Source organism: Megascapheus bottae, chromosome 3 (assembly GCF_031878675.1).
Source record: "Megascapheus bottae isolate mThoBot1 chromosome 3, mThoBot2.hap1, whole genome shotgun sequence".
Classification (NCBI taxonomy): domain Eukaryota; kingdom Metazoa; phylum Chordata; class Mammalia; order Rodentia; family Geomyidae; genus Megascapheus; species Megascapheus bottae.
In genome coordinates this window covers 70,522,468-70,810,825 of record NC_143511.1, presented here as the reverse complement: position 1 = coordinate 70,810,825, position 288,358 = coordinate 70,522,468, and the positions used below count along the sequence as shown (strand labels likewise).

The following is a 288,358-nucleotide window of genomic DNA, read 5'->3' as shown; positions in this document are numbered from 1 at the left end:
GTAGACCGCGATTTGTGATTTCCTCCTCTTAGCAGTTGGCACACTGGTGGGCAGAAGATGGATAATTGAGGTGGGCGCTCAAGAAAGCATCCTGGGTCTGGAAGTGTATGTAGTGGTAAACCTGTGGTAAACCTGCATGTTCAGCGCAAGGTTCGGGGTTCAATCTCCAGCACCCCAACCCCTCTTCAAAAAAACCTTCAAAGTGGATTTCACCAGTTCTCGTCCTTGTTCCAGTGCCCACGTGCGGCTGCGCGGATGAAGTGTGGGCGTGTGCGTTCCCGGGGCACAGACAGGGTGTGGAGCGCGTTCCAGATCACACAGCAGCTGGTAAAGAGAACAGAGCGCATTGTCTGCTGACTCTGATTTCCAAGTTTTCCTACGGCGCTTAGGAAAAATAAATGTTCCCTAGCACTCCCTTGGAGGAGGCCGATCTGTGTTCGGCGGCAGCCAGGTGGAGTTCTGGTCGGGGGGCGGGGGTGTCGTTTCCCCAGGCGCTCGGCCTCGCCGGGCTCCCCTCCCTTCCCAGCACTGCTGCCCTGGCACCAGGTTTTGCAGGCGGCCAGGGGCTGGGCCCGAGCTGGGCGTGGGCAGGGGCGGGGGGGGAGGGGGACTCCCCTCTCCCAAGGAATTCCCCGGACTTGGCCCCAATCTCTCCATCTCTGTCCACAGTGGTGGTGCTTTCCCCCGGGATGCGCCACTTGGGGACAAGGACCAAAGAGGTACCGTCAGGGTCTCCCTTGGGTCACAGAGACCAAAGGCTTCCTGGATGTCAGGAACCTGGATTCCGCCCCGCCCCCCCCCCCCCCCCCCCCGCCCCAGGGTTCCAGTCACTGCTCACCGGGGTGCTCCACGTGTGTGCGTCCGACCGGTTGTTTTTGTTTTTAATTTCCTACTGGGTGCCAAGAAACTGCAGCTGCAGAGATGGCAGCAAAGACAGGCCAAGCCCCAGCCCCAGAGCTGACCTTCTAGAGGGGGTGCACCGTCCAGGGGGAAGAGACAAAGTCACAGACCTCAGGGGATGCCACTCAGCTCTCCCGGACCTTCGCTAAGCAACAATGCGCTTTGGCTGTTCCTTCTGCAGGAATGCCCTTCCCCTATTTAGATTTGAGGCTGAACTGTCAGCTCTCAGTGTTCACAGATCTGGACACTTGGACCAGACATTTCCATCAGCTCAGGGCCACGATCTCAGCAAGTAATGGAAAACGGCACAACCTCCACTCTCCAGCCTTCTTGCTTGGCTTTTTCCACTGCCTGCCCTTCCTCCCTCCCATTCTCAACAACTTCACACCTTCCAAGACATTACACCTTTTGCTAATTTGTTGTTTACCTATTGTCTGTCTCCTCTTCCTCCAAACACCCATCAGGAGACAGTGTGGGGTTTTATTGTTTTGTGTTTTTTAAATCTATTTTTTAAGTACGTATGAGGAACTCAGTATTTGTGGGCCGGATAGAGATAACTGTTTTAAAGGAAATAAAGTACATGGAGAGTGCCCAGGAACCCGGAGCTGAGTTAGAAGGGTGGCAGGGAAGGCCTGGCGTCTGGTGACGGGACATGTGTATGCAAGGAACGCGAAGCTCTAGAGAAAGATGCCCTGCACAGAGGGAAATGCATAAGCCACGGGTCCCAAGTACCGCTGGCAATGTTCTGCGTGCATGGTGGAGATGCTGGGACGCAGTCGTGAGCCGGGCGGGAGAGGCCGCGCCTACCGTGGTGGGCTAGGGGGACCCGGAGCCTGGGCAAGGCGACCTATCCTGGGGATCTTTGCAGTGCCTCCGGGGGACCCCTGCCCAGCCCCCCGACTCTGTCCTTTTAGAGATTTTAAACGTCCACTGCCATCCCTAGGCATGAGTCACTGAGAGCCAGGCGCACAGTAGGTGTCCTATAATTGCTCAAGGAAGGAATCCCTGCGTGCAGGCGCCAGGAAACCCAGGGACGGCCGGAGCTCCGTGAAGGGCAAAGGGAACCCCCCCTCTACCCTCCAGGCGGAGGCTGGAGCGCCCCCCGCAGCCGACCCAGCGCCCGCCCCCCGCTTCCCCGCCCCCGGCCCGGCGCGCGGGCCCGAGGCGGCCAGCCGGGCCAGCGGGAGCCGCCCGCGGGCGGCACTGGGCATGCTCAGACGGCGGCCAGGTCGCGCCGCGAGCGAGCTTCCGCGCCGCCCGCACGCGCTACCTACCTGGGCGCCCCGCGCCCCCGGATGCTGCAGGTAAGCGCCGGCGCGACCCCCGCGGCCCGGGGTGGGGCGCCGGCGGCGGGAGCGGCTGGGGGGACGCACTCCGCACCCTTCCCTGGTTCTCCTTTCCCCCGGCCGCGGCAGACGCGCGGGCGGGCAGGGGGGCTGGCAGGCGCGGTGGCCCCGGGGGTCCCCACGCCGCGCCGGGCTGGGAAGGGGTTCCGGGCCTCGCTCACCTGGCGGGGCTGGGGCGGAGCGTGAGCCGGGACCGGGTGGGGCTCGGCCGGGGCGGGCGTCCGGGACGCGGCGGCGGCGAGCGTGGGCGTGCGCTCCGGCCAAGCCGGGCGGCCCCGCGTCCCTGGCCGGGGCCCCCGCGCCGCCGCGCCCCTGGCCCCGGGACCCCCCGCCCCCCGAGGGGCGCCCAGCCTGCGGGGGGGGAATGGACCCCCAGCCCGCAACCCGAGTTCGGCCCCCCCAGGGTGACGCCGCCTCTCGGCTTTCAAAGATGGCATTTCCTGGGCCTGGCACGAACTCGAGCGCCTATAAACCTTCCCCGCTCCGCGGGCGACTTGCAGCGATCGATCCATCGATCGATCAGGTAACCGTGACGACCAGCCACGGTGGGGGCGCGCAGATGGCAGCGCCCCGCGCCCCGGAAATTCTGCCACCTGAACTTATGGCAAAGTTGCGGTAGCCTTAAAAAAAATTCATGGGAAGTTAACTTGACACCTCGGGTTTCCGAGTTGGTGCAAAGAGCTTGTGGCCGGGGAAACTGCAGACCCCACTCGAGTTGGGTGCCTCCCTTATCCCCCAGGCTGGTGACCTTAGGCAGGTCGTGTAACCTCTCTGAGCCTTTGTTTTCTGCCCTGCAAACAGCCGGTAATAATGCCCACCTCTCTGGGTTGTCGGTGGATTAAGTGGGATAAATTACGTGGAGGTGTTTGGCTCCCTGCCCGGCACAAAGCGAGCGAGCAGTTGGCAGTGATGTGAATTTAATTCATTTAGAGACCCTCGTGGCTCCCATTTCACCAGGAAATTAGAAATTAGGAAAGTATCTTGGGGGCCTGTCTTTGTGCCCAGGAGAACTTATACGGAAGGCAGAAAGCTTTGGAAAAACAATTTAGCTGAATTGTAATCAGAGAGCATCTTATTTAGAAGCAGTTTTATGCATTCTGTAACTCCAGAAGTTGGCTGTTTGGACTTCACTTATACAAAAGGACTGTTTTTTGCAAGAAGATCCGTCTTGGAAATGTTAAAAGCGATGGTTTGAGAAAGCAAAGCTTGGATAGGGAGAATTTTGTTCTAAAAAGCTCCAGGCCCAACTTGGAAGTATTTTTTTTTTTTTTCAATCTGAGTACTCAGCCTCTCACAATTGACCTGGGGTCTGACATTCTTTGTGGCAGGAGTTATCAGGGGCAGTGTGGGATGTTTCACAGCAACCCAGGTCTCTACTCAGTAGATATCAGCGACAGTTCTTCTCCCTAGAAATGCCTCTAAGCCTTGTGCAGTGACCTCTTTCCACCCTTTGGAACTAGCATACCAGATAATCCCTGCTTTCTGTCGTTGGCCTGGGTCTTTGGGAATGACACTTTGTGCTTTTGTGATCATGGACCTTTGCATTACTTTGCAGAGCAGTGCACTTCATCTAGTTTTCACAAATCCCTTCAAAGGTGGTGTGACTCCCATTTTGCAGAAGAGGAAATGGAGACGGTGGGCAGCTGATTACACAGTGTGTGGCATGACGAGGGTGTAATGCAAGACTCCTGGTTTGTCCAGGGACTGGGCTTGGAATGGTGCCACCCTTTGTTTTGTATACAGACCTCAATACAGAGGACTTCCCAATGATTAAATCAAGATGAAGACCATATTGGAAGCTGGAAACCTTCCTGAGATTGACTAGTTGAAAATTAACAACAGTAAGCTATTATCTGACAGAGAGCAGGCCATTGTAGTTAAGTATTCTAGTTTATAGTGAGCTCCCATAAATCTCAGGTACAGCTAATGGAATACCAATTTACAGAGAATTAGAGTAGAATAAAACATGCCTAATACTCTGTATCGATCCTGTCTTGTCTCTGGTGATTTGCCTGCCCCTACAAAGGATCATATATGCAAATTAGACACTAGCCGGGGCATGTAAAAGGTCAAGTTACTGCAGGCATTTTGGAGTAGCTGAGGTGCCATTCAGCCAGCATTTATTGAGCAGTGTCTGGATGGCAGGTGCTGTGAGTAGACCAGCTGACCCCCTACTTGGAATCCAGGATGCCTAGATGGACTTCCCTGCAGTTCAGGCCGCCCAAACTCTTGCTGGAATCTCAAGGTACAGCTTGGTACATGAGTAAGGGTACAAGTAACCTCAGAACCAGCTTTAAGATCCTCTACCTTTACCACTTAAGTCCCTGAGCCCTCAGTTTCCTGTTAACCTACTGAACATGTTCTGTAGCTGTTAGCATTCTCAGCCAGGTCTTGGGGACCAATCAGGTCAGGGTGACAAGGTCACGGGCAACTTTTATCCCAGAAAATAGATGGTAATTATTCTCAATCCTTGATGATTGACTGTGAACTGGAAGTCTAATTAGTGTTATTGCCTTCTTCCCCCATCCCCTTGCAGGCCAGCTAGTGAAGAGAGAATGGAACTGGGAACAGGATTCATTGTGACCTTCTGAAGTACAGGTCCAGGCACACAAGGGACACTTTCCTAGAGTGGTGATAACCTTCTAAAGGAGCTCAGACTTGGGGATCGGAGGGAGCAAGAAGACATGGCACTCGCTCCATAGCACACACATGTGCACACACATGTCTCAGGAACTATGGCAGCTTGGGAGGGAACTCATAATTTTTGTTCTCACCTTTCTTTCCTTTGGAGATTGTCTCTTGACTGTATCTCAGAACTCACCTTCCTGGAACCAGGCCTGATCCTTCTTCATCTCTTCCCAGAGTCTGTTGCAGGGGCTCGAAGGGAAATCATTTGGCACATACAACGGTGTGGTCAGGGTACCTTCCCAGGCAGCTTTTCAAGGTCTATACAGAGGGGACAGGACCAGGTCATGTCTTTATCATTCTCTAGATGCACGTAACCTTCAGATCTTTCTTCTGGCTCAGAAGACTAAGCAAAGTGCTTTCGTAGATCCCTGGATGAAATGGGATCTGGCTTCTGAAGAACTTTTACTTTTGTCTGCATCTAAAACCACTTCTACTTCCAAGTTAGTTGGTATTCCAAGGCCAGGTTGGTTGGGCTGAGAGCAGCAGAGATGAAAGCTGAACCATGCTGTGAAAGATTGATTCATGGTGGAGTTGGGATGCCAGTGAGGGCGGGGGTGGGGTGGGGAAGTGTGTATGTATGTATCCATTCATCATCCATTTTTCCATTTATCCATCCGTCCACTCATGCATCTATCCATCCATCTACCCAAGAGCTGCTTTAAAGGGGAATTAAGCTAGATTCAGGGACATTAGGGGAAGCAGATAATCAATCCTTTGTCTGGGCATCAGAAAATACCATAAGGAAGTATTGGCCTATGCATTAAGCCTTGATGGTAGAAAACGATGGCATTCAGGATGAATAAGGCAAAAGTGAAGACACAGGTGTATGAAGAGACTATGCAAAGTTAAACACTGGCCTTTCCCTAACTGCATCTCCCTCCCTATCCCCTGTGACCCAGCCTGGCCTGGGTCTCCTAAGCTCAAGTGATCCTCCTGCCTCTATCTCTAAGTAGATACACATGATTGTGCAACTCAAGGGCCAGCCTCTTTGGCTGGTTCAGGACTTGCTTGTATAGCTGGTGTGCTCCCCCAGCTCGGGTAAATAGATTATTAAATTCTTTCCCAGATGGGAAATGCTTTTGGATTATCTTTGAAGCAGGAGTCACTTCTGCTGAGAATATCACATTATTCAGTGCTAATGTGATCCTCACTGTTCTTAGCATGAACTTACTCATTCAGTCCTTACAGCCACCCTCTTGGCCTCTTGGCTTGGCTGCTGGATTAAGTGGGGACAGAGCTAGTGTGTGTCCTTCTGTGGATGATGTTTGGAACATGGTACCTCTGGCTGTTGCTAACATAGATGTTCCAGGAACAGTCGAGTCTGAGAGCCAAAGGGAGTGTTGAGGGTTGGGGATTTTCCTTCCTGACCCTGTTTCCTTCAGGGAACCAGCAGGGCTCTGCTGACTACATTTTCTGAACCAAAGACTGAAAAACAGTATCTCTGCTGCTTTGTGCTAGAGGAGGAGGCTTGGAAGGTGTTTGGATACTGAGAGAGTGGAATTTTTGAGACATCATGATGGCTTATGTGGAAAGTTAGGACAGGGGATTTACAATTGGGACAGTCCTGGAAAATTCAGGTCCCATGATTTACCATCAGGATACACATCCTAACAAATGTTTATGCAGTGTGGAATTTGTAGTGAGTTTTCTATACTGAGCCTCTCACTCCCCAAAGGGAAACAGGGGTGCTTTCTGGCCTCTTTAGTTCCTTCTCGTTTCTACCAATCCCATTTTGTGGATGGAGTAAGAAAACTAAGGCTCAGAGATAAAGTGATGCTCAAAGGGCATAATGCTTACAAGCCTAGCCGCCTTGCAGAGATCATTTTATCTATGAAATCAAGTTCATAATGCAACCTGTTTCTTTCAAACTGGCTGTTTGAAATGAGCTACTAAAATTTGGATCCAAGAAGGATCCCCCTTCCCTTTATAGGGTCCAGGCAAGTACTTTGGTCAGTACTCAGTGCTGAGTAACTGTGGTAGCTAAGCTTTGTGGCTGTGGTTCCAGGTTCTCAGATCTGAAGAATGGTCCAAGAGGCAGACCCCAGGTCCACCAGGGGCCCTGGTTGGCTGGGTTGATGTGGACACTCCATTCGGGCCCAGGTTGAATCAATCTCAGAGGTGATCAAAGGCTTCCAGCTTGAGAGGCAGCTGCCAGCTTCCTCTGCCACCCTTTGACTACTAATTGCTGGCAGTCTGGAATGAGGCCGAGGGCCATCTGATCTACCTTTACGCACAGAGCTCTCCCAATCCTGGTCTGGTCAGCAAATGCGTGCATGGTAGTTTTTGAAAGAAACATGTTTATGGTGCTTCTCCTAGAAGCAATTGTCACCACCACTTCAGGGGTCTCTGTGTGACCTGTTACCCCCTGTGTCCTTGCTCTACTGTCCTTAGGACTATTGCCACTGCGATAAGTCAAATCTCCTTGGCATTTATTTTGGCCCCATATTTATGCTCTGGTCCAGGCCTTGCTCAGTCCCACCTCCCCCTGCTTCTCTTGCCAGCCAGGGACCAGAAGCTCCCAGAGAGATAGGGCCTTTTTGGCTGGGTTAGCTCACTGTTTGGGTTTGGCTGAGTCTGTCTCAGTTGTGTGATGGCAGATTCACCTTCCTGATGGGGTTAAACTGTCCTCTGTAAATACTCATGCCACCAGAGTACCCTCTTCCATGACACTTTTCAGTGGCAATTTTGCAGTTAATTAATGTCATTATTTCCATTAGTATGTCTCCTCAGCTAGTCTGTGTGCTTTGCATAAGCAATATTGATACCTTCCCTTTCCCCTTCAACTTTGCTGTTTCTCAACTTATCCCCCCCCTTTAAAAAGTTTGACCTAATTCAGATATACAAGCAAGTTACAGTGACAGAGCAAATAGGTCTCATATCCTCTGTACCCAGCTCCCCTTTCCCCTCACTCCCATTTATTCTATTTATCCTTCTGTGTTTATAATCTTTTCCAAAACATTGGAGAATCATTGATAGGTTCTTTCTTTTCCCCTTGATGTATTTCCTGAAAGTAGCAGCATTCTCTTATATAACTGCAGTACACATTTAGAATCATGACATTAATATTATTACAGTTCCACTGTAATCCACTGGCCTTCCTCCCCTCAGGCCCCACAGTTGCTTCTGTGATGTCTTTTTTTGTAGCAAAGAAAATCTCCAGTGGTGTGCTGGGTACAGATATTACATTTGCAGCTTCTATAAGCTTCTTTAAGGCAGAAGAGCTCCTTGGCCTTGGCTTTGTTCCTTCATCACCTGCATAGTTTTGGAGCAATCAGATCAGATATTTTATCTCATACCCCTCTAATTAGGGCCTGGCCTGTTTTTACTCACTTTGAGGTCCTCAGTGCCATGAACAATGCATGGACCATCAACTGTATTTCATAATATTTGTTGAAGGAGATGAAGGTGAAATAGAAGTGCAGTAGAAGGAAAAGAGCGGGCTTTTTGGTTTGCCCCTCTTGCACCCTTGCCGTATTGGGTTTTTTTGTTGTTGTTGCAATCATACTGTAAAATAAATTTGAACTCTTCTATTTTTTTTAAGCAAAGTGTTCTTCCTGAGAGTCTTCCTCAAATGATAGGTAGTATACCATCTTTGCATGTAAGCAGCCATAGATGGAGTCTTGGTAGGGATGTTGGGGAGGGAAACGGACCATGTAATGAGGGAAGGAACTCACCCTGCAGGCCCCTCCAAATATCAAGCAGCCTTCTCCATAACCTTGCCTCTAACATCTCAGACCAAGGGGCCCAAAATAAGATGGCTAGTATTTAGCATCCATTCAGAACATTTTAACCATATGAGGGAGGGGGCTGTTATTAGTAATTGCACCCAGTTGACAGGTCTCAGCCAGAGCTGACCAAGGCAAATCAGAACATTTGGTCTTTGTGCCCTAATTGTGACTTGAAGGTAAAGGCTAGCTTAGAAAATCCTCCAGTACTAGGAATCCTCTGTCCAGATGAAGACCCAACAAATAGATCTTGTCATTGGCTCCATGCCCAGTGCTCACTGCTCTGGTCCACACCTCCATGCTCACCCTTTCCCCAGACCTATCTTACCCCTTCAGCTTGCTGGTGCAAATACTAGCCTTTCTGCAGACCTCTTATCACCATGCTCCTTTACCTAGATCTCACTTACACACCCAGGCTGAATGTGGGACCAGATAGGGCTGTTAGTACAAGCTTCCAGCTCTACTGCCCAGTGTGCAAACGCCAGTGGGATTTAAGAGCCAAGTGTGTCGGCAAGGTAGCACAAGTGGCCAAGTCTCCCTAGACCTGCCTTCTTTCCCCATGTTCATACTTCTACCTGACCTTCCTGCACTGCCTGTGCCTCTCTTTCAGCCCTGCTTCTGAAATCTAGACCAAGTTATGGAAAACAAGAATTTACAAGGAAGCTGAGCATGGTGGCTCATGCCTGTAATCCTTGCTACTCAGGAGGCTGAGATCTGAGGATCAAGGTTTAAAGCCAGCCTGGGCACTGTAGGACCTGAGACTCTTACCTCCAATTAACCTCTAGAAAACGGGAAGTGGGGCTTGGTTCAAGGGTAGGGCAGTAGCCTTGAGCTGAAGAGCTCAGGGACAACACCCAAGCCCAGGGGTAGGGCGGTAGCTTTGAGCTGAAGAGTTCAAGCCCCATGAGCCACAAAAAAAAAAAAAAGAAAAGAAAAGAATTGACAAGGAAGTAGGTGGCATGACTGACCTAGGCACAAAAGCATGTCATTAGATGACCAGGAGGTGCAGACAGGGACTTGGATGCAGATAACCAAGGCAGGAAACCAGCCTTGAAGGGTCCTGGCTGACAAGGTCACTTCCTAACCACTTATCAGGAAGCCTAGGTTCATGATATCATGACGTAGTATTGTGCAAACACCCCTGTCACAGCCAGGGCCTGGGATACACACAATCAGGCTCTGTAACTTATTGCAGCCTAGAAAACTCCACCCTTGACTTCCTGGATTATGAAGTCTTGTAGGATGAACATGTGAAGACCCAGAACTGTTTTCTGGGGAGCATCTCAGTGATTTGAACTCTAAGAACATTGTCCAGGGCATTTGGTGGTTTTTAAAACTCTGTAACTCTGGACAGCTGTAGCTTTAGTGGGAAAGCCAATGGATAAAGAGTACTCTCCTTAGAATGTAAGCCATAGCACTGTTACACATTGAGTAGGCTTTCTAATAAACTTTAGTGTTAGTTTTTACTGCTTAAGAGTAGATTTTCCCTCCAGGCACAGGGAAGTAAAAGCTTTTGACTACTATTTTAGATTAGCCTTTTCCTAAGCTCTCTCCTCATAGGTGGGTAAACTGAGGCCCTAAAAGAGACACAGCATTTCAAGGATACATAGTCAGTGGCAGAGACACAGAATTTCAAGGATACATAGTCAGCAGGGCTAATACCCCTATCATAGAACGTCTTCATTGTTTCCAGATCTCTTCTTACCAAGTGATCTAGACAATGTATTTGTGTGTGTGTGTGCGCATGTGCACGCGCATGCACTTGAGCCACAGATCCATTTGCAGCTTTTCTAGCAGTAAGTCAGAGATAAGTCTCATGGAATTTCTTGCCCAGGCTAGCTTCAAACCTCAATGCTCAGATCACAGCTTCTTGAGTAGCTAAGATTACAGGTGTGAGCCACTAGTGCCCCCGCTGACAATGTATTTTTATTATGTTAATACACTTTGGCGTTTCTGTCATAAATAGCAGTTGCATTGGCTTTGAGACAGTTAAGCATTTCTTCTTGTTCTTTTGTGTAGAAGTTGCTGGGATTTTGGTTTTTCATTTTTTTTTTTTTTTTTTTTTTTGCCAGTCCTGGGCTTGAGCTCAGGGCCTGAGCACTGTCCTTGGACTTTCTCAAGGCTAGAGCTCTACCACTTGAGCCTCAGCACCACTTCCGGCTTTTTTCTATGTATGTGGTACCGAGGAATCGAACCCGGGTCTTCATGCATGCTAGGCAAGCACTTTAACCACTAGGCCAAACTCCCGGCCCCTTTCATATTTTTTTTTTTTAAAAAGACTACACTTTCTCTGTTTCCGTGGTAGTTCTCAGACTTGGGCATTTCAGAATCTGCTGGAAGACATGGTAAGACACTGGATGTACTCTCAGAGCTTCTGATTCCATTGCTCTCAGACCTGCAGGTGGGGGAAGGAAAATCTGCATTTTAAGAGCTCTTTGATAGTTGCAGAGCGAGCATACAGTACATTGTAACCAGCTAGCCGTTCCTGCTGTCCATATACTCTGCCCATCCATCCTCGTTGCTCTCGCCTGGCTGGCACCCTTGTAACCTGACCTTTCTCACTGTATCCAAGACCTTTCTCATCTGTCCAGGTGACCCCACCATCACCAGCCTGCCCTGGTGACTGGCAGGAGAGCCTTTTGGAGAACCAGTGTAGACAACCTAGAAGAGGGATCTGGCCCCGGTGCTAGGCCTTGTCAGATCTGTCTTATGATTTTGCATGAACCTTGCAACCTAGGAAGTTTCCCAGGAGCTGAGAGGAAGGCATTGTGGAAGATGCAGGGCTTAGTGAAGTGGGGCAGGTAGCAGTCTATATGTGCCACAGTGGGATGGTTGGGCACAAGGTTTGTAGTAGCAGAGAAAGGTGTTGGTGATTTTGATTGTCCTGCTCCATTGAGGGAACCTCATCACCTTTCTGTCGCCTCTGTGGCCTGTGTGGCACAGAATCTCAGCTAGCCCCCCCCCCGCCCCGGCTTGAACTCAGGGCCTAAGCATTGTCCTTGGGCTTTCCTCAAAGCTAGCATTCTACCACTTGAGCCACAGTACCACTTCCAGCTTTTTTGTGTGTATATGGTATTGAGCAATCAAACCCCTGGTCTTTGTGCATGCTAGGCAAGCACCCTACCACTAGGCCAAATTCCCAGCCCCTGGCCTCACTCTCTTGTCCACTGATTACCACTCTTGTCTAGGCCCTAGCTGCCTTGAAGACTGCATCACATGTGGGCTGCACACATCTGTCCTTGTGCAGTCTCCTCAGCCAGGCACAGTGATACCTCTTAGAGTGGGTTATAATTGGGTGACTGTGGACCCCACTCACTTTGTGACCCTGGCAGAGCCTCCTAATGTCTTCACACTCTGAGAACACCAGCAATCCCAGTCACTCGGAGGTCAACAGCTCCTCATGAGATCCTATGGCCCGGGTTGGGTACTCAAGGCACTGCTGGTCCTGGGCCACTTCCTGCTGTGACATTTGTCTTCTGATGGGAAACTGAGGTTTGTGTGGGCTGTCTACGCAGGGAGGCTCTAAGTGGTGCTGTTGCTGGGTGGATGCTCTGGATGCTGGCATTGATGTTCATTGCATGGATGTTGAAGGCTCAGAAAAATGGCAGCTGACAACAGGAAGTAGCCAGCATCCTTGGAGAAGCTGGCATTGAGGCAGAGAGCAGAGGCTCTGCTACTTCACGGTACATTAGATGAGTGAGTCATATTACTGCAGCTGGAACAGGACTTGAGATTCTGCATTTCTTACAGGCACCTAATGCTGCTAAAGCTGCTGGTCCAGAGACCATGCTTTGAGTGACCCTGGTATAGAACATGAACTATGGTAGGAAGGCTTACCAAACCCTGTAGATAGTATGTGTTTCTATAGTTTTTCATTATATATACTATATGTATATGCTACATATACTTATTATTGATAATGTTTAATTTGTAAGTTAGGCACAGGAAGAGATTAACAACTAATTATACAGATCAATTATAATAACATTGTGTGATAAAAGTTATTTATGTAGCTTGGTGGTAGAGTAGTTGCATAGCGTGTACAAAATCCCAGGTTCCTTCTATCGCCCACATTGCAAAAATCTATATCTATTTGTCCATCATCTATCCATCTACATCCAGTGTTTAGTTTTGGAATTTTCCATTTAATATTTCAGGTCTGATTAGCTACAGGTAACTGAAACTGGAATGCCAAAGAGCTGATATGGGGCTTCAGCAGATGTAGCCTTCTGCTGGACTCGTTGGAAACCAGGTGGCTCTGGGTCTGGAATCTGGCCTGTTCAGTTGGAGTCATTTGTGGTCAGTAATGACCCTGTACAGTTAGAGGTTAGAACCCCCCCCCTTGCCTCCCCTGGAGCTTTTGGATCAGGATGGGGTGATTTTGTTTTACTGGCTGGCATCCCATCTTTCAAGGTTAGCTTCACAGTCAGATTCCTCTTAGAAGGTACTGATCCTTGCCCAAGCCAAGCTGTGGTCATATCCTGGACAGCAGCCCAGCAGTCAGTGATGCATGTTAGTGTCTTCTGAGTGCCCAGAGAGCTGGGGACTGAGACAGCCCCTCACCCACTTCCTGAGGATCTTGCCCCAGAGTCTAAACCACAGTAGGAGCTTATTGAAGCATTCTAGAGAGCTGAATACAGGAAGGAAGAATGTGTTAAGTGCTAACACCAGAAGGGAGGAAAACTGGGCCGGGAAGACACTGAATTATGGGTCAACAGGGAATCAGATGCAAACCCCAGGAATGTTCTTGGGATTTGGAGTTAGAACGAGCTGGCTGGGGGCTAGGAGTAGAGGGCCCACAGGGGAGTGGGAATTATAACTAAGAAGCCATTGCATGGAACTGGGAGCCAGAGCAAATCTTTGTGACTTCAGGAGAGATGGAGAAAGGAGGCGATGGAGAGGGAGAGGGACAGAAAGAGACAGAGAAAAGAGAAAGATACACAGAGACAGACAGAGAGACAGAGGCACAGATTCAGGGTTAGGATCCTGTTTCTCATTCCCAGGACCTAAGGGAACTGCTGTCAGCATGTCCTCCTAGGGCTGTCAGGTATACTTGGCCACCTAGGGCACATTCTAGCCCTAAACACTTAGGGCCTGAGATCTTGCTCAGCCTCTAATAGCTGAGGAAGAAAGGGAGTTTCAGGTTCAAGTTTTTGTCCACAGCAACAGAGCTGGGAAGTTCTCAGGTGCACTTGGCCTGTTCTGCCTGTCTAGCCTAGGAGCCCACTTTAAGGGTGGGATAGCACAAGAGTTGAGGGGTGGAGGCTGTAGGGCCCAGGCTTCACGACCCAAAAGGAGGAAGCAGATCAGGTAGATGAAGGATAATTTATCAAGTGACATTTTCTCTCAAAAATTTCTAAAAGTTTTGCCAGTCTGATTTTCCCTGACCTCAGATAGAAAATTCATCCCCCGTTTCCCTCTGAAATTCCTTTGTTATTTTAATTCTGATCATACTATAGATGCAGTTTTTATAACCAATCCCCCCTCATTAGTTTCCCTATTGAGCAGTTGCATCTCACAGACAGTTATTAAGTGCCTGTGGATAGACACTCTTTTCTGTGGTCAGGCTAATAGTGGCTACCATGGTGGACTTGACTGACACGTGGGGATGTTTGGGTACATTGATGTTCCAGCCTCTCTGTCCTTGTTACAGCCTAGGGGCCTGAGACAGTCACTGAATCCAGAAGAAAGCTAGAGTGCAACCAGTACCTCAGGGCCTAGGCAGTGCTCGCCGATGGATGTGGTATTAGCTGCCTTGCCTCTGATGCTTTGCAGTACTGTGTAAACTGAGCTATTCCTGTTTTGTATTTGTGTGTTCATCCCATTGCTACTTGCTGAGCTAGACACCCCCCTGGCTTCTAGGAGACAGCAGCTCACCAATAAAAGTCCAGCCTACTTGGGTGCTAGTGGCTCTCGGTGGCTCAAGCCTATAATCTTAGCCACTCATGAGGCTGTGATCTGAGGATTCCTGTTTGAAGCCAGCCCAGGCAGAAAAGTCAGAGAGATTCTTATCTTCAAGTAACCACAAAAAGCCAAAAGTGGAGCTGTGGTTCAAGGGTAAAACACTAGCCTTGAACCCAAAAGCTAAGGGACAGTACCTAAACCCCAGAGTTCAAGTCCCAAGACTAGCAAAAATAAAAAAGAGTCCAGCCTTCAAGGACCTAGATTCTAGTGATGGATAGAGATGTAGGAATGGGAAGGAGACAGACAAATAGTTAATATACTCGGTGACAAAAAATGCTAAGGGGAAAATAAAGTAGGCTCAGAAGCTTTGAGAAGATGGGGAGGCCTCACTGATAAGGTAAGATTTCCAACAGGCACCTGCAGGAAGAGAGAGAGCTAGATGTATATCTGAGAGAAGGGTGTTCCAAGCAATGTGACACTCTGACAGGGAATAACCTCTGAACAGCCAGGGGAGGCGTGGCTGAGCAGAGTGTATGTTGAGGGCTTGGGTGCGTTGAGTGCAGGCAAACAGGAATCTGGGACCCAGGATTCACACTTCCTGCCTCCTCTTTCCCCACCCCCTACCTCTTCCTGTTCAGAGGTTTTGGAACCAGAAGACCCACCTCTACTCTTTGAAGCCATTCTTTGTTGCTCATCCAAATGGGTGGCCACAGAGTCCTGAGTTGGCTGCAGGCTAACCTAAGATTGCATTCCTGCCTTGTTTTCCCAGAGAAATCACTGTCCTGTGCTTCCTTTAACTGTGCAGTGGGGACCCTGAGCAGAGATTGGTAGAGGCGTGGTGTGGTGAACATTCTAGGGCTGGAGCCTCCAGCCTGTCATTAGAGAACTACTGGGGCATTACTGGTCATCTTCTGGCTCCTGGACACTGGCTGCAGGTGCCATATTGCTGATCTTCAGGCCCAGGCCAGCCTTCATGCAGTGATAGCAGCTCTGCTTCCCACTATAAATAGATCAAAGATCTTAGTATAAGACTAAAGTCATAACACTTACAGAAGAAGAAAAAAGGGAAACAATGAGGTAAACCTTCATGACCTTCGGTAATTAGTAGATTCTTGGCCACAACATCAAACTCACAAGCCACCAAAGAAAATCAGGCTTCCTCAGAATGAACACTTTCAGCCAATCATCACCAGTGGCTCTTGCCTATAATCCTAGCTACTTTGGAGCCAGAGATTTGAGGACAGAAAGGTCCAACAGATACTATTCTTCAATTAGCCACCAAAAAGGCAGAAATGGCACTGTGTGGCTCAAGTGGTAAAGCACCAGCTTTCAGCAAAAAAGAAAGCCAAGGGGGCCGGGAGTTTGGCCTAGTGGTTAAAGTGCTTGCCTAGAATGCATGAAGACCCAGGTTCGATTCCTCGGTACCACATACATAGAAAAAAGCCAGAAGTGGTGCTGAGGCTCAAGTGGTAGAGCTCTAGCCTTGAGAAAGTCCAAGGACAGTGCTCAGGCCCTGAGCTCAAGCCCAGGACTGGCAGAAAAAAAAAAAAAAGCCAAGGTCCTGAGTTCAAGCCCTGGTATGGGGTATACACACACACATACACACACATAAGAAAACTTTGATTATCAAAGAACATTATCAAAAAAGTGAAGACAGCCTATAAAACAGTAGAAAGTATATCAAAATCACCATCGAGGTTTGATAATCTGAATTTAAGAAATCTCTGAAGTTCAGCAATCCGAATTAAGACAAGCTCAATTAAATTTAAAAAAAAAAAAGCTTGAATAGACATGACCTCAAAGATCTATAGATGTCTAGTAAGCACACTTAGAGATGCTCAATATCAGTATTCACACACATGCAGATCCCAGCTATAATGAGATACCACTGCATACCTACTAGAATGACCGTGATAATAATAATTTTAAAAAGGAAAATAGCTAGTTTTACCAAGCATGTGAGAAAATAGGGGAACACTTAACATCGCTGATGGAGGTTTAAGATGGTGCCACTTCTGTTGAAGAGTTGGGTGGTTCTTTCAAATGGAAGTAAACAGAGTTGCCACATGACCCAGCAGGTCCATCAGTTTCTACTTGAACAGTTGAGTACACGGACAAGAACTCACTCCCGTACATCAGTGTTCATTGTCTTGCTCTTCACCACAACCCACAGGCCCAAATAGCTGCATGTGTGTAGACAGGTATATAATTGAAGTAATGCGGATATGAGAAAGGAATAAAGTTCAGAGACACACAGTTCTGCCAGGCAAAATTAAATGAGACACAAATGGACTGGTTTAATTTTAAGATTTCACTTATCTAGAAGATCCAACATAGGCAAACCCATAGGTTGGGCAGAGGGTGGCTGGGGAATTATTGCTTAATGAGTACAGAGTTTCTGTTTGGGGTGATGAAAGCTTTCTGGAACTAAATAGTGAGGGTGGTTACACAACATTGTGTGTGAACATAATACCCCTGAATTATACCCTTAAAATGGGCAGTTTTCTGTTGTATGTATTTTGAAATGCACAGTTTCAAAGAATCAGAGTCGGTATGTGTGAGCAAAGTCTTGCTTTGTCTTGTGGAGGTTTGTGTGGGGGAAGAGGGGGTCTTATGTCCCACAGAAACTTAGGGGCATAGGAGGTGCTCTCCTGCCCCATTCCTATATGACAGGCAGGTAGGCTGGCAGGCACAGACTACTTAAGAGTCTTGGCAGGTTCTCAGAAGATACTTTTCTGACTCTTTTAATTTCAACCTTTCCAGTGTGAGAGACTGTTCTGCCTGGTCAAGAAGACCCAAGACAGCAAATTTGGTGATTTTCTTTTTCTTTCTCAAATCACCAATTACCTGCTTCTCAGGTTTGCTAATTTTGTCTGGGCTATGGTTTAGCCCCTTCGGTCAGCTCACTCCCACTTGCGTCTGATGTTTTTACCCTCTCCAAAGGACTTCTCTGGGGCCCTACAGGGCTGGTGTTTTTGTTTGTGTCTGTCCCAGGTCATGTGTGACTTTTTCCTTCTCTAGGCTTATTGTTGGTTCTCTTGAAATCTGAGCTCTACAAATGAAGAGTCATATAAATGCTTAGCCATGGAGAGGTACACCCACGTAGTGGAATGTTGTAAAACTGTAACACAAAGGGCCAGCAATGTGTTTGAAGAACCTGGGCAAAGGCTGTATCATAAGCATGCGAAAGAGTAGAATTGCATGATGATTCAGAGATTACTACTTTCTAAAATAAAATATACCCCAAAGAAGACTACAAAAGTTTGTTCTTCACCTGAAGGTGCAAATCTTAGCTCCACACCCCTTTCCTTTCTAGCTCTAGATCTGCTGAGCTGCTTTCTCCTTCCCCTCCAGGGCCAGATACCACCAGGTGCTCAGAGCCATCTTGCCTACAGCCATCCAGGTAGATTCTGCCCTGCATTGCCCAATCGTCCCCCACAGTGGCCTAGACAAGTGAGACTGGGTTGGATCCTCTTGGAGACTGAGCTAAACCTAGACTGGCCCTCTGATTACCTGTTACCTCCACCTCGTCTTTACCAGATACCTGGCTTATAGCTGTTAGGTACAAGTACTCCAAAAAACGAGTTCGTAAGGATTTAATGGAGCTCATGTTTATTAGATGGCAGGAGGTGGGTGGAATCCTAGCAGTCAGTCTTGGGACCCCTGGTAGCAGCCTTGGGCAGATGGGAGATTGTCTGGGACCCGGAGGCCTTGCATCTGAATCTCCCTGGAAAAGAGCCAGTGGTAACAGGATAGGAGAGACCCAAGGTCAGATTCAGGGCCTGGCCTCAGGAAACAGAGTGGCTCACTCTTGCACTCAGGCTGTTGAACATTAACTCGGGGATGGCTGCCAGCCAGGCCGGTAGGGCTTTAGCTATCCTATGACTACATTGTAGTCCCTGCCCTTAATGAAAGTGAGGACTCATTTATTACTTCTCCTCAGTCCTGAAATATTTTTAAAGTTCTAAAATCACCAAGCCTGCCCTTCATAATCAAAGCGGTCCTTTGAATGTTTTGTTTCTTTAACATGATTTTTTTCCTGAAACACCTGTTAAACCATTTAGATCACTTTACAGTAAAGGGCGTATGGTAATAAATAGCCACATCACTACTCAAGTTTCTAGTGTTGCAGAATTAATTAAGGGGAAAAGAAGGTTTTCTGGACCATTTCCTTCCTAAGAGGAAATCTACCTCCTTGTCAGCCGCAGGGATGGTTTATAAAGATTATCTCAAAGGGTAAGAATATACCTGTAGTCAGTAAATTACAGAGACAGTAGTGATTAAGTGCGCAGGCCCTTTCCACCCCCAGTGAATCACCTGTAATTCACCTTCCTCGCAGTTGTGTGGGTCATGAGACTCTGTGCCAGGAGGTGCAGAGCCAAGGGGAGGGCTGTCTTCACAGCAGAGTCTGTGCCCTGGCCTGGCTGTGGGAGTCTAATCTACAAGATTGCAGAGCAGGAACTGCAGAGCTGCCTGCCAGGCTGTGGAAACATCTGGAAAATGGACAGCCTGCAGGACCCATGTTGTTCCTGAGACAGAAGCTCCAGAATAGGTGGGAGATTCTTAGGTGTGAGGGACTTAGGAGCAGTATGGGTGGACATGTTGTGTCCAATAAACCAGGCCCAGGTGTGAGGGAATCAGGAGTGTGCTGATTGTCCAGCATCATGGTAGCTTGCTCTGGCAGAGCAGAGACTAGAACCCAGAGCCCTGGCAGGATGTTCTTAAGTCACTTAGTATTCCTTGAAATCAAGGAATGGGTTATGCTTCTTTCCATTGTCCCAGCCCCCAAAATGGGAATGTTTTTAGATATACCAGCAGCAGCAGCAGGAATATTGTTTAGTTTAAGCATTTACTTTTATTGTTTTTGTGGTAATTAAACATTCATTTTGTGTATTTTGTATTATATAATGCATATATACATTATATGCATTATAGGTAGGCTTGTGGGAGTGGAGTTTACTGGTCCTGGGGCTTAAACTTAAGGCTAGTGCAATACCACTTGAGCTGCAGCCACTTTCAGCTTTTTCTGAGTAGTTTTTTTTGTTGTTGTTGTTTTTTGGTGGGTCATGAGGCTTGAACTCAGCCTGGGCACTGTCCCTGAGCTCTTTAGCTCAAGGCTACCTTCATACCCCTGGGCCTGGGTGTTGTCTCTGAGCTCTTCAGCTCAAGGCTACTGACCTTCCCTGACCTACCCTGGAGCCAAGCCCCACTTCCTATTTTCTAGAGGTTAATTTTGTGCTGGGGCTGACTTTGAACCTTGATCCTCAGAGCTCAGCCTCCTTAGTAGCTAGGATTACAGGTGTGAGCCACCGCGCCCGGCTTATTCTGAGTAATTGATGGGAGATGAGTCTCACAGGCTTTCCTGCCCAGGCTAGTTTTGAACCATAATCCTCACATCTCAGCCTCCTGAGTATCTAGGATTCAGGTGTGAGCCATCAACACCCCCTCTGTATTATATATTTTTAAGGCATAGAATATGACATTTCGATAAACACACAATGCTGTTATTCTGTACAGTGGCACATTTTTTGATGAAAAAGAGTTTCTTACTAATTTTCTGCCTTGTTTTATCTAGTCACAAAGCTCTGGAAATCTGATTAGGCTGCATAAAAGTACATTTTTTTCCCCTTCTGGTTTTCTAGAGGCGCTGGCAGTCAGCGTGGTTACTGTGCCCAGTATAACCATTTGAAATGGTCTGTCCAGAAGCCTTCCAGGCAGAGGACTTTAAAGCTGGAAGAGCCTCAGAGAGTGCTGGCTGGGAAACCCTGCTGAGGAAAGGGGACTTGTGACTTCCCAAGGTGATCAGTGACAAATGCTAGGATGTTCTGGAGTGGGGGGTGGGGGGTATGGAAGAGACAAGGTAGGAGTGCGAGGATTTTTGTACATGTGTTTCCTTGAAATAAAACTATGGCTAGGACTACTGGCAGTGCCTATTGGGTTTCTCTGGCCCATCTGCTGGCTTCAGCTCCCTTGGCCTGGGCCTAGGCTGGCGGATTGGGCTGCTTGTGAGATCCTAGTCTCTTGGCTGGGATGCATTGCGATTAGCACATCTCCAACCCTTCAAAGTGACTTTAGCTGTTTTCTTTTCTGAAGGCTTCTTACTGCTTTTGGCTGTAAAGGGGGGAGTGGGGGCTGGAGCCTAAGACAGAAATATCAGAGACTGACACCCAAAAGGGTGTGTCTGCCTGAGAGCAAATATTAGCACAGTATTTTTATAAAGTTTATGCAACTTGATTCATGTCCCGTAGAGTAAATTTATTCCATCCTGTTTTCCAGTCTGTAGGGAGCCTGATGGAACTGTTTGGAGGGAAAAATGGAAAGAGGAGCTTAATTTTAGGTAGGAAGTACTAAACTTTGAACATATTCTGTTTTTGTTTTGTTCATGTTCTTTTATCTCCTAGTTCATGGTCTAATGGGACATTTGAATTTGTGGTTGTTGTTTTTTTAATCTCAAGAATAAAGAATTCATTTATAATTACTTCTCAAAATCTATATAAGGAAAGTTAATTTTGAACCATGGTATGGTGAGGAATGCCTTAGGCTCACAGATACACCCTCGGCTCTTTGGAAACAGGATAGAATCTAGGCCCTGGGAATCCCAAAGTTCTACCCTGCCCTTTCTAGTGTCAGCCTGCCCTGTAGCCTTCTCTAGCCTAGAGAAGTAGCCCTAGAAGTAGCCCTGCAGTAGCTCTGCTTGGCTACTTCTAGTGACAGGGAACTCCCTACTTCCTATCATTGTGCATCCTGGGTCCGGAGTTTGGGAGAAAAGCCACTTCATTCATCTTCTACCTGATAAACTTGAGGCTAGAAAAGAAAAACAGTCTGAAGACAGTAGCTAATTTGCACAAGCTAGGAAAGGCCGTTCTTTTTTATTCTTAAGGAAACTGAATCTCAGAGCTGGTCTGCAAGCTTGCGCTCTGTGTGTGTGTGTGTGTGTGTGTGTGTGTGTGTGTGTGTGTGTCTGTCTGTCTGTCTGTCTGTCTGGCTCTGGCTCTGTCTGTCTTTGTCTCTCTGGCTCTCTTCTCTCCACTCTGAAGCGGTGATACTGGGATTCAGCCCACCCCGCCTGTCTCGGAAGCCAGTAGCTTTCCCAGATCCTCAGACCTAGCCCTCCTTCCTCTTCCTCCCATGTGGCTGTTAGCCCCCCCCCCCCCATTCTTGTTTCTCCTGTGTGGTACTCCCCCAGACTTCTCTAAGTCTTCCTGAAGAGCTAAATCTTCCCCTCTCTGAGATTTTTCGAGGATTGCAGCGATTCTGAGACACTCCTACTCAGCCTCTCTCCCCCGGGGGTTTCCTAAAGTTGAAGTGCACATCTGCTCCTGACCTTTGGCTCTTGAAGTTTGTGCTGTCTGGAATTTTCCTTCCTCCCACTCCCAGATTCTGTTCCTTGCCTGTCCAACAAAATTCCTAAGAATTCATTTCCCACCTCATCCACTGGGAAGGACCCAGACCCTGGACACACCACTTGTCCCCTGGGCTCTGTTTCCTCACCTCTCCCTTCTTTCCCCAACCCCCCACTCCCATGCACTTCCTGGCCTGGCCAGGTGCTGAGTAAATGAATATTGAGCGAGTAAATGGCCCGGAACTCCTTTGGCAAGGTAGTAACAAAGGAGGCCAAGAGTGATTATAAACGAGATCTACAAGTCCCAGAGCGCCTCGAGGCTGAGGCCCGAATTTGGCCCTTGGGGAGTGGACGGTGGCAGTTGGAGGTCCTGCAGAATGAGAATGAGAAGGAAGTGGTCTCAGCCCTCCGCCTGTGAACTGGTGTTCGTTCCTTCTGTTCCACTCAGGAAGTGGTGAGTTTACTGACCCTCATAAGGTGACACAGACCTGGGAAAGTTCAGCTATCACTGTTCAGGGACTACATGGGTGAAACCAAAGCACAGTCTTGGTCATTTGTCTCTAAAGGCATCCTTGTGTCTTCGGAGCAGGGGTGGAGGCCTGTGACATATGATGGTGGGTGGTGTGGTGTGACGTGGCATGATGTGACACCATAGTAACACTTTTCTGCACATTAAATTCTAAAACTCTCATAACAGTCTCATAAAACAGCAAGGCAGGGGAGGGCTCGCCTCTCCAGGGAGGGAAGACCTGGAAGTGGGTTTCTGCCCGGCTTCCTCAGGGGAGCATTTAGAATTAGTGGCTTTTTCTCTGTGAGGTGCCTCAAGAACAAGCCTTTTTTGTTGGTGGTGGTGGTCATGGGCCTGAATTCTGGACCCGGAAACTGTCTGTCCCTGAGCTCCTTCATTAAAGGCCACAGCTCCATTTCTGGGTGGGTTTTTTTTTGGGGGGGGGGAGGTATTGGTGGTTAATTGGATCTAAGAGTCTCAGGGGACTTTCCTGCCCAAGGCTGCCTTCCAAATACAACTCTCAGACCTCAGCCTCCCTGAGTATCTAGGTTTACAGGTGAGAGCCACTAGCACCAGCTAGAATAAGTCTTTTCAGGTACGAGCCCAAGGGTTTCCTTGAGATGGGCTCAGCTGTGTGTCCGCAGCTGAGGAGCCAGGCTTGCGTTGGAGGAGGTGGCTTTCTCTTTACCTTTGACTCAAACCCTGCAGGGGCACCCAGACCACTCCTTGTTATCTTCCCACTGTCAAGTCTTAACTTAAAAATATATGTAGGTTTTGCGAGTGTGATGGTGATCAGCCTTTAAATAAAACTTTACAAATAAACCAAGATTCCATAATAAGAGAACCATTTGACATTTTGAATGTTGTACAAGTAAAAGGACACTAATGAAGGTGTGAGTTTGACACCCAGGGGCTTCCTGTGGTGATTCACTCCCTGAACAAATTGTAAAATCTCAGAGACAAATGATTGCACCCTAAGACTGAAGGATTAAAGTTGACAATTGCAAGATAGTGTGAGGAGTAAGATGTACTGTTTTAAGTGAGTTGTGGTAAAGATCTGGGAATCTGAGTGGTTAAGTCTTCCAGACATGTACCTTTAATAAATAAAATGTATTGAAAACTTTCATAAAGGAACACATAAGGTTTTATTTATTTGTTTGTTGCTGTATAAGGCTTGAATTTAGGGCCTGAGCACTGTCCTTAAATTTTTTTTTGTTGTTGTTGAACCACAGCTTCACATCTGGCTTTTTGGTGGTTAATTGGAGATCAGAAAATTCCACTTTTTAAGAAATATAACCAGAAAATGGGAGATGTTTAAAATGCCTAAGTAGATCCAAAAAACTTTTACTAAAGCCAGAGTAAAAATATCATTCAAAAATTAATTTTGTGGTGGAGCAAGGTGGTACACCCTGTCCTGTTGACTCGTGAAGAGGCATGGCGAGGAGGAGCTTGAGTTGGGGAGTGGCTGTCCCAAAAAAACAGAAATAAAAGTCTGGAGGCATGACTTAAGCAATAGAATGCATGGCTGAACACAGTTTAATCCCCAGTTCTACATACACACACACACAAATCAAGTTTTTGAAACATAAGCTTGGGATAATTATTAGTTTGTTGGCTTTAGTATTAAATGAACAATATATGTTTAATACTGCTAGTGAATAGGTATTTCTGATTTAGCAGCTACTCCATAGTGACTTTTTTGACATTGAAAGTTAACTTTAAAAGTTTAGTATATTTATCTTTGTGAGGAAATTTTAAAAGCCAAGAAACGGAGGGAAGACAGGATATAACACTGATCAATTTACAAAAGGTATGGAGTATTGGTTCGTTTTTGGTTTTTGTCAGCTGTAGGGATAGACAGCTCTTGGCTGGAGTTTTGAGAATAAAGATAAGTGTTATGTACCATGTGGTCCGTAATTTTGTTATAATTCACAATTTATTAAGTGAAATAGTGGATTTTGAAGTGTTTTCCTAGATGTATGTGTATTTTGCAAATACAAACTAAAAGCACTAATTTTTTAATTAGTAGGGCTGTATTTCATTAAAAACACTTGCCAGGCCTGATTAAATCACAGAGGTTAAGCCAGGTAGGGCTGGTGGGAGGCTGAGACCTGAGGATCTCAGAAGCCAGGCTGAGCATTTGGAGACTCTTATCTTTAACTGTCCAAAAGCTGGAAGTGCAACTGTGTCTCCAGTGGTAGAGTGCTAGCCTTGAGCACAAAAGCTCAGGGACAAGAACCAGGCTAGGAGTTCAAGCAGCCAGGGCCAGCACCAGAAGAAACGGACAAACAAGAAACCCACCAATGGTATGCTGTGTTACAAGTACTGTGGCTGGCAGTCTTATAACCTTGGCATCTTCAGTTGTTCAGAATTGGTATCTGAGTGGTGGCCTGGTTATGTAATAGCAACAACGCATAGAACTCTTTTTGTACTTCCTTCTCTATTTTGACTACAGTGCTAATCCCAGCACTGACACAGAGACTGGGAAATCTGTTACTCCATCAGCACTGATTTAGGAAGTATAGATTCCGTGCTGAATGATAGGACAGCTGCTCAGCCATGTGATGCTATGTTGCTCTTGGAAGGAACAGTGCTATAGGCCAGAACATTGACTGTGACTCAGCCAAGATCCTGGCTATAAGCACAAGCACAGATGGTCAAAACCAGAAGAAAGTGGAGATTGTCTAGTTGAGGGTGATCCTGAGTGTGACATCATAGCATGTTCAGTGGCATCTTCTACATGATGGTAAAATAAGTCACCAGCCTGGTTTGCCTCCTGGATGGAAAGAGGAAATAAAAGACCATCGGAACAGTGTGCAGATTTTTAATGTGGACTGTATATAATTAGGCAAGTGTTTTATCAATGTTTAATTTCTTCTGTGCTATAGTTGTATTGTGGTAATGAAATGTTCTTGTTTGTGGAAGACACATGCTAAAATATCTAGAGGCAAAGAAATGTTTGTTATATGCATAACAAATGGTTCAGAGAAAACCATGGACTCTGTGCACCTCCGGATATGTGTGTGTGTGTGTGTGTGTGCGTGTGTGTGTGTGTGTGTGTGTGTGTATACAGTGTATACAGGGGAAAGAGGAAGATAGAAAATGTATGTGTTAAATATTAACAAGACTTCATTTTTCTAACAACTTTTCTATAATATATATGAACATGTAAACATACATATACACACATCTACATATCAATGTGTTTGTTTACGAATAATCTGGGCCCTTAATGAACCCAAACCCCTATGGATGGTGCCTAAGAAACTACATTTTACATCTTATCTGATAAGTTCCACACGAATCAGTTTTACTGTAGTCACTGGTTTAAAGTCTCATTTTGACCACTTTTTTTTTTTTTTTTTTTGCCAGTCCTGGGCTTGAGCTCGGGGCTTGAGCACTGTCCTTGGACTTTCTCAAGGCTAGAACTCTACCACTTGAGCCTCAGCACCACTTCCGGCTTTTTGCTATGTATGTGGGGTACCGAGGAATTGAACCCGGGTCTTCGTGCCTGCTAGGCAAGCACTCTACCACTAGGCCAAACTCCCGGCCCCTTGACCACTTTTTATGAAGTAACTTAATCTTTAGACACGTTGTTACAGGCTGAGTTCATCTGTCTCAGTACTTAATAAATGATAAATTAATTTCTGCTCATATATTTGTAAGTTTTATCTTCCTTCAGGCCATTGAGGCCTGCTCTCAGACAGCAGAAATAGTAGCTGACCTTAGTCAGGTGCAGACAGTGGCTAAAGACCATAGCTCATGTTTTCTGTAAACAAATGAATGAGAGACATATGGTTATTAGGGACTGCTTGCTCTCCCCTCAGACCCCTAACACCTTGGTTAACATAGCCCAACTTCTGTGTGTTTACAGTGAAAAGGAAGAGATGGGGCGGGGGGAATATGGTTCTATTTTAGCAGCCAAATACATAAAGCATTTATTTTCAGTACATTAAATATTGATGTTTGATGAAAATTGCAACTGATTTGGTGAGTCATTGCCTCAAGGAGCTAATGGAACATGTTCTTTTCTGTGTTTGATGAGTTGGGATAGAGAGAGAAAGGACGAGGAGAGGGAGAGAGACATGGCACAAACGCATGTGCTTCCCTGAGTTCACTAGAGAAGAATTAGGGAAATTAACTTGGGCTACAGAATTAAATAGCTCTTACAGTAAAGGGAGAGTTTCCTGGATTAGTAAGATGAACTGTGAGTGATGCTAACAAACAGCAGAGCTGGTTCCCTTGGAAATCATAGGGTTGAAGGTGAATGTCTCTCTTTGATTGCCACTAGGTGGCAGCATTGTCCAGGGTCAAGTGAATGCTGCAGGTGAGTTGCTGTAACAAGCTACTCATGCATGGTTCATTTATTCAGGTTACTCACAAATCAAGTGTTTATAAAGTGAAGGTGCTTTCTTATCCTTTTTTATATTTTATTTTTTGCCAGTCTTGGGCTTGAGCTCAGGGCCTGAGCACTGTCCTTGGACTTTCTCAAGGCTAGAGCTCTACCACTTGAACCTCAGCACCACTTCCAGCTTTTTTCTATGTGCGTGGTACAGAGGAATCGAACCTGGGTCTTCGTGCATGCTAGGCAAGCACTCTACCCCTAGGCCAAACACCCGACCCTCTTATCCTTTTTTGAAAACTAAAATTTGCATTCCTGAGTTAGAGGTTTGAGTTCCTTGTTTTTGAAAGCAAAGGATGAAATAATTAGCATTTTGTTTTAAAAGGATCCAAAGGGAGCTGGATTGGCTTTCTCACTGGGTCCTCTGCCTTCTCTGCCTTCTTTCTACCTGTGGTTTGTAGGCTGTGAAAGAACAAAGTTCCATGGTTAGCAAAAGGTCCTTCGACAAGTAAGCAGCAGCTTAGCCTAAGATTTAGCCCTGCTCCAGGGCAGCCAAAGATGGGCAGGCACAGAGGGACTGTAGTGGCATGAGGATATAATGTGCCACATGCCTCGCATATGGCAGTTTATGCCAACTGGCTTCTGCTTCTAGTTCCATTGAATTTAGAACGACTCAGAGACTTTCACATTTGTAGTCACGACTGTTATTTACTGTAGCAAGCCAGTCTTATTTAAAATAAATAAACCTTTAAGAAGCCAAGTATTTAAATATCATTAGGGAAGTTAACACCAAGATAGCCCTAAATGAAAAATCTGGAATATGTAGTCAGCACCTAATGGTAAATGCCCTTGATTAAGTACCTACTGTGTGTGCCCTGCATTGTGCTAAGCACCTACTGGATGCCCAGGGAGATGTTGCCTTTTTTTATAATAGTTTTCCATGGATAATCTTTGATAAAACCATGTCCACTGAAGGGCCTCCGTTGCTAGTATCCAGACTGTTCTAAATCTCTAGTTATTGAATCTTAAGCCTTGTGCAGAGGCTCGGTGTTGCTCCTCTCCTCTCCGGGGCAGCAACACGGGAGCGGGGAGGGACACACAGGGCCAGCCTGTAGTCCCCCGGGAGCTGAGCGAGATGGTAAGTGTCGAAGACCCAGCCCTCCCCCAATCACCGGGGAAGAAAAAACCACGCTGAGTCAGAAGCAGTGTTAACCATGAAAGCGCATCAGATCTCTCTGCTGATCTCTGATGCTCTCTGATGCTCTCCTCCTTTATTGCGTCAGACAATTAGTTATATACTGTTAGGGTAGGAGAAGGTGGGCACTGGGAAGCTAGCCAATAGGAAGAGGGCCTCTGTGCTACCACTAAGGGTCTGGGTGGGGCTTTCAGGTAGTGGGCAGGACAGGTGCAGGAAAGCGCACGAGACCTGAGCTGCTGCGAGACCCGCGAAACTGCGGGGGGTTCAATCGAGTCACGTACACAGAGATGCCTTAAGAGAGGTATGCAAAAGACCGAATGCCTAGACAAAGCCCTTTAATTGCAGCTGAGCCAGAATCAGGCTTCAGGGATGGAGGCTAGGCCCCAACAGCTCGGCTAGGCTTCCATATTGTAAATGGCACTGGCCGAGGCGCTGATCCTCTGTGGTCACAGAGGCCAGTTGGGTTGTGGCTTTGTTTAGAATTAAGAGGCTTATAAAGGAAGCCATAGAAACCCGGAGTTGCTGTGGTACAGGAAACAAGGCAAGTAGCCAACTTCCATTGTCCTGACCAGATTGTTTGAGATATGCCTTTAAGACAGTTTGTTTGAGATCTGACTTTAATTAGAGAGCACTCAGTGTGGTAGGACAGAGCAGGCATGCTCTTTAGGAACAGTGGGAGGAAGGACACTTCCACATTTCTCCTGTAACATCCCTTCTTCTGACAGTGCCCTTTAGGTCCAAGCCCTGACAAATCAGAGGCGAGGGGACAATCCCTTCCTGCCCTGGTCGCTGATCTCACTGGGCCTTTGTGGCTGAACTGGGAAGGAAGAATCACTGGCCATGGTTAAGTTCAGCAGGGCCATCCATGCGCTCCGCACTGGCCTCGTTGAGGGCTGGGGCTTCTGTTTGAGATCTCTATTGGCTTTCTTTCCCCAGTGAAGATGTGGCCACTTCTGCTTCATCTGCCCAACTCTTTCCTAGAACATGGCTGAGATTTCCCTGGAGGCTCTCTTCCAAGTTAGTCTGAAAGTCCTTGAAACCCACTCTGGCAGGCTGTCACTTCCAGGAAATGTCACCCTGCACCCGGGCCCAGGATGCTGAGTGACCATGTGGCATGAGGTCAGCATCAACATCCAAGGTGACCACGAGGACTCACCCCATTCAGACTGTACTAGTAATGATTCTGTTGTAGCATTGAAAAAGATTGTAATCCACCTGAGATTCTTAGACAACAAGATTGACATTTCCAGTTTAGTGTGGGTTAACGCATTCTGGGACACATTTGTTTTCTTGATTGCTTTTTGTATTATGCATTCCTGATTCTGATGACATTTTTATTGAAAAGGGCAAGGAGGAGGTGGTGGGGTGGGTGGAATTCTGTGTGTGTGTGTGTGTGTGTGTGTGTGTGTGTGTATTCTCACGTGTGCACATGTGCACTGCCAGTCCTCGGAGGTTTTTTTTTTTTTTTTTTCCAAAAACAATTATTTGAGATTGCTTAAAGCTGTAGATGGAAAGATGGAGGATTTCTTGGAGCTCCTTAGGTAAAGGCCCAGATACAGGGCTGACTTTGTGGTCATACCATCTACACAGCTTTCATCTTCCTGTCCCCCTGTTCGGTAACAGGTTCTGTTCACATTCTTTTCTCTCCTAGGTCACTGTCTGGTGGGCCATTTTGTGCTGCCATCTCTCCCTTCCCCCCCCCCCGCCCCGAAGTGCCCATTTAGAATTGTCTCCCATAAGAAAGCTATGTAAGGAAATCTAGTTTTGAATGCCTGTGTGCACCGATGAATTCTGGTGCTGAGAGCCCATGTGCAGGCTAGCTTGGTCCTCATCCCCCCACAGCAGAGGCACCATCTCCTCCTGCTGAACCCAGCTGTTTTTCCCTAGCCCTGCCATTGAGGACTGCCTTTCCAGCCAGGGGTATCTCACTTCTCACAGGATGGACTCTGGGTCTGCAGCTTGAGCGCCACCTGAGAGACAGAGATGAGAAGCTCAGGCCCCTCCCAGCCCTACAGGCCCCAAAGTCTCCAGTTTATTATGAGCAGGTGGTGCTGTGTGCATCCAGCAGCAGGAGAAATTCTGGTCCATGGGGCATGTCCATTCACTTTGAAGCCCATCCCAGCCTTCTCCTCTGCCTGCCCAGTGTGCTGTTGTTGTTCTAGACCATAACTCTAAATGCTTCTCATCCAGCCCCACCTCTCAACAGCACCACCCACGATAACAAAGGTCAGTTTCTATGGACCCTCAGTCACCATCTTCAAAGGAGAGCAAAGTTACCTACACAAAAATGTACCGATCATGGGTGTAATGCTTCATGAATTTTCACCATGTGACTACAAAGTGTCATTAGCACCCACACTGGGCAGTGTGAAAAGCTCACACCTGTAATCCTAGTTACTCAGGAGGCTGAGATTGGGAAGAAATTCATGAGACCTCATCCAACCAGGAGCTAGATGTAGTGGCACATGGTTGTCATGCCAGCTACGAGAAACATAAACAGGAAGATTGTGGTCCAAGAAGTCTATGCAAAAAAGCCAGACTCTATGCAAGAAAAAAAAAAAGAAAAATTAGAGGCATAGTTGAGGTAGTAGAGTGATTAAATAGCAAATGTGAGGCCTGAATACAAACCCCATATTGCCTTGAACCAAAAAGTCCTTGTGGGGGGCAGGAGTTTGGCCTAGTGGAGTTACTTGCCGAGCATGCACAAAAACCCAGATTCTATTCCTCAGTATCACATATATAGAAAAAGCCGGAAGTGGTGCTATGACTCAAGTGGTAGAGCCCTAGCCTTGAGAAAGCCCAAGGACAGTGCTCAGGCTCTGAGTTCAAGCCCCAGGACTGGCAAAAAAAAAAAGTCCTTGGACATTTCCACAACTCTCCTAATTGCTATCCTCAAAGACAACCACTTGACTATTCTCTATCAGCATTGATTAGTTTTGCCTATTTCTAACTTTATGTAAGTGAAGTCATGAGATAGGTAATCTGCTGTGTCTGGCTTCATTTGGTCAAGGTAACATTCCAGAAATTCATGGTGCATGTAGCAGTAGCTCATGTGTTCTCATTGCAGTAAAGAGAGGTACATAAGATTTTGCTGCAGTTTACTCTATAGTTTAATCCACTCTAGATTGGGGGTGTTTTATGAATTGTTTTGTATTTATCTTTTGTGATGAAATGTACATATTTCTGTTGGGAACATGCCCACCCAAAGAGGAGATTCTTGTCCCAGAATCTGTGTGTGTACAGAATGACATTCTCAGCAGCATGTATGAGATGAGGTGCTAGCTGCCCTCCCTCCTGCTTGCCAGTCTTCAATTATAGGACTTCCAGTGGACAGGTGGGACTTGACTTTGTGGTTTTATCTGGCATTTCTTGACAGGTGATCTGGTCAGGTACCTATTCCTGCCATTTTCTACTGGACTAGCTATTTCTTCTCTCATTGAATTTTAAGAGCGCTTCATTTAGTTTTTGTAGATCAGCATATTACAAATACCCTCTGAGAGCTGCCCTTTTGCTTTTTAAAATGATGCCTTTTAATAAGTAGAAGTCCTTAATTTCAATACGATCTGATTTGTCAATAAACTTTTTCATGTTTTAAGTCACCATGTTTAGTTTTGCAAAACCTGAGGGGCAGAATATACAAACACCTAATCTTTTAAACATTAAGTTAAAATTTTTAAGCCTGAGAAACTAGAAGACATGAGAAAACATAGACCTGGGAGTCAATAGGAGACGTAAATGTGTCCTGTGATTCCATGGGGGTGTTATTACTGAGCAGTCTATTTTGCTTGGAGTGTCTTAAGTCTTTCAGCCCTAGGATGGGATCAGAATACATAGGTGTGAAGAGCCCAGCTAGGCCACAGGGCACAGACACAGGTTATTTGAATATAAAATCACTGACAGCTATGTTTTCTGTTGCAGGTTATTCAACGATAGTTATGACCTCCCGGTTACGTGCGTTGGGTGGAAGAATTAATAACATACGCGCCTCTGAATTACCCAAAGAGAAAACTCGATCCGAAGTCGTCTGCAGCATTCGATTCTTAGATGGCTTGGTGCAGACCTTTAAGGTTAATGTAAGTTTTTTCTGTGTGTTTCTAGATATGGGTTTCACTTGCAAAATGAAATTATAAAACTTACTTTAAAAATGAAAGCTTGAGATTTCAGGTTTCAGATGTTGAGACTAGAGTTGAGATAGCCCTAAAACCTTTACATACATCCATCTCTCCATCCCTTATGGATGTGAACTGAATGGTCCTGGGGGGGTTGCTGTTTTGGGGTGCTCTCTCCCCATCTGCTTCCAGTGGCAGAGTGCTCCTCAGATGCTGTGCCCCGCATTGTGCTTCACTGAGAGCCGGTGTCACATGATAACCCATAGTTCCTATGATTGGGTTGCCATTAACCATGAGCTCCTTGAGGACAGGAAGGGTGTCCTGGCACAGGGCTGGGCTTGCTGAACATGTGAAAGCATGGGGCATGAGGCTACTCCACTTCAAGGATGGCAGCTGGGAAAGGTGTCAGAAGCGTGGTGGGGACCAGAGAACAGCAGGGCCACAGGAACTTAAAGCATCACGAAACCATGTGTCTTCCTCCCTACCCATGAGGTTGCCTTCTGCTGGCCCCAAAAGCACAAGGGAGCCAGGAGAAGACAGTGTGTATGAAGCCTAAACCTGGTTTGCTGTTTTCTTCTTTCAAATCAGGGACCAGGTGTTGCCCAGGGCTGGGCTCTTAGCCTCCCCACAGTGGTGACGGGATGTAGAGGTCTGACTAAGGTCTCTGAGTGGAGAGAGGAGATGATCCCTTTCTAATCCCTCACCTGCCCCACAGCCCCCAGGCCTTCAGCCCTTCCCAGGGTTGAACTCAGGCCACACACTGAGCAAGCACCCTTCTCCATGATGCAGTGCCAAACATTCAATCTTCATTAAGTAAGATGGAGATCATCTGCAGTTCACAGTTCCCATTTGGAGGGGTGTGTGTGTGTGTGTGTGTGTGTGTGTGTGTGTGTGTGTGTGTATGTATGTGCATGTGCCTGCGCCTATGTGTGTGCACGTGTGTACAGGATCCTGGGACTTGAACTCAGGGCCTGGGCACTGTCCTGGAGCTTCTTTTGCTCAAGGCTAGCACTCTACCACTTGAACCATAGTGCCACTTCTGGCTTTTTGGTGGTTAATTGGAGATAAGACTCTAGTGGACTTTCCTGCCTAGGCTGGTTTCAAAACACCATCCTCAGGTCTCAGCCTCCTGAGTAGCTAGGATTACAGGCTGGGTCTTTAAAAAAAAAACTGCTGGAGGAGATATCTGAGCATCTGAACTATAAATCCCTGCCCCCCCCCCACACACACACACACAGTCTTGTGCTTACTGTAATTTGGGGAGCTACTGATTCCAGTTGTTGTCACAGGATTCACATTCAGTCCCCTAAAGCTTCTTCAGAATTTTGTGATTAGACCAGCCATTGAGGACCACAAATTCTACCTCCTGGACAAGAACTTGCACGTTTGCTAGTATAGAATTCATTCGTCCATTCAGCAAATGTTGACTGAGCACCCACTGTGGACCAGGCTTTGTTCCATAGTGTAAACAAAACAAAACACAAAAATGTGGCTCTTTTGAAACTTGCCTCCCAGTAGACAGAGGTAGGTGGGGCTTTTCAACCTGACCTAGGCTGTCCTCCTTTCAAAGATGAAGAAACCACATGGCTGTATAGAGGAAACACATTCCAGAAAGAAAGCCAAGGCCTTCAGTGCAAAGGCCCTGAGGCAGAAATCTTTATGTAGTGTGGTTACAGAATGTAGAGAAGACTGTATAGGAGGAGTGAAGGTGCTAAGAGGGAAGCAGGAGATAAGGTCAGAGAAATAACAAGTGGGACTGTGTAGATTTGGAATCCTATTGAGCCCCCTAGGTGGTTCTGCAGGTGCTGTGTCAGAGATCTGAACTGGCCTGTGTCCCAGTCCACAGTAACCAAGGAGGAAAAGGACTGAGATGATTCCTCTTCCTCCTTTTCCTCCTCCTCCTCCTCTTCCTCCTCCTCTTCTTCCTCCTCTTCCTCTTCTTCCTTCTTCTTCTCCTCCCCCTCCTTCTGTCCTAGGACTTGAATTCAGGGCCTGAGCACTGTCCTTGGGCTTTCTCAAAGCTAGAGCTCTACCACTTGAGCCACAGCACCACTTCTGGCTTTTTCTATGTATGTGGTACCAAGGAATTGAACTGGGGTCTTTGTGCATGCTAGGCAAGCACTCTCCCACTAGGCACACAACCAGCCCCTTCTTACTTATTATTGTAGTCCTGGAAAGAGCCCCTGATGCTGGGGCGTGGCTAAGAGGAATCCAAGTCTGCAAACACCCTGAAGCTTGGGCTTTGCTGTCATGGGGTATTTGGAATGTGGAAGACCCACAGGTCTCCTCCCAGTTTTACTCCCCATCTGGTGGCCCAAGCATCCCTGGCCATGGAAGAAGCCATGGTTGGGACAGTCCAAGAAATGGTGTTAGATACACAAGTTCAGAGACCAGAGTGGGACAGAGCTGGGGATACTGTGTGGATGTTCCCAAGGAGAGTGGAGAATCAGCCTGGCTGAGGTCACGTCAGGAGTGAGCACATGAGGAGGAAGCCAAAAGAAGAGAGCAGGAACGAGGCGTGATGATCAAAGGGGAGACACTGAGGAGGCCAGGGGACCATCCAGGAAGGTGGAAGAAGCTGGGCAGCCAATGTCTGGGAAAAGTGAGTTGTCGAGAAGAGGAGCACTTGCCCTGAGGGAGGCTCACCTAAAGAAGCCTCAGGACAGAGCCTGGTCAGTGCCATTGTCTGGAAATCTTTTATTTGCCAGGCACATGTGACTGATGCCTGTAATCTAGCTACTGAGAAGGCTGTGATTGGAGCATCATGGTTCAAAGCCAGTTCAGGTAGCCTGGGACTCTTTCCTCCAGGTAACCAGCACACAGAGCTAGAATTGGAGGTGTGACTCGTGGTAGAGTGCTAGCCTTGAGCCAAAAGCCAAGTTTAAGAGTATGAGGCCCCGAGTTAAGGCCCCAACATTGGCACAATAAAAAGAAAGGGAAAGAAAAATCTGCTGCCACCTGAAGCTGGCAGCTTGCAGCCCGCTGCTCCACCGTGAGGAACTAGAAGCCCACTTCCTTGGAGTGTACTTTCCTGCCTGTTGGGGGGCGGGTGGGAGGGAGAGGGGAATGCTTAAGGTCTCTTCCAGGCTCTAACTCTGACTGCCTATGTTCAGGACCAGGTTTCTGCAGGAAAGTAGCTTTGGACACATTGTCATTCCTTCCCTAGCCTGGGAGCAAGTCAGACACTAATGACAAGATGAGGAAGTTGACCCCAGGAGATGGGAGCAGGCCTTCTTTATTATAAATGTGTCTTTAATGCTACTTCTGTTCCTTGTGAGGCTTGAGGGGGAAGCCAGGGCTCTGGGACTAAGCGGACCAGAGTCGGGGTGGTCTGGATGTAGTAGTTTTAACTCTGCAAGGCACAGAACCCCTCTGTGTCTGTCTGCTCACTGAGAAGGATGCTGATCAATACTTTGCATAGGTGTCTCAACAAATGGAGTCTATAGGTGTAGTGACTCCTGCCTGGAATCCTAGCCGAGGCCAAAAGGAAAAAAAGTTTACAAAACCCCCATAGCTGTCATTCCAGCTATGCAGGAGGCATAAATAGGAGAGCTGCAGATCACACTGGCCAGATGTCAAGGCATAAATGCAAAACAGTATTTGAAAAAAAAAAGAAGTTTGCAGTTCTTCGCTGTATTAAGAGAATCTCTCATAATTGGGGGAGAGAATGTCTCATGTCATTCTAAGTCAAGTCAGTCCGCCCCTGTCTGTCCTTCTATATAACATTTAAGATTCTCTTGTAATGATGGTGCTCTGGGTAGAGAAAGTGCCTGATGTGGGGGCCCTTGGGCTAGAAACAGGGCAGCTTCAGCAAATAGGCACATCGCAAACCAAAGCCTACAATGGATACCCCCAGAGAAACGGCTGTGGGAGAGGCAAAGTCATCTAATCCCATCTCATCCCCACCCCACCCCCCACTGGTCACTGTGACCCACTTCCAAGTACATTACCTGCTCTCCGGAACTCACAAAGCAATCTACCTTTGCCCGTTCTGGACCCTGTCTATTTCTGACTCACATTATTCTAAGAGCAATGTGTTGCTTCAAAGGATTCCTGGCAAGTCTGTTAGTGAAAATAGAATTCTCCATTTCCTCTCAGCGCCGGCTGGTTTTGTCTCTCCATATCTTTGCCTTTTGTTGCGCCTTGCTGTCCACCTCAGATGCCCACACACCTCGAAGGGCGGGTACCACTCAGCCTTGTCCCCCTCCTCACCACAGCAGGGGTTGAGCTCAAATGAACCCTTTTGTCATCCACTGTGTCTGTATTGCCACTGGACATATACATGGCCAGGTGAGGCAGGAAAGGGGTGCTTATGGAGGCTCTGTCCTGAGGCCAGGCCTCAGCTACCCCATCAACACTAGTACAGGGCACCCAGCCCCGCTCCGGAGTGAAGTGTGGCTGGGTGTCCCCATTGGCGTTTTCACCTCAGGTGACTAGGAGCAGAGAGGCAGATAATACCACAGGGGGACCCGGGCCAAATCACTCCAAGGGTATTTCAACTGGCATTTAAGTATTTTTAGCTGTTAGTTGAGAGTTTTCTTTCGGTGCCCACACTTCTGGGCTTCCCTGGTGGTAGGAGCCACAGCCATGTCCTAAAGAGCCAAGAGAAAGTGACTCGGGATTAGCGTCGGACGTGGGTAATCCGTAGGCGCCTTTATGGTGATCCCAACGTGTGAGTTTTCTGATTTGGGCAGACGGGAGAACTTCAGCTAAGGGGAAGGAGGCAATCGGAGAACATACTCATATGGTCTTGAGTCTTTCTTACACAGCTTGACTTTAATCCTCTTTCCCCTGTATGTCATGCGACCACATAACGGGTAATATGTGTAACGGGTGAAATGTGACTTCCTTTTGCTTATGGGAAAGATGATGCCACCTCGAGCTCTTGATCTGCCTTAAGATTTCTCCCACTTGGTTTTGGTTTTTGTTTTTTTGTTTTTTTTTGGTCTAGAAACAAGACACTGGCCAGTCACTTCTGGACCTGGCATACACCCACCTGGGCGTGACTGAAAAGGAGTATTTTGGTTTGCAGCATGGTGATGACCCTGTAGACTCCCCGGTAAGTTCCGTGCATGTAAAATGTGCTGACCCCCTGGCAGGGCTGGTTTCATAGCTTGTGTTCTCTTGCCCAACAGAGATGGCTTGAGTCAAGCAAACCCGTCAGGAAGCAGTTGAAAGGTTAGTGTGATCTTTTCATTTCAGTTGATCGTTAGCCTGTGACACGTGTATCTCTCCTTGTACCAGGGAGCGTGGGACACAGTCTACTTGCTGCCTGAGTTCTGGAGACTGGAGAGATAGGGAGAGCCAGCTGCACAGTGAACACATGTCCACATCAGCCCTCAAGGTTCCTACCAGCTGTGGGTTGGGGGAAGGGGTGGGGAGGAGGCCTCTCAGAGCCAGGGGCCCATGCCTCTTTCATCTTACAAGGAAGGAAGGGGATGGATGGTTATTATTTTTTTCTTTTTAGCCTTCTATGAGTCAGGGTGGGAAAGAGATGGACAGAGACGGAGACAGTTTTCATACTTTCCATCAGCACAGCTGCAGTCACTGGAGATGGAGCCAGGGGAAGATGATATCACAAACGCAGAAAACATCAGGCAACCATTCTGGACACATCTCACCGCACCCTCTGCACTTCTCATCCTGCTCTCCCACCATCACTGTCATGCTGTAGACACCAGATGCCTCAAATACTGTTCAGGACCTTCTTTCATGCCATTCCCTCAGTTGATTCCCTCTTTCCTCACTCCAACACTTACCATTCTTCAAGGTTGCGTAGAACATATCTCCTTTTACTTTAAACATCGTCAGTTGGTTTACTTTTCTTTGATTTTTCACCATCTGCTTTCTGGCTGGACTTTCTAGCCTTCATCACACCTTTGGTTGCTTCTCTTAGTTGTGAGATCCTTAAGCTGTAAGTCCCTCACTGTCTTTTCTGCACAGCGTACAGGAAGCATGGCCAGTAACTGGGAAAGCATTAATGGACAGGTGGATACACACACACACACACACACACACCCCAATGGGAAGCAGACAAAAAATAGCCATGGCTGCCCCTACCTGAAGCCAGGTCCTTGAAGCTTTTTACCTCCTACATCAAGACCTCCTCATTCAAGAGTTGCCCAGACCAGAGAGCCCCTTTCCCAATCCATTCCTGTCCCCACCCTGTGATCATGCCCGGGGCATGGTTGGGTGTTGTCCTTCATTCTGTCACTGACTCACTCTTTCAGTGCCTGTGTCCCAGCTTTCAGGGGGTGGCAAAGCACTGTGCTAAGCTCTGGAAATCCAGTCCAAGTTGGATCTGGACCCTGCTTGCAAGGAGCTCACAGCCAAGTATAGAAGTAGGCAGGAGGGTTCCAGGATAGTCCTGTGCAAGGCAAGATTCTCTGAGTGCATAGAGGAGGATGAGAAAGAGCAAGAGCCCATGCCTGACATACAAAAGTGACAAGAGGAAAGAACATCCAAAGAAATAGGACCACCATGTGGCTAGAGAGCCTGCACATACAGAATTATGGCGCCACCCACTGGTACCCAAGGACACCTACAAGTTCACTCCAGCTCCTCCCACCATTAGAGATTCTTTGAGCACCAGCGAGCCTTGGTAGAAGATACTGAATGGGGAGGTGGATCCCTGGTGAATCTAGGTGAGCCAGAGCAGACTAGAGAAGGACTTGCATTTCAAAGAAGGAAATGCTAACCAGGAGGCAGGGAGATAGGACCAGATCTGAAGGAAGGTGACGCTGATTATCAGCACAGTCTGATAATCTGTTGCCCTGTCTATTCCGAGAAATGGATGACTTGTATCCATATAAAGGAACTGACTGTTGATGCTGATGCATGAAGCCATACCTGAGTTTGTTGTGTAATACTCATTAGCATAGTAATAATTTTGACATGCTTTGCATTGGAAGTGTAAAATGTTTTCTGCTGTAAATGTGATTTTGCAACACAGTATAACAGAATCTCAAGCCCTAGGGCTGTCATTCCAGTTTCATCATTAGCTGTATGACTTAAGGCAATTTGCTTTCATTCCTAAGCCCATGTTGGCTTTTCTAAGACAGGGCTATTGACAGCAGCCTAACCTCCTGGTGGTCATCGTGGCTTTGAAAGTCTAGAATGTGCACAAGTCACTACAAATGTGAGCTCTTCTTTGTAAATAATGTGTACTAGGCTGATTTAAGGATTTAAGGATAATGGAGTACATTGTTGAACATAGCACTAAAGTTAAAACATGAAACAGGTGGTGGGCGATACAGTTATCTATACCCATGTGTTGTAAATAACTTTCTAGGCACGTGTTCAATATTTATTAGATAAGTGAATGGCAAATGAGTTTTTATTGTGATTCCCATATGAAATCAGATGATTCAATACACTTTAATACATTTCTGTAGACTTCAAGATTTCTGAAAGTTAACATTTATACTCCTTATCTGAATCAGACCTTTTATAATGGAAAAAGTTAATGGTTGACTGCAAAGTGTATCACTTATGGGAGGACAGCAACTTGCATACATTGGCTTCTTTTTTTTTAAGAGAAAATTTAATTTGTTTTTGAAAAATGTTGTAGGAGGTTTCCCCTGTACCCTGCATTTTCGAGTAAGATTTTTTATACCTGATCCCAACACACTGCAGCAAGAACAAACCAGGTAAAAACATTTTCTTAAAGCTTCCTATTTAGTATATAAAAACAAGTCACTAAAAATGTACTCTTCATTTTATAACTGTGGCCAGATAACTTGATTTGGGTATAACTGAACCAATAGTCATCAATCATCCACCTAAGAATTGGGGGTATGTACTGAAATGTCGGTGTCAAATATGTTTTCAGTCTTAGGCCTACTTCACGAACCTATGGAATTGGTAAATCCCAGCATACTGGTGGCCTCCTTCTTCTCTTCCTTTTCTACCTCCCCCTCCCTCTTGTTTCACATCCTTGACCTCTCCTGCAGTGAGTGCAAAGTATAAAAAGCCCATGCTCAATAATGTAGGCTGGGTTTAGAAGACAAAATAGAGGGTCACCCGTTGGTCTCCTAGCATCTTGTCACTGACAGGCTAGAATGGAGGCCCTGGAGGATGGCAAGATATCTCTGCAATTAGAACTTTCAATCAGATCTCCCTTGCAGTATCTAGGAAGGAGAACAGGCCAGACTCAGCTTGTCCAAGTGGTGGATCAGCAGGTGCAGAAAGTATGTGAACCAGATAAGAGAGGAGGGCTGGGGCAGAAGCTGTTTACCCCTCAGGCCTTGGCGTCTGCTGCCTCTGGTTGGTCCCAGCCAGTAGGGTTTCTGGGAGGGGAACTGAACCAAAAGTTTAGAAATGGAGGAGGATAAGGACCAGAAAGCTATTGCTGTTAAAATGCAGGCTGTGTCAACCACTTACCCTTCCCAGAATTGTATTTTATCTGTGCATTTGTTGTTCTTAGGGAGGAAAACTATTTTTACCTGGCATAAATAGTAAATGGTCAGATTGTTGACTCCTATTCTATGACCATTAGACCTTAACAGAGGAGGTGGAGCTCCTGTTCCTTCTTCCTTTTGTTTTTCTTCTTTTTTTGCCCATGTCACATTTGCATTTAAATTTTTCATATATTTACAAACATTAGTCAATCACAGTATTAGTTTGTTACCTCCTTTGTGCATCCCTTCCTCCCACAAGGGCAGACCTTGGGGATTTGACTATGTTTACCTTTATGTTAAATTTTAAGCCAGTGCAAAGAAGGCGTGGTGTGACTCACATGATAACTATAAGGAAATTCATGCTCCTGTGCAGTTTTTCTCTGCTTAGCCCTTTATCTTGATGAGCTGGGGACAGTAGAGAAACATTCAACTCAGCAGGCCATCTCTTAAGCTAATGGACACAGTTGGTGGCATCATCTGTCAAAATGTGGATGACTCTACCAGCATTTCTCCAGACCAATACAAAATAACAAGATTCCATTTGAGGGATATTTTACAATGATACAAAGAGCTGAGCACAGTGGTATAGGCCTGTAGATCCAGTCTCAGGAAGCTAAGGCAGGAAGATCATGTGAAATGAAGAGTTCATGCTCAGCATGTAACTAGGAGAGACCAGCCTGGGCCAGGTAGTAAAACCTCATCTCAAACCAACAAAAAGAAACTCGTAGGAAGAATTAAGGGTTTGTGTACAATTATGTGTGTATATTATATGCATTATGTATTATTTGTGTTATATACAAATATGTTCATATATGTGTGGAATTCCAATTTGTAAGTTTTACTTTTAAATAATGTGTATGTATGTATGTATATATGCATATATGCATGCATACCTGGGAGCACCGGGGATTGAACTTGGACCTTTACATTCTTTCTTGGCATTTTTAAAAGAAAAAAATTTTTTTTGCCAGTCCTGGGCTTAAGCTCTACTACTTGACCCTCAGCACCACTTCCAGCTTTTTTCTGTGTATGTGGTACCAAGGAATCAAACCCTGGTCTTCATGCATGCTAGGCAAGCACTCTACCACTAGGCCAAACTCCTGGCCCCCTTTCTTGTCATTTTTGCTTCAGGCTGGTGCTCTACTATTGGAACCATAATTCTACTTCTGCCTTTTTGCCAGTTCATTAGAGAATCCAACAGATTCATCTGCCAGACTGGTTTCCAGCTACAATCCTCAGGGTAGCTAGGATTACAGGCATGAGCCACTGGTACCCCGCTTTATCTCTCTTTTTTTTTTTTTTGGATGCTCATGTGCCCATCTAAACTAATGTGACTGCTGGCTGATAGATTACAGCCTTGAGTATGAATTGTACTGCCTGAACTCATCCCTGTCATCTTGTCTTCTTCCTGAGATACTGAAGCCCAGGTTGGTGGCACACAGTGGTGATGTTAGTGACAGAGCTTGAGGGAGTGGCTTCCAGAGCAGATTAGCCCAGAAGTCCCTCTCCAGGAACCTTTTTGGTCATGAGCTATCCATTCTGTTCCCCATGAGAAAGAAGCTGATTACAGATACTCCATCGGAGCCGCTAACAAAGTCTTGCTGATCTAGAGAGATAACTGGACATGTGAGGGAATGTAAGGTGGAGAGAAGATTCAGGGGGAAATGAAACAACCTTCAGATCTCCAAAGAATAGGGAAAGGGAATTAGACATACTGGGTCATTGAATCCTGGCCAGTAAGTAGGGCTCTGGAGAGGCAGATTTTAGCTCAAGATGAGTAATAGATTAATATTTGCTCTTACCTAAATCCTGGATAAAATTGGGCTTATCTGTATCTCTCTTTAAATTCAGTGGATTTGAAACACTGATGATCAGCCCGGATTACCAGAGCTTTTTCTGTATAAGACCAAGATTGTACCATTAGTTCATATTTTTCTCTTTTCTTTTTTCTAAATATAAATGAAGAGTTTTACCTATATCCTAACAGATTGTGTTTTAGCTTTGCAACCATCCCAAAGTTCCTAAAAGTCAAGGAAGGGAATATATAAGAATTTAAAATTTTTTTCTTATTAAGTATCTAGACAGAGAAATCTTTATTGCATTTTTCTGAAGTTGGGGCTCTTGATTTAGTACACCTAAGTGGGGGGTCTTTACATTTCTGAATTTTGGCATACCCAAGTTTTTCTTGTAAATAATTTTCTTTTTATTCTAATTGTTAAATAAATGTCTTTTCACTGTGTGCCTCCACAACTGCTGTTCCTGATAAATTTAGTTCATTCTAAGCAGAATTTCACTCCCTGGCAATCTCTAATTAAATCTTAGGCTTCTTCAAGATATCTGCATAGTCTCCTAAGTTCGAGTTGCACTCCATGGTTTAAATTTCTTTATATGTGTGATTTCATGAGGTTGACAGGAGCTCTATTCAGCAGGTGACAAGATGGCTGTCTCCACATTGTTCTCATTTTACATCCCAAGGAAAATGTCCTGATTAATTGGGATCTTCAGTGAAAGCCCAATTTATTTGTTTTTATTTATTTCCCTTTCTCCTCTCCTCTCCAGTCCTCCCTCTCCTCTCTTCCCCTTCCCTCCCCTCCCCTCTCCTGTCCTCTCTTCTCCTCTCTTCTCTCCTTTCCCTTCCTTTCCCTTCTTTCCTTCCTTTTTGTCAGTCATAGGGCTTGAACTCAGGGCCTGGGAACTGTTCCTGAGCCTTTGTGCACAAGGTTAGCACTCTACCACATTGAACCACAGTGCCATTGTTGGTTTTCTGGTGGTTCACTGGAGATGTGAATCTTACAGACTTTCCTTCCAGGGCTGGCTTTAGACTTCATTCCTCAGAACTCAGCCTCTTGGAGTAGCTGGAATTACAGGCATGAGGCACTGGCACTCAAGGAAAGCCCAGTATTTATGAGTGGGTCATTTGTAACTCTTACCCCTCTCCTCTTCCTCTGGGTAGCATTGTGGGAAGAGAGAACATTTAATTCTGGTTGAATGTCAGCTTGTATAAACATAGAAACAAATAAGGACAGTTACATTCTCCTAGATGGAAAAGAGATTTCTGGTGCTGCCCAGGCATAAGTACAGCACTGCCTCAGCCGCTGATATTCAACACATGGCAGTACATTGATGATAATTGTATCAAAGTTACACTGACTAGGACATGGGGCCGGAGCTTTTTAGACATTTACATGTATAATGAGTTTGTAGCATCCAGATTGTTTTCCTAAGTAATATGGGAGTCCAGGTTAAAAGTCAGGCATGACTAATCCCACACAACCTATCTGGATGCCAGTTTTCTCATGAGAGGAGAGGGGAGGGAGAGAGAAAAGAGAAGTACAGAGACAGAGACAGAGAAAGATGGTGTCAGAGTCATTGAGTGGCTGAAATGAAGGGAAAATTTCCAAGTCTGAGAAACATAGCCCTAAACTGCACTGTGAAGATTCGTGTTGTTGTTTCCTTCCTTCCTTCCTTTCTTCCTTCCTTCCTTCCTTCCTTCCTCTTTCTGTCTGTCTGTCTGTCTGTCTTTCTTTTTGTTCTTTCTGTCTGTCTGTCTGTCTTTTTTGCCAGTCCTGGGGACTGAACTCAGGGCCCGAGCACTGTCCTTGGGCTTTTCCTCAAGGCCAGTGCTCCACCACTTGAGCCACAGTATCACTTCCGGCTTTTCTATGTATATGATAATGAGGAATCAAATCCTGGTCTTTGTGCATGCTAGGCAAGCACTCTACTACCTGGTTTGTTTGTTTTTTAATATTTTAAATTGTTATTATAAAGGTGATGTACTAAGAGGTTATGGTTACATAAATCAGGTAAAGAGTCCACTTTTTCTTGGACAATGTCACCCTTTCCTTTGCTCTCTGTTTTTCCCCTCCCATCTGTGTAAAGTTTTCTTGACTCAAAAATGTCAGCTCCTTGACCTCTGTCAACCTGAAGGAACATGACACTGATTTGCTTAAATTGCCAAAGTGATCTCTTTCCTATCCCTGAGATCTTCTGTCCTGCCTGTATTAGATTTCAAGAGGTATCCCTCTTGTCCTCTTGGCCAGACCCTGGAATGTCTATCCCATTTGAATCTGGGTTTTAAAAAAGGGTAGGAGCTAGGAGCCAAGCGTCACATGTATGCCGAGTCCCTAAATATAAATGTCTCCAGGCGCTTCCTGGCCCGCCACAGGGCTGTTGATGGCCTCCTTGCCTCCTCCCCCGCATCTGTCTTGGGACAGAGGTGTAGACTTCCAGGCTGAGAGGCTGCTGGAAACTTGCCTGTAAGCCAGATGTGGGGTTGGGAAAGTTGCCTGTGTTGGTGGGTCACAGGCAGATGTAGAGTACAGATTGGGGGGCCTGGCACCTTTTGTATCACTGATGCTTTTGCTTCTGCTCCAGCACCCATGGTTCCTGGGCCACAAGAAAAAACCCAGCTGGGTGTTTGCACCTAGCCAAAGAGGTGTCTTCATAGAACCCCATCCTCCCAGCAGCATGGTACAGAGATAGTGTGGGTGTGTGCCTGCCGCCTTGGTATTCAGAACAGTAGCCTGGCAGTGTGTGGAGGCTGCCTTTCAGAAGGCCTGTGGGTCCCCATGTCAGACCAGAAGGCTGAGGGCAGGGTACCCCTGGCAGCCATAGCAGCTCATTGGCAGGCAATTTCTACCCTGTGTCCTTCCCAGGATGGGGCAACTTTGCAATAATGCAGAATAACACCTGATACCTGATAGCACCTAAAAGAGATAAGGTGGTATTTGTGTGTATGTGCGTGCGTGTGTGCGTGTGTGTGTGTGTAATTTTAAATGTGCAGATATTTGTCCTTGACTCATCAAAAATTTTTGTTCTTATTTCAGTTTGAGTGTGAATTAATGGAAATAATTATTTCATAGGCATTTGTATTTCTTACAACTGAAGATGGATATTTGTGAAGGAAGGTAATGAGAATTTTTCATTTTTCTTTTCCTGTTAGACTTGCCAAATTCCTGATTTGAATCTAACAAGGGTACCATTCTGGCAACCATGTTTAAATGATAACATAGTCTGGGGGTCACACATTGTATTCCATGTGCCCTAGACTGCAAACATCTGTTTCCTATTCAGTCTCAGCTTAGAGAGACTGTGGTTTGCTAAACTTAATTGCAAGTCGTTCAGTTTTATTACAGGAGATAGTTATCTTTCTGGTAAAGACCTGAGACATTTTTAAAGGGATAAGAGAACCTGAGCACAAAACACATGCCACTCAGAAAGGCAGGGCAGGCCTGGGGTAGATCTAGTTCTAGCCATGCCTTTTGGTACTGGGAATGATTCCTCTGCTTTCTCAGACACTGGCCTGAGGGGATGATCCTTCAGGGGGTCCTCACCAGCTCAGTGATTAGAACTCTCTGAGAACTGCCTAAGAGGAAGATGAAATTCTCCACCTTTGGTCTCAAGAGCTGCCTGCTCCAATTCCTTAAGTGTTTTCTTCATTTATAGGAAAAAAAATGGCAGCTGGTCATTTGATAGAGAGTCCCACCCATGATGTGCTTCTTCTCACCCCCTTTTTGCTCTGGAGAGTTTAGTTCGGTTGGAGAGGGTCAGAAATCACAGGCTTGCTGCACCACAAAGGAACTGACAGCCTGCTTGCTAAAGTGAGGCAAAAGCCCCCTGAAGCAATTAGAACCATTCCAGGCAGTCGAGACCACAGTTGGCCTAGGATTTCAGGAACTCTTCTGCTGGTGGCCTAGAAAAAAAAGTCTTGTGGATTGATGAAATGACCCAGAATTGAGGTTGATGGACAAACGAGGAGTTAGATTTCCCTGGGCTGTGAGAAACTTGCCCCCAGCCCAGCTGGGAGCCACATGTTAAAGACTTGCTGAGAACAGAGAGAGGGCTTTTCTTATTAAACACTGGCAACAGCTCAAACAGGCAACACAGGAGAGCAGTTGAGGGCCTTTGCAATACAATGATTGCATCAGTGTGTCCTGGAAAATCTGAAAATTCCAGGGTTTCAGTGTACGTGGAAGGGAAAGGACAGTCTGGGGGAAGCCGGTTGGAGACCTGCAGGCCAGGGGCTATGGCAGGGTGAGTACAGGAACTAACTAAGACAAATATGTCCTCAAAGAAAGTCTGGTCATACCTAATCCTGGTTTAGTGGTTTCAGGCTTAGAGAATCCTTGCAGTTCAGCTCATTCTGACCTCAGGGGTGCACCCCTTCTCTGCTCGTCCTCCATCCCTCCAGAGGTGGGGAACTCCCTTTTTCACCTTCAGATGACTGGGATGACATGGCCCATTCTCTTCGTAGGACCAAATACAGCCCATGGCCATGGAGGCCTGTGTGTTCTGTCTCTTTCCACTACACATACGCTTCACTTTCCTGCACATAGTTTGCAAACACCTCTGTGAACTGTGTTAAGTTACTAAAGCCAGGGCTTGCCTGCTTAGCTTTCATTCTGTTCCTCCAAATGCTGGTGATTGTCTTCATTTTTATCTTCTTCAAATAAAATTCCTCTTGGTATGGTTGTGCGAATCTATAGGAATCTGTGGAGACCATCGTGTCCTGGCTTAGATCTCTCGCATCTATGCATCTATCAAACCATCTCAGGACATTTGTGACTGAGGTGTGTTGTTGCCATCAGCATTGCTCCCAGATGTTAAATCCCCTCCCTTGGAACCATCAGTGGTAGCTGTTACTCGGAGCCACATCTCCTCCCTGTGGAAAGAGGGAGACATTAAAGCTCCAAGAGAAGTAAACATGTCTAGGGACAGAGAGTAGAACACAGGCTTTCACTGTTGTATAGTACGTGTTTTGAACACTTTTTTGAACATTTTTTTCCTCTGACTTTATAGAATTGTTCCTTCTGTCTCGAGTAAACCTTCTTAATCTCTTTGTGAGGCATCCCCAGTCCTTTTAGCTGCCCTTCCCCCTAGCAAGAACACTGGCTAGATATAACCAAAGACCATCTTGGTCACTGAAACTCATCCAGTGTCTTAACTGCTCTCCCCTGGGTACTTTGGGTCTCTGGATGAATGGAGAGCTAGCAAGCATCCTGAGATTCACCATACTGTTGAAGAGACAGCAGTCCCAGGAGGAACCTAGTTCTTAGGGACTTTCAGGGTCCCTCCAATTAAGGGATGTCACCTTTATGAAGAGCTTCAGGACCAACAAAATGCAACACTCTGGTCAGAAAGGGGAACTAATGGATGGGGAGAAACAAATGAGACAAAGGTTTGGTGATTTATACCATGAAAATTTCACTGGGCTACCATGAAAATTTCATGTTTTCTCCATTACTAAAGAAGTTACTGGGAAATGCTTTTAGAACCTTGGCATCTCCCCCAGTATTATGATCAGGATGGCTTCTTTGTACCACACTCCTCCCTCATCACCCTTTCCTAGCTATTTCCACCCTGCAGTGACCTCTCTCCTGCCTCTACTGTCAGACACAAATGGAAATTGAGAGGATGAGTGTAGGAAGAAATGAATATAAGTCCCCCCTGAGTTTGAGAACTTCTAGAAGACAATGGAAGACCCAGAGGCAGGGTTGAACTTGTGACTAGACATAAACATTTTAAGTAATTACTTTTAATTAGCCAATCTAACTAAACTGAAGCATTAAAATTCAAAATATGTTCCCCTTTAAGAGGATGCTATTGTTTATAAAGGAGGTTATCAAGAATCATACAGTTTCTAGAATGTAAGAATTTAATCGTAGGGCCCTATGAAAGGTCTCACGTCTTTACTAGAAAGATTTGAAGGCTATTGAGTTAAAATAATATTTTCTGCCTCATCTTTAGGCCTGCCCTTTCTTAAAAAACCAACATGCTTGCCAACATTTAAACTGTGTGCTCTACAGTATTTGTGATGTATATGACTTTGCACATGAAAATGTTATCTTATTAAACAATCCTTAGTGTGTGACATTTACAATTTGAAATGGATTTGTATCATAGAGTTGTCTTCATTTTGATTCATGTTGGTTTTTAATGGTTAATCCAAGAGAAAAAAAAAAAGTACTCCCTACCCATGACCTGTGAGTGTTTTGGGTCCTCTTGTTGGTTCTTGTAACTTTGCTAATGCGTGTTTCTCCTGACAGGTTAACCTGCCCTCTCAACTCCGCGGTGGTTCTGGCGTCCTATGCGGTGCAATGTAAGTTATGAAGGGAGTGGTGAGGATGCTTAGCTGATCCTCAGGACATTGCTGCTCTTCTTGTACTGTGGTCCTGTGGGGCCCCAGTTCTCTGGCTGTCCAGGCTGTCCCACTTCTACTTTGACTTGTGCTCTTCTCCTGCTTGGGGATGTTGAATTAAAGAAAGTGGCACAAGAGAAGGGAGTGGATGACCCCCCATGTGGCGTTTCTTCCCAAGGGAACCCATAAGAGACCAGTCAACTATCACACATGGCATTTTCCAGAGCCTTTGCCCAGGTATTTTGATTTGATTGCCATATAAATCCTGGCAGGACAATATTTATACTGGTCACTTCTTAGGGACATGGAAACCGAGACCTAACTAGGTTACGGAATTTGTTGGAAGTCACTCCTGCTGCTTTCTTGGTGCCTGACTAAAATAATACTGAGATCTTAGGAATTTCTATTTAGGGTTTCAAGCTAATGAGTTATATCTAAAGCTACAAAATGGCTGTTCAATAGAATTACAGTGTGAAAGCTGCTCGGCAGTTCTGATTTTCTAATATACCCAGTAAGAAAAATAAACTTTTAGTGTTTTACTCCATTCAGCATATCCAAAATACTATCCTTTATTAAAAATGCTAATGAGATTTTATATTTGTTTATTGTATTAGAAAGATACTCTTAGATTTTAAACTTGTCATGTATCTTCTTTCGGACTAGCCACACATAGTATCTTCCATATTGGATAGAAAATCCAGATAGAGTTTTATATCAAGGCTGGCCTACACTGGAGTAAGAACCCACTAATTTAATCAATAAAAGTGTACTGAGCAGGTATTCCATGAAGGTCTTATAGGAAATGCTAGATGTACATAGTAAGTAGTACCCAACCACATGGAAAGTACAGCATCTCTTTAGAGTGGCTGTGCAAAATTAAGGACTCCCCTCTACCTCCCCAAAGCCCCAAGCCATTGCTGACCAGCAGCTAAAGAAGCAAGATGGTCTAGCCTCAGAGCAGTCACTGACCAAATTAGCCACCCAATTTTGGCCTCAGAATGGCATAAGAAGGCTATCAGGAGCTGCTAATGTGGCTCCAGTCTGTCTCCTTCCTTAGTAGCATTAGAAATAAGAGAAGTGAACAGCAAAATGGCTGAGCCTGCAGCTTACCTACCTATCTTCATGGCCCAGAAGTGTGCAGAGGAGGATTTGGGGGATGATCTCATGATGGAGGACACAGTGAGCCTACTCACGAGTAAGACAGACCAGGCATCGGTCTCTGTCCCACACTTCTCCATAATGGAACACTCCAGTGGTTGTTGCCCTTCCTATAGTACCTCTGGATTCCACCCAGTCATGTTGCATCCACCAGTGGTGTGTGTCAGTGAGTGATTCCTAGACCATGGGGCCCTGCCTCCATCGGGGGCTGAGGAGACCCAGCCTTCCCACACAGCAGGGCCAGTTCACAGCTAGAGCTGCAGACGTGAGAGGCAGACACACAAGGAAGAAGACTGACACACTCAAGTTAAACTCTGTCTCTGACAGAGGCATTAATATTCTTTCTGAATCTCAGGTCTCACCTGTAAATGCAGATGATGGGGGAGTGACTGTGACATCATTGTGTAGCATGACTACTTGATTCTAATTTAGTAGTATGTATAATGGTAACAGTGCTAAAATGCTTCATAACTTGACCATTATTAATGGAGGCAATGAGAAAACAGGCAGAAGCAATATTACCTGGATCTTAACCTTGAGACCCTTCAGGCCTCAGCTCCTTTGCCTGTTAAGTAACAGTATCTGCATTTCATAGGGCTGTAGTGAAGATAATATTAATGATTGTGTACAGATTTTAGAATCATGCTTGGTATATGGCAAGTATTAACTCTTGCTATATTTTCTTCTCTGCCCAGAGAAAAATTGCCTGTTTTAAGCAATAAACTATTTCGAGTAAAATTTAACAGCCCCATTTGAAACATCCCTTCCTGAGCTTCAGTCAACTCTGCTAAGACCGGGGCTGAAAGAGAGTACAGACTGGCTTCTAATGGAAAAACTAGCATCACTATCATGCTAATGAAATCACGTGTTATCAAGCAACCAGTATTTTTATTTTTGTCCTCACCCTCCCCATCCTCATCCTCATCCTTGTGTCTGATGTCATCATCGTCCTCCTCCTCCTCTTCCTCCTCCTCCTCTTCCTCCTCCTCCTCTTCCTCCTCCTCTTCCTCCTCCTCCTCCTCCTCCTCCTCCTCCTCTTCTTCTTCTTCTTTTTCTTCTTCTTCTTCTTCTTCTTCTTCTTCTTCTTCTTCTTCTTCTTCTTCTTCTTCCTCTTCTTCTTCTTCTTCTTGTTCTTCTTCTTCTTCTCCTCCTCTTTTTCATCCTCCCTCTCCCTCTCCTTCTCCTCCTCCTCCTTCTTCCTCCTCCTCCTCCTCCTCCTCTTCCTCCTCCTCCTCCTCCTCCTCCTCCTCCTCCTCCTCCTCCTCCTCCTCTTCTTCTTCTTCTTCTTCTTCTTCTTCTTCTTCTCCTCCTCTTTTTCATCCTCCCTCTCCCTCTCCTCCTCCTCCTCCTCCTCCTCCTCCTCCTCCTTCTTCCTCCTCCTCTTCCTCCTTCTCCTCCTCCTCCTTCTAGCTAGGCAAACACTCTAGGCAATTGCTGGGCACTAGGCTGTTGACCCATATCAACAGTCCTTTTGACTCTACTATTTTTGAGCTAAGGTCGTACTTCGTGTCCAGGCCTACCTGAACTGCAGTGTTTCTTGCCATAACTGATAGATACTGACCACCATACCCAGCTTTTTCTGCAAGATGTAGTCTCAAGAATGAGCTTGCTTGCTTGTTTTCTTTCTTTCTATCTTTTTTTTTTTTTTGGCCTTGGCTGGCCTAGAACTGTGATCCTCCAAATCTCAGCCTCCTGTGTAACTAAGGTCTTACAAACTCCGTGTCCAGTAGATCTTGAACCGTAGTCCTAATCTCTACCTCCTGAGTAGCTAGGATTACAGATATGAGCCACCAATGCCCAGCTAAGGAAACAGTTTCAAGTATAAGCTGTTTGTAATCAACACACACACATACACACACTGTGCACATACATTTGTATGTGATTAATTGTTGGTAGAAAATTACTGCATCAGAAGGCTTGCCAGCATTTGATCTGGCACACTTGGGACTAAATTGTCCCAAGGTGGGTATCATTAATATATAAGTCCTACTGATGATCAGTTAAGAAAGCACATTTTCTTCTAGATTAAAAAGTACAATCTGGGCCCGGAATTTGGCCTTGTGGTAGAGTACTTGCCTAACATGCATGAAGACCTGGGTTTGATTCCTTGGTACCACATACACAGAAGAAAAAAAAACTAGTAGAAGTGGTGCTGTGGTTCAAGTGGTAGAGCCCTAGCTTTGAGAAAGCCCAAGGAACCCTGAGAAAGTTGAGGTCCTGGCAAAAAAAACTATTTTTGAAAAAGTATAATGTTCTGGGGCCGGGAGTTTGGCCTAGTGGTAGAGTGCTTGCCTAGCCTGCACGAAGACCTGGGTTTGATTCCTCAGTACCACATACATAGAAAAAAGCTAGAAGTAGTTCTGTGGCTCAAGTGGTAGAGCACTAGCTTTGAGCAAAAGTCCAAGGACAGAGCTTAGGTCATGAGTTCAAGCCCCATGACTGGCAAAAAAAAAAAGGTATAATGGTTCTGTAGCTAATGTATCTAAAAATAGATGATAGTAGAAGACTTTTGGTAGCCTGTCAAGGGTTTATGAGGTGCAAAGAATTAATGCTTTTGAAAGGAAATTGTTATCCATACTATCTGAGTCTCTGTCTCATCTAGGTTCTGAATCAGGGTCAGGATAGAGAAAGCTTATGTTACCTCCAAGGGCTCTCTGCTGTATCGTGTGTGTGTGTGTGTGTGTGTGTGTGTGTGTGTGTGTGTGTGTGTGTGTGTGTGTGTGTGTGTGTGTGTGATGGGGCTTGAACTCTGGGCCTGCGCACTGTCCCTGAGCTCTTCAGCTCAAGGCTAGTGCTCTACTTCTTGAGCCACAGCACCCCTTCTACCTCCAAGGACTCTACCCAGGTGAGGGAGTTTGGACTATGTGATGTGGTAAGTAGGTAAGAGGAGAGACCATAATAAGAGTCTAGGCCCCCGGGGGGGGAGGGAATGGGGACAAAAACATAAGAAGGGATATCAATGTGTGTGAAGTAATACACCTCCTATCTGGTGAATATAACTGTAACCCTTCTATTAATTACAGTTAAAACAAGAAATGTTAAAAAGAGTCTAGGCTCCTAGTTACAAGCTGAGTTGCAAGTCCACTCTTCCAGTCTTCGATCTCAATTTTCTTATCTATTTGACAGGGAAAAAAAGCACTGCAGCATTGCCTATCACTGGGTTATCCCAGATACCAGGTAGAACGATGTCCTAAACATCTCCATGGATATTTAGCTGCATCTCCCTAGTGGTTAGTGCACAGTTTGGTGCATTAAAATCTTCATGGAAAACCACCCGACAGGAAGGTTTATTAGTGGGATGTGAAGTTCAGAAATCTGTTGGTGATTTTGCTAAAGTAAGAACCTTGTGGTTCACATCTACAAAGTGGCACACAGGTTGAGCCTGCTAGCTGATAGGATAGATGCCAGTCAGGATGCAGCAGCTTATCTATGAGCTGAGGAAACCAACAGAGGAAAATTAAATGTGGTGGTGGTGGGGACGGTCTGTGTTCAGGTTCAAGAAAGCCACTTACAACAATTGGTTGGACGTATAAGATATCAGCAGAAGACTGATGGTCCTCGGGATGAGTGGAGGAGTAGGACATTAACATTGGTCCAGACTACCTGGTCTCAATCTTGCTATCAAAACTGCCTTGGGATAGGGGAATGCTGTTCTTTCTTCCCCTTGAACTTGAGTTTGAAAGAAAGTGATTCTCAGGCCTTCTTACAGGGTACTTTTATATCAGTGCAGACCCATAGTTTCCCACAAACAGTTACATACAGTCACATATAAACTCACCTCCACATTTGGACTTACATCATACAACCTTGATTTATGTCTACAACACGGTCTTACTGACTGGCTTTACAGGCCTGAGGGGTGACCACAACCCCTCTTCTGACCATGGATGGATGGATACATATAGATAGGTAGATAGATAGATATTTTACAGCTGGTTAGTCTAACATCACAATGACCTTGTTATATAACAGTCTGAACAGTGCCTGGCATAAATATAGCATTTTTTTCTTAGCAGGATCTCTTTCTTCTTGCCTAGAGGCCTAAGTGCATACTTCAGTGCTGCTTCAGAGTGAGGGACCTGGGATCAGAACAAGACCTGGCTTCAACACTGCCCTCCAGGAGACTGGGGTTTGGGCTGGGTGGTGTGTATTAGAACCGGCCCTCTATAAGGGCTTCTGTTAGAATCTGGAGCTTATGGTTCAAAACTTCTTAAAGAGTTTCCAGTTAATGTTTTCCTTGTGATGCTTTAGCTGTTCATACAGACTATCGAAAGGCAAAACTAATGAGGATTTCCCCCACCATTCTGTCTTTACAGCGCATTTTGGAGACTTTAATTCTTCTATACATCATCCAGGCTACCTTGTGGACAGCCAGTTTATACCAGATCAAAACGATGACTTCTTAGCCAAGGTGGAATCGCTCCATGAGCAGCACAGGTGAGGGAGTCCAGGTGGGCCTACTTTGGGAACGCAGGTCAGGTATTTTCAGACAGTGCCTTTCTCCTTCCTCTGGATGCTGATCCTCTTTCAAGTTGCGGGGTTTCTTTTGAGCCTTTGAACAGTGATGGTGACCCATTTTTGAGATCCCATTGTCCCACAGACTGCCCCATCCTGATGTGACTTACCATACATAATAAAATACCAGTTTCAACTGGACAAACAAGTGGACCAAAGTACATACCGACAAGTGGGACGTGCATGGGTTCAATTTCTGCACATGTCATTTTTCCCCTCTGGGGAGCCCTTTCCTGGAGCAGCCACCCAGGGCAAGCCACCTCCAGCAAACAGCCTCCTCTTTCATTCCTTTCCTCGGCTGACTGGGGCTACTGTGGCAGCTATTCGGCTCCTGTCAGACAAGGGCCAGGCTGACCCAGGAGGCCAGCTCTCAGGGGACCTCTTGCTTCTTGGGAAGGCCATAAAAACAAAGGGCAAAGCTACCAGTGTACCTTCTGAGAAGGCACTGCCAACCCTCTCTCCCAGAATTACTTCCATGGCACAAGTCACCCTCCTAAAATAGCACAGAGCCAGTGGTGTTTGAAGTGTGAGGCGACAGCTAGAGACCAGACAAAGGCAGAAAGACCTGAAGATTCCCTACTAATTAGGCAATGGGGGGATCAGGAATTCTGGAAGGTGATCATGTTCTCTGCCTGGAGGCTACAGGAGTCCTAAGTGGGGAGTATTTCTTAATAAAAATGAACAGGATCAAAGGAAGAGAAGCACAGTGGACAGAGAAAAATCTGTTCAGTAGAATTCAGGGTTAGATTTGTTAAGGGTAGTAAGTAAGTTTTAGGAATGTTAGGATTTTCTTAAAAGTTGGAGCTAATGTTCTCTATTTGGGGTGAACCCCACACTTTCTGTCTTTTGCAGCGGGCTAAAGCAATCAGAGGCTGAATCTTGCTACATCAACATAGCACGGACCCTGGACTTCTATGGAGTGGAGCTGCATGGGGGGAGAGTATGTATCTGTGGTATGCTTTTAAATTGCAAAAGCTTGGAAAGTTCCTTGAGACTATGTTTCTCCCAAGGTAACAAACATGACCCATTTTTTGTTTTTAATGGCTATTCAGAAAGCTTATTAAGTAGTATTGAGTTTTCCTAATCACTTATCCGGCTATTTTTTTTCATACTTCCCATTGAACAGACTTTTTACTTTTGAAAAATCAGAAGCCTGTGATTTTCCTAAGGCAGTTCCAGATTATGGTTAAATAGTTAAATTTTGTATATGGATCTATTTTTCCAGTTTCTACAACTTTAGCACTATTCAAATTGAACCTACAACTCAAATGTGGTAATTTTATTGGAAAAAAAAGAGTATAGTGACATAAATTGTGAAAATCAATTATTTTTTTTAATTTTTATTTCTTTTGTGTGGATACTAAGACTTGAATTCAAGGACTCTTGCTCTTAGCTGGTGCTCTACCACTTGAGTCACAACTTCAACCCAGTTTTTTTGCTGGTTAATTGGAGATGAGACTCTCTCTGAGTTTTCTGCCTGGGCTGGCTTTTAGTTGTAGTACTTATATCTCAGCCTCCCATGTAGCTAGGATTACAGGTATGAGTCACTGATGCTCATCTTAATAAATATTTCAGGTTGATTGTAATACTTTAATGGCATTGTCTAATATTTGCCATCTGTTGAGCAGATTTCTAAGTGTCAGTGGAGAGCTGGATTTCTTTCTTTTCATTATGCCCTGGGCTAGGTATTGGCATTATTGCCATAAGGCAGGATGGAGAAACTGACACTCAGGTCAGTTGGCACATACAACGAGCTTCAGTACATGGCTTCAGCGCTGTTTAATCATGCCTCATCTTTCTGAAGTACTCTGTGTATGATGAAGGGCAGAGTATAAGCTAAGAGCACAAATTATAAGCTTGCCTTCATTCCAGATGCTTTTGTCTTATTTTAGGATCATACAAATCTTATCAATTTCTTACTCTAATTTTCCCCATTTCACATGAGAAACTAAGGCTTGTGGAAGTGGAGTGAATGACCATATTTTAAATCTGCATAAGTTTACAGAAACCTTCTCCTTTGTTTGTCCCACTTAAGTTCTGTAACAATCCTATGAGGTAGACAGGTAATGTTGATAATGAAGAAAGAAAACAATTCAGATGTTCTTTTTTTAATTTTTCATTTCATTTGCAAATATTTGACCTTGGGAGAATGTTTTTGGGAACCTTAATCAGTAGTGATATTTTTATATCTGCCTGCATTGACCTTTGGCTTCTCCACCCCCAGACTGGAATGTCAGTGCAGTGACACTCTATGGGGCCCACTGACACGTGCCTGCACTCCAAGCTCTTGGAAGCTTAGGGCAAGAGGATCATGATTTTGAGGCCAGCCTGGGATACTCAGCACAGAAAGAAAGACAATAAAGGAGAAGAGGAAATGGCAGGGAGGGAGGAGGGGTCAGTCTGACCCTCTAGGGTTCAGAAGATGACATGTATGGCTAATACCCCTCAAGGTACACTAGGTACTGTGAGCTAACACCCCCAAATCACAATAGGTTTGTACTGCACTACTTAATTTTGATTTTTACTTGGTACCTTTGTGTGTGCGTGTGTACATGCGTGCACGCCATGTGCCCCACTGCTAACACTTGAACTCAGACCCTTGCACTCTCACTTGGATTTTTTGCATAAGACTGAGTTGAGCCATACTTCCACTTCCAGCTTAAAGGAGATTAGTATTGGGGCCAGGAGTTTGGCCTAGTGGTAGAGTGCTTGCCTAGCATGCATGAAGACCAGGGTTCAATTCCTCGGTACCACATACTTAGGAAAAAAATATCAAAAGTGGTGCTGTGGCTCAAGTGGAAGAGCTCTAGCCTTGAGAAAACCCAAGGACAAAGCTCAGGCCCTGAGCCCAAGCCCAAGCCCAGGACTGGCAAAAGAAAAAAAAAGGAGATAAGTATCATACAGACTTTTCTGCAATCCTAAAATCTCAGCCTTCTGAAAAGCTAGGATTACATATGTAAGCCACAAAGTCCAGCTACCACTTAACTTTTTAGTAGTTTTGCAACTCCATTGGTCCAGGTGTCTGTCTCTGGTGCAACTTTAGCTTTGCAGTACCTGGGTGATGGATCAAGGCTGCTTTTCCCTCATCCTGGCTCTCTTCCTACGGCTGGGGCCAGGTCCTTCAGTGCCTCAGTTCAGAGAGACACACATAACTCAGAGCACATTGGCCAGAACCAGTCACTGGGCCCTGCCTCCTGCAAGGGGAATTGGGAGTACAGGTGGCATGGGAATTTAGACAGTAGTAACTGTCCATGACAGTAGGAGTGAAGGAAAGCTGTAGAAACTAGAGATTTTAGAACACCGAGCCACCTGTTTATTTCCTTACCACTTAATTTTTATTTCATTTGTTGATTTCTTCTTACTATATTGTGATTTCTGGTCATGTGTTTAAGGCAACTCTGTTCTTCTTAATTTTGCTTAGACACATACTTTCCGTAGAGTTCCTGTTGTTAGAATTTTAGACTCACCATCATGGCAGCACTGTTTTCCTGAGCAGCTTCTCTGATTCCTCTTAGAGAGTAGAATTGGTATCTTCCAGAACAAGAGAGAACTTAACATTCTATTTACAACATGCTGTACCCTATTGTAAAGCCCCGAATGCCCAGCCTGGTTCCAAGTTTTTTCCAGCATTCTCTGATTCCTGCCTGATAAAAACTTTTAAAGTGGTTCTAAAACTGTTATTGGGGAAAAAATATAAACAGGCTCTTCTGAGTGGAAGCAACATAGCTGACCAAAGTTTGCATCAATTCTAAATAACAACTCCAGCTCTGCTGTCTTTACAATCACAGTGTCTGATTTCAAATAGAAATCTGTGTGGCTCAAGAGAAGGAAGTACTATAGTTTTCAATGTTATTTGGTTACACTCAAGTAGATTTAAAAGAGCCTATGTCTCTGTGTGTGTGCTCTCGTTTCTGTTTTCTATGGCAGGGCCTGGCACATGAGCATTTAGTGAATGCTGGATACATTGGATTTATGAGCAACATTTGTTTCTTAATTGGATTTTCAAATGAATCCTTGTCATCTTTGATCATCCTATCTTGCTAGCTAAAACCTTTCCAGTCATGGAATTTGAGATTACTACAAAGCTCTTCAAGGGAGAGAAACCTTTCTAATTTTCCTGTGGCTATAAAATGCTAATTGTTGAACATGTAAAACACAAATGTTGATTTCAGTGATTCTGTGGGACAAGTAGTCTTAGCTCCTGAAGCCAAGTGCTGGGGCAGGCGGTGCACACATTTCTCTTTGGAAGGATTTGACCCTGGGTACTTGGATCTTAAGTAGCTGCTAAGTAGGGATTTTTGCCTGTGTTCAGAAGCATTTTCCCCTTTGGAGTTTCTACAAACTGCTATTTATAAAAGCGTGGGTGCCTTAAAGTTGCCAGCGGGCACGAGCCTGACTATAACCCGCCGTGAATCTGCGATCTTCCTTCTCATAGGATCTGCACAACTTAGATCTAATGATTGGAATTGCTTCCTCGGGCATTGCTGTGTACCGAAAATACATTTGCACAAGTTTCTATCCTTGGTAAGTGCAAACGGTCCTAATCATTGTCTGAATCATGCTTTAAAAATATGCTGAACAAAAGTAATGTGCCTCTAATTTTAAACATTTTATTTCTAAAGGAAGAGTAGACAGTCTCCACCCCTACTCCCACCTCCAAACATCAGAGTTTTAACCTCTGACTTCTGAATTTGATCCAGAGTTGATATTTGGGGAAATGAGTTTGGTTTTCATTAGCAGTGCGCGCACACACACTCACATGTGTGCGCACACACACACACAGACATCTACCTTCCCCCTCCCCCCTCTATACCATTCATCCTATAGTTTGGGAAATTTGATGGAAACATGACAGATAAATAATATAGGCCAGGTCTCCCTAATCCCCTGTACCCCAGACACCAGTGGCCCTGGACCGCAGTGGATACCCTACTCTGTACGTGTTTCTGTACATACACACCCATGACACAGTCCAGTTCCTCTCGTAGGTACAGTAAGAGGACAACAGTAGTAATTAATGACAAAATAGAACAGTCCCCACAATGTCCTATAATGGAAGTGAAATGAATGTGACTCTCTTATCTTAAAAGAGTCAAGACAAAGACTGCAGTTGCTGAAATTAAAGAAAGCAAAACCGTAGGTGAGGAGACTGCTTTTTTTTTTTTATAGAGAATTTTTGAGTTTGATATGCCAGGCAAAGGGGAATTTTTTTTTTTGTTTCTGTTTTTGCTTCATTTGGGGGGAGTGGTGGTACTGTGGTTTGAACCAGTGCCTTACACTCTTCTCAGCTTCCTTTTTGCTTCGCTTGTTAATTGGATATGGAATCTCATGGACTTTTTTTCTTGGGCTGGCCTTGAACCATATCTCAGCCTTCTGAGTAGCCAGCATCACAGGAGTGGGCCACTGGCTCCGAAAAGGGAGCTTTTGGGAGCCAAGAGTTTGGCCTAGTAGTAGAGTACTTGCCTAGCATACAATCCTTGGATACCACATACATAGGAAAAAGCTGGAAGTGGTATTGTGGCTCAAGTGGTAGAGCTCTGGAGGAGGAGGACTGCCAGCTACAAGAGATGCAGAAGCAGAAGAATGCGCCTGTGAAGAAGAGGAGTTAGGGAAAGAGACAGGAGAAGATTTAGGGGACACATTGCCACAGCAAATTGGATCCTTGGGTCTAAATCTGTTTTTTGACTCAGCAGCATAGAATTTTATGAATTGGCGCAGAAAGATGTTTGTCTCAGCATGGAATATGAGAGGAGAAAAGCCCTGTAAACAAATAAAATCACAGAGGTAATCATCATCATAGCAGATGTCCTTAGCAAGAGCTTCTGGAGCTCCAGTCAGTTATTGCATATTTCACTTATCTCATTTAAACCTGGCACAGGCACCACTGTTGTCCTGTTTCTCACAGGAGGACACTGAGAAATGGATAGGTTGTGTAAGAGCTTATCAGGAGCCGAACTACTAATAATAATTGGTGCACTTGAAATTCATACTCAGATTATTGAGCTCCAACACTTTAGTTCCAACACACACACACACACACACACACACACACACACACACACACACACACACGCACGCACGCACGCACGCACACACACACATACACATTATGTTTGTGGTAAAATGCTTAAATAGGATGATAGATCCGGGAACCCTGACTTTTCTGTTAATGATAGACTAGATCTGCTTTTTGTTTTCTAAATGCTAACATGTCACAGCCCTGTTCAGTTTCACAAGACAGTCAGTATGGCAGGTAACAGGATTCTATCTGCCTTTCTTTACCCTTGCCTCATTAAAAGTCCCTCCTGGGAAGGGAGCAGAGCACCCAACCATGATGTGGCTTGCTGGGATGTGACCTGGGCAGCTTTTTTTGACAGTGGGAACACAAGCCTTGTTCTCTCTTGCCAAGGTCCTCCAGCTCCAGGGACTTCAGGTAGGGAAGTCTCTTCCTCCTGGATGCCACAGGCCAGAACCACTTGCACCCAGCTCTGTCTGTGACTGAGCTTGTAAAGTCCCCACAGGTAGGCAAAGGGCTGGACTGAGACCTGTATGAGTTCCATAAAGATTCCTCAAGAGCAAAGCAGGAGACTTGGTCCTAGAAGCAAGGTTGTAAGCAGAAACCTTGCTAGAACCTTCAGGGACTCGTACACCCTTCAGGTCCCCCAGACTCACCTGCAGACCTTCCTGTACCTCCTGTATCCTTCAACGTCAGCCAGCCCCTGTTGAGGCCTGGCCCTGCCTTCTTAAAGACCACCAGGAAGGCCAACCCCAGATGGTGATCCCAGGCTATTAAATCAGATACATGCAGGAAGGACCCTGGGGCTGTGAGGTAAATACTTAAGCACAAACAGTGGGGAATAGGGCACAAGAGTAGGTTAGGCTTGAGTGTGGTGTGGGTGTGGGGAGCAGAGGGAGGCTTGATTCTTAGTACTGTGAGGAGACCCTGGGTTCTCTCTCTCTCTCTCTCCCCTTCCCCCTCCCCCCGTCATGTAGTAGTCACACAGTGGTTTGGCTGTGCATGCCATTGTTTATTTAGTACCTATATCCTTCATTAAATTATAATTGCACTCTCTCCAAAATGCTTAGTGCATTTGGATGATGGTATGTTGCTTCCTTCCTTAGGAACAAATGAAGGGGAAGTAGGGACCCCTGTAGTCCCTGCAATCTAGAGACAACATAGTTCCTATCTGCCATTATCAGATTTGTTCAGGGGAGAGTGCTGTCAGATGTAGAAACTGAGGCTAGCACAAGAAGAGAGAGCACGGAGCTGGACATCCTGAATCACAGGACCCGGTAGAGGGTGAAGGCAGCAGGGAATACCAGCTCCATGGTTTCCATAAGCTGAGCAGGCCAGGGTAAAGACTCAGAAGCGCATTGTCCAGACTTCTAAGAAATGGGAATTTCCGTGTCTGCCCTTTAGCAGAGGAAGCAACAAGGAGGAGATAGCAGAGCAGGCTTCCACTCATATTAAGACCAGTGTTTCCAAAGGGATGAAGCTAACAGCCTCTGGTGCTTAGATGAGGAGCCTGCAGTCATCCATCCATTCACTTGTCACAAGTATGTCTGCCAACAGATGAAGTGTACAATATTGAATATGTATTGTAAGTGTACCTTCCATGTTGCTGAGCCACCTGGGCAATGAATAAACTTCCACTTTACTTACCCAGCCTCTGTTCTAGAATATTCTACTAAAGTCCTCATGTGCTCCTAGAGAATCCTTTCTTCTCCAGGCTTGTGTAAAAGTAAGGAACAGTGGGGAAAAGCCTCTCTCCTAAGGATCACAATAGCTTGGCATCAGTGAATATAGGTGATTAAAAAATCCAGTCATAGACCATCAAGCATCCAGGGCCTACTGTGTGTCAGTCATCATGCTAAGGGCAGCTTTGGGAACAAGGCAATGCTACTCCACAGAGTTCATAGTGTCCGACCCAAGAGCACAGTCTCTGGTGTCCCTGGGCTTAATCTTGACTTCCAGCCATGATAGCTGTGGTAACAATACAGACTTCTCAGAATGGTTGTGACCTCTAATGGGGAGGATGTATACAAAGCCTTTTGTAGCAGCCCGGTACGTAGAAATATACACCAAGGGCTGAGGATGTGTAGGACATTGGTAGAGTACTTGCTTAGCATGTTCTAGGCTAGTGCACTGCAAAACACACACACACACTATACTTCTATCACACACATTCCATGTATGGATACGTATACACATATATCTGTGTGTGTATGTATATATTTACATGCATACATACTTGGTTATCAGTGGCTTTCACTCTATCACGTGCCTAATAAAGAAGTCCTTGGAAAGAAGCCATATTAGTACATTCCTGCAATCAGAGATGGGAAGATTATGATTGGAGTCCATCTAAGACAAAAGTTACCAAAACCCTTTCTCAAAAACAAGCTGGGTATGGTGGTTTACTTCTTAATCACAGATATGTAAAAGGAAGGAGTTAGGAGATTTGGGTCCAAGGCCAGTCCAGGTGAAGCGTGAGACCCTATCTGTAAACTTAAAAGCAAAATGCTATGATTCCATTGGTACAATGTTGCCTAGTTAGCGCATGACCCTAAGTTTAACCCTCAGTCTCTGGGGTGGAGATGGGGGAAGAGACTCCTGGACACGTGGCTGCTAGGTAATGGAGCTGGGGCGTGACCCAGGCCTGTGCGCTCCTCCCTCACACTGCCCTCAGCTGTCCTCCCCACCAGCACCACAGGGCTGCAGTGTCACAAAAGCAGCTTGCAGCAGAGCAGGCGCAAGGCCCATGATTCTTGTTCTTTAAAAGCTACATCACAATCCAGAGGTCCTGCAAGAGATGAGACCTGGCCCAGTCAGCTCTTTGCTGTTTAGCTGAGGCAGTGGGGATGCTGTGGTTTCCATAGTGAATGGCATTCTGGACTGCCAGGAGCCACCGGTCACTTGCATCTGGAGTAGAGAACACACCTTGAAAAGATCCACCAACACCTGGATAAGCCTGATGCTTGTATTTTATTTCTTTGTTGTCATTTTTCTTTTTTGTGTGTTTATGTTTTGTTCTGTTTTGGACAGGGTGAACATTCTCAAAATTTCTTTCAAAAGGAAAAAGTTCTTTATACATCAGCGTCAGAAACAGGTGAGTTGCATCCATGCTTGCTTTGTTTCAATGTGTGTGTGTGTGTGTGTGTGTGTGTGTGTGTGTGTGTGTGTACTGATAACTGAGGCTTTAACTCTAGGCCTGGGTTCTGTCCCTTAGCTTTTTAACCCAAGGACATAGGCTCTGCCACTTGAGCCAAAGCTTCAATTCCAGCTTTTTGGTAGCTAATTGGAAATAAGAGTCTCATAGACTTTTCTGCCTGGGCTATTTTTTTGTGTGTTGGGGGGGGGGGGGGGCGGTCATAGGGCTTGAACTTAGCCTGGCTCTGTCCCTGAGCTCTTTTCAGCTTAAGGCTATTGTCCTACCCTTAAGCCAAGCCTCACTTCCTGTTTTCTAGAGGTTAATTGGAGATAAGAGTCGCTGGTCCTTCTGTGCCTGGGCTGGTTTTGAACCTTGATCCTCACCCCTCAGCCTCCTGAATAGAATTACAAGTGTGAGCCATTCCAGGGCTTGGTATTTTGAAATTACTCCTACTCTTAGTTCTTTGGGCTTTGGAGGCAGATTGCACCTAAATAACGAGGAGGAAAGTGTCCCTGGACTGGCAGGTCTTCCATAAGCGACAGTGAAAGGTTGAGCTTCCTTTGGAATTTGAGAGTGGGTGCAAATCCTGGCTCTTCCCTTGACTAGCTAGCTGCACAGGCTCTGTCATCTCCTCTAGCTGAATTACCTTGTTTCCATTAACTCAGTGATGCCCGCTACTCAGGGAAAGAGGTGGATTAAGCAAAGAATGTCCAGCAAAGCCCACACCACATAGCAACAATAAATGTCACTGGCCAGATTCTTCTTTCAACGTGTTGAACTCACCATGGCCTGTGCTGTGTCTGACAGGATGAGTCACTGGTGTGAGCTAGTTAACTAAGTTTGTTTAGCCACAGGGAGAAGCGGATTCAGAGGTAAGAAAGCTCAAGCTACCACAGCTGTTGAGAGAGGAAGATGGAATTTGGACAGATTATTATGAATCTGAGATGCCTGCTCTTTGCATACCACACCCTGTCTTGTTATGCTGTGTATTTGTCACTCTATATCCACATCTCAGTTCTTCAAAGATAATATGTCCTTAAACTGACACCTTCCCATGGACCTGAACCCATAGAAATGGGTGCAGTAAAGCTCAGAGAAAGCATAGACCAGAATCTGGGTCACCTGACTTTCCCAGTGCCTGCAAGGTTCAACATAGCACCAAAAATGCATGATAAATGAGAAAACTTTATGAAGAATGACAACAGCGTCAATCATTTAAATGCACACCAACCAGGTCTCACTGTAGAGGAAGCAAAGAAAGAATTCTCCAGGGTTATAGAATTACTGTTGTCTGATAGTAGAAAGGTTATTTATTGAGGAAAGAGATGTTTCCAGACCTAAATTCTTAAAGGCACATAATGCACATTAGCCCAATCTTGAGACGTGAGCAGGTTTGAAACATGGAGATTTGTGATGAGGGGTTCTTAGCTTTGAGTTCATGGAGGGGTGACGGTTCTGCTCTGCAATATTCCTAGGGCACTGGGCTCTGGTGAAGGCTCGTGGAAGCTTGCTTCCTGGTATCTGGGGGTGGCTGATATGAGATCTGTCACCCTGTGTCTTTATAGTGAGCTCTCTGTTGTTCTCGCAGGCTGAATCCAGGGAACATATTGTGGCCTTCAACATGCTCAGTTATCGATCTTGCAAAAACTTGTGGAAATCCTGTGTGGAGCACCATTCATTTTTCCAGGCAAAGAAGTTACTACCTCAAGAAAAGAATGTTCTGTCTCAGTACTGGACTTTGGGCTCCAGGAATCCCCAAAAGTGAGTTTACCTTAAGAACAGTGTACACACTGGACTGAGATCCCAACATGTCCTGGCCATCACTAGGTGGTGGACACTTTAGGGCATGGCTCAAGTGGCAGAGTCTTGGGTTCAAAACACTAGCTGGGAGTTTGGCCTAATGGTAGAGTGTTTGCCTAGCATGCATGAAGACCGGGTTCGATTCTTCAGTACCACCTACATAGAAGAAAACCTGGAAGTGGTACTGAGGCTCAAGTGGTAGAGCTCTACCCTTGAGAAAAGTCTAAGGACAGTGCTCAGGCCCTGAGCTCAAGCCCAGGATTGGCCAAAAAAAAAAAAAAAAAAAAAAAAAAAAACGTAAGAAGGAAAGAAAGGGGGATGGAGCGGGAGGGAGGGAGGAAAGAAGTTAATTCAAATTGAAGAAATGGAAAATCAGTCTTCATGACCAAGTATAAACATGTAATTGAGAGGGAAAGCATGAAGTAAAACCACTAGTAATAATCCCCCTCTTCCTCATTATGTGCAGCTTCCTTGCTTCTTTGTGGCGGTGGATGATATTATCATGATGTCACTGTTTCTGAGTTACTCAGAAGCCATTTATTCTTTCAAATAAGAATTTATGGGAATGTAGTCTTGACTTATGTTGGAGCTAATCCTCTGAACATGTGTCATGAGGAATTGAATCCAGGTCTAGGGTGCTGAAGAATGGGGTTCAAATCCCACCTTATCTCCTTGAATATTAAGTTGATGCTAGTTTCCTCATCTGCAAACCTTCTTGTCTGTAGCTAGTACAAGGCTAGATTCTGCTCATTTCACACAGCATAACAAACAATCTCTATTTCAGTGGCTTAAAGCAACACCATTCTGTTTTACTTTAAAGATGTTGTGGGCTAGGAATTCAGGAAGAGCTTGGCCAGATGACTCTTTCATGCCATGTGGACCAGAGGGGAATTCTGTGATACGTAGCTGGGAGCTGGACTAGTGTGGCAGATCTGAGGCTGCTTTTCCCACATGACTGGTGGGGTCTCCTGGGCCCTCTTGCCTTGTCCATGTGGTCTCTGCTGCAGGGTGGCTGAATTTTTTTTTTCTATAGAGGCTTCAAGAGCCAAAGACAAAACTAGTCACTCCCCCTACGGGAAAGTCTGGAAACTGGTACAGTCCATCTGTTGATTAAGAGAATCATAGACAGTCTGGAGTCAAAGGACTAGCAGGTGTCTGTAATCCTCCGGGGCTCACTTGGGGCACAGAAAGGAGGGTGGGGAGCACACATCAGCAGTTACCAGCGTCAGCACACTGAAGTTCTGCTCTTGTCGCCTCTGTTTAGTTCACAAATGAGGTAACTGGAGCTTAGAGCAGTTACAGGATTTTCCCACCCCTAGGGATGCACAGAGTGTCCTTTGAAAGGTTCCATGTAAAAAGAACCAGACGAGTGTTTCCCAAGTGTACCGGGCAATGACACTCTGAGTTGTACACATTTGGGGATTTCCACAGTAATCCTTGAATCTTGCAGCTTGTTCCTTTAAAAAAAAAAAGTTAATCTTACATCCTTAATCAGTGAATGATAACTGTTTGTGATGTGACCAGGCCTCAGGGGAAAAACTCTCTCACCAGCACCACTGGGGAACATTTGATCAGGATGGTAACGGGTGGTTTGTGTAATTAGCACGTGATATTTTAGGGAGAGTTTGGTTTTTATTTGTCTTTGTTTTGTTTTTGTTGGTTGGTTGCTTGGTTGTCCAGTTTTAGGCCACTAAGAAATGTGTAGAATGTTTTCCTAAGGTATTAGAACATGGTTTAAATTTGAAATGCCAAAACTAACCACTAACGCCCTTCTGGTTATTTTCCAAGTTGTATAGAGAGATCATTCTCCAAGATTAAAACTTTGTAGATATAACTAAAGTTCAGAGGTAACCCTCAGGTAGTACATTCAAAGAATGTGATCTGAAACTATACTTTCTAAGTATATTCTCAGGTTCTCTGCCCAAGAGTTAGCAGTGATTTATGGTGGCAGCTTTCACCAGCCTGGGTGACAAAGTGCATCTGGAAGGGTGGTTAATACTTTTACTCTTACCGCCTTGAGTAAAGTGACACTCTCCTGAAGTTATTTGAACTGCATTTCTGTGCTGTCCTGGCATTCCTAATGATCTGGTAAGCTTTGGTTATAGTGAAGCAACCGGTTTGCTTAAAGTAGCTGAAACATGAAAGCATTTCCACCAAGAGAAGAAAAGGAACATAAGGAAAAGCCAGGCTGAGAGAGCCTCTCCTGAGATCTTCTCTGCCTCCACTCCAACCAACATGTGTTGATTGTCATCAGGAAAAAGCTGAGTGACTCTGGTCCACATGGACTGCATTTTTTTCTTTCCCATGGCATATGTGAGAAATGACCTTATCTCTGATTTTTCAGGTCTGTAAATAACCAATATTGCAAGAAGGTAATTGGAGGAATGGTGTGGAATCCAGCCATGAGAAGGTCCTTATCAGTGGAGCATCTAGAAACCAAGAGTCTGCCTTCCCGGTCCCCTCCAGTCACCCCCAACTGGTATGTCCTCTTTTGTTCCATGTACTAGTGAACATGTTTGCTCTCCTGCAGACACACAACAGGCATGGTAACTCACTCCTGTAATCTTAGCTACTCTAGAGGCAGAAATTAGGAGGACTGAGGTGAGCCCAGGCAAAAGTCCACAGAACCCCATCTCAATAAAAGCTGGGAGCAGGGGTACACCTCTGTCATCCAAAGCTATGTGAGACACGTAAATAGATGGGTTGCAGTCCAGCCTAGTCCAGACAAACAAAATGAGGTTTACTTGGAAAAATTAAGAAAGCACAAAGAACAAGTGGTATAACTCAAGCAGTAAGGCACCTTCCATGCAAGTGTAAGGCCTTTAGTCCAAACTCCAGTACTTGCAAAAATATGTACACATAACTGTATACATGTATGTGTAGATATGTGTATTTTTAATTTCGTCAGCACAGATGGCCTGAAGTCATATCCATCACTTTAGAAATACAACACATTTTTGTGTTAGGAACACTCAAAATCCTTTCTATTTACCAGGTATGGTGTTTCACACTCAGATGCTCAGCAGGCATCTGAGACAGAAGAAAGCTCTAGTGTTTGAGGCTAGCCTTGGCTACATATTAAGCATCTGTCTTAAAACAATAACAAAAAAAACCCTTTCTATTAGCAATATGTAATTCGCAATTATATGTTGTCAGCCATAGTTACCCTACTGTGTTAGAATAGTAGATGTTATTTTTCCCATTCTGAGATGCGTGTGTGTGTGTGTGTGTGTGTGTGTGTGTGTGTGTGTATGGTAATGGGACTTTGAACTCAGAGCCTCATGTTTGCTAGGCTGGCCTAATACCACCCAGCCATGCTTCCATTCCCATGTATTATTGATTAGGATAAAGGTCTTCCTTACCTGCTTCCCCAAATGGACTCTTAATTAGATTTCTGCCCAAGCTGGCCTTGAACCTCAATTTTCTTATTGTTAGCCACACCATAGTGAAGATTGAAGATGTGAACTAAGATGGTCTTTTTGAGAAATTTAATTGATCTTAAGAAATTTGAGCAACTCCACAATAGAGCCCTCACCCAGTATGTGCAGACCGTGGTTTCCATTCTCAGTACCACAAAGTAAATAGACAACAAAACTTGGCATATTCCTGTTAAAATCATGGCACACACTAGTAATATTAAACGTCTGAGAAGTCCTGTGGTAAAGAAACAGCATAGAACTTTAATATTTTTGTTAACATCCCACAAAGTAAACTTTAGAGAAACCCAGCAAAGGATGTAAGGATTCAAGACCCTCTGTACCAGTAGTAAAGATGGAAGTAGTATGACAGCTTGTCAAGAGTATGAAATCAACCAAGCATAGTAGCATACACCTATAATCCTAGCTGTTTAGGAGGCATAACTAGAATGCTGGCCCTAGGCAAAAACTCAAGCCCCTACCTGAAACAAGCAAAAAAAAAAAAATAGCTGGGTTCAAGTAGCAGAGTGCTTTTCTAATAAGCATGAAGCCCTGCAGTTAAATCCCACCAAAAAGGAAAAGCAAAAAGAAAATGAACTTAACTTTCAAAGAGTGAGGAATATGTGTGCCTGGGGTATAGCACAGTGGCAGGAGACCTGTCTAGCATCATCAAGACTGGGGCCTTGATTCAGTCCCTTGACCACTGTGAACTCAGTTTTCTCATCTATAAAAAGGTTACAAAAATGACTGCAAATGAAGTCATAATGCACATTTGCTTTGTAAGCAAGAGTCTGATGAGAATTGTTTTCTTACTGTCATCCTATCCTAATATCCCTTCAAGACATTACCCTGTTTCTGTGGATGTCTCTAAAAAGGTTAGGCATCTGTAAAAGGAAAACTCAATCATCTCTGCTCCCAGCTCCATATAGACATTGTGTCTCTAAGGACAGGCAAGCCTAGAAGTTCCTGAGCCAGGATCTCTTGGGACTGAGGGAAACAGACAGGTAGGACTTACTGGGCTCAAGGCCCTCCACTGGAGAACTCATGTTCTGGGACAGGGATGTGATGGGAGTCCATCTTGGAAACTGTGGCATGATAAACAGATTTGCTTCCTGGGTTTCCAAGATGGAGACACCTCATTCTAAAGAGGTAATTATATGCTGTAAGGAAGCCATTTCATGTACCTCAGAGTCTCTTAATCAGACAACAATGCAAGGAACTTAGAGAAAGCACCAAGCAGGATTCGGGAGAATAGCAGCAGTGGATGTTGTCACAGCTGTGGCGTGAAGCCCTTGCTGTTAGGTACAGGTCCTCTCCAAGGGGTCAGAAGAGCCCTTTTACTTTTTGGTGGACACAGCATTGATGACTGCCCAGGGGCTTGCAAGTGATAAAGGCCCTGACAGCCCAAGGAGTAATAGCTAGCAAAATAATACAAGAAGGGAAACTGGGAAAGATGGAAGACGACCTGACTGCACCTGCTACAGGAACTGTGCTCAAGTGTGGCCCTGATTTCCCGAGTACACTAACTTGGCTCAACCTCCAGAGCCCAGAGAAGTGACAGAACTTGCCTGTGGTACGTGGACTCGACTGCTCATGGGCAGGGCAGCACTTCGAGCCCCATCTCATGACATGCATGTAATAAAGGATAGTTTTTTAAAAGCTGGTATCTCCTCTTGACTCAAGAGAAAATTACCTTCTAGGATGTAGATAATCTGAGGTTTGAGTGTTGCCAAGAATTATACCAAGCTTCTAAACCTTGCATAAACATTATTTAAATTGCCTTATGAACATTCAGCATGGCCTCTTTACATCTTGAGAGCTGAGATCTTTCCGCAAGAATTCCCTCTAGCTGGGCACTGGTGGTTCATATGTGTGATCCTAGCTACTCAGGAAGCAGGAATCACAGGATTGTAGTTGAGAGACAGCTCAAGCAGGAAAGTCCATGAAACTCTAATCTCTAATTAACCATCAGAAAATAAGAAGTAGCACTATTGCTCAAGGTGGTAGGGTGCTTTCCTTGAGCAAAAAAATCTTAGAGACAGTGCCCAGGCCCTGAGTTCAAGCCCCATGACCCACAAAAAAGAAAAAAATAACTTCAGTACCACTGACTAGAATTATAAGCTCTGTCTCCTGCCTATGTGTAAGGCTGAGACTACATTATGGGGGCTCCTGCATCTGCTCAGTGTCAACCCTGGGGAGTTCCAATGGTGCAAGAATGGATGAATTGTTCTAGTAAATTCATTTGCTGGTTTTAAGATAAGGTCAGGATGCTCTTGAATTTGCTATGTATTCAAGTCAGACCTGGAACTCAAAATCCTATTGCATCAACCTCCCAAGTGCTAGGATTACAGGTGTGTGCCACCAGGCTTGGCTCTGGGTCTTGCCCTTCTAACAGTGTCAGCCAAGGCATCCTTGGAGAAGCTAGGGTCCAGCATGGCATCACTGACAGCTGTCTGACCTCTGAGCAGAATTTGCTCTCAGTACTCTGCACCTTCCCCTTCTCTGTACATAGGCGAAGTCCTCGTCTCCGGCATGAAATCCGAAAGCCCCGACACTCTTCTGCAGATAACCTTGCGAATGAGATGACCTATATTACGGAAACTGAAGACGTGTTCTACACCTACAAGGGCTCCTTGTCCCCCAAAGACAGTGACTCCGAAGTCTCTCAGAACCGCAGTCCACACCGAGAGTAAGAATCTTGTGGTTTTCCTTTCCTGGTCTCTGCTTTTATGGTTTTTGTGGCATTTGCTGAGGGTTGGGCTTCCATTTTCAGAGGAGTCCAAAACTGGTGCCTGCAACCAACTCCTGTTTAGATACCAAGTCCGCACTGCCTGGGTGGACAGGAAACAGCCCGTGCGTCTGACAGCTCGCCCTCTTGTCTGTCACAGACTTGCTTTCCAGGTTCCTGGTTCCAGGTTCGCTTGCAAAGGGTGCTCTGGGCTGAGTCAGTCCATACTGTAGGAGCACACAGCCCCAGGCCCACCTTTTATATGACTAGTTCATGAGCATGTTTCTAGTCTGTGGTTTAAATCACTGGGAACTGGTTTACTTCTAAAAAAGCCTCCTCAGAGCAAGAGAATGTCTTGAGGGATTGTTTGCTTTTCATTTTTAATGACTAGTTATGGGGGGCGGGGTAATGTTAACACATCCCTGATTTTCTTTCTCAACATTTTGATCTTCTATGTCTCTTCCTCTTAGGGTGACAGATTCCCTTCCTCAGTCAAGGCCTGTTTAAAAACAAAACAAAACTCTTCTAAAAGAATGGCATGGGCCATGGTTTTGTTTGTTTGCTTTATTATTTTAAGATAACAGACAGCTAACAGCTTCCTTTTTGCCTAGATCACCAGGGAGCTCGAAGGTATATGTTAGGCCCAGTTACATTTGCTTCGCTGGGCCCAGGTTGCTTTTCTTCCTTCTTTGCCTTTGTCATACAGTTCTGTCATAGGTATTCACTGTAGGGTGTGCAATCTCAGGTCAGTTGTTTTTTTTTTTTTTTTGAAGTAACATATAGATCATAGATGACCTTTTAAGTTCAAGTGTGATTGGATTTTAAGCTGTTAGGAAGTCAACCCTGGGTCTCCATTCTGCTAGGTCCCATAGGATGACCAACATATAGAAATAAAAGTTAAGGCCTTATATATAAGGCCTCCCTTACCAGTAAAGGATTAGCAAGCAGGCACCTTAATTAATCTGGAAATGTTTGACATGGTAGCCACTAGCTTAAGGCACTAAGTACATCCTGAGTATGCTGTACGCATCATCTGCCAGCTTCCTCCTCCTTTCTGTAGGGGTCTGCCGCCTCCTGCAAACATGATCTGTGTCCTTAGCATCTCTGGTGAAATAATCTGCATGGACATTGCTTCTTGTGGTCTGAGCTTAGAGATGCTTTTGTTGAAATGATCACTGTCTCTCCAACTTGCCCATTGAGGAGGCTACTGTGAATGAATGTGGGTTCTGTTGGGTGCCTTTGCAAGACACACAAACAAGGCAGAGATGCAGGTGGAAGTGTCTAGAGACTGTGTAAGTCCTCCATGAGCTCTGGGCTCTGTCGCATCAGCAGAAGGAAGGCGCTCCCAGTCATGGCTTGCAGTCTCAGCGAGGGACTGGACAGCATCAAGACCCTCGCTGTCCAGTATCAGAGGTGCAGGTGATTCAGGATTAAGCTAACTAAACAAAGGTGAAATGAAAGCACTCATCCCTCAGGACACAGAAGCCACATTTGGTGCTATGTGAGAAGTGACATGAGTACTGGTGAATCCATTCCGCCATAGACAGTACTAGTGTTGATGGACTTGCCTATTCTGCCAGTGTTGCAAACCCCACAATGTCTATAAGCAGAAAGGACATTGCTCACACATATGTCCAGCGACATTTAGGAGCATCATCTGGCTTGCACAAGGAGCACTCACCACCTCTCCCCCTGCTGTTCCACTGTGAAACGAAGGTGAGTGGCCTCCTGGAGCCCTTGTGGTCTCTAATGTGTCCTCTGATGTTTCACCATGTGGTAAGTGCCAGGTGCAGGGGCAGGACAGTTGGCTTTCTGTCCTGAGACATGAGTTCCTTTCATTCCCCAGTCTAACAACCTAACATATACTTCCTGTCCTGGTCGCAGGGAGAAAGAATGTTGAATACACAAAACTTGGTTTTCACACATTTCCAGGCCAGCTGGGCCAGCAGTATCTGACAGTCTACACTGTCATACTGTGGTATCTGTAGCTTTGGTGAAAAGAGCAGGGAGTTTGGAGAAGCAGCCAAGGCTTCAGAGACGTCCCCTTGTGTGCCCTGTATCAGATTTTCCCACCGTGCTCTGGAATGGTAGTGAATATAACCTGGAGTCACTAGCCACACAGGGGTGTTGACAGCGCAGGGCATGGAAGTGAATGCCACCCTGGCCCTGTTGACTTCAGCGGGTTCTGCCCTGCTCGCTCTGCCATACTGCATGTTCATTCTCTTCGCAAGTCTTTCATGCGGCCTTAGAAGAGTTATTCCAGGCCACCTTTGCCACTAAATATTAAAGGTAGCAGACAATGGAGATTCCAAGGTGGCTCTTATTGCTAAGGTCTGCCAGCTACACACACAGTAGGCAACTGGGGAAGTCTGGTGAGGGGCTGGAAACACAATACTACAAACCCCTCAGCTAAGTGTAGGACCCCTTCCAGACAGTAGGAAGCAGCAGACCTCTGGCTTCCCTAAGTAGCTAGGATCTTCTCCCTTCTCCAGGCAAGAAGTACAGGCCAGTCTATACTTGGTGAAAAAACTGTGTCGCTACTTTAGTGAGTATTTGCAAAATGTTTAAGAAACGTTTGACATGTTTTCTGCAGCAGATTTGTGTTAAGCAGCAGAAAGAAGCATTCTGTCAGAGCAATCCAGTGAATAATCTCACAGACAGGAAGAAGGTTCCTTTTAAGAAGAATTAAGTGTAATGCTCTGTACTCGGTGTAAAAGGGAAGGAAAAGCAGAGAAGAGAGGAAGGCTTTGGCTCTCCACATGAAGTGGCAGAGCGCAGGCTGTCAGAACATTACCCAGCAGATGAGTCACTTGCTGCTTGTTCTGTATTTATAGCACAGCGCCCCAAAGTTTATGATTATAGTTATGAAGCTTTGGCAATGTGCATTATGCCCAAGCTGGCTGTGTGCTTTTGTTCTGGGTTCTTCTCTTTGCTTCCAGGGGAAACTAAATTCTGAAAAGAGGGAAGTTGTTGTGACCAAAAAATAAATAAAAAGAAGAAGAAAAAAATCAACCCTCCTCCACCTCCTGCCTAGATACCTTGCAGGAGATAGGCCCTAAAAAACTGACTAGAAAAATAGATTGTGGGGAAACAAGTTTTAGGGCAGTGTAGGATTGTACTCAAAAGCCTTTCTTCATTACTCTTATTGGTTTGATGGGTCACTGCCACGACACCCCACTTAAGTGAGTGTTCTTTCCTGTCATGGTCTTTGATGTCTGTCTCTTGCTTGAGAACTTTTCTTCTGCAGGAAAACTTTTGTGTGTTTCGAAGAACACTTTTGTGTGTTGGGGATTTTCTTCTTTACACACACACACACACACACACACACACACACACACACTGCCATCTAGGCCCCAAGGACCTGAGCACACCTCTAGCATAGAACCCCCTGAAGTATGGTAGCCTGCTGTGCTTGGACACTCCTGTTGTCACCACAGCCAGTCCCCACCATCTGTGGTTTACTTAGGCTGATGGTGGTTGCTGTGTCTGTCCTGAACATGCAGGGGCTAGAGCATCTTTTATATAAGGGAACTGGTGCTATGCAGTGAGGGTCCAGGAACCAGCCCCCTGTTGAATGTGAATGACAGGATGATTTAGAATACCGGTGCTGGCCTAGAGCTCCCAAAAGAAACGGTGTTTCTTTCCAGTCCTTCCCAAAGTGCTGCCTGTCGTTCTTTAAGTTAAACCACCCCAGCTCCTTCAGAAACTTCCTGCCTTTTCCCTCTTTGCCACCACTCTCTGCACCACTTATTAGAGATGTGGCACCAGATCCGATTATGGGAGAAGATCCATGCACTATCCAGGTCTCTACTCAGAGGACTACAGCCGAGGAGGACAGGTTGTTACAAGGCATGTGGGTGTTGGTTGGCCTGTACTTGGCTTTACCCATTTACTATGAAAAGGCATCTTGCAAGTTCCTAGAATCCTGGCTGGCCCAGTCCCAGCTCTTCATCTCCACGTCCATCTGATGGCTGCTCTATGTCCTGGTGAGAGACAGTTGTCAATGTGTCTGGTTTGCATCTACTAGACACTTGAATTTTCTTTTTTTTCCTTTTTCTTTTTTTTTAATTGGTCATGGGGACTGAACTCTGGGCCTAGGCACTATCCCTGAAGCTCTTCAGCTCAAGGCTACCACCCAGGAGCCACAGTGCCACTTTTGATTTTCTAGTGGTAAATTGGAGATAGGAATCTCAGGGACTTTAGTGCCTGGTCTGACTTTGAATCTCTGAGTAGCTAGGCTTATAGGCGTGAGCCACCATGCCTAGCTTGACTTTTTCTTCTACTTCTCTTTTTTCTAATCTAGTTATCTCTTTTCTCATGACTAGCCTTCACCACATTAGTTAGTGTTTCGAAACCAATGTTTAACAACATCTTGCTAGATCTTTCTTTCATGGGAAACCCTTATCAGTTTTCATTTCTTTGACCTTGCAACTCTTCACTTAAGTGAAGTCTCTATGACTTGTTTCTGGTGCCTGCTCTCCTGTAGTTCTTAAGTCTCTGGCATCCATCTCTGCCCCCTGCTCCTTGGGGGCTGGGGTATGTGTGCTCTGCCTCCTGGAGGACAGTGGTCAGTCCTCCTCTGTGTCCTCCTTCTCTGGCTCCCCTCCTCTTCCCTTCATCATCTTTTTCCCACCCACGCAATCTTCTTGCTTTCCTCATCCCACCCCTACCCCTACTCCTTCCACAGCAGCCTCCATGGAACCCAATTCCTCCTCTCCTCACCTACTAGCTCAGCTCCCCTTCAGGAATACCTCAAGTCCTGTGCCGACAAGGGAGGAAGCCCTGACGCCTTGGCACCTTTTGTTCTTGGCATCCGCTCTGTCCAGTTGCCAACTTCTCATTGCTTCTCATCCTTCATTGTCCTTGTCTGTCCATCCATCCTGTACACCAAACAAAATATCATTGAACTCTACAGAGAATCTTTGTACATAAGTGAATAGGCTGGAAATCAGCCATTCACTTACTACAGTGCAATAAAGTATTAATGAAGCAACCTCTCCAACCCAACTTGGAAAGTAGATTTCCACGCAGAATGACTCAGAACGTGTTATATATAATAGTACTGTTAGCTGTTTTAGCTAGGCTATTGAGGGGTTGTTTTTTTGTTGTTGTTGTTTTGGTATTTTTGTTGTTGTTATTTTTACTTGTTTTGAAGTGCTAGGAATGGAACCCAGGGCCTGGTGTGTGCAAAGACCAGTGAGCTTTTGTTTGGGGATTTGTGTATGTGTGTATACAGGGAGTTTTGTTATTGTTGTACTTGCTGTGCCAGTCCTGGGGCATGACCCCAGGTCTGGGCATTGTTCCTGAGCTCTTTTTGCCCGAGACTAGTGCTCTACTACTTGAGGCACAGTTTTGGCTTTTTTATGGCTAATTGAAGATGAGTTTCACAGACTTTCCTGTCTGAGCTGGCTTTGAACTGTCATCCCCAGCTCTCAGCCTTCTGATTAGCTAGGATTACAAGTGTGAGCTACTGGCACCCAGCTGTGAGTTTTATATTGGAAAGAGAAAAAATACTTTGAAACCTCATGTAATGAAATCCACAAACTAAACTTTTTAGTTATATTCATTAGTATTTTGTTTAAGTCTGTTCTCTCCTGCATTGTCCCCTTGCTTTCCTCGGCTTTGTTTACCTGTCTCTCCTCCTTTCCATTGTCACCCCCACCACCATGCTTATCCACACTTGATGTGGACACATTGTTTGCAGCTTCTTCCTGTGACAAGGCCCAAGACCATTCCTAGACCAAGATCTTTCCGTTTCCTTTAGCAGTTATCATTTCTGCCATTGGGTGGCACTCTTGTAAAGAGTATAGCTTCCAGGCACAGGTGGCTCGTGTTTGGAATCCTAGCTACTTAGGAGGCTGAGATCTGAAGGATCATAATCTGAAGCCAGCCCAGGCAGAAAAAATCCACTAGACTCCCTCTCCAAAATAACAAGCAAAAAGCTGGGCGAGAAACATGACACAAGTGATGCAGTGCCAGCTGAACATGCAAGTTGAATTGAGTGTGAGGCTCTGAGTTCTAGCTCCAGTACTTAAGTAACTAAAAAGAAATCAACAACCAAAAAAAAACCCTAAGACCCACGTGGTACTCAGTGGTAGATCACTTGTCTGGCAGGTAAGAGCCTTGGTTCCCTTCTAGCATAACAAAACCAAGCCAATAAATCTTATCCATGTTGCTGGAGAATCACTTGAACTCAGGAGTTTAGTTGCTCAGGCCAGCTGGCCTACATAGCAAAATCCCATCTTAAAATTAATTCATCTAGCCGTGCGTGATGGCTCACATCTATAATCCTAACTACTCAGGAGTCTGAGATCTGAGGATCTCGATTCAAAGTCACTAAAGTCCGTGAAACTCTTAATCTCCAATTAACCACCAGAAAACTGGAAGTGGTGCTGTGGCTCAAGGGGTAGGGCGATAGCCTTGAACTGAAGAATTCAGGGACAGAGCCTGGTTCAGAGTTCAAACCCCATGACCGATCCACCCCCCCCAAAAAAAAATTAATTCTTCTATTAATCAATTAATACTGAAATTAAGTTTTTGTCACTATCATTGCATTCCTTCAGTTCCAAAATGTCTTCTGTGAAATGTTGCCCACCCCTGACACCCTCCCTTCACAAGTAATGAGTAAACCTGGGCCTGCATCTTAACTCACATGTACCTGTTTCATGTTGGTCATTCAAATACATTGAGATGCTGAATTGTTGTGTGATTGGGGTACAGATTTTATATTTAAAGTAAGCTCATGTGGGTTAAGGTGTAGCTCTGTAGGAGAGTACTTGCTTACTTAGCATGTATAGACCCTGGCTCAATTTGAAGCCCCAGTACCATGGAAAAGAAAAAAGCTAATATCAACTTGCCAGGAAACAAAAAGGCACTTTTTAAAGAAGGATGGAGCAGGGGTCCTGTTGTTTTCCAATGTGAATGTGACAGTTTGTGGGATGTAAGGAGAGCCAGCAGTCATGAGCTCTTAAAGATACCTGTGCTAGATCTACAGCCTAGAAAAGAGCCATTGTGTGTGGGGTACAGGAATGCTGAGCATTCTGACCTATGCACACTGGCACAGGGCGGGGATGGTAAACCTGCAAGTTTAGAAATGAGTCTTAAGAGCCAGTTGACATGGTCTAGACAGAAAGAAAATGCTCAATATCCATATGCATCAGACTTGTATCTTCCATGTGACCTTGGGCCGGTTACTCAACCTCTTTTGACTTCAGCATCTTAATCTTTGAGACTGGAGTTGGAACTGATGCCAATTGGGTGTAGTGGTGGTACCGATTCATTTTCTCCACTCATTAAAGAATCAAAAGGCAGGGAAGTATTTAAAGCAGACAGAGCAAATTTATCTGGAAGTGAAAGGGAAGCTGCAAAAGGAGAAGTATGGTGAAAGTCTCCATTTGGAGAGGAGTCCCAAAGAGAAGCTGAGAGTGATTATTACAACACCTCCCATGTCTCCTCCTTTGAGCTTTATGCTAGTTGCTTGGTCGCTTGCGTGTGCACTAGCCAGGCTCTTTTCGTTTGGTGAGTGGGCTCCCAGGGCACTGTAGGAAGAAGTGTCTGAGCAGGAGCTCAAAGCATTATGGAAACAGGAAGCTCCATGATGGGCCACAGGTTATCTGCCATGTGTTCGACACTTTTTATTCCTATCTACCTACCAGTTCCCTATTTCTTTCCCTCAAAACAGAAGTCTGTACCATTCCCAGTGGTTGTCATTGTCCAGGACAACTCTAATGGAACTCCTGTGGTGACAAATGTCTTGTGACTATACTGTCCCTGGATGGGACCAGGAGCTACGCACGGCCATTGAGCACTAGAGATGTGGCTAGTAGAACTAATGACTCTTTCGTAAATTGTTTAAATCTAAGTCACACATGACAAGCACCTAGTATATTGGACAATGCAGCTCTAAGACACGTAAGGACCTACATGAAGTAGAGGAAATAAAACATTTGGTCTCGTCACGGATGAGATCATGGATGTCATAGGCCAGTCACTACAGACCAGGAAAGATAGAATGATATGAAGGAGCCACCAGGCCTCCTGTGAGGCAGAGCTAACATCAGGAATGAGATGGAAGGAAATGGCTTTCAGGAGAGAGGCAGCCTGTACATTTGTATGGCCTGACCTGGCAGAGTCTGCTTCAATATTCATGCTCCTAGCTGGGCAGGGCACAGCTAGAAGCCCAAATACTCAGGAGCTGAAGTAGAAGGATCTCGTGGGTCTTAGGAGTTCAGGACCAGCCTAAGCAATACAACATTTAAAAACAATAGTCAGGTGCTCTTGTCTCATACCTGTAATCCTAGCCACTCAAGAGGCTGAGATCTGAGAATCACAGGTCAAAGCTAGACTAGGAAGAAAAAAAAACTCCATGAAACCCTTATCTCCAATTAACCAGAAAAAACCTGAAGTAGAAGTATGGGTCAAATGGTAGAACACCAACCCTGAATGGAAAAACAAAAAAAACAAAAAACGAGAGTAGGAGGCCCTCAGTTCAAGCCCCAGTACAAGCACAAATTCATTAAAAATTAGTTAAGCCAGAAATACTTAGACCCATTTCCTCACCAGCCCTATAAAACAGCAGGGAGGAGTGTTGTTTTCAGCATCCCATAGGTCCACTTTGATTTCCTGTCCCTGTTTCCCCAAACCAGACACGATGGCATTTAGGCCAGTCAAGGTCAGGAGTGGTCCAAGGACTCTGCAGTGAGTCAGAGCCCTGAAGTAGCCCTTCAAACCCCTACCAACCGTGAACCGCCAAGTCCAAGAGTGAGGGATATTTGCTCTAATAAAATATTAATCTAGTTATTAAACTGTCTCCTCCTTCCCCACGATGAAGGAGTTTATCCAAGAACAATCCAGCACAAAGCTGCCTGACCCAGAAGTCATCCAGTTCTGTGTCTCCATCTTCAAATGCTCCAGGCACCAGCTCACCAGATGGCGTTGACCAGCGGTTCTTAGAGGACTACCGTAGAGTGACCAAAGGGGGCTCCACTGAGGATGCCAGCCAGTACTACTGTGAGAAGGTAAGTGGACCCAGGTCCTGCCGTGCCCATGTGATCAGGTGACCCACTTGTGTGGGCAGGCCACTGAGGCAGTATCACTGAAGGCAGATCACTGAGTCAGTGCTGGAGAGAGAAGTAACATCATCCCACTTTGCACTTGTCTTCCAGAACGATGATGGGGACGGCTACTTAATCCTCATTCGTATCACGCCAGATGAAGATGGGAAATTTGGATTTAATCTTAAGGTATGATGTTTGTAGTCCTAAGGGAGTGGTTACGGCATGAAGTCATTTACAAGAGGATTTTTAATGTCCCCTGGAAGTGGGCTGTGTGCTCAAGCTATACAAGTAAACTCCCCAGGGAGGTATCAGAGCTCCTAGTTTTGGAACTGGGCATTTTTGATGTGCCCATGACAACTCCTCACTCCAAATGCCTGCTCTGTGTCTCATGTTTGATCCACTTTGGATCTGTGACACCTTGCTGAGTTCTTATAAGAAATGGTGAAGACTGTTTTGAAGCTTAGCACACTGAGGCCCAGAATGGTGAGGTTGAAGAGCTGAAAGGCAAAGCTGCCCCCTTGGAAGGGAGGTTTTTAAGAGAAGCCTGCCATCTCACTGAAACTGACGAGTGAAAATGGCTGTTCACATTGCAGGGCCTCCCCATGCTCTGGAGGCCTCTACGGCCTACAAACTGTGATGCTAGGCCAGCTTCCCTCTGTGGAAATAACATAGAACAGCCATGTCATTCCATTACTGCCTTGGTGATGCTGTGACAGAGATGAGTCTCCAAGGACCTAAGGGCCCGCTTGCCTACAAAGCCTAAAACACCTCCTCTCTGGCCCTTTACAGAACAGGTTTTCAATCCTCACCCTGGTGTGAAGTGAGAGTAAAGTGGTGGCGTCTGGTGGTCCGGCTGCCATCAGGCACGCCTGGCATTTACCCAGTAGCCCTCAGAGGTCCTGCTCATATGCAGAGTGCTTATGACATGTGGCCCTTCCAGGGGCCTGGCAGCCTCCCTTGGGAGCTCTTTTCCTAACTGCTTGCCAAGCTCACCCCCACCTCCAGGTGGCATTTCTTTTTTTTTCTTTTCATGTATTTTTTATTGTAATTAATAGAAGGGTAACATGATATTTGCCAGATAGAAGGTGCATTCATTCACATACATTGATACCCTTTCTCATTTCTTGGTCCCCATTTCCCGCCCCCCCACCCCCACCCCTCATCTTGTTTTCCCCCCTTCCCTATCCAGTTTCAAATAACCAAATACAAATATATCCGATATATCAGATAACAAAGTGAGATACTGTAACAATAAGAGATAACCAAGGGACAGCAAAAGAGATGAGAGATAACATAGTACCTTAAGGACAACCATCATTTATTATATGGCTTTTGTTTCTATATCTAAAGGTCCTTTCATTTAGCATCATACTATATGGCCTTATGTATCAAGGTTTTGCTCTATTGCAAATCTCTGCTAGGAGAGCCCAAGGTTTCTACTGATTATGACAAATGAGGGAAACCATTGAGCCTGTGTTCCTTTGAGTCTGGCTTACTTCACTTAATAGGATTTTTTCTAAGTCTTTCCATTTCCTAACAAATGGGGCGATGTCATTCTTTCTGACAGCAGCATAGAATTCCATTGTGGGCTGTTGGCATTTCTAAGTGGAGTATACACCCTCTGAGTGTATTGCCCACAGATGTTGGTGGTGTCAGGAGAGGCGATGAGCAGAGTTCTGGCCAGTCCTGCAGGTGCACAGGGCTTAGCAGTATGGTTCAGAATTCAGAATGGGATGCCAAGCCCCATGAGAAGAACCAGTCTAAGTTGGAGGCCTTCCCCAGACCAGAAGTCTTGTGTTTATTGATCATCTTCAGTCTTTGATGCTGTGAACTACTTAAATTTTTTTTTTACAGGGAGGAGTGGATCAAAAGATGCCTCTTGTAGTCTCAAGGATAAATCCAGAATCACCTGTACGTAATCTTGTCTCGTGTTGTGTCTTATGTTTGCTTTCCTCTAGATGGAACAGGTGTTTGTATCCCATTGCCTGCCCTCCCTTCTTCCTTTCTTTTTTCCGTCCCTCCTTTTTTTCTTTTTGTCTTTTCTAGAAGCATAGACCATATATAAGCATACCCAGACAGATGAGAGAGAGAGAGAGAAAGAGAGAGAGACAGAGAGAGAGAGAGAGAGAGAGAGAGAGAGAGAGAGAGAGAGAGAGAGAGAGAGAGAGAGAGCAAGCGAGCAGAATGTGGGTCCTGAGCTGCAGACCTAGTCACTGGGACCTCATTAGACACACAGGATCTCCTGGGTCTGCATGCTCTGGTGGCTTTTGTGAGCTCAAGAGAGGGAAACAGTTCACTCTGCTGCTCACCCCAGCACCACGCAGCCTTCTGCGCAGGCCCTCAGGGATCACTTTCCTCTTTTTCTTTCTGGTTTGTCTTAGTGCATGTATTTAAGATGCACCAGGCATTGTTTTTATACTCACACACATAGTGTCTATCCACCAGGGTTCAACACTCATCACCCTCCGTCCTTCCCTTGTGCTCCTCTGCTTTTATAAAGCAGCAGACGAGAGTCAGGAAGTCACTGTGCCTTCAAAATGGGAAATACTCCTCACTCATGAGTCGTCCTTAAAAAGCCTCTTGTTTGCCTTCTCTTGGGGTTTCTGGGGATTGAGAAGGCTCTCCCTCCTCTCCCCTTCTCTACCCATATGGCTTCTGCCTCTGATGTTGCACTGACAACAACCTTCTCCATCCCAAGACAGATAAATACTCGCTCCCAGCTGGCACACCGCATTCTAACAGAATGTCCAGAAAACAAAACTTTGGCGGCACCACTTTCACAATCACAACTAGCAAAGGCTGGTTCCCAAGCACAAATGGCTCCGCCGCTTTCCCAGCCTTATTTAGAAATACCACTTCCAAGGTGCGCTTGAAGCTCCCGGGTACACACAGCACTCGCTGTGAGGACGACAGTACACCCGAGGGAGAGAAGGCGAGCTGGCTCGCAGTCTCAAGTGAACGTTCCCTTGAGGGTGGTGCTATGGTAACAGAGAGCCTTGCTTCCTCCACCTAGGCAGACACCTGCATTCCTAAGCTGAACGAAGGGGATCAGATCGTGTTGATCAATGGCCGGGACATCTCGGAGCACACCCACGACCAGGTGGTGATGTTTATCAAAGCCAGCCGGGAGTCCCATTCGCGGGAGCTGGCCCTAGTGATCAGGAGGAAAGGTAACAGCTACCCGCCCTGGGGAGGAGCCACACAGAGGCTGCCTTAGCTTCACCTACCCTAGCTGGTGGTGGTGGTTGTTTTTTTTTTTTTTTTCCCCCTTTGGTTTGGTTTGGTTTTTAATGTTGAGTCTGTAACCAGCATATGAAAGTCAAGAACTCTGGGTGTCTGGCTTCTCCCATCTGCCCCTAAGAGGCCCGACCCCTCCATGCCCCGTCCCATCCCCCAGTACCAGGCAGGAGCTCCTGCCATTACTTTCACTCAAGAGTAGCTCAGTCTACAGCGTGCGCTCAGCCGCCTAGGCCTGTAGACATCTCGTCAAGTCCTTTTTGATGGATGCTGTCAGGTTCCTGTGTGTTTGACTTTGATAGGGAGAAAGGGAGACAGTGAGAGAAACAAGACCAGAGCTTGGCTGCCTTGGCTGTTGCCTGACTCTGCTTCCTGAGGGTTGAAGGGCCTTGAACAAGTTCCACCCATCAGCATTTCAGCATTCTCAAGCGTAACCCAGCATGACCTTCCTCAGGAAGTGACTAGAGACTGCCATATGTGTTTGAAAGAAGGCCTCTGTTTAATGTCATTAATATTAATATTATTTTACAAAAATAATAACTTCCTACTGGTGGTGTGACTCAGAGGTCAAGCACCTGCCTCGCAAGCATGAGACCTTGGGTTCAAACCCCAGGACCACCAGAAAGAAAAAGTTGTCCAGCATAGCTTTACCTAGTAATAGTGAATGCAGGATGTAACTACAGAGTACCAGAGAAGCTGAGCTTCTGTGGACATTAGAATCATATGGATGATTAAATTCCTATTCCTGCCCGGACAGACTGACTTTGTACGAGCAGTTTGCCCTGACAGTTTATTTTCTTCTCTATGCCGTGGAAGGAGTCAGTTCAGCTATGTGAGAGAAACTTCAGATTGTTTTGGTTTCCTCCTGCCTTGTTTTTGAAAGTAGCAGAACACCTTGTAAATGAGATGTGACTTCCCTTTCTAAAGGGAAAGGGAGCCAGATGCTTTTGGCTCACATCTGTAATCCTAGCTACTCAGGAGGCTGAAATCTTAGGATTGAGATTCAAAGCCAGCCCAGGAAGGAAAGTTCATGAGACTTTTTTTTTTGTCAGCCCTGGGGCCTGAACTTAGGGCCTGGGCACTGCCCTTGACCACTTTTTGCTCAAGGCTAATGCTCTGCCACTTGAGTCACAGCACCATTTCTGGGTTTTTCTGTGTATGTGGTACCAAGGAATCCAACCCAGAGCTTCATGCATGCTAGGCAAGTGCTCTACCACTAGGCCACACTCCTGGTCCCTCTATGAGACTCTTAACTCCAGTTAACCGCCAAAAAGCCAGATGTAGAACTGTGGCTCAGGCACCAGCCTTGAGTGAAAAAGCTAAGGGACAGTGGCCCAGGACTCAAGTCTAAGTCCTAGTACTGGCACAGTCAGTCAATGGTAAGGTAAAATTCAGAATTGATACCTAGCTTCTAATTCTGGAGAAAGAAGCAAGTGAGGTGAAGTCTTGTGCAGGCAGAGAGGAGCAGGACTTGGGTTATTAGATGCAGAGGGAGAATTTAGACATCATAGCACCAGAGAACAGAGGCCATGCAAGGACTAGAGACTCACGCTGGGAGCTTCCCATGGAGAAATGGCCTCTATCTACAAACCAAGCTCTCGGGGATGATGGCACCACAGAAGCTTTTGAAACCCTGTACCTAGAAAAGTCCCCATTATAAGGGAATAAATAAAAAAAAAAAAGGACCAGAGAAGGGAAAGGAGTGTGGAGTTGGGTAGAAAAATAACCAGGTCAGACAGAGAAAATAGACTTGCTTCAAAAGCATTCTTCCTGTTTCCTCACCTTTGGCCCAAAGCCTGTCAGTACTAAACTGAATGCCATCATTTAAAACTGACCCAAAAAATGAATGTGTGCGCCTTATGCAATTAGCATGCATTGAATCGTTCACCTAGAAGTAAGATCTCTGGCGAAAATGATTACTGTGTGCCTAATCGTTTAATGAGATGTTATAAACCACCCGTATCCAGATGTCACATGTCGTGTTTTGAGGGAGACTGATAAGCCAGGGTGACAAGACCTCCATGTTGTGTTGTCTCTTCCAGCCACCCACTCATTCGCTGAGATCAGATCTGAGGATGAACTGAATCAGCTTTTCCCAGAGGCCATTTTCTCCATGTGTCAGGAGGGAGGAGATACTTTGGAGGGATCCATGGACCTGCTCAAGAAAGGCCTCGAAAGCGGGACGGTGCTGATTCAGTTTGAGGTAAGAGGATCCCAAGACAACACCCTGCCCAGCCATTGCCACAGGCTTATTGGTCGGTCACCAGCAGTCATTTAAGTAGTGGCGAAGGAGCAGGAACACAAGCCCCATCCCATCTTTGTGGCCACAGTGACTGTGTGGCACCCACATCTCTAGTGGTGGAGTCACTGTGAGGACCGCCAGGAGAGGCCTGTGCGCCTCAAAAGCTAATAGGGCCCAGGTGGAGGCCAGGCTTCAGGCTTAGAGCTTCCCAGCAGCAGGCAGGGGACCACGACTGCCACCTGTCGTTGAACTTCACCTCACCCTGTTCACTAGTAGCATTTTGGTAGTCATGGAGAGACGTGTCAGAAATTGAGGAGGAGGGACTCAGCATGTTTAGCTGCCAACACTCAAGCTCAAAACTCTCCCAGTGGAAGGAAGTGGAGAGGCGGCGGTGGGGGCGAGCCACCCGAGGAGTGATGACAGAGTCACTTCTCAGCCCCCTCTCTGCCCTCCCCACCACAACAGCTGCTCTCGGAAATAGGAACCAGACAATGGCATCCCATAAGCATGTAGCATCTGGCTTTCCCAGAACCACAGAAACCAGGTCAGACCCTTCTCACATCCCCTGCCCCCAGTAGGCATGATATTGATTGTTAGCAGAGGTTCCCCAGAGACCTTTTACATAACCAGAAAGGAGCCACTGATTTCTCAGTTTTACTTATCACTAACTAAGTGAAAATAGGACATGTTCATCTTCCAAATGTAAAAGAAAGCATACGGGAGTAGAAAACAGCACACAGGATGCCTAAGATCGCCCATGGGAAGAAACTAGATCAAAGTGAACAGTACCATATCCAGTAGATCATAAAGGTAGAGTGAGAGTCTTACATGAGATTCAGACACACAAATCTGCAATGCGTCATTTATTAGCAACCGCAGGAAGGTACAAGATTCCAAGGCAGAAGTAGGCCAAATGAATGGGGCTACAGAGTGATTCAGGAAAGCATGAGTAAGAAGAATATCAGACAGAGCAGGGTACCAGAGGTTCATGCCTGTAATCCTAGCTACCCAGGAGACTGAGATCTGAGGATCATGGTTCAAGGCCTACCTGGGGCACTAATGTCCATGAGACTTTTTTTTTTTTTTTGCCAGTCCTGGGGCTTGAACTCTGGGCCTGGGCGCTGTCTGTGTATGTGGTCTGGAGAATCAAACCCAGAGCTTTGTGCATGCTAGGCAAGTACACTATCACTAGGCCATACTCCCAGCCCCCAGTGAGACTCTTATCTCCAAAAAATGGATCTGTGGTTGAAATAATAGGGCACTCACTTTGAACAAAAAAGAAGCTCAGACACAGTGCCCCAGGACAGCTAAAAAGGAAGGAAGGAAGAGAGGGAGGGAGAAAGAAAAGGAGGAAGGAAAAATGGGAGGAGATATCAGACAGAAAGGAGCTTTGAATGAGAGAAAGCTTGATTTGACAACAGTGTAGGGAGGAAAGGAAGGAAAAGAGGGAGGGAGAAAGAATGTGATATTACATATGGAGGGGAAGGCCACAGCCTGAATGCTGACCAGACCAAGCTAATAGGGTGTCAGGTAGCACAGACTACATAGTAAGGAATCCTGGAAGATGTTTCCAGGTAAGGGAAGGATTCAGCCCCCGTGAGGACTGCTCTAGTTGCTTAGATAGTCCACCAGGGAGCGCTGTGAGCTCTCCCTAGAAAGTCTCCTCTCAGGTGACCTGACACCTCCTGCCCATTTGCCTTGGAAAGGGTTTCATTAACTTGTAAAAGAAGTTTTTAAAAGCTTTAGAGAGAAGCTTTTACCCCCTGTATTTGGAATGATACTTCTCAAAGCATGACCTCTTGTTTGGCCATCACCTGGTAGCCAATTCTCACCTACCAAATATTGGTACTACTTAACAAGATCACTGAGGTTTTGATGCACATACCCATGCTAATCCAGAGGATGAAAGTGGAAGTCAGACATTCCAAGTTTTACCTTCAGAGTTTGTCGTTGGCTAATTGATATATAGAAATGCATTTTAGTGTGTGTCTGTTTATTTCCACCAGTCTATACACTTCCTAGAAATTAGGAGATTCCTCTTTTAAACTAGCTGGCCCATGCCTATAGTCCTGTTTCCTCAGGAGACTGAGAGTGGAAGATTGTAGTTTGAGACCATCTCAGATAGAAAAGTTAGTGAGGCCCTTATCTCAAAAAAAATAACCACCAAAAGACAGGACTAGAGGAGTGGTTCCAGTGTAGAGTGTCATCCAAGTTAGCCCAACAACTGCCAAGCTCCCAAGTTCAAGGTCCCCTTCCCATCCAAGTAAATAACTAAAACAATTTATTTTGCGGAACTCTAAAATACTGAGTGACCCCAGCCTCTTCAGGTGTCCCTCACTGCTCCCTTAGCTTGCAGGTGCAAAATATGGACACAACCACTAAAGAGGAAGCAGAGGTCTCCCACATTCCTGCTTGGGCCTGAGTCCTGTGGAAAACAGGCCAAAGAAGAAGCTAATAGAAGAAGCCTTTAGTGAACGCTTACTGTGCACCCAGACTTTTACAGGGCATCAGTTCACATAATTCTCTCACCACAGATAATGAAGACAGGAAGGCACAGAATCTCAGATCAAGTGACCAACCCAGCAACTCACCAGAAAGGGCAACTCCCAAAAGGGGAACCCAGGCAGGCCCCTCAGGAGCTTATTCTCTTAGCCACTATCTGTAGAGCCTTCAGAAACTGTGAGATGTTATGGCCTATGAGGGTTGTTATTAGAGTAGTACACAGCAGAGCCAGAGAACATCTGGGAGGCTGTCTAGCTAGAAAGAATAAGGTAGACTTGGACTCCTGGCTCTACCCCTTTTTTCCATTCTTTAGCCTCTGTTACTCTTGGGGTATCTCCTCAATTTGAGTATCTCATAGGTTGACTATAAGGGGTGGATAAGAAATACATAATTGTAATTGCCTGGTACACGTCCTAAAAAGTGGACCGAGGGGCCAGGAGTTTGGCCTAGTGGTTAAAGTGCTTGCCTAGCATGCATGAAGACCCGGGTTCGATTCCTTGGTACCATATACATAGAAAAAAGCCGGAAGTAGTGCTGAGGCTCAAGTGATAGAGCTCTAGCCTTGAGAAAGTCCAAGGACAGTGCTCAGGTCCTGAGCCCAAGCCCAGGACTGGCAAAAAAAAGAAAAGAAAAAGTGGACCGATATTATTATTGCTAAACAAAGAGTGTAAAAGAGCATAGCCAGCTTGCGTATGAACTGGTCACATGGCCCTGGGCTGTAATCATGAGGTATCCAATTCCAGAATCTTGATGACTCCAGTTCTCTTGTCTCTCCATCTTCTAGTATGACTCAGAGGTAGCCTGCTCATGAGGGCTGTGTTCTGTGGAGCAGAATAAGGGTAGTCCCAACAGGGTCCCCTCCCACTTGATGACACAAAGCCCCGGACGTAGGTCCCCTCCATCCATTGGTGGAGAGTTGTTTCATATGAAGGGAATTCCCTCACTCCTCCTGTGGCTTTTTTTTTTTTTTTTTTTTTGCCAGTCCTGGGCTTGAGCTCAGGGCCTGAGCACTGTCCTTGGACTTTCTCAAGGCTAGAGCTCTACCACTTGAGCCTCAGCACCACTTCCAGCTTTTTTCTATGTATGTGGTACCGAGGAATCGAACCTGGGTCTTCATGCATGCTAGGCAAGCACTTTAACCACTAGGCCAAACTCCCGGCCCCCTCCTGTGGCTTTCTATAAACAGTTACAAATGTGATCCAGAAAGCATTTGCCTCAGCTGCAATAGAATCACACTTAATAATTAGCATTTCTAGAGCACTTTGAATTCTATCAAGCATGTTTCACATATATTGTCTCAGTTAACTCTCAGACTGGGTCTGTGAAATAGAGATGGCCAGCGTTACTAACAGTATTCTGGTGAAAAAAGGGAACATGCCTGGGGATGGAACTTAGGGGCTTCTCTTCATGCTAAGCATGTGCTTTCCCATCGAGCTGCACCCTCAGCCCCAAGATCACTCTTAGAAATGGAGAAAAGGAAGCTCAGAGAAGCTAAGGTATTTGTGTCACAAACCTCCTTAGGGATAAGGTTAAAATTAGAATCTATGTTAGTACAAAGCCTGGCATGGGGTGGCATACCTGTAGTTCTAGCCACTCAAGAGGCCAAGAGGCTGAGGTAGGAGACCTATTGAGACTAGCAGTTTGAGACCAGCTTGGGCAGCATAGGAAGACCCACACTCATCCTCATTCATTCTTTCTCTCTCTCTCTCTCTCTCTCTCTCTCTCTCTCTCTCTCTCTCTCTCTCTCTCTCTCTCTCTCTCTCTCTTTCTCTCTTTCCCTCTTCCCCTCTCTTTCCCTCTCTCCCCCCCCTCCCTCTCCCTATCTCTCCCTCTCCGCCTCCCTCCCTCCTTCCCTCTCCCCCTCCAAATTGGTCACAGTTCACGGTTGCTGGATGTGACACGGGTCTTCCACCTAGCCTGCAATGCCATCTTTCCCTCCATAATGACATGCAACAATTTGGCGGCATTTGTGTTTAGTCTCAAACTGCCTAAATTCTGCACTTTGTTCAGCCAGCATAGGGTTTTCTTCCTCCTCCCATGTGAAGGAGTAGCTTGGGTCTGTGTTGGTTTCAAGTCCACATCCACAGATCTTCTTTAGGGACTGCAGCATTTCAATTGCAGGTTATTCCTTCCCGGGAGTAACTTGTAACTTAGTCCAAGATTTCCCAGAGTTGAGGTCTCTCTTTAATCAGAGAAAAAGAAATGAATTGGGTTAGAGTTTGCTGGATAAAGTCTAATCCAGGTGATGCCAGCCTGCTCTGTACTGCAAGTTGTGCCCAGTGAATTGTGTCTTATACTGTGCTAGCCCTTCTGGTGAGTAGGTGCTGCCCAGCTTTGCCTTGGGCTCACTGATCATCATGACCTCTTTGGAGACTTGTGAAATTCCATTGAGAGGAAACAAGAAACACTGCACAAATGGTTGTCTTAGAGCAGAGGCCACAAGAAGCCCCCAAAGGTCACATCTGTCACACCTCTCAGTTCTCCTCTACTCCAGGATCCTCTTTACCAAAACTAGAAACCATCTTCTCTCCCTGATACCTGTTCTTCCTTAACTGACTCTGGCTGCCATTACTGGAACTGTCCATCAGTGTCAAAACAAGTGACTCATTGGCCCCTAAGACAATTGCACATCTTGGATCTGAAAAGTCAAAGATAGCTGGAAACTGCATGACAGGTTTAAATTGACACAAGTCATAATTAGTGAGGGCAATTAACTTCAGTTAGAACCCATTCGTTAAAAAGAGTGTGTGTATATATATACATGTATATATACATATATTTCCATATGTATATGGAAATTGAAGAGCTGGATATGGTGGCTCACGCCTATAATCACAGCACTGACAAGATTAAGGAGAGGATCACAGGTTGAGTAGTCCCTTTCATCACTACTGTGAAGCAGACTCTGAGCTGAATACCGATATAGTCATTTAGACCCAGCTTTTCCTTAGTGCCCCTCTTTGACAAGCTCCTGATAATTGACTTTTAGTTTTAGAGCTTCTTGCATTCATTCTGAAAGGATAGGAGCAGTTGGTGTAGGACATACAAATGAATAGTTTTTTCAAAAAAACAATGTTTTCTAATCCTCTCTCTCTGTGACTGCCCTTCAGTCTCCCATTCGAGGACAGAATTTGTGGGACATGCATTTGAGAGGTACTGTATGGCTCGCACACCTACAACCTGAAAATACTTCAAGCAAGTTGTACTTTTTTTTCCCAGCAAATAATTTCTTTAAAAGCCTTATCTCACAATTCTAGCCAGATAGCATAACTCCTTAACTCCCACCCTGATCCTTCCAGAAAAATACAACCTACCTGTTTGCCTCCCTTTCCACTCTGTCCCAGAGTAGATACTTTACACCATCCTGCCAAGCAGCCCACAGAGCCAGAGGAAGAGAGAAAAGCAGACATAGTACAGGAACTGAAAGCCAAGTCTTCCCACTGTGTCCGCTAGAACCCTCATCCACGTCACGTCAGCCTCTGCAAGGCAGAAGCAACACACACCCACACCCACCCACAAGGATTTAACTGTGCTCTGTTCACACAGCTTTGTCTGAAGATGGAGTTCCTTTTTACCTTATCAATAGATTTCTTTTGTTGTATTTCTTTTCTCCTTTCACTCAACGTATCATCATTCGCATGATCATAATTCACAGAATTTCGGCATAGCATATGAGTTAAGGCTTCTGACCCCTATCCTCACTGATATTGCTTAGAAGTAACAGTCTGTCTCTTCCACACTTGGTCCAGTGCCCACACAAAAATATATATATATGTATATATATATACATACATATATATATACACACACCACACACCATGTGCACACGCAGGATTGCAGGATTGTGCTTGTATATATATATTATATGCACTGTGTATGTGTGTGTGTGTGTGTGTGTGTGTGTGTGTGTGTGCTGCTGTTGCATGAATGGATTCACCATTGTTTATTCAATGACATGCATTTTTCATTTAGGAATAGATGTATGGACTCCCCCTCCCCCGTCCCGAACCCCCCTCCCCCCACACACACATACACACTCCCTATAACAGTACTTTTAGCTTCTCTCCCTGGTTTTATTATTTGCATGAAATTTTGTGAAATGGCTGTACCACGATTTAGCTTAACCCTTCTCCTAGTTGGGGGATGTTCAGGCTATTCCTGGTTTCCTGCAAGTAAATGTTTTGCTGTAGATAAACTTCTCTGGCATGAATCATTATTTATGTCTGTTAGATAAAGTCCAGAGTATACACATTAAAAATTTTGTTAACACTATCATAGGATGCGAGAAAAAAAAAACCCAGCACTTTAACAATCCTATCAACAGATCATCAGTACCGTGAAGCATTTAAAATGTAATAAATAAGCAAATCTAGCAAATGTGCTAGATCTCTGCTCATCTGCTAGGCCTCAAGTTTAATTGCACTTAACGTTTCTGTGATTTAAAAGTGATTTTCTACCTCGAGGTTCGCTGTGCTGGTTTATATTCACTTAATTGGATTTTGCCTCTGTGCAGTGGATGCCATTTAGATAAATGTGGTTGACTCTCATGTCCTCCTTCTGCCAGCGTCACACCAGAACCTCCAATAAATCCTGAGTTTATTTCTAGAATGCACTCAGAGTCTGGAAAGCCTGAAGGTGTTTAGAGGTTGTTCAGTAGCTACTCAACTGTCATAAACTGAAACTATACAGGGGATCAGATCATTAACTGAACTCCTGCAGAATTCTGGAATTCAAAACATTCAGTAAATAAGATTAAACATTATGACCCCAATCCCCACGTTAATTCTCTTCTGAAAAATTCTTTGCTGTTTGCTAAATAAGAGAGAATCAGACTTAACAGAAGCTGGTTTATGTAACACTACACCTTTCTTAAAACTAAGGGGTCATGGGGTCATGTTCAGCCTCTCTCCTTCCTCAAACCTTAGACACTTGAGGGTGTTGGCTACAATCTGGCGAAATAACCATAAATAACTTAAATTCCTGTAAAAAGAACTTGACTATGTAGCACAAAGTCCTTTAAAAATGTGTTGCCTGTCACAATTCTATTCTTAGAACTTCGTAAAACAGTTGAAAACAGCCACTGACAAAATAGAATGAAATGTTACGATGAATTTAGAGTATACTAGACTGTTGAGCCCTTAAAAGTCATCTATATAGGAAGAAGGGGAAAACAGGCTTCAAAATTCTGTAATATTTCCCAGACACAAGTTGAAAAATGCTTAGATCTTCATGTTTTAGTGTGAGAAGTGCTTCGTTGATCAGAATTAAACAAGTTTGTGCATTGTAGGGCTTGTCTTATGGGAAATTCATAGTACTTAAGGTAAAGATTTCCTAAAGTTTGTTGGCTTCAAAAACTTTTTCCAAGGATTACTGTGTTGGTTAGCTTTTTTGTCACTGTCATAAATATCTAAGAGGAACAGTTTGAAGGGAAAAAAGATGTATTTTGGCTCATGGTTTCAGAGGTTACAGTCCATGGTCAGCTGGCTTCCTGGATCAGCTGGGCCTGACTTGATACCGTGACTAAGAGTGGAAGGGTGTGGTGGAGCAGAGGTAGGCACTAAAATGCAGAAAGAAAAGGAAGCGAAGAGAAGAAGGCCTATGCTAGCAGGCTTCCTCCTCTTTCCCCTTTCATTCCACCCCAGTCCATCTTTTGGATGACGCCACTCATATTTAGGGTGGGTCTTCCCTCACAGACACCCATGGGTGTGCTTTACTAAGCTCTTAGCCATCTCTCAATTCTGTCATCAAGATTAACTGTGACAACCTGGCACCTCAGCTCATGCCTGAAATCCTAGCTACTCAAGAGACTGAGATCTGAGGATCTAAGATTGAAGCCAGCTAAAACAGAAAAGTCTGTGAGATTCTCTAATTAACCAACAAAAAGCTGGAAGTAGGGGCCGGGAGTTTGGTCTAGTGGTAGAGTGCTTACCTAGCTTGCACGAAGACCCGGGTTCAATTCCTTGGTACCACATACTTAGAAAAAGCCGGAAGTGGTGCTGAGGCTCAAGTGGTAGAGCTCTAGCCTTGAGAAAAATCCAAGGACAGTGCTCAGGCCCTGAGCTTAAGCCCAGGACTGGCGAAAAAAAAAAAAAAAGCTGGAAGTAGAGGTATGGCTTAAGTGGTAGAGCACCGGTCTTGAGTGGGAAAGCTAAGGGAGAATGCCCACGCCCTGAGTTCAAGCCCCAGTAATGGCAGCACATGAAAAAATGCCTGTTATTACTTTAAGATGCTTGGTTTCCAGTGAATGTAGTGTTGAGGAATGCTAACATATATAGTAGTTCATTTCTCACTTCTTTTCAGAAAATCCATGTCACATTTGTTTCCATACATACTTGCTTATATTTGTAGGTATGTATGTATAGAAAAAAAGTAAACTAGAAAAGATATGCCATCGTATGAAAATACTACCTTACAGTTACATAATTGCTAGTATTATCTAGAAATATAATACATTTTTTCAATGTTGGAAATGTTTCTGGAAAAAATAGATAACTTCCAACAATGAAAAAAAATGTTTTTAAATTACCAGAGAGCTAGTAAGAACCCCTGGTGAAAATGGTTTGGTAATAGTTGTCTACGGTGGAGGAGCTGTATAGAAAAGAAATGATAAGCACCCAGTAACTCCTCTTGTTCATGCTCTAGTGCAAAGCAATTAACCTCTCACTGTCACTTGGAAATTAAGAAGAGTAGTAATACCTCCCTCTGGGCTGTTCTTGTCTGATGCTGTGGAACATGTGTTAGATATGCTTGTCGTGGATACACAAGTGTTCTGTGGTTTGCATTTTGGTATTTTATAGTGTAATGGGTAAATGTCTTACCTTTGGAAATATACTTCTGAAATGATGACTGAAACGCTGTTGCTCTTTAGTGAAGGATGTGCCTCATTCCATTGAGTTGAAGGGAAAAGGAGTTTTAGACAAATTTAGATGAGTCAGAATTCTATTTGAAAATAATTGTTATAAAGAAGGTTTTACTTACTGGAAGCCATTATCTGTGAGTCAGACTCCTGCCTATAACTTTTTCTCCCTTGAACTTTAAAAAAGAATTATTGAACTTAGTTCCTCCTAGAATTTCAGAATATCTGTTGGGACTTTTTCATGTATTAACATAGTAACGAATATGATTTTAGTGCCATGCACAAAACTACATTTTTATTTTGTTTTGTTTGTGCCAGTCCTGTTTGTCCCAGGCCTGGACATTGTCCCTGAATTCTTAGTGCTCAAGGCTACTGCCCTTCCATTTGTGCCACTATTTTACTTTCATCTTATGTTGGTTGATTGGAGGTAAGAGTCTTGCAGACATTTCTGTCCAGGCTGGCTTTGAACTGGGATTCTCAGATCTCAGCCTCCTCAATAGCTAGGATTACAGGTGTGAGCCCCTGGCACCCAACTCAAAAGCCATTTTTGGTAATAATTTTTCATGTTTGTGTTTCGTGATCTAGCAACTCTACAGAAAGAAGCCTGGTCTGCCCATCACATTTGCAAAGCTGCCTCAAAATCTGGACAAAAATCGATATAAAGATGTACTCCCTTGTGAGTATCTGGTCCGAAAGCCTTCTCTTCCCACCCTACACTGGGATAATGTTTCCCTTTTTAAAACAGATTGTCTGGTATTCTGGAATAGTTTTTAGTGTTTCTGTAAACACCACCATCTTTATTGCAGCCATATCAGACTGGGAACAGTTGGGGAATGGTGTTTATGCTAATGAGGAGAGAGCCACAGATGGGGCTGGGAACTGAACCCTTGTTTACTTAATATGACAAAAATAACACCCAGAATAACCGGTAACTTTTTTCTCTTTCACAGATGACACCACCCGGGTAACACTGCAGGGAAACGAAGATTATATTAATGCGAGTTATGTGAATGTAAGTTAGAAATCTTAGTGAAGGGAAAGAGCACATTCACTGAGGTAACAAGGATGAGCACCAGGCCATTGATAAGTGATGTCCTGTTGGCTCCCTGTCTGCAGCACAGCAGCCGAGCGCAAGAAGGCAAAGCAGGTTTGCTTTGCAGAGGAAGAGAGTGAAGTTTAGAGAGACTGAGTAATAACAAAGCTAAGAGAGGACCAGGAACCAAACACCCTGTGTTTCTAATTCTATCATCCATGTGTCTCTGTACTGGTTCGCTTCCTTTTAGTTATTTCTCCTAGTGGTGGGTTTGAAACCTTCTGTGTTTTATGCCATCAGTATCATCCTATCTAATAATAAAAAAAATAGAACCACTGGATATATAACCTGAGAGAAAAAGAAAAAAGTTCACCTGATAGGAAAAGCATTCTCTATTTTCCCTCTGAAAACGCATTTTGAACAGCTTACCTGACTTCTTGGACCTTCACTTTCTTTATCTAAACCCTAGCAGACTTTTCCCAGAGAGGGCCAGGTAGGAGCTCTGTCATCTCTGCAGTGAAAATGTAATCACTAGCTGGATGCAGCTAGCTGATGCCTGTAATTATAGCTATTCAGGAGGCTGAGATCTCAGGATTTCAGTTCAAAACCAGCCCAGGCACAAAACTCTGTGAGACCGCTTGAACTCTGGACCTGGATGCTGTCCTTGAGCTCTTCAGCTAGTGCTCTACCACTTGAGCCACAGCATCATTTCCAGTTTTCTGGTGGTTAATTGGAGATAAGAGTCTCACGGACTTTTTGTGCCCGGGTTGGCTTTGAACCGTGATCCTCAGTTCTCAGCCTCCTGAATAGCTAGGATCACAGGCATGAACACCAGTGCCCAACTTGTGAGACTTTTTTTTTCTGTTTCTTGAAATATTTTTTTATTTTCTTTAATGCCATTTTTTTCTTTATTATGTTGTGAATTTCATGAAATTTAACCATTCAGGGCTGTTTTTTTTTACCATATTAGGTAAGATTACTATAACCAAATAAGTTTAGACATTATTTTCAATATTCTCTGACTACCATAATTTTAACTTAGGTTCTGTGTATTGTCAGTGTTGGTATATTCAGGAATATATAATATAATTTATAAGACAAGCTTCAGACCCAAAAGTCTTACTTTGAGTCCTATGTCTGTCGGCAAACCAACCTATAAAAACCTTGAGTTCACAACCATGAAGAACTATTATACAACACACCCTGCTTATGTCACAGGTTTGCTGTATGAATCAATTAAGTCAATATATGTAGAATTCTTTTGATGACTATAAGGTATTTAGAATGACAGTTACAGAGCAGCCAGTAAAGGTGACCACCAAAATCACATTCATGCCTGGAACCAGAAGCTTTTAAATGAGCAAGCTTAAATGTGGTCAGGTAAGCAAAAGAAGGCTATGGTACATGGTATGATTCTAGCCTACTCTACTGAGTCTAATCTTTGGGAAGACTTAATTTATTGTAAGGGAGAAAAAAAACTTCAATTAATATATGTTAGTTTCTATACAAACAAGATGCAACCATTTATTCAGAAATAGGAGGGCTTTCCCCCTGAGAAGAGTGCATTCTTAAATAGAACCATATTTGAGTAATAACTCCATGCAGACAGCATACCTTAACACAGAAGAGCAAGGAAGAAATATTTTACATTACATTGACCTTTCAGGTGATTTGACCAAGTTATCCCTCCAACCAAATACTTGTGTGTGTGTATGTGTGTGTGTGTGTGTGTGTGTGTGTGCTTTTTTTTTAATATCTGTTATAGATGCTACAGTCAGTTCTATATATACCATCAATCACAGTTTTTTCATGAAGTCACGTGAAGCACACCTGACTGTTTGCAGGGAGACTCAATGTCATCTCTGTTTCAGAGGAGCTGGAGTGATTGAATTACTGCCTGCTTTTCAATGTTTCAACCAGCCGTTCCATTGCCTCATCAAGGCCAGTGCCTTTGGTTGCTGACGTTTTGAATATCTGCCCTTTCTGATCCATCAAGGCATATAACCCAAGTGAATTTGCCATCTCCGAGGGTGTCATAGCCTGCTCCATGTCCTGCTTATTGGAAAACACCACTAAAATGGCTTTTCTCAACTCTTCCTCCTCCAACATGGCAACTAATTCTGACTTGGAAATGCCAGTTCTGTCCCTGTCACAGCTGTCTACCACGTAAATGACAGCATCTGTGTTTGAATAATAACACCTCCAGTATGGCCTGATACTTGTCTGTCCTCCTAGGTCCCAGACTTGGAACTTAAGGTTTTTGTACATTACTATCTCTACATTAAATCCAATAGCAGGGATAGTAGTAACGACTTCTCCAACCTGTAATCGGTATAAAATTGTGGTTTTTCCAGCACCAGCTAATCCCAAAATCAAAATTCTCATTTCCCGGGTTCCAAAAAGACTGGAAAAAAATACTTGAGAAAAAGCCACTCGTGGTGAAGCGCCTGTCCGCCCTCTCCAATCCTCACAGACAGGCCTGGGCTGGCCAGCGACTCGATTCCAGGCCCCGGCGCCACCTCTGCTCGCCTGGGTCTCCTCACTGGCCCGGCCCACCTGTAACTTCCACGACTTGTGAGACTTTTATCTCCAATTACCACCAGAAAACCAGAAGTGGTGCTGTGGCTCAAGTGGTAGAGTGCTAACCTTGAGCTGAAGAGCTCAAGGACAGCACCCAGGCCCAGAGTTCAAGTCCTACAACCAACATAAAAAAAAAAAGAAAGAAAATGTAACCGCTAAGAAAAAGAAATATTGAAAACCAATTTTAGGTTCAAAGTAACAGGCAGATTTGACCCTCAAGCTTTCATCAACCAAAGTCTGATCCAAATATCATTGTGATTTCTTAATTTAGACCTCAAATTATGGCAAAATAATTATCCTAGTAAAAAATTGGTCTGGTCAGTGATTCCATAATATCTATGGAATTGATGGACTCTCACTTTAATGTAGGAAGTTTCAGGAATGGTGAGGTGACAACCCCATGAAGTCCAGTGCCTTTATGGGTTGAGGAGTCATTGAAGACCTTCTTCACTGAGGAATGAGTGAATTGCAGTGCCAGTCCAAAGCTCGGTCTGTTTCTGAGTGCTCTTTAGTTTAGAAAGGATTCAGTCCTGAGGGAAAAGGTAACCACAGAACAGGACAGGAGAAGTGTTCACTCCACACACTTCACCATTTAATATCAACATTGTTCAACTTATTGCTGTCGTCATTGAGGGCCACATAGAAAGCAAGATGCAATGACTTGGTGTTATTAATCTGTATAGTTTATTTTAAGAGAAAAGTACATAGTTCCTTCTGTATTTTCATGGTGTATAAAGAATATCCTGGAATGGGAGGGGTAGGTAAGAATTCTGAAAGGGATGACATTAATCAAGATGCACTGTATTCATAAGCTGCTTTGTGGAATGGCAGCTCCTTTGTACAACTACTTAAAGATCATTTTAAAAATATTTTAGAGAATATCCTAAGGAAGCTGTTTTTAAAAAAATCAATGACACGGGGCTGAGAGTTTGGCCTACTGGTAGAGTGCTTGCCTAGCATGCACAAAGACCCAGGTTCAATTCCTTGGTACCACATACATAACAAAAAGCCGGAAGTGGTGCTGAAGCTCAAGTGGTAGAGCTCTAGCCTTGAGAAAGTCCAAGGACAGTGCTCAAGCCCTGAGCCCAAGCACAGGACTGGCAAAAAAAAAAAAAAAAAAAAAAAAAAAAAAAAAAAAACGAGACTTGTTTGTTAAACACGTCATTTGAAATATGATATAAAAATCAATGTTAATAAATTCTTTAATAAATTTAATTTTAAAAAATCAATGAGATAGATTTTGATAGGAACCCTTACTTTAGAAAAGATTTAAAGGTAGGGTTGGCCCAAATTACTGGAAATGAAGGTAACTGATGTTAGCTACATTTAGAATAGAACAATTAATGTCGTTTAAACTCTTGGCACTTTGCAGGGACATTTCAAGTTTTGCCTACTGAGTATCATACAATTTAATCTTAAAGTTCCTAATGCTAGCATTATTCAAGGATTTATAGAAATAACTTTTTTGATTTATATCTTCCTCACTGAATTGATAAAGAGATATTTTCTGGCATGATTCAGCTAGCAATTAGGAGAGTTTAAAATGCAGAACTGTGGCAGTGACAGAGTCTAATGACTTACCGATCCCTTGCTAGATGGAAATTCCTGCTGCTAACCTCGTGAACAAGTACATCGCCACTCAGGGACCCCTACCACATACCTGTGCACAATTTTGGCAAGTAGTCTGGGATCAGAAGTTATCACTCATCGTCATGTTGACAACTCTCACGGAGCGAGGGCGGGTAAGTGACTTGATTTCCAATTCAAATGTGTGCAGTGTCATCCTATGTTTTGTGGAACGTGACTCCTCTCTGCTACCCTACAATACGTACAAATTGCTTAAACGATTCTATGCTTCAGGTATCTGGCATACCCTACTGTGGCTCCGTGTTGCCATTAACAGCAGCAGCAGCAGCTGAAGTCGGTCTTCAGCTCTGACCTTTAGGCAGCACTTCAGCACTTCCTTATTTCATTGCATTAGTTATCGCTCTTAGCTTCTTGTCACTCACAGATTTGGTCAGAATGTCTTCTCATCACATAAGTTGCTGATAGGAAATTGTAAAGAGGAAACTACCTCATAAATGCTGTCCGTCAGAGGCAGCGAGGATGGCATTGGTTAATTGGAAATGTGTCTTAAGGAATTGTCTTCCTGAGCTGGTTGCAAGCCATGATTCACAGCTTCCTAGGATTACAGGTGTGAGCCACTAGCATTGGACACATTTACCATTTTCTTTTTAACTTGGGGAGTCTCTATTCCCTAAGTCAGCTTGCAGTGCTATTTTTTCTAAAAGGCCTATAACTATCTGGTTATGTGGTGCTCCAGGTAAGAAAGCAGAAAGCCATACTTCCCCAGATAAATTCTTGACATTACCGCTTCCTACTTGTATGATTAATAAGCTGTACAAATGGTATAACAATAACTCCTATCTGGCCAGGAGTGTGGCCTAATGTTAGAGTGCATGCCTTGTATTCATGAAGTCCTGGGTTCTATTCCTCGGTACCACATACCCAGAAAAAGCCAGACGTGGTGCTGTGGCACAAATGGTTGAGCTCCAACTTGAGAAAGCCCAAGATCAGTGCCCAGGCCCTGAGTTCAAGCTCCAGGACTGGCCAACAACAACAACAAAAACCCAATAATCCCTATTGCATAGTATTATGGGAAAATTGGAGTTAATACACGTTGCCTCTTGGAAGAATGATTGGAACACAGAAAATGTATAAATATTAGCCAGCAGTAATAGTTACTGACTTGGGTACCAACCAAATGACTATTAGCAAAACTACTATATTTGTAGTCTGTTGTTTTTCTTTAAATTGATTGACTTGTTTTTTAGCTTCCATCAATTTCATTTGAAAGGTGCATTTCTTACTTGAAAGTCAAGTATCATTTGCCATAAATAGAAAGTATGTTTAAAATATATAAAGCTGAATGGGAAGTGGGGCTATTGCTCAGGGGTAGGACAGTAGCCTGAAGAGCTCAGGGACAGCGCCCAGGCCGAGTTCAAGCCCCATGACCCACAAAAAATATAATATATATGTACACATATTATATGTGTGTGTGTGTGTGTGTATATATATATATACACACATATATCTGGGCCGGGAGTGTGACCTAGTGATAGAGTACTTATCTAGCATGCACAAAGACTCGGGTTTAATTCCTCATTACCTATATACACAGAAAAAGCTGGAAGTGGTACTGTGGCTCTGTAGAGTGCTGGTCTTGAGAAAGCCCAAGGACAGTGCCCAGGCCCTAAGTTCAAGCCCCAGAACTGGCATGTGTGTGTGCGTGTGTGTGTGTGTGTGTGTGTGTGTGTGTGTGTGTGTGTGTGTGTGTGTGTGTGTGTGTGTATGCATAAAGTGATGTTTATTAAGTTCTAAGTTCTCTTCCTTTCCAGGCTCTGAATCTGAGGCCTACTCTTTCTCACTCTCAGTCTCCATTATAAAATAGAGTTATTAGGGATTTAGTGTTAAGAAGTAAATCCAGACCCAAATTAGGCTCGCTCTTGGCATAATTAGAAATATTGAATGTAAAGAAATCATTCTCCCACAACGTGGTTCTGTATTCCATAATGCAGATTCAATCTCCCAGGCAAAGAAAAAATGGTGGACTCTCACCTGGGTCATTCTGGCATTTTATAGCTAGTAGAAGACATCAAGTGGTTTTGTGTTTTTTGTGATAAACAGGTTTGAACTCAGGATCTTGAGCTTGCTAAGCAGGAACTCTGCCACATGAGCCCTTTTTGCTTCCTGTTTTGAATAGGGTCTCCTACCTTGTGTGGCTAGGATTACATGCCCTGCTTATTGGTCGAGATAAGGTCTTGCTAAATCTTTGCCCAGGCTAGCCAAAATCCATTTCCTTTCACTCTGTGCCTCATGAGTAGCTGAGATTACATGCATTCACCAGTGTGCCTAGCCCATAAACAGCAAATCTTTTACATTGTTATCTCCTTCTCTGTCTGTTTCCATTCATCTCCATATTCTGTTATTTTGGGTGGGAGTACTTTAGATTTTTTTTTTTCAGGAGCAATTTGCACAGGTGTCACTGTGCCGTCTCCTGAGTTCTTTTACTTCAGGATGCAGCCCCTCAGTGCTGACACCTGACTCCATTTGGGCTCAGCACTATCACTGGCTTCTTCTCTTTCTCTTTTAAGTTCACTCCCCCCTTTACATCTGGACAGTAGTCCATAGAGGAAAAGGAACTCACTCAGGAATGGTTGATGACAGTCTACCCTGAATAGCAGCCCACTTGTTTCAGCCCTGGAGGAAAGGCCCTTTCTGCAGGCAGAGATCCCTACCTCTCCTACTCACTGCTGCTGTTGTCTCTCCTGCTTGTGGTGTCCACTCTGAATGCGTGCATCCCACCCAGCGCATTGCTTTGTTTCCAGCCCCTCCTCCATACTGCTCGGCTGCTTACCTGGGGTTTTCTGCATTCGATTCCCATCTCCCATGAGGCCTGCCATTCCCATCTACATCGCTGGCCCGGGAACTCTGTTTATCAGTTGTTAAAAACCTGTTCTTCCAAAACCCAGTGTTCATGTTTCCCCTCTCCAGTGACCTATCCCTTTGTCCTGCAATCCCTGTGGCATCCTTGTCATCTTTCCCATTTCTTCCGATTGTATTCAGAGCAGGTCATTCTGGGTGAACTGCTTTGCCACATTATCTCTTTCTGAGAGATGAAGCTCCCAGTGCATCCTATTTCTTTTAGGATATTGTGCATTTGTCCCATATTGTGCTCACCCAGCAGGTAAGCACTGGCCAGAGGCCCCAACCCCGTCTGGTCATGGTGGGATTCCTGAGATGGATCGTTTTTCTCCTTGTGGCAACAGTGGCCTTCACTGTGATCAAGCTTAGGGGCATTCTTCCTACAAGGATCACTTCTCAATTGGAAAAATCATTTTCCCTTTGCTTCCCTTTTAGCAGATATTTCTTGAGGTTCCTTGTTATTTCTTTAATACCTACATACTTCATAATACCTAAAATCTTCCTTCCTAGCCAGCAAGCCCTTTAAGGCACAAGCTTTGAGGTCAGAGGCATTTGGATGTGAAACCCTGGCCTGTAACTGGATAACCTTCAGCGGGACTCCAGCTTCAGTGCCTCATCACTGGCAGGAGGCAGGAGACCCTGTCTCTCAGGTTGTTTTGAGGATTGAGACTGATCTTAGGATATGTGGTGGTGGCTTATGCCTATAATCCTAGCTACTTGGGAGACTGAGATTGAAAAAACTGACATTCAAGGCCAGCCCAGGCAAGAAGTTTGTGAGGCCCCTCTTTAACTAATGGCTAGGTACAGTGGTGTGAATCTGTCACAGCCTAGCTAGCAGGAGGCTGAGCATTGAGAAAAACCACTGTTCCAGACCAGTCTAGACTCAGGCAGGAAAATCTGCAAGACTCCATCTCCATGGAAGAAGCTGGGCATGGCGCTGCCTGCCTGCCTGCCTCAGCTGCAGGGGAAGCATAAAGTGGGGATCATAGTCTAGGTGCAGTCCAGGAAGGAGGCAATTGTCTATCTCAAAATAACCAGTATGAAAAAGGGCTCAAGGCATGTTTTAGCACCTGCCTAGGAAAGTGTAAGGCCCTGAGTTCAAACCCAAGTATCACCCCCCACACACACACACACAAGTGGCTGTAGACCTGTCTAATGGTAGGTGTTGTGAGTGGGTCAGCAACGCTGGATTCCATTGTCAACTCTCTGAACCAAAGGCAGATGGATATGCTGTACTATTGGGACCCCAGAGTACCATGAGGATAACAGGGAGCTGCTGGAAGAGATTTGAAACAGTACAGTGCTCTAGAAACTCTTGTTATCCATGCTTAGCAAATTACAAGCTATGTGGCTCCCTCCCACCCCAGGGAACTTATTTCTGAATCAGGTTTCATCCTGCCTGATGAGTGGTCCAGCAAATGAAACAATATTGACTTCCTTTAGCTCCTGGCCTGAACCAACCCCCTTCCTATTAGACATGTCTGCTGAAATATCCTCACATAAATAAGCCCAAAGCCACCAGCCACACACGTGTGTGTGTATGCACACACACACACACACACACACACACACACACACACACACGCACACACACACACATGCACACATCCATCCCCAGTGCTCACAACTCTGTCATAGGCATCTATCTGCTCAAATGCCCAAGTGAACAATCTTCACTCCCCACATCTACTCACTGGAGTTCGCCCCAGCTGACCACCATCTGCAGCCCCCTCCCACTGTATCCCCATAGCCTGCCTGCTGTCAGAGGCTTTGCAGTTCTCCACAGGAAGCGCAGCAGCTGCTGTTGTGACCACTGACCCAGTCTCTCCCCAGGCTAGTCTGCCATAAACACAGCTCGCAGCTTTGCCAGAGGGTGAGCCTGGTCCTGCCTCACAGATGACTTACCGCTCCATTGCAATTGTGTGGGCTGTGTTGTTCCCTAAGCACACAGGATCTTCTTTACCTCATAAGTTCAACACCTTCTGCCTCACCCATCTGCCAAGGGGGCGCCCTGGGCCTTTAGAAACAAGCTCCCACCACCTTTTCCTGGGTGGCCAGTGCCTCTCCTTTCCTTTCCCCCAGGTGTGAGAGCATCTTGAGGATAGTGCCATGCTGGATCTGACTCATCATGACCTTCCACCTCAGGGATATTGGTTGACTGACCTAGAGAGCAAGAAAGCCATCTCTTCCCAATAAAGCTGCCTTAATTGGGTCTGTGGCTCTCCCCCAACCCCATCTAGTTCATCTGCTGGGAGTAATGCTCCTCCCCACCAGGAAGCCAGCCTTCCGCATGTTCCTTCTGTTCCCTGTGTGCACATACACTTTCCAAAGCTGTTTCCGTGGTTGGATTTCCCTTTGTGAACTGTCTTCACAAAGCCCCTGGATAGCTTGGGACTAGAAGGAGAGAAGCAATCCCCACTCAGTGGTCTGCATTCCTCTTGGAGAATTTATCTAGGGGGATTTTATCCCCAGCAGCCCCCTGCCCACTGGCTAGCTCCACTGACCTTTGCCCTCTGGTGACTTCCCTCAGCCTCAGTTTATTCGTAGGAAAAGCAGACAACCCATCAGCACCTACCTTGGTTGGGTCTGAGGTCAAGATGCTATAGGGTTCATGAAAAGCACTCTTCAGTGCTTAGTTCCCACATTCTAAAGCCAGTGGAAACATGCTCAAAGACATGCCTAAGACATACCAATGGGCTAGCCAAGCTTACTAATCAGCCAGGATCGAAGCCCAGAACTTCCAAAACCAGCCTGTTCTTCCACTGTACTGAGCCCTGGGGAACCCACAGTTGTATGAAGAGACATTGGTGTGCCAAGAGACAGTGGCAGAGGTCACTACAGCTGTGGCCTTAGGCAAGTTACTTGGTGTCCTGACTCCTGGGATCCTAGTTTGGTCTTTTAGGAGAGTCTTGGATCTGTGGAACATTTTCTGTGAGAACCTTTGTGGTCCCCACAAGGGTGAGAAGGAGAAAATTCCTTACTCACTGCTATTCAACTGGTTCAATGCCTGAAACAAGGACAGTTGACCTGACCTTCAAGGAAGCCATACTTTACACACCCTTTTAGCCTGTCACTGCCGTGGAGGCAGGAGCAGTTCAAGTGAAAAACCACAAACACCAGACAGGTCAAATTGACCGTTTGTAGTCAGGGCTCCCAGACACAGATGATTCAAGCTGGGATCTGTCTGATCCCTGTGTGCCAGGCAGCTTGCTCCTGTGCCTGAGGCTCCTACCTGTAGGATAGGGTACAGGGTGAGGAAGGTGGAGGTAGGAGAGACTGCTGAAAGCAGAGAAAAAGGAGCCTGAGGCACTGGCTGGGCCCGAGTTAGAGAGGAGGCTGTTCAGAAGCTCAGAAGCCCAGGCCTGTGTCCAAGGCCTATGCTGTGCATCTAGGAAAGGAGCCTGAGAAAGAAGAGGAGTCTCTGGGCCTCCTTCTGTGGACTCCCAACCCAGCCATCATCCCCTCACTCTGCTGGCCCTCCCCTGAGCTGTAGAAATAGTCAGAGGTTCCTCTGTCCCACACCAAAACGCACACACTGCCAGTGAGCTTCATCTGAGTTCCTCTTCTCCAGTCAGCTCTCACTCATGGGGCATCTGAGCAGTCTGTCTACCCCCCCCCCACACACAGAGCTAGCCCCCACAGAGAAGGCCCACCCACCCTGTTTCTTTCAGACCAAGTGTCACCAGTACTGGCCGGATCCTCCTGCCGTCATGGACCATGGTGTCTTTCACATCCAGTGTCGGACAGAGGACTGTACCATTGCTTATGTATCCCGAGAAATGCTGGTCACCAACACAGAGGTGAGCTGAAGTCGGAGGCAGCAGAGGGCAGGTGCCAGGTGGTCCCAGACAGGCAGGTCAGATCTGTAGTCCCCTGATAGTCAGGTCAGGAAGGCACGGTGGTTGTAGGCAAGAGAGATGGGGAAGGCAGTATTCGGGAGATGCCCAGTAGGCTGGGCGTCCTGGGGGAGGCAGTAGCCAGGGTTGGCAGGCACCATAGTGGAGCTGGGCCCAGTGAGAAGAAATGGGGCCCTCTAGGTTGGTGTCAGGCAGAGCCACTATCTTGAACTCACAGAATCCTCCCCCCTCCGTCACCCCCACATCGCTGCAGACTGGGGAGAAACACATGGTGACCCATCTCCAGTATGTTGCGTGGCCTGACCACGGCGTGCCTGATGACTCCTCGGACTTCCTGGAATTTGTGAACTACATGAGGTCCCTGAGGGTGGATGGAGAGCCTGTCTTAGTTCACTGCAGGTATGAAGTTTTTGTTTGACTGTTTGTTTAATACTTATTTGCCTTGGGAAAGGCCTGGAGAAAAGCAGTTGACACCAATCCCACCGTGAATTCCCTCAAAATCTTACAAAGCCTTACAAGTTCATAAATACATGAATGGAACCTCGAGCCCAAAGAGGAGAGCCCTAACCCACTCCCATCTACCCTTCACCACAGATGTGAATACGCAGGGTAGTTTTAGCTCTTATCACTGGATTTCTTGCCTTTCATTAAGCCCCAGTCTCAGGGCTTGTGAAAATGCTCTGTCTTAGATAGCATGAGAGTACACCTTGGAGGGATGCTTTATATCCTTCAATACCAGAGCCAGGTTCCCTCTGTCATTGTGGATACAGGCTAGCAGCTCAGCTGAGCTGTGCAGACATGCTGCTCCAGCAGATCCCAAGTCTCTGTTTCTCCTCCCTCTCCAGCGCTGGAATAGGTCGAACAGGGGTACTGGTCACCATGGAAACAGCCATGTGCTTAATTGAAAGAAACCTACCCGTTTACCCACTGGATATTGTCCGGAAAATGCGAGACCAGCGTGCCATGATGGTACAGACATCAGTGAGTAGAAATCTAATAATCAAAATAACCATGCTCCATATGTCTTGAGCTCCTGTTCACTAGAATGAGCCTGGAAAAAGAGCTTTGTGATGAGACTGAGACTTGAAGCGACTGAATCACCTGTTCAAGGTCACAGAACTTGCCAAGGGCTCCAGAACCCTAAAGCTTATACCCATTCAGCCTGAATTCTGCTGCCAGACAGCAGCTCCACCTGCTTCTGCACTTGCAGCCACAGCCCCATCTTTGCCTACTGGAAATCAGCAAGGGCCTGGGGCTCCCTACCCCTCCTCTCCCCTCTTTCCTCCTCTGGGCTGTCTCATGGTAATTGGGCACTTAGTACCACAGATATCCTGGAGAGGAAATCTGTTCATTTTGCCTCACAATTGCAAGAGACGCAGGGTGGTGATGTGGAAAGAAATGGCTCTGGAAACTTTAAATGGTCTTTTAACCTTTCTCCTAGCTTATCTCTTCATCAACATCATATTCACTCATTTGTTCCGCTGCTAATTGTACAAGTGGGAGATACCTAAGCTTGCATCAAGTAGAACTGGCTTAGTCCTTTGTTCAGCAGTGATAGGTGGTTTCCAGGGGTGTCTGAGAACGTGCTAGAAGGCTATCTAAAACAAATATTGAATAAAAAGGTAGACGTCCTGGCCAGCCCTCAGGGTAAGCAAGAAGGATCTAACAAAGTAAAAAAAAAAATCTTTATGTTCCCACCAGCTCTGTTTCATGGTCCTCATAGCTTGTGGTCAGTTTGTAAAATGTACCTGCTAGATTGTTGAGCCTCTGTAGTTTTATATTAGTTTGTGCCCAGGAAATGAGGGGGGGAGGAAGAAATCAGCATGTCTACTTAAGGCCATTCATTGTCTTGGCTAATGGCATGGACAACCTGAGTGGCTAGGTAAGAAGAAAGAACCACTTGCCTGGAGGATGTTCCTAGCTGGAGAAGTCTTATGTTCTTTTGATTCTTCTTGTACACTTTCTAAAGTATATTTCTTAGGTTAATCATTAGCTCTATGTATCTAGGAATCTAAGGATTCAGCCAAATCACAAAGGAAAAATATTAGGGGAAATGGTGCATCTATATGGAACACATTCACACTTTCTCTAAGTCATGCATTGTAACAACTGTGCACATAGCCTTTACGTTGCATTAGGTAATGTGAGTACCTAGAGGTAATTGAAAGTGTCTACGTGGAGGTTTTTTACAGACTATGCAAATACTGCAAATACTATGCTGGGTTTTTAAGGGACTTGACCACCTGTGAATCTGTATATCTACAGGGGATCCTGGAACTGGTCTCAGGAATCAGGGGAAAGCCATATAAATAGCCATATCCTCCGAGCATCTTTCCATGATCTCCTTTATAAGACAAAAATCTACACTCCTTACCCCACACCCAGATCCCAGCCCACCTGTGTCTGCACCTTACCTATGCATGCTCAAGTATTCAAGGTCAGGATGGGAGAGGATTTTGATGAGCTGCTCAGAATAGGTGGACCTCATCCAGGTCACAAAAGAGTGACTAAACTCTTCACTTATCAGGCAGAAATTGTTTACCCCACTCTTCCCCAACCCATGCCCAGGCTTTCAGCAAGTCATCATCAGTGATACAAACTCCTGAGTGCACAGCAGGAGGCGTCAGTCCCGAAGATTCTGGACTTGACCTGTCTCTTCTTTTGCAGAGCCAGTACAAGTTTGTGTGCGAAGCCATCCTGCGCGTGTATGAAGAAGGCTTAGTCCAGAGGCTGGATCCCAGTTAGGACAACTGTGAAGCGTTCATTCCTCATTCCCCAGGGGACACGCTCTCCTCCAGAGTCCTCAAGAGGAACTGGCCACTGTGGAAAAGGGATGAATACATTTGAACCCAGGCACTTTAACTTTCTAAAGAAGAGGTATCCTGTACATAAGAACTGGTGTAGATATGCATGCAGCTATGGCTTCCTTTAGGCCAGACAGAAATAAGCCAAAGGGATCTCAGTTCTGGTGCCTGTCCAAATGCCTTCCTCCCTAGACATTATCACGCCCTGTCAGCCTTCCTAGACAGCTGAGAGGGGATGCCAGCAGTGCTGTTGCCCCCGCTGCCCCCCAGAAACCACCAGTACTGTGGTTCTTAGGGTTGCTTGGGTGTTTTGTGTGTTGATATGCATAGGACTCTGGGCTGAGTTTCTTGTGCCTCTTGGGCAGGACTGGTGCACTTGGTGTTCAGCCTGCTGCCCTCTGATGCCAAGGAATGCTAATGAATGTACACACCGGGGCGCAGGGGCTTTGGCTAAGGATGAACAGTATATGTTCTGCCCTCCTCCCCTTGCCTCATTTCCCTGCCTCTTCCAGCCCCCCTTCTTTCCCCCTGCCTTGCTCCTCCCCACCCCCATTTCAGGTTCACACCCAGTGCCTGAACCAGATTAATAATGGTTGTTAGGCGACTTTCAGCAGAGACTAGGCAGGCTCCATGTGAGCCCTTGATCTTACTGGAAGAAGCCAGGTGTGTCTCTTGCCTCTGCCAGCCTCTCAGCCTCTCCCTGTCTACTCAGACGCCAGGACTGGACACGCTGACTACTGAATCTATGACATGGATTTGCTGCTACTTCAATGAGACAACTTTCCAGGGTGAGGGGGGGGGGTTGGGTAATGATAGCATCTAACTATTCAGAATCTTTGGCCCTTCTGAGAAAAGACCTACTAGTCACTGACCACAGAAAACTCTGCTCCCCCCAAGTGCCCTGTGGGTGGGGGTATGTGTATGTGCACAGACCCCCTTGGGTAAGTGTTCTCAGGATTCCTAACTCGATTCAAATTACTGTTGAGTTTATATAAAGAATGAGTCTCTGTATAGAAGAACAAATGTGTGCATTCACCCTCAGTTACAATGGTCTCCATTTCATTTCAAAGGAGAGGATCAGACTATCTGAATATACACACAATTTGATGTTAATTTATTCTCAGTTATCCCATGGTTTTGATTGTCCTGAGGACTTCTGCTTTTGTGAATACTGTATTGATTTTTTAAATTTGTGACAGGATTGTAGCAAATTATTATTTAAAGAAAATAAATTACATAAGCATTTTAATGTGGCATTTTTAAATAGCGTTTTTATGTGTATCCAGAAGAGGAAGCTAAGCCAGTTTCTTAATGGTATTTATAGAAAAGGGATGTGTGCATATTATAGTGCACATAATGAAATGTATTCTCATTTAGCAGACACTGGACCAATTAAATCATTTCTGGTTTAAGGTAGATACAGACTTATCTAGAGGGGGCAAGGTTTATAAAGGTTCTTTATCTGCAGACTCAGCATCCTTTTTCTTTTGTGTGTGGGGGGGGCGGGGGTGTTCCTGGGGCTTGAACTCAGGGTGCCGTCCTCGAGCTCTTTTGCTCAAGGATAATGCCCTACTGCTTGAGCCACAACTCCACCTCTGAGTTTTGGGACAGTTAATTGGAGAAATGAGTCTCATGGACTTTTCCTGCCCATGCTGGCTTCAAACCTTGATCCTCAGATCTCAACCTAGGATTACAGGCCTGCACCAGCCCCCAGCCAGACTCAGCATTTCTACTCTCCACTTCCTCCCTTCCTCATGCATATTTTACTACTAAATGGCATGAGTGGGAAGGAGGTGACACCCAGTGCCCTTCACCATATGCTGTAGAAAAAGAGACTTCTGGAAAGTTGGGATAAAATCTGGGAACTAGATTCCTGATTCCACTCAACACTAACTAGCTCTCAACCTTGGCACCAAGGAGCTGCAGCTCTGTTAGCTCTGTTTTCCTCATCTGTAAGATAAGAGAAACAATGCTAGGACTTAGAGTCAAACATGAGTACTGGATGAGTTCATGCTTTGCATATCAATTGCAATCACTGGAATGTAAGCTTGACCCTACTAGGGATGGGAACATGGATAAGTTGACTTCTCGAAGATGCCTCCCCCCACATCCCTCCCAAAAAACCACATCAAACAGAAGGAAGAACGGTCAGATTTTTATAGGACAGCAATTTTCTTCTAGAGCCGATAAGCAGAAACACAAAGGATACCACCACTATGGCTCAATCTGGACTCAGAAACATTCTTCCAGCCAGGCACCAAAAGGAGGAGGAGAAGCTGGCTACATTTGAATACCACGAGGATATTTAGCAGATCATACTATTCGGTAAAAGTACATCAGCACTCTGAGTGCAGAAAAACTTGAAAAGTCTAAGTATCCTTGGAGATGGGTGTTTTATTATTTTTACAAACAAAACTCTTCAATGTGGCTGTGAACACACTGCTATTATGGTTACATAAATTTTCTAAAAAGCTTTGAAAAGGTTGCTGCCAGCCTTATTCTGCCACTGTGTGGGCCAGCAGTTTCCAACCCAGCCCATATTGCCAAGAGGGGGAAAAAAAAGATGAAATATTGGAAAGGATAAGACAAGAAAATTACCTAAAGAAGCAAAAATTTTTCCAGAATACACAAGTAAATGTGTTACATGACCAATTAAAACCCATAGCTCAAGACTGCTGGTTCACCATTTCCTACACTTCAGCAATTAGTCTTTAGAAGTCTTTATTCATCCTAAGTAAAAAACTGCAGTAGACTCAGGGTAAATATTTTGTCTGGAAAATTTGGCTAGATATGAATGGAGCAGCCATTAACATCCTACATTCTGGCTCTTTCTAAAGGGTCTAATTAGACAAATTGATGTGCTGGCTTAATTGGGATCGACTCCCTGCTGGTGTCACTCTCAAGAACCTCTATGCCATGTTTTGACTTTCTAGAGAACACGATTCAACTCTGGTTGTGAGTGATGAGGTGGGGATACTGGATCCCAAAGTCACACCAATGATTCATTTCCTGCCATGGTCCTTTATGTAGCTGAGTGTAAATGTTAGGGTAAATATCCTTGTGCTCCTGGTTGACTTTCATGTTTTTGTTCCACAGAAATTATCACTTGGGGTAAGAGAGGTAATACAGAGGAAGCATTATTGGGGGACAATTGTAGAGGCAAGACTTGGTCCAGATCTGGACTTAAGCAAGAGCTGTTGCATTCAGCTCCCTTTTTTATAGAGAAGGACCATTGAGCTGCATTAAACAAGCTCAAGATTTTTCATCCTAGGGCTTGATATTGCAAAGAAGTCAAATTGATCCTTAAACAAATCTAGATAGCTACCCTAGAGCAACAAATTCCACTGCTATGACAAGTCCCCGAGAGTTTGCCCCTCAAACTGTGCCTCTGTTGAAAGGCTTACCCCACCAGTGCTCCTTACCTGTCATCCTAGGGAGAACCTACGTGGTGGACTTTTACCCAGGGAGCCAAACTCATGGGGCCTCATGCCAGCTGTCTTGCCATCTTGATAGCTCCTGTTCCATTTGGAGCAACCAAAGGATTGTATTAAGCCATATTGTTTTGAAAAGTATCATAATTGATGAGCAATGTTTTTTCTGTAAATGTGGGACTGTTTTACGTTCAGACCTGTTCTTGCAGTGACTGTTGGAGAAATAATCTCATCAATATAAAAACATTCAAGCTATGCAATACCCTTATTGTTTGTTGACATCTTTATTCTTCTGAACGTCTGGTTTCTGCACGCTTGCTTATTTTTCTTGTTTGCTCCCCCCTCCCATGCCAATCAAGTTTTGGAAGAGAATGCTTTCTTCCCATCTCAACTTCTCTCTGGTTAGAAGCGTGGGCCTAATATCCCCAGTCCCTATCTCTCCTTTGATCTTATAAGGCAAATTGTACATCAGTATTAGATCTCATGATCATGAGAGCAGTAGCTTACACAAGGATCCAGCTTATACTACATCCTGTAGGGATGCAGGATATTGACCAGGGTCTTGCTGCTCTGCCATTCTCAGAATATAGCCTTTGCTCATCCAAGATGGAGACCCAGCCCTGTTCATATGCCAACCAGGTTGTGAAGGAAGAAGAAGGTAAAAGCAAGACTCTTACCCATAGGTATATCACCTGGATGTTCACCATCCCTTGATCAGAATTCCATCACAGGGCCTCCCAGGAGGGAGTAGTTTTTATTCACAGAAAACATGTGCAATTTTGAGGGTTCTATTTAGAGAAATGAGGGAAGAATGGACTTGAGGGAACAACCAGTGGACTCAGTCATAGCTCAGTCCTTTGGCTGCCCTTCTTCCCTCTGTCCCACCACCCCCAAGGAATCTGTCCATGTTTTTCCCAAAGGAACAGCTAACTATACATGAAGCTAAAGTAAAATCATTTAGAGGGTCATTTTGAAGGTGGTTCAAATGACTAAAACTAGAATACAATCTCATCTAGTATGTGCAAGGCCCCTAGGTTCCATCCCCAGCACCACAAAAATAAAAAGGGTTAATTCTCTACCCACCCTCCCTTCAGTCTATAAACAGCACTGAAACAATCACTGAAATCGCACTGTGAGGTGGGAAAGCAGGAAGTCTGAGCCAGGGAGCCCCCCACTACATGCTACACAGCATAGACACCCTGGAGCAGTGGTCTGTCCCTTGACTAGACACCTGACCTTAACCTGTCCTGGAGCTGCCTGGCTCCCACATACAGCCAAGAAGGTCTTACTGGCCCAGCCATACCCTCTCTCTTCAAGGCCATGGCTAATAGCTATATTTTAGAGGACAAATGCAGTTGGCATTTTCAGCACTTCAGGATTTTAATTAGCTGAGTGCAGGCCACAAACCTCAGTTCCTGGGGCAGAATGGGGCTTAATCTGCCCTCCTCCAGTGTCTGCAGTCTGGCTGGCTCTAGCCCAGGCTCATCTCACATTCACAGGACCTTGTGAAAGGCGACCTGGAGCTCTATTCACACCTTTTCCTCTCCCACCATTGCCTGTGGCTGGGGGCCTCAGCATGTCCCATTTTCAAGGTCATACAGATGACAGTTTCATCAAAAGTTTTGTCATTATTTGAGAAGATATGTGCCTTTGCCATCTTCTGGCCTACCCAATCCTTCATCACATGTAGATGTCATTTGCAGCATCCCAATCACAAGTATCAAATTCTATATCTAAAACCCACAAGAAAACCAAGGTTATGAGGCTCAAACCTGTAATCCTAGCTACTTGAGAAGCAGAGATCAGGAACCTAGTTTCAAGGCCAGCCTAAGTGTAAAAGTTCAGCCAATGCCTGAGTGTGATAGTATGTACACCTTGCTTCAGCTGTCAGGAAAGCACAGTGGCTAGGCTCACTGGTACTTGCCTGACATCCCATGGACAAAAGAAAGCACAAAGAGGAGGATCAGGCTGGCCCAGGCATAAAGGGATACCCTATCCTAAAAATAATCAACAGAAAGATACTGACAGAGCTGGTAGAGCATCTGCTTAAGCAAGCACAAGATCCTGAGTTCAAATGCCAGTACTGCAAAACAAAAAAAAAGTAAAGATGTCTAGAGTAATTCATTTTTTGAAAGATTTTTATTAACACTAATTTTTTTTTGCCAGTCCTGGGCTTGAGCTCAGGGCATGAGCACTGTCCTTGGACTTTCTCAAGGCTAGAGCTCTACCGCTTGAGCCTCAGCACCACTTCCGGCTTTTTTCTATATATGTGGTACCGAGGAATCGAACCCGGGTCTTCATGCATGCTAGGCAAGCACTCTACCACTAGGCCAAACCCCCGGCCCTTAACACTGATTTTTACATCATATTTCAAATGTCATGTTTAACAAACAAGTATTCAAGAAGGGAATCTCTATATGCAATCATTGGCACATAGATTTTAGAACGTAATTAAAATTAAACTGATGGTTTGTATGTCTTAGATACATATCAATGTATATAATACAACATGTCTATAGAATATATATCTCATCATAGATTTTTATGTCTATGTAGTTATGTTTATATCTCCAAGATCGTGGAGTAATTCATTTTTTTGTTCATGAAAATATTGACTGCTCCAAGCTAGTTCCCTTGCTCCTCAAACATTAGGAAATCATACTCCTCCAATATTGTTCTTCTGCCTCTACCATCACATCCACATTCTAGCCAGAAAAAAAAGGAAAATCATTTTTCCTTTAAAATGCTTTCTTTTTCCTTTAAGATAATTCCTCAAGGTGGGTATTACTCTGATCTACATGTGTTTCACTGCAATTTAATCATCTGAGTGCTGATGAACTTCAGGAGAGGTTATAACTTGTCTGGATTCTGGATAACACTTTATACATCCCAAGTCCAAGAATTTCATTGAAGAAGCAAGATAATGATTTGGACATGTTCATAGCCTCCCTTACATTTTCCTTGTCTTCAAATGTACCAGAAGGCCAACCTATGAGCACTTAACCTACTGAAGACACCACACACAGAATCAGATTTCTCACTGAAGCAAAACTGGCCTCCCCACTCTCACCTTGAAGTTCAGTCTTTCAGCCAGGATCAGCACCATCATTGGGCACACGTGGTTTAGACAGGAATGGACTGATGGCACAAACAGAAACTCTTCACGAAACTTCAACATCCTGCCCAGGCCCATATTACACATGCACCACCCTCAACTTACACAAGCCAGTCTTCATTCTGTGAACTCTGGACCCATGAGGGATTAGTCCCTAAACCTCTGGATTCCTATTATGAACAGGTAAGTGTCCAGGAATTCTCCAGGCTGCCCTTGGGCTTCTTACAGGCCTGTCTAAAAAAGAGGAAGAGCCAGGAAGACCTAAAGGAGGCAGTGACTGAAAGTCTTGGAGATACAGTAGCAGGAGGAGGGAGGAAAGTGTTATAGCCCAAACCTATTCACAGAAGTGATGGGTAATGCATAGAGGGAGAAGCCAGGACTAGGAAGGTTTCCAGGTTGGGCAGCAAGGTAAATATGGTGCCACTGATAAAGAGAATCAGATGTGGAAAAGTTGGTGAAATGATGCTTGAGCCTAAAGTATGTCGTGGTCACCCTTAGCCAATCACAGGAGACTCAGACAGCTATGGCTGAAGATGAACTATTGGTGCAGATACTTATAGGTTGTGAGCACCCAAGATGGCTTTCTTGTTGTTCCTATTTATACCCTAATTTATTTCTCTCTTTTTTTTTTAAGTCTTGGGGCTTTGGGGCTTGAACTCAAGGCCTGAGCACTGTCCTTGGGCTTTCTCAAGGCTAGCATTCTATCACTTAAGCTACAGCACCACTTCAGGCTTTTTCTGTGTATGTGATACCAAGGAATTGAACCCAGGACTTCTCATCTGCTAGGCAAGCACTCTCCTACTAGGCCAAACTCCCAGCCCACTATAACTTAATTTATTAGAAAGATTTCTATAATCAGATCCACCCATTAAAACAGCCTCTCTGGAGTGAATACATGATTGTCGTAGTCTCCTTTTAGTGCTGTAACATCAGGGACTGGGTGAGTCATGCAGTAGACATTTCTCACTGGAGGCCATTTCAAGGTCAAGGTGTTGGCTGATTTGGTTGCTAGCTGGCAGGCTGCTGCCTTTACACTGTGTCCTCAAACTGCAGAGCGAGTAAGCCCTGGTCTCTTTTCTCCTTGTTTAGTGGCCTTTTGACCTTGTCCAAGCCTATTTATCTCCCAGCTCTAAATATCAATCCCATGGACGTTATGATGGGGGACATGATTCCATCCATTGCAGCCAATTCTCAACTGTATTCAGAGGTTCAAGGCCCCCTGAGCTTTCCCTTCCTTCTCAGCATGCCTAAGCTCCTAGAGGCCTCTGTTTCCCCCAAGAGCCCCTGGAAACAAAAAGAAGAGAGCCTGGCTCTCTAGAGGGAATCAGGATTGGGACTAGAGAGAGGCCCAAGCCTCAGGCCTCATGTCCTGTGCTGGTGGATAGTCTTGGCACAGGTAATAAGTGTGGTATTCTTAGGCTGGGCTAGAAGTGTAGGTGGGGAGGATAACGTCCTCAACCCTACCACACTCCTGCCTGCTCTGAATTATGCTCCCGTCACTCAGCCAGGTGACTCCATGACCAGCCCCACATGGTCTCCATCTCCGTCCTTCCCTATGTGACACTGAATTGAGCCCCTAGCACTGTGCAAGCGGACAGTGTGAACCATCCTTCCTCACGTAAGGTATGTTCTGTTGTGTCTCGGAATCCACGCAGAGTTGTGGCAGTGCTTATAACTTTCTGGTCTAAGCTGAGACCTCTTTTCCCTAGTGAACTCTATCCATCTCTTGGATGGGAAGCTCTGGGGTGAGAATTGTACTCCTGTTGACTTTCAGAGTGGCTTGGTTGACACCCACAATAGCAAGTCCATGAACTGAGTGAACACACGTTAGATCAACATAAGCCTTGTGTCCTACAGGCCTTAACTTGCCTCTTCATTTAATGCCAAACTCAGATAATTGTGAATAACTGAAGAAACTGTCTCCTCTGTAGCCTCTCTTATATCCACAAACAAAATGAGTGTGTTCATTCAGGTCTGAGGACATTTCTAGAATGGTGTGATCAAGAACAGTATCAAAAATCTCACCCACACATTCTCTAAAGCTCCCATGCCACTGCCCTTAGTCCTGTGTTCAATAGCCATCTCACCAGAATTATCACAGTCTGCTCCTTGGTCTCTCTTAAGTTCTGACTCAGGCCGTGTGGGGCAGGGGGTGGGGGAGAGGCTTGGCCGAGCCTACCTCACATGTGCACACCTTGCTGCAAGAGAGTCCAGAAGTGGCTAATTTTTTGCACCTATAACATATGGTGGAGGTGTCTCCAAATGCAAATAAGTGACCAAAACCAAATGTCTCCTTAGAATCTACTTCTTTGCCAAACAATGTTTTTCAGGCTTCTACAGCTGAATGGTGCTCCTGCCCGACTTAGCACAACAGGAAGTCTACTCCCTTCAAGGCATCAGTTGTACAGGTCACAAATCCCACCCTCTGTTCTATCTAATCATGCTTCTATCTCAGTTCTATGTATTGCATGTATTAAGTAGTGTGTGACATCTATCAACATAGCCAATAAAATAGTGAATGGTGAAGGGGCAGTGGGGGACCTGAGAGAAAATAAAATACTCAAGATATAGCCAGGAAAACAGACCTATCTGGTTGGAGGCTGCTGCAAGACTCTGTCCCTGCTGACACATGACTTCGATCTAGCCCCTGGAGCTCCCAAGAGGAACTGAGCTCTCTCCGACTGCCCTGAGACTAGAGAGCCCCCCACCATGGAAAATGCAGAAGGGGTATAAATGAGAACAACCTTGATAATAATTCAGGCCAGTAAGTCAGGTTTCTAAACAAAAGACACACTATTTATAAGCCACCAGAAAAACTCAGTAACTTGAAATGAACATAACTGAGAGGAACCTAGAGGAACACCCTCTAAAACAAATACTAAAGTGCATCAAATCCAGGCTTCCCTCAACTACACACACAAAAAAAACCTTGTAGGATTTCTATTATTTACCTTTGTAGAAAATTACAGTGACTAAAGAGCTAGCTATCCTTCTAGATACCCAGTCTCCAACCTCCTCTATTCTTGTTATTTTCTAACTTAAAAGCATGCTAGCCTTGGGTAGGCCCTCCCAGGAAACCACTTTTATCCTCTATTTTCAAACCTTTCTCCTTTACTTCAGGAAAGAAATCTAACATCCATTTCCTTCATACTATCAAGAACTAAAAATAGATTTAGAATGAAATTCTCCATAGACCCAAAAAGTAGAAACAATCCACATGCCCATTACCCAGTGAATGGATAAGCAAAAGTTGGTATATCTACACAATGAAACATTATTTGGCCATTAAAACAAAAAGAATGAAATACAGATATATGTGATAAAATGTGGATATACAATGTCCCCAAAGGCTCATGTGCACAAAGGCTTGTTTGTGCAGCAGTGTTCAGGGGGGATTGCAGGTCCTTGGTTAAAGTCACTGGACCTCTCTAAGCCTGTTTATCTTACAGAAAGCGTTTCTGAACTTCAGTTGCTTGTCTATGTATGGAGGAATAAAGATTATCATGAAGATTGACTTATGTGGAAAATCAAAGTGCTGTGTTAATCTATTATTGTTTTAAATGGATAAAAGGTAGACTGATTATATAGATCAAAGATAGGTGATAGAAAGATGATAACAGATCACAGACAGATGGATGGATGGATAGGTAGGTAGATAGGTAGAGCGGCAGAGTGATAGCAAAAGGAAGCTGGCAGAATGTCAGTTTGGCTACTGTGGTTCAGAGTGACTTTATCTAGAAGGGTTATAGATGAGCATTCTTTTCCTCTTCTTGTTTACAATTATATTCTAAATTGCTGTCATGAGTATGTATTACATACATTTTAAGGTTGAAATATTGTTACTAATGCATGTGTCAGTAATAACTCTTAATATTGTAAGATATTAATATTACGGAAACATAGTAATATTAGTGAAAAAACATTAACCTTAGCAGCAAAATGACATGTAAGAACTCCTGATGGAGGCATTGGACTTGACTCCTTTAGTGTCTCACAGTCTTCTTTATCTTTGAGGTCTTCAAATGATCTAGTAGATTGCGCTTCAGTCTTTAAAGCTCCAAAATAGGAGATCACTCCCTCCATTCTAACTTAGCGCTACTTTGTGAAACATTTTGATTGGCCACTCTCAGGTTAAATGCTCATCCCTTGGACCAATCACTGTAGGCCAGTGATGACTAACAGTCGATGACTAGACTCAGGCTGCAAAAGCTGGTTGCTGATGGCTCATGCCTATATTTGTATCCACAAAAGTCAGAGAGACCCTATCTCAAAAAACAACCAGCAAAAAACAAGGCTGGAGGAGCTGTTCCAAGAGGTAGAATACCTTACCTGCCTACCAAGTACAAGACTTCAAGCTCAAATTCATGAGCACTATCAAGAAGGAGGGAGGCAGTGAAGATCAGCAACCAAGGAAAGAGAGGGATCTTCTGAGAGAGCTACACTCCAGACTAAAGCCAGTTCTGTAACGAACCCATCAGACCACATCACTTGGCATGCTTCCCCCAAAGAGTATCCAGAAGCTTCATCCAGACCTACAAGAATCACCTAGCTCCAGCTCTGTGTTATTGGAGTTAAAATTATGTTACTTCAAGGTCAGAGCTTCAAGAAGAGTAGAAAATCATTCAAGACCTGGAACTATAACTCAGTGGTAGAGCATTGCCTAGTTGCTCAGGGCTCTGGTTGAGCTTTTTTGTTGTGAAGCTTGAGCTCAGGGCCTGGATACTGTTCCTGAGCTTTTCCATTCAAGGCTAGTGCTGTCACACTTGAAGCCGCAGAGCCATTTCTGGTTTTCTGGTGGTTAGCTGGAGATAAGAGTTTCACAGACTCTCTTGCCTGAGCTGCATTTGAACTGTGATTCTCAGATCTCAGCCTCCTGAGTAGCTAGGATTACAGGGGTGAACCACCAGGGTCCCATACCACTTTCCTTTCGAATATTATTTCCCACCCTGTTCTCACAGCAAGAAGTGTTTTAAGGGCTGTGGATAAAAGTAGAGAGTAAGATTTCTAGAGCTTTCCGAACCACAATTCAGGGCATCATAAACACAATAAAAAAGTAATCAAGAAACTGAGAAAAAATATTTACAATACGGGCCGGGAGTTTGGCCTAGTGGTTAAAGTGCTTGCCTAGCATGCATGAAGACCCGGGTTCGATTCCTCGGTACCACATACATAGAAAAAAGTCGGAAGTGGTGCTGAGGCTCAAGTGGTAGAGCTCTAGCCTTGAGAAAGTCCAAGGACAGTGCTCAGGCCCTGAGCTCAAGCCCAGGACTGGCAAAAAAAAAAATTACAATAGATATGACAGGTTAAAATGAGGTAACATTTTTAGCTAAACCTAGATGAAATTGAAGTCATATTCTGAAGCATATTTAATGATGATCTTTATGGCGAAATCTTTGAATAATAAAAGGTAGTCAACAATATTAAATCAATATCGTATTGTTAAAGAGTGAGAAAGATTTTTGGATTTTTTTTTTGTTTTGAGACAGGATCTTACCTTGTAGCCTCGACTAGCCTTAAATTTATGACTCATGATCCTTCTGCCACAGCCTCCTGAAAGCTGGGATTATAAGCATGTACTCCAGTGCCCAACCTTTAAGATTTCTGAAAAGTTTTATAGGGAATTTGTTTTTGTATTTTTTAGTGTCATTGTTTTCTGTATTTTAAAAATAACAGGCAAGAATTACATTTTTTTTTTAAAAGAATAGGCTGGACTTGATGGCATGTGCCTGTAATTCCACTAAGACAGGAAGATCTCTTAAACCCAAGTTTCAAAAACAACCTCACAACAACAATATAAATACAATGGGGAGAGGATTTTGGTCTAGTGGTAAAGTGCTTGCCTACCATGCAGGAAGATCCAGGTTCTATTCCTTGGTACCACATACATAGAAAAAGCTAGACATGGTACTGTGGCTCAAGTGGTAGAGCTCTAGCCTTGAGAAAGCCCAAGGACAGTGCTCAGGCCCTGAGCCCAAGCCTAGACTGCCAAATAAATTAATAAATTAAATTAAAATTTAAAAAGCTCAGGGGATATACCCAGGCTCTGAGTTCAAGCCCCACCAACAACAACAAAATGCATTCGGTGCAACCTTTAGCTAAATTGCCTCTAAGATTCAATGTTGGACCAGGAAATGGGTTCCTGCAACTGGGAGAAATGGGGCCAAGAAGAGAGGGGGAGACAAACGAAGGGGAGAAGGCAGGGAGAGAATGTAGTCTAGAATTCATTGTACATACCACAAAATTAAGGAAAGTGAGAGAGTGTGTTGGTCAGGGGTGGGGTGTGATGTTGAAAGGAGTAACACTGATCAAGTTGCACTGGATTCAGAAACTGCTTTGTTACCTGGTACCTTCTTTGTGCAGCTACTTCAAGGTAGTAAAAATAGTTTTAAAGAATTGCATGTTGGTAAGGGAATAGCAAAACATGGACATTGACACATAAATTGGCATAACTTTCTAGAAGACTGAATTCAGATACTTGTAAGATGTTTACATTCTCTCATCTTTACTTGTAGTCATCAGTTCTTGTGGCTAGAGTAAAATATGCATAGGAAAAACTACTTGTCATTGATTCTAATGATGAGAATTAAGAGAGACTAGGAGGGACCGGGAGTTTGGCCTAGTGGTTAAAGTGCTTGCCTAGCATGCACGAAGGCCCAGGTTTGATTCCTCAGTACCACACACCTAGAAAAAAGCCAAAAGTGGTGCTGAGGCTCAAGTGGTAGAGCTCTAGCCTTGAGAAAGTCCAAGGACAGTGCTCAGGCCCTGAGCTCAAGCCCAGGACTGGCAAAAAAAAAAAAGAGAGACTAGGAAATAAGACAGAAATCAGAACTATAATTTATATACAACAACACTTGTTGCTGAGGTTTCTCAAATATGGAAAAATTAGACACAAATGTATAATCTTAAGGAAGTGGGTCAATGCATTGTGATATGGTCATGTCATGAGGCGTTACTGCAATTTTGAAAATGCCACTTAGGAAGAATATCCAAATAAAACAAAACATGATACCATTTCCAGAGTAAAAAATTTGATTAAAATAACTAGGTAACTGGTGTGAAGACTAAGGTATGTTTGTGTGTATGTGTATACACAAAAACAGGCTCTGAAGATCACACCAAGTGAGAAGGTCAGTGCCTCTACACTTATGCACATCTCTAGAAGCAGCTTAGGGTCTTTCCAAAATTGCTATGTTTTGCATTTTAGGATTTTTATCTTGTGGAAGAATAAAAAGTTTCTTCAAAAAGTCTCCATGACCTTGGTGTAGTCAGAATTAGGTATAGCATCCATTGCAAATGCACTTGGCTTTTTCCCAGCTATTCAACCTTCAGGAACAAATTCTCCATCTGCAGACTGAGCACCCAACATCGTAATGAGGCATGGTAATGGCAGGAGAGAGAGAACAAGCTGGGTGCTCATGATGCAGGCCTAGTTAAATAACATTCACTGCTGTGTTTTTAGTGACTGAGTCCAGAGCCGTGAGCATGCTGAGAAGTCACCCTGGACTGAACTACAGCCCAGCCCTCGTTAAAAAAAATTATGACTTATTCTTTCCCTGGGATGTGGGATAGTTACAAATAAGAATGAGGAAACCTTTTTCTCCTTCGTTATTGTTCGTCTATATGATTATCCTATTATATATATTCTTCTATAATATATATTTTATTATTGCTCTATACTGTTCTTATTTATTAGAATTATTAGTATTGCTTACTACTCTAGAATGTTCTCCAAGAAACAGCAAGACACAGAACAGTGTACAGGGGAAGCTTCTGAGTGTGTATGAAAATGGGGGGATGGAGTGTCATCTCTGTAAGTAGGGGTGTATGACTCTACTTCTGACCACTTGCTACTCTATGTACAAATAATTCTGGAAGTTTCCACAAGGCCTGAGTGCTCTGATTGCCTCCAGGGAGACTGAGAGTAGGAAGGGGACGTTTTATTCTGTATCTCAGGAACCTTTGAAAACAGCCAGAGTCTGATTATCACTGTCTTCAGTACCATCCATTTAATGTCTGCAGTGAGTCTGGACTGGACACTCACTAGCTCCTGAGCACTGTTGTTAAGAGCCTGGACCAAGGATTCAACTGGCCTTCATTTAAACTCCACCAAACTATTTGGTGACTGTATCAACATTGAGGAAGCAATGGCTTTGCAAAATGGAGGTGATGGTAACCCCTGCTATGAGGGGTTATGAGAAAGATTCTGTGAAAGGATGCCTGTAGGTTGCTTTTGTTTCTACTAATAATTCTGACAGTCTTAATAGAGTTATTCTTCCTTGACTGTCCTGGAGATGACCATATGGGTGCATCTCGTGAATTCTCAGACAGTTTTAGGTTACAAAGTAAGATTTGTCTCAGGAAAAGAGAATGGGAGAAGTTGGGGGAGAGAAGGGGTAGAAGGAGGAGGAAGAGGAAGAAGAGGAGGAGGAGGAGGAGGAGGAGGAAGAAGAGGAGGAGAAAGAGGAGGAAGAGAAAGAAAGAGGATGGGGAGAAAAGAAGAAAATGAGGGGAGTAGAGGAGAAGGAAAGGAGGGAAAAAAAGAGGAAGGCAGGAAAAAGGAGTAGGAGGAAGAGGAAGGGAGGACAAGGGGAAGAGGAGAGGAAACAAGGAAGAGGAATACAAAAAGAAGAGGAGGAAAAGGGGAGGGAGAAGAGGAGGGGTGAAAGGAGGAGGAAGAAAAGTAAGACAGGAGTAGGAGAGGGAAGAGGAAACCAGGAAGAGGAGGAAAAGAAGAGGAGGAGCAGTATTTCCCATTTGATGGAGCAGCCAAGCATATGAATGAGGTAATACATTGCAATGCCTGAAAGTGTCTGATTCTCAGACTAATGATTTTATCATTAACAGAAACATCCTTTGAAAAGCCATGCCTTTTCCCCTCCTATCTCTGGCCTCATGGTTTCCCTTATTTTGAGACCTGTATTACATCATTTCTAGAATTTCTGTGTAGATGTTCAAGTCTGCTTATCCTTGTTATTTTGTGTTGCTCTTGCCTCAAGACTTGAAGTAACTGTGTCTTCAAACGTTTCACACCTGCTTCTCTCAAGCTTTCCATTTGTTGCATCTGCTGTGTGTGGCTTTGTTGTTCGTGTGGGATTGTAAATATATTGCACACTCACTTTGGAGGATTTCTGTGAGCACGCATGACCCCTGGCTGGAGGATTTCCTGTATTGTGGTCTCAAGAGTCCTCTGATCTCCTAAGTTTCATCTGCTCTGAAGAAGTTTTTACATTAATGTCTCCACTTGGAATTCCCATACCTCACAGGTGATAACAAACTCAGACCCCATATAGCCCAGAATACAGAGAAGGAATGTTTCTCATCCTGTTTTCTTTTTGATAGACAGCTCATTTCCATCTCCCTGGGGCAGCACAGTGCTTATGGCTAGACTGTCATTTCAGGAAGGAATGAAATCTCTAGCCTCAATCATCTGAAATATTAAAATACCATACACTGAAAAGCTTATGAGCCACAGAAATCTACTCCTCGTAGCAGTGGGAATGGAAGTTCTATGATCAAGGTGCCAGCATATTTTGTGTCTATGAGGACTCACTTTTATTGTTTCTTTTTTTAAATAATATTTTGATTAACTTTAAGTAATTACACAAAGGAGTTTACCATTCATCACTTTATGAACACAATGTATCTTGATCAATGTCAACCCTCTTCACTGTGCTCACTCATCCCTCCCAACCGACTCCTTCCCTCACCTTTCTGAAAGGACTCATTTTTTAGTTCATCCTGGCTGTCTTTTCATTGTTTTCCACTTAGTGAAAAGGAAGAAGTTTTGTCTCCTCAGCCCTATAGGGCATTAATTCTGCTCACGAAAGCTCCACCCTCATGACCTAAATGACCTTGCAAAGCTTTCCCTCCTAATACCATGGGAGGAGGGGGTAGAGGGTTTGGCTTCTATATATGAATTCTGAGGGAATGCAACATCCAGACCACAGCTCTGCCTTTATCTTCCACAGTGGATTACGCACACATGATGGAATTGGGCCAGTACCCATAAAATATTAACTGTACTTAAAGAGAGAAATGGACCAAGAGGCTTCCGTCCTATCAATGCTCATTATCCACATGTGGCTAGTGGTTACCATTGTGGACCACATAAGTGATAGGACATTTCCATCCTTGTCAAGTTCTATTGGACAGGTGTTGCTTTAGAAGCTGAGCTTCAAGTAAACATCTGCCTTGCTCCTTCTGTTGTGACCCCCAGTCCCAATCACACAACTTACTTTCAGTCGACAGTCATGGAATGAATGAACGGATAAATAAATCTCCATTGACAGAGGAGAAGGCGGGTCAGAGAGGTGAACTTACTTAAGTATCACTGGATTTAAATAGCAGAATGAGGTTCGTGACTTTGGTAAAGGGAAGCATCCCAAATAGCAGACAGTGCCTCTGGCCCTATCTTCTACAGTTTGAGTGATGATCAAAGCAATGAAAAATGGAACTGTGGGACCCTTATGGAACCTCTCTCAGGCAGGACCACCCGCAAGAGGAAAGGCAGCTGGAGGGATCTGAGGACCTGGTGGCTGGTCTAAGTGGGCCTGGAAAGTAGAAGAAAATACTGAGGGGTAGGTCCCAGCCCATGGTTTGGGAGCACCTAACCCAGGAACAGGCTGAGGGCTCACTGTGGAGAACATAGTATCCTGGAAAGAACAACACTTGACTGGTGGCCACAGTCCTCCACTGACTCCTTCCCATGATCCTTCTCTGAAATCTAGACTCTGAGTTCCCTTAAGACTAGGTTTCATTCCACACTTACCCACACAACCTCCTTCAACCTCCTTCAACCTCCTAAACCCTTCACTCCAAAACAAACTGGTTTTCTCCTTAACTAAGAACATAGGGGCAGCAGCCCTCCCTTCTTCCTAGTTGGACTCAATATCAGATTCCCCGTCTTTCCTTTTTTTAATTTTTTGCCAGTCCTGGGCTTGAGCTCAGGGCCTGAGCACTGTCCTTGGACTTTCTCAATGCTAGAGCTCTAGCACTTAAGCCTCAGCACCACTTCTGGCTTTTTTTTCTATGTAGGTGGGACCAAGGAATCGAACCCAGGTCTTCATGCATGCCAGGCAAGCACTCTACCACTAGGCCAAACTCTCAGCCCTCCCCCTTTCCTCTTAACCTGGGCTCTCAGGGGCTTCATTCACTCTGAAGCCATCTATCCTTTAAAATAGGCTGGACCCAAGGCTTGGCACAGTGGCTCACACCTGCAAGCTTAGCTACACAAGGAGTACAAAAAGGAGGTTTACAGTCCAGACTGGTGCAAGCATCAACATGGGCACTTTATTTGAAAATAAAAATGAATATAGCAAAAAGGACTAATGGCATGACTCAACCTGCCTACAAAATGCAGGGTCCTGACTTCAAACCACAGTGCTCCTCCCACCTCCCCCCCCCCAAAAAAAAAACACTGGACTCCTTTCTTACACCACTTCCCCCACCCCTACACGTCCTGCTGATAGAGAAACCCTAAGGCTCAGACTCTCTTTCTCCACCCTCTGTACTCTCCACAGCTAATTGGTCCAGAGGTTAACTCTTGACTCAAAGGCATCCACCAATAGGATTGCTAACAGCTTATGACAGCTTGACTGCTAAGCCTATCGGATTGTCTATTGCAGGAATTTGAAGAACCACTAGGGAAAGAGTTCAGAGTGGAGATCAAATTGAAAAGACATTTTAGAAGAGCATCTGAGTAGCTAGAAGGTTCTGATGGCTTGGCTAGTCAAGAAGCAGTCATGTAAGCTACTGCCAAAGGAACGGCCCAGTCCTTCAGTGAAGGCTATTTACTATAGCCCCCACCATTAGTTACAGTAACTACTGCACTCATTAAATTATAGGCATGTTTGTGAGCTCTTCTGTAGGATCTGAAGAGATTCTTCAGATGTTCATCTTCTGATGCCCATCCCAGCTCCTACAGGGCCTGGATTATAAAATGTGCTCATTAAATGTGTTGCAGGAGTTACCCATGAATGAAACATTCTGCTTGACATTTCTACACCACCAGTAAACACTTACTAGAAACAAACAAACAAAAAGCTGAAATTTGAATCCAGAATCTTCTAATAGCAAGCCAAAGGGTTTTAATTAATTAATTAATTAATTTTTGCATATCATCATGATGGATGAATGTTGGGAGCTGTGAATTGCTTCCAATGTGTAGCACTTCAGCAGACAGGCCATCTGTGTGTGGCTTTCTAGGACAATTATTCTGGAAAGTCTTTTCTGGGAAAGGGCCCAAGAATGTGCATGCAGCGGAGGAGAAAGAGTTCTTTAAACGTGGATTGCTGCCGTGGCTCCGATCATGAAGCTGTAAACAACACAAGTCAGAGGCTTCCTTGGGGACAGAAGAACATCTGTCTTTTCAAAAATGTCAGCATTCCTATTAAACAATTTCTTGGGGATTAACAAAGGGAAGATTGAGTACAGGGAAATTCTTAAGATCCCTCAATTAGACTCAAAAAGTCAGTGTAAGTTCAGGGCTGGGAAAACTGATTTTTCTGACAGCTCATGTGAATGTCTGAATTAGTTGCAAGCTGGGGAGTAATAGTGGTAAATTTTAGCCAGGGACGTCTGGGTATACCAGGGAGCTTTCCATACATTAGCCTTTCTGACTACATACAATAAGGTGCAGAATGAAGATATGGGGTTGTTGTTGGAGAAAGACACAGAGTAGTGAGGTGCCCTCCTCAAGGTCATGGAACTGCGCAACAAATTCAAACTCTGGTGCTCCACACTGGAAACCCAGGCTCTCTACTTTCAAATGTGGCCAGTGGGATTCTTTTGCTTGAAAACTGGTTTAAGACAAAGGGACTTCATTGGTTCACAGAATTAAGGAAGAACAGTAGAACAGTCCCATGGGAGGACAGAGAAAGCACCAGGTTTCTGGAACAATGGCAACCACATGCCTGAATTCTGCCAATAGTCCCTACTCATCTTTCTGTTCCTCTCAGGATCACTTTCATACTTTCTCCCATCTGAATATTTCAGTTACATGACAGAAAACATGACTGCCAGGGTTCCCACACGTCCTATTCACCTGTTCCTAGTGGGAGAGAGGAATGCTTCCAGTTGAAACTTCCAGGACAGGAATTGAATTGGTCAAATGCTTCCTTTATGCACTCCACTCTAGTCTTGTTGAAAAACAAGACTGAGTCTCATTTGGAGGGAGATAAAGTGTCATCAAAGAAACAAAAATGGCCAACGGAAATATAAAAACTTAGTTTAAAGCAAGGAACACTCAATAAGGAGAACATTCCAGTTATCGTCCAACATCTGAAGGGCCCTTAAGAGGAGAATGGAGAACATGCTTTAGGTTACTAAGGCACCAGTAGATAGGAGTTTCCAGGAGAGCTGGGTGTGGTGGTATGTGCCTGTAACTGCAGCATTTGAGATACTGAAGCATGAGGATCATAAGTTCAAGACAAGGCTGGACTACTTCATGAACTGCTACCTTTAAAAAAAAAAAAAGTATTTAGGGGCTTCTCATGTGCCAGGTATTTTTGGTCTCCTCCCATTTGTGACGTTGTCTTCTGGTAGTTACAATGAATCTGTTTCAGATACATTCCTTTACTGCTATTTTACCTATAAGAAAGCAAACCAAGGTAAGGTAAGTTGTCCAAGTGGCTGAAATTGTTTTTAATCTCTGCTCTTCTCATTAGGGAGGGGTGTGTGTGTGTGTGTGTGACCATTTCTGATCAAAGAGTTGGGGTTTCTCAGGAGTGGGATAGGGGTTGCCTATGCCTAGAGGTGCCAATAAAGAAGTTGAATGTCTATCTTCCCAGCATCTGGTAATCACATACTTTAAAATCAGAGATAGATTTAGTTGGACTAGAAATCTCCTAACATCCAAACTAGTTCAACTGAATAAATTTTTTATTTTTTTTCCCACAAATCCTTTTTTTTAAAAACTTTGTGCTGGGCATATACCATATCCTCCCCCCCCTCCATAGCCTTTTGCATCTGGCTCTGGGCCTCCTAATTCAGACCCTATGAATTGTATGAGCTTCCAGCTGGTTCTCTCTAGTTGGAAACCACAGGGAATCAGAGGAAAGGACCTTTGATCTTTGACTGCTTGTTTCTTCAACCAAAGGTTCAGTTAACTCCTTCTTTGCTTCACTTCTTTTCATCCTAAGGATTGTTACAGGCTATGTTGCTCCCAGATCAGAGATCCTGCAGTATCCCCTGCACACTCATGCCTTTGTATTTAAACTTGTTGTCAACCTTCCTCAAAATGTAAGTGGAGCTGGGGGTAGGTAGCTCAAGCCTATAATCCATCTTAGATGTTGTTCCTTTAATCATATTTTCCTACATGTTCAATACGAGTCTTTCCAATATAGTCTATAAACAGAAGAATAAAATCATCTAGACCTCATTTTGGGGTTTTTCATTTCATCAGTTTCTTGTGCAATCTTACAGACATTTTTACATTGTTCGCTTCATAATGCAGATCAATTTCATTAATACAGTTGTGTCATGATCATTTCATTATGTCATTAAAAAGTTTTGATGGCCATATATCCCAAGTGTACCTTATACTATAACATGATTGTTATCCCCTCACCAGTATAAATTCCTTATGGATCCTCAGAACTGGAACCTGAACTCAGGGCCTCACAACCTCATGTGGGTTTTTCTACTCACAGCTGGCACTCTCCCACTTGAGCCATGCTTCTGGTTCCAACTTTGCTGGTTCACTAGAGATGTGAGTGTGTTGGAATTGTTTCCTCAGGATGGATTTGAACGTTGATCCTCTGATCTAGCCACCTGAGTAGTTAGGATTCTAGATATGAACTTATAATAATTTGCTATCGTAAATATTGCTGTTAGCTAGGGAAGTGGTTCAAATGACAGAGTGCTTGCCTAGCAAGAGTAAGGTTCTATGTTCAAACTCCAGAACTGTGAAAATAAATAAAAACAAATATAAAATTGCTATGATGATCCTTACTTCTAAATCTCAATCCAAAATTCTTCAGAATTTTGATGTTCAAAATTTTGGTGCCCAACTTGTTGTAAACACTAGAGGGCTCCAGGGGCCAGGAGTTTGGCCTAGTGGTAGAGTGCTTGCCCAGCATGCATGAAAACCCAGGTTCAATTCCTCAGTACCACATACATAGAAAATGCCAGAAGTGGGGCTGCGGTTCAAATGGTAGAGTGCTAGCCTTAGAAAGCCCAAGGACAGTGCTCAGGCCCTGAGTTCAAGCCCTAGGACTGGCAAAAACAAAAAACAAAACAAAAACACTAGAGGGCTCCCGGAAGTCCTTGGAAACAAAGGTTTTGGTGTTTTTTTGTTTTTTTGTTTTTTTTTTTTTCTGTGCCCTGTGAATAATGAAAAGAACCTGCCAGAACTGGCAGAAATATTAAAAGCATTTGAGGGTTTCCCTCCACCACTGAGAACACTATGCCTGATCTCATAATAAAACAATGTGTACATTCTTTTCCCAGGCTTGGTTCCATCTTGAGTGCAGAGCAGAGTGTGGCTTGTTACTCTGACTGACAACAAGTGTGGTCATGAATTTTCAGATCTGTGGCTAACCACTGGGGTGACCACCAAGACCACACTCAGTTAATGAAGAAAGTCTATGTGAGGAGTCTCTGAAAGAAGGCCCCACCCTAGCCCCAAGGAACCACAGTCCTGAGAGTGTTGCCAGAGCCGCAGGCAGGCCCCACCTGGTTGTGGAACTCGTTGTACAAGTTCTCAGTAGCTGCTGGAGAGACTGTAGTAGGTTAATTGCCCTCAACCAAAGCTCAGGGTCACTAGTGAATGAGTGGGTGGCAAGTATGTAAGTGTGAGTGGGTGGAAAGTATGTGAGTGTGGAGGGGGTGAGGAAGAAGAGGAGGAGGCAAGGATTTGCCCTTCTGAGCCTGAAACCCTTCTCTAAGTTCCCCTTCCAAAAGGTTGTGTCCAAGAGAAAGCCTCTCTTATCATCTATGACATATGTAGCTGTGCTACATGTGCTCAGCTGGGCTGGTACAGCTGAGGAGAAGGGACAAGCCCTCAGCAAATCACCTGGAATATAGGATATGTGCTGTGTCAACCCTGAGTCTCCATAGATGAACAGGGAGCTACCATCTGTATCCCACAGGTGCTAAGCATTTTGCCCCTTTCTCCTAGATCAGTCTCTTCTTAGGGATTGGCCCTTTCCATGCCACCATATTTAACTTTCTCCTTCACTGAAACTAGAACTGTCCAGATCATTAATTATCTGTAGCATACTAATAAGACCCAGAAAGGAAGTAAATTTTCCACAGTTTGTGAAATAATGTTGTTTTTAAAGTGAACACTGGGTCTAGGGAGGCTCAAGGACCTGGTCTTAATCTCTTTTCTTAATCAAATATCTGAGATAATAAATATCTGCACTTGTAAAGGAAAAAAAAAAAAGGTTAGTTTTGTGTCACACAAATGGAGCTTTTAATGCACCAGCATTGGGCCGCATTGCTTTGATCCGTGGTGGCACATCATGTTCAGATTGTATGTCAGGGCAAAACTATTTACCTCATGACACAGTAGAAATGAGAAAAGAAAGGGGCTGGGGTCTCACTATTCCCTTTCAAGGTCATAGCCCCAGGCAGCAGAAAACTGGACCCCACCTTTTTAAATTTCCACACCTTCCCAATAGCGCCAGGCCAAGGACTAAGCCATTAACATACAAGGCCTGAGAGGGACATTTAAGATTCAAAGCAAGTAACAGTGGTGCACATCTGAAGTCCCAGCTTTTCTAGAGACTGAGGCATGCATGAAGTTTGAATCCAGGAGTTCAAGACTAACCTCACCAACATAGTAAGTGCCTGCTTTAAAAATAAATAAATAAATAAACAACACAAAGAAAAATCAGACTTTGAGCTATAAAACTACAGCAGATCCATACATTCAAATGTTAAAAGCAACCAGATTGAGACTTACTCAAGGGGAAGGACATTTGTCTGAGGCCCTGAATTCAATCCCTATTATCACCACTAAAAAGAAGAAAAGAAAAAGTAACCCAGATGGGATTAGGGCGAGACTTCCCCTCATACCCACAGTTCTCAATCTTAATTGTGCATAAAGTCATTTGAGTATTGTGTTTTTTTTAAATCCCAAATCCAAAGCACTTACATGGGGATTGGATCCAGACTTCAGTGTTGCTTAGAGCTCTCCAGGTGATCCCAGAATGCAGTTAAGGATGAGAACCATGGGTTTTAATGGGCTAATGAAAAAAGGCGAAGGCTTTAATGCCTTGACAGCCATATAAATGTAATAGCTTAAGTCTGCACTTAGGCATTTTATGTCATTAAGTCTTGTTTTATACTGCATACTGGCCTCCATTTGCAAAGTTGGTTTGAGCTCTACAAATAATTTACAATTTCTGTGCTTAAATGTAATGAGAAAAGCCATTTTGTGTGTCACTTGTGTTTTATTGAGTTATTACTGGCTGGCAAGCTCAAAGCCACCTTTTTTATTATTATTATTATTATTTTACTGAGAAGACCCAATGGCCTGGAAGAATGGGAGGAAAGGTCAGAGTTCATCGAAGCAAACATTGAAAGATAGTAGATAGAGATTCAGGAGGATAAGATACAGACTTGGGTGGTAAATTTTACATTTTGAGTGAAGTGGCTCAGAGGGTGGTAAAGGGTCAGTCACTTCCCCTGGTGGCAATTACATTTGAGGGATCCCTTTGACACGGCTTTGATTTCATCGCAGGCAGGAAAGCCAAGAGTCATTAAATTCCAGAGCCACAAAATTCAATCTTATACTGTCTGCATCCTCATCACTTCTTCAAATTCAGCCTCCTTCCTCTACGGTTTTTAGGGACTAGTAGAAAGACCAGAATAAAAAGAAAAAAAGCAAGATCACATAGGATATCTATGAATGAATTCACAGCCTAGCTCCATTACCTACTGGCTGTATGGTGTTCACAAGAATTTTAATTTCTCGGGCTGGGAGTTTGGCGTAGTGGTAGAGTGCTTGCCTAGCATGCACGAAGACCAGGGTTCGATTCTTTGGTACCACATACATAGAAAAAAAAGCCAGAAGTGGTACTAAGGCTCAAGTGGTAGAGCTCTAGCCTTGAGAAAGTTCAAAGACAGTGCTCAAGCCCAGAATTGGCAAAAATAAATAAATAAAAAGAATGTTAATTTCTCAACTTATCTTGTTTTTTTCTTGGTTTGTCATGGGGCTTGAACTCTGGGCCTAGGCACTAGGCAATGTCCTTGAGCTCTTCGGCTCTATGTCGTGAGCCACAGCACCACTTGAGACTTTCTGGTGGTTAATTGGAAATAACAGTCTCACGGACTTTTTGTGCCCGGGCTGGCTTTGAACCGCAATCCTCAGATTTCAGCTTCTTGAGTAGCTAGGATTACAGATGTGAGCCACCACGCTTGGCAACTCAGCTTTTCATTTTTATGGCCATGAACTCAGCGAGTGTTCTGAGCACAGGGACTACTGCTGTGTGAGCTTCCCATTGCCTGTGGATTAAGATGGTCCCACTATTCCCCTCAGATAAAGGACTTTGCCTCTTTCTCCTGAGTCCCTCTTCCTGGGAGTGCCTTCTCCTGGCAACCATATTTGCTTAGCTCAACTGGCCTTGTAAAAAGATAAGGTCAGGAAGACATCTGGGATGAGGAAAGAAGAGGACCCCTCCTCTGAGCACCCATTTCCTTCCTCTGGAGTATTTTTGCCTGTTGGGTGAGGCATTTATGGTCAAAGGCATCTGGAACCATTGCTTCTTTGGGGGGACCACACTATAAGGGACGAGACCCTGAATTCCCTGAATAGAATCTACCCGTGCTGATCCTCAAGTGTTATCTCTTAAGAATGGACTATACTGCTTATCCCAGACCCTAAGAAGTTGGGGAAGAGGTGACAGGGGTGGGAGTGAGGAGACAGGAAGGACATCTTGTGTCCATGCAGGAATGTCCTGAAAGTGATTCATGACAGACTCAACTCAGAGAGAAGGGAGCCATTCTCCTAGCCCCGCCACAGCTCATCACAGAGCATGCATAAGCCCGAGAATTTCCAACAGATCTTGCTCTTCCACCTCGAAGATATTTGGTAAGTTAGTTAAGAGGACAGCACGTGCCTCATTTAATAACTTGTTACCTTATTTTTTACCTGAACAAAAATGTTGAGGGGCTGGGAGTTTGGCCTTGTGGGAGTGCTTGCCACACAAAGACCAGGGTTCGATTCCTTGACACCACATGCATAGAAAAAAAGCCAGAAGTGGTGCTGCGGCTTAAGTGGTAGAGCTCTAGCTTTGAGAAAATCCAAGGACAGTGCTCAGGCCCTGAGCTCAAGCCCAGGACTGGAAAAAAAAAATATGTTGAGCTTATAGTACTTAGCACTGCAGGCATTATAAGCAAGTCTAGAGAAAAAAATAAGATCAGGTAGGTGTTTGCAGCAATAAAAGTATGAATTTCTACAAAGGAGATGCTCAGAAAGGATTATTCTTTCTTTCTGGCTCTTCAGTATTATTTAAGACATATCATTAAGAAAAATAAAGAGGGCTGGGAATTTGGTCCAGTGGTAGAGTGCTTGCCTAGCATGCACAAAGACCCCAGTTGGATTCCTCAGTACCACATACATAGAAAAAGCCAGAAATGGTGCTGTGACTCAAGTGGTAGGGCTCTGGCCTTGAGAAAGCCCAAGGGCAATGCTCAGGTCCTGAGTTCAAGCACCAAGACTGGAGGGGGGGAGAGAGACAGAGACAGAGACAGAGACAGAGAGAGAGAGAGAGAGAGAGAGAGAGAGAGAGAGAGAGAGAGAGAGAGAGAGAGAGGGAGGGAGGGAGGGAGGGAGGGAGGGAGGGAGGAAGAGAGAGAGAGAGAGAGAGAGAGAGAGAGAGAGAGAGAGAGAGAGAGAGAGAGAAGAAGGAGGAGGAGGAGGAGGAGGAGGAGGAGGAGGAGGAGAGGGAGGGAGGGAGGGAGGGAGGGAGGGAGGGGGGAGAGAGGGAGGGGGGGCACTGAAATAAATGTACAGTTGAGAAAGAGACAGTTTCTCCTCTTTGCTTTCCAGAGAGTAAATGGGTCCCGAGCTGACACACCTGGGGCAGGTTAGCCTGGCTGCAGGCCTTCCACTCCAAAGCTGATTCCTCAGTCAATTGTGAGCAAACAAATGGCTCCTGTGCCAACCAGGAAAGGCCAGGATTCCTTCTGAAGTGACTCCTAGGGAAGTAGCCTTGGGGTGAGTGGGGCTTGGCAAGAGCTTGGGGAGGATACACTGTCCTTGCTTTGGGGATCCAGAGAGCTTTGTGCAGACGCACATTGGCTGAGACTAGTAATGGCCTGTGGCAACTGGTGATGGTCCCTCCAGGACCACGGAAGTGGGGGGATTGGATTGGGGTAGCCAACCTATCAAGCCCAGAGGTCCAGCCCTTTGAGAAACCAGACTTCTCTGATAATTTGGAACCAGCAGAACTGGTTTCCCGTGCTCAGCAGTATTGCAGGTTTTTGCTGCCATATCTCCACTGACTTTGTATTTTGAAAATCTGATTTCTGTATTTTAAACAGGAAGTAGGAGTATGCTAAGCAACCAGAAAACAGGGTTTGGTAAAGAAGGCAGAGCAGGCAGAGCTGCAGGGGTGGAAGAAGTAGTGGGGTCAAAGGGAAATGAAGGATGCACCCCAAAAAGTGTGGAAAGGGCTGGAAAGAGTCTGGGTGGCAATCAGGTATACAGAATTGGTCTTGATGTTTTCTGCTATTGCTTCATTGATCAAGGAGAAAATGCTCCTTAGATAAGACTTTTTTTTTCTGTTATAAGGGGGAAAGTTTTAGGAAATTTTTTAAATTGCTCTTTTAAATGTTAAGTAATATTTAATCAAGTTATATATTGGACCTCTTGATAATTCAATTTTGATCTATGTACTCATCATTTATAATAGCTGTGTATTTTAAACCATCTGAAAGATTTTTACATCAAAAACAAAGCAAACAAAAAAAAAAACCTATTTGTAAGGCCGGGAGTTTGGCCTAGTGGTAGAGCGCTTTGTCTGCCATGCATGAAGACCTGGGTTCGATTCCTCAGTACCACATACATAGAAAAAGCCAGAAGTGGTGTTGTGGCTCAAGTGGCAGAGTGCGAGCTTTGAGGAAAAAGCCCAAGGACAGTGCTCAGGCCCTTACTTCAAGCCCCAGGACTGGCAAAAAGAAAAAGAAAAGGATTTGTAAATCATAGGAGTCTATTCAGTAAGTTATAGCGTGTTAAGTCTTAAGACACAGAATATCCCCAATCACAATTAAATGAATTATCAGAGAAGCATCAAGTTCTCAAATAAACAAAAAAAATCTTACAAACACGTTCAACTTATTCCAATGCTAAGGAGGTCTGCAATTTTCAGAAATAGGATATACTCACTCAGAGCTGGGCGGGCACTAGTGGCTCACACCTGTAATCCTAGGTACCCGGGAAGTTGAGGCCTGAAGACCAAGATTTGAAACCAGCCTAGACAGGAAAGTCTGTGAGACACTTATCTCCAATTAACCAGCTAAAAGCCAAGGTGTAGCTCCAAGTGGTAGGGTTCCAACACGGAATGGAAAATGCTAAAGGACAGAGCCCAGACCTTGGGTTCAAGCCCCAGTACCAGCACAAAAACAACAACAACAACAAAACATTCACTTCTGAGTTTCATCCTCTAGAGTAACGATCTCCTTAAGACCTGGAACCAATTGCACCAAGACAAAGCAGACATGTTTTGATTTGTTCCACGCCAAATTTTATCGGAAGGACCTGGGGATTAGCCATGCAGTCAATTCACCTCCACACCCATCCGCACCAACACATCCTTTATTTTACCTGTCTTGCCCCTTATGTTATATCCATGTTGGCTCATTTTCATGATGAAACACTGGTCTTTTATATTTGAGGTTGGTATAAAAGAAACATTGTTTATTTGCCAAATCCCCAAGAGGTTTAAGCACTAATTAATCTATTAAGACTTTCCTTGGAAAAAAATCAAATATTTTCAGATGGGAAACCTGGACAGATATCATCAAGGTGTTTTGCAACTGAGCTGGCCAGATTGCCCGAAACGATCCAGATGGCTCTGCTTAGTGCATGCCACCATTCAGACAAGCTGGGGACAAGACGCTAGAAATTCCCAGAGAGAGATAAAAAGACTCTGTTTGGGGACCTCACACTGGATGATGGCCTGCAGTGTTCACCAACCCAGTGCCAGTGATTTTCTGTGGTGGGACAGCTGTGCTCATGCTTCCAGAAGTGAGAATAGACTACAGGCAGGTACAACTGAACTGGAATAGCATGTCCCTGTAATCTTCCCAAGGTATCTGAAGATGGAGGCTCAGCTCTGCTGAGTGAAACTCCACACCTGAAGCTTCCTTTCTTCCTAGCTTTCTTTCATTCTCTTTCTTTCTTCCTTATTTTCTTTCTTTTTCTTTTTTTGTGCCAGTACTAGGACTTGAGTTCAGGGCCTGGATTTTGTCCTTAGCTTTTTAGCTTAAGGCTGGTTTTCTACCACTTAAACCATAGCTCCACTTCCAGCTTTTGATGGTGGTTAATTAGGAATAAGAATCTCTTGGGCTTTTAGTCCCTTGGCTAGCTTTTGAACATTGATCTTTAGAACTCAGCCTCCTAGAGTAGCAAAGATTACAAGCAGGAGCTACTGCCTCCCAAAATGGCTTCCCCTTTCAAGGCACAGAAAGAGATGACCAGCTCATCAAAATGAATAGGATGATTACTCTATTGGAAAAGATGGAAAAAGAGGAACCAATGGGTGTTGTCCCCTTCTTGACACCAAGGAGTGGTGGCTTCGTGGAAGAATGGGAATGTCCTCAGAGGGCCTTCATGACAGTATGGCATGGGTCTCTTCAGATCTCTCAGCACAAATGCTGAACTACACAGAGATTTTCAAACTAGCTATTGGCATCTGTACCCACAGGATGGTCACTGTGTGTAAACATGCAGCCTGGGAGGAGAGCCAGCAGGAAAGGACAAGGCTTATTCCAGAAGTTTCTCCAACAGAATTGTCTGTGGTGTTGATGGGGTCTGTACCTTCCTTGCACACATGTGCCTATTGAACACTTGCATGCTGCTGAGGAATCAATGAATGGAAAATTTGAAATTAAAATAGAGTTTTTCAACTAAATAATGGCTGCACACCAGTCACCCCAGCACTTAGGAGGCGGAGTCAGGAGGACTGGGAGTTGGAGGCCAACTTAGACAACATAGCGAGATGCTTTCTCAAAGAAAATAATGTATGAGCACTATTTACCATAGCGAAGATATGGAACCAACCCAAATGCCCCTCAGTTGATGAGTGGATCAACAAGATGTGGTATTTATACACAATGGAATTTTATGCTGCCACCAGAAAGAACAACATTGCACCATTTGTAAGGCAATGGAAAGAGATAGGAAAAAATTATATTAAGTGAAGTAAGCCAGACTCAAAGGAACATAAGCTCAATGGTTTCCCTCATTTGTCATAATTAGTATAAACCTTGGACTCTCCTAGCAGAGGTTTACAATAGAGCAGAACCTAAATACATAAGGCCACATAAGATGAGGCTAAATGAAAGGACCTCCAGGATATAGAAACAAAAGCCATATAATGTGTGTGATTGTTGTTCTTAATGTACTATGTTATTTCTCATCTTTTGTTGTCCCTTAGCTATCTCATATTGTTACAGTATCTTACCTTGTTATCTGATATATTGTACATATGTTTATTTGCTTATTTGAAATAGGATAGGGAAGGGGGAAAACAAGATGAGGGGAGGCTCTGAGGGGAGGGAAATGGGGACAAAAACATGAGAAAGGGCAGCAATGTTTGTGAAGTAATGTACCTTCTATCTGGAAAATACAATGTAACCCTTCTATTAATTACAATAAAAATATATTTTAAAAAGAAAATAATGCATGAGTAACTGAATAAATGAAAGAAAGAGAAGGAGGAAGAGAGAAAAGGAAGGAAAGACAGAAAGCAAGCAGGCAAACAAGAGAGGGGGAAGGGAAGGAGGAAGGGAGGGAGAGGGAGAGAGATAATTAGATGGTACTGATAGCCCACCCTTGTAGTCCTAGATACTAAGGAGGCTGAGATCTAAAGATCACTGCTGAAAGCCATCCTGGCTAGGAAAGTCTGTCAATTAAGCACCCCAAAATAACCAGAAGTGGAGGTGTGGCTCAAATGGTAGAGTGCTAGCCCTGAGGGAAGGAAAAAAACTCAGGGAGAGTACCCAGGCCTTGAGTTCAAGTCCCAGGACTGGCACCAAAACAGGAAGAAGAAAGAGAAATAGAGAAGGAAGGGAGGGAGAGTGGGAGGGAGGGAGGAAAAGGAAAGAAGAGAGGGAAGGGAAAAGAGAAAGAAAAACAGATAGCTAGTGACTATTATGTTAGACAGCATAGCATTTGGTTTGGAAATAGTAAGAAGGGCCACCTCCTGGACTCTTCCTAGGCTCCTTCTTTTGCATTCTGGCCATTAGGACTTCTCTTTTTGCATCTATCTGGCAGCTCTATTGCTGAGGCCTCTCCTCAGCTAACCCTGGCCAGACTTTAGCAAGAAGAGACACTCCACTCTCTGCTTTGAAAAGTCTGTATGCATATGACTTTCTCTGAGCAGGATGATGTTGCCAAGGATTGCTGAAACTCAGTATGATATTCCAAACTGCTAATTTGTAAAAACAATTTGGGAAAGTGCTACTTAAAACACTAACAGGAGTGAAAATAATATTGCTAAAATTTGTAGGAGGCCAAAGTCCAAGCCACTCAAGGTTATATTTTGCTAATTGTCTCCGTGGTTGTTTATTAAATGGCTATGGGATATTTATTTCTAGTCATCAGAATACCTGGCCCAAGAAGGCAAGCTTATTTGCTGCAATTTTCTATTATCATTCAAGCTGAAGATTCAGCCTGGACCCAGGCATGGTGGTTCAATTCTGTAATCCCAGCACTCAGGGCAGTTGAGGCAGAAGGGCTATGAGTTCAAGTTCAGCCTGGGCTACATAGAAAGACCTGTCACATGCACAAAAATAAATTGATTTCTTATCAAATGGAAATTTGGAATCATAAAATTTGCTCCCCCCTAACAAATTGTCCTGTACATGCCCCCTCCCAGGAAAAGATGCAAGTGAGTCCCATGGGATCATGTTCTTTGCTGCTCTACTCAGCCACTTTTAGTTGGTTGGGTCAGGACTGGGTTTCAATTCACAACAACCACCTTTATAGGCTGCCCAAAGACCTAGCACACATACACTTGCAAATTCCTCATTCCACTTGCATTTCTCCTCTGCAGACTCCAAATTTCTTAAACTTTTTTTTATGTTTATCTTGTAGACTACTGTGTCTGACCTACACTGACCTGTTATGTCTTGATAAGGTTTATACTATAGTTTATTGTTTTACCTAAAGAATACTGTTTTCATAAATTATATATGTGTACATATATACACATGAATGTCTGAAAAAATACACAGTTGACCCTCTATAGCCATGGGCTTTGAATCCGAGGATTTAATGAATTGCAGGTCAAAATATATTCAGAAAGGAGCTAGAGGTGAAGCTAGTGGTGGAATGTATACGTAGTAGGTACAAGGCTCTGGGTTCCATCCCAGTAAGCAAAAAACAATTATTTATTGTTGTTGTTGTTGTTGTTCAATTGTGGAGCTTGAACTCAGGGCCTGGAGACTGTCTTTGAGCTCAAGGCCAGCCCTTTACACCTTGAGCCATATCTTCTCTTCTGGTCTACTGGTGTTTAATTGGAGATGAGTCTCATAGACTTTAATGCCTGGGCTGACTTTGAACTGCAGTCCTCAGATTTCAGCTTCCTGAGTAGTTCAAATTTTTCTAACATTACTGTGTAATTATATACAAATATGTTTCTATGTCTACATATATATATAATATACTATTTTCATGGCATTTACATGGTATTAGTTATTGTCTGTAATCTAGAGATGATTTTGTGGTATACAGAAGGTTAAGTGTCAGTTATATGCAAATACTATACCATTTAAAATTTTAGGTGTTTTATTATTCTATTATATTCTAAATATGATTAATCTTTTATTAGATACATGGTTTGCAACATTTCTTCAATTCTCTGGGTCATCTTTTCACTTACTTGGTAGCATCCTTTGATGTACAGAAATGTCATTAAAATCATAAAATAATGAAATCCATTTTGTTTTTTCATTTTTACCTGTTCTTTTATCTAAGAAATCACTGCCAGATCTAATGTCATGCACATTTCTTCTAAGAGTTGGAGCCATTTTGAATTAATTTTTGCCTAGTGTGTAAGATAAGAAACCAACTTCATTCTTTCATAGATGGATATCCAGTTTCCCAGCATTGTTTGTTGAAAAGATCATCCTTTTCACATTGAGTGAACTTAGTACCCTGATTGGAGCAGAGCAGAGTTTCTAGTAGGGCTCTGATGGGTTTTGGATGGTCAGGCATTTTTGTAGTTGAGTATATTTCCCCCCAAAGCAGCCTATGGCACTCTCCCAGTCCCAGAAGGGTCGCTACAGGACAGGCCTCGGGAGACCCTGGCAGCACCTCCCAGGGAGGAGATGCCTTAGGCAGCACCCAAGGGAAGCGGTGCTAGTCAGGCTTCTCCCTCTGGATGCCAGCCCAACCAGCTGACACAGCCTGACAGCCTGGCTCTAGGACTGCCCTGACCGGTTTGCAGGCTTTCTGTTCCCTATCAGGGAGCTGGTTCCCTAGTAGCAACTTCTGCTTGCTTGATCTCTCTCTCTATCTCTTTCTCTCTCTCTCTCTCTCTCTCTCTCTCTCTCTCTCTCTCTCTCTCTCTCTCTCTCTCTCTCTCTCTCTGTCTCTCTCTCTTTTCTCTCTGTCTGTCTCTTTCTTTCTCTCTCTCTCTGTCTCTCTCTCTTTTCTCTCTGTCTGTCTCTCTTTCTCTCTCTCTCCCCCCCCCCCGCTGCCTCCCTCCCCCCATCTCTTTCTCTTCTTCCTCCCTTCTCTTATTTTCCTCCTCTAGCTGCATTTCTTCTTGACTGATTTCCCTCTAATTCTTCTCCTCTCTTTCTCTGTGTATCTCTGTGTGTCTGTGTGTCTGTGTGTCTGTCTCTCTCTCCCCCTCTCCCTCCCTCTCCTCCTCCCTCCCTTCTCTTATTTTCCTCCTCTAGCTGCATTTCTTCTTGGTTGATTTCTCTCCAATTCTTCTCTCTTTCTCTGTGTATCTGTTTGTCTCTCTGACTCCCTCTCCCCGACCCTCTCTCTCTTTCCTACATGCTTCTAGCCAACCCCACAAAGACCACAGGCTCTTAGCTTCTGATCTCACAATTCTCCTGTCCAGGCTTGGGCCCTTCCTGTCCCTGGGCCCCCTGCCAGGCCAGCCAGACTCTGAACTTGAAGGTCTCTGTGTTTTAGTGGATATAAAATTATCAATAATAACATGACCAGTTGAGCTAACAATAACAATTCCCATTTATTGGGTACTTATTACACATAGTTTACATGCTTCATATCATTTAACCCCCTACCCCCGCCATAGCAGACCTATGAGGTCAATAACCATTATTATCATGCCCTGGTAACAGACTAGAAACTAAGGTGAGAGGACTCAAATTCTGTGCCCAAGGCTACATAGCCAGGGAGTGGCACATCAGGTACAAATGCTACTTGCTAACAATGCTTCTGGACTAGCCTGTCTGATATCTACTCTCAGATTTTGAAGGGTTGGGGTGGGGAGGTAACTGTGACCTTTGAACCAATAGTTCTATATGCCAGTGACACTCTTTGTAAAGTAAGGGCATGCCTTCCCAGGTATGTGTGTAGTCTAAAGTTTCCAGGATAGTTTCCAGCCCTGAACCTTCTAGTGCCCACTAGGCATTGGTCACCTCTATTGGAGGAGGGGGGAGGGGAAGACAGCAGGGCAGAGGAAGGCAGCTAACAGCTCAGGCTACCTGTAATGAAAGCTCTAGAATTCAACATCCCCATTGCTTGCCAAGTAAGTTGAAGTCTCTGCCTGTGGCCTCCTAACCCCTCTGGCTGGACTCTCTGATACTGCTCTCTTAGTAGGTTCAAGCCTTCCCCATTCTGAAGAATACCCTCAACCAGAGCTGTGCTGGGGAAGCCAATAAAGTGGTAAACAAGATGCGCCTCTGCCTTCAAAGGGCTGGGAAAGAAGGGGACTAAGAATTAGATAAGAGGCCATCCTGTCACAGGATGACCTTTCATTCTCTCAGTTCTCTCCCTTCTCATCTCTACACTGGCTCAAGCCTCATCTGTTGTGATTGCTAAGCACTGGCACCTCCTAGCACAGAGGCTGCCCATGTGTAGCAGAGGGAATGCATGTGTTCAGGGTATTGTGTGGAGAAGGTTAGAAAGGCCCTTACAGAGAAGGTGGGTTATAAAGGGTGAATAGAAGTTTAGCACTGATGTAAAGATGTATTTAAGGAGACAGATGATTTGAAGGGTGATATTTCGGGGTCACAACTAGTAATTGAGAATGGGGTTACAGCAGCATGGCCAAACTGAGAAGACTTTTTCCCTGCAAGCAATGAACTGTTCACCAAGACGAGCCCACCAAGAGGGAAAATTCTGGCTTAAACTGTGTTCAGTATCTCCAGAAAATCCAGGCCAGCTTAAAACAAAACCAAACCCTCTATGTGGCATTTGTCCAGGCAGACAATAGAAACAGCCCATGGCCCTTTTCCAGACTCCAACACCACTATTGCACTGTTGTCTTTTCTAGTGTCTTCTGTCACCAGCCCTGCTGTATGATCACAAATAGAACAACGAGGTGCGCTTCCCTCCAGAAGGGGCTGCTCTGTTGCTTGATAGTCAGGGGTCAGCAGATGCAGTGGTCCAGGGGGCTCAAGTAATAGTTATGGAAAAGCTAGGGATGAGAGAGATGAGGACACAGATGTTTGGAGCATTAACTTTTAGCTAAGAAAAGCTCAACCCAACACCTTCACATCAGAAACACCAGCTGCCCATCTCTCAGCTATCTAGCTTAAGAGGAGGAGGGCACATTAATCTGATTGGTCCAATTCCAGCACAAGGGTGAGGCCAAGTTTACTTGTGAGTAGGGTCACTGAGCACTAAAAAGAACAATGGCACATAAGAACATGGCTGTTGAGCCCACACAGCTGAGTTCATTCACCCTTGCCTCTCCAGGTAGCCACTGCCCTGGAGAGGAGAACAAGGATCAAAGCAAGGCAGGCACTGGGAGGAAAAGAATGGGCACTGGGCAGGCCCAGCCAAATACTGTGGTGGATCCATTCCTTGGGTATCCCAAGGGTAGAGCAGGGAGTGGCCACAAAGGAAGAGTGTGCTGAAGATGGTACTCAGTATCTAAACACTCGCCTTTATTTCTAATAACTTTTCAAAGGGAGGAGTTGAATCAGAGGCCGGGCAGGTTTCAGAACAGGGATGGAAAAGAGGGTGGTGTCTTATAGGCCAGAAACTGGCCCTGGGGAGCAAAGAAGGGCCCCACCACCTCCCGGTGAGTCACTGCAGGTGGAGCTGGGTGTGACCCAGGGAAGAGCCAGGTTTCAGTTTGGAGAGGGGATGAGGGAGGGGATGAGGGAGGCCCAGCCAAGTCATTGTGGGATCTGGGATTTCCCATCCCAGCCATGCTGCTGCTTGGTGGCTGTGTGACCTGGGCTGCCCACCTATGCTCCCGAGCAGACACTGGAGACTTGAACACCTTATGACTAGTGGTGCTGAGAAGAGTGATTAAGTGTAGTTTATGTCTGTAGGCAGCATTTAGTATCCCTGCACAGTATTACAGAGGGGCTCTACTTTTTATGATTCCCTTGGGAATGAAAAGCAGGTATTTTTGTTCCATGTCCATTTGTCCCCAGTCCCAGTCATTTTCTCTAGTCAACCTTCCCTCCAGCTTCACAAAAAGTCATTTATTCTGCTCTCCAAGCATCAGCAACCTTTGGCTCTCCCTTCTCCACTGGTCTTTTCCTCTCCTCCCCACCCCACCCCCACACCCTAGTCCCCACAATGTATCAGTTGCAGCAATATTAAAACCAAAAATCTGTCTCTCAAACCTTTTCAGGAGCATGAACTAAAACCCAGTTCTGCATGCTCCTTTTTCTGAGATTTTGCAGCTTACAATGCTCTGTTTTGTTATGAACAGAATATCATGAGACTGAGGTTGATGGCATTCCCATTTTACATGTGCGAGAAGTGAGTGTCTGATTAGAAGTCAATAGAAACCTTTCATTCTTTCTTTCAGGGAGACTTAAGCCTTTTGATAGAAAATTTTGTTGTTGTTGTTGTTGTTGGTTGTGGGGCTTAAACTCAGGGCCTTGGTGCTGTCCCTGAGCTATTCTGCTCAAGGTTGTGCTCTACCACTTTGAGCCACAGCACCACTTCTGGTTTTCTGATGGTTAGTTGGAGATAAGAGTCTTATGGACTTTCCTGCCTGGGCTAGCTTTGAGCTATAATCCTCAGATCTCAGCCTCTGAGTAGCTCGGATTACAGATATAAGCTACTGGTGCCTGGGTGATGTAAATGAGTGATATGGATTTGCCCTTGTTTCTGTTTTCTCTTAAGCTCATGTAGTCCTTTCAATGCTCCTGTTAGCGCATTTAAATCAAGGCTGAGTACAGAATCTCTAGAGGAATTCCTTTTTTCATGCTTCACTGACATGCATCTGACTCTACCTCATCCCTTCTTTTTCTTCATCTTCACTCTATCTTGTCCTGAACCAGGACTTTTAGTCTACAATGGAGGCAGAGTAAGAAGGTTCTTTTGTACCTGTGATTTCTACTCTTTGGCTATGTTCCTTGGCTCAGTTGAGTCAGGAGACCCTAACTTTGGAAGGTTACTTCCATGGTGAGCTCAGCCTGTGGCTGAAAACTTTCCTGGAAAGAACAAGTCATCTTAGTTTTGACCAAGTTGGAAGCATTTAGGTATAGGATCTAATGGCAAATAGGATCAGAGGTATTATATCTTGTAATTTGCCCGGTATGGAATGGTTAATGTCAGCTAATGGTCTGGGACGCATTAAGAGATCTTTACATGAAGCTAAATCCACACAGTGGGAATGGAACAAGGACATAGGGAATGGTCTCAGCCATAGGTGATGAGATTTCATATTTCTGCCTTGTCCAATATGGTAGCTACCAGATGTATGTGACTATGGAAATTTAAATAAATTAGAATTAAATAGTTAGTTCCTTAGCCATACAGGCTACCTTTCAAGTACATTAAAAAAAAAGGTGGCTAGGAGTCAAATGGCTTCCATATTGGATAGAGTAGGTATGGAATGCTTCCACTGTGGTAGAAATTCTGCTGGATTTCTATTGGAATAGAGAAGTTGGAAAAGGGAGAGTACAGAACAGGAAGTTCACTGGGGACATCCAGTCAGAGGAAAGTTGGCATGAGTAACCCAAGGCATAGTCACAGTAGCTGAAGGCAGTATCAGCTTCATCTAGACCTCTAGGCCTTTGAGTCAGGGTACAGTGGTTCTGTAAATTAACCCAAACTCTGTAAAAGAAGGAAAACAGAGCTCAACCTGGCAGAAACCAGAGCTATCTGCTGTGTGGGTCTTTAATTAATGATAGTGGAAAGGTTAAGCTGGCATTTATTAAACAATTCCAACAAGGCTTTGCACCATATTGTAAGCGCTCAATACATGTTATGGAAAGAACAAAATTACAAGGAAATAAGTGGAAATAGACACTGATGTGTAATCTTGTTCTGAAAGTGGGGAATGGAGCCCAGCAGAATTTGAGCACAACTGTGGTATTTCAGAAATGAGCCAGAAGAGGAGGACAGGGATAAGTGGCACATTTCTATAAAGGAGCTCCTTAGAGACAGACCCAAGTGCTATTTAATTAACATGCAAAACTACTGGGAAGTAAGGGATTGCATAGGAGCTCTCCAAGGTTTATTAATGGCACACAAAGCTTGACTGGTAAAGGGAAAAAATATTGGAAGATTCTCATGAGCAGAGGAAGTAGTAGCTGAGCATTGAGGAAGGGGTCAAGTTACTGTTTATGACTGCTTTTCCTGAAGGAAAAACCAAATGGTTCTAGACAGAAAGCAAGGAAAAATCCTGGTGAATTCTGGAGTTCCAGAGATCTGAAGGCTGCAGCCCAAGATCCAGGTGCCAACAGGTTAAGTGTCAATGTCTGTCTCCTGATTCACAGATGGCAAAATCTCACTATCCTAGCCAAAGGGGCAAGGAAATCTCTGGGGTGTCTTTTATAGACACTGATCTCTTAGTCTGGGAACATGGCTCAAGTATTAGATAGAGCACCTGTGCAGTAAGCTTGAGGCCCCAATTTTAAACCTCAGTACTGACAAAAACAACCACCAAACTAATCAAAAACTCATCACTCACAAGTGCTGAGCTCTTCTGACCTAATCACCTCCCAAAGCTGTGACCTCCTAATTCTTTTATGTGTGTTTGTGCGCCAGTCCTGGGACTTGAACTCAAGGCATAGGCACTGTCCTTGAGTCGCTCTTGTTCTATGCACATGGTCTATCTCTTGAGCTACAGCTCCACTTCTGGCTTCTTGGTATTCCACTGGTGTTGTGTCTCATGGACTTTCCTGCCTAGGTTGGCTTCAAACCATGATCCTTAGATTTCAGCTCCTTGAGGGTTAGGATTTCAGCGTACAAATTTTATAGGGATGCAAACATATAGACCATAGCACTGGGGATTCCAAATAATAGTGTAATATCTCTTAAAGAGTGATATGTTAATAAACAGGGTATTTGTGTAGTTCTGGTCAATTCACTTAAAGCAATTAAAAATCTTGAAAGGGGGGGGGGCAGGAGTTTGGCCTAGTGGTAAAGTGCTTGCTAAGCATGCGCAGAGGCCCGGGTTTGATTCCTGGGACCACGTATACAGAAAAGCTGGAAGTGGTGCTGTGGCTCAAGTGGTAGAGTGCTAGCCTTGAAGAAAGCCCAAGGACAGTGCCCAGGCCCTGAGTTCAAGCCTCAGGACTGGCAAAAAAAATCTTGAAAGGGCTGATTTTTTTTTAATGTATAGTTAACAGAGTTAGGGCTTTAATATTTGAAAGAAAAATATTAAGAAGGAATAGCACCTGAAATACAATATGATGCACAGTTAAAATAAAAACATGAACAAATGTTGAAATTCTGAGGTCACAACTCAGGTGACATTTTGTTCAGGGAAAGCCTGAGCCTTGGTTCTCCTGTGTACAAGAAGGAGAATGGTGCTAAATTATTACTCTAATGAGAATGGGGTAACAGTGCCTGACACATACAAGGAAAGGTAAAACTAAAGTAATGAGTATCTATCCCATCCACATGAACTGGTACTGCCCACTGGCTGGAAAACCATGAGCCATTGAGTATTGGGGGGGTCCAGATTCCATTTCAGGCATTATTTTCCTATTTCTAAAGTTAATACGAAAATCTGCACCCAGATCCATGATAATGAATAAATGAGATCCTGCATTCATTCAATAAACACTCAATAGACACTTGCTCTTACTAGAAAGCAAGCTGGGGGCTGGGTGGATATGCAAGGATGAATACAAAAGGCTTACACTCATGAAGTTTAGAATCTTGAAGGAGGAAATGGCCATATATAAACTCAAACTTGAACAATGGTTACCATGAGAGGAGTGGCACTGCAAAGATTTCAAAGGAGATCATGAAGGTGGAAGAACTTGTAATGCTCTAAACTAGTATTATATCCTGCTCTTCCATTGATTTCTTATTGCTGCTAAAATGAATTGCCACAAGGTCAGTGTTACAGCTCTAAAACAACTTAAACATTTTCCAAATAAAGTACAGGAAATGGAAACAAGAAGTTTTTCATTCTTTGTTGCTGTTTTTGCTTTCTTTTCTGTCTTGTTTGTTCTTTCATCTGTCTTTGGGAGGGTAAAGGGGGGTCATAGAAACAGGAAGGACATGAGTGATTAAGGGTAGCAAGGGGTATTCACTAGCCACTATGTTGCAAATGAACTATACAGCTTATGGGTGGGGATAGGAGGGGAAAACTTGGAGAGCTTGAAAGAAGTGGTGACATTGTTCAAAAAGCAATGTACTCTTTACCTGATTTATGTGACTGCAATTTCTCTGTGCAACACTTTTATAGTAAGGGTAATATAATATGTATACGTAAGCTATTACATATATCTTACACATATAATAAATATAAATGTATTATCTTACACTTCTGGAAGCTCTAAGCCCCAAATAACTCTTATAAGCTACAGTCAAGGCTGAATTCTAGGATCTCTAAAGAAATATTTCATACTATGCCTTTTCCAGCTTCTACAAGCCGCTTGCCTCCTCTGGCTGTTGGACCCACCACTCTGGTACTTGCTGCCTTTGTCACATCACTTTTTCTGACCCTGACCTTCCTGCCTTCCTCTAATATTTCTATGACCACACTGGGTTACTAGAAGGTTAATAACTAGCACCTCCGCCTCATTTAGACTACAAGGTCCCTATAGATATATATGATGCTATAGTGATAGGTTCCATTTAGGATGTGGACATCCTCAAGTGACCATTGTTTAGTCTGCTGCAGCACCCCTGGCCTAGATGGTAGGAAATAGGCTATCCTTAAAAAACCAGTAAGCAGACTTGGGCTATCTTTGAGTGCCAACTTGCTAGTGGCATCTATTACATCTGGAAGGGGTGAGAAACACAGTAGCTGAGGGTTGACTGCAGATGTCTCTTTGGAGAACATGGGAAACCCCCACACTGTCATAAAAGGGAACCACAGGCAAGAAAGGAGGGTTGGCTGCTGTCATCAGTAGCTCTGAGTTCCTCTAAGCTCCAATGGGAATAAATAGACCTATCCTAAATTCATCTCTCCTTTGCTCGGTTCCTTTTGCTGAAGGCATATCCGCCCCTTGCCTCTCAGAAACCTTCATTCACTTGCTTGGCAATCACACCACCTGCTTCAGAATCTATGCTGGAGCTGGAGCTGGAGAAGTCTTTGTTAGGCATGGACTATGCAATAAGTCTCTGAAGTTTTCCAAGCCTCAGTTTCCTCTTCTGTCCATTGGAGGCAAGAATGTCTACCGAATTAGGCTGTGAGGAGGCTCAAGTAAGAAGCACAAGATTGAAAGCTGGGTCAACAGTAGTGCTATTCTTCCCAAGAGGCCTGACCTCCTCTCAGCCCCGTCTTCCACATTCCTCACCTCGCACGCAGCACCAGACAATCCACTCGTCTCTGGAACAGACCTTGCACCTGTGGGAGCGTTGCTTGTCAACAATGCCTGCTGTCTCCAACGTTTGGATTTGTTCTAGAGCCTAGCTCTAGTTTGCTTCAGGGCAATCTGTCCAACCCTAACTATCCATCTCAGGGATGCTTAAGAAACAGGACGTTTCTTCCCTCAATCCTGGACAAGAGAGAGCTGGGAGCTACCTGCAGATCATGGGGGGGGGGGGGAGGGAGGAAGGGAGAGAAACGACCTCCCTTCCCTCATTATTTGGAATAAATCTATTGGACTGGAAAGCTAAAACCGCTTCCAGCACAGAGCTCTTCCACGGATAGGATTTAACTGAGTAGCAGGGTCCTTGGAGGTTCTTGTTGCTTTTCCAAAAGGAGGGACTTGAATGTTTCTCTCTGGCCTCTGGCAGCAAACCCTCCCAGAGGGCGGGCCGTCAGCCAGGCTCTCCCAACCGCGCGTGGGGGCCCTGGACATCAGGCAGGGCTGGGGGCGCCGGAAACACGTGTGTGCTCACCTACGTGTACACACGTGAGCACACCTACAGCAGCAGGGGGCTCGGGGGCCGGCAGGGGGCAGCACAGACCCGACTTGCAATTGCCCGGCGCAGCCCCGAGGGAGGAGGGCGTGCTGCAGTCCCGGCCGTGGCGGCGGCGGCGGCGGCGGGCTGGAGGTGCAGCCTCCCAGGTGGGAGGCGGGGGCTGCGGGCGGGCGCAGGGGAAAAAAAAAAAGGGCGCCTGGCGAGCGGGGCGCTCGGCGGGGGCCTCTCCACCGGCCCGGGCACGGCGTGGCGAGGCGCGGCGCGGCGAGTTGGGAGCGAGCGCGCCGAACACGCAGGCGCTCTGCTCCGGCTGGCCCTCGGCCGGCGCGCGGCGCGGGAGCCGCCCGCAGCCCCCGCCCCCTGCGCCCCCCTCCCGCCCCGCGCCCTCCTGGGTCCCCCCCACCCCCACCGTCGGCAGCAGCCGGTCCACTGCCCGTGCCAGACCGCCTACCCCCGCGCGCGCGCGGCGGCGGCGGCGGCGGCGGCGGGACGGCCCCCGGGGCTGTCCGAGCGCGCCCTCCTGCCCGCGGCTACTCGTAGTCTCGGCGCTGGCCGGGCCGACGCACCCCGCGGGCGGCCGGAGCGCGGCCTCGGCCTCGGCTTGGGCGGGAGCGAGCCCGGGGCCGCGGCCCGCGGGAGGTGACGCGGGCGGCGGCGGGCACTGACGGCGTCGCGGGGCGCTCCCGGGCGGCGGCGCGGCGGCGGCGCAGGGGGCGGAGGCAGGGGGCGCCCCCAGCCAGGATGCTGCGGTTCCTACGCCGGACCTTTGGCCGCCGTTCCATGCAGCGCTACGCGCGGGGCGCGGCGGGGCGCGGGGCCGCCGGGCTGGGGGACGAGCGTGACGGGGGGCTCCGGGGGGGCCCGGCTGTCGCCGCCGCCTCCTCGGCCCTGCCCGCTGCGCCCGGGGGCAGCGTGTTCCCGGCCGGTGGCGGGCCCCTGCTCACCGGCGGCGCGGCCGTGCACATCTCGGCCGCCGGCGCGGCCAAGGCCACCCTCTACTGCCGCGTCTTCCTGCTCGACGGGACCGAAGTGAGCGTGGACCTGCCGGTGAGTGACGGAGAGGGTCGGGGCCACTGACACCCGACGGCCCTCGGGGCAGCTTCCCGCCCCCTCCCCCCCCCCGGGCCCCATGGCTTCCCTCCGGGACGCTCCCCTGCCTCCTTTCTGGGTGTCCCCTCCCCCTCACCTGCCTGCCGGTCCTCCTTAGCCTACCACCCTCGGGACCACCGATTCGGGGTTCCTCCGCGCCCCCCCCCCCCCGCCTTTGCTCGGCACATTGCGCCGCAGGTTGCGTCTTCTTCAGTGCCCACCTGGGCGCTGCGGCCTCGCCCCCTGCCCGGCGCGCAGCGTCCCCGCCCCTTGGCTACCCTTCCGTGCCCCCCATGCCGGGGGTTATCGCGTGGAACATTTTAAAGCCATGCGGGGCTGTCACAGGGCGTCCTACACTCGCCAGCAGGCCTTGGGGAGGACGTGGTGGAAAGGAGCCTCTCCTGCCACCCCAGCAGGTGCCCTGAGATCTTGGGAGGGGAATGGGGGCACCGTTTCCCCTCTTGGTGGTCCCAGTTCGTATTCTAGAGAGTTCCCTTCCGGCCTGCAACCGTCGCCAGGAATGGAGCCACTTGAGACCCAACTCTGCGATTTGGTTAACTTTGCTGGGATCGAGACCTTGGGGTGTTTGGGAGTCGGCCTGGGGCGCCCACGGGCATGGCTCCCCCGACTCCTCCCCACTCCCAGCAGCGTGCCCGTGGGGCCGACAGGGCACCAGAGGACGGCAGTGCCCGGGCCTGTGTCCCCAACAGCCGCCCACAGGTGGTTGCACCCGGGCCGGGCTCCCACAGAAAGCTAGGCCAGCGCTGCTGTCCTCGGCAGGGCGTCCAGCCACCACAGTCTTTCTGGCCCAAGGGGCCAGTCAGATCCAATCAAACCCACACTTCAGCCGGGCGCCTACTGTCACCCGGGCGCTGCGGCAGACGGCGCCTTCGGGTATCTCTGGGCATGACTGAGGACACCGCAGTAATCCAGCTTTCCATGAGTTACAGATCATCCCGAGGGTTTCAAGGGAAGCAGTAACATACCGGGACTTGCAAAGGAAGCATTGAGGCCTTTCATGGGCCGCAGGAGTTCTGGAGAGAGCTAGGAACCTGTAAGGGTATCGGATGGGAAAAGTAGAGCCTGCCTGGCCTGGGGCTTAATGCTTCCCCCCCTGTGTAGGTTTAATTTCGAGACCGCTTCAATTTATGGCATTTTTACTTTTTTTTTTTTTTTTTTACTTCCTTGTGCGCCCCATATATGTAATTTGGTTATGCAAATGCTCTTTCGGGGCCTTTTTATTCATGGAAAAGGAGCAAACATCTCTGCTTGGTGATGTTGTCTTTAAAATAGCATTGAACTGTTAACTGCTATCAGGTTTCTCCTCCCCTATGCGCCCCCATCCCCAAGCTGGTAGAGGAGACTGGGGAGCAGGAGAAGGGAGAAGAGGTGAGCAGGCTGTCTCCAGAGTGGGCAGCTTGGATTTGGAGAGAATGTGGCGTAGTTTGTATCTGGGAAAGGAAAGCTATCCTTGGGAAGTTTGACAGTGCTCCGTGCCAGCGGTTTTGTTGGCTTTTCCCCGGGGATAATTCACTGATAAAATGTATTGCTACTGTCAGGTCTGTGAGACAGGCTTAAGTGATGTTTCTGAGATGAAAAATGCAAACGGAGTAAAAGTGCATGCGTGGTAAATAGACCCAAACAGGTAGGCAAAGGAACAGTCTTGAGATGGGAATGCTGGCTTACTGCAGCTGGTAGAGCCCTAGCAGACAGCGTTGGGGGTGGGGGTGACGGAAGGATTTGCATCTCAAAAAGCTACAGAGGAATCCATCCATCCCAGGTTTTCTTGTGATAGCAGATTTTTGGATGCCTTTAAAATGTGATTTAGTGAACCCTAGAGTTTTATTTATATACACGGGCATATGTCTGTGCACCTTGTCCAAAGGCAAATAAAAAGCAAATGCTGGCTTTTATCATGTGAGCTCTCTGCGAGGAAAGATGAAGAGAAATTACCAGTGAGCACGGCTCATCAATTTAAAGATTTATTAGATATTAGAACTGCATTGCTCAGTCTCCTCCACTAATCTTCCCAGATCAGAGTGTTAGTTCCTGTAATTAATTCTCTCAGTTACGAGGGTGTGCGCCAGGCAGCCACTACCCTGGGGAATCTGTAGCATTTGTGCAGTTCCTCTGACCCACTCTCCTGTGTCCCTTTTTATGCTTTCTTTTCAGGCATATGGTCTCACTTGTCTGTATTTTTGGATTTTTTCCCCCCTGCTTCCTGGGTTCTGGCATTGCCTAGGTGCTTGTCGCACAGATAGGATTTACCTTTGACCTCCATACCCCTAAGCTTCTTTTACTGTCCTGATTATGTCCACAGGCTCTGTGGGCCTGGCCCAGCTGACTGAGGCTCCTTTGTAATTTAAAAATACAAAACAAAAAATCCTCTGTGGCATTAGCCTCAAGAATACATTTATTCAACATACAAAAGTGGTAATGTGTTTTCATAAACCTTTTTATTAGCCTAGGTCAGGACACTTGGGTTCTGAAATTGCCTGGTATACAATAACACCCTCAGTGTGACTCTGCTGTGGCACCTCAGTTCAGTTAGTCATCATTCATTGGGTGTCTTTAATGTGTCAGAATTTGCTAGGGACACAGGCGGAGTGAGACGTAGCCTGGAGGATTCTAAGGAGACACAGGTGGATACATGGCTTTTTTCTTCTTCTGATAAGATGGGTATATCTAGACCCCGTGCCAGGGATGGATGGTATGGCAGAAATAGGCCATCCTGGAGTTTTGGACCCTTGAAGTGATAAGATATCAATTCCAGTCTCTCTCTCTTCTCCCCCATTGCCAGTTTTTCAATCTGATAAAATGTGAATGAAAAGATCTTTCGTAAAAGTGCATCTGTGGCAGGCAGTTCAAAATGGGCTTGCTGTAGAAGCTCAGCTACCAGATGCGTCCTTGGCTTACCCTGTGTGTGTGTGTGGGGGGGAATGAAACACCCTGAGCCACGGCTCTTCAGCAAACTTAGTTCTTCTGCCTTGGTGAGCCCCCTCTTCCTCTTAGCCCAGCCAGGCCCAGACTCAGGTGTGGTCCCTGTAGCCTCAGGTGTGGTCCTGTGAGGGCAGCGCCTATGGAGAAAGCCAGGCACTTTCCTTCTATGAATGTGGCTGAAGACCCATTGGTGTGCTTTGGCAGCAGCACCCACTGTTGACTCGTATTAGCTCTCTGTTGACTAAATCCCTGGCATGGCTTGTGCCTGGGCGGCTGCAGCTCAGCCCCACCTCCATTACCCACTTGTGCATGCAGCCCTCTAGTAGCAACTTGGGGGAAGCTGTCTGGATATGTGGCTTGCCCATTAGCACTCCCCGCCCCCCCGTGCCTTGCAAGGTTGGCCAGCACAGCATTTAGTGTGATTGTTCTCACTGTGTTTGCTGCTCAGAATTGACTCATTGTACAGATGCAGATGTCGACAGTCCCAGCCTGCCTGTGCCACCTTGGGCAACTTCAGCTCTCTGAGGATTGATTTATCAGTCTTTCACATAGGAGGATTAAATGATGAAAAGGTTATAAAAAGCCCCAAAGAATTAAAACCAACAGCAAACAAAAACAAAAACAGCAGGATGCAGAAGGGTTGCTAAGAGGTTGTAATTTTGTAAATGTCTCGTTGGACTGTGGGAAAGGATTTGGAAAAAGAAATCTTCTAGGTACTGGATATTATTAAAAACAAAAGTTGTGGCCAAGCGGGCTAGCTATTGCTTGGCTCTTCTTTAGTAGAGATTGAAAGTTAGATGCAATAGAGATGCTTTAGAAAAAAATCTCAGGTTAGAAAAGAATCTCCTCCTGGGGTTATCAAAATGAAAGGCAGCTACCCATCAGTTGTAAATATGGGAAATAGACCTGGGGCCTCAATGACTTCCTTTAGTTACCTCAGTGAAAGAGTTGCAGTGAGCTACTTTGGTAGAGAGCCTTGCAAAGGTCAACTCTACTCCAGAAGGGCAAGGTGTGTTCCTGTTGGAGGTAGGATAGATTTTAAATGCTAGTCAGTGAGAAACTATTGCATAATGGCATTTTCCCCTTAGTGTATATAGATACATCCTTCTTGTTTTGTTTTGAGACAGGGGCTTATTGTGTTTCCCAGGCTAGTCTTCAACTACCTGTCACCCCAGTGCTGTCACCGCAAATGTGTGCCACTGCATCCAGCCAGCTCATCTGTAACTTTTTTCCTTTGGATTAAATTTTCCATAATCTACCCACCTCCCCAACCCAATTCCTGATCCAGTAGTTGAGGAATTCGGGCTTCTCACAAGTTCTCTGCTGAAGATGATTCTGGTACCAAGCTGTCTTCACTCTGTATACTCTGATTCGAAAACACTGAGGTCCAGCCCAAGCTGCACGGTACCCTAAGAACTGCTTTGAGTCTTTGAGCCCAGAGTTGACATGTTTTTGCCACAGTGGTGTTCGAGGTTAGGTCAGAGGAAGAACTTCAGATCAGTTTTGGCATGATGATAGTCCAGGTAAGAGTTCTGAGGGTCTGACTAGGTGTTGGGGGAGATGGCCAGATAACTTCACAGGTAGAGTCTGGTGAGCCTGTGGTGAGAGGCAAGACAAAGGCTGATTGGAGTCTATCCTGGAGGGTAGTGCTATCCCCATCCCTTCTGTTGTAGGAAGAAATAAGGGGGGGGGTCATGTAGATACCTCAGGAGTAGGCAGTTTTTCGTTTCTAAAGTCTTCTAAACAGCTGGTTGCCTCAGGTACCTTGCTTTTTCATAGTCCCCCTCTGGGATCAGAATTGGAAAATGGTGGCCACATCAGGTCATGAATGTACTGTAGGGAGCCTTGGCTGTTCACATGGTTCATGAGTCTGTATTATTTTTGTAAATAACCTTTCTGTGTTTTAAATGGAGGGTTAGAGTGGATGGTGAACACTCGTTCCATCATGGAGTATGGCAGATCCCTAACTCTGGTTCGTTCTTGCCAATGGCCTGTGTTAGTATGGGGCGGGGAGGTTGGTCGGCATGGGTCTGTCCAGCCTCTCCAGGCCAACATGACCCTACAGTGGTATAAGGTTCTGAACAAATATTAACCTGCTAAGCATTTCCTCGTGCATAATCTCATTGAATTCTGCCCCTGCTTTTGAAATGGCAGAAGGCCATGGTGTTTGGGGGTGGGGCCTTCTGTTAAATTCTTGCATGAGGATTTAGAAAATATTCACCCTGGTAACTACAGACAACCTGCACAGATAATTCTTTCTCCAGAGGTGGGTTGCATCCTTTCCCACAGCTGGGCCCTTTTGCCTGCTAGCTGTCAGTGTCCTCTCTGCTCTGCTGGACCTGTGCTCACTAGCTGTCACTTGCCCAGACTGCCTGCGGCCAGAGTCAGCTGCTGATTAATTTGTGTGTTTTCTTTAGATTGTGTATATAAACCATCCCCACCTGCATCTCACATTTAGAATGGGCTCATGGCAGGAGGATTAGAATGGCCAGAGAGACAAGGGACACTAAAACAGCATCTGAAATGCTATCAGTGCTTATAGCTACTGATAAAACTATGTCCATCTGTGCTTTCCTCCTTCTTTAGATATAAAAGTGTATTTCAAATGATGAATGTATGTGGGTTACTCAAAGTCTCTCCCTATCACTTCAGCACAGTTGAACAGGGACTGTAGATTGTTGATGCGTCTTCAAGGTGAGGCATCTGAGCTGACTGCCTCTTCCTGCCCCTGCTGGGTGAGAAGCAGGCTCTGATTCCCTGAGACCTCCTCCCCTATCCTCTCCTCTTGCTGGCAGGTCTTGATGTGCTCTTGCATCTGGGAGGATGGAGTAGACACAACTCTTTTTGCCTGTCCAGAGATGCCCAGACTCTGTTCCTAGCCAGAGCTAATTGAGATGGCTAGTGTCACCTGCCTGGTGCCTCCCCTACCCGTTTCCTTAATCTCACATCTTCCACATCCTTTGAGGCTTCTTTCTAGAAGCTGAGGTACTGTTCGTGTCTGTCCCAATTGATTTTTATGTCAGCTTTATTTTTGTTTCCCAAAATATTTCTCCCTTCTCCCTAGATGAACTTTCTTTAGTTAATGAAGGTCTGTTGTGCTCATGTACTGTGTTAAGCATTGGAAAAGCCAAAATGGTTTCTTCATCTCTGGCAGACATGGAACCCAACATGAGTTTTGGGAGAACTGTGGTGTGAGTCAGAGGTGGTATGATGTCTAGAGTATCTGGTGTTGTTTCAAAGGAGGCAGAAGAAATGGCTGTTAGATTTTGCTGGAAGGTATCTGGGCAACAGGTGCAAACATGGGGAGTTGGAGCCCTACAACCCACTCACTCCCTGGATTCTGGGCTTCTGGGGCAGGGGGGATCATGGGTTCCAACTGTGTCCCAGGTAGGTAGGGGTGATGAAGAAGCAAATGAATGAGGAGGCTTTGAAGTGCAGTGAGTTAGTCTACAGCATTCTTACTGAGCATCTGCAGCAAGCTGGGCCTGATACTGTGCTCAGGACTTCCTCTGGAGAAAGAAGTTGAATGCTCACAAAGTGTGCTGGGTTTACCATTGTCATCCCTGATTTGTAAAGAAAAGAGTCATGCTTAGATCAAGAAACTTGTCAAAGCCTGTGGCGGCAGCTAGTGACTGAATCCAGCTTCAGGTACTGTCTGGCTAGAGGAGATGGGTGGGCCAAGAAATCCCCTGAACCTCAGAGTCATTTCCACCTTTGCAGGGTCATTTGGGGTTTCCAGAGCCTGGATTTACATCTTGATCAGACTGGTTGAATGCAGTTACTCAAGAGTGCATTCTGGTTTGGTGGCCATAATTCTTCAACACCCAGGTTCTCAGAAATAGGCTATGTTTTTTAAAGGTACTTAAGAGAAAAACATTCACATTATCATCAAGAAAAGCATTTTTTTTTCTGTATTCTTGCCAGATTCTGTAGCAAATAGTGGTTTCATTTTGTTGCTTTCCATCTTGGTATACAAGTTTTGTAAGTATGGTGTGTGTAGGTGTGTGGGAGTGTATTCTGGGGGTCAAACTGAGGGCTTCATGCTAGGCAAGTACTTTACTAATTGAACTTCACTCCTTTTACTTTTTTTTTTCCTGACAGTTCTGGGGCTTGAACCCAATGCCTGGGCACTGTCCTTGGACACTTTTTGCTCAAAGCTAGCACTCTGCCACTTGAGCCATAGTGCCACTTCTGGCTTTTTTTCAAACCCAGGGCTTCGTGCATACTAGGTGAGTGCCCTACCACTAGGCTACACTCCCTGGCCCTCCCTTTACTTTTTAAACTGCCCCCACCTTGCAAACTTCTTAGCCATTTGGAGCTATCTTTGTGCTGGGTGAGTTAAAGTCAATCTACCAACCTACTTTCTGTCTGTCTGTCTGTCTGTCTCCTATATGTGTAACACCTGTCTCTCTTAGCAGTTGGAAGTGGACAGGCATAGCATGTGGTCTCATACCTGCAACTGTTAGGCAACGCTTGCCAGGCTCCCAGAATTCCTGTTGCTTCCTTTAACAGCCAATGCAGAGCAGGAGCTGTTGTCATCTCCTAGTAGGGGGTCTCAGAGCCCATGGCTGAAGGCCATGACTGAAAAAGTGCAATAGAACAGATCCAGTCCAGGTGTCCTAACTCATTTACAGTGTTCCTGCGCCACAGCCTAGGCTGAACACTCACAATTTCTCCTGTGTGATCCTGGGACCTCCCTGCATCTGTCATAATTTTCTGCAGTACCACTGTGCTTCCCCATCTCTCCTGTACCACTTTGCCTTTCTGTTTGGGGCATCTAAGTTCTGTTTACCAAGTTATTTTATTTATTTATTTTTTGCAGTTTCTACAGGTTCTTTTCTCCAAGGTCATACCTCTAAGAGTTGAATGACTGGCTTTTCCTTTTTGCAGCTAAGAACTGTAGGGTGTCCTCAGGTTTCTGTCCCAACATGAAATCATCCTGTTCCAGGATGGGGTTTAGCTGAGCGATTGTCTAGATCTACCTGGTCAGCAGGGACCTGGAGAATGGGTCTTCCTTGGCTCCAGATGCAGATGTGTTTCTTATCTGATCTGAATGTCCTCCTTCATACCTTGACATTCAGTGACAGTTCAGTGACGTTAACTATACTTACCTGATACTAAAACCAACCACTACCACCATCCATCTCTAGAACTTTCTCCTCCTGTTGTCAAGCTGTCCCTATTAGACACTGACTTTACATCTTCCCTCTCCTGAGTCCCTGTAACTTATAATTCTTTTTGTTCTCATCTAATGACTTTTCTAGGTTCCCATGTAAGTACAATCCTATAGGATTTGTTCTTTCTGTCTGGCCTGAATTGTTTAGCATATTGTCTTCAAAGCTTGTATGCATTGTAACATGTCAGAACTTCATTGCCTGTGTATATCACATTGTTTGTTCATTCATCTGAATTCAGGAGTTGATGAAGTCTGGATTTTGTTAGCTCAGTCCTGTCCATTTCTTAGTGGAGACATGGGCATCCCTGGCCCTCACCTCCTGCTTTTATTATAGAGATTCTGGCACCTCTCCCCTAGGAGAGTTTCTCAGTGTTACCAAGTTCTCTGTTCAGTCCTCTCTCTCTCTCTCTCTCTCTCCCCCTCTCTCTCCCTCCCCCCCTCTCTCTCTCTCTCTCTCTCTCTATATATATATATATATATTTAACAATGAGCCAGAAATCCATGGTTGATGCTACTCAGGGGCCTAAGATCTAGAGGACTGAGGTTCAAGGCTAATCTATAAAACACAGGGCCTGGAAGCTTGCCTCCAGTTATAGAGTACCAGCCTAGCAAGCATGAATCCCTGAGTTCAAATCTCAGTATGATAAATAAACTAAAGTAAATACTGATGATGAAATAGAAATACAAAAGACTTCCCAACATGAATCGTTGAAAGAAGGCAGTGCAGCAAGCTTCTACTCCAAACGGTCCTCCACAATCACGTTCCCTCCCTCCCCGCCTGAAGCTCATCTTCATGACTTTGCTTTATGGCTTTCCCTCAGTGGCATTGTTAATTGTGCACATTTTAAAGTGTTTGTATTCAGCATTGTGATTGTGAGAGTTACCCTTGTGAATAAAATAAAGGTATGACTTGCAATGTTCTATAGGTAATCAGATGCAGACAAGTCCTGGAATTCATCTGGTTTTTCCTAGAAATTTGGGCTATTTTCCAGTTTAGGCTTATGGGGTTGGGGGCGGGGAGATTATTGCTTTTGAACTTCCTGCAGTTGATCGATTGGTACACATGTGCAGGCAAGGGTGTATCCGGGAGAAGGGGAAGGCAGGGCTTTTTACTATCATATAGCAAGATTGTTTTTTAGAGGCCCTGTAGCATGGAAAAGAGTCCCCAGTCCAGTCTGCAACCCTTGGTATCATGCCACTTCTTTGCTTTATTTTAGCATCTAGTGGGAGTGGAATTGGTGCTCGTGATCTTCTTTACCTGATTACTGGTGGGATTGAGCATTTCACAGGGCTGCTGGTATATTTCCTCCTGGAATGCTTGCTCCTCTGAACTTTGTCTGTGGACACATACCTACACACTATGTATGTATGTACATACGTACGTATGTATGTATCTTCCTTCTCCCAAGGGTTTCAATGGGGTAAAAGAGAGCATCTGAAGCCCACAGGCTTCCTGGCCACCACTTACTCATTAAGTAGACCCTTTCACACGTTCACTGTGAATTCTGCAGTGCCGTGAGGGTGAGCAGCTGCTGGTGGCTTTGGCTGAGAAATAGCAGATCAATACTCTTCATCTTGTCCTGCCCACTTTTAAATCATCTTCATTGAGAAAACTTGTAAACATCTTCCACAAGCATACTTCATCCCGCTGCATGACTTAGCAGACCATTGCCACACATTCACACTCTCACCTCTGCACCCTCTCTAATTGTGTCACAGCAAATTCCACACATGTAATTGCAAACATGCACTCCCAAGTTTGGACCTCTAAAAAGGTAAAGGCTGAGCCAGGTGCTGGTGGCTCACACATATAATTCTAGCTACTCACTAGGCTGAAATCTGAGGATTAGGGTTCAAAGCCAGTCTGTGTCGAAAAGTCCATGAGACTCTCTCTGTCTCTGTCTCTGTCTGTCTGTCTCTCTCTCTCTGTCTCTCTTTTTTTTTTTTTGCGGGGGGGGGGGGGGGGTTGTTTTAGGGCTTGAACTCTGTGCCTCGGTGCTGTCCCTGAGTTCTTCAGCTCAACACTAGGGCTCTACCATTTGAACCACAGTGCCACTTCTGGTTTTCTGGTAGTTAATTGGAGATAAGAGTCTCATGAATTTTAGTGCCTGGTCTGGCTTTGAACCACAGTCCTCAGATCTCAGCATCCTAGTAGCTAGAATTACAGGCGTGAGCTACCAGCACCCAGCCCATGAGACTCTTACCTCAAAAAGTACTACTCAGAAAAAGTCCAAAGTGGTAGAGCACTATCCTTGAGCACAGAGAGGCTCAGGGACAGAGCCCCAGGCCTTGAGTTCAAGCCTCAGAACTGGCAATAAAATAAAAAAAGGGTAAAGGCTTCATTTTATATATTTTAAAATTATATACATACGTGTTATTTTTTGATGCTATGGTTGGAATTCAATCACATGCTTGCTAGGTAGGTACTCTACTACTTGAGTCCACACCCCCCCCCCCCTTTTGCTTTAGTTATTATTCCAGTAGAGCCTTGTATTTTTGCCTAGGCCTATCCTGGATCACGATCCTTCTGTCTACACCTCCATGCAGCTGAGACTACTGGTGCATGGCACCATCCCTCTGCCCCCACACTCCCCCACCCTTCATTGAGATGGGTTCTTGGTCCCACACCCCTCATTGAGATGGGTTCTTGGTAACTTTTTGTCTCTGCTCATCTTGGACTGTGATCCTTGCTGATCTCTACCTCCTGAGCTCAGATTGTAGGCATGAGCCTGCGTGCCAGGCCTAGGGTTGGCTGTATTTTTTTAAAAATCCACAATACTGTTTTAAAAATCTAAAAATAATACAACAATTTTTTTTTGGTAACAGATATTTAGTCAGTGTCCAGATTTTTCTCTTTGGTTTTCAGCAAGGTCTGTACTTAGCATTATGTTGATACTCTAAGTAAGCAGCCCTTCTTCAACTTGAACTTGGTTTGTTCGTTTATTGCCACTTAGCTGTTGAAGAATGATAGACATTTTGTCCTATATAGTTTCCTGTTTTTTGTTGTTCTGACTTAAGGAAGAACACATGAATCACTTTTAGTTGTTTTTTTTTTTTTTTTGAAGTGTGGTGGTGGGCACAGGAGGGTGGTGAGGGATGGAGGGGGTGAGTGTGTGTGTGGGGAAATGTAAGTTCCTTGTCCTCCAGAAGATAGGGTGGAGGTAAATACACTTGGTGTAGAAAAAGTCACTGAGTACTTTGAAGAAGCTCAGAAGAAGATACAAAGTGGAGGCATGGAAAAGGGAGATAACTCCAGGATGAACAAACTGGATCATAGAAGAGTGAAGCTATAGGCTGGAAGGGCAAGTTGGAGAACAGCCTTCTGGGTAGAAAGAGCACATGTAAAGGCACTGTGGCTTGAAATACCCCACTCACTCCTTGCTCAGCCCTTGCAAGTGAGTCTGACCATTCTCCATTTTTTCCTGCTGATACTACTTCTTCAAAGAAGTCCAAATTGTATATCTTTGTTCCTTCTGTATTTACCTTCTGTTTCTTCAGCTCCTTGACACTGGTTTTGACTTTGGGTTCCTTCTTTGTCTAGCTCCGTCCTGTTTGGGTACTACTTTTACGTGCAGGAGACCCCTGCTACAAGGGGAGTCTTTCCATCTCTCCTGGTTGGAGACACCAATGAGGCTTAGAGAACACAAGTGGATGCTCCTTAAAAAAAAGAAAGAAGCAGGTCAGCTGTGGGACTATGGGAGTAGTGTGGAGCCTCACAGAGACCACCCTTTCCTAGCTGCCTGGCAACACTCATCACTCCTGCTCACCTGTGGAAAGGAGTGGTAATGGAGTTGCGATGAGGGCACCTAGCCTGCCTGGCTCCTGGGTTCCTCCCCCAGCGCTTGGTGGGGTTATTCTGCCCAGGAACTCAATGTGGAATTCACCCAGGATCGCCTGATAAGCCACCAAGGCTCGGGAAGGTTAGTTATTAACCTGCCTTGCACTCCCAACTGCTTGTCCATGCCAGTTTACTGACTCCAGTCCTTTTATTGGTCCTGCTGGCCCGGGCCTGAGAGGAAGGCCCAACCACTTGCTCAGTCAGTTGCCATGCATGTTAGGTGGCATTAGCACCGCTTTGATGACAGCAAGAGCGCTTGGGCAAAGTCCAGGGAGGGGCCCTGACTGGTTAGGAACTGGTCCAAGTCAATACATGAGCCACCTGTGGTGGATCGAGTGGGATGCTCTAGGGTGACTGCTGCAGAGGAAGGTGTGGGTGGTGGCATGCTCTGATGGAACATAGGGAATCCACGGTCAGCACTGTTTGTTTAGGACATCTCTGTATTTTGGAGCTCTGGACTGATTTTGCATTGAAGTGTTGGCAGTGAAATACTTTATGAAAGCCTGGACCCTACGGAGAGGGGAGAGACTGCCATCTCTTTATTTACTTTAGAGCAACATGAATGTTTAGTCACCTCATGAAAGGGACTGCTGAAGAAAATGGCAAAGATTCGTGCTGTCTTAGAAGAGAAGGATCTCCTGGTGTGGAGGTGCAGTCACACACATCACTTGCTTTAACCCATGCCAGGGATTGAGCCCTGTGTGAGCTTCCCAAAGAGCTCACTGGTTCTGTTTATAGACCTGCGCAAGTCAAGCAATTTCACATTGAAATTGGTATATGCAAACAAGAAAAACCATGGAACATGAAGTCTGTGGGGGATAGGAGATGATAAAAAAGTGTGGTTCCTGATCCTAAGGTGTCATTTAGGTAGGACATGGAAAACATTAAAAAGAAAAGTAAAGAAAGAAAAAACAAACCATGGGTTGGAGGCATGACTGAGTTGGTAGAGCACTAGCCAGTGAACAAAAGTGTCAGACACCAAGTTTGAGTCCCAGTCTTGGACCCTCCCCCCAAATAAAAAGGAAAAAAAAAAAAAGAATGGGTGGGGCATGGAATTCCTTTGATATGCACTGCATATGTCTACAATGGGCAGTGAAGCCCTTGACCTTGGTAAGGCCAGGTAAGCCCGGCACATGCTCATCTCCCCTCCTGGCTTGCAGGATTCCCGTGCTTTGTTCAGAGGTTGCAGACATCAGCCATGAATCTTTTCCCTTTTTAGTGGCTTAGGCTTCTCATAGTCTTGGTCGTCAGGTTGACTTTGGGTCAGAGCATCAGTACTTTATTCCCTGGCTTTGCTGGAGCTGACTCCTTTGCTGTGAGGAGTTACAGTAGTGATTTGTCAAGGTTTATTGTGGTCTAGAATGTTCTACAGGACTTTTCAAAGTCCAGCTTCTGAGGCACACCCCTGCCTACTATCCTGAGGATTACTGGGTGTGAGAGGTTGGACCCAGTCACCAGTTGATTTCAAAATGACACAGCGATTCCTGGGTTTGAGAACTTGTGTTTGACGGGGCCACATTCCTTACAGTCACAGCTTCATCTTTCTTACACCTTCATGAGAGAGTCGTGAATGTTCTTTTTTTTTTTTCTTTTTTCTTTTTTCTTTTTTCTTTTTTGCCAGTCCTGGGCTTGAGCTCAGGGCCTGAGCACTGTCCTTGGACTTTCTCAAGGCTAGAGTTCTACCACTTGAGCCTCAGCACCATTTCCGGCTTTTTTCTATGTATGTGGTACCGAGGAATCAAACCCAGGTCTTCGTGCATGCTAGGCAAGCACTCTACTACTAGGCCAAACTCCCGGCCCTATTTTCTTTATTTTTTTGATTGATTCTTATTACCTTTTGAGGCTGGTCTCATACACCATTGTGTTTATTCACTTAATTTCAAATCATCCAACCCCATCAACCCCTACCTCCTTCCCAGGTCCCTGGGAACTCAGAATGCACTTTGCCTCAGCAAACCTTGTGCCTTTCCTATCCTACTAATTATAGGTTTCTTCTTTTCCTTTGTCCCTTCCCATCTTTTCCCTCCCCTCTCATCTTCTCTTCTTTGCCCCTTTTACTTTTTGTGCTATTACTGGGGCGGGAATTCAGGGCTTTGCACTCTCACTGCCTTTTTTTTTGCACTACCACTTGAGCCACACCTCCACTTCTGGCTTTTTGCTTGGTGAAGTGGAGGTAAGAGTTTCACGGGCTTTTCTGTCTAGCTGGTTTCAAACTATGATGCTTAGATCTCAATTCTGAGTAGGTGTGATCCAGTAGTGCCTGGCTCTAAAGATATTTCAAATAATATATAACATTGTTGACTTGAGCAGTATTTCTATATATGTGGCCAAATATGACACAGAGTTTACCATTAATAACACTTATTTGCATTCACAGTGCTGCACACCCATTACCACTATCTAGCTCCAGCACATTTTTATCACCCCGAACGGGAACCTTGTTCCCATTAAGCAGTCATGCCCCACCTCTTCCCTGCTCCTGGCACAGCTAATCTCTGTTCCACCTTTCCATGTGGTAGAATCCAGAATGCACATTTTCTAGGTGGCTCTTTTTACTTCCCATAGTATTTTCAAGGAGTGTCGGCCACTTCCATTGTTCAAAACCTCCTGGCTGGGTTTGCTTCTCACAGCCCTGTAAGGCAGGTAGCTCCTAGCAGCATCCTGATTACACAGATGAGTAGACTGATGCCCAGAGAGACTGAGCACCCACAGAGCACACGTAGCACATAAATGCCTTGGCTACAGCACTGTCCGGCTGGTGTCTGCTATTCACCTGACCTTTAGAGATGGTGCCAGCCTGGGTACTAACGTTCAGCTTGTGAAGTTGAATTTGAAGGGCAAAGAGGAAACTTCACAAGAGAATTGATCTGCAGTATCAGAACAATGTATGTTACATATAGCTCCAAGCTCAGAAATCACCTGAAGTATCCCTTTTGGTACTGCAGGATGGAATTCCTGTGAAGTTCTTGGCTGAATTGAATGGGGTCAGTTCTGTGTTAAGGTTTCCCACCAATGTTAAATGAGGAGCATAGAGCTGTACAACTACTGTCAGGAACCATCTGACCTTCCAGGATTCCCACATGCAATCTGAGTGCTCACTCTGGGAGCTCACATAAGGCCTTTGCAAGGTATGAAACAAATACAAAACAGGCAACTTGTCCTATCTGAGGCTGGTCTTGGAACTAGAACTGGGTGGACTTCTGGACGCCCGACTTCAACCTCCATGGACTTCATCTTTTTTTCTTTAATAATAATAATTAATTGGTACATATATACAATGGAATTCTACATAGCCAGCAGACAAGATAAAATAATGGCATTCGCAGGGAAGTGGATGAATCTAGAGTGAATCATGTTGAGTGAGACAAGTCAAGACCAAAGGAACAAAAGGTGCATGGTGTCCTTAATATGTGGCTATTAGATCCACACAATACAAGAGCGAGGACTCAATATTTGCATACCCAATGCTATGGACATGGTAATGGAAATATAAACATAACTATATAGATATAAAAACCTATGACTCTATAGACATGTTTTATTTTCTAAAATTAATATGTTTCTATGACATACAAACCCTTAGCCTAATTTTGATTAAGTTGTAAATACTAAGTCCCAGTGATTGTAAATAGAGATTCCCTTCTTGAACACTTGTTTGTTAAACCTGTCATTTAAAATATGATGTAAAACTCAATGTTAATAAAGAAAAAAATAATTATTAGTATTATCATTATTATCTAGGTGGAGGTGGGAGCATGGCAGTTTGAAGCTAGCCAGGGCAAAAGTTAGTGAGGACCTACTTCAGAAATAAGCCAGGTATGGTGTACAGGCTTGTGGTCTCTGGTACAGAGGAGGTGGAGGTAGGAGGATTGTGGTCTGAAGCCAGCCCCAGGCAAACGTACAAGAGCCTATATGAAAAATAAACTAAAAGCAATAGAACCAGAGATGTGGTTCAAGTGGTAGAATATTTGCTTAGCAAGACTGAGTTACAACCCTAGTGGTAATGCCAAAAAGTAGCTGTAAATATTTAATTTTCTGTTTTTTGGAATATAACATACCTCTTGAGAGTCAATGAGGAGAAAGCACCCTGTCTACTTGACTAGGAAGAAAAAAGAGGAAAAACAATGAAGTACTGGTTCTATTAAAAAATATCTGTTATCCTAGCCCTGCGAGTTTGACCTAGTGGTAGAGTGCTTGCCTAGCATGCATGAATACCTGGGTTCGATTCCTCAGTACTACATACATTAAAAGAAGCTGGAAGTGGTGCTGTGGCTCAAGTGGTAGAGCTCTAGCCTTGAGAAAAGTCTAAGGACAGTGCTTAGGCCCTGAGTTCAAGGCCCCCCCTCAAAAAAATGTTATCCTGGCAAGTCAGTTCTGGGTTTTTAAGTCTAGAGGCAAAAATATTTTTCCACAATTAAAAACTGAGATTCTAAGCTGGGCTCAATGGCTCATGCCTATTATTATGTAAACCTTTAAATAAGAAACAGTAAACAGCTCCATAAAATACCTTCATATGTGTGTATGTATGTATATGTATATGTGTTTATATGTGTATAGATGTATGTATATATATGTGTGTGTGTGTATGTGGGGGGGTGGTTGAACTCATTCTGAGCTTGCTGGATTAGCATTCTGCTGCTTGAGGCACTCTTGAAGGCTTGGTTTTTGCTGGTTATTTTGGAGATAGAGTCTATCAAAATTTTGTCTGGGCTGGCCACAAACCTTAGTTCACTCTATTTCTCAGCCTCCTGAGTAGTTAGGATTCTAGGCAAGAACCACAAGTACCAATTCATCTCTTATGCTTGAAGAGAGCTTATGGAAAGAATTCCTAACAGCCAAGGAGGTAGCCATCATGGTTCATAAGGACTCAAAATTGCTCTGGTAGAAAAAGTGCTTTGGGAAGGAAAATGTATGGCTTATAGTAGGAGAGAGGTTGGCCAACTAGTTAAGGTCGTGTGTCCTGGGTCTTGAACTCAGTGCCTGGGTGCTGTTCCTAAGCTTCTTTGGCTTAAGACTAGCACTCTATCACTTGTGCTACAGTGCCATTTATGGCCTTTTCTGAGTAGTTCATTGGAGATAAAAGTCTCATGGACTTTCCTTCCCAGTCTGGCTTCAAACCACGATTCCTAGATTTCAGCCTCCTGAGTAGGTAGTATTACAGGTGTGAGCCACCAGTGCCTGGCCTCCTACTGGATTTTCTTGTATGTTCCCAGCCATCTCAGTGGACCTCTGGGGTCAGAAGAGTAGCTACTGTTGTTTTAATTTGGCTGCCATGAGCAACTTATGTTGTCTGTCTTGCCCAAATTCACACAATGAAGTCTTAGAAATGTGACTGTATTTGGGAATAAGGGTCCTTCAAAAGGTGATCAAGGCCAGGCCCTGGACTGTAATCCCAGTTACTCGGGAAGTTGAGTTGGGAGGCTAGTGTTAGAGGGCAGCTGGAGCAGAACAATTTGAGACACCTGTTTTCAATCAATAGCTAAACACCATAGCTTGAGCCTGCCTAAAACAGATGGATGGTGGTCCTGGGTTGCACTTTTGAGATAGGAATTGAGACCCCCCCACACACACTCTTTTTTTGGTCAGTTGTGGAACTTGAACTCAGGGCCTGGGCTTTGCCCCTGAGCTCTTCCACTCAAGGCTAGAGCTCTACTACTTTGAGCCATAGCTCAAACTTCTGGTTTTTGAGTGGTTAATTGGAGATAGGAGTCTCATGGGGACTTTTCTACCTAGATTGGCTTCAAACTGAGATCCTCAGATCTCAGGCTCCTGAGTAGTTAGGCATACAGGAGAGAGCTACCAATGTCTGGCTTAAGACCCTAATTTTTTTTTAAGGACTAGTGTTATGGCTCAGTGGTACAGCACCTGCCTAGCAAGTAGAAGGCCCAGAGTCCGAACCCTTATCTTGACAAAAATAAACCAAAAAAGGTAATTAAATTAAAATGAGGCCATGAAGGAAGTCTTTCATCTAATCTGAGTGGTATCCTTTTAAGGAGAAATTATGACACACACAAACACAAAGAGAAGACCATATCTGCATACAGAATAATGGTCATGGACTGGGCAGGAAGTGGCCACAGAAGAAACCAGCCCTGCGCATACCTTGACTGCAAACTGCCAGCCTCCAGAATTGGGGGCAGGAGGGATCATTTTCTGTCTTTTTAAGGCATCAAGTTTGTGGTATTTTGTTATGGAAACCCTGGTGAATGAATGCAACAGCTAAGGCCCACCTTCTGTTTGTGCTTTGACTCTTGTGTTCTTTGCGGCTACCCTATGCTTCTTAAGTTTCCATAGTTTAAGGCATGATGATGTGAACGCTGTCCTTGCTGGACAAATGTTGCTAGCTGGATTTGAGGAGGTGGAGGTGGAGTTTTGGAATGGCTTATCGGAGGTGCTCTGGGCTGGCTTACACCCCGAGCAGTGGAGGACTGGCCGTCCAGGTGGAAGAGCATGTGAACAGCCTCCTTGAGGAGGGCTCCTGGAGGATAATTCTGCCTGGGGGGTTGGGATGTGGTGGTGATGGGAAGGAAGGCTAAGGCCATTTCATATTTTTGTAGCAGCGGAGTTGTGGCTTACAGAGTGCTGGAGATGAGCAGATAGCGGCCACAGCTGTGTAGCTTCAAGCTGGTGCTAGACATGGGCAAGAAGAGCAGATGCAGCCGAGTTAGTGGATTTGGAGGCCGGGTTTAGGGGTGGGACTGATGGTGAACAGTGGTATAGCCCCCATGTTTTGTACTGAGCTGGTTGGTGAGATTGAGAGCCCGTGGGTGGAGTAGCCCTAAGGACAGACCCGATGACTGTGTTCCTTGGGCCTTTCTGTAAAGGTTGTAGATGTGGAATAGTGTTCATACATATATATATATATATATATATATATATAATTTTTTTTCTCTCTCTCTTTCTAAAAGGATCTCCCCTTCCACTACAGAACCTGGATTTATTCCTGGTTGGTTTAGATGAGGCTGGTGTTGAGGGGCCAGCCAGCAGGTCAGACACACGGAGAGGGGTCCATCCCTGGCAGAGCCAGTGTAGGACAGGCAAATAGAACATAGTTGTGGCTCTGAGGTTAGCTGCTTCCTGTGAACTCTGAGCTTGCCAGGTCCTCACAGGTAGGTGAGGTGCTACTGTTCCTACCAAGTACAGGCCAGGACAGTGGCTTGCTCTCTGTTCTGTGGTTGCCTTCCTCCTGGGAGGAGTTACTGTTTCCAAGGAGAGAGAATAACAAAGAGGCAGACGTTTAATGAGGGCCTGCTGTGTACACAGAACCAAGCCAGGTGCCAGGCAGATTCAAGGCTGAGTCAAAGATTCCTCTCTTTCCCCATATCACTGGCAGCATGATGAGATGTGGTCTTGGCTTGTGCAGAGAGTGCTGGAATTGTTATCTAGCTTTTACCTAGTTGTCTTGCTCAAAGGGGAAAAGAAGAAAGAAATCAAGAAAACAGATGCTCCCGGTTCACTTTGTTTCTCTGAGGATGCTAGAACCTGCTCTCCTCAGAGCTCTGGGGTAGGTGTTTGCATGTGTTTTAGGCAGAGAATCTAGTGTGGGGTAGCATGGTTGTCCCCTGAGGAAGAAAGCAGAACATGAGCAGCTCATTTGCACATCATGTCCCTGAAGCCTAAGAATTATTTTTTATCTGAAATGCTTATCCCAGGGATTTACAGGTTATCAAAGAAGAAGGATGGGAAGGCTGATAAAGACGTGTCTAAATCAGATTGGCTCAAATGGGATTGTTTATTTATTAGACACACACTCTTGCTGTGTTACCCCAGTCCTCTCTGGACTTCAGAGATCTTCCTGCCTCAGTTTCTCCAGCCAGCACCCACGTACCACGGTACCAGACTTGAACCAAATTTTGAAAGTCCATTTTTCTACTCACACTCCATATGCTGAGTGAAATTAACCTTAACGGAGAAGAGTAGCCTCTGATTCCATTTATATGCAGTTCTGGAACAGGCAGAACTAATCTGGGGAGGAAGCAAATCAGAATCGCTATTGCCTCTGGGTGGGAAGGGGCTGTAGGTTACACAGATGTTTCATTTGTCAAGCTGGAACAGCTCAGATTTGTGCATTTCAATTTAAGTACCACTTACTACTCTCCTCAGGAAAGAAGTATAAAACATGGGAATGGAGGGTTAGGAGAATGGAAAGAATAGAAGACAGATGATGCAGAATGTTGATCATTGCAAAAGCTGAATGACATGTGTTGAGTATTCTTTTTTAAGCTGTATTTATTTGAGCAACAAGCGGGGCATTTGGTCCTATTTATTGATTCCTCCTTCCTGGCACCAACCTGCCGTCCCTGGGGTGAGTCAGGGTCTCAGTCACTGGGCTTGGGCCCAGCCTAAAGTTTGCCTCGCTGTATCCATGACCTTTGACTTCCTCTCCCTGGCACCTGTCACCCCCATCCTTGGCTGTCTCTTTGATCAAGGAACAAACCCTCCCCCTCTCTACTGACTTTGACCTCCCCAGCCCCACCCACCACCTAGCCTCTTCTTATCTCTGACTCCTCCTTCCCTGTGTGGTTTCAGATCTTCCTCTATTGTGGTGGCTGAACCCACAAAAGGAGAATTCACCGGCTTTCAGTTCCCATCCTTTTAGAACTGTCAAGTGCCACCTGTGTGCCTTTGATCATGGCTACAGGCTCTGCTGGGAGTGGCAGGGGCATCTTCCTGATCCCCACAGGCGAAGATTGCTGTGGGACTCTACTGATACACACTACAAACAGGGCAAAGCAAGACTGGTGCCTGGGAAGAAAGGGGCCATGGGAACTGGGAAACAGCAGAAGGGGCAGGAAGGGCTTCAGTGGGTTGGGAATCCAGCTGGGAAGTTTTGTTTTTTAACCTGGGTGGAGATTGCCACCCAGGAGGTTGAGTAGTTCGTGTCTGGCTGGTTCACATATGCCATATTTCAGTTAATAATAATAATAGAAACTGGAGACCTGTGCGGGGTTTTAAAAATTGTCCTATTACATATAAAAATGCATATTCTAAAATTTTCCCAAAGAATGGAAGATGAGATAGCACAGTGTGACACCCCTCTCCCCTGCCCCGTTCCTCAGGATTCATTCCACCCAGAGGAAGTCCTCGAACTATACAACCTTCCTTCCTTGTACATTTTCTAGGTTTCTTAGAAGGCTTGGGGAAGAGGGGCCATAGAGGTAGAGGAGTGCTTGGTTTGATAGCAGTCTTTTTTTTTTTTCTTTTTTCTTGAAACTAGGAATTTAACTCAGAATCCTAGGCAGGTGCTTTACCCTTTAAACCATGCTTCAGCTCTTTTGTTTGCATTTTGTTTTTGAGCCAGTCTCCTTTGTCTGGATTAACCTTGAACTCTAGATCTTCCTGCCTTTACCCAGCTGGGATTTCAGACATGTGCCATCCTGCCTGGCTGATGGGCCATCTTGTAGGAGTACCATTTTTTTTGGGGGGGGGTCAGTTGTGGGGCTTGGACTCTGGGTCTGGGCATTGTCCCTGAGCTCTTCAGCTCGAGGCTACCGCCCCTACGCCTTTGAGCCACAGCTCCACTTCCTGTTTTCTAGTGGTTAATTGGAGGTTAGAATCTCATGGTCTTTAGTGCCCAAGCTGGCCTTGAATCATGATCCTCAGATCTCAGCCTCTTGAGTATCTAGAATTACAAATGTGAGCTCCCGCACCCAGCTTGTAGGAGTACTTCTGACATAAACTGGGGTATTGGGACTCTTGTGTTTAGCCTTTCAAGTGAATTAGTTCTATATCACTTGAGGAAAATCAAATTTTGCTATAGACAATCTATGGCAGTAACTGCATTTGTCCCTAAGCGTATGGTTCACAAATAACTTCCTATTTGTACATTCTATTTTAAAGTAACATTTTGTTAATAGTTCCTAGTTAATGCTTCTGCCCTGTGTGGCACTCATTCATTGCTTTGCCCTATGCACATAAACACAAAAACACATTGGGAAGTATCTTCCTTATTTGATGGGTAAAGGTCTACAAGCCAGTTGATACAGGAAAATGATCTATGCAGTTACATTCTTAGGCACCAAAACCAACCAAAGGGAAGGCTACATGCACCCACCTTGCTTTTCTCCATCTGAATGTGTAATATTCTGCCTGTGTGTATATGTGTGTATGTGTATATAGCTGTGGCCTCAAACACTGTGGGGATGCTGAGCAAACTCTACTACTGAGATGTAGCCCCAGTTCCTCTCTGCCTTCTTGCAGGGCGTCGGTGACTCACCACTACCCCCCATAAACAAAAGGAAAAAAATCAACAGCTGCTTATAAAGAGACAACTTTGAGTTCCCCTTCATCAGATGAATGGGAAATGGTGCCTCAGTTGTAGTTTTATGATCCTAATAACCCAGCTCAACCATAGACAGGGTTAAAAGGAAAAAGTTTATGGGCTTTTCCACTCATTACCCTTTTTGAAAATCTTAGCATACATGCAGAACCAAATACATTACCCTAAAATTCTGTGTCACAGCACTTTGGATGATTGTTGAAAGGGCACAATTCCTGGCTATTTGGCTCCTGTGTTCACCAGCCACACTAACGCCAGCCATGGCAGAACCCAAGGAACTTGGGGTTCTAGAATGTGCTGTGGACCATGAAACTTTCCAGGCTCCCCTTCAGTATAGGACTGGGAGCACCACATTGTAAGGGGTCAGGGGAGGCCGTGGGAAGTCCAAGGCTGAGAGGCAACGTCCTGAGCACTCATTTTGGGTCTCCAGATGTCCAGCTGCATCTGCACCCAAGGGAGCCTCATGCTCACATTTACATTGTGCCCTCTTGTCACACAGTAGCTATTTTCCATCTCTGGTCAGGAACCTTGAAGGGGCTTTGTCAGGTGCACCTGCTCCCTTATACTTGAAGGCCCCACTTCTCCCTCTTAGCCAGGGCTGCCCTAATGAAGGGCCACAGAATGGCGCTGTAAACAACAGAAGTCTATTCTCAGTGCTGGAGGCCAGAGGGCTAAGATCAAGGTGCCAGCTGGGTTGGTTTCCTCTGAGGCCTCTCTCTTTCCTTGGCTTGTAGGTGTCCGCCTTGCTGCCCTTTATTCTCCATCTTCACATGCATGGTCTGATCCTAGTCAGACTGGATTAAGGCTCCTCCTTGTGCCCTTACTTTAATCTCATTGCCTCTTTAAAAGATTTCCCTTGACACTCTTAGGGAGGGAACACATATAATACCTCTGTGTCTCTGATTATATAAAATAATATTTATTGGAATGAACCCCATGAAATGGAAGCAAGAGGGTGTTCTTTTTCGTTTTCTGTTTCTTTTTTCCTTTTTCTGTCTTTGAGGGAAAAGATAGACCCAAAAATGGAGGGACATAGGGTGAACAAATGCCTCAGTGGTTCTCAATGGAACCACTGGGCCTTGTCCCTGAGCTCTTCAACTCAAGGCTACTGCCCTACCCCTTGAGCCTCAGCACCAACTATAAACTATATTGAAAATAAACTATGCAACTTGTAGGTGGGGATGGGAGGAGGAAAGACTGAGAGAACAAAGGAAGGGGTGGTATTGTCCAAAAAGAAATGTACTGATTACTTGACTTATGAAATGGCATACTCTGTATATCACATTTATAATAACAATTTTTTTTTCCAGTCCTGGGCTTGAGCTCAGGGCCTGAGCACTGTCCTTGGACTTTCTCAAGGCTAGAGCTGTACCACTTGAGCTTCAGCACCACTTCCGGCTTTTTTCTATGTATGTGGTTACCGAGGAATCGAACCCGGGTCTTCATGCATGCTAGGCAAGCACTTTAACCACTAGGCCAAACTCCCGGAAAGGACCTGAGACTCCTTTTTTTTTTTTTTTTTGCCAGTCCTGGGCTTGAGCTCAGGGCCTGAGCACTGTCCTTGGACTTTCTCAAGGCTAGAGCTCTACCACTTGAGCCTCAGCACCACTTCCGGCTTTTTTCTATGTATGTGGTACCTAGGAATCGAACCCGGGTCTTCATGCATGCTAGGCAAGCACTTTAACTACTAGGCCAAACTCCCAGCCTCTATAATAGCAATTTTTAAAAAATAACCATAAATAAAGGACCTCATTCCAAATATAGTCATATGTTGAGGTGCTGGACTAATATTAGGGCTTCAGCATAGGAATCTGGAGGGGTCAGGATGAAGTACCCAGTTTGGATCACAATGCTGTCCTGACACCTACTGTCATCAACGCCTGTCTCCTGCTTCTGCCAACAGATGGCTACACAGAGTGAGGCCTCCTCCATCACTGGGGGTGTCATGGGCGTGAACCCTGAGTCACACCTGTTAAACTCATCATCTCACTTCGTATAATCTTTTAAAATATTCCTGATTGGGTCCTGGTGCCTCATGTCAGTAATCCTAGCTACTCAGGAGACTGAGATCAGTCTGTACAACTCGTATCTCCAATTAATCAGCAAAGAAGAAAAGCTGAAGGTGGAGCTGTGGTTCAAGTGGTAGAGTGCCAGCCTTGACACAAAAGCTAAGGGAAGCCTTAACTTCAAGCCCAGTACTAGCATAAAACAAAATAAACTCCACTTGAGCTGACTAATAAGCTAGGATTCAAACGCTGTCAGGATATCCATGCCCTGGCTTTCAGCACCCACAGATCCCAGGCTCCTCCGCCAGAGCTAAAGGGCTGCACGGGTTCTACAGGGATAGTCCCTACAGCACTGAAAGGGCAGATAGACTTTAACTCCTCAGTGGCCATTAACACACATCATTTTTCAAATTTAGTCTCCATTCCTGAGTTGCAGCATGAGTAAAGTCAATCATCTACCCAAATTTAGTTCTTTCTGTTCACGTCTCTTGGCTGGGTTTCCTGGGAATTTGTTTCCTATTTATTGGTGTAGAATTATTTGCTTTCAGAATTGCTTGGGGGGGGTGCAGTCTGGCAGCAGAAAGTCATTTGGCAATTTATTTGCAGGGCTGCCCTTCTTCCAGTAGCTTGTTTCAAATTCAACCTCTGGCACAAAGACATCCATCATTTTAATTGCATGTTACTGTTTAGTCAGGCACAAATTTGCTTCTTTCTCTTTTTCTTTTTTCCTGTGGTGGTAGATTGTTTTGTGTCCCCACCCCCACTCCCTGCTTTGGTTCACCACAAAAAAAAAAAAGAAAAAAAAAAGCCAAAAATATTTTTCCCAACCAAGCATAAGCACTTTTTATAGGCAAGGAAATTTTAGCACAGAGGTGTCTGGCTTCTTCACTGTTGCCTATTTGGTTCTTAACCTTTCAGGTGCAAAAAGGCGAAGCATGACTTTTCCTTTCCTGTTCAGGTAGCAACCACAGGCAGTCAGCTCAAGATAGTGCCAGGGAAGAAAAGTGCTTTGGTCTCAGGATTAGAAGGCTCACAGTCTATTCCTGGCTTTACAGTGGCTACCTGGCAATGTGACCTGCCTTCCACCTTGCTTTTCCCATCTGTGAAATAAAAGACTTGGCTGTGCAGATTTCTAGAATGTTCCTGTGTTTTTATATCTTGGGTACTAGTGGCTAGACTTGGTCACTGTAGTTTATTCAAGGGTGTCCACTGAGGATCTTTCCCTGTTCCACGTCATGATGCCTGACTCTGGGCGTGAGGATTGTGGTACTTTAGTTCAAGGCCAGAGAAGTCAATCCTATATTCCACAAGAGACTTTTGAGGGATAAAGGTACTTCCATGAAATTACATTAGATGGAAAGCTAACTTTGGTGTGCTCCAAGCTAAAAGTTTAGCTTTTATTGTGTGTATACTTTGTTTCTTTCTGGTACTCTGTGTACATTGTGTATATTAAATTATATACCATGTATGTGGTGCAGCCTGTGAGGTGCACCAGGATTGTGGGGAGGGGCAGTGGATGAAAGACGATTTGAGGTCATAGATAGAGGGGCTGAAGTAGGTCCCTGCCAGAGAGAGGTCTGTGTACTGCCTTTCATCTTCATGATATAGAGGAAAATCAGTTATCATAGCTGAGTCATTTTGTATCAGTCTGCATCCTGAAGTCTGATCACTCTCACTGTGGGCCTGGATAGGGTTCCTCTTCTCTGTATCAGAGTTCCTGCGACTCTCAGGCAGGGTACAGGCCTCCCTGGGCTGACACCCTCTGGTCCCCGACTCTTTGCACATTTGAAGGTTTTGTTTACATTTTTAAATTATGGGACATTTCAAATAATTGAGAGACTAGTGTGATGATGAAATTCTCATGGTCACAGTACCCATTTTTTATTATTTTCTGGGATGTTTTACTTTTTTTTCTGGTACTTGAGGAAGGGGATTCAAAACCAGGACCTATGCATGGTAAGCAAGTGTTCTACCACTGAGCTACCTCCCGAGCCCTATTCTGGAGTATTTTAAAAACAAATCCCAGACAAGGAATTTAACCTGTCTACATAGGTGTGTGTGTATATATATATATGTATATATTCATACACACACATGTATGTGCTGTATAGTATATATATATATATATATATGTACTATATGGAGCTACAATGTCATCATGCTCCAAAAATTCAAAGTGATTCCTTAAGGTCATCTATTCCCATGTCATTGACCGGTTTTCTGAGTTCATCTCCAACATCTTTTACTAGTTGGTTTGATTCAAAAGCAACTTAAGAGTGCATACTGCATTTGATAGTTAGGTTTAATCCACCTCCCTCTCCCAATACATACACCAATCATTGAACAATCCAGAACCTTGCATAATCACATGTGTTGATAGATATTCTATCACCAGGCCTATCCTCAGCACCACAGATGTCTTTATCAGTCTGGATAGCCTTCCTTCACCTCCTTTTTCTGTAATTTATTGAGCCATTATTGTGTAGTTGGAGCAACTCTTTCTCCAAAAGAGTTGTTTTCCAAAAAAAAATTGTTAGTATGTGCACACGGGCATACACACACACACACGGAAATGGGCAGGCTCCACTGACGATGGGTGGAAAAGAGGACTAATGAGAGGGCATGTAGGAGGATGAATACAGTCAAAAATAGTTTGTTTGCAATGTGAAAATAGACCAGTAGAAGCTGTTGAAGGTATTTTGAAAAGCAGGTAGTAGGATAAGACAAGAACAAACCTGATGTGGTTGATACATTGGGTATATGTGTGAAAAGTTTACAGTAGAACCTCCTTGTACAACTAATGTGTAAAATAAAGAATTATCTTTAAGAAATTCTTATTTGTTTCTAAGCAGGTTAGCATTATAGTATGGAGATTTCCTAAGAAACATGTTTCAAAGTTTTGAAAAATGATACCTATTAAATCTTTCCATGCATGTACACATTTGCAGTGTCTGTGTATATGTAAGATACCACTTGAGTTATATGTTATTGCATAATAAACTTACCCAGTGCTTGGTGGCTGGGCTTAGGGACTGGTTCCAGGATTGTGTTGGTCAAGAATTTGGGCAGGGCTCAGCTAGAAAATTAAGGTCACTCAGTGGGGTGGGGATAGAGGGTGTAAGATGTGTCTGGCACTTTGACAGGGATGGTTAGAAGGCTGGCCCCAATGGACAGTTATTTAGAACATCTGTTGATAGTTTGGCAAACATATTAGGCTTGGGTATTTGTCATGCTGGCTGGTTCATTCCCCATAGCTAGCATCCCAAGAGAACTATCACCATACCTTGGATAGCACAAAACATGACCAATACCATGTTTGTTTTGGTTGAAGTCATACCAAGTCCTTCCAGATTCAAGGGAAAAGGACAAAGATAGGATAGGAGCCTTCTCAGTAGGTATGCTTGTGAATACCATGAAAACTAAAAAACTAAAAAAAAGATATGTGAAAACCAACGTAACAACTTAGTGTTTGCCACCTCCTGATTTTTAAGTCATCGTGTACTTACTTCTCTTTTGATGTAAGATGGAAGCCTCTGGTGTGGAACCACCTACTTTAAAGGCCATGCAGGGTATCTCTTGTCCCACCTCCTCTGTTCCTATTCACTAGGGAACTGAGAAGACTTGATTGGACAGGAGCATGGTGTCAGGTCTCAGCACATCTGATAGTAAAGACAACTGGAGCTGACCCCAGACCAGAACTTGAACAGGTCCAAGGGACTTCTGTATTGGGAAGATTTCTGGATACTTTGTAAATGTTGCTGTCAGGAGGGACAATATATAAAGTAGGGTACCAGATGGTTATGTCATCAAAAATTTGTTGGTCCTCACTGAGATAAGGAAGGCAGTAAATTGGAATAAACTGTTTACATTTGTTTAGTACTTGAAGTATTGGCTGAAACCAGTTTTTAGGGCAGCCAATCAAGTAGCTTTTTGTGTCCTTGACTTCCTTCAGCATCTTGAGGGATCCCTGAGACTGACTCATGAAATAGTGAGGATAGGCATGTTTATACAGAGGTATAGGTAGACAGAGATTGAGGTCAGTAGCAGATGTAGGCTTTCCCTGTTAATTTAAAGGTTCAAAGTACTCAGGATGTAGCTCAGTGGCAGAGTACTTGCCTATCTTTAATGAGGCCTTGGGTTCCATCCCAAGCATTGAAGCAAGAGAAATAATGGGAAAAAGAAGAAGGAGGAAGAGGAAGAAATAGGAGAGGGGGAAGGAGGTTATTTGTGGGAGTGTAGGCCTGTGCTCCTTACAGCAATCAGGCTCTGAGAAAGGTGCAAGTGGAAAAAAATGGGTGCCTTGAATGTCTACTGAGCTCTGAATCGAGCTGGACCTAAAGACAATTTATCAGCCTAGATCAGGAGCTGGAGGACTGATCAATAGTTAATCAACAATACGGCACAAGTCTCGGTGTTATCCATTTATCTATGCATTAAAGTCAGTGTGAGGTGGAGCAGTTACACCTGGAATCTCCCCCTCCTGACACCCACCTCACATTGAAGAGCCTGCCCTTTGGTGCAAGGAAGACATTTGTTGTCCATAGGACTGACCAGCACCCGTCCTTCTTTGTCTCCCACGCCAAGATGTCAGTTACTTTCTTTAAAAGAACTGCTCTTACTTCCCTGTTGATCAAAATCAAGAGCAGTTGTTTAATCTTATTTCCTCTGATTTCTAGGAGATCGTTAGCCAGGCAAGTCAGGAAATTAATAACATGTGCTCTGTTTTACCAGAATTGAATTTCCGGGAGCCACCCAGACTGTTGCTGTCTCCTCACTATTGTGTCTTGGCTTTGGTGTCAGTTTGTGAGCAGATAATCTACTTTTGCACACTGCTGAGACTTCCCTGCCCTCCAAAGTGGGAATTGCCTTCCTACTATGAGCTCTGTGGGATGGGACCTGGGTCTGGTAATCCAGCTTCAGACAAAACCAGGCATGCAACAGGCTCTGTGTATTCATGTGTTGAATTGGGCTTTAGAACTATTTTTTGTTTCCCTATCCTGGAATTCATTTTGCTTGGCCTCATCCTATATGGCCATATGTGCATAGCGTTTGAGCTATTGTGCTCCTTGGCTAGGAAAATCCTAGACATATACTATTATTACAAATGAGGGAAACCATGGATTTATCCCTGTGTTTGTTATTTTTAATGTACTATGTGAAGTTATTTCTTTACTGTTTTTTTCTTTCCTTATGGTTTCATCCTCTCATTGCTGCTGTATCTGACTTTGGTACCTGGTATATTGTATACACATTTATTTGTGTATTTGAATCAGGGAAGTAAAGGAGAAAACAATATGATGAGACAAAGGACAAAGGATGAGCCAGTGTAACAGTGATATTCACAAGACAATATGTTGGAAGTTAACTTTACAACTTGGGAGGGGGTGCGGGAGGGAAAGTGGAAGAAAAAGATGGGAAGGGGTAATAATGTTCAAGAATGTACTCACTACCTTAAGAATGCAACTGTAACACCTCTGTACATCACCCTGATAATAAAAAATTTAAAAAAATATTTCTTATTTATATGGTACAGTTCATGTGTAGCTAAAGAATCGAAGAGATGATTGGGGAAACCAATGAAGGTGGGGAAAGAGCTGAGTCTTAAAATCCAGGATGCTTTGGACCCCATACTAGTTCTGTCACTTAGAAGAGGTGGAACTTGCTCACAAAGTTTCTTGTGGGCTTTGTCTCCCTTTGCCTCCCTTTGCTTTTGCAAGATGAGTGTACAGAACCTTTGGACCCATAGAAGCGCTCTTTGGCCAGTGGGTGGAGCTTATCAGCTGGGTAGTATGGCCCTAACTCCAGTCTTTGCATTACTATACTCCAGCTTTGAGTCACCAAATCTTGCTGCTGGCTGAGATGGTATTGCTCTCTCCTGATAAAATGTCCAAGTGATTTATTTGGTAATTTCAGTTTTGTATTTACTATATTCTGTTTATATTTATTCATGATAATTTAACCATATTGGTGACAGGACTCTCTTAGATGACATGGCTATAACAAAATACCTGAAGCGATAAACTCAGAAAAGTCCTCTAACTCCACGGCAAAGTCAGATGGCCTGTTGCATTGGGTGTGTGGCAAGGATGGCATATCATGGTGGGATTCTCTGTTGGAGTAGACAAACAGAGTTGCTTCATGAATCAGGAGAGAGAGATAGACAGGAGGTGGTCTAGGTCCCCCAAGGACATGTACCTAATGACCCAAGGACTTCCCATTGGCCCCCACCTCCTAAATGACCATATTACCTCCCAATAGTGACATCCTGTGGACCAAATCTTTAGTGCTTGGCTCTTCAAGTATTATTCAATGAAACCATAAGCAGGGATGGACTCCCAGGCTGCTTGAGAGAGGGAGGAGGCAGTGTCTGCAACACAAAGCTGATTTCCTCCTGAGGCTTATAGAAACCTGGCAAGTTATTGAGTAGGAAAGGGACAGAACTGGTAACTAACCATGAAATTGGCGTTTCTTAGAAACAGCTGGAACAAGCCTAAAGGCATGCGCCTTCTGGGAACCACAGTGTAGGAAGCCAACTTAGCTCCCACATAGAGTTCTGAGACAGGTTTAAACTAGGGATATTAAGGAATGAGTTGATCTTTAGGGATCTAGATGTGTCTACACAAGTCCCCAAACCAGACTAACCTCAATTTTTCTTTCAGTGGAATTATTAGACCTCATGAACTTGATTTTTATTGAGTGTCTGACAAATGCCAAATAGTGTTATTTCTATGGGAAGTCTGAAATTCTGGATGAAAGTGTTAATTCCTTTCCTGGTATAACACCCACAGTTTATGGTGCATGCTCATTTGCTTTCTTGCTTTTTATTGACAGTACTGGGGTTTAAATCTAGGGCCTTACATGTGCTAAGCAGTTACTCTACATCTTGAACCAGGCCCCTGGCCCTTTTGCTTTGGCTATTTTTCAGATATACTCTTGCTTTTTGTCTCTGCTGGCCTAGACCAAGATCTGCATGTTTATTTACACTTCTTATATAGTTGAGAAGACAAGCATGAGGCACCATGCCCAGCTTTTTAGTAGTTGAGGTAGGGTCGCCATAACTTTTTGTCCAGGTTGATCTCAAACCTCAGTCGTCCTGATGTCAATCTCCCAGATATCCAGGATTACAGGTGTGAATCACTGCACCTGACTTGCTTTTTAATTAATGTCATTAATTTAAAAATTAATATAACAGTCTTTAAGTTTGACAGGGCAGATGAAAGTATTCCAGTTTTTCAGTTGAAACCTAGGCTCTTAGGTACCAAGGTCATCCTTACCATGCTGCTAGAAAGTGGGAGAGCTGGGTTTCTAGTCTAGCATTTCTGTCCCTGAGTGTCCTAGGGTACCGCCTCATGTAGAATAGCTGTATTCATAAGACAGCTGCCCTTCGTGAGGCACCACAGAGGCCAAGGAAACACCACTAGCACCATGCCCTACTCAGGGTTCTCTGTGACAGTTCCTGTGCCTCCATGCCTTGTGAAACGGAGATGAATAACTTACAGACAGGACTCCTTACAGGAGAGGTCCAGGCCACTTTCAGGATGATGAAATTTTAGCAAATGTTCCCTTTCCTCTTCCCTTTCCTCTCCTCCCCTCCCCTCCTCTTCCCTTGTATCCTTTTCCCTCCCCTCCTCTTCTCTCCTCTTAGTTCTAGGGTTTGAACCTCAGGCCTTTGCTTGCTAGTCAGGTTCTCTATTGCTTGAACCATGCCTCCAACCCAGGAACATGAAATGTAATTGGAGTGATTGCAAAAGCCAACCCTTAAGGTTAGAAACCATCTCCAGATAGACTGGGGCTGCACCTTGATTAAGAATTTTAAGATGATTCCATGAACAGCACTGCCAAAATTTCTCTGGTTATGTTTTTGAACCCTTGGGTAAAAATTCAGAACTCATTATCATTTTTATGTGAAAAAGGCATAACATTCCCTAACATCTCTGAGGCCTTGCTTTGATCTGCAAGGATTCTAAGGAATGGATGGGTGGCCTTGCATTTTCATTACCTATAAGGCTAGGCCATAGTGGGGTGTGGTCTCTAAGACTCCAGCATCCCAGAGTGCATCTGGAGCAGACATGGAGTCTGGGAGATGAGATAGATGCTAGTATCAGATATCTGCATCCAGGTCTTAACCAGTTACAAAGAATTCACAATAGAATTGAAACAGAAAGATCAGATTTCTCAACACTGTACCAGTGTTTATGTTTATCAAGTGGCAGAGGAGCAAATAATGGACAAGGTAGTATGCTGCCAACAAGAAGTTAAATAATGAAGATTGTTAATCAATTAAAACTGGCCCTGGGGATTGGCTTGCTGCAAGTATAGAATGGGATAGAATGGCAGTCTAGGAGAATGGCATTCCAGGCAAAGAAAGGACATAAACCAAGCTGGACATCTCTCCCAGCTGAAGAGATGGGGCCCTGTTGTGTAAGGTGACTCAGAGGTGACTCAGTCGAGTGCTGTGTTAATAAAGAATACCTTTTAGAAATGAAGGAGAGATGGGTGGTAGTTGGCAGACATCAGAGGTGGCAGGACCACTTGGGGTTCTTCCTCTGGTACAGGCAGGAGATGCTGTGGTGTGAGACATGCTGGAACTGGAAGGGGAGGCCTTCCAGGGGGTGGACCTGCTAGGAAAAGCCATCGGATGTGGTGGGACAGGTGGATGGAGGAGAGCTACGTGTACTTGCAAGAAGGCTCAGGTGATCACATTAACTGCTCTGGTGCTGTGCTTTTTGAATTTAGATCACAGCTAGAATGTGAAGACACACCAAGCACACACAGCTTACTTCTCCCATCTACTTGGGTTGCCTACATCTTACGTTTTTGAGATTCGGATGGTAGGCTTCTATGGTTTTGTTTTTTGTTCTTCCAGGTCTCGACTTAGCTGTTAGTGTTGTAGCCAGCTAGGCTGTAGTAGAAAGATGATACCAGCAGCATCTTATCAAAGGTAACATACTCACTTATTGGGGAAGGGGCAGTTAAGATGTTAACTGTCCAGTGATTTCTCTTATCAGGAACATGGCTGGGAACCAGTGAGTCAGCGAAACAGCCGCCTCTGACTGAGTGGCAGAGTGCAGTGTCTCTCCAGTGGCTGCCTGCCTGCCCCAACATCTATTGGTCACTGTGTGCTCTTATTTCACACATGATTCTAATGAGCGAGCATGGTTATTTTCAGCTTGTGTCAGATCGGGAGCTGCTGCGGGGAAACATGCAGGCTCAGAACCACTGTTACTGATCCCTGGGAGAAGTGATGGGTTCAGATAAAAAATAGAAAAAATAAGCAATGTGGGTGTGAGAATCAGGGGTACAGCTTACTAGAGCCCGCTGTGTTTGTGGAAAATAAAAGCAGCAGCTCTGGATTCCAGAAAGGTAACCCTAGCTGAGAGGCCTTATACTTTCAGTTGAGGCTACATCAGAAAGCAGGAATGAATTCTGTTGATAACTATGGGTTTGAGTCTCAGACTGAGATGAATGATTTGGTTCCTCCTGGACATACTTAATTGCTCCTGAGGACTTAGTATGGGGAAAGGACAATAGCTACTCCTCTTCTAAACATTCTAGCCCTCCTGCCCCGCCCCTATTCCCCATTACCTATAGTTAGCAAATACTTGTGAATCTGAGTGAATCACAGAAGAGGAGAAGAAGCTAATGCTAATGCCAGAAGGAATGGCTTTCCAGCCTTGTCACATTAACTTATCTCCTACGGTAACCACTAGATAGCACTTCATGTAATAACCACAAAATTGTGTTTAGGTAAATGGCCTTGGAAGTGCAGTATTGTTCCCTAGGCGCTTGTTCATGGAATACTTAATTTGAACATATTTTAATGAGCATATTTTCATGTTTAGGCTGTTGGTGAGGTATCAGTAGTGTACTGTGGGTGCTTTCGTGTGGACCACCACGCAGAGCATCTCTGTTTTGGCCCCAGACCCCATCACATATCCCCTTGCTGTCCATTCCTGCAACCAGTGGGTCACTTATGGAGTCCTCACTGTGTGCCAGTCAGGGGCTGTGCTTTGGGGAGAAAGGGACAGAGATGTGGGCACGCGGATGAGCCTCGCTGACCCTGCCCTCGGGGAGTGCTCCATCTGAAACAGGAGTAAGGCTCTGGATCACTGACAGTGGCAGTTCAGGGTGATTCTGGGTAGCACAGGGGATGGAGCACTGTCACATGCTGGAAGAGGGAAAGTTTAGGTTAAGCCAGAGATGACAGTTTGTGGGCATCTAAGCTTTGCCGCAGGTGGTGCAATGTCTGCATTGAAGGTGCAGGTGAACTGAGTTATCTGAAGCATCTGTAGGTTTGAGAGTGGACACTGCAGGCTGGGAGGAGGGAGAGGCGCAGGAGAGCAGCCTCAATCCTCCCATCTTCATCCTGCTCCGTAACCTACTGAGGCTTCTGGGTTTTTTGAGCCCTTACAATTTTAGCATAGTTTTGAGGGAGCTGGTAAGGGCCATTGGGAATGTGCTTTTCCAATAGAGGATAGTAAACGGAAATATACTTAGGATATGAATATGGTATGCATACAAATGTGTGGAAAAGTGCCAGCAGAAGTAGAGGTGCTGTTTCCTGTCTACCAGATCCTGTACCTCCAAGTCCCAACAGAGTGAGGGTGTGGCAGGGCCGAATGCACTGCCCCCTGCAGAGATCCTTTTTCAACCTCCATCCAGAGCTCTGCTGACTTTACAAGCCACATTAGGAAGACAAGGTGACAGTTGAAATGGCTAGACAAGCCTGTGAGGACCACTGTCATTGCATATAACTAGAAATGTGGTTTTAATTATTTTGGGGGGTGCCAGGCCTGGGACTTGAACTCAGGTCCTGGGCACTTGTCCTCAGACACTTTCTGGTCAAGGCTAGTGCTCTGCCACTTGGGCCACAGTGCCACTTGTATATGTGGTATGGGGGAATGGAACCCAGGGCTTTATAGATATTAGGTGAGCACTCTACCACTAACCTACACTCCTGGCCCCTATGGTTTTATTTATTTTTTTTGCCAGTCTTGGGCAAGCCTGAACTCAGGGCTTGAACACTGTCCTTGGACTTTCCTCAAGGCTGGCGCTCTACTACTTGAGCCACAGCACCACGTCCAGCTTTTCTATGTATGTGGTACCCAGGAATCAAAACCGGGTCTTCGTTCATGCTAGGCAACCACTGTACCACTAGGCCAAACTCCCAGCCCCTGCCCCCAGTGGTTTTAATTTGAATTTTATTTTATTTAGTTACTGTAGTGAAATCATGCCCAGATAGTAAGTCCTGAACCCAAATAGAGATGCAGATGGGGTGAAGGTTGGCTTTAGGGCCAGGTGTATATTCAAGGTTCCATATCAGCAGCTGGCTGAGGGACAAGCCTGGGCTGGTGATAAGGGTTTGGGGAAATTATGAATTGCTTAAGGTCACACAGTTGGTGGCTTATCTGAGCCAGAGTACAGGTGTTTTGCTTCCTCCCAGCCTGGTTCTTTCTGCTCTCCTTCTGCTAACGTTTCACTTAACTAGTTTTGCCCCACCAGGGAAGCCACTAATAAAGCATTGGTGCCACAATAATAGGTGTTGCTTAGGACAGCAGTGCTGGAGAAGAAGAGGAAAGATATCCAGAGGAACCCTTGTTAGGGGCAAGAAAAACGTGTGCCAAAATACTGTATTGCTTTTTTTTTTTTAATTGTATTTGTTGGGGCTGGGAGTTTGGTCTAGTGGTAGAGTCCTTGCCTAGCATGCATGAAGACCCAGGTTCTATTTCTTGATACCACATACATAGAAAAAGCTGGAAATGGTGTGGTGGCTCACGTGGTAGAGCCTTGAGAAAGTCCAAGGGCAGCGCTTAGGCCCTGAGTTCAAGCCCCGGGACTAACAAAAAAAAGAAAAATGTACTTGTTGTTTGACAACTGCCAGAAAATATTAAGGAAATATGTTAAAGAGAAGTTGAACTGGGCACCAGTGGTTCATACTTATAATCCTACCTACTCAAGGGGCTGATACCTCTTTGCTTTCCTTTGTTTTGTTTTGTTTTGTTTTTTGTTTTTTGAAGCTCTTTTGCTTTTTGCCTATCCAGCCAGGAATTGTGATTCTTCAGTCTCTGTCTCTTGAGTAGCTGGCACCACAGGCTCAAACCGTCACTCTTTTCCCTCTTCAAATCTGATTTAATCTAATGATGCCTGTCCCCCTACCTGCTTCATCTCTTTTCTTCCTTTATTCTGTTTGTTGAAGAATATCCTCCCCCTGAGAGGATACTGTGGAGCAAATGTGACTTGGGTGCTGGGTGTTCTGCATCTGGGGTCACACAATAATAGCTAGCTGCCTCTTACGTCTTCTGAGCTGCGAGTCTTCTCTGATTCTGAGTAGAGGCTGCATTCATTAGAAGTAACAAAATGTTGACATTACATCTCTCTTGTTCCAATGATTTGTTGGCATATTTCAGTATTCCTCCTCTCTGGTTTCAATTATTTGTTGGACTATTTCAATAAAGAAGAGTGCCACCCATCCGTGTGTGTGTGTGTGTGTGTGTGTGTGTGTGTGTGTGTGTGTGTGTGTGTGTGTGTGTGTTGATGGTGCATGTGCATGCGTGAGTGTGTGCCAGTCCTGAGGCTTAAACTCTAGGCCTGGATTCTGTTCCTGAGCTTTTTTGCTGAAGGCTATTGCTTTACCACTTAACCCATAGCTTCATTTCTGGCTTTTTTGATAGTTAATTGGAGATAAGAGTCAACTTTCCTGCTTAGGCTGGGTGGGAACAGCGATCCTCAGCCTCCTGAATAGTAAGGATTAGAGGCAGGAGCCACTGGCTAATCTACTGTATTTAATGGCTTCACTGAAAATTTACATCATCATCATTTACTTCACCTGTTCAGAATGTACTGAATTCAGTGGTTTTCCAGAGTTGTACATCTGTCACCACAAACAATTGTAGGACATTTTATTGTCAAAACTCCACTTTCACTGTGACTACCTTCCCCCAGTGCCCAACAGCCACTAATCTAATTTCTATATGCTTGGGTTTGCCAACTCTGGACATTTCTCATAATGGGAACATACAATGTATAGTAATTTGTGACTTGCTTCTTTCACCAAAGTATAGCATTTTCCAGGTCCATCTATATATCAGCATACATTGGTGCTTCATTCCTTTTTTTCTGGCCAGATAATACTCCATTAAATTCATATATTGTATGTGGTTTATTTGCCAATTGACAGACATTCTAGCTGTCTCTGTTTTTTGGAAGTCAAGAATAATGGCTGCTAAGAATATCCATATAGAGATTATTTTGTGAACCTAACCCTTTTTTTCTCTTAGTTGTATACTTAAGAATGGAATTATTGAGATATGTGGGAACTTGCTGTCTAACCACTTGAAGAACTGCTGGGGTGCTTCTTTACCACCATCAGCACTATATGACGATTTCAGTTTCTCTACCATGTGTCATTGTATCTTTCTTATTCTTACCTTTTTATCCCATTGGGTATAAAGTGTTCTCTGATCGTGGTTTTTGTTTGCATTTCCCTAGTGACTAAAGATGTGAAGCATCTTTTCATGTGTCTATTGGCCATTGTATATCTTTGGAGAACTACCTATACATATTCTATGGTCGTGTGTGTGTGTGTGTGTGTACCTATGTATGTGCATATATGCACACCAGTTCATGAACTCAGGATGTGGGTGGGCCCTGTCCCTTGAGCCACACACTTTTTAGTAGTTACTTGGAGATAATACTTTCAGAGTTTCCTGTCCCCGCTGGCTTCAAACCACCATCTCCTCCTGAGTAGCTAGGATTAGAAGTGTGAACCACTGATTCCTGGCTCGCTAGTGCCATTCTTAATTGGGTATTTGTTTAGTGTTTATATTCTAGATAATGTTGCCCACCTGATATACTTGAACCTCTGCATCCATGTATTCAACTGATTGTGGATCCAAACTTTTGGAAAGATTTGTATCTCCATTGAATATACACATACTTTTTCCTTGTCCTTGCTCTCCTAGCAGCATAACAACTATTTACCTAGTATTTACATTGTATTAGGTTGTTAAATGTTAAGTAACGGATGGATAATTTAAAGCATCTACGAGGATATGCCTAAGTTATGTGCAAATATGCTATTTATATAAGAGACGTGAGCAACCATGGATTTGGATCTTCTTGGACTGTCCAATAAACTGTATATATTTTGCAGAAATTTTCTGCTATTCTGGGTTGTCTATATATTTTTGACCCTTTTTATCCTGTGAGGTGTGAAAGTTTTACCTATGATGACTGTTTTTTGCTTGTTCTTTAGTATCATGTCTCACAGGTCATGAAACATTCTGCCTATGTTGAAATATTTTCTTTTGTTTATTGGCTGTTTCTATATTCTATGATCGTTTAAAAATTAGGTATTTATTGTTGAATTTTAATAGTATGGCTTTGAGACAAGATCTCACTCTACAGCCCAGGCTAGCCTTGAACTCACAATCCTGCCACAGCCTTCAGAGATCTGGGATTATAAGCATACACCATTATATCTGGCAGGGCCTGTTCCATTCTGAGAGTTTTATGTTCTCAGAATGTGTGAGTTTTTAACTCTCACAGTCCAGCCTATGATCCATTTTTAGTTAACCGCTATATATGCTGGTAGGACTTTTTTGGTTTCCCATGCTACAATTAAAGGTCAGGGATGGATGCTTTTCCTTACCAGCTTTTATAATAAAAACTTGGTTCTCTAGTCAATGAATGAAGTGACGCTGTTATTTTCTTTGATATACAATTTTTTAGCGTATTTGCAACGATACACTTACTTTTGATCTGAGGTATACATCTGTATTCTGCTTGAGTACTAGTAAGTCTTTCGTTTGTCAGAGATGTTAGTCTTCCAGGAGTGGCTCTCATTTGAGATTTCCTTAATCTTCCCAAAGAGCAGAAAGAGGCCCATTTTACCTGGTAGGAAAAGAAGCACTAGGAGAAATGCCTGTTTCAGGTCACACCTGCTAAAAGTGGCAGGAGCAGCCTCTATGCCTGGACTCTTCTCTTGTGCTCACATCACATCTAGTCAGAACGTTGCAGTGCACTTGGAATTTGGAGTTAACTTCTGGCTCCCTGACCTGTCATCTATAGTGACCTTTTGTATTCTACCTCTGTAGAGCCTCAGGCCAGAGTCAATGCATTAGAGTAGCAGATTGCCAAGACCATCTCACTGACAAGTGGTGGGGATTCTGCTGTGCTAGAGCCAAGTCCTGCATAGCTCTCCTCAAGACTGCCTGACATTGGGAAGCTTACCAAAACACATAGGCTTTCTTCCAAGAAGCTTTCCTTTGGGGAGGAGAGGCTGTCAAGGGTTAACAGTACTTATCTGGGTTTTTAGCTTCATACTGTTATATAGAATTTGGATTTCTTTTATTAGGTGTTTGTGTTTCATCTAAATAAAGCCAGTTAAAAATTTTAAAATTGTGCACATGTATGTAAATTAGGGAGAAGTGGTATTTTGTAATATATTATATATATTAGTTGCCTATCCAGCCATCGTATTCTAAATTGTCATCTCCCCATTTGTCTTACAGAAACATGCCAAAGGCCAGGATTTGTTTGATCAGATCGTGTACCATTTGGACCTCGTGGAAACAGATTACTTTGGCCTCCAGTTCCTCGACTCTGCCCAGGTCGCGGTATGTTTTGCTTTGATGCTTTTCAGGACAGATTGGTTTTTCATGTTAATTGCAGATCCACAGTTGCTGGAAATTAGTGGAGAGAAATAGGAATGAAACTGTGATATTGTTCTAGTAATGGACATTGGCAGGTGGTGATGGTGCCCTGGTGAAACAAATCTGCGCTGCTTGTTGGCTCTCCCCATCCTTGAAGCCGCCAAGAACCAGGGGAATCGGTGCATAGTATATGTGCAGGAACATTTCTAAGCAGAGGAGTGCATGGGGGCACATTTTTAGAGTAGGAAGGAAGAGGAAGACATAACATTCTAGAAAGTCTTGATGCTGCTGCTTTTAGTTTTAATTAGCAGAAGAGACTGTGTTACCATCTTCTTGTGGGGTTTGGCTGGGTAGGGAACGAGTGATAAGAATGCAGCTGAGTCCCAGGCAGGTACCACGGACAGGGGAATAATCAGAGCTGCCTTTGGCATTGCATACGAACCAGTTTGCAGGCTCTCATCAGTCTAGATGTCCCTTGTTTTCCAAGAGACAAAGCTACTCTTGGTAGAGATGCAGGGATGGGTGCCCTGCACAAAGATTAAAACTCCTCTTTTGGAAAGCAGGAATGACTTCATAGACCCCTTTCTCGACAAGATCTCTCAAGATAATTTATTCAGCAATCTGAAAGTGTTCATTGAATGCCTGCTATAAACTATGCCTTGTTCTGTGCATTGTAGATAAATGGTGAATGTAGATGATACAGCCACCATGACAGGTAGCAGTTGGTGTTTAGAATAATTAAAGGCCAGGCATTGGTGGTTGATGCCTATCATCCCAGTTACTTAGGAGGCTGAGATATGAGGGTTGTGTAGTTCAAAGCTAACCTGAGTGGACAAATCCTAAGATTCCTATTTCTCCTTACCCTGCAAAAAGCTGGAACTGGAGGTTAGCTTAAGTGATAGAGCACCAGCCATTAATGAATGAGTATATTAGTCTTGAATTCACGTTCTTTTACTAGCACCAAAAATAAATAAAATAGTAATAATAATTAAGCAGAGGAAGGTAAGAAAAGACAGGACAAAGAAGGACTTTTGGTGAAACAATATCTTGAAAGCTGGGGTCCCTGAGTTTGAGCTAGAGACCTGAGTTCTTTATACCTGAAAGACAGTTACCAGGTACTTCCTGGGGACTGCAAGTGACAGCTGTAAGATAAAGCTGTTCAAAATTGGTTTCTAGGAATTGAGTCTGCTGGAGAATGTCAGTGGGAGGGTGGGCCCCGAGGTGACAATGGAATCTGGATGTAAGTGCCCCTGGCTACAGTGCCTCTTAAGGGAACCTTCCATAGGTGCATGCATCCTCTCCATACCAACTACTATCCTCAGGATTTCCTCTCTGTGCTCAGCAGATTCTCTTCCCCCTCCTCCCAAACACAGTTATTGCCTCCTTGACCATCTGGTCCTGATTTCTTCCAGGCCATTGGAAGGCACATCCCTGCTTTTCCCTTTCTGCCTCCCTATCCCATCCTGCTTTCTGGAAGTTGAGCTGCGTCTCTTGCCTTTTGTCTCAGCAACCTCAGGATTCAAGTGATTAACCCTTCTGAGTATTCCAGACTGTCTTCAGCTTTATTTGAGCAAACCTCAGGCAAATTCCCTTTGGTCCTGTTACCCCTCACCATCCTAGAATCTGTTGTTCCCTTTTACAGTACAACTTTTCTTGATTCCATTCTTCTGGCCCATCTCTTGGCTTGGTCCTTACAGGCCCCTCTCATCTGATCCCTCTCTAGTCTCTTCCTTGCCTTCCTCCCCACCCACATCAAGCCTCAGCCAGCTAACCTGTTGTCCTCACCCAGGTTTTAGGTCTACTGCCCTGTTGTCTGGCTTCCCCTCAGATGCAGGCTCATGTATTTCCCCTATGGCTTTCCCCAGGCTTCTGGAGAAAGGCACAGTTCAGACCACAGTCCACCAACTGAAAACCCCCAGACTACACCTGGAAGCCTTTTGGTCTCTAATTGATGTCTTGGCACTCAGTGATTCATGACCAAGACCTCTAGGGTACTCTCTGCAGTCTGTCTGGTAGTTGGCCTCACCTACCAAGAAGGCTGAAGTCATCAAGCTAAAAACCCCCTTGAGTTTTTGTTGCTTGGTACCTCAGGGTTTTCCTTTCTCCTTATCTGTCTTATCTCTGTATTAAGAGAGAGGACTCTGCCTACTTCTGTGTTTCCTTTCTGTATCTGCACCCACCTGTTCTCCAGCTTCTTCTGTCTGTTCTCAGTATCCTGTTGTGTCTCTGACATACTTCAGCCCTCTGCCTTCCTGAGCCTCCCTCCGTTCTGCCTTCTGTGTGCTGTGAAGTCTCTGGTGGATTTTGTGTTAGATATCTGTGACCTTTCACCAAGAGTCAAGCCTAGACCCTATTCCTGACTCTGCCTCAGACAAATCTTATGAAATACCTTTTTTTCCCTTGCCCTCAGCTACCTTGAGCCCGAACTCCAAGTATTCCTCCAGTTCTCCTGGCCCATAACTGAATTTGAAGAAAGCATGCCTGCACCAAAATCGATTACAGTTTAAAGAATGTCTCTGCCATTTCTGCCATTAGAGCCAAGTGCCTGGTGTTTTACTGGCACATCCTCATCCCCAGGTGACTCTCATCAGCCACTCGGCTTCCCAAAAATCCAAGGATATGAGTCCATTACAAAAATCTTAGTCATGAGCCTCCTCTGACTTGGCCAACAGGCCTTCCCACCTGCCAGTGCCCTGTCACAGTGCAGCGGGGGGTTGTTCTCAGCAGGACCCAGGCATCCTTCCCAGGGCAGACATCTACAGGTACCCAGACTCAGCAGGTCCTTAAGACTTCCCAGCATTTCCTTCCAGAAGGTGAACTGCGTTTCCTGCCTATACAAGTCCATGCAAGGGTCCCAGCCTGCTCTTGAGTCAGGTTGGAAGCTGTGTAGAAGCAGCAGCAGCAGCAACGGCAGCACACCCAGAACCTATCCTTCCTCCTAGCCATTTGATTTCTCTGCAGCATCCTGATGCCTGCTCTCATCTATGCCTTTGTGTGCCCTGATCCTCCCTTTGTTTAGAAGGCCCTTTTACTCTGCTCAAGTATCTGTTCATGTCTCCCCCACCCCCATCCCAATCAGGAAGTATGCCCTGAGTTCCAAAGCATTCTTTCTCTAGGCAAACTTCAGACCCTATTTGCCTTTTTTTGGCAGTTTGTTCACATGGCATCAGGTTCCTTGTTTGCTCCTATAAAACAGAACTTTATGGCTAAATCCTGAGACTTTAGACTTCCTTCTTTTCTTAACTCTTGGGAACAAAGCACACAACCTGGCTCCCCAAGGAGCCTTAGGAGATGGAATTATCAGATCTTTCCATCTTCCAGATTGAAAGCTGTTAGACCTTGGCAAGTCACTTAATGAGTAGGACAGCTTGGACTCCAACTGAGGCAATTTCAGATATATGTGCTCACCCTACTACACTGTGCCCTTGAGTTCAAGGTTCCTAAGTGTAAAGTAGTGGTAGTAACATCTATTTTACAGGGAAATTGAAGAGAGTTAGTGAAATTGAAAGTTTCATAGTCTGGAACATGCGCTGTGAGTCTTTGTCTTAACGAATGTTGTGACAAATTTTATATATAAGGAAGTTTATATAGCTCATAGTTTTAGAAGATACAGGTCCAACGTCCTGTGGCTGCATTTGGTCAACTTTTGAACTTCATGGTAAAATGACAGAAAAAGAAAAGGAAACAGCTGCATACAAAAGAGGCCACATATGTGGATGGCCTAGCTTTAGAACAACTTGGCCACTAGAGATGGAACCCAGTCTCTGTAGACCTGACCACTCCCCCAAGACAGGCATGATGAGGGTGGAGCTGCCATGACCTAACTTCCTCCCACTAGGTTCCACCTTGTAAAGTTTCTACCACCTCAGCAACACCACCCTGGGAACAAGCTTCCAACACATGAGCCTATAGGAACAAACCATATCCAAATAATAGTTTCCTCTCGGCCGGGAGTTTGGCCTAGTGGTAGAGTGCTTGCCTAGCATGCACAAAGGCCTGGGTTCAATTCCTTGGTATCACATACATAGAAAAAAGCCAGAAGTGGTGCTGAGGCTCAAGTGGTAGAGCTCTAGCCTTGAGAAAGTCCAAGGACAACACTCAGGCCCTGAGCTCAAGCCTAGGACTGGCAAAAAAAAAAAATAGTTTCCTCTCCCTAGCTGAGCAAACTGAAGGCCAAATTCAGTAAGTAAGCCCCCTGAGAAGGGGAGGAAAAACTTTAGCAGATTTAAATTAACGTCCTTTGGGAGTGTTTGCCAAGGTGACTGCTGATTTCATTGATTTGGGCAGCATCGCAAGCTGATCAGGTATTATAGGAAGGATTTATAAGGAGATTGGGATCAGCTGGAAACCTAGAGTGGTTCACTGGGCCATTGGCTTGTGGTTTCATGGTCGAGGCTCTTCCAAATATCTATACTAGCTCTTTTGTGACTGGCAGTGCCAGAGCTCTTGGCATGACTCTCTGTATGCCTAGCTTATATCTCCAACTCCCTGAAAATAGCCAGGCCTGGTTTCCATAGTGTCTTGCCCAGCCCTGAAACAATTGTCAAAGCCTGTTGGCATCACCTATTTTTAGCAGTTGGAGCTGGGATCTCCTGTTTCCCTTTCCCGTATCCAAGAGAAAGGCCACCTAGGGACCTACACTGCAGATTTCACTTTGGTAGTGTTCAGAGTACAGGTTAGAAGTCTGATCTTAACACATTCAAGCTTCTGAAAGCAAAGGGCTTTGGCCTCTACCAGCCTCCTCTCAGCTTTTCTACTACCTAGTCTTGATAGCTGTTGTCTGTAGACTTCTGCTGTAAGCCAGTCATTAAGCTTAAGGCCTTATTAACATTTGTCTTTGATCTATAAAACACCCATTTTACAGGTGTCTGAGTCTGAGACTCAGAGACATTAGAAAATTCCTAAAGTCCACAGTAAGGACTGAGCCAGGCTTTACAATCTGGTCTCATTTCAGAGCCCAGCTCTTTCTACTGGACTATACAAGTTCTGTTCAATACATGGCAAACACACACACACACACACACACACGAGAGGAAGGTCGGAATAAACAGAGTCAGAGAGAGAGGAGTCGGAGAGGGAGAGAATGAGAATACATTTGTCAACTTTGGTACCCAATGCTGAGTTCTTTGGTTGCAGACCTGACACCATCCCTGCATGCCACATTCAGAAGTGGGGGCTAGGGGAGCAACAGACAAATAGTCCTGTGAAGAACTTTGTGGTCAGTCTTCTCACACGGTGTCCAGGCTCCTCTGTGAGCCAGAGAAGGGACTATATGAGCATCTTGGATAAAATGAACAAGACACATGAAGAAGGGTGAGTGCTGATGTGGTCCACAGAGAGAGAGAGGCACTTGCCCCGTAGAGGGTGGGCAAAGACTGGGGAGGACAACAGTCCCACCACCAGGAGGCTTCTCCTCCTCTCTGGGGCAAGTATTTTGAGGTGTGGATTTGGCTACTTTCCCAAGCTCTTTCCCAACCAGTAGGGAGGGAGCTTTTGGAGGAAGTATATTTTACAGCAGAGAATCCAGAAGAGATGACTTTTGTCTCTTGTCTTAAGATTTGTCATGTGCTTTTCCTCTGGTCTTTGCAGTATACAATCTGACAGCATAAAACTCAAAGTGTATAGTGAGGTTAGCACCCAGATGTGGTGGCTAGAGGCAGGGCCCTGTAAATGCTGAAGAGTGTCTGTGTTCCTTGGGTTAAACACTACTGATAGCTTGGAAGGTTACCATATTTGCTAGCTGAGCAGTGCCTGGCCATCTCACATTCAGTTGTAGAAGAAAAGAAGAGGTAGGGAATGTATTTCAGTAGAATATGTATTGCCCTGGATTCAATCCTTGGTGCTGCGGGTTTAAAAAAAAAAATCAAAAAACCAACCCTCTCAGTATAGGTAGAGTGGGACTAGAATGTAAATGCTAGTTAAGACATTTGTGTTTCAGCTGCAGAGAATCAGACAAAGCCTCTTCTGTATGTCCATCTGTAGAGTGATTCTGTAGTTTCTCTGAATATTCGATGGAACCTTCTGACAATGTATTAGGGGCTAGCCCACCTGGGAGGAGACTCAGGAGTAGGCCTATGCTCATGGCCTACTGATGACTGATAACTGGGACTAAGCTCTGATCCTCTACTTCCTTTAATAGTAGAACACAGAGTTGTCACATGAGCTCAGGAAGTACCCAGCAACGCATCTCTGAATGCTGGCAGCAAGAGGCCCATGAATGCTTTCCTGCTAAATGGAAAGCTGATAAAGGGGGCTCTGTAGCAGATTTAGACAAATCTGATGATATGAGTTTATTGGCAAAGAGGAAGAACCCTTCCAGCCAGTGAAGGGGTTTCAAACCTATTTAAGATGTGGAAACCGTGACCAATAGACATTGATACCAAGGAGTTTGAATATACTGCAGACCCTCTTTTTAAAAAATCTACCTTGAAAATTATCTTTAAGTAGTTATATAGGGGCTACCAGTCAGCATGTTAGTTTATAAGTACGATGCATCTTGAATGATATTACCCCTTTTGTCATTCTCCTCCATCCCTCCCAACCCAGTCATGCCCCTCAGAGTGATTGTAATGACCTCTTCAGTTTCCTACCAGCCATAATGGAAATGAAAATCTATAGGTACTAGAAACCCTATTATGAATTCCTTCACTCAAGCTTAGTGTCCAGGGCCCCAGGGATGTTCAGACAAATGATTATAGATCTTTTCTTAACCTCTAGCTTTCTGAGGGTCTTGTGGTCCAGTGCTTCCATGTGAGTTTTACACCATTAAATTCTATAGCCCACCTATAGATGTCATATTCTCATATTAATGTACTATTGGAACAGATGGGCTTTTCCAGGGCCTGCTCACACATCTTGATTTATGAGAAGGGCTCTGCCAGGTAAACTTGGATAACAAATTCAGATCAGAAACTACCTTGCCTCACATTAGAGTACGAGTGAAATGCCTTGCCATTTGAACTCAGAAATTCATGTGTCTGGCTGCAGTGCCTGGTTAAATGGTCTGTTGAGAGGACCAGAGCCATTTGCCTTGGCCTTTACTGACAGGTCGCCTGATTATATTTAGCTAGAGACACAGGTGAACCTCTGAGACAGGTCCTATTGCCACTGAATACAGTGTTCAAAGCTGCTCAGGAAATACAACTTACAAAATGCCACATTGGGCTTTTATTGCTGCAGCATTCAAGTCACAAGGATGTCTTGTGGGATAGCATATGAATTATCAGACCCCAGTAAGCTCCCACAGCTATGAAGAAAGCCCGGGGCATTTTGAGCTGGTTGGATACACGATACAGTTTTATTATGTCTCATTTTAGGATTGTACTAGGTTTCTTATCATCTCTTCTGTAGCAACAGAACCAGATCTGAAAACCTCCAAGGGTCAAAGGCCTTTCAAAATAATAAAGCTATTTTTCACTCCTTGCTCAGCCTAGTAAGTCCAACTTTTCACAGGCTTTCACCCTGGCAAGTTGTGCTTCAGCCAGGAAAGATGGAGCCCAGCCTGGCAGTGGAACTCCATTACAAATGCAGCTGCAGGTGAATCAAGTCTGCTGCCCTGCCTATAGGAGCATCTGGTCAGAATTTCTGGTAACATGGCATGTGTTGACCCTAGCCACGGACATTTGACCATTTCACCTCTTGCAGTGGCCCATAAACCCTGAAATCCTGTGAGGTTTTATAGAACGCAGTAGCCCCATTTTCAGAGGGGCTGTGGATGACTGGAGATTATCAGGGCACCTTCCTAGATGGGAAAGGAGGTGAAAGACCTCTGTACTAAATATGGAGCAGTCACACTGGGAGCCCTGATTCTCCAAGGATCTTTAATGGATTTTGATGCACAGCCAAGGTGGAAAACCTGGGCCAAGGAAGTTACACACATTCAACTTGGCTGAAGATGAGAATATGACAGTACAGAGTAAGGAAAGGTAGACTTAACTCTCTTTAGAATAATGGTAAGGACTTGAGAAAAGAGATAAGCTTCTTTAAGCTGGGAACCTCTGTTGCTCCTTAGACTAGCAGGCAGGTTGCAGGGAGAACTTTCTGTGCATGAGTGAATTTAAGAGCAGACTTAGTCATAACTCCTAGTATGGTGCTTGACATGGGAATAAATATGGGAACACCCAATCTGTAAAGTTCTCTCAGGTCCAGGTTTCAGGATGTACAGCTTGGTTGAGGGCAATAGTGATATCTAGCTCTTAGGTTGCAAACTCAGTCAAAAGCTGCCTGGTAGGCAAGTTATGCCCTCACAAATAATAACCTCCTTAATGTAAAAATATTATCAGAATAGCCAGGCCTAGTACTGTATACTTGTAATCCCAGAACTTGAAAGGCTGACAAGTTCAGGACCAGCCAAGGCTTAATAATGAGACTTGGTCTAAAACAAAACAACAAAAATTGTACATAAAGGCAAAAAAAAAAAGAAAATGGCATTTCTTTAAGTGATAGTAGGCATAGCCTTACTATCCAGAAATAACCCCTACAAATCTTCCTGAACATGTCTTGATAGAAAATAATATTTTTACATTAATGAGACCCTGCCTGCTTTTTCTCCTTCTCTAACATTGGGCTATGGTTCTTTCTTATCACATCAGTAAGTATTGGCCTACATCCGTTTAAAATAGTATTTCATTATATGGATGAGCCATTTTAAAATCTCTTTGTTCGGGTCACCTTCAATCAAAGCTATTAACAATGAAATAAAGCACCCTGCACATGTCCCTTTGAGATAGGCACCCTGTTGTGACTATCTGCTGCTTTTATTACACTGGCCTAGCCTGGAGTGGAGATGACAAAAGCCCAGGGTCTCATCATGCTGCACACAATCGTATTGTATTACAATTCATCTGTTATTTGCTTTTGTTTCCTCATCCCCCCCCCCTTCCTCCCACACAGTGATCATGGGCTGTGTGGTTAGGTGTGGAGTACACTGTGCTCATTTGGCCCCACCCTTTGTCATTATTAGCATGTGTAAGGTTTAGATTGCTTCTGAAAAATCCCTGGCAGTCAGCAGAACAGCCTCTGGTTGGGAACAGCTGGTGAGAAACCCACTCAGCCTGTGGCATTCCAACTGTTTTTCTAACAGTGAAGTTCCAGCATGCATTGGGGTTTATTTATTATGATGGGCAATGTCTCTAACTTGCCTCCTTAAAAAAATTCATATTTAACCTTTATGTATCTCTCAGTCTAATAAAGTCCCACTGAACACCACATCGTGTGCCTGTCATAGGACACACAGTAATGAGAAGACACAGACTCTGGCCCCCAAGGGGTCACACAGTACACACAGTCCCTGACTTATGATGCTCTTGTTTTATGATGGTTCACAAATGACAGGCATTCAGTAGAAACTGTACTTTGAATTTTCAGTTTTGATCTCCTCTCAGGCTAGTGATACTCGATACTATGGAGAGATCCTTCAAGCTCCTGTGCTGTGGCAGCCAGCCTTAGTTCCCACTTAGGTCATTACGAGATCACAAGAGTAAATAGCCACCACTCTACCACAAGGTTATATGTGTTGCATGTGTTTCCAACTTACAATACTTTTATCTGAACTTAGCCCTTTGGTAAGTCCAGGAATATCTGTATAATATCCCTAAATGTTGCTTTCTGTGCTAGTCAGACTGCCAAGCCTCCTCAGAACTTTGGCATCCTAAAGAAACTTTTATTTAAGGAAAATGATTTTATAATCTCCTTAGTTGAAATGCCTAAGTTGACCACAGCAAAATCATGTCAGGCAGATCCCTGCCTGCTTTTCATCCAAATGTGGGTCATTTTCTTGGCAAAAGAATAAAGGCACCATGAATTGGTTTTATAATTTCAGAGTTTAGGGTGTCACAATGGCAAAAACTGATGTAGGATGAGAGACTGGCCATTGTAGCTTATACTTTTTGCTAGACTAATGGAGGCTTATAATTAATTGGAGAAGATCATCTGTCATGTGAGCAGCTCAGGAGTTGGCTGTGGCTCTCCTGACTTGAAGGGACTTCACAGATCTGTTGGTTAACGGGTTTTAAGTGCTTTGGGGACCTCATCTTAGTGTATATACATTTATATACATAGACACAGATTTTTAATATAGGATCAAGCAGCTTGTAGTTCCCTGGTGAACAACTCATGACCTGATCCAGGATTTTGCAGGTAGAATTTTCTACCTGGATTTTACAGGTAGAATTACCTAGGCTTATAAAAGAAGATAACTGTAGGCACTTACTATCTGGATACTCATAAAGAAACATTTTTCAAGGCCATATAGTATGATGCTGAATGAAAGGACCTCCAGGATATAGAAACAAAAGCCATATAATGAGTCATTGTTGTCGTTAATGTACTATGTTATCTCTCATCTCTTTTGCTGTCCCCTGGTTATCTCATATTGTTACCTATTTCACCTTGTTATTTGATATATTGTACATATGCTTGATTGGTTATTTGAAATTGAATAGGGAAGGGGGGAAAACAACATCAGTGGTGGGGGGGAGAGGGAGGGTAATGGGGACCATGACATGAGAAAGGGTATCAATGTATGTGAAGTAATGCATCTTCTATCAGGTGAATATAATGTAACCCTTCTATTAATTACAATAAAAAATATATGAAAAAAGGAAACACTTTTCTTTCTTTCAGCACTGGCTGGATCATTCTAAACCCATAAAGAAGCAGATGAAAGGTAAGTAAAGAGAGTGTAGTCCACTAATTTATTTTATTTAAGAAAACTTGAAAGCATTTTTTAAAATAGACCCAACATTAAGTGGTTGATTTTTTAATTTCTTAAATCTGGCCAGAAGTTAAAGTGTAAATTTTTAGTGTTTTTAGAAGATATGAAAAATCAAACTATGCTCTCATTTGAAAGCTAATACACTTGCCAATGAGAACTGTAACTTTACACATACTCTGTTCACTTCCAGATAAATTACAAACTAGACTCAGACAAGGAGAGAGGAATGGGGTGCTTTGGTGGTATGGGCCAGCTCAGTCCTTTAAATGAGTGTGTAACCCCATTTTTCTAGCTGTTTATGTTTGGGTCATAAAAAATACATTCTCTTAAAAGTATATTAAGGCTGGATGCTGGTCACTCATGCCATATATATTCCTAACTACTCAGGAGACTGAGAGCTGAGGATCACAGTTCAAACCCAGCCTGAGCAAGAAAGTTTGGGCAATTCTTATCTCCAATTAATCAGCAAAAGGCTTGAGTAGAAGTGTGACTCAAGTGTGGCAGAGCCCCAGCCTTGAGTGAAAATGTCAAGCAAGTGTGAGAGGCCCTGAGTTTAATACTAGCTCCATACCAACACACACTCTCTTTCTCTCCACCCCCCCGCCAAGTATATTAAGGTATTGTAGTTTTAGGCAGCAGAGAACTTTGTTATTTATGTATACTTTCCTTTAGCCTATCTCATACTTTGTAAAATGTAGCTATCAATTTGGAGTATCTTGGCATCAGAGGGAAAAGTAAATGCCAGCTCTTAGTAATTCATCTGCCAGAATTAAGTTCCCAGCTAAGCCATCTTAGTCTATCAAAAAAAAAAAAAAGCCCCAAAACTCATTTCTGCTTCAAAATTAGCAAGAAAGAAGAGATACATCAACTTTGCAAGTTATAGATCAGTGGCTATGCTGTATATTTAATGTGTTTTTCCTTTTGTCCATTCTGTGATCTTCAAACTGGGGGGGAAAGCATCTTCAACCTTCCTTCTTTTTATGTTTAGTTGGATCTGCATATGCTTTGCACTTTCGAGTTAAATACTATTCTTCAGAACCGAACAACCTTCGAGAAGAGTTTACAAGGTAGGACATCACACACACACACACACACACACACACACACACACACACACACACACACCTGCCTCAAAGCTCTTGGCTAACATAGAATTTATGAGTTTTCTGCATCATGTATTTTTACTACACTTTCTTACATGGTTTGTATTTCAGAGGAAGAATTATAGCATTTTTTGTATCGTATCCTCTTGAAAATACAAATCTTTGCTTGTTTTTTCTTAGGAAATAGAATTTAAGTTTGTTTTCTTGTTCAATTTCTATTTTCTTGGACCTTAGGTAAATTGGTTGGTTGTTCTGTGGCATTTTATTTTTGTGTCAGTTATAATAAGGAAAAGCAAAGATCTTAGTGTAGAATTGCTATCTTTTTTTTTTAGAGGTGATAGACCATCCCTCTGATTGTTGCACCCTCTCTAGACAAACCACACTAGTTACAACAAAGCTTTTAGAATACTTTATTTTACTTTTCAGCCCCACTGCATCTCTTTCTTTTTGTGCCAGTGCTGGGGCTTGAACTCAGAACCTTGGCTCTTAGACCTTGAACGTTTTTTTAGCTCAAGTCTAGCACTCTATCACTTGATCCACAACTCCATTTCTAGATTTGTTTGTGGCTTAATTGGAGATAAGATTCACAGACTTTTCTGCCCAGACCATCTTTAAATTGTGATGCTAAGATCTCAGCCTCCTGAGTAGGATTACAGGTAGGAGCCACCAACGCCTAGCCCCCACTGAAGAATTTTTTATTGCACTGTATTTGTTTTTGTCTCTTGGATTTCAGAAATAGTGTACAAGAAAAGGAGATAGCATTTCTTTTATCCATATCAGCATTGTGTGACATTTGACTTGTATACACAGGTCAGTGTCCTAAGTTTCAGAAGTGACGTTCAGTTACCCCAGTATTCCTCCCCAGGAACTCTGCTCGGAGCCGTCACCAAAGCCAGGGATTTTTAAGCTGGACCATGTGAATCAGAAACACCTGTGAAGCTTTTGAACAGGACATATTCTTGGGGGCCACTCTTGCATGTGGGATTAGCTCTAGGCACAGAGGAGAGCGTGGGCAGTTTGGTTTGCACAAAGCACGCACTGTAAATGGTGCCCACATCCTCCTGCTAACAAAACTTGAAGTGAAGGCGTTTGTTTGTTTATTTATAAGTAAACCCTGCTTGTGCTACTTGCTGCCTTTTTTGTTTTTTGTTTTTTTTAAATAACTCCTGTGGCTTATAACAGTCCCCTTTCAAGATTTTCTTGTGTGTGTATGTGTGTGTGTATGTTGTAGTTTGTATATGTACACAAGTGCATGTGTATTGTTGGATGCTTCTTTTGCAAAAAGTAAAGAAAAGAGAAAAGGGGAAAAAAAGACAAGAGTCTACAGTTAGACTGTACCAGGAAGAAAAAACTTCAAGCTGTTGCTGGCAGACTCCAGTCAGCTGTAAACTTTTTGATAGGGTTCTGGATACTGCCAGGGAGAACTGGCTGAAGAAAATCTAGTGGTTCTGCCCTGCCTGTTTTCTTGGATACTTTGCATGCTTGTGTGCAGAGATCTCTGTGTCTGTCTGGCTTGCTTCTCAAACACCTTCGGGGTTATAGACTGTCATTGGAGCACTCAGCATTCTGTATTCCATCATACAAGTCTCTCGAGAACTCTGGAGGTGTACTCACCTGCCTAGCAAGGCCCAGGAGGAGATGCTTCCACCCACATTCTCATTTGCTGTGGACTCCCTTTTGACAATGCAGAATTCTAGATTATGTGCAGAGTGGGAAGTTTGGGATTGAAGGTGGTTGGGGTTTTAACCCTCTGTTGACTTTTGTATGTTTGTCAGGTACCTGTTTGTTTTACAACTCAGGCATGACATTCTTTCTGGAAAGTAAGTATGTTTTTGTTCTAACTCTTAATCTAACATAGATCATAGTTTACATAAAACAATTCACTATTTTAACTGTTTTACCCTTGTTCCCTTTTCAAAATTCAAAAAAAAAAAGTGCACCAGGCATTGTAAAGTGAGTCTTTATACTTGTATCCCTGTCATTATCATCCTATTCAAAATGATTATTATATGGCTTGAAGCATTTCCAAGAGCATTTAATATCTTAAGTGATGTGTATTGGGGAATAATTCTCTCCCTGATCACATCACTGCCCCATTCATAATGGCTTTTGTTGTATTTGCAAGCTAGATGCATTATTAGTATGTATACACGTACAAGTTTTAGGACAGTCCAAAAGTCTCATTCATCACCATCTATACTGGAGGAATGTAAAGGGGTTACGTTCTGATTCTGCTAGAAAGAGGTTTAGCTATCTCATCTCATTTCCTTTCCCTTCTTAACAATGTTTTTTTAAATACTAGATTTCTAGCTATACACAGTGTTTTTTTGAGCATGAAAAGCATTATCACCAAAGTGGTTGATTTTTTTTGCATGCAAATTTAATTTATCTTAAAGATAAGAGATTCCAGAAGTCTTTGTAGCTTTTACAATTGCATCATTTTCCAGCATAGGTATTGAGTATTTTGTTACATGAAGAAGAAAGACTATATCGAGTCTAAGAAGTAATACCTGATCCTGTTGTCAAGAATGCATTCTGATTTTGAATGCAATCTGAAGGAAACTTAAAATGTAATTTCTGAATTTGAAAACTCTCAACAGAATTATGTGCAACAATAATTTCACTAGAATAATGCTCTCTAGAATGAATGGATTGTACAGTGTATACATTTATCCTATTCAACCATGCAATACAGACCTTTGGTTGGTGTGTGTATTATGAGTGTGTGTATTTTTATCTCTCCATAATGTGCTCCTCATATGAAAGGCCTTGTAACTGTAGAAATTGTCTTTAGATTGGAAAATATTAATGGCACGACTCTGCATTTGTACAGCACTTTGTAGTTGATGCCCACTTCCACATGATTTTCTATACTTCAAAACAGAATGGCATATTAGGCCCAGTACTGTCTGCTGTCAGCTAGATGACCTTGGGTCATCTTGGGGGGTGAGACCCCTTAGGACCCCGTCTGTGAAGTGGGAAACTGGGGAACATTGGCCACACCCTCCTGAAGGGTGTATAGACTCCATGCGCTAACCAAATTGGATAATATACCCTAAAAGGCTTTGCAACTGTGAAGTGCTGTACCAGTGCATGTCATTATTATTTTTCTGCCTTTGGAACTTTAAGTGTGAAAGAGATCACTGGATTTGCAGTAGTACTCCCCTGTGCTAGGCCTCAGTTACACTTACTCCCATGCTGAGTGCATCTAGCTGTCTGGCGGTGTTAGACGTGGTGTCTATGTGTTTATTTTTTTAACACGATGACCTTGTTTCAAGAAGAATTTTAGACAGCTTGAAAAGATGCATGTACTGTCTCAAGATAAGATAATTTTTTTAAAGTTTTAAAACAAGGCAAAGGGATGCCTTTTCATTCTGCTTTGGAAACTTCCCTCTTCTTGCCAAATTCAGTTTAAAAAAAAAACCCACCCACATGGTTGACAGAAAGTATATCTATGTTGAATCATTTTGCTATATAATGAAAACTGACTTAGGAAATTTATAGTGTAAATCAGTTTGCATGCATCCTTTAACGTAGACCATTAGATGTATAGACCAAGAAATTGAACCACTAAAAACCAAGTCATTGTTTATCTATCCATACCTTTTGAAGAATGATTTTTATGGATGCTTTGAAATCTTATGCATGTGTGATTCAGATTGAGAAGTATTTTCCTTTCTTTCTCTCTCTTTTTTTTTTTTTTCAAGATTGAAGTGCCCCTATGAAACAGCTGTGGAACTAGCTGCTCTCTGTCTCCAAGGTATATTCATCCTCAGCAGTGATTTGTGTTTTAAACTCATTACTTCTTATTTCAACAAATATGTTTGTGTCCTGGGGTCCAGGCTTAGTAGTCTATTTTGGCCTAGGGTATAAGGAAATAGAATAAATGGTTTCTGTGCCTGCCTCTTGTGATCCAGTGCAAAAAGCAGATTCAGAAACAATGCAATTTTTCCAGCAGTGAAGACTCAGGTGCCTTAGAAGAAGTGTGGGTGGTGGGCATGAATGGGGGTCAGGATGCAGAGAGGAAGTTAAATCAAGGAACTGAGGCACAAAAGAAATATGCAGAGAGGAGATGGAGTGTAGCTCAATGATAGAGAGATTTTCCTGGTCTGCATAAGGCCCTGGGTTCAATACCCAATATCACAAAGCAACAGCAAAACTACACATAGTTCAGAGAAGTAGCAACAGTTGCATGGCAGGTATCATAGAGTGAAGTTTGGGAAGCTGGATAGGAAAATGGCTTCAGGCTCCATTGGAAGGTATAAACTTCTTGTAGTTATCAATAGTGCCTTTGTAGGCTCTTGAGGCAGAAAGCATGTTTGCAAAGGCCAGGCTGGCAGTAAGGGGAAAAGAGGCTGGCTCAGGCATAACAAGAATGGGAATTGGTGAGTGGTACTGCTGCAATAGAAGTGATAGGAAACAGAGCAGGGAAAGTGATTATGCACCTGTCAAATCAGTTCAGGGAGAAGAACTTGGGTGTTGAGGTTTAGGTGTGAGAGACAAGTCAGAGATGACTCAAGCTGCTTGTGAGGGTGGATGGTGACAAAGGAGAGAGATTGAGAGTTGGGCTCCAGTGTAGAATCACCGTGTGGTCCTCTGAGCTGAGAGGTATCGACATGACAACAGCTCTGGTATGTATGAGAATGGTTCATCCCAAGTCAGGCTGCAAGCAGTGCTGTTGGGGTCACCAGGCTGTAGGTGGGAACTAAGTAGCAAGAATTGTCCTGTAGAATCGTCCATGGTACCTGTTCATCCATAGCAGACTCTGGTGGATGCATAACAAGTACTGACTGAAGTCTCTTGCTTTAATTAAGAGAATTCTAATGTGTAGCAGCACACACAAGAGATTTCCTTAGCATAGTTTATAGGCATATGTTATAGATTCACTTAGCTTCTATTGGTTTATGAATTATGATATACTCATTCATAATTAGCACTTGTGAACACCATAATACTTAGCTTCCTATTTTTGTATTTCACCAATTTTTAAAATTATGACCTGAGATTTTTTTTTATTGACAAAAGGGTACACACTAACCCAGAAAGAGGATCATGGCATAAAAACTGAGCAAATCAGGGGCCAGGAGTTTGGCCTAGTGGTTAAAGTGCTTGCCTAGCATGCATGAAGACCCGGGTTCGATTCCTTGGTACCACATATATAGAAAAAAAGCCAGAAGTGGTGCTGAGGCTCAAGTGGTAGAGCTCTAGCCTTGAAAAAGTCCAAGGACAGTACTCAGGCCCTGAGCTCAAGCCCAGGACTGGCAAAAAAAAAAAAACAAAAAAAAAACTGAGCAAATCAGAGGAAAGGAGCGATCACTGTCCAGCAGGCCGAGTTTTTAATCTGTGAGTTTTCAGTAGATTTTTTTTTGCCAGTCCTGGGGCTTGAACTTAGGGCCTGAGCACTATCCTTGGCCTTTCTCAAGGCTAGAACTCTACCACTTGAGCCACAGCACCACTTCTAGCATTTTCTATATATGTGGTACTGAGGAACTGAACCCCAATCTTCGTGCATGCTAGGCAAGCACTCTACCACTAGATCAAACTCCCATCCCTCAGTAGATTTTTTTGAGAAATGTAAATCTGATCAGCATTACATATAATTTTTTGTATTCTTTTTTACCTTGGCGCTTTTAGTAAATGTACAGTCATAAAGTTGACTCTGTATGTATGTATATGTGTGTGTTGTGCAAGTCTGTCACTCACCACTTGGGCCACAGCTCAACTTCTGATCTTTTGGTGGTTAATTGGAGATTAGAGTCATATGAACTTTTCCTGCCCAGGCTGACTTCAAACCTCAGTCCTCAGATCTCAGCTTCCTGAGTAGCTAGGATTACTGGTATAAGCACTGATACCTGGTTTTAAAGGTGTTTGTTTGTTTTTTGGCCAGTCCGGGGCTTGAGCTTGGACTTTCTGAAGGCTCGAGCTCTACCACTTGAGCCAAAGCACCACTTCCAGCTTTTTTCTATGTATGTGGTACCGAGGAATGGAACTCTGGTCTTGTGCATACTAGGCAAGCACTCTACCACTAGGCCAAACTCCTGGCCCGTTAAAGGTGGCTTTTAGCAACTACATGATACTCCCATTTCTGGATACTTTATTCCTTCATTCTCCCTTATGCCCTGTCATCTATCACATGGGCTTGTTGTATAGTAAGTGATCTGTAAATGCATTGAAGGAAGGTGCCTGGAGATACACTAAGGGACCTTGATGAGGAAACACTGATTGTGCAGAGTAACAACATTACAGATGGCCATTAGCCATCTGTGCCAAATAGAGTGCTTAGTGCTTCCTACCCATGTATGGCAGGCAATACCCATTGTGGCAGGCTTTGTGGTAAGCACCCCAGCATATGCAGAAGTGGGGACCAGGCAGCAGCCTTTCTCAGGTTCAAATTTAATCAGGGTAGCCAAAGGCCTTCATCCACCCTGGAGCTCCAGAGCTGCCCAAGTCCTTACCACTATCAGGTTTAGCAGCCCTCAGGAGATGTCATGGTTTTCAGTATAACAAAAGCATCCATGTCAGACCTGGGGCCCTTAGTCACTGGGAGGTTTTCTCCTAAGGCCATTTGTACAATATTGCAAGCTTGTTATGCTGAACGATTAGAGGATGAGACACACACATCACTACACCCCTGCTCCCTGCATGATGGAGGGCCATACCTCACTGATAACATCCAGCTCTAGTTGAGTCCGTCTTGCCCAGATTAGAGCAGCCAAGAACAAGGTCAGCTGTCTGTTGGCCTTTCTTGGAGAAATTAGTCATTTGAGTTAGAACTATATCATTAGTGTAATTTACGACGTAATCAATATGTCAGGTCCAAATAAAAAGACTTGACGACTTAACCATAGATAGGAGGAAACCTTGTCACATAGATAGGAGGAAATCCTCTGTGTTTCCTCCCATCCATCTCCTGGGTCAGTGCTCCGGCCTGCTCTCTGCCTCAGCTCAGCTGACCTGCTTGCTCTGGGCAATGGAAATCACTGGAGCAGCTCTGTGGTACGAATAAAATGAAGGGTTGTGTTTTTTTCCCGATGCTTGAGTCTTAAGGATGTGTCTTGCTGCGGATGTCTTTGAATTCTTGGTGCCTCCTGAGTTGTGATACAGTGGCCCAGCATGGAGGCTGTGCTCTTTGGGAAATACATTTGTGGTAGATTTGAAAATTCATTCAAGTAAAAGGGAAGAAGAAAAGGGGAGGTGGGAGAATGAGAGTCAGTTGTCACTTGGCATGTGGTCTCATTACATCCTTATACCAAGACAGGGAGTAGAGAGATCCAGAGTGGTTAAGGGCTTTGTCTGCAGTCACACAAGTAGCACATGGAATTGTCGGGATTTAAGCTGGCCTGTGTCTGAGTTGTTCACGATAACCCTCCATAACCTCCCTGCGGCTGGAGTTTGGCTTCAGAGGGGGAGGGTTAGTCAAGTGTCCAGTCCTTCCCACAGACTCCTGGAAGGCAGAATAATGTCTCAGCATCCCTGGAACTTGTTTCAGTTCAGTGCAGGTAGAGGTCCTTCCTCTTCCGGTGCTTCATGATAGCAGTGACCCAGTTAACACTGTCTCATCTACATATACCACTGAACCCAAGGATTCCAGGCCTCCCTTTGTCTCACTTTGTGGGTTTAAGGATTCACATCATGAATCCTCTAGCCTTTGCTGGTATCTAGTTCCAGAGTGACCCATTTGTGGCCTCTTGTCTGGAAAAAACAGACATAGCTTTTCTGGGCGTACATTCTTTCCAAGTGTAGAGTCTTCATTTTTGCTTTTGCTAGGCCACTGTCAGCCCTAACAGAGACTCTCCTGGGCCTAGGTCTACTGATGCAGCTGAGGGGCTGCAGTCAAGGTAGGAGGTATCACGAGGTCCTAGCATTACACAAGCTTCTCACTGTCTCCCTGTGTTAGATTTAACTGCTTCAATCAAAGGCATAGACAAAGACTTTTTTTTCTTTTGAGACAGTGTCTCACTATGTAGACTAGGCTGGCCTCAGCCTCTAGAGTGCTGGTGTCACATGCATGTACTACCACGCCTATTGCAAAGACATTTTATCCACTTTGGCAAGCTAACTGGAGCCCTTTTTTTCCTGAACAATAGGCTGTGAGATTGGGTCTCTCAGGAGGCCTGTGCTGGCTGGGTTTACCAAAACAGAGTGATAGAGTCAGCTGCCTCTCTCTCTGTTGGCAATCAAGCAGACTTGGTCCAAGGATGCTTCCCAGGTTGTCCATGTCAGCATTGTTGGAGGAGTCATTGGAAATGCAAAGTCTGGCCTCATTCCATACCTGGATCAGAAACTCTGGGTGTAGATCCCAGGTCATGGTGGGAAGGAGATCTTTATAAGGACTACACCTTGTCACCCAGGTGCTGGAAGAAAGTTGAGGGTTTGCTTTCATTTCTGGGATCTTCAGAAGTGGAGTGTGGAGAGCAGATTTTTTTTTTCACTCATGCCTCAGAGGTTTGGGGCCACCTGTGTCCTCAGGTCTTCCATTCTGTGGGCAACTTAGCAAGAACAGAGACTAGGCAGCACATTTCAGGCATTTTGCTGGGTTGGTCCTTATCACTGCTTTCCTTCTGCACAGCTGTCTCCCTCCCAGGCTCTGCCTGGCATTCCGCAGTCTCTCCTGCAGCCTGCTCACCCCGCCTGCCTCTCTCCCCTCTCTCCCTCCCTCCCTGCCTCCTCTGATTCCACATGTACCAAATTCTTGGTCCAGCCTCCCCAGTACTGCAGACTCTGAAGCACCGCTGATCCAGTCTTAATGAGGGCCCTGCACAGTGGATGTTTCTGGGCAGATCCTCATTCCCTGCAATTGCCTTTTATTGCAAATTCCTACTTCTCAGGGGAATGTAATCAGGGCCTCCCAGGCTGGGAGGAGAAACAGCAGGGAAGGAAGAACTGTAGTAGCTAAGTTGATGGTATACCACCCCATAGGGAAGACATTAGAATGGTTCTTGGGGATTCTGAGCAAATATATGGTTACTGGTAAGAGTCCAGACTTGTTGAAAGGAGAGTGTTAAAACATTCAAGGGGTACCTGTGCTTTATAGTTATGAAGAATGCCTTTGGACTCGGTGGCAGCAATAACCATAAGTGTTCAATGTCTCCTGTTTTTCTCCCTTTTATGAACTGTGCAGCTGAGCTTGGGGAGTGCGAGCTTCCAGAACACTCACCAGAGCTTGTGTCTGAGTTTCGGTTCATTCCAAATCAGACAGAAGCGATGGAATTTGATATCTTCCAGAGATGGAAAGAGTGCAGGTACCTTGATATGACTGTCTCACCTTCTGACATATTTACTTCGCCATATGTGTTTGTTGGGCTCCTATCTACCATAGAATTTTCCACTGTAAAACAGCTTCTCCAACTGTAACTTCTTTCCTTTGTCTCTCTCCTGTTTACCCAAAGCCTCTTGAAAAATGTGCAGCAGTAAGAGTCACGCCAAATTTGCTTTCTGAAAAGCAGTCTTTGTTTGATTTACCTGTTGCTGCTAAGGGAGCCATCACTATCCTGCTGACACCCTAACCCTATTGTGAATAGTCAGTAGATATTGCCCTGGGTTTCCTGTGAACCTGACCTGAATTTTATAAAACCCTTTAAAAAAAAAAATACAGCACTCTTCATTTGCAAACCTGAAATCCAAAATACGAGAGTTTTCTTTTTTTTTAAATGCCAACACAGGACATATTTGAAACTTCCATGCCTGACTTTATAGGACAGATCACAGTTAAAATTCAGGGACAGAAAGAAATAGTATATCAAATTGCTTTCAAGCGTTGTATATAAGGTATATATGAAGCATCAGCAATTTTCAGGGTTGGGCTTGGGCCTTGTCCGCAAGTCATCTCCTTATCTTTATGTAGGTATTTCAAGATCTAAAAAAGTCTGATATCATACACACTTTCAGTCCCAAACATTTTAGAAAAGGGGGTACCCCATTGTATAGAAACACAGTTGAGCCATGTACTCGCCAGCATTATACTCCAGGAAATGTTATCTCACACACACACACACACACAGAGCCATTTTATTTATCTCTACAAATTCTCCTGTTGCCACTGCCCTGTTGTAACACTTTTTTATCCAGGTGAACACTGCCTTTCTCTCCCAGTTTCCCAGAAGGTCACCTTTTCCTCTTCCTTTCCCCAAATGCCTCCTGTTACTCCAGCCTGGACCCAGAAATTTGTGTGGCCTCTGTCCCTCAGTCCTTCTGAGGAAGCACCAATAACTTTTTTTTAATTGGAGGATGATATTCAATATTACTATCTAATATTGAAACAAGAAAGAAGCGTGTGGAAACAGAGTTGTCCCAACCACCTCACCAACACATAGCTTCCTTCTTTCCCACAAGGAAAAAACTGTTGGGTCCTTCCAGCCTTTTCCTTTGCATTTTGCATCTGTCCACAAAAGCACCAGTTTCTTTTCTCAAATGATTCTACTATAGGCGCTGTTATAGGATCTTCTCATTCTATTACCAGTGTGTTCCTGGAAATCTCATTCTGGTGCTTGTCTGTGCTGCAAATGCTGCATGACCTTCCCTAGTGCAGTATGCCCCTCAAACCCCCAAAGTTGTGTTCATCCCTGTTTACATGTGTTTCCATTGGTCTTTCTAAGGGGAAAGAGCCCTGCCCAGGCGGAACTCTCCTATCTGAATAAAGCGAAGTGGCTGGAAATGTATGGGGTAGACATGCACGTTGTCAGGGTAAGATCTGTGTACATTTGAGTGGCTTCCTTTTGCTGTTACTGAACAATATGTAGTGGGCCAACAAAGTAACTTGTGGTGAGGAAATTGTTTTTGCATTCTGCTCTGTGACGACCTGTTGGAACCCTCTACCGATTGTCACTTCGTTTGTTTGTAGGGAAGAGATGGCTGTGAATATTCTCTTGGACTGACCCCGACAGGCATATTAATCTTTGAAGGAGCTAACAAAATAGGCTTATTCTTTTGGTAATTTAGTTTTGTCTAATATTAAAAATGTCTTTTCCTATTTTGTGGTGGAAATCTATGTGATGGATAATTACTGAGGGGTATTGGCGACACCCAGATTTGTCTTAAAAGAATCTCACCATCCTTTGGTTTGTGGGTGTTTGGCAATTGCCCTTGCACTTCTAGATAATCACATTTAAATGAATGAGTGATTCTTTTTTTTTTTTCTTTAGCCAATCTAAGCTTTAAAAAAAAAATGTAGAAAGGAAACTGCTGTTTGATGTGATTTTACTACAGACTGTGCTTTTTAAAGTGCTTTCTCTCTGAGCAGGCCTAAGATTACCAAAATGGATTTTAAAAAGAGCAAACTGACCCTCGTGGTGGTGGAAGATGATGATCAGGTAGGCCTTACCACCATTTCTCTCCCTTTCTGCAAATAACCCTATATTCATATGATGTTCTTCCACACAAGGACCTCTGCTTCCTTCCCAGGGCCGTGAGCAGGAGCACACCTTTGTGTTCCGGCTGGACAGTGCCCGCACCTGCAAGCATCTGTGGAAGTGTGCCATAGAGCACCATGCCTTCTTCCGCCTGCGCACACCAGGGAATAGCAAGTCCAACAGATCTGACTTCATCCGGCTGGGCTCCCGCTTCCGGTTCAGGTGGGTTGCTGCTTGTTTTTATGAATGGAGGGATGGGCTTGAATCTCGAGATTTGAGTCTCCCCCTCATATATATTCTCTCTCTCTCTCTCTCTCTCTCTCTCTCTCTCTCTCTCTCTCTCTCTCTCTCTCTCTCTCTCTCTCTCTCTCTTTCTCTCTCTCTTTCTCTTTCTCTCTCTCTTTCTCTCTCTCTCTCTCTTTCTCTCTCTCTCTCATACACACACACACACACACACACACACACACACACACACACACACACACACACACACACACACACACCTCCTTTCTTTACAGTCTGACTTTCAGAGGAGACACCAGCTTTTATGGCCCTCATATCCTCTGAAAAAAATGGAACTAATACACATTGAAAATCTCTTATATGAACTGCTTGGGACCCAAAGAGGTGTTAACAGATTTCAGAGCACTTCAGAATTCAGAATACTCGTTATTTGATGTTACAAATATCTAAGCATTGGGCCCCAAAAGTTTTGGTTTGGAAAACATTTTAGACTTTGTATTTTTGGATTAAGAATGCTCAGCCCTTAGCCTAATTGTGTTTAAGTTCTAAATACTAAGTCCCAGTGATTGTAAATAGAGATTCCCTCCTTGAACACTTGTATGTTAAACTTGTTGTTTAAAATATGATGTAAAAATCAACGTTAATAAATTCTTAAAAAAAAAAAAAGAATGCTCAGCCTGCCAGGTGCCTGTGGCTCATACCTGTAATCCCAGCTACTGAGGAGGCTTAAAGCCAGCCTGGTCACAAAAGTCCTAAAGTCCATGAAACTCTTATCTCCAATTAACTACTAGAAAACCTGAAGTGGCACTGCGGCTAAAAGGGATAGGGTGGTAGACTTGAACTGAAGAACTAAGGGACAGCATGAAGGCCCAAAGTTCAAGTACCACAACCGACCAAAACAAAAAGACTGCTCAGCCTAGAACAACACAGTTGTTACTAGCTGACATGTAGCTAGAGTTATGCTAATATGTGCAGCCACTAAGCCACTAAATATTTATTAAGTTTTAAGATGTAGGCCCTTGATCTCTCTCTGGCCACATTTTAAGAACTTAGTAGTCAACTACATGATACTAGTGGCTATTAAGCAGGTAAGACATAGGACATAGCATTATGGAAGGTTCTGTTGTTTCATATCATTGTGCCTGAGCTCTTCATCATGTTCCATTATTAATCCTTGAAATGGCTGTACACCATAGATTTTGTGCCTCCCTTTCAGAATAGCACATTAAGATTCAAACATATGCACCCAGTAAGTAATCGTAGAGGGATGGAGACTCAACCCCAGACTGGCTGACTCTTTTATTTCTTTTTCTGTTGTTGTTTTGTTGAGACAGGTTCTCACTATGTAGATCAGACTGGCCATAAACTCTCCATCTTCCATTCTCCTACTTCCCAAGTGCTGGTATGATAAGCATGTGCCACAATGTCCAGCTTTGGTTCTTATATACTAACTACTACCACATTTCCTTTTCTATCCCAATGTCAAGAAATTTGGTATGATTAAGAGTGACAGGGCCTGGCGTTTGGCCTAGTGGTAGAATGCATGAAGACCCGGGTTCAGTTCCTCTGTACCCCATGCATTTAAAAAGAAAATGACAGGGCCGGGAGTTTGGCCTAGTGGTAGAGTGCTTGCTTAGCATGCATGAAGACCCAGGTTCAATTCCTCAGTACCACATACATAGAAAAAAGCTGAAAATGGTACTGAAGCTCAAGTGGTAGAGCTCTAGCCTTGAGAAAGTCCAAGAACAGTTCTCAGGCCCTGAGCTCAAGCCCAGGTCTGGCAAAAAAAAAAAAAAAAAGAAAATGACAGCAGGTATGTATGTGTTTGTCTGTCTGTCTCAGGGTAGTCTCAGTAAATATTTCAACCTGAAAAATCACCCTAAAGAAATGAAAAGCTTATTCTGATATAGTTATGCTTGTAAATCTAAGACTCGTGTCTCTTAGGTACATGCAAATTCCTTGAGTATTGTTAAAATTGAGATGTGTGGTTTCATTCAATGCCTTTGTCATCAATGTCTGTGAATGTACACATGCCTGTGGAAACTCTGGGAATATGCATTCTGTATGCACTCCAAAGGTTGGTTTTTGAGGCACATGTACAGGTCTGAGAATCTTGATTACAAGACACAAAACTTCACTTGGTTTCATAACCTCTACCCACACATGGCATGTCCCTGAACTCTGTTTAAAATGCCAAGAGACTGGCTCATTTCAGATTTCATCTACTGTGCAAGGAAATGGCTGTGCACTCTGCTTAAAGAATTATTTTGTTTGAATGTATTTTTAAATGTACCAAGGAGCTGGGGAAAAGGACCAAGTCTTTTCTAAGGAAGAATTAAAATCACAGGGCTCTGGATGGAAATGTCAGCACCATAGAGGTTTAAGAAGCTGCTGATGGTCAGCTGATGTCCTTACCAGTTAGATATGGAAAGAAGACAGTAGGAGTGATTGCAAACGCAGGTTTTCCTTTCCAGGAGTAAAATCTCTTTGGTTTTGGCCTCGACCTTGTCTCTGCTGCTCTTTAAGGAGAAGTGTAGAAGAAAGGGAGGGGGTGTAGAGATAGGATTGCCTCTTAGAGGCATGGATGAGAGTGGGGGGAGCAGATGAAATCCAATACCTGGATTGGAGCAGTGAATAGATCAGCAAAGAACAGCCAGGTGTGGTAGCTCATCCTTATAATCCCTAAGTTTGAGCTGAACTGGGTGAAGTTAGTACAACTGTATCTCAAAAATAAAACAAGACCAAAAAAAAAAAAAAGAATGGCTAAGGTAAGTATTGGAGTATTTTCCTACCATGTGCACGGTCCTGGGTTTAATCCCCAGTACTGCAAAAATAAATAAGTAAAAAAGAGCAGTGTCCAGCCCAGAACTAGAGCTGAGCTGGATATCAGTCACAGTGGTTGAGTCCGAGCAAGCCTGGGTGAAGTAAATAATGTTTCTCTTGGCATAGCAGAGTAAGCCAGGGTTTACTTAAGTGGCCATTGGTAAGAGCCTCAAAGATGGGTTAAGTGTCTCCACGCACTGTGCTCCATGAAAGGATATTTGTGTGCTAATCCATGTTCTAGTCAAGTGTTCCAAGTACTTGGACCTGCTTGAGTTTGTGCAGCTGAATGGCTGGTACTTAAATTGTAGGTTTTGTTTTTTGATGGAAATCCTTATCCCTGAAATATAGCCTGTTTGAAAAATACTTTTCCAAACAGAAACTTTAAATTTAATGTCCAAGCTAAGTTGAAATGTATACAGCCACCTTTGAAAATAAAAATTCACTTCCCAATAGGTATAATGTGCTGAGATTCTGATATGGGTAACATACAATCAAATATTTTCTTCCCAGTGGGAGGACAGAATATCAAGCAACACATGGCGCCAGGTTGCGAAGAACCAGCACCTTTGAGAGGAAGCCTAGCAAACGTTACCCATCCCGGAGACATTCCACGTTCAAAGGTTGTGTGGTGCTCTCTCTTTCTGTCACCTTGATCAAGCAGTGTGGGAAGCAGCTTGTGGCAGTTCTCTACTTCATCACCCAGGGCCGATCTCTTAATGGAGCTTAGCCTCTTCTACAAATCTCTCAGTTGTTAATCTTCCTCTTTGGATGTTTTGTCTGCTTCTCCCCTCATCCATCATTCTTCTGGACCTGGGATCCTTAGCACTACTATAAATGAACACCTTCTTCTGGCTATAGAAGATGTTGTATCCACTTTCCACCATTTTGGTGAGGATATTTTCTCTTGTTAACTAGAATTCTGACCACATAAGTGTAGATGCAGAGCCAGACACTGATGTCTCAGGCATGTAATCCTAGCTACAGAGGCTGAGGTCTGAACACTGTGGTTTGAAGCCAGGCTTCTCAGGCAATTCCAAGACAGTCTACCTCCAATTAATCAGGAAAAACTAGAAGTTGAGGTATACCTCAAGTGGTTGAATGCCAATCTTGAGTGAAAAAGCCAAGTGAGACTCTGAGTTCAAACCCCAGTACCCTCCCCACCCCCTACCACGCTCGAGCAGAGTAGATGCAGAATGTGCAAGAACATGAAGAGATTTGGCTCAGGTTCTCCCAGTCAGCCCAGATATACCCATCCTTGAATGTAGCCCTGTGGAGGACTTGCTACCCCTCCAACTACTCAGACTCCCTTGAAGCTTAACTGTCCCTCACTGCAGTGACTCATGTCTAAGTGAAGCCTGGAACTAGGACATTCTCAGTGAAGGAGCAAATCAAGCAGCTCATTTCTGTGTGAACCCAGCCTTCACATCCCTTCTCCTAGCTCTTCTTTCACTACCCTGAACAGTTCCTCCATTCAGCACATCCAGGTTAGCACTAAATTGTTGCCCTTTTATAGTAATGCTCTGCACACAGTCCTCCTCATCCCTCTGTCCTTTCTTTGTGACCATTCTATATGTTTTTCTTGCACAGCTCAGGACTTAATGGGTCTCTGTGGAACCTAGCTCCTCTACTTGTGCCTTCCTAGAGTCTTTAACCTTTATCCCCTTTCCCTTCCTTGATAAACTTAGCAGCACATTAGTGTGGGAGCCAGAAAGTCTTAGTCATTCTCAACTGCTTTAGTGGAAGAAAAATACCCAGAGCCCAGAAAACATGGCTTCACTTTCAAAAACAAAGGCCAGAGGATAGGATCGAGTCCACAAAAGGGTGATGGGCTAATGAGCTATTACAGCCATGATAGAGGACCCATGGAGAGACAATAGCTTTCTCTAGTGTAAGGGCTATTAACCTCCCTTAGCAAGATCATGCCTGTGTATGTGGTCCAGTGGATTGGTAGACATCCGGAAACAGTTTTATATATATATGGAAGAGCATTCCAAACATAGAAGGCATTATTTTGAGTCAGTAATAAACATCCTGTCTCTACCACAAGAGGACAGAGCTGTTCCATAGGGGATGGGCAACCCATAGCCTGACTCCACCAGATGGTTTGAGTGCTTCTAGATCCCTGATCAGAACAGAAGTTGGAGAAAACTCTCTCTTGCTCCTTCCTGTTTTCTAGCCCCCTTTTCTCCTCCCTCATTGTTGTATTGACACTATTTTCCCCCACCTAGAAGCTTACCATGTTTTTAATGAGGCTTTTAAGGATTTTCCCTACCGCAAAATAAAGGCTGGAGATGTGCTCTGTCGTGAACTTGCATTGCATGATGAAGGCTGTGGACTCTATCCCAGGCACTACCGAAAAAGGGAGAAGAAAATTAAATTTTAAAATGAAGATTAATGGGCCTGGTGCTCGTGGTTCATGCCTATAGTCCTAGCTACTCAGGAAACTGAGAATTAAGGTTTGAAGACAGACAACTCTGAGAGACTCATCTCTAACCAGCAAAAAGCTGCAAGTGGAGCTGTGGTTCAAGTGGTAGAGTGCCAGCCTTGAGCAGAAGAACTAAGCAAGATTGAGAGGACTTTAGTTTAAAACCCCAGTACTTGTACCATCACCACCCACTCCCTCCAAAAGAAATAGAGGTAGATAAATAAGTATTATCTCTTCCTATGCCCTCTTAAAAGTATCAGGCCCATATTTCCTAGCACAGAATGCTGATATTTCATCCGTTATCACCTCAAATCATTTACCTCTCCTTACCTCTCATCTTCATCTCAAGACCTGGAAAAGAGTGACTCTCTCTCCCTCCCCACCTTTCTCTCTCCCCCTCTCCCTCTCCTTCTCCCACTCCCCACTCCCTCTTTCCCTCTCTCCCTCTCGGTCACATCCCAGCTTGTCTGCATTCCACCCTCCCAGTCTAGGCAGAGCGTTGGAGGGAGGAACAGAGTGGATTAGAAGAAGGGATGGCAGCAGCTGTAGTGCAGATCTATCTGCCTAGACTGAGGAGGAGGCTGTTCTGTGAGCAGAGGAGTGCATTCCCAATCTGCATGGTGAAAATTAGAAAGTTTCCTAGGTGGCCTGACTTTCTGTTTTTTCTTTACAGCAAGCAACCCAGTGATAGCTGCTCAGCTCTGGTAAGTGCCCCCGCCACCACCACCCCCAGCTGGAAAACAGCTCTCTTCTCAGTATTGTTTATTTGTGATGTTGACTTTTTCCTTAATACAATTAAGTCAGAGTGACTCACCTGAGAAATCTTGTTTTTCATTTTTCTGCTGCCTGACTATACTATTCTCTTTTCAGTACCTTTCAATAAGTACGCAACAGAGTGTTCCAGGTTAGCATGTTTTGCTGGGAGACACGGCTGCTCCTCTTTACTAGTGCTGTGCTTTGTTGTAAGGCAGTGGAGGATGTGGGGTGTGAGGCAGTGTGCAACCTCTGAACCACTGGCATGGCAGGTGGTGGCGGGAAGAAGGCTAGGCTTGAGCAAGGGCTCCTGAGCACTTGCTGGGTTTCCCACCCCCCATAGAGCCACTACAATTCCTTCAGGAAAAGAACTGAGCACAGTACTGAAAAATCTCCTGCCCAGGACTCCACACGTGTTCTCTAGAAGGGTCAGAGAAGAAATATTCTGGGCTCTGTAGGTGACATCTCTTTTCGTGACTATTCATTCAGCAGCTGTGGACAGTATGTAAATGGAGGAGCGTGGCTGTGTTCTAATAAAATCTTTACCACAAATACAAGGAGCGATATTTGGCCCATGGTCTGGCTTGTGCATTGAGATCATCTAGTGAGTTCTGAAACAGCCCTTCCCTCCCACTCCCACCCCCTTCACCCCTGCATTGGCCAAGCCAGGCCCTAGATAAAGAAAATCACCTATGCTCAGGTATGAGCTCCCTAGATGAGTCTAATTGAGAGCCATTTATCTGCCTGGTGTCTTTCCTCTCTCTCCCCCACTGAAATAGCTGTTCTTTCTAGTTGAGTTTGGGCAGCCTAGGTGGATAACTGTCCTGTGAAAGGAGCAGACTCAGATTGTTGGACCCTGAACCACAGGCCCATTCCTCAAAGCTGCCAAGGAGGGTAACCATTGAGACAGACACAGCTAGACTGTGCTGTGCACCCAGCCAGGATAGCTGGCCAACAGGACACGTGGTAGGTGGGCTGCCACTGCTCTGGCTAATGACCAGGGCCCTGGCAGAGGCCTCAGGGCCCTCTGCTGGTATCAGCTTTTGCCAGCCCACCCTAGAGCCATAGACCTTCTCCTTTCTGGGCCTCCTTTTTTCTCATTTGCTAACTAAGATGTTGGGATAGATGAGTGTTTTCCCCAATTATTTTTTAGTCTCAGTTACGCCCCACCTCCCCTTCTAGGAACATATAGAAGTTCAACAAACAAAAGCCGAGTTAGGAGCTCATTTGCTTCCTCTCCCTCCTCCAGGCAGCTCTGAAGTACCTTCACGAACCCCAGGTGTGGGGAGCAAAATCAGCCCCTCCAGCCACACAGCTGCAGGCCCAGCCTTGCCTCTGGCTCTTAGCTGAGCTGTGCCAGCAGGGCCACTGTGCCTACTCTCTGTAGACTGACTCCCTCACATGGGGTTGTAGGTCTGTCTGTGCCTGGTGTCTAGGATCCTTCTGGCAGGCAGGGGGTAAGGTACAGTCAGTCTTGGTCCCTTTCTTCACCTGTCAGATGCCTTGCTTTTCATTCTTGGGTCTGTAAGCTACATTTCTTCCCTTTGCTGTCTTAGGAGGTGATTGTTTTGTTTGTATTTTCCTGATTAAATGACATTTTCCTTTAGCATCTTGTGGAGCTTGTATATTGGGAATGAAAGCAAACTTTAAAACAAAACAAAACAAAATCTCCCCCCCCAAAAAAGCCCCAGTAAATATACCCTTTGGGTGCCAATAACCACTCTTCGCAGCTACTCAATTGCTCTTTGCAGCTCGTGGGATCCCAGGGCGAAGAGAATTGCTGTGGGAACCGTGGGTGAAATTGTGCCCTGGGCCACCGAGGTGCTACTAGAAAAACAGCACCTGGAAGAACACTTAGCCTACCTGCTGAAAATCACCCTAGGCAGCCTGGCCTGGAGCCTCACTGCACTTACCAGCCTTCTCTGAAAACTGGGAGGCAGAGCCAGTTAGACCCCAGGCCAGATTCATAAAGATGGCTCCCTTTCATTGTTGCAGAAGCAATAAACCTTGATTCCAAGCAAACCACCCTAGCAACAGCAACTGACTGATAATTGGGCTGGTTTGTGGGTTTTTCTGGCAGATACTGAGCTTGCATTTTTTTTTTTTTTTGCCAGTCCTGGGCTTGGGCTCAGGACCTGAGCACTGTCCCTGGATTTTCTCAAGGCTTAGGGCTCTACCACTTGAGCCACAGCACCACTTCTGGCTTTTTGCTATGTATGTGGTACCGAGGAATCAAACCCGGGTCTTCGTGCATGCTAGGCAAGCACTCTACCACCAGGCCAAACTCCCAGTCCCTGAGCTTGCATTTTTAAACTTTGCATTTTATACCAACCACCTCTCTAATTTAATTATTTATTTATTTATTTATTGGCCAGAGTAGTTCTATTTAAGCTGCCATCAAAATGGAGTCCTACATTGGTGGTTCTGAACATTCCCTTTGGGCCTCTGAGATGCCGCTTGGTGTAGTGAAGATCGATAGACTTTGGGATTGTGCAGGTGTTGAATTAGCCCTGTTCCTGCCATTGACTGTCAGGCAGCTTTTCCAATTCCCTGTTAGGCACTGGTTCTTAATCTCTAAAGTAAAGTGATAGGAAAGTTGCCTGAGATTCATGAGATGAGGAGTAAATAATATCAGATGTCACATTCCCAGGACAGAGGCCTATGTGGAATGACCAGCCATAGTGGTGGCCAGATGAGCAGTTGCATTAAGGACAGAGATCACCGGGCCAGGAGTTTGGCCTAGTGGTACAGTGCTTGCCTAGTATGCACAAAAACCCAGATTTGATTCCTCCATACCACATATGTAGAAAAGCTGGAAATGGTGATGTGGCTCAAGGGGTTGAGTTCTAGCTTTGAGGAAAACCCAAGGACAGTGCTCAGACACTGAGTTCAAGCCCCAGGTCTGTCAAAAAAAAAAAACAAAAAAAAAACAAAGATCACAGGGGCTCTTACTACAGGCCCAGAGGCAATAGTAGCCTGTCCATCAATAGAACTCCCTGGTGTGCTTATGTGGAACTACCTACAATGTCATGCAGGGCCCACGATGGGAGTTGAAATAACTGTGTTCTCACAGTGGAAAGGACCTTTCTGCTACCAAAATATGACTGCACTGTGCAGTAGTACCTGTGAGTGTAAATTTTGTAGGTTTTCAAGTGCAGACTGAAAGTTGCTATTGTGGTTTCTCTAGCTGTATGTTCACTTAGGTGTCCATAACCAAAAAGAAATAGTGTGTGAATGTTCCCAGTGGAGTTGGTAGTGTATAAGATTTCCTTATGATTACTGAAAAAAAATCCCTAACAATACCACCTAACAACCTGTAAAAATATAACTGTTCTTTCTCTGTTTTCTTTTTAGCTCTAAAACAAATCCTGAGGTTCATAATTACCAGGTGAGATACTCCCTTTCTTTTTAAATTATCTTTAAGTAGTTGCGCAAGAGATTTCAATTCCACAGGCATGCAGTGCATCTTGATCAATATCACCCTTTCAACCACATACTGCTTTTATTTATCTATATTTGGTTCAAGTCTTAGAGGTTGAACTCAGAGCCTAGGCACTGTCCCTTAGCTTTTTGTACTCAAGGCTGGTATTCTACCACTTGAGACACAGCCCCACCTCTGGCTTTTTTGTCGGTTAATTGGAGATGAGAGTCTCGTAGGCTTTTCCTGCCTGCACCAGCTTTGAACTGAGGTCTTCCTATCTCAGTTACAGGGCATGAGTCACTAGTGATTAGCAACATACTAGTTTTAAAGGGTTTTTAAAAGTCTTTATGGTTCATATCAGATTTCAAAGAAATAACAATGCATTTTTTCTTTTTTTATTAAAGAATTTATTAACATTGATTTTTATATCATATTTCAAATGGCGTATTTAACAAGGAAGTATTCAAAAAGGGAATCTATATACAATCACTGGCACTTCGATTTTAGAACATAATTAAAATTAGACTGAGGGTTTGTATGTCATAGATACATATGAATCTATGTAATAAAACATTATGTCTATAGAGTCATAGATTTTTATGTCTGTGTAGTTGTGTTTATATTTCTAATACCATGTACAATTCATTTTTTTGAGAAAATGGTAAGAGGAGAGTACATCACTCCTGACTTTTGCTTCCTCTTGATCATTGAAACTTCCTGTTTCTCTTAACCTTGTCAAGTGGCAAGCATCAGGAACATTAGGTAGTCAAACACAGTCTCTTAGCAGTATTCAAGTGAGACAGCTTTCAGTCAAAGCGTGTTGCAGGACTAGGGAACACAAGTACCTTGAGTTGCCCCTCTAGGAAAGGATATTTTGGTCAAGTATTTGGAAAATACATCCTTCATTCCCCTTCTTGGATTTTACAGTGCCCATTGGGAACTAAAGTACTGAGAAATCTTGCAAGAAAAATGTGTTTGGTCTTCAAGTCCAGCTTTCCCCAAATCAGATGAACATAGGTCTTTTCTCCTTAAAATGATAGCCTCTCTTCATGGTGAGCTCACTTAATACTGATGGGTCAGTGGTTTATGGGTTCCACAGCAGAAAGCATCATTAGACTCCTTGTCTACAGAAGGTGTAATTCTGCTTTTTCACAGGCCAGACAACCAAAGTGTGCCTGCACACTTGCTAGTGCCAAAACCTTGGGTAGCCATCCTGATCAAGCCAGCATCTGCCTCTCTGTCCATTCATAGCCTTCTGCAATCTGCTCCTGACATTTCCACATTTATTTCCCACCATTGTTCAGCTCACAGAACAATTGTGTAATTGTTGCACTTGAGTTTCTTCACTGTTTCTTTGTTCATGCTCATGTTTGTAGAGTTCCTCTGCCTCCTTTTTATACTTTCCAAAGATCAATTCGAAGCCCCCCCCCCACCCCACATGATCTCCTCTGGAAGCCCTCAACTCCAGTGGCTCTCAACTCTACTGAACAATAAAACCATCCAGCTAGCTTTTTTTTTTTTTAAAGCAACTAGGGTCTCATCCTACAAGACTGGACAGCCACCTGGAGGAAAGGGACTGGCATCTGTACTGCTTTGGGGACTACTGTGGCTGGTTCTAATAAGCAGGCAGGCAGGAGTCCTGGATGGATGGCGTGCATCTTGCTTCCCAAGCTGTTACTATTTTTTTCTGTTGCTATAACAAGATACCTGATGCTGATTACTTTATAAATTAAAAGAAGTACATATAGCTCACAGTTTTGGAAGTTCAAAAGCGTGGCCTCCACTCCGCTGTGGTGAGGGTTAGTCAGTGGATGGCATCACAATGGTGGGAACATGTGTGGAGGGCAAGATCACATGATGAAGAGAGGGCTTGGGCTTGCTCTTTTCTAACAACTCACTTTTCACTCACTAGGGTCCTACAAGAAATATCTTCTTCATTATTTCCAATGGCAGAGACCTCATGCAGACTTCCTCCTCCACTTCACACAGCTTCTCACTGTGACCAGTCTTCCAGTCCTTGGGGAACAGATGACATCCAGACTGTCACAGACCGATTCCCCTGTCCTGGGCGGGTGTGGGTGTTGGAAGGCTGCTTCCCTCTCAGGTGTCTGTGCTCTGCTGTCCACCTATGAATATCACAAGTAACAAAGCTTTTTCTTAAGTGATGTCACTTTGAAGCTGTATTCTAATTGTCCCCTTTCCTAGTCTCTGCTTAATGTAGCTATTCTTCAGATGGCACAAGGTCTCAATATATATTATCGTTTGAGTTTTCAAGTTATGTTTCCAAAGAATTTGGTGGTCATTGGCTTACACACATGAAATCATACTCCCAGGTGTGCAAAAACCTGGAAACAATTTCCCCATTTCAGGAACAGGTGAAAAATTCCATATCCCTTTCTCCTTTCCTTCATGGACTTCTTGCAGCTGTTTTGGTTAAGAAATTTTCAAGTGTAACTGAGATATTGTAAGGAAAGGAGGAAACTGTGGGTGAGTGATCTGTACTGGGAGGAAAGGAAAAAGCTGAAAGTAAATAAAGCAAAGCTGCCCCTGTCTTCCGCCTCCTCCATGGGTGTGTCTGCCCCAACCTTTTCTGCTTGCAGTGAGCATCCAGTGTTTGTTGAAATTGGATCTTCAGAAACTTTATTAGCCATTATTTCCTCCACATAGTTGGCACACTCTGGCCCTGTGCACCTGGCCAGTTCCAGCAGTCCTGTGTTGTTCTCACAAAGTTTGGGGGTAAATTGAGTGGAAAGAGGATGTCCTGAGAAGTGGCTTGATGGCATCAGAGTTCTGTGGAGGGCTTTCAGGAGGATGGTGTTACAACATTTTAACTCGCTCCCAGCAGAGCAAGGTCAGCCAACTGCGAAGGAAGGATGTCCGTGTTCTGGATGAGGACACTGTTGGCATTTGAAGAGGGACACTTCTTCATTGTGTGGGACTGTCCCCAGAATTGCAGGACATTTAGCTTCCCTTTTCTCTGTCATTGTGACAACCAAAAAGGCACACAAGTATTTCCAGTTGTCTCCAGACAGTCATGACTGACCCAGTTAAAAGAACCACCTGGCTTGACATTAAAATCCTCTTTGACGGCTTAGAATGTGAATAAATTCCTGGAAAAGATTGAGGAAGGTTCTGGAGTTTCCTTTTCTCAAGACTGTGGTTGAGGTTCTCAGATCTCTCTGATCTGAGTGTATTTAAAGACAGAAAAGATTGGAGTTGTAGGATAGTCATTCTCTTGTTGCTGTCTTAACAGTTTTGAGCCTCATTTGGGGCCTGGTGGTTGCAGCCAAATCAACTGGAGCCATTTGGCTTTAGACAGATCCTCCAAACTCAGTGGGTTTCTATGTCCCCTGAAAGAGAGAGAGATGAAGAGGTTTTCTCAAGGAGACTGAAAGCTCTGGTCAGCACTCAGATTTTTCTGCTGCGATGTTTTTCTCCAGATTTCTCTCCCCTGCAGCATGTCTTTGGGGCTGCAGCTCAGCCTGCTGATGCGCCTCTTTGAAGGAAAAAAGAAAGCCTACCGGAATACAGAATAACAGCAAGAGTGTCTCAGGTCCATGAAAATTAGATGGACAGAACTGCTGAGAATTTTCTGACACACAGAGAGAAAGCTGCTGCATATTAACCAAAGCATCATGAGAAAGAGAAAGAGAGGAAAAAAATAATTAAGAGGTGGATGCTCCCAAGAGGGCCTCCCTCATTTACCTCATAGCAAGTTCAGCCTGGAGAAGGCCCTTGACTTTTGGGAACGTCTAGGTCTGCTGCCCTCTTCAGGCCACAAGTGGATAGTCACCTGCTACACAGGCAGGCCCATCTGGGCTTCACCCTAGCTCACTGGTCAGGATCTGTTTTCTTATCTTGTAGTAAATAGGTTCCTCCCTCCCTTTCTCCTTCCCTTCTTCCCTCCCTCCTTCCCTCCCTCCAGCTTCCTACCACATTTATGAGGATAATAAGCACTCTGGGTGTTTTTTTTTGTTTCATTTGCACTGCATTTTGGAACATTATTTTTATTGTTTATACCAGGGAGAAAAGAAAAAAGATTTGCCCACAGCTCTGCTGCTTTACTTAGCATCTCTGTCTAATCCTATGTGTGAACATAACCATTATGCATAGCTGTCATCATCGCAGCAATGACACACACAAAAAAATGGTTCTTGAAGACAAAAATCCACTTGTCCTCTGGGAGAGATGAGTATTGCTTTCCTAAGCACCCTGGAGGACCCTTGCTTCCAGAATCAGACTCCCAGACCCTTTTCAGGGAACCATCCATGGAGATAGTGCTTTGAGAGACAGGCACTGGCTTCCAGCCCCCCAGTCTTTGTCAGTAGGGAACATGATCACCTTGGGAAAGGTTCTACCCCCAGCTCAGCCAGGGCTCAGTTACCACTCTTCTATTCATAGCCCCTTTGCCCCTGAGGTAGGTGCTACTGGAAGAGAAAGTAAATTAGACCATTGAAATCCGAAGGCCACTGAATAACCAAGCTTGGTGTTTTATTTCCAGCCTCCGTACCATCCTAATGTCCACTCCAGCCAGCCCCGGTGGCACCCTCATTCTCCAAATGTCAGGTAAGTGCTTTGAAAATCTCTCCTTTCTCAGGAAGTTCCCATTCCACTTGAGTATGCATCCAAGACAAGCCAAGAGCAGCATGTCTGTGATAGAAATGAATCGGTTTCCAAAGCAAAGGAAGCCACCATCCAGTCTTGGTGAAATAAAAGGGTATTGGTTTTCTTATCATCCTAACGTCAAATATTTGGGGGTTGGTTTTATATCAGAGATGTGACTTGAAATTTTTAAGTAGCATTTTCCTCTTCTGGGAATTTATTTACTTTGAACATGATTAAAGCTTGGAGCTTATTGCTGTGGGTTTTTTTTTTTCTTAAAGGATTTTTCCCCCAGGGATGGAACAGCATTTACTTTGGTGGCAGTGTGTCTTTTTTTCTTCCAAATCTGGGGTCAGAAAACTTTTTCAGTAAAAGAGGGTGCTTATTGTGGTCCTTTTCACACCCACTCAGAATAGTTTCCCTTGGAAGTGTGACTGCCATTGTTGTGTGAAAACAGCTACACACAATACATCTGTACAAGGACATGGCTGTGTTCCAGTGAAACTTAGAAAATATGGCAATACCTCTGAGCTCAAGCCCAGCAAAAAAAGAAAAAAGAAAAATGGCAATACCTGAAGAAGGTGCCAGTGACTTAGAACTATAATCTTAGCTACTCAGGAAGCGGAGATGCAGAGGATGATGGTTCAAGGCCAGCCTAGGCAGAAGAGTCCATGAGATTCCCAGTTATAATCAGAGAACAAAAAAGTGAAGCTAGACACATGTCTCAAGTGGTAGAGTCCAGCTAAGCAAGTAAGCTGAATGAGAACATGAGGTACAGGGGTTTGAATCCAAACTTAAATAAAGGTGGAGTTTGATGGGAAGTTTTTCATGGATTGTCATTGGTGTCCCCTGTCCTACTGTGCCGGGGGCCTCCCATAGCGAGCTAGCACCTGCTATACTGTGTTGATAGTTGGCTTGAAAGTTCCTTGAAGGCCAGCTTCATGAAAGCAATCCTACCTTTATGATTTGCATTTTTAGACCAGTCTTAACTGGTGTTTATATGTCAAGCTATTTCAGAAACATGGTTGGTGGATTCAGTGTGCACAAAGGTGAGGTTTCTAGTCTTGCTGAGGAAGACCAGAGAACCAAGTGGTGGAAATAAACCAATCTACCAAAAGCAAATTAAGCAGCGGTTTATTGGGGACTTTGTAGTGTTATTATGAACACTTCAATATTTGTGTCACTGTTTAAAACAAATCAGACTAGTGGAAGGATAATTGTCAATCTTTCCCTATTTCAGTGGTTTGATGATGTTTGTTTTCCAGACATGAGAAACATGGAAGGTTTATAGAAATGTTATTTTATTAACAGTTCTTTTGTGGAATATCATACTTAGTATTGCCTATTTTAGCTGAGTAATTTCCTTCTGAGCATGACGTAGGCCAGCATTTCACAGGGATTCAACAGTCTTCTCAGTGCTCTAATCACGTTTATCCTTAGGATCCCCTAGGACCTGTTATAAAGGTCACTTCTGAGCTCTACCCTGGACCTGCTACATCAGAATCCCTGAAGCAGGGTATACCATAGTGCAAACTATCAAGAGAGTTTGTGGATCCAGTATTTTTGACAAATGTTATATAAGATCTACTCACTGTGCACAGTAGCTTGGTAAAGGAACCTCTTCCCTCCACCTGGCTTTCCCAGACTGACTTGACCACAGATAGATGTCCTTCCAGAAATAATGACTCAGCCTTATACAGAACCGTCCTTGACTTGGAGGTGATAGATGATCCTCATTGGCATTGTTAAGATATGAAAGTAGCCAATCATTTGTGCCCATGTGTAAGCCATCCCTGCTCATTGTTTCCCCGACCATTTCCTTTGTGTATGTCTCGTCTTGCTCTCATTCTTACTTGTCTTCCATTATCCCACTAACCATTCACTCTGCAAACACAACAGGCCACCTTTTCAGGATGACAGGTTGCACTGGAAAGCACCGCCCAGTGGAGATGACAGCCATTTTGACTATGTCCACGACCAGAACCAGAAGAACTTGGGAGGGGTGCATGGTGTGACATATCGGGACAAACTCATGACTGCACTTTGAGAGACCGAGCGTCTTCCTTCCAGTCACCACCATAGATTCATTGCATTCCCTGAGAAGTGTCTTGACCAACTGGGGATGCCTTAAAGAAGTAGTTCCAAGGGGTATTTGCAGGGTCTATGTAAATATTTGAAGAAAAACATGATAGTCATGTTCTACCATTGGCTGCATTCTCAATAAAATGAAGGGAGTTAAAGGCTCAGGAATCATTTTAATATTCTCATTTTAAAATTGGAGTAAAAGTCTATGCTTCTCATATCACTACATATCTGATATTATTTGTTATTTAATTAATGAGACCAAATAAAGCAAAAAAAAAAATCTTGGGGAAATTGTTTGGCATTCAGTGCTATGGTAGGGTTGAGATTGCCTCTACCAACTGTATGACCTTGGGTGGGTCATGGTCTGACCTTTGTTGGCCTCATTTCCCCACCTGAAAATAATGGGTTATGCTAAGTGATCCTCAAGGTCCTTTCTGATCTCTTGAAGCTTAATCTCTTATTTCAACTGAGGACCAACTTTCAAACTAAGCTTCACATAAGGTAAAACTGCAATAACCCCTTCAGCAGCGAAACTCAGTAGAGTACATTAACTTATTTAATGTCATATGAAAACAGGGAGACTTGGAGTTTTCTATCTTAACGCCATTCAGCCACTTTGAATTTCAGCCTTGGTACTAATCATAAATCACATAATGTCTGTTTTGATAGAATTTGCTGCTCGAGTATAAGAATAATTTTTCATGTCTTAGTGATTGGTGCTGCTCAGTTGCATGATTTCAGAAGACATCATTCATCATGAATACACGCTGGTGGAGTGAGGGGTTGATTTTCATTCTTGACGTCAGTCCTTTCAAAGAGTGACAGTATGTTGTCTTTTAGAATGAAATGTGTACCAAAATATTTATTTACCCCATTTTAAGTCATGAGTCAAGCTTTCCCCCCACTCTCAATAGACACGTATTTTAGACAGAGATATTTGTTCTCTATTGTTTTTGTGCAGTTGGTTATTGTGCCACTTTTTTCTTTTTACATATAATTGAAACCCGGACAATTTTTAGCCTTTAAAAATGTATTGAAGTCAGAGTTGGTGGCTCACACTTGTAATCCTAGTTACTCAGGAGTCTGAGATCTGAGATTCACAGTTTGAAGCCAGCCCAGGCAGGAAAGTCTGAGAGTCTTATCTCCAGTATACCACCCAGAATCCAGAAGTGGAGCTGTGGCTCGAGTGGTAGAGTACTAGCTTTGAACACAAAATACAGGGACAGGTTACGAGTTTCGCCTCGTGGTAGAGTGCTTGCCTAGCATGCACAAAGACCAGGTTTGATTCCTCGGTACCACATACATAGAAAAATCCAGAAATGCTGATGTGGCTCAAGTGGTAGAGCCCTAGCCTTGAGAAAACCCAAGAGCAGTGCTCAGGCTCTGAATTCAAGGCCCAGGATTGGCAAAAAGCAAACAAACACAGGAACAGTGTCCAGGTCCAGAGTTCAAGCCCTAAGACCAGCACACATACCCCCAAAATGTACTGACATCCTTTGAGACATTTTCTAGCCCAGATCTGATCTCTTGGTTACCCCAAAGGTAAATTCAGGCAAAGGAGTCAGCTGCATTTCTTGTATGGTGAAATCAGCCACCCATCAACTCCTCCCAAGATATTTGTTTACAGGTGTGTTTCATTTTAGCAGATGTGTTTACCCTGCATCTATATAAACGTGTTCTGAATCTTTTCATCTCTCTGAGAACATTTTTACAAATGTGTTTCCAAGGAATAAAGATTATTCTTGCTTTTGTTTGCCTCCATCTTCATTTCATCAATTCTTCTGTGTAAGTCTCATCTTTGCATGGTCTTGTTCATGGGAAATTGACATCTCCGAAGGTGAACATTCAGTTAATGACAGGAAGCAGAAGCACCTAGAATGAGACCATTCTTTTTTTTTGTGTGGGTCATGGGGCTTGAACTTGGCCTGGACACTGTCCCTGAACTCTTCAGCTCAAGGATACCACCCTACCCCTCGGCCTGGGCATTGTCCCTGAGCTCTTCAGCTCAAGGCTACTGCCCTACCCTTGAGCCAAGCCCCACTTGCCATTTTCTAGAGGTTAATTGGAGATAAGAGTCTCAGGTCCTTTTGTGCTCTGGCTGGCTTTGAACCTTGATTCTCAGATCTCAGCCTCCTGAGTAGCTAAGATTACATGCATGAGCCACAACACTTGGCTCTAGAATGAGACCATTCTTGATGAGAGATGGCTCTTTCTGTAGGCAGAGTAGCAGAGACACTTCTTCACCAGGAGAAATAGGTGAAAGTCATAGTACCCCTCACAGATGCTAGGTAGAATGAAGTGATAGCCGGGGGGGGGGGGGGCGGGCGCTTGTTCCCCAATAACAGTCCTATGTGAAGGTGGTGTTTACCTCAGCTACTTTGCCCTACATGCCTGAAGACATCTAAACCCATGTGTGCAGCCTTCTGGAGTCTGTAGGCCCTGCCCAGTCACCTCTAATACTTTTCTTGTGGAAGTTACTTGAGTGGAATCAGTCATCTGTACCTAAGAAGACTAGTCAGAATGTACACTTGTGACTTAATGAGGTGTGTACATTCCTCAGTCGTTCTTTCTTTACTGCACTTGACAGCTTCTTTCTTCTTTTACTAGTCTCTTCTGTCATCCTATTAAATATTGGTATCTTCCCAGGGTCTTTCTTCTGCTTACTGCTCTTCTCAGTGGTCTACTTGGATCTTCTCATCCTGTCATGACATAAGTGCTCTTGATTTGAAAACCATCATCTTAAATTCACACTGTTCATGTGAGATTTTTAGACTGACATGCCAACCTAGACATTTCATGTTCATGTCAAACTCCTCATGTTCAAACATACTATTTAACTAGCCTCTTTACCCTCAACTTTTTTTCCTGTCTTTCCCATAGTAAACATGTATATATAACTCTTCTCCCTTTTGCCAACATGTCCAGGCAGTCCACCAGGCTGCTCCGCGCTGCCTCCCGGTCTATAGCCTTCCTTTCCCTTTTTCCCAGTACTGATATTGCAGATGCCTCTTTCATCTTGCTCAGAGAGCCTTTGCCAATCTCCTTAACTCCTGACAAACTTGTCCTCACCGCCACCTGTATGATCTTTGTAACACCTCATCCCAGCACTGTGATACTAGACCTCTGCAGGTTCTTCATCACCCCTCTGATGAAGTCCAAGGCCTAGGTTGTGGGTACCCCCCCACACTTCCTTTGGTCTGTTCACCAGCACTCCCCACTCTCCTGTTTAGAAGCCTAGAGTACTAAGCTGCTTATAGCTTGCAGCATACACCACACCCTGTTGTCACTCACATGTGTGCCTTTGCGAGTGCTGCTCCTTCCTTCCGCCTAGAGTTCTGCCACTCCTACCCTTTTCTCCCAACTCCTGCTCATCCATCAGCCTCTGCTCAGACGTCAGCCTCTCCAGGGACTCTCTTGACAGCCCCCTCCTCTGCAAATTGGGTTAATTTCTGTGTTCTGTGTGCCACTACCACCTCCCCCTTCCACCCCCAAGTACAAGAACATTGTAGTCACAGCTTTGTATTTAAACAGCGTCTTTTGTTCATCTCCTCCTGGAGCCTGTATGCTCCTCAGGTATGAGCTTTGTGTCTGACTTGCCTTTGTTCCCAGGCCTGACAGATAGAAGGTGCTCAACGAATGTCTGCCCAGCAAATGGATGCATTCTAAATGGAATGTCTAACCAAGCAACAGGTGCTGATATGTCATCTCTGGGGTGGTCTGAAGGTATCTGGTCAACCTTCTCTAGCGTGGAGCCATTACATTTTATATAGGACATGGACCCATGTTATTTGTGGGTTCTGTCTTATCATGTGACTATTACTCAGTATGTCAACTGTATTCTCATTTGAGGGATTGCAAGACTATTTGAGCAGGGCAGATGCTGACGTTGGAAAGCCCAGCAGTTTGGCACTGGTGCACAGTGATAGGCAGGATAGCTAAGAGCTGTGCATTACAGTCTACGTGTATAACTTGGCTTGATCTACGTGACTACTCACCAAGGTGGATGCTATCATACTGTCACAGAGAAGCTTAAACCTAGGTGCCAGCCAAGCACTTATATGTCATGTCATTAATAAGTCAGAATCTTGGCTCCATAGCCTCTGAGCATGTTGCCCTACCACCAATCATTCAGCCATCATGACTCTCGTTGATCCACATGTCAGCCAGATGATAGTACAGTTCACTACAATGAAGACTGGGTCGCTAACTAGGGAGCTACCCTCAACAGCCATCTAATAACCCTGTCCACTACCACCACCAAGAGTGATCTGATAACTGTCCATAATCACACACACACACACCAGTGGTCCAATAACCCCTCTCTTCATTTTGTCACCCTCCACTAGTCTAATAATCCAGCCACATAGCTCTCCTTTCAACAGAGCAGAGATTAAGTATAACTCAGTGAACCACACTTTTTTGTCCGAGAACTCAAAAGCTAACTTCATTTGGACGTTATCTTTAGCTGCCAGCAAAATCAAGCTTGGTATTCCATAACAACATCAATGTTTTACATTTTTGAAACTTACGCCCTTACCTGGTCTTCTATCATCCCTTCTCAGGACATGTAACAGAACTGACAATGTCATTGGATTGGTGTAATTCATGTAGGCCAGAACTCTTCAAAGTATGCCATTTAATCACCTTGTCCTTAAAAACCTTCTGGCCTGTTTCAGTGCTTGGTCAACCATTTCCACTGAAAATGGTTCTGAACAACAAAGATGGAATAAGGACAGTATTAGAATTCCTTCTATTCTTCCCTGTAAAAACCATCCTCCATCTTACCAGATCAGTGACTCTAGCCTCCTGGGTCTTTCTCTGACTACCGTTAATGACAGAGCCTTTAGTTGTCCTTGACTTTGTGACTTCTAACTAGGCTTTTCAAAGCCAAGCTCATCAGAGAACTTTTAGGACAGCCATATTGATCCCTTTGGATCCATAGTTCTCAAACTAAGCTCTAAGTCAATTCCTCGACTCACCAAGTCTTCCAGATATTCTAGGTAGATGCCCTAAATTGGCATATGATGCTCCTCTTCTGTCATTTCCCATCAGGAAGCCTTGAGCAAATGCAGGGGCCAAGCCTAAGGACAAAGAGAGAGAAAAGGCACACTTCTATTAAAGGAACGTCCCCAAAGGAAAAACTGGCACATTTTAAGAAGCCCCGGGGGGTATCTAAAAGGCAAACAAAGCTGAAAGTGGCATTTAGCTGAGGCTCTGCAAAAGAAATCAATAAGTCTACAAGTGGGCCCATTTCCCCAAAAATTAGGACATCAAACAATGGCTTGGACAGCTTGATTTAAAATGTTGATTGCTGGGCTGTATTGAAGTGGTTGGGGTGAGACCCAAGAACTTTTTTAACAATTACTCCAGGAGAACCCAAGATGGCCAAGAGCCTGACCCCCCCCCCCCCCCCGCCACTGGAAAAACAGTTAACTTGCCTTCCTTGTTTTAACAGCTCATTTTTAACTTTTATTAAAGTCAGACCTATTTTTCAGTAGGTTTGATTTTAAAAATCAAATAGGTGGATAGACGAATTGTCCACCTGTACGATGTAGGTTTGTCCTTCATTAGGCCATGGTGAAGAGAATAATCTGAAGGGTTTCATGGCTCTTTATATGGAGTTAATCTCAACACTGCCCCCTCCCCTCAGTCTATCAAATTTTCCTCACCCCAGAGGGAATTCCAGCTGCTGAACAAGAATAGGGTGTGTGCACACATCTGTCTAAGGACCTGTGCCATGTCTAGAGCCCACTTTGGGGAAACAGGTGAGAGTTTGCAGAAGCAAGGTGGCAGGTCACTGCCAATTAGCAAATCAATTGAGGGAAGGAAGGACTAAATGGCCTTACATTCTGGTTGTGTTCAGGGTGAGAACTCCACAGTTTCTCTGAGTAGATAAGCTGTTTCAGTCTCAGCTTTGCTACTTACTAGCCATGTAACCTTTAGCTAATTTTTTCTTATTTGACTCATTTCCTCATCTCCAAAGAGAATTTAGTAATAGTTTATTTTTAAAGAGAATGAAATACCTTATTTCTATAAGGTACTGTACAGTTTTTGATTGCTAGCTGGTAGCAGGCTTTAGTGTGTTTGGGAGACTCTAGCAGTCCATAGGAGCAAAAATAGGCAAGGAAGTTCATCTAATTTGAGTGCTGTCTGGGTCTCCCAGGCTGGTGGATAGGGAGGTGTTGCCTAAGTTTAGCAGTGGAGATGGGTTCCAAAGGAAAGAAAGATCAGGTGCACGAGGCAGGGGATGCAATACAGAAAGACACTTTGAAACTTGGGGGCTAAGAGCACAAACACCCTGGGGATCTTTTGAGAGGTAACAAAAGGAGAACTGGAAGTGTCATTTCTGTCCAAGAATCCTCAAATATAACGGGGCACACAGCAGACAATGGTTTTCCACCTCTAAGTGGCAAAATTGACATCAGGTGAGGAATTCGTGAGATGCTAAGAATTATTCTGCTGGTCCAATGGGAATGCCAAGTTTGGAAAACTGAAACAGAGCATCATCTTCTCAGTTCCTAATTTATCTAATTTGAGAATCATCTTACACAAAGCAGAGGAAGCTTTGGCCTGTTAAGACACTGAGCATGAAAAATAAAGGGACCATTGTGCAAGGATGTATTTGTGCTTTCTTTAAGAAAAACGAACTAAGAAATAGCAATCCACACAGTGGTAAAAATTCAAACATTATTTTTATTCTACTTGATTCCCTGGCTCCCAGAGACAAACATTGTTAGCATTTCTTCTTGTCAATCTCAAGCTATTTTACATATAAATAGGCATATATATATATATATCCTACCAATCAATTGTGTTAGACACACAGTTGCACCAACTCCTTAACATTACATCACATGCCATTCGTGTGCATTCTGTTTGTGTGCACTTGAAAGAATGTATTTATAGAATAGCATCTTTGGATATTGCCTTACAAAATTTCTCTCCAAAGATATCCTTTGTGTCTACATCCTACACGTATACCAGCGTGATACCGATGCTATGGTAAACCCTCAAGAAGCCAGTTCATGCCCTTGGCTAACTTTTCCAGATTTTTCTTAGTCTGATGGCAAAGCCAGATTTCCTGTTTGTATTACAATTCTCAATGACAAGGTTGTATACCTTTTCATCTGCTTGAGTGCCATTTGTTGTTTGTTTCCTGTGAACCATTGGGCCCTCTTTTCCTGAGTCACACCTGTTAATAAAGATCAGGTTGCCAGTGTACCATTAATCATGTCATCTTAGTATCTGTGATAACCAAGAAAGCAAAGGCTAAAGGAGTTGATTGTTACTGGACGCTTTTTGAAAGCCGATTTATACAAGTTCAGATAACAAACAGCATGATAGTACTTGGGAGAGTCCAAGAGAACTTAGACGGCATAAAAACATCCAAAGCAAAGGGATTGATTTCTGATATCTGTGTTTCTTTTCCTATTTGAGAATGTATTGAGAGCTTTCTACTTGGGGTACTTAAATAACCAACTCGGACATTCTCTTGTGCATTTGAACAAGGAAGGCACGATTTAGCTACCAGTACCTTTCTAATTTCTTCAATCTAAAATCCCAGATGCATCCCAAGGCTAGCCAGTGGTTTTATTGGAGGAAGGGCTGCAGAATTTAAAATGCAAAAATGGTTGTAGTCTAGTCAATCCAATAAAAAGGGTGAGAATAGTTAGAAGAACATCCCCGCAGGTTCATGTTATAAGAAATCTGTAGAAACCTACCTAATCATTCCCTGCTGAATGCAGAATGGTTTAAACAACCTGTTTCTGCAGCAAAGACCTCAGAAGTCAGAAGTGGTGCTGAGGCTGAAGTGGTAGAGCTCTAGCCTTGAAAAAGTCCAAGGACAGTGCTCAGGCCCTGAGCTCAAGCGCAGGACTGGCAAAAAAAAAAGGGGGGGTGGAAATTGAGAGGTTCATTTGAGGAGGTTTTTTTTGTTTTGTTTTTCTTTTTGCCAGTCCTGCGCTTGAGCTCAGAGCCTGAGCACTGCCCTTGGACTTTCTCAAGGCTAGAGCCTCAGCACCACTTCTGACTTTTTTCTAGGTATGTGGTACCAGGAATCGAACCTGGATCTTCGTGCATGCCAAATCTTCATGCATGCTAGGCAGGCACTCTACCACTAGGCCAAACTCCCAGCCCCTTGAGGAGGTTTTTTTAAAGCACTAATGAATTCCAAAACAGATGAATCCTTACTTGTCTTTATCCAAGACTGGGTTTCCAAGGGTATCTTGTGTAATTAAAATGTTTAATATTTACCCTCTACGGGGTAAGTTTTGAATTTTTACTCATTCAGTGAATTGGGTGGTGTTGGGGAGTGAAAAAACAAACAACTAAAAACACCTCACTCTCTTCATGCCTGAGTCTCCCTCTGGTGTACAGACTGGTAAACTGACCATTTAGATGTTATTTTACATTCTAGCAGCCAGCTTTTATGACAATGGTTATTTTGTTTTGCAGTCCCGTGAGGTTCCTGTATAATATCATTTGGGGACATGCTTAAAGCAGTCATTAAGGGCAGGTCTATACTTGCTGTTCTCTCTATAGAAGAAAACAATCTTCAGTTTAAAGCAAAGTACAGGTACTAGGATATAGACTTGAGAAGCAAAGAAGCCTAATATAAAGAAGAAACACACTGTCAGATTTACTAGACATGAAGTTGCAAAGGAAAACAACTATATTTGCATCCATTTTTTTCAGGGCAAGAAAATATTGATTACAACTCCTAGACATGAGCCCTTAAGCAAAAATGAGCTTGAGACATGGTGATTCTCTAGACTCAAATCCTGAATTTTTCAGAAATTGCCAACATCCTTTGTCTTACCATAATCATTAAGAGCCTTCCCTGCCCTTTACTGGCACGTACGAGAACATGTTTATATACACATACACACAGCGAGAAAGCAAAGGTAATACCAAAATAAAATATTTTCTGGCAGAGAATTTTCAATACTTGCTTAGCTATTTATTACCATTCATTAAAATAATCTAATAACAGTAACTCCAAGGGAAAATTGTAGATTCAACTCAAAGATGAAGGCACTTACTCTACTCTTGAATCACATAAGACAGGATAGCCAACTATCATTGAACTTTTAACCGCTCTCCTTAAAACATGCAGTAATTTACTTGCAGTTTGTAGGGATTTGTAACTGGGAACTAACGGTATAATACTGAAGTAAAGGTGTTACAGGTAGGTATTTAATAATTACCCAAGGAAATATAGGTTTTAATGATTAAAACTAACTCATTGGCCAGGCACTGGTGGCTTATACCTATAACCCTAGCTACTCAGGAAGCTGAGATCTGAAAAATCACAATTTGAAGCCAGCTCTGAAAGGAATGTCTGGCACACTCTTAGTTCCAATTAACCACTTCAATTAAAAAATTAACCACTTGAATAAAAATATTAAGGGATAGTTCCAAGACCCCAGGAGCTCAAGCGCCAGGAGAGCATGTGCATGTGCACATACCTACACACACACACACACACACACACACACACACACACACACACACACACACACAGAATCTCAGAATCTCAACCACATCAACAAATATAATTGGGAGGGTTTTCTGGAAATTGAACACGGGGTCTTGGGCATGGTAAGCACAAAGCAAAAGATAATTTTGATCTTTTTAGAAGAGAAAAATGAGGTTAGATCATCTCTCTAGTCATTTTTTAATGAAGCTAAATTACAATAAGAAATCATCTCCAATTAACAGAACTAACACTTGTAATGTGTCACATTTCTAAGATGTTAAGACAATTTTCTTCTCAAACTCATTATGGGAAAAGTAGTTTTTCAAATATAGATTCTACATACTGCAAAGGAGTACATTTGCTCTCCATTCAGTAAGAACTTGTAATGATGTGTTGGCCTGTTTGATGTCTACTACAATAAAACTGAGATCATGACAGATATTGTGGAAGCCAGAATGAGCAAATGCACCTCTTGTCATCTTTCAGTTAGACAAAACAGAGATCAAGTTCATGTAAAGAAGAAGGAAAAACAAAGCTTAATGTCCCCAAGTGCTGTGTCTTAGATCACAGTAAGTGAACTGTTTCCTGAGGCCACAGACAAACACCAGCAAAGCCAGAGCTGATTACCAGACAGTACTCCACGCCATCATCAGACTTATCTTGTTGTCTGTAAGACAAGGTATTGCCACTCAGTTCTAAAGAAAGCACAGGGCTGGGTGTGTTGACTCATGCATGAAATCCTAGCTACTTGGATGGATTGTAGTTAAGGCCAGCTTGGGCAAAAGTTAGACTTCCATCTCAACCAGTAAAAGCTGGGTGTATTCATGTGTGCTTGTCACCCCAACTGCATGGGGTGGTCCAGGTCAGCCTTCAGGAATAATTGAGACTCTATCCCAAAAAGTAATGCAAAAAAAAAATTTGGTTAGAGTACCTGCCTAGCAAGTACAAGCCCCTGAGTTTAAACCCCAGTACCACTGAGAAAAGAATGAGTGAACAAGGCTGAATAGTTAAGGTGCTTAGGTTCAAACCTCAGCTCTGCCACTTACTACCCATGGGACTTCGGGAGGGTTACTGGTCTCATTTCCTTACCTATAAATTAGATAGTAAATCTTTTTTTTCATGATTATGGAACATTACATAAATTAATGGCACAAGGCTGAGTATTCAAAAATGTTAGTTTTTTTCTCCTCTCCATGAGTATTTAAAGAGCATGATTAATGCAACAGTGTTTGGTCAGCAGGCATGATTCTGCCTGATGCCATCTGTTATAAGAACACAGTACTTGGGTGGGCTCTGTTGTGGAGAATCCCAATTGAAGTGCCACATATCTGGGCTAGGGGACTGAGTACAACCTAGAGGTAGTGTTTCCCAACTTTTGGGGGACCTTGGAAACATATGGGAAGGGATACCTTTGGGGTGAGTAGATGAGGCTGCCTGAAGCTTCCTGGGTCTAGCCACTTCCTCTGAGGATTGGGAAGTAAATAGTTGGATATTCTGGCAGCACTTCTGAGGCCAGTCCTTTCTGGGATATTTGTCAGAACCTCTCTGGTGTCTTAGCTGCAGCAAGACACAATGAAATTGTCCTCACATGGGCTAAAAGTAAAGCAGGAACCAACTGGTTCCAACCAGGCTTCTCTGACAAAGGTTTGGAGAACTGTGTGCTACTGGGTGGGCTTCACAGACCCTGATTCTGCCTTCAAGACCCCCTACCCCAGACATGAGTCACCCTCCAGGACTAAGTGAAAAAGAAGCTCCACGTATAGGCAGCATGGTCCCTGTGCTGTGAATAATCCAGGCAAAAAGCCAGGGACTTTGGATAAAGGACATTCACAGGTTTACCCAAGGAAAGAAAATGGTGCAAACTGATAGAGACAACTTAGCCACCCAGACATTGGCATTCTGTTAAAAAGCAGAACATCTTTTTGACTGCTTGGCCTGCCTACCTGCCCACTTAGTTGTTTGGGAGGCAGAGACACAGGGCAGAGATTGGTCAGTTCTGGTCATCAAGGAAGACTTAGGTTAGAAATATGCATTAAGTGTCAGCCTTGGAAGGCAGTCATATTCTGTCACTGTGGTAGGAAACCAGATTTCAAAATGTCAAAAACAGGATCAAGCCAGCAGGGACCATTCATCACAAAGGCTAGAATATAACAAGATAACCTGAAACAGGAAGGCCTGTGGGGCCTTTCAGACACATTAAAAATTTAAGACAGAATTAAGAGAGAAAGAAGATGGAACACAGTCCAAAAATAAAAACGCAGAATGCTTTCCTGAAAGGAACTTTAAAGTTTTATACATGCACACTTGGGTGGGAGAACGAAGATGAGTAGTGTAGTGACAGCCATTGTGGAAGCTGGCATGTGAGATTAACAGGGCAGAAAATGGGCCCAACCTCAATCTCTATTACTTTCTTTTTCAACAAGAAATATACAAGAAGGAAAGAGAACAGAGAAAGAAATTGAGTCCAAGGAAGGACAAAGGAGAGAGTAATTAGGAAATACCTGCTTGATTTGTGATTAGTTCAAGTTTTCAAGCTCAAAAAAATTCTCCCCCAAATTCTGGGAACTTTTCACTTGGGTTACCATTGGGCACCCTTGAAAACCCACAGTCTTGAGGAAATACCAAAAGAGTAAAAGGGTACATATCATATGGTTTCTTGGAAAATGAATTCCAAAAGCTGGACTGGTAAGTGTAATGGTGACACTGGATGAGGACAGAGTCTTCAAGTACCTGGTGGAAAAACAGAGTTGACTAAGAACAGCACATCCACTTAGGCTAGATCCTGTTTATCTTTAGAAAGCTAAAAATACCTAACCTGGTAAATGGGGTTTGTCAGGAGCCACATTTAATATTGAAACACTTGACAACTCTTAAACTTCAAAACTAAGGATGCATACACATCTTCAGAATCCTTCTAAAGGCATTACGAAGTCAATAAGTCAAGAAAACAAAATAGAATTAAAAACAGTGGAGAACAAAATGATTGGACTAGTGTTGGAGCTCAGTCAGACACTTCATCACACACTCAACGTGCTGGGTTCAACTCAACTGAAAAAAAATGTGGCTATCTTAAAAATCTAGGTGAACTTCTACTAATAAAGAACTCAGCAACAGAAACAAATATCCTGGGTCAAGCCAGTTTTTATATCTAATCATTAATAGTGATATCTCATTTTGAATTGTGACAAAACTAAAAAACACCCAGGAACTAGGTTAGAAAGATATATTCCATGCCTTCATCTAAAAATTTAAAATGCTACTGGCTGGGAGTTTGGCCTCGTGGTAGAGTGCTTGCCTAGTGTGCACTAAGACCTGGGTTCAATTCCTTGGTACCACACACATAGAAAAAAGTCAGAAGTGGTGCTGAGGCTCAAGTGATGGAGCTCTAGCATTGAGAAAGCCCAAGGGCAGTGCTCAGGCCCTGAGTTCAAAGCCCAGAACTGGCAAAAAAATTAAAATAAAAAATTTAAATATTTACTATATGTTTTCTAAAAATCTGAACAAAGAGAAATATATTTTTATGAATATAGTCTTTCAAATCCATAATATTTAATGCACCAAATCAGAATTCTGGCGGGGTTGTTTTTGTAGTAGACTTGAATTCTAAAGACACAGTACACAGATCATGGGCAAGCGAAGGAAAAAAATATGATGTGGGGAAGAGAATAGCATTTGTGATGTCACATATTTCTTAAAACGCAAAAATAATTTAGATATACAATTCCAGTTTAGCAAAAGATACATTATTAATGATGTGAAGCACCCAGAACCAGAAATTGGTTGATACTGTGTATCAGTAACTATGGACAATCAGGAGAACTAAAACTTCTGTAGGCATTTCTTACAGAGGGAATTTAATACAAGGAATTGGTTATACCAAGGGTAGGAGACATTAACAAGCTAAATTAGGTAGTGAAGCAATCTAGAAATGAAAAACCAGAATCTTCTTATAACTTTCAGGCTAGAGGAACCAAAAGACAAAGGGAAATAAGAGTGGCATGCTGGTGGCTCATATCTGTAATCCTAACTACTCAGGAGAAATGTTCACCAAACTCCATTTCATCCAATATCTGGACAAAGTGGTATATGTCTCTAATCCTTACATGAAGCTGTGATCAAGATTGTAATTCTAGTACAACCCAGGCCAGAAAAAAATTTTAAAAATCCATGAGACTATCTCAGTTATGAGGAAGCTTGGCATGGTGGCATTTTTTGGTTGTCCTAGCTACCATGGGAAGCATAAGACAGGAGGATCCTTGTTCAAGTTGGACCCTCTCTCAAAATGAACAGTGCAAAAAAAGGACCTTGCTCATCAGTAGAGTGCCTTTTTAGCAAGAACAACGTCATAAGTTCAAACCTCATACCATCAGGAAAAAAAGGAAGTTGGGGACACAGGAAACCAGTGTTGTGGGAGCTAGAGCCATAGAAAATTTAAAGCTGTTTCTAGAAGCATCACGGAGGCACAAGGAGATGGAGGAGAAATGCCCTTTTACAATCCCATCAGGCTAATCCTGCACAGGAAGTGGGGAGGAAGAGCGGAATGGGGGAGCATGGCAAGGATCCCAGAAAGTCCAGTCAGACTTCTTGGGAGCCTGGTCAGTCAGGAGCAGCTGAGAAGGGAGCACTTTGTAATGTGCCAACAGTAAAGCTGGCATTTCCAGTTTATGGAACAAGAATGAATTGTTCATTTTGGGTCTGTGGAAACCATTGGATCGTCATTTCAGAAAAAAAAATGTTAGAACTTTACCTCAAAATCCATGCATAAATCCCCAATGAGCTCAGAGTTCCAAATATAAAAAAATGAAGTACTAAAAGCAGGAAGCTTGGTTCTGTATCCACAGTGAGCCAGGCTAAGTCCCTGAGCAGCTAGGGTTAACACTGCTTGACCCTGTCACCTGTGTCACTACCCCCTGGAACTTCTTCCTGTTCTCCAGCTCCTCAGGCTATCCTGAGTGTCCCTCTCTTGCTTACCTAAAGCAAAGGAGCAGTGAACTCCTTAAGGACAAAGTCAAGGTCAAGTACAGTGGTACTTACTCTCACGCCTGGCACTGAGACAGTTATCCAATGCCCTAAGATTTCATTCTGCTGTTAGTCTGGTCTATATTTGCCTACTGTGGGCTCAGCACATTACTTAGCACAGCAGAGGACCAAATTCATGTGGAAGTCTCTCTGTTCCTATGGTGTTTCCTGTTTGGCTGGAAAGACAAAAGTGTGTAGTGGGGCATACAAGGGTGTCACAGCCGGGGGTTCTAAGAAGGACTTGGATTTTCCTGACGAATGCATTTGCTGCCTTAAATAGCAGCCAGGACAGATGGGAAGATGTAGCAGATGGATAGCACTTGGGGTAGTGGGCAGGGAGGAGGGAGTCCTGGATTGTGTCCCAGGCTCAGCTAGTTTCTGACCTGCTCACCTCACTCCCCATAGTGGGATCCTATGCACGATGTGAAGGGCAGACATTCTCAGCCCTGGCCGCAGGCTGGCTTTAGAGATGGATGATGGTACGGTTGGCATGGAGCAGGGCCTGCATGGGTACTTCCCAGAATGTCCCCTAGGGTTTAAAAAGAAATCAGCTCTGTTTTGACCTATTTCATTTGCCATACAATTCACCAAATTGCACAACTTGGTGTTTTCTAGTATTTTCACACAGTTGTTACAACCATGGCTATCATCTAATTTTGGAGCATTTTCATTCCTCCTCAAAGCTCAGTACTTGTATTAGCAGCCACTCTCACTCATTTCCTCACACCCTCCCCAGTCCTTCACAACCACTAATCTCTTCTGTCTTAAGTTTTTCACATACAAGGAATCATATAACATGTGGCCTTTGGTGTCTGGCTTCTTTCATGGAATATTCCTGATCTCAGAGTTCACACAGGGTATGCCACAGATGTATCTATGGTGGATGGATACAGCTCCTTTTCATGGCTACATAATTTTTCGCAGTATGGATATGCCACATTTTATGTATTCATCAGTTGATGGACTTTTGGCTTGGTCTATCTTTGGCTGATTGTGAATAATTTATAAATAATCCTTCTGTGCTTATGCATGTACAAACTTTTATATGCATGTACTTCCATTTTTTTCTCTTGAGTAATATTTATGTCTAGGAGAAAGATTGTTTGGTCCTATATGATTCTACTTTTAACTTTCGGAGAACTTTCTGACTGTTTTCCAAAACTGTCCTAACCATTTTTTTTCATTCCTCCAGCAGTGTACATAGGTTCGCCCAGTGATTTTTATATTCATCCATAGTTAAAACTACTGAGTCACAGGGTAGTTGAAGGACTTGATTTCTAAATCTCTGCAACTTACTATCCAATATTAGATTACCCAGGGCTGCTCTCCCAGTCCTCGGTTGCTAGAAAGGTGGCTATGCTTTAGAGCACACCGCTGGCTCCTCAGAACACCCTGGTCCCTTGGCTTGGTTTTGAGATAAGAACTGAGTTCCAGCTTGGCCCCCTCCTCCATCTTTGTCCAGCCCTGATGATGGATTCCAAAGGCTGCTGGGCCAAACCTACAGCCCATGTTGGTGGGGAACCATGTATTTGGCAGGCTGGGTTCCAGAGTCAGTGAGATTGGAGGTGCTGGCTGGGAGCATGCATTGAACTAGTCAGGAAGGGAGGAACCCCCAGCCCTGGGTGATCTGTTCAGCTCACCCATCCTTAATTCAGACAATGAAGGCTCCAGGACACAGGGCCAGTGGGAAGATGGCTTCTTCAGAGCTGGAGGCAGAAGGGGAGCTGGTCTTCCCCTGAGAAAAGGGAAGAGGGGGCTGGGAGTTTGGCCTAGTGGTAGAGTGCTTGCCTAGCATGCACAAAAACCTGAGTTTGATTCTACATAGATAGAAAAAGCCAGAAGTGGTGCTGTGACTTAAGTGGTAGATCTCTAGCCTTGAGAAAGCCAAGGACAGTTCTCAGGCCATGAGTTCAAGCCCCAGGACTGGCAAAACAAAGGGGGGGCGGAAAGAGGGGACTTGAGACCTGATTCAAGTCTGTCTTTACATTCATTGCCTCATGGGGGACATTATTCAGCCTTGCAGAACCTCAATGTCATACAAGGCAGCAGCAGCAGCCTGGCAGGAAAATAGAGACAATTAAAGATTTAAAGGGCCACCCACAATGCTGGGCACATGGCAGCCTCTTCATCCATGCCAGATTCTTTCTTACTTGTTACTCACGAGAGGAAAGGATAAGTCCTCCTTTAACTCCCACTCTGAAACAAGCATTTGTGTCCTCTTTCCATAATGCCAAACATCTCCAGAGCCTGAGTCTCCAAGGACAGTGAGCACAGATCTGTCCTGGTCTCCAGAGCCTTAGCCAGGGTCCCTGAAGCCTGGGGAAGGGGGGAGGAGGACTGGGTGGGCACTATGCATATTCAGCTCTTCTGTGGTGAGCTGGGCCTTCTCTAGGTCAGCAGGGCAGATGCCGTTGACAGTTCAGTCCATGGGAATGGCAGCTTCAGGTATTCTGCAGGGAAGTTTCCATGGGGCCCTGAGTACTACTCCACAAAACCGTGGTAGGACTGTCAGGGAAGACCTTCCAAATCATTCTCTTGCCACTTAGGAACCTTTACTCATTTAGAGACCTTAATCCAGCTGATTCCTGAGACTGGCCCCAGACATCTTTTCTAACCTTCATGGATTTCGCTTTTTCAGGTAGTAGGTGAGAATCAGCTACACACTGTGTGGACTGGGGAGGTTTGAACTCAGAGCCTGGCAATGTCTCTTAGCTTTTTTTTTGGCTTGAGGCAGGCACTTTACTTCTTGAGCCAAATCTCCACTTTCAGCTTTTTGTGGTTAAATAGAGATAAGATCCTTGTGGACTTCATTGCCCCGTCTGGCTTCAAATCAAGGTCCTCAGATATTGAGTAGTTAAGATCACAGGTATAAGCTACCAGTGCCCAACTCATACATGCTTTTAATTCACTATGCACTCTTTGCCTTTCCTTAAAATACAAATATTATATATATATACATTTAACTTACAAAGACAAGCATGTGATAAATACCTCTGTGCTCTCCCTGTCCATGGCAGGTATTACTAATCAAACAGCACTCTCCCTGAGCTGGGGGGGCAGTCCTCAATCTTACACTCCAGGCAGGGAGTGAGGATTGATTGGAACTGCCATCAGAGATGGTGTCTATTTGTTATTCTTCAGAAACTCTTGTTTGACGCTTCCAACTCCACCTGTAGTCCTAATTGGATGCCAAATCTTTGTTCCGAGATGTCTTCCCTTGTCTTCCCTTTCTTCCACCCTGTGACAGCCTGTTTGAAGTTCAAGCGTGTCCACGCAGGCCTCCTCCACAACCTTCTTCTTCTGTTAATGACATACCATTTGCCTGTAGTCCAAGAATCATAATTTCCTGCTCCCTTCCTGTCCCTGTATGCTTTTCTTCTCCAATCCAGCCAGTCACCAGCCTGTCGCTCTCTTCAGTGTCCCTCTGGTCTGTCCCTCCAGCCTGAGCAGTCCCATTGTCCACACAGGCCTTTAGCACTCAGGAGACAGTGAGCCCTAGGCTCACAGCCTCTTCAGGAGTCCAAGCAAAGGACATCTGCTCTCTTCCGAGCTGCCCACTTTGCACATCCGTACAGCAAAGATGGGTTTCAGTATATTGGAGAGAGAAGCAAATAATGCTAACACAAGTCTCAGAGCTGTTGTCCAGGGTCAGCTCCACAACTCACTAGTCCATTCTCCCTTGCTTCCTTCCAACCTTCTCTCCTTCCCCTGTTCACCCTCTCTTTCCTGCTATTCTCGTCTTCCTCTTTTCTCTCTTCTGTTTTCCCTCCCTCCATCCGTAAAGAACACAAATTTCTTTACAAAATCAAATCATTTCTGTAGAATAGCTGGCACTGTTGAGAGAAAAGATAAATCTCAGATCTGGAATATGTCTGCCAGTCACCTCACTGATGGCATGCTGCAGGGGAGGGGACAGAGCACATGTCCAAGGTCCTGCTGCAAGGGTGAGAGGCCAGGCTAAGCCTAGAGCCCAGTGTTCAGCTCCAACTCAGTGCGATTTCTACCACCCTGAGGAGAGGGAGGACACCCTGGATATTTCAGGGTAGAGGGGTAAAGGTGGGACAAATCTCTCCAGAAGCCAAAATCATGCCTTCTTCCTTTTTATTTTGAGGGGAGGAGTACTGGGGTTTCAACTTTCAGTTGAAGAAAACATTTTAACATATGGTGTCAATGTAATCACTTTTTATTAGAGACATTGTCATGGGATACAATTTCAAATTATTTCTTATCAAGAAGGGGTGCTGGGGGCTGGGATGTAGCTTAGGATAGAGTGCTTGCCTAGCATGCATGAAGTCCTGGGTTGATTCCTCAGTATCACATAAGCAGAAAAAGCCTGAAGTGGTGCTGTGGTTCAAGTGGTAGAGTGCTAACCTTGGGCAAAAAGCTCAGGGACAGTGTACAGACCCTAAGTTCAAGCCCCAGGACTGGAGAGAAGGAAGGAAGGAAAGAGAAGGAAAGAGACAGTTCCTACCTCTAATCCTAGCTACTTAGGAGACTGAAAATGGGAGGAATACAGTTTAAAGGCTGCCCAGACAGGAAGTTCTTTGAAATGTCATTACTATTTGATCAGTACAAAGAAGAGCTGAAGGAATGGTTCAAATGGTAGTGACAGCCATGAGGAAGCAGGTTGAGTGAGCCTAAGTTCCTGAGTTCAGGCCTAGTATTGGTGCACAAGTGAACACTCGTGTGTGTGTGTGTGTGTGTGTGTGTGTGTGTGTGTGAGAGAGAGAGAGAGAGAGAGAGAGAGAGAGAGAGAGAGAGAGAGAGAGAGAGAGAGAGAGAGAGGTGATGCCTCTGAGGATGTAACTGGACCACATCCCGGAATATATCAGTCTAACTGGAGATGGAGGATTCTTCCTCCCCAGGCTGGAGTCTCAGCCTAGCTAGAACCAGCTACACTACAACAGTCATGGCACTGTGCTATAACACACAGTAAGGAACTTTTAGTTTGTAGCCCAGTCTTGCCAGAGAATCTCTTGTTTTTATTTCTGCCTTCCATTTAAAGAATGCCTCTTAAAAACAAAAGCAAAAAGGAATTCTTCTATTCCATTTCAAAGTTAAGAATTTTTTTATGGCACAAAGTGTCAGCTTTCTGACATGTACAAATTTCTACTGTATTGTCTCCCTTCCGATACAATGTGGCCGTAATACATTTTGAGAGGGAGTTATTTGTTGAATCTGTTTCTCTTGGTCTTTGATACATACCTAGAAAGTATCTCAAATATCAATCTATCAGTTAGTCAGCAGCAACAGCAAAAATCCTCCTTTTCTAACTCTTGCTCTTGTCCTCACCACAGCTACCCACTCCCCTCCCCTTTGCTCAGCCCCTCGGACCGGCTGCCCTATGGCATCGAGGAGAATGGGGGTACACCATTTCCCCCAAAAGCTTCTGGAAGGCATCACCACCAGCACCAGCATCATTCCAACTATGGTCTCTCGCTGACCCTGGAGAACAAAGAGGGGCCTCTGAGGTCCCCGAACTCTAGCAGCAAGTCCCTTACCAGTGAGTTGGGGTTCGGGGCAGGGGTTCAGAGCTGAGGGTTCAGGAGCGAGGAGCAAGGCTAGAGCTAAGTCCTCATGCCCAGAGTAGACCCTTGCCCGTGCCCATGCCGCATGAGGGTGGTAGCATTATGCCAATGGCCAGGTTTAGACAGAGTGGACAAGAGTCTGACCAACTTTGGCAAGGCAATCTAGAGAGGATGGATGCTCCAGCGTGATCCCGGGGTGCAGATCACTGCAAAAGAGGAAGGGCAGAGGGATGTGGTGGCTAGCTTCCCACTGTCCTGATTTCAGGAAAAACCATTCTGACGCCCCTCTTCTGAGAGTAAGGTGGGGTGAGGTGAGGGTCAGACCCACGGGGTCCACTGGTAATGCCAGCTCTAAAAGAACAATTACAGAAATACAGCAAGCAGTGAGAAACATGGTTAGCAGCGGGTAGAGAGTGAATTAACATCAGTTAGCCTTAAAAACTGGGCTTGGGCTACGTGGCATGGTAATGCCTGGACTCCTAACTATTGGGGAGGCAGGGCTGGGGAGGATTGTCGTTCTAGGCCAGCTTGGGCAAAGTCCATGAGACTCCATCTCTGTGAAGAACTGGGTACTGTTGTGGGCTCCTGACATCCCAGCTCCAGTGGAAGGGTAAAAAGGATTTATACACTTCACAAAACTCTGCACCTTCATGTCTGCCCATACTACCCTTGCCTCAGGAAGACCCCAGGCTCATCCTTTTGCTCCTGGGTATCTATCACGGCTTCCCAATGCAGCGCTTCCAGTGCCAAGTCAGCCTTTAGCAGAGAGAATGCCTTGAGACCTTTCCCTCCCCTTCCCCTAGCCTAGGATAAAGGCCTCCCTGCTGAGTGAGCATGGCCACGTGCAGACTATATGGCCTGCATCCCCACCCTACCTGTGCCAGTAGGAGCCCTGTCCTCCACTCCCGCTGTTTCCTCTGTGCCTTAGTGAACTCTTGTACATCCCTCATGAGCCAGTGCTCAGTAAAATACTCCCTGTCATCCGGCCACTCTTGCTAGATTTGGAGTGCTTGGTCTCTTGCTCCTATAGAAACTAATTAAACCTTTCATTACTTTTATTTCGAGTACCATGTATATGTTCTAGTCTCAGAATTGTGTCTCTATTGCCTTTTTATTTCAGCTCCCTAGGTCTCAATTGATAACAATATTTAGCACAAGTTTTACTAGGTAATGAATATTTAAATTCAATGAATAGTTAATAGAGGAGAAAGAGTGATGGCACACAAACTCAAGTAGTACAAAAGGCAAAGTCAATGGATCTGGTTTTATAAATGTAACATAGTATGTGTGTGTGTGCTCTATCACTTGAGCCACAGCTCCACTTCCAGCTTTTTGGTAGTTAATTGAGGAAACTCTTAAGAGCATATTTATACATCTATCAGCCTCAATGCAAATATTTCCAGTTCATATGGTGGCTTTCCACTTTTAAAGCATCTGTGCATGAATAAAGCCTACTTAATACTCGAAGCAACCCTGCAAGGTAAGACATTCTATTTTCACTATTCAGAAGCTCAGAGAGGTAAAGCCATTTACCCAGCCCCACCTAGCTGTGTGGAAGAGGAAGAGCTGGGCTTCAGATATTCTTCCCAGCAGGCTGGGGGGAAGAAGAGGAGAAGGAGGCAGAAAGGGAGCTGAACATCTGGCTGTGGCAAGGGCTCCACAGCCCCCACTATGTCTACCTGTCATTTCACCCTGTCCTGATTCATTCTCCCTGGCTATTTTGCAGAACTGAGTCCAGGAGCGCCTGCCTTGTTCAGCGAAGCTGCAGCCCATCTGAAGAAGCTGGAACTGGAGACCGTGAAGGCTGCTGGGCCATGGCCTGCTCTGCACATCAACATCAATAAGGTGTGGTCTGGCCTCTGCCTGGAGCCTAAATGGGGTGCTGGTGTCCAACCTACGACACCCAGACACCTAGATTGTCAAATGTGTCAGGAGGGATGTCTGCTCCGTCTTGCTTAAACATTCACTGCTCAGGTCCTTTTAGAGCAGAATCACTTATCACTCTCCTTCCTGTTGGGTTAATTACAATGTTAAGAGTTATTCAATGCATCACCTACCCTGGCATTGGTCTGCTTTTTCTAACTCTAATGGTTTTCAACTTTTCTTCCACGTGGCCCATGATAGCTTACCCAGCGTTCGGCACTGTCTTAAGCTGTTCTGGAAGGAACTGTAGCATATTGTGGCACAGAGCGCTCACAGGCTCAGTAGTGATGTGTGGTTGCCTTGGCTGCTAGTGGGGTGCTGAGGGTTGCTGCTTGCTCAGGGGAAGACGAACCCAAGAGGGCTATGAATTATGTTGCAGGTCCCTGGAGTTCATACTAAAACTTCCCTCCTTCCTCCCTCCCCCAAAGGAATGCATCAGGGGGTTCAGGTGCAGGTCAGTGGTAGAGCACATGCTTGGGCCCCAGGTTCAATCCTCAGCCTCACAACAAACACTAGAAATAAAAACCAGCAAGTAAGCTAGAGTGATGTGATTAAGCACCACACGTGATCAAAGCATGTTCCTTCATGCTGATTCCATGTCATTAATAAAATTACATTTCCCAGCAGAGCTCTCTTGTTGCCATGACATGATGATTGGGGTTCGTTGGCTTGGATGGCTTTTAAAGATGTTGTTTCAGCCCGCTCCCCTCAGCCTTAAGGACCCAGCATATTCAGATTCTTCTAAGGTTTTGGTACTCTCCTGCTCGTAATTTGCTAATGAAAAATCCTTTTCACTACCCAGTTCTAAAATGGTTACCCAAAGTTAGCACAGGGAGTTAAATCACATCAGACTGCAAGTGTGTAAAAATTCATAGCAGTGATCATTTCTTTACCCCCAAATGACATTTTCAGATGGCCTCATTTCAAACTATAGTACCAACACCCAATTCTCTAACATTTGTATGGGTGTTGTTTGGATTTTAGATATTTTGGGTTTGTTTATTTTTCCAGTCCTGGGCCTTGAACTCAGGGCCTGAGCACTGTCCTTGGGCTTTCTCAAGGCTAAAGCTCTACCACTTGAGCCATAGCACCATTTCTGGCTTTTTTCTATGTATGTGGTACCAAGGAATCGAACCCAGGTCTTTGTGCATGCTGGGCAAGCTCTCTACCACTAGGCCAAACTTCCGGTCCTGGATTTTATATATTTTGAGACCAGGTCTTACTTTATATATAAGGCTGACCTGGACGTATATGGATACATGGTACTAGGTGCTCCAAAAATGGCTTTCAAAATGGTAATCCTCCTGCCTCTGCTTCCTGAATGCTGGGAGCGCAGGTGTGTACCACCATGTCTAGCTCATACTTGCATGTTTTGAATTCTGCATTTCCATCATGAATAATGAAATTTCTTTTGACAAATATAAAAGATTGCCTTTTGAAAGACAGAAAGCACAATATTCTTGGCTCTTTCTCTGAGCTGAAATTGTGGTTGTATAATCTCCCACAGAAAGGCTTTTTTTTTGCCAGCCCTGGGGCTTGAACTCTAGGCCTGGGCTCTGTCACTGAACTTTGTGAACATTATATCACTTGAGCCATGGGCCACTTCTGGCTTTTTTGAGTAGGTTATTAGAGATGAGAGTCTTATGGACTTTCCTGCCCAGGCTGGCTTCTAACCATGTTCCTCAAATCTCAGCCTCCTGAACAGCTAGGATTACAGGTAGAACCACTGGTGCCCAGCTAGAGATGCATTTTTTTATTAAAAGATTTTATTAACATTGATTTTTACATCATATTTCAGATGTCAAGTTTAGCAAACAAGTATTCAAGAATGGACTCTCTATATGTGATCACTGGCACATAAATTTAAGAACAAAATTAAAATTAAGCTGAGTCTTTGTATGTCATAGATACATATGGATCTATATATCAATATATCCATGCCATATATATCCCATCATAGACTTATATGTCTATATAGTTATATTTATATCTCCAAGTTCATGTCAATGACCTTGAGTACCCGAATATTAAGTCATCACTCTTGTAGTGTGTGGATCTAATAATCACATATCAAGGAGACCATGTGCCTTTTGTTCCTTTGGTCTTGGCTTATCTCACTCAACATGATTTGCTCTTGTTTCATCCACTTCCCAGTGAATGCCACTATTTTATCTTGTCTGGTGGCTTTGTAGAATTCCACTGTATGTATGTACCACATTTTTTTGTATCCATTCATCTGTAGTGGGGCATCTGGGTTGTTTCTACTCTTGGCTGTTGTGAATAGTGCAGCGATGACATGGCTGTGCAGGTGTCCTTATCCTATTCTGGGTCATGTTGCTCATGGTAGATGCCTAGGAGTGGTATGGCTGGGTTGTAGGGAAGGTCTATGTTTAATTTTTTGAGGAACCTCCAAACTGCCTTCCAGAGTGGTTGGACTAGTTTCCATTCCCACCAACAGCATTTTTAAAGAAAACAAAAGCAACCACACAAGGATACACACATTTTTCAAACTTTAAATTTGTCTTTTTCCTGAGCCTGTGCTGAGCAGATCTCTCTTGCTCTATCCAGAGTCAGCACCAGGTCATCTTGAACTTTATGCCCAAAAATGTTGTTTAGATTTACCCAAATTCAAGGAGGAAATCAGTACTAACTTGCCATCTTTTTCTTATTTTAGCAGCATTTCTCTTTTTTTAAGTAGGTTTTCGGTCATTACTGTCAGTATAACCACATTCCCTTAAGCAACTGTCAAAACTCTCAAAGGAACTTTATAACTAATTTAATTCCTGTATCCCAGCATATCTTTTCCCCCAAATTAAACTCTAATTAAAAATTAACTCTTCATACATCAGTGAAAATATCCATTTCAGTGTGAAACAAACATCTTAATATAACTGCATTTATTTACAAGCACAAAATCAAATTTCCAAAACCTATACTGTAAACCTCACCTTTTCAGAATAAGTAAATTGTAAATAAGTTACACTATTTGCCTAAAGGGAAAAGCTAAGCCTCTAGGGTAATGAATTCAGTCAAATAAGCCAGTTTTCCAAGTCCAGCACCACAGCTCAGGGTCAGTGCTCTCCTCCTATTGTAAGCATGTTCCTTCCTTTCTCCCTTCTCCTCCCTCCCTCCTTTCTCCTTCCTTCTTTCTCCTCTTTCCTTTCTTTTTTCTCTTTTCTCTCCATCCCTCTATATCTCCCTCCCTTTCTACCCAATCCCCTTTCCTTTCCCCCCTTCCCCTCCTCTCCCTTCCTCTGGTCTCCTCTCTCTCCCATCTTTGGGCTTGAACTTGGCTAAACAGGCACCACTTGAGGTACACCTTCAGTGCTTTTTGCTTCGTTATTTTAGATATGACGTCACACTTTTTACTTGGTTGGACTTGAACTGTAATTTTCCCCCTACACATCCTGCATAGCTGGGATTACAAGCATATGCCGCCACAGCTGGCTCAGTAATTTTTTTTTCTAATCAAAGCATCTAGCCTGAAAGTGTCATTCATATCTTTTTTTCTCATTGGAACATCCTAAAAATCATATAATTGGTCAGGAGCCAGTGGCTCATAATTATAAACATAGCTACTCAGGAAGTTGAGATCTGAAGATCACAGTTGGTCGCTAACCCAAGTAGAAAAGTCTATGAGACTATTATCTTCAGTTAACCACCCAAAAGCTAGAAATGAAGGTATGGCTCAGGTGGTAGAGTGCCATCGTTGAGTGAAAAAGCTAAGTGGGACTACAAAGACCTCTGTTTAAGCCTCAGTGCTGTCATGGAAAACATACACAAAGAAATCTAATGAAGGAAGAAAAACAGACACAGAAGTTAAGGGAAGTTGGCATGGTCAAGCTGGTATTAAGTTAGGCTGAATGGGTTCTGATGGAAGGCTCTGGCTTTAGTCAAACTAAGTCACTATTCCTGGGTGAGCATCTGGTGACTTCACAATCCTCTGCTTCCTCTTTCTTGTCTACAAAATAGGGATGATTCTCTTCAGGTTTTTCCTCAGATAACTTAGAACTTCTACCTTTCACTAAAACAGATATGATCATAGTACCTACCTCCAAACAAGATGGAAAATGAGACTATTCAATGAGGTATGCCTACAAAATGTACAGTCAGATGGCACATACCTGTAATACCAGCCCCTGAAGGACAGGGCAGAGGCAAGGGCATCTCAAGTTTGAGGCCAGTTTAGACAAAGTTAGTACCACCCTCATCTCAGCCCAAAAGAATAGATGAAAGTGCTCAACTATTGGAGTGCTTGCCTAGCAAGCACAGAGCCCTGGGTTCAATCTCAGATACTGAAAAATATACAATAAAATAATAATAACACCCTCTTAGAAATGTTAGCTATTGACATTACTTTTGTCATCATCATTTATTTTTGATGGTTCTACAAGGTGAAAAAACTGAGACTCAAGTCCAGAGCTTCTACCCTGGCCTGTCTTAGAATTAAATGAAATTGCTGTGGTAGGCTTGTTGTACCAGATGCTCTTCTCTGTGTTCGGAGTCATCATCAGGAAACTGTATTCTCTGTCTCCTTATCTTTATTAAATGATGCTCCATGCTTCCTCACTGGTTTTTATAAGATTTCTACAATGGGTACCAAGTTGCCCAATATGACATGCTGCTATCCCATTAATTTCTGAACTTCAGTGCATTTTGTAATTGCTCTGGTTCCTTGTAGCTGACATGCCACATTTGGTCCTGGTGGCATTGGCATGACACTGCTTGTGGAACTGAGATTTGAATTCAGGGCTTCATGTTTATTAGGCAAATCCTCTACCACGTGAGCCATATCCCTAGTCCATTTTGAATTGTCCGTTTTTCAGATAGGGTCTTGACTTAATGTCCTCATATTTGTGTTCCCCTGTGTTGCTGAGGTGACAGCTATGAATCACACCCAGCCATTGGTTGAGATGGAGTTTCACAGAGTTCTTTTTTTTTTTTTTTTTTGCTGAGGCTAGCCTTAAGCTATATCCACCAGTCTGTACCTCCCAAGTAGCTAGGATTATAGGCTTTGAGCCTCTGTGCCTAGCCTAAATTACTGCTATGATCACATGCTCTTATGCCTTTCTATCTCTTCTGAAAATAACTGCCTAACATAATTGTCTTCAGTTGGTATTGACTGGAAGTCTATTTGGCTTCAAACGCAGTGTTGCACTGGGATACATAATAACCTGGATAGGTATGATGAGCAATAAGAAATTATTTCCCAGAAGTGGTGTATGTACCATTAAAGATGATTTTTTAAAAAAAGATTATTTCAGGCTGCACGCACGGATGAGTACTTCTTATTTTAATAGTTATGTAAATATCACCATGTCTATTATAATAAATATAATGGCTATAATGCCTGTGATTTCAAAGATGTTATTGCTTCAAAGATATTACTGATATTATTGATCAGATATGACTATGTAGTCTTAGAGTAATCCTCTTTCACCAAGTCACCTAAATTAGGTCTGCATTCAACACATGGGGAGCTGACATCAATAGCAAAGATAATCCTAATTCCAGAAATCCAAGACATCCTGTACTAATGTAACAGAATCTGCAGAGTGTCATGTACCTCAGGGTCAGATGAATGCTTAGGTGCAACAAGGCCCTGGGTTTACATCAAAACAAAGCTTTAAAGAAAGCGAGGCACTGGTGGCTCATGCCTGTAATCCTAGCTACCCAGGAGGCTGAAATCTGAAGATTGCGGTTTGAAGCCAGCCTGGGCAGGAAAATCTCTGAGACTCTTATCTCCAGTTAATCACCAGAAAGCTGGAAGAGGTGCTGTGGCTCAAAGTGGTAGAGCACCATCCTTGAGCAAAAGAGCTCAGGGACAGCACCCAGGTCCTGAGTTCAAGCCCCATCATACACACACACACACACACACACACACACACACACACACACAACTAGACAGTATCAATACAAATTCCTTGTTGAGAATCATAGTTTTCATGGTTTCCAGTAAGATGAATTATGAAAACATATCCTCAAGTACTTTGCACTTTTCCCCTACAAATCACATAGTTGTTATCTATGTCAGAAGTAGCAGTTATAGGAAATATTGCACTGGACTGGGCTTAAGAAGTTGAGTCTTAGTCCATGGCTCTGGACAAGCCTTTTCCCCCTTGAACCTTCATTCATACTCCTGACAGGTCCTCTTACTACCTCACAAGAGAACTGGAATCTCTTTATAGTAGAATAAGGACATTAACAGTTGCTGGGATGGGGGACGAGCTACCCCGAGAAGCCAGTCCCTTCCCACTAGCGCCCCCTATTAGCAAAGCAGAAATGAATCAGCTTGTTCTCAGGTCCAGTTCCACAGAGCAGAAAGAAGGGTAAATATGGAAAGGAGAGATGCTAATCGAATAACTGCCCTTACCTAGATATTCAGTTCTGTGTCATTTGAAGTTGCACTTGGTGGAGGAAGGTAATGTACTCTACTCCTCTGGTCTCTATACGCTGTCACTCGGTGTTTTTCTTTGTCTCAGGCTGAAGAGAAGAAAGTTTCCGAGAAGACCCTACAGAGCCCACTGCTGCCCTCCCCAGTGGCAGAGCATGTTAAGTGCAACATCCTGAAGGCGCAGTTGGAGAATGCTTCCCGAGTGAATGCTCAGGTGTGCAGCGTGCATTTCTTTGCTTTCAGGTCACAGGATTTCCTCCACAGCACAGAGGGAGGTGCCGCATGGTGTCAGCAATCGGAATCATTCAGGTCCTTCCAGAACAGACTAGGAGAAAAACCTTGCAAAAACAGCAAAAGGTTAAGCTTTGGTGGCTCATGCCTGTAATCCTAGCAACTCAGATCTGAGGGTCAAGGTGCAAAGCCAGCCTGGGTGGGAGAGTCCATGAGACTCTTATCTCCAACTAACCACCAAAAAGCCAGAAGTGGAGCTGTGGCTTAAGTAGTGGAGCACTAGTCTTGAGCACAAAAACTCAGGGGCAATGCCAAGGCTTTGAGTTCAAGGCCCGGGTCTGGCTCAAAAACGAAAACCAACTAGAAGCAGGGAACAGTAAGGTCTAAAATACAACCTTGAAAATTAGAATTTATCTTCTATTTCTCAACTGTGTCCTCTTAAACTTGCTTGTTAATCTTCCGGAGCCTCCATTTCCCCCTATATAAAGTTAGAGATTACAATATCTGCCTTCGGGTTACTGTGAAGATTAAATGAGATGACCCGTGTAGAATAACTGGCATAGTACCTGCGCTTGATGTGGAGATATTGTCAATCACAAATGACATAAGTGGAGTACTGATTGTATGTAATAATTGTTACTGTGACTTGAACTTAGGACCTCACACTCTCGGCTCTACCGCTTGAGTTATGCCTCCAACCTGGCTTTTTGCTAGTTAATTAGAAAGCATAGAATCTCTCAGACTTTTCTGCGCAAGCCAGCTTTGAACCACAATTCTCTGGAGCCCAGTCCAGAAAACTTTCTCACACTCAGCTACATCAGAGGGATAGTCACAAATTCTCTTCACCTTGATTCTACCACCATCATTGTTTTAAATTATGCCATTTTATATTCTCACAGAACAAATGAAAGTGACATACATGTCACAGTTTAGAAGGCTGCTGTTACCTATGTTAGAATGTCCTCACATGCATCACCTGGGGCAGATGCCTGCTTCTGCTGCAATGAAAAGCAAATACTGGGGGAGGGAAATGGGTACCAAGACATGTGAAAGGGTATCAATGTATGTGAATTAATGCACCTTCTATCTGGCAAATATCATGTAACCCTTTTACTAATTACAATAAAAAAAATTAAAAAAAAAAAGAAAAGCAAATAGTATGTCTTTTGAAAAGTGTAGAAAAACGAAAAAGACATACACAAAGAAAAGACAATGCCCTGGCCAAGCAAACACATGCAGAATGGCCTTAAAGGCTGGGAAAGAAGAGAGAGTGCAAAGTGGGGTCAGTGACTGTAGAACATGATGCCCAGTCATTCTGGAAATACCCCTAAAATGGTCCAAATGCACTTTAGCACCTTCAAGACTCTGAAAAGTCCTCTATCAGAAGCAAAACAAAACAAAGACACCTCATTGTGCTTTCCTTTACACCTAGTAGCTCAAGAGCACTTGGTGAAACAGCTCCAGAGCTGTGTTCTCGGGAACACAGGAACCAGCTTTGGGGAATCCCTGGGTTGTGATGCTGTGAAGGGCATGGCAGGCTGACCAAAGTGCCAAACATGCAGGTGGACTTGAGTGTAATCGTCACCCCTCGTATAACACTGGGAAGGCCAACCTCTCCACAGGCTGTGATGAGTGGTGAGGACCCAGGGTTTCTCTGTCTCTCATCCATCACCAGTGTGGAACACTCTACTGGCCTGGCTGGCTGAGGAGATGTCTCTCCCTCCTCTTCCATTCTTTGGGGCTCACCAAAGGGAGAGAGACCAGGCTTCTGTCCAAATCCAAAGAAGAAATTCCTCTTAGGCTTGCTCTGCTGATGTGAAAGATAGATCCCGAATGCCCCGCTGTAGACTGTACATGCTATGTAAGCATGGAATTCATGTAGACTGTACATGCTATGTAAGCATGGAATTCATGTAGACTGTACATGCTATGTAAGCATGGATTCCTGATCTCAACTCTGAAGCTTGGCTTTTCCCACACCATCCTTTCTGGTCCAGAGAGTGAGTGCTCAGTAGAAGTATGATGACAAGAATTGAATGCACCTAAATGATTGCATTTTAATTGTCATAGTGAGGAATGACTTAAGAAAAGGTTTTTTCTATTCGCTTATATAAACATCAGAAAATATTAGCTTCTTGATGAATTACCTTTTGTGCCCACCTTTCCTAGTCTGTAACTCTTTGAATGTAGGAAATAGGAAAAAAAGAAATTTAGAAAATATTCAGTTTTGACTAACCTGACTGTTTTCTTTAACAGATTGGAAAAGAGGAACCAACGTTTGTAAACATCAGCAAGAAATCCAGTCTCCAGGATGCTAATGTGAGGTCTGTTGCTTTTGGTTTGGATGGGCATGGGTTACTCTGCGTTGTCAATAATACCCCGGGAACCTTGATCATAGGACAGCTGGTGAATAAAATCAGAGAGGAGAAATTAAACTGAGAGAGCATGGGCTCCTCCTCCTACACACACACACACACACACACACACACACACACACGCCAATTAAAAAAAATTTTTTTAAAACCTTAAACTTCCTTTAAGCTGGGTCCCTTGTGAAATCATATAAAAAGCTTTGCTTTTGTGACAGGCCTCTTGAACACAGTACTGGAGACTTCCCTAGGGAATTCTTGACTTGATGCCCCAAATAAAGGTTAACTGTATTATCTTAAAATTCCAGCTCTGGGGGCCGGAAGTTTGGCCTAGTGGTTAAAGTGCTTGCCTAGCATGCATGAAGACCCGGGTTCGATTCTCGGTACCACATATAGAAAAAAAGCCAGAAGTGGTGCTGAGGCTCAAGTGGTAGAGCTCTAGCCTTGAGAAAGTCCAAGGACAGTGCTCAGGCCCTGAGCTCAAGGCCAGGACTGGCAAAAAAAAAAAAAAAAAAAAAAATTCCAGCTCTGCCTTGTTGGTAGATTTGTCTTCTTCTACGGGCACATACCCTCTCCCAGAGTTTTCAGAGACTTACTTTGGGTTAGGACACTCATTGGTAGAACATTTGCAGAGTATGTGCAAGACCCTGGATTGGGTCTCCAGCAAACAAACAACATATTAAAACATCTCTTTCCACCTTCCCTTGCTTTCTGATCTTAGTAAACTGTATTATTACCCTCTTACCCAATCTTGAACTCAGAACATCCTTGATTCCTCCACCCTCATCCCCTCACCTAACAGGTCTGTTCATCATTTTGACTTCCGTGCTATCCTCTGCTTCTACCTTCCCTTCAGAGCCAGAATTATTGTTGTAACGTTCACTGTGCTCTCATCATTCTCTGAAAACCTTTCTCCTATGCCCCCTACACCACCCCCTGCCTTAATCCTTTAGAGATAGCCATTGCTGCCCCTTGGGTGCAGACTCCTCAGCCAGGGGCCCTTCATGACCTGGCCCCGCTTTCCCTCTAGCCTCATCTGTTGCTTTGGGGTCTGCCTTCTCAGCTATCTGGTGCCTTTGCCAGGTCTCTACTCTTGTTTCCCATCTCCATGGTTCCTTCCATTAAGTTGAGCAAAGCTCTTTACAGGTAAACATCCATTGCACCCAGGTGGTGTGTCCTTCCAGGAACAATAGTCAGTTATTCTAGGATGTCATCCTAAGGAAAGCATGAAGGCAGTAAGGTTGATTCCCACTCCTTCTTTGCTCTACCTGTAGTCAGCAGCAATTTATTTGGTACTTACCACATACTTATCACATAATTACATACTGAATAGAAGAGAAAATGGAGCCCCAGAGGTGTTAATTGACTTGCAAGGGCCTGGACTTGTGTTGATGCACCTTTGGAGCTAGAAGGTAATTACCGACTTAAAACATGAAATCAGTTTTGATCACTACAAAAATATGTTAAAGCTGTTCCTTAAATTGTATTGTTCTAAGTAAGGCCCAACTACTCTCTGGCATAAATGATTGATGAAAGATAAGAATAGAGCCTAATTTTTAACACTTTCGTGTACATAAGATACAAATGTTTTAGAGCATGTTCTAAAGGTCTTTTGACTGTGTTTTCACATAAAATATATTAGGTTATTTATTTTATTTTTTTTACATGTTTTGAGGCTTGAACTTAGGGCCTTGCACTCTCACTTAGCTTTATTGAGCGAGGCTGGTGTTCTACCCCTTGAACAACAACTGCACTTCTAGCTTTTTGCTAGTTAATTGGAGAGAACAGTCTTTCAAATTTGACTGATCTGACTTTCATTTGTGATCCTCATTTCTCAGCCTCCTGAGTAACTAGGATTATAAATGGGAGGCACTGGTATCTGACTAAGTCTGTCTGTCCTTCCGTCCTTCCTTCCTTCCTTCCTTGCTTCCTTCTTTCCTTCTTTTTTTCCTTTCTTTCTCCCTCCCTCTTTCCCTCCCTCCCTCCCTCCTTTCTTTCTTTTTTTTCTTTCCTTCTTTTCTTCCTTTCCTTTCCTTCCTTTCTTTTCTTTTTTCTTCTTTTTGTACTGGGACTTGAACTCAATGTCTATAAAGCTACCCTTTAGCTTTTTCTGATCAGGTTTATATTCTACCACTTGGGCCATAGCTCCATTTCTGTTTTTCTTGGAGATAAGCATCTCAAGCTGATTCAACCCAAGCTGGCTCCAAACTGTAATTCTTGTATCTCAGCTTTCTGAGCAGCTGGGATTATAGCCACCAGCACTCATCCCAGTTCTCTATTTTTTAAAGTAAGTATTCTGTGCTAAATGTAGAATAGTATAGCTAGAGATTATTGGTTAGTAAAACCGAGTTATCTATAGGTTCCTCTTCATTTATTTTACTGGCAAAACCTGGTTATGAACCACACCATTGTAATGCAAATGGGCTGGGTTGATGGTTGGGACAGGGCAGTTTTGTTTGGTAACCCAATTATATTTAGTTCTCAACTTGCTATATTTTCTTCCCTATGATTTTTAAGGGATTTTTTTTGAAGTGGGGAGATAAATAACTATAGAAGATGGAGGGAAATTGATTTCTTGTCTAACACAATGCTATTAAGGTATAAATTAGCTGAGAAGTCTGCATGGTCAAAATAAGATCATAAACCTTTTTCTATTGATGTTGCTGTCTTCCCTCTACCCTCCCTCCTCCCCCGTCATGTCTCTAGAAGTCCTATCCCAATACGTGTGGAAATGGCCCAACCAGCTGTGGAAAAACCAGAAATCAAGCCTCCCCGCGTGAGAAAATTAACAAGACAATATAGTTTGTGAGTTCTGAACTTCCAGTTTTTCCATTGTAACAACTGTAATATGCTAAGTGATTGGTGTACAAATGATTCTGAGCAGGGCTTGTAGTTTGGCCTAGTGATAGAGTGATTGCCTAGCATGCATAAAAGACCCGGGTTTGATTCTTCAGTACCACATACATAGAAAAAGTCAGAAGTGGTGCTGTGTCTCAAGTGGTAGAGCTCTAGCCTTGAGAAAGCCCAAGGACAGTGCTCAGACCCTGAGTTCAAGCCTCATGACTGGCCAAAAAAATAAATAAATTCTTAGCCCCTCAGATAAGTTCTTAGAAGGCATCTCCCAAATTCCAGTGATGTGGGTCACAATGGGGCCAGACCTTTCTCCTTAAAAATATTACAGAGTTGGCTTAATTTTTATTTCAATGTGACAAACAGCTCTCAAAACAGTCATAATTATTTCCTCCCAGTCATTGGGTATTGGGAGTCTGAGTAGCTTAGCTGGGTCTTCTGTGTCCTGATCTCTCCTAGAACTGTATTCAAGGAATCATCAAGGGCTCTATCCTGAACTGAAGGATCATTCATGTGGTTTTCGAGTTTCCTTCTCTTTTTGTCTTTAATACATTTTTGTTATCCTTACATAGTTGTAAAAGGAGTTGGAGTTATCCCTAGTTTTTAGTCACAGAAAAAACTCGCGAGAAGCCGCAGAATACCCACAAGACAAAAGGCATCATTTTTTGTCATGTGATCACAGAAGTGGCATCCTGTAGGCAGAACATTTTGCCATGTTCTGTTCATTAGCGGCAAGTCACCAGGTCTATCTCAACTCAAAGGGAGGCAGTGCATGGGAGCATGGCTACGAGCAGAGGGATCACTGGAAGCCTGAGCAGAAGCTACTTCTCACACGTAATAATGAAACAGAAGCCTGATTGGTCACTAAGGCATCTATAATACCAGTGGAAGGAGCCATTTCCCACAAGAGCCCGTCCATTCTGTTCGTCTTAGCTTAACAGAAGTCTCTTAGCTACAGTATTCACTAGACTGTTCCAGGCATTGTCAGGGGATAGCAAAATGACTGACAAATCCTATCCAGGGATTCACAATGTATTGGAGGTAATGTAATTATAATCCCAAGGAGATAGGTAATAGTATAGTAAGAGGTGGTAGATACTGGTCATAGTTGGCTCAGGTACTATTGGTCAGAGAACTGCAGGTAGCTGGTAATAAACAGTGAGTGGGAAGCATGGGGATTGTGGAGTTGTGAAGCCTCCTGTTAGAGCCTAGATTCATTTACTGCTGTACATGCTTGCGAGATTTACATTTGGGGCTGCAATTTCTATTTCTGTAAAGTGGGTCAGCTAGCCCAGAGGATTTTTGTGAAGGTTAACATTTGGCAGTGTGAATAAAGCCCCTAGCATGGGGCCTGACCTCAAGATGTACTCCCCTAGGACCTGCAAGCGTCTGAGAAAAGGTAGACAGTATAGATTCCCGAAGGTGCCAAGTATAGAAAGGGGAGTTTCGTATCCAATGCAGTCCTCAAATAGCTGCCTCAGATGTGTCATGTGCACCTTGCAAAAGAGAAAGAGGCACACACTGTTAGAGGAAGCTGGGGCAAACACATCCCACCTTCTTAGCCTTCTAGAAACTTCTGTTGTATTGCAAGTTTGTTTCCTAGGAAAGTCAAATATGTACCGGTCCTAATGGTCTCTGGAGGACAAATTAAACCAGGAAGCTCTGCTTCCCCAAGGACAAAGGCTGGCAGGATTTGCCTTCCTTTTTACATTTGGAAACTCAAAATGTTATTATCACCCATTTGGGATATGTAATTATGTTTGAAATAATGACAGACTGATCAGTGGTCTGGAAGGGAAAAAAAATTCCACTTGCTCACCAACTTGATTCTTTTAATTAAACCCCTTTCAAACAACTAACCCAAATGTGTATATTTTTTAACATGGCCCAAAATACTCTGCTTTGAAAATCAAAGAATGGCAGCATTTCCCTATTTGTAAAATATAGCAAAGTTAATGGATGGAATTTTCCCAGTGTTCATTTTTGTCCCAGGAATAGTTTCTTGAATCATTGATACTGATTACTGTTCATTTATTTATCTCCTATACTCATAAATATTGATGAAGTTGATTAAGAACTTAGTCAAGAACATGGATGGAAAACTCAGCTTTCTGATTTTCTGAAACTGTGGGGATATTTTTTGAGATAGAGATGTGTGTGTATGTCACTGTATTCCTATTTCCCATGCCTGTGTTCTATGTATTTAGATTGTAGTTGATTTATAAAGAACAACATTCAGGTGCACTAAAAAGGTTTGTCAACTCAGTTCTCTTAAGGATATAAAGAAAAAGGTTCATCGTGTTCTTTCCCAGAAATTTTGACAGGGAGGGGGAAAGGAATGATGGCTGTGTAGAAAAGGGAGGGAGAAGCAAAGGAATGCCACAGCTTGAGGCAAGTAAAAATACCTCTTTTATATTGACAACAAGTGTATTTAGAAAATGGTGAGCAAGCCAGATATGGTGGTGCATGCCTGTAGTCCTAGCTACTTAAGAGGCTGAAGTAGGACGATCACTTGAGTTTGAGACCAGTCTGATCAACCTAGTGAGACTGTGTCTCCCAGAAAAAGAAACTGAACTGCTTGATCATTTTCCAAACATATAACTTTATGGTATGTTTAAATACAGAATCTCAAAACATTCAACAGGCCAGGGCTGCAGGCATGGTTCAAGTGATAGAGTGCTTACAAGCACTGGGTCTTAAGTTTAATAATAATAATAATAGTCTAATAAGCAAAACAGAAAAGTTCAACGAGAAAAAGTAGCCAGTTCTTCAGAATCATATCACTAAAAAATAAACGTGTGAATGTGTACCAATAGCTCTCGCCTGTAATCTTAACTACTTAGAAGGCTGAGATCTGAGGATCACCATTCAACTAGTCTTGGCAGGAAAGTCTTGGCACAAGGGGTAGAGTGATAGCCTTGAGTAAAGATCTCAGGGACACTGCTCAGGCCCAGAGTTTGAGCCCCAGGACCAGCAATAAATAAACAACAGTTGGAGCTGGGAATATAGCTTAGTCGTAATGTCTACTATGCATTCACCAGGCCTGTATAGGCACTCCATTGTCCTCTTGGGTGGGGCATGTAGACAGAGATTCATTCTCCCAGTATTACCATGTGATGCAAAGTATCAGCAACAAGGGAAGTTAATTTGGGCAATTATAACCTTAACGTCTAGGGTTTTTATTGGGCATTGGTCACGAAGGCATGGACTTAAACTACTCAGTTTCTAGCACTGCCTTCCAGAGCTCAGACTTATAGAGTATGACCCCAGACCTCAGGCATATAAAATCAAGAGTTCCACTGTAAGTGGCATTGATAGCATAAAATATGTGGCATGGCTTGATGTCTGAGGTACACAAGGATTCTCTTCCTTAGGCAGAACAGATCTTAAAAGCAGATTTGCCCAGCTCCAGTTAATCAGAGTAGTAAATGGCTCAGAGCAGTGACTTCTTAAAAGCCTTGTATTTGCTGGCCTAAGCAAGCCACTCAGAATACTATCCCTTGATTTGACAGTTCCTCAAAACACCGAACATGGAGCTGTCATACAATCCAGCAGCTTTACTCCTAGATGAAATGCCAGTCCAGAGGAATTGAGAGAAGCGAGTCAAATAGATATCTGTACATCTGTGTTTAAAGTGGCATTGTTGCAAGATCCCAAAGGTAGAAGTAACTGAGTTCTGTCCCTACAAGTGGATAAGGATATGTGGCAGATCTATACAGCATTTTTCACCATAAGAAGGAATGAAATTGTGATATAAAACACATATTGGAGCATGGAATATCTTGGTGAGCAAAATAAGCCAGACCCCAAAGAACATGTATTATATTATTCCATTTAGATCAGGTTGCCAGAATAAGCTAGTTTTGTCAAGGCGGAGGCATAAGAGCCAATACCAGAGGCCATGGGAGGTGATCATGGGTCATCATTGTTCAGTTAGCTATGCAGAGCTTTCATGGATGGATGGAGAGGTTTAGGGAATAGTAGCTATGGCTATGTTTGTTCAACTTTGTGAAGGTATTTAATGCTACTGAGCCACTCACTTAAAAATGGTTAAAGCAGTTAAAATAATATTGTGCCATATGTAATTTGCTACAATTACAGATAGAGAGAGAGAGATTGAGAGAGGCAAGTGACCAAAACTCCAACTCAAATGTGCTTTGGTAAAAGTCATTGTATTTGATCATGTAAGCTAGACATTTTGGGACATTGATTTGGGGACCCTCAACCCTCACCCCAGCCTCCCTGAGCTCCCCACAGCCTGTGTATTATTGTAATGAGCAGAGCTTCATGTGCTTTTAGTAACCGCAGTGATGAAGACGACCTTCCTCCAGACCTGGCCGAGGCTGTAGGAGCCACAACCACAAATACCACGACTGCTGCCACTCAAGTCTCAGTGCCGCTGGCGTCCCCCAAAGTCCAGAAAGTCACCTCACCTCAGAAGCCAGAAGGCAAGAGCCCACTGTCCCCGGGGGCCAAGGTATGGGAAAGAGCCAATGCTGGGAATTCACTGTCCTTGAGTGGTCCTGGATGCGTACGTTTAAGTCATATGTAACCAATTGTGAGCACTCAGTTACACAGAGAGGGACATGCTGGGCTGTGGCTCAGCCTGTAACCTTAAACTACTTTGGAAGTGAAGATCGGAGAGTATGGTTTAAGGCCAGCCTACACATGAAAGTTTGCAAGATCCTTGTTTTAACAGAAAATACAAGCAAAACAAAAAAACTGGCTTGGGCCAGTCATCACAGCCACAACGGGAAGTATAAAATAATAGAGTTGTGGTCCAAGCTGGCCTGGGCAAAAAGAGAGACCCTCTGTCAAAAATAACTAGAACAAAAAGGGCTGGAGGAGGGCTGGGAGTTTGGCCTAGTGGTTAAAGTGCTTGCCTAGCATGCATGAAGACCCGGATTCGATTCCCTGGTACCACATACATAGAAAAAAGCCGGAAGTGGTGCTGAGGCTCAAGTGGTAGAGCTCTAGCCTTGAGAAAGTCCAAGGACATTGCTCAGGCCCTGAGTTCAAGCCCAGGACTGACAAAAAAAAAAAGGGCTGGAGGATAGAGTGCCTGCCTAGCATAAAGGAAGCTCTGAGTTTAAACTATAGCCTGCCCTCTCCCTAAGAGACAGGGTAAGCTAAGACAAATATATACATTGTGCCTTAGGAGCAGGTTAAAGAATTCTTGAAGGCAATTTTAGAATGTTATCCTTTTTTAAGTATCCCTGACAGTATGGTGGACAATTCAAAGAAATAGAAACATGGAACATTTCCCTGAGTGACTCTAGTTATGGTCATTCTTTGGCAATTGATTCAAATATGGTCAACCCTGTTGCTGCCCACATGGATGCTGGCATGGTAGCTTTGACCCATGCAACCACATGAAGAAAAGATGTGGACTAAGGACAAGAAGTCCAAAGCCAAGGCCAGTACCGGCCTTCAGGCACCTCCATTCACGCGCTTGTGACTGCCAAAAAGATACAGCCACTTTCACAGCCTTTACTTCTCCAAGCCTCAGCTTTTTCCCCCCCTAATAATGAGAACTATTACCTTGCCGAACTCAGTGGCTTGTGTGAGACCCAGTGAATGCTCCAATAATTAGGCAAACGGAGCAGCCAACATTTCTGCAACTTCCATGCTCTCAGTTTCTGGCACATCAAAGAGCAGTGGTCCAGATCACAGCCCATGTGACCCAGATGTCTAGAACAGAGCCTCAGCTAGTAGCTGGCCCAGTCTGAGACGGTCATCTATCTCCTGACACCTTAAATTTTATTCTCCTGAACGATGGTCCGTCCTCTCACAGCTCCAGCATGGTATAGACATGGGCTCCAGACAAATTTCCTCCAGCTGATAAAATTTAGGCTGAAGTTTGTAGGCACGGAAGGGAGTGTTGGTAGAGGCTACAGAGCTCAGAGGCTCCAGGGCTCCCTCTCCTGGCCATCTCTCTCCTTAAGGAATTGCTTGTGTGAAATTGACAGGCTGGGATTTTATTCCTCCCTCCAAGGGTTTCCACCCATGCAGCTCTGGTATGAAAGACAAAATGTTTCCTAAACCCAAGGAGCATCAATTTTAGAGATGCCTCTCAACCCCCAGGCACATCTTCCCAGTTATTATGTAGATCAGTTTAGCTCCTCCTGACAGTCTTTATTCTCTCTTCATTTGTTTTTTATTTATTTGTCTAAGTGTTTATTTATATATTTTCTGCGGGTATGAGGGTTTGGGCTCAGGACTTTGTGCTCAAAGGATTTCTTGCTCATGGCTGATGCTCTGCTACTTGAGTCATGCCTCCAGCTCAGCATTTTACTGGTTAATGGGAGATGGAATCTCAAAGACTTCTCTGCCCAGGCTGGTTTCAAACCACAATCCTCATATCTGTTCCTTGAGTAGCTAGGATTATAGGGGTGAGCCACTGACGCCTGGCTTCTTCTCACTTTATATATTCAAAAGACTCTTTAGAATATTTCCCCAAAAGACCACAGCACCCTCAAAGCACTTAAGAAATGTTGTTTGCAGCATTAAAAAGGACTTAAAGAGCCCCTCCCCCAGGCCCCACTTGTACCCAGGAACATTTCCGAAGAAATCTAGACATGTTGAACCCTGCCGAGCAAAGACAGGTTAGTAATAGAGAAGTGGGCAGGCTCCATGTTTTCTGGAGCCCTCTAGCCAGTCCAGAGCTATCACTAAGCAGGGCTATTTCTGTCTGCTTTCTTAGAGCCCCTCTGACCGTGCAGGCGCCTTCACTTTGGAGCCTGGTGACCTTCTGATGGATTTCACAGAAGCGACGCCTCTGGTAAACTTTCTAATTTACTAAAACCCGAGAATCTACAGGCCATAGAAATGGCGTAGTAGTGGGACATGGTGAGACAGGCACTGCTCCAGAGGGAGTGTCCTCTTGTCCTCAAGCTCGGAGATCTGTTCTTATGGAGGGTGTAGCGCTCCCCCACCTTGCGGTGCTGGTGAGGAAGGGCTGCCCCCCTCATGTGAGGTTGGATGCAGGGGTCCTGCCTGTGCCTGTCTGCTGCTCCTACAGTGTTGCAGGGCTCCTTCATGCTTGGGTGTCGGCTTCCTTGGCTGCCTGTGCTGTGCCGTGCATGACCACACATCTCTCGCTGTTGCTTCTATCAGTGTGGTCTGAAACATTGACTGGTGTCAGGTCCTGGGCCTTGCACCTTGGACCACTGTCCATTCTCACATGTGGTCTGCCTTGTGGGTTTCCTGCAGGAGAGAAATCCTATTTGGAGGTCAGAGCACTGAACCAGGAATCAGTCTGTGATTTCCTTGTTAAGATCCTTGTCGTTGGAATGTTGCCACTCCATCTTCTGTAAAACCCAGATGTCAGTGGATGAGTGTTTGGACAGGGGAGAGACAGAGAGACAGATTAAAGAGACAGACAGAGAGTAATAGAGACAGTGAATAGAAACAACCACAAAATAGGCTTGCGGCATAGCTCAGAGGCAGAGTACTTCCCTAGCATGCATACACAAGATTCCGGCTTCCATCCCTACCAGTGAAGAACAAAACCCAAAACCAAGCACTATCACATGTGTAAGGCAAACCTATTATTAGACAACCCAGGCAAATTTGGATGTACCTTTGACTGGGCTAAGCCTAATACCTGAATATACTTGAGCATGATCTACTCTGGGCTAGGCAGAAATCAGTACTGGTGCTTTGAATCAAAATGTGAGTCACGTGAGACAGCCCAGGAAAAAGATGACTCAGGTCTGGGCTGGGAAATACACTTGTAGTCAGGCTGACAGGCCTGTGAAACTGTGCCACATCACTACATCCCTGTCCTGGACTTTATGAGACAAGGGCTGCGGAAAGACTTCTTTACCTACTGCAGGAAAATCTAGAACCAGGGGGAGGCAAGAGTGGCCCGATGCCTGATTTGTGCCCAGCAATTCCTCAGTCACTGTGTCTAGCCTGTCGGTAGGCATAGTACCTTGGAATCATCTCATCCTGTCCCTCCCCTACAGATGAGGAAATAAAAACCAAGACAGGGATGAAATATATCCTAGATTACAAAGAAGGTCTGTATCAAGGCCAGGACTAGAACCCAAACTCTGGACTACTGTCCCACTAGTATTGCTGGTGGTGAGTGGCCTGATCCAGGATGTGTTTCTATTTCCCTGTTAGCTAGTCTCTGTTCCATAAAGCTTCTCTAACTCTCTGGCCTTACCTTTACCCTCTACAGCTCAGGCTTAGGGGCAGCTTGCTCTGGGATTAATCTAAGCCATCAGTTCAGGATTGGTCTCCAGAGTTTCTGAGTGGGGATTAAATGAGATAAGCCCAGTGTGGTGGTTCAGGAGCTCAGCTAAGATGAAGTATGGTTGCTTGACTGCCAGCTCTATGTCTTCAGTCCCTGTCTGTGCTCTGGGAATTCTGTTCACATTCCCTTCAGAAGAGGAAGTAACATCTTACCATTCAAGAAAGTCAAAACCTCCTAGGTAATACTCATCATAAAAGTGATGACCTATCTTCTTTTGGAATACTTTTTCTGGACAGTCACCTTTGAAACTCACAACCTGTGTCTGGCCCCTTCCCATAGTCCCCATGATCTCAGGCCAACTCTAAAAAGACAAGGGACTAGAGAAAGAAGAAAAGGCCCAGACATTATTGTCTTCATTCTGGAATGTTCCACCGAAGTGCCATGAGAACCATTGTAACCCTATGAATCTCCACCCTCGTGGTCCAGTCAGTGGAATGGTTTTCGAAGGCATAGTCCAAAGAGCCAAGAGTAATAAAAGGTTTCATCTTGACCTGGCATTTCTGTAAACAAACCAAAACAAAACCTGCAGGAAGAATAAATTAATACCCTCTGGTACTACATCTTGGCTCTTGCTTAGCTTCCTCATTCTCTTATATACCACCCAGCTCCATGAAGTCTGTCTCAAATTCTCCACAGAATCACTCTTATCAATCTCACTATTGCAGCATCCCCCCCTTCTTCTCCTCTTTTCTAATATCTGACACTTGTATTACGTACCTCACTTTAGAACCTGAAGCCTTACAGCCTTTCCAGTGTGAGACCTACCCATTCCCAGGTCCTGTGTCTCCAGGTCATAACACATGTGAATTTGTGCCTGGTCAAACAGGTAGGGTCTGCAGGCAGGAAGTGAGAATGCAAGTAACCACAAATGAATTAGAGTAAAGTCAAGATAGCATCTCTCCATGCAGAATTCTGTTGGGCTTGTCCACTGAAAGAGAGAGGATGTGGGGGGCAGGGAATACTCTAGGAATATAGCACCCTGTCCCTGCTCCCCATTTTCTGGAAAGCTACCTCCCTCCAGGTAACAGAGAGATCATCAACATGAATGGCTTCTGTGTTCTTGGCTCTCTCCCTTTGGAGCCTGCTTCTCAGTGATTTATAAACCAGTCACCCAGCTGCAAAGCAGAGTCAATAAGGACCCAGCCCCACCCCCAGCACACTGTGTATTTGTGCAGAGTGTGGGGAGGATGTTGGCATCAGTCCAGGCAGACCCACTGCACAAGAACAGGCCCTGTCTGGGCTGTGTGGCACAGGTGGGTTCTCACCAGGCTTAACATCTCAGTGTCTGATCCACCCCTCACTCTTCCAGTCAAAACTTGATCTCAAGTCATATTGGGATTTTTTTTGTGTCTCTGCAGCTTCTTCCATGTTCCACAGAAAAGACAAGGGATGAGAGAGGAAAAGGAGGACTGGGAGGTGAAAATAAGCCTATGTAGTCCAGCATGTCATTGGCAACGTTTACTGAGTTATCTAGAACAGTGTTTGTTTGGTAGCTCTTTGGTGTGTATAAAAATCACCCTTACTGAGGCCGGGAGTTTGGCCTAGTGGTAGAGTGCTTGCCTAGCATGCATGAAGACCCGGGTCAATTCCTCCGTACCACATACATAGCAAAAAGCCGGAAGTGGTACTGAGGCTCAAGTGGTAGAGTTCTAGCCTTGAGAAAGTCCAAGGACAGTGCTCAGGCCCTGAGCTCAAGCCCAGGACTGGCAAAAAAAAAAAAATCACCCTTGCCCTCACCCTCATCAGAACGAGCTGCTGGGTCTCTGTTGGACACATGGCCTCTCTTCAGGGCCAGGATGTGGATGCCAGCATCCCGAAGTGTGTAATTCTCCCTCATGGTGTCTTCCAGCCAAGTAGTTTCTGTTTTCTGAATCCAAATACCTGCTGGACACCAATCTGTCCTGGAGCCATTCTGTCCTGGCACCTGCTGTCTTACCTGCTCTAACTGGACAGGAACTCTGTTCCTGGCTGCTTTTTAGTCTTTGCTGGCAGTCTCAGGCTACGGTGTACAGGGGAGCTTAGCTCCTTGGCCCAGGACTCACAAATATCTATCTTTAACTCTCTTTACCTGACACCTTTCCCCACTTCTCAAATTAGTCATCTCTTTAATGTTTATACACATCATTTGTGTATGCCACAAAATGTTTATATTCCTTGAAATTCAGATTTTAAAACTCAAAAGTCAATTATCTATAAAAGAAGGTGTTAACCTGAATGGGGAAAAGTCCAAGAAAGAAAAGAAATACCAGTGGGGGGGGAGGGATGGTATTTTTTTTTTTCTTTTGCCAGTCCTGGGCTTGAGCTCAGGGCCTGAGCACTGTCCTTGGGCTTTCCTCAAGGCTAATGTTCTACCCTGAGCCACCGCACCACTTCTGGCTTTTTCTATGTATGTGGTACCAAGATATCGAACCCGGTCTTCTTGCAGGCTAGGCAGGCACTCTACCACTAGGCCAAACTCCCGACCGAGGGATGGTATTTTTAAACAGTGTCTTCCTTCTTAAATTTCTTGTCTTATTTTTTTCCTTATTTACTGAGTTAAGCATGTGGATTTATTAAGAGTCCAGGCATATTTTTTATTTAAATCCACTCAGTGCTTATGTAGAAAGGTCAGAAACACTTGTATAATTGTCAGCATTTACCAAAACCACTGCGATGCTGGACAAAACTGTAAATCATTCACTGTAATCTGCAGCACACATCTTAACCTCTAGAAAAAAAATGGTCATGTTTCTCTATCTTTTTCCCAGCTTTTATTTCCTTTGGAAAACAAATACTGAGTGTCTGCTGGTATCAGCAGAAGCAAAAGTCCTAGTGGCTGGGGTGTCTAGAGCATCAGTGAACACATTAAGACAGTGGTGGGAACTAGCCACTTGATTCTAACGGAATTAAAGGTGAGGTATAAAGCCTCCACCAGGGCAGGTAGGAGCTGGCCTTACACATGCCTCACATCATCCTTGGCAGGTGGGATTTCTCCTGAGGACTAAAGAGAGCACGGAAAGAGTTTGAAGCAAGTTGGCAAACCTTAACCACATGTGACTAATACGGATTCATTTAGCTCTAAAGAAAGGATTTAGAAACAAGCAATGAATGGCTCTGGAAATAGGATTGAGACTTTGGGAATACAACTTTTGCATCTCCCCAATGTGAATAATAAAACAAGGCTGTTGTAAAAGGCACTGTGAAAAAATGACTGTAAAAGCCCCTTGGAAATTATCCAGCACTGTACGATTGTCAGGAAGACAGAGTTAGATCCATTTGGAGAAAGAAAAGAGGCCTGCAATTTTCTTGATCATTTTTTTCAATAAAACTTACCCAGAGGTTACATTTTATTCCTCACATCCGGAAATACCAACTATTTAAGAAAAACACCTTGAATTAAAGCAGAGGTGCATGCATTTGTTCACTGAAGGAAATGATTCCTCCTCAGAACCTAAAGTAACCCTGCAGTGCCCTGCTCTAACACCAGGCATTCTCTGTTGCCATCTTCATCCCTAACTGTAGTAAGCTATTAGATTGTTGTTGGTTTTATCCCACTCTTCAGGGACAGAGTGGGAAAGCCAATATCCCAGTGCTTAATGTCTTCTAGCTAAGCGACAAGGTACTGTACTGCAGTGTAAGATACCAAGGCTTATGGACCGGGAAAGTGGATCAGAATTGTGACAAATGAGATCCTGAACTCTCTGTCTTCTGGATATATAGCTCTTTCATGGTTGGTACCCCTTTCTGGACATCCACTCCCTTGCACACCAGGGGTATCCTTCTTTAGCAAAGAGTGAGAGGGCCCAGGCATGGAAGGCAGATGCTCTCAAGTGTGTGGCCAGTCTGCATATTGCTCCCATGGCTGATATTGCTAATTCATGGCACTCTTTCTGGCTTGGCCCGGGCAATGCTTTTGAACCCTGACAGTATGCTGGAGGACTGACTCCAGTCCTGGATATCTCTCCCTGCCAGCCCTGCGAAGGGGGTTTGGTGTATCATTCTGCTTACATAGTGAAGAAGAGAGATGAGGGCCAGAAAGGAGGAGAGAAGCTGAGCGAGGAGGGTGGTGGGCGGGACCAGCTGCCAGTCAGCCAGAGGCTGGAAGAAGGCTTCTAGCCAAGCTCGTTGGAGAATAGTCTGGAGTTGCCAGATCTGTCTTGCACTGTGCTATCTTTCTCTCCTCTTCCTTCCCTTATCTCCTCTCTCTCCTCCCTGTCTCACCTCCTCCTCCTCCCCTTCTCTCCTCTCCTCGTGAGCAGGCAGAGCCCGCCAGCAACCCCCACTGTGCCCACCCTGGCTGCTCTCCTCCACTCTCTCTCCCCATGAAGGAAGAGACCACTGGAGTTTGCATGTATCCTCCAATCAAAACAAGGCTGGTAGGTACCTGGCAGGGAGGGGCCTGCCAGGACAGGTGAGGTGCAAGGAGCTCCATGTTAAATGGGCACGCAGGAGCACCAAACCTTCAAAGCGCCTGCTGTCAGGTACTCTCTCTCCAGGATGGATGAGGAGTTTTTTAACTGGCCCTGGTCAAACAATCTCATACCTGTGATACCACCCCTTCAGCTCTCATGAACCAAGAAGTTTGTTTGCTTAGAATTTTAATGAGGATAGAGATTTCCCAAAGGAAATTATGCATTCTGGTAGACAGATTCTTAAGTGTCACATCTATTGCTTTAAAAATTTAACTGTTGTTTCCTCTGCTATTTATGAATCATGAAAGAATCACCCTTAATCCCAATCTAGCATTATGCTTTCCCTTTTTTCATTTCCTTCTATTTATCCACGTCCATTCATAAGTTTATATATTAAGTTGTAGTCGCTGTATCATTTCATGTTTTTCTCTTTTCACTCCATGTCTTGTTTCTGTCTTGTTCTTGTTGCCATATTCAACATGAGTAACTATACCCCATCCAGTGAATGGTTCAGCATTACCTAACCAACCCCTCACTATAGGGCACGAGGTTTGTATCTACTTTGTCACTGGTCAAGAGAACACATTTAGCTTTTCACAGTGGAGATTTTATAGGCCCCGTGGGGTTATGCCATGTGACTACTTTTTGCCCATGGAAGTGATTGTATTGGCTGACAGAGCCATCTGAAAATGGTGAATATGATCTGCCTCAGGGTCAATGACAAAGTTAGAATGTTGGGAATCTAGATGTTTTCTTTACAGCTGGTGGAAACCATTCCTTGTGGTTGCTGATTTTCCCATCTCTCTGATTACCATAAGAAAACACTCCCTGTATGACCTAATGGCCCAGGGTAGTGTACCTGCAGGTTGCTTTGTTATGACATTGTTGTTGGAATACCATGTTCCTTGCATCGGCAGGATTAGAAGCATGTACTGAAAAGCTTCACCCTGAGAATCTTTTATGATTTGGAGCCCATTCTGGAAAGCTTGAGGTACTTAAAGAGAACAAAAGAGATGTAGAGGAAAGGGAGCAAGGTTAGATTGGACATCTCCGTACACATTGCAGTGACATTGTCCCTACCTTGATTGAAACCTGCTCTGCCCATTCAGAAAAAAAAAAAAAAATCATGGCCAACTTGGATCTACTCTGCTTTGCATCTGTTCATCCTTCCTTTAACCCCTATTATAGTGGGGGAGAGTACCAAAGTGCTGTCCCAGAGTCTGTAGGCATGACCCCAAAAGACATGAGGCTCCTGCCACTAAGCAGAGGTAGCCTAGGTGTCTTGGCTGTATCCTTGACCTCGGGTGGTCTAGGGCAATCAGTACATATGCAGTCTCTCCGAGCCCAGCTAGTACCAGAGTCACCAAGTTTTTCCCTGGCTGCTGGTATACCAGCATGAAGGAAGAATCCCTCCCCACATTCCACAAGGCTCTCAGGAAGCCAAAGACAAAATAACCCAAGTGAAAGAGATGAAAGCCGAGAGTCTTTGGGGCCATCACTGGTTGACCAGACTAGGCTATCCAGCCTCCTTCAGATCAGCTCCCTCCTGCAGTTGTCCCCAACACTGGGCGCTTAGAACACCATACCTAGGACTCTGGCATGCTTTCCTGGATTCCCTAAAAGTTTCCCTCTCATGCCCATGAGTCATTAGAGAGACTACTTTCTAGCTTAAATATCCTAGTTCCCTGGTACCTGCCTGCTGTGATACACAGAGTTTTGCATGGATACCCTCAGAGGTCACCTTCAGAGGACAGACTTGAGAGGTCACCCCGGCAGCTCCAGCTTGCCTCATTATCATCTTGAGTGTAACTTCTTGTGATCAGGCCTGGGACCCAGCATGCCTGGTTGACCCAGATCAACCCCAGCGAGAGGAACTCAAAGTGAAGCAAGCCTGAGGTGCTGGAAAAATGAGACTCCAGCCTCACAGTTAAACACCAGGAACAGACAGGACTCTGCCCCAACTCCTGAGGAATAGAGTCCCCGCAAAGCTTCCCCTATGTCCTTCAGTTCAATAGTAAGGATGCCAAAGGTTGCAAAGCTTAATTTCCTAAGTTGATGTTAATCCTCTTGTCTTTCTCTTTTTTTGAAGATAAAAACATTCCCAGCTGACCCACTGAGCCCGTTTCCTGATCCTTTTATTACGGGGCCACCGTTTACCGTAAGTAGATCCAGAAAGCAGACCTGCCTTCGTGTTGAATGTTCCCACACGGTATCTTAGCAGTAAGCTGCTTTTGCTCACTGATGAATCCCATGAAGTTGAGAAGGAGCTGGGATTCTGCCTATTTGATTTAGCTACTTTGTTTTATTGATGTGAGATTCCCATGAAATGTAACCATTTAAACTGTGAATTTATTCTTTTATTATTATTTTGAAATGTATTTTTGTTGATTATAAGGCTTGAACTCAGGGCCTGGGCACTGTCCCTGAGATTTTTCACCCAAGGCTAGTGCCCTTCCACTTTGAGCTACACCGCTTCTGGTTTTCTGGTGGTTAACTGGAGATAAGAGTCTTACAGACTTTCCTGCCTGAGTTGGCTTTGAAATGTGGTCTTCAGATCTCAGCCTCCTACATAGCTAGGATTACAGGCATGAGCCACTAGTGCCTGGCTTAAACTGCCAATTCAGTAAAATTTAGGACACATATTGCCACTCCAGAGAAGACTCCACACCAGTTAAGCAATCACTTTCCAATTTCCCCTTGCGTTGGCTCTAACACCCTGTCGTTAGTCTCTACAGATTTACCATGTGTTCACATTCCTATGCATGGAATCACACAGCATAGCACCTGCAGTGCTGGCTGCTTTTACTACCACCATGTTTTAGAGGTTGGCTGTGTACACTTCATTTCTTCTTGTGGTGGAATAATAGTCCATTGTAAAGATGTAATGCAACTTGTTATTTTCACACCTTTGTCGGGGGGTTTTCTCACCTCTTGGCTAACAAAAATCATGTTATAGGGACCAGGAATTTGGCCTAGTGGTTGTGTGCTTGCCTAGCATGCACGATGATCCTCAGTACTACATACATACACAGAAAGGTCAGAACTGGTGCTGTGGCTCAAGTAGTAGAGCACTAGCCTTGAGGAAAGCCCAAAGACAGTGCTCAGGCTCTGAGTTCAAACTCCAGGACTGGCAAAAAAAATCTTATGAACACATGTGCACAAGCACTTGTTTGAACCCCTTATCTTTAATTTCAGGGAGTTGGGTCTACCATTTTGATTTTGGTATGAGCTTTTATAAGTCACTTCACTAATCTGAGCACCAGCCTGCATTTATTTAAAGTGGGGATAGTAGTAAGAATATCCTCCTTGTATTCAATAAGGCAAGGAACACAAAGAAGTCTAAGTTGAAAATTAGTTTCCTAACCACAGAATGTCCCCTAAATGGAAGACTGATGGATGGAGCCACAGAAGCAGGTGGCACAAAGAACTCTAGAACAGGTAGTCCTGGAGTGGGCTCCTGTCACTGCCTCTCTCCACTGCTGTTAGGTCTAGGTGGTTGGTTTAAACGCTGAGAAACATTTTTAAACATTTAAGTATTGTAGTTTCCCATAGAATCCACAGATGGAGAATGATTCAACAGTTTTCATACTTCTTTCCAGATGCTCAATTCATTCTTACTGAAATTTTCTTTTCTTTTTTTCTTTCTTTGTTTTTGCCAGTGCTGGGGCTTGAAATCAGGGCCTGAGGGCTGTCCTTGGACTTTCTCAAGGCTAATGCGCTACCACTTGAGCCTCAACACCAATTCCAGTTTTTTCTGTGCATATAGTACTAAGGAGTCGAACCCAGTGCTTCTTGCATTCTTGGCAAGCACTCTACCACTAGGCCACACTCCCAGGGGGAGAGAGAGAGAGAGAAAGAGAGAGAGAGAGAGAGAGAGAGAAAGAGAGAGAGAGAGAGAGAGACAGAGACAGAGACAGACAGAGACAGAGACAGAGAGACAGAGACAGAGACAGAGGATAAAGATGATGAAGAAGATGACATTTTCAAAAGGGTATTAAAATAATGCCAGGTGCCAATGGCTTATGTCCATAATCCTAGCTACTCAGGAGACTGAGATCTGAGGATTATGGTTCAATGCCAACCCAGAAAGGGAAGTCTGTGAGACTCTTATCTCCAATTAACCACTAGAAAACTGGAAATGATGCTGTGGCTCAGGTGGTAGAGCACTGAAGAGCTCAGGGACAGTGCCCAAGCCCAAACGGCCAACCAAAATAAATAAATAAGGCAAAAAAATATCACATGTAGAAAATATGAGGAAATTTACTATAGTAAGGAATTTCATGTATTTGCTCTTATATATTGTCTAAGTTTTAGGCCTTTAACTTATTATCTTCCTATATCAGTCTCTGTAGTACTGGGATGATATATTCATATGCCATCATGCCTAGAAACTACCGTCTAAGGTTTCTATAAAATAAGTAATAAGCATATTTTGCTTACAATGAAAATGACAGGAAATTTCCCTGTCCATTCCATGTACTCTAGACTAAAATTTTGGTGCATGCGAATCATCCAGAGAGGGGGAGAAGATGTTATTACAATATGTGTTGTTGGGCTTGATCTGCATGCTTCCCAGTTCCAGTCTTGCATGAGACCTGAACATGTAATCTTTTACCAAATTTCAAGATAACACAGATGCTCCTGGTTTGGAGGCCATATTTCCAATCCCCCAAATGTGGCACTATACTGGTAAAAAACCAGTTATGGATTCAGCATCCCCTGTTAAATATTGTTCTGAAAATCTTTGAGCCCCGCTTTTCTTTCCCATAAAATCAGTTCTAAGATGCATAGTGGTTCATCTTTTAATATCTCTAAAATCAGGATGTCTCCTCCAATATGACATGACCAAACCTGAATGCCACGTTTTCCTTTCTCTGTGGCACGTGTAAAATGCTGCATCTTACAACTGATGGTGCCAAAGATGTGCTGAAATATGATCTCTACCTGAAGAGGTTGTCAAGTTTTAATGTATGGGAAGTGCTTAGCATAGTGTCTGGCGCACAGAAAAATCACTTAAAATGACAATTGATTTTGGCTATTATTATTTTTTTTAAAAAATAACAGGAACTATACAGTCAGGCTCAGAGAGAAGCTGACAGTGTGAAAATGGAACTCAAATTGAGATTGATCTGCTCTTTTCTGTTTCTTCTCCAGGCCGACTTTAGAGTCAGTAAATTACAATGCTGTCCTGGCCAGTCTTCCCCACTGATTCCAGCAGCAACCCTGAGGCCTTTGACAGAGACCATGTCCACAGTGCAGACTGTCTATACCACCCGGAAGCCTGTCTCCCTGGCAGCCAGGTAAGTCAGATTGGCAGGAAACAGAAGCTAACCCTAGAGCCCAGGGTCCAAGCACAGACTCAGGTTCATTGCATTGTGATATCTTCACCCTGCCATTCATTCTCTCATTCATTCATCCTGCCAGTGTTAAATGAAATATATGCAAGAAGCAGGCTGCATTAGAAGTGCTGGGGATAAATAGTGAACAGAACAGATAAAGGCCTACGATTATGGGATTTATCATCTCACTAAACTGCATGGGAGAAATGGAAGCAGGACAACAAATAAATGTGGAAGTGTGTGTGCATGTGATACTGACAAGTGCTAAAGAGGGAAATAAAACAAAAAGGCAAATGGAAAGGCTGGGATGGCCTCAATGAGAAGTATAAGCAGAGATTTGAAGGTGGAACAGGATACAGATAGCTGAGAAAAAGTACATTTAAAGCAGGGAACTGCCGTTGTTAAGGCTCTTGAGGTGGATCTTGCCCAACATGATTAAAGAAGATTAAAGAGCCATTGTAAGGGTCCAGGAGCATGGCCTTGTGGTAGTGTGCTCGCCTAGCATGCACAAAGCCCTGGGTTCAATTCCCATCTACACAGAAAAAGCCAGAAGTGGCACTGTGGCTCAAATGGCAGAGCACTAGTCTTGAGCAAAAAGTGCCCAAGAACAGTGGTCAGGCCCTAGGTTCAAGCCCCAGAACTGGCAAAAAAAAAAAAGAGCCCTTATAATTACAGCTACTGGAGATGGAGGCAGGAGAATTGTGAGATAGACAGAAAACTTACAGTACATAAATAAAAGCAAAAAGTTTGGAAGTGAGAGTCAAGTGGCAGAGTGCTTGCCTGGCATGTGTGAGGCCCAGAATTCAAACCCCAGCACCATAAAGAAAGGTGGGGGTGGCTGCGATGTGGCTAGGCCAGGTCTGATAATTCTTCTTCTTATTTGATGAAGCTATTGACTCAAGAGATTGGAGCTGTCATCAGTGGCAGCAGAATGGAGAAGTGGGAGTTTGGCTGTAAATCAGTCTCTTAATTCCACAGAGATGAGGAATTAAGGAAAAAATAGTAAGGGAGACAGAGAGAGAGGGAGAGAGAGAGGCTAATACAGGAGGAACATTGGTGTCCTTTCTAGTTACAGACTGAGGACTTCCAGGAACATAGGTACCATCTCTTCTCACTCCTTTTATTGTCTGGTATTTCCCATGATGGGGCCTAGTGGATGTCTTTGGCCTTGAAAGAGGATAGAGGGAGACTGGGTCCTGTAAGCTATGTATGATCATTATGGACAAAATATTTCTTAAATGATCAGCATGGCTACATGCAGAACTGAGTGAAATCTCACCCAAAGGTGAAAGGTATTAAGGAAAAAAGATACAATGTGATACGAAGCCTTTACATCCCATGCCAGTCACCCATCCAAGTCTGTATGCCCTAGTGAAGAGTCAGTGTTTCCAAGCAAAAGTGTCCCTCAAGTTCCTGAAGAGTTACCTAGGCAACCATTATTATCAGAGCCCACACAGCAGAGGTGTGATCTGCAACCCAGCCAGGGAGAGATTAGTAATGAGCTGCTTAGCCCTGTAACCTCCAAAATTACTAAAGCATAAGTCAACCAGCAGTAAAGATAGTGAGAAGTTTATTGGATTTTTCTTCCTAATGGCCAAGGAGGCCTGGGAAGTTGCAGATTGGGGCCGGATTGTGTGCTGTGTGTCACAGCAGAAATGTATTCCCTGAGTAAGAGTATTCAACTTAGTCTGTGCGTGCCTTTATAGATCTACATCTAAGACCCTGGAAGGTGGCATATACATGTAGTCCCAGTTACTTGGAAGTCTGAGGTAGAAGGATCACTTGAGTCAATAACTTTAAGACCATCATAAAGAACAAAACAAAACACAGAGGGGAGGGGAGAACTCATCTCACGGCTGAGGCATATGAATGAAAACGAAACAAAACATCTTTACAGAAGGCCAAGAAACTAGAAGCATCCCTTTAAAGCAGCCACTTTTGCTTCAATATTTCTTTTTTACTTTTTATTCCTTTTGCTTGAGAGAGGGTCTTGCTGTAGCCTAAGCTGGCCGTGAAGATCCTTTTGCTTCAGGCTGTTTCTGAGTACTGGAATTATAGATGCATACCACTACAACTTCCTTCCTTCCTTCCTTCCTTCCTTCCTTCCTTCCTTCCTTCCTTCCTTCTTTCTATTGGGGATTGAACTGAGGCCCTCTCATGCTAGGCAGGTATTCCACCACTGAGCTATATCACCAAATTTATTGTGTTTTATTTAGTAAACATAATGCATGGAAGACATCACCTCAGACATTAATCAAATGAGACTCTGTGATAAATGCATATGGACTGAATTTAAAGCATTATTAGGAAATCTAAACATCCCATTTGTTGCAGAGACTTCCACTAACTGGCTGCTCGATCTTGTGCTAGGCTCTGGAATTTTAGAAATGAATGATATGAAATGAGTCCCTTGAGGGACCCCAGGCTGGGGGGGCCCACAAGTAGCCAGACAATTTCAGGCCACTTTAAGGCTAGTCAATGTCCTTAGGCGTCTAACAATGCAAGTCAAGAACTAAGCTCCAGTAACAATCCAGGCGTGACATTTAAGCTTTATGGAGATCTGCACGTTTTGACGGTTTGTCTTACTGTTTTGTTAATTGCTCTTTTTCAGTGCTGAGACACTCAGACAGGAACTGGAGAGAGAGAAAATGATGAAAAGACTGTTGATGACTGAACTGTGAAACTCCCCTCTTGTCGCCTGGAAGATGGCACGGTGCCTTCTGTCCATTTCCTTTCTCGGGGCCCTGTGTGCTCACTGGAGCGCAGCATACACTGTACGCTCTGTTCGCCCAGGTCTCCATGGCTGGCTAGCAGAAGCCCAGTGGGGGCATAACTTTTGTTGAAAAAGTTATTTTATGTCTCCTGAGCACTAGATGTTTGCTACTGCTCAATACAGTGGAGACAGGATTTGGTAAGTCTAGGCCTAGCCAGAGGGGAAAGCAGAAATTCCTCATAAGTACCTGTGTGCATCTGTCAATAACCACAGGGGTTAACAGATGGAATCTTTGGCTAACAATCTCAACCATGTGATTTTCTATGATTGGCACTCGCACCAAGCTTTGACTGTTTGTTAAAAGGGTCATTTTTAATGAAAGAATAATTCTTTACTGATGGCTTTTCTCATTTACACTGATAAATGCACAGATCTTGTAAAGTCCTTTATTTTTATTCAGACTTAAGTAGATGAGCTAAAGAAAGAAAATTCTGTATCGACACAATAGGAAAGTCCTTCAGCTTAATCTGAAGTAGAATGTATGAACTTGTTAGAGAAATAGCATTTTACCATTGGACCCCAAACCAGAAATTCTAGCTTCCATTATTTTAAGTTTTCTTATAAGGTTAAGAGGAGTTGATGTCAAGAATTCTTTGGGTTTTCCAGAAAGAAAAATGATTTCTCAAGTTGATCAACTCATGTCCTATTGATAGAAACTGGACCAGAAGAAACTTTACTCCCCTTTTTATATAGTTTCAAGAGATGTGTTTTTAAATTTTTATTATGCATTTGAACAACTTTGCAGGAATAAAGGGATCCCCAATCACAAACTAACTCTCTAAATAGCTCCCCTAGCTTTCTCAGTGAATTTGCTCACGTTTTTACATAGTGCTGAACAGTGCATACATTCTCTTTGTTCCTCCCCACCTAACTCTTAGCTCCTTAACAAATAGATCCTACTCTCACCAACTTAAATGTCTTTATATCCATGGAACATGGTTAATCTCACTTCCCCTCATTACTAGATATTTGAGTTATATCCAATTTTTTCACTCTTATAAATAGTGCTGCTATGAATGTCTTTGTATTAAAAAAAAAAAGATAATCTGTCCCTTCCTTTGGGTTATTCTCTTTGGGAATATCTACAAAGAGGGATTATAAGGTCAAAGAGCATGAA

At 44.3% G+C, this 288,358-nt stretch overlaps 2 protein-coding genes, 1 long non-coding RNA gene and 1 pseudogene across 9 annotated transcripts; 2 read left to right on the top strand and 2 right to left on the bottom strand.

The window, feature by feature from the left end:
• Positions 1–31,879: 31,879 nt before the first annotated feature.
• Ptpn3 (protein tyrosine phosphatase non-receptor type 3) lies at positions 31,880–113,701 on the top strand. 2 transcript variants are annotated; one of them, XM_090330408.1, is made up of 25 exons: positions 31,880–32,026; positions 37,014–37,121; positions 37,198–37,240; positions 39,633–39,711; positions 45,324–45,368; positions 48,507–48,559; positions 54,073–54,193; positions 55,124–55,211; positions 58,707–58,795; positions 63,318–63,381; positions 65,012–65,184; positions 67,568–67,702; positions 71,152–71,328; positions 80,198–80,384; positions 80,532–80,609; positions 82,278–82,334; positions 83,437–83,593; positions 85,703–85,863; positions 95,846–95,936; positions 96,211–96,272; positions 100,469–100,615; positions 107,030–107,158; positions 107,469–107,614; positions 108,061–108,196; positions 109,883–113,701. In XM_090330408.1, the coding sequence occupies exons 1-25, from the start codon at positions 31,889–31,891 to the stop codon at positions 109,958–109,960; spliced, it is 2,742 nt and encodes a 913-aa protein (XP_090186534.1). In that variant the 5' UTR covers positions 31,880–31,888; the 3' UTR covers positions 109,961–113,701. The 2 variants fall into 2 exon arrangements, with proteins under 2 accessions (XP_090186534.1, XP_090186533.1); XM_090330407.1 differs by lacking the exons at positions 31,880–32,026; positions 37,014–37,121; positions 37,198–37,240 and adding an exon at positions 37,255–37,406.
• On the bottom strand, positions 98,165–100,387 carry LOC150065757 (ADP-ribosylation factor-like protein 1 pseudogene; annotated as a pseudogene).
• Positions 113,702–152,836: 39,135 nt separating the features above from the next.
• Epb41l4b (erythrocyte membrane protein band 4.1 like 4B) lies at positions 152,837–287,641 on the top strand. Of its 6 annotated transcripts, none has more exons than XM_090330402.1 (26): positions 152,837–153,232; positions 193,026–193,130; positions 203,790–203,832; positions 204,869–204,947; positions 206,759–206,803; positions 208,691–208,743; positions 214,105–214,225; positions 215,579–215,666; positions 215,824–215,912; positions 216,223–216,292; positions 216,384–216,553; positions 219,908–220,017; positions 222,496–222,526; positions 225,930–225,963; positions 230,498–230,562; positions 252,478–252,683; positions 254,435–254,553; positions 261,114–261,239; positions 263,513–263,580; positions 266,332–266,430; positions 270,784–270,952; positions 273,179–273,256; positions 278,977–279,093; positions 281,219–281,287; positions 284,284–284,429; positions 287,080–287,641. In XM_090330402.1, exons 1-26 carry the CDS (start codon positions 152,927–152,929, stop codon positions 287,147–287,149), a joined length of 2,676 nt encoding a protein of 891 aa, XP_090186528.1. In that variant the 5' UTR covers positions 152,837–152,926; the 3' UTR covers positions 287,150–287,641. The 6 variants fall into 6 exon arrangements, with proteins under 6 accessions (XP_090186528.1, XP_090186527.1, XP_090186530.1 ...); XM_090330401.1 differs by having other exon boundaries at positions 270,775–270,952; XM_090330405.1 differs by lacking the exon at positions 152,837–153,232 and adding an exon at positions 172,515–172,732 and having other exon boundaries at positions 270,775–270,952.
• LOC150065755 (uncharacterized) lies at positions 237,711–247,989 on the bottom strand. Its single transcript, XR_016534799.1, has 3 exons — positions 247,962–247,989; positions 247,572–247,709; positions 237,711–237,764 (listed from the first exon to the last, which is right to left on the bottom strand). It is a non-coding gene; the product is annotated as an uncharacterized LOC150065755 (long non-coding RNA).
• Positions 287,642–288,358: the final 717 nt, after the last annotated feature.

Bases quoted from the DNA above. Each gene is read 5' to 3' on its own strand.
- Epb41l4b (XM_090330401.1), top strand. From the start codon at position 152,927: ATGCTGCGGTTCCTACGCCGGACCTTTGGCCGCCGTTCCATGCAGCGC. The intron at 206,804-208,690 runs GTAAGTATGTTT...TTTTTTTTCAAG, and splicing joins CATGACATTCTTTCTGGAAA to ATTGAAGTGCCCCTATGAAA. The intron at 281,288-284,283 runs GTAAGTAGATCC...TTTCTTCTCCAG, and splicing joins TTACGGGGCCACCGTTTACC to GCCGACTTTAGAGTCAGTAA.
- Ptpn3 (XM_090330408.1), top strand. From the start codon at position 31,889: ATGACCTCCCGGTTACGTGCGTTGGGTGGAAGAATTAATAACATACGC. The intron at 37,122-37,197 runs GTAAGTTCCGTG...CTTGCCCAACAG, and splicing joins ATGACCCTGTAGACTCCCCG to AGATGGCTTGAGTCAAGCAA. The intron at 80,610-82,277 runs GTATGATGTTTG...TTTTTTTTACAG, and splicing joins AATTTGGATTTAATCTTAAG to GGAGGAGTGGATCAAAAGAT.